Genomic DNA, 266907 nt, shown 5'->3' on the forward strand with positions numbered 1-266907 from the left:
GGTGATTTACACTAAAGCTAACACATCAGCTTTACTATACTTCTATTAGCCAAACAGATTTATTTGGATGTCACCAGTTTTTTCACTGATTTTCTATGTAGCATTTAGTTGTCACATTTCCTTATCACCTCTGCTCACTTGCACTGTTCCTCCATCTCTTTTCGTCTTTCGTGACCTTGACGCTTTTGAAGTGTGCTGGTCAGTTATTTGTAGAATGTTTCTGGACATTGGCTTTACCTGATGTTTTCCCATGATTAGGCCCAGGTCATGTATTACTGGGAAGGACACCACAGAGGCTCTGTGTCTTCCCCAGCATATCAGATCAGGAGGGACAACCACTCAGCACAAGTTGTATCTAATCAAGTATCAAATCAAGTTCCTGAGAAATCAGATTCAACAGAGCTGGATTTTGTGTCTCATGACTGTGGCCAGTGGTACAAGGGTTGGAACAGAAACAGACCATGCTGGGAAACAATAAACGTGGGGTCTTAGTTATATAAATTCTGCAGTATAGTTTGGGGTGTTATTTTTTCTTTCATCCCCTCAAAATATGTCCGTGACTCCCAGAATCTTTTTTTAATGGATTTCCTTTTTGTTGAATTTGAACACAGTATGTTTTTGCTGCTTACAACTAAGAATACTCACAGATGGAGAAATTGGAGCCAGAGGTGGTTATAGAAAACAGACCTCGAGGTAATGAGGGAAATCTGGGATTGGTTATCAGACCTAGTTGGGGCAGGTGGCAGAAAAAAAGTGCAGGTAAGGAGGAAATGACTGTCAGGTCTATGGCATGGTGACAAAGGGTCCGTGGTGACCTGCTGTCCTCTGAATAAAGTGCTCATTCGTGACAGACTTCACGGGAACACAAGACTGATGCCAAACAGTGGTATGAAGGCCACAAGAAAGTCAAAAGCAAAGGGGAGAGTGGGTATCACTTCTACAGGAGACAATCAAAGAACACTCAAATATGTAAATTCTTGACTCAAATCATAATCAGAAAACTTGGGATTTGCATGACCGTTAAAGTGAACTCTTATTTCTTGCAGCCATGTGTCTGAGGAGCAAAAAGCCAAATTCAAAGTTCGATTGTGTAGGCTGATAAATGATGTTGTCAGTTGAATCCACAGTCATATTAGGGCTTATATGCAAATTTTAGGGCATTGTTTAAAAAAGAGTAAAAGCCTGGGAGCTTGAAGAGAGACTTAAGGGGAATCCAATGGGCCATGTGCATGGAGACCCTTTGGCTTCCCCTGAGCCTTTCACCAAGGCTGTAGCAATCCATCCTGCCTTCTCTGAACCTAGTCATTGCTGCCTTGTGGAAGATACCCCTTCTCCAACTACTTCATCTGAACAAAAATTGTCCTGTTCCCACATTTATAACACTCTTAGACTTCTACTTACCACTGGAGTCCAAACTGGAGTCAGGTTCCAGAATGTTCTAGAAGGCATAATACCAAACCTGAGCAGAACAGACTGATATGCAGAAGTAAATTTTTATTATAGCATAAATCTGGTAAATATGTATGGGATGTATTATGATGAGCCAGACCAAGGAGGGAAATACCTATTTGTAAGTTGAAATGAATTCAATTGATATAGCTGTATTTTCCAGAGTCTGGATACACTGAGCTTCCTCAGGCAGTTGAGAACAGTTCAAGTTGTTTGTTTCATCAGCTAAAGAAGGTACTCATCAATAGTCCTTACTGAATGAGATTGAAAACCAGAAATTTATTGATGAAATATAATCAAAAAAATCTGGAGTTTGGAGAAAATATTATTGGGAGCAGATTTATCATAAATGAATAATTAAAATCCATTTCTGCAAACCTTACTTTGCAGTGAAGACCCCAAGGAAACACCCTTTATCAAAGCATTGAGAAATGTATGGGCAAGGTGAGGGCCAGTGCTTCTGCAGGGCACTAGTGTTGGCATTTTCTGTAGGACAGCTTATTCCTGCTCTTGGAAAATCTCCAGTCCTGGAGACCAGGACACTACTATGGTGCTCTTGTCAGAGGGGGAGCATCTGAGGTAGGAGATAAGAAATAGAGTTGTGTCAAAGTCCCCTCCCAAGAGATTCAGTGAAATCTCAACAATTAGTACAATGGAGCCTCTCTTTGGTTCTCCCTCTTTCATTGAACCAAATGTTAGAAATGGAGTAAAAGCTACTATGACCAAAGAATTGGAGAGAATTCGCTGACCTAGTAAATGATAAATCAATTGATTTATCCCTAATAAATGATAAATCAAAAACTGTGCTTATCCCCAGGGGAACTGCAGAGATACGGTGCACCAAGGATATATGGGTTGTATAGTACACATATCAGTCAGAGTCAGTTTCTGGTACTTCTGACTAAGGATGCTCATTGCTAAAGGAACTAGAACCAGAAGTGGTTATAGGCAAACAGACACAAGGTGGTGATGCAGAAGATAAATGTTTTATTTAGCAAGAGTGACAGTGGATCAGGTTAATAAGTGGATCAGGTTAATAAAGTGGTTGCTCTAATTGCCACCACTCTTCCAGTGGTGGCTACTGAAATAAATCATCAAGTCCCTGGGTCTTTTTCTGAAGGTACTGATCTAACAAGTGCTTTTCTCTCTATCCCAGTACATAGAGACCATTAGAAGTTTATTTTTGCTTGGTTGGACAGCAGTACCTCTTCATCATCTTGCTTCAAGGCTCTGTGTCAGAGGGTCATGATCATTTCTCTCTCTCAAAAGATAACACACTGTCTACTACATTGATAGCATCATAATAGCAGAACTTGGAGAGCAGGAACTATCAGGTGCAACAGAGTCTTGATAAAATATATGTAAGCCAAAGGTATTTTACAGATAGATCCTGTGAAAATAAAGGCCACATTACTAAAGTTTTCTTGAGGCCCAAGAGAACATGAAGAGATATTATTTCAAAAGTGAAGAACTAAGCTCTGCACCTTTGCAGTCCTTAAGAAACACAATAGCTTTTGGAGTTCTCTAGAGGCTAAATGTTTGACATTTGGTAATGCTGACTTCCCCAGACCCTACCCCCTGCCCTGGGTACAAGGTAACTTGAAAGGTTACTAGCTTCAAGTCCGCCTGCAACTGGATGACTCTGCACTGGAAACAGCTCTTGCACTTGAGCCTTATGCCAGTGGATCCAAGTATTCCAAAGTGTCTGTAGCAGATGAGGAGACTGTATGGATGGAACCTCAGCCAGGCTGCATATAGTTTCACCACTGAGGCCCTGAGGTTTTAGGCACCAAATCAGTTATTTGGCAAAAATCTTTCTCTTTGGGAAAAAAACAGACATTGCTACTGACTCTGATGTATGTTGAAAATCTTATCACAGAATACCTGGTGAGCCTGAACTATACATCATGAAGTGGGTTTTATCTCATCCTCCTGGCCTTAAATTTAAACATTCCCAGAAGAACCTGTTGTTCAGGCTGAACAGATCCTGAAGGCATAAGAAAATTCCCTGAGCACATGGACTATGTTCCTAGTCTACATCTTCCAACTCTTCCATCTATGACCCTTCCTTCAACCTACACCTGAGCCTCATGGAGAATTCTCCTGGTCGGTGGACTAAAAATGAAAATAAAAATTGACCTGTGCATATATATGGCTTTGAACAGTGCACTGGCACCAGTCAGAACAAGACTGCTGAATAGTCACACCTATTTCAGGATGGTAAAGAAAATAGTCTTCCTAGTCAGTATAATTTTGGTAGGTTTTTTTTTTCTTCTGTCCATTTTATCTCAAAGGTTTTAGGAGCTGAGGTCAAGCTACAAGGGCATGGCTAGTTATTTGACCATATGGTAAGGAATTAGCAAAGAGTGAGATTTAAGAGTTGGTGACCAGACCAGGAAGGAATATGGATTTGGCCTCTGAGAATGAGAGTGCTGTGTAAATACTCACCAAAGTCGCTCCTAGTGGGGTGGCTCAACTCAGTAAGGTGGATGATGTTATCTGGATAGTAGTCAACTGCTATCCCCAACAGTGCTCACTCAACAGGCTCACAAAGTAAGTGACCATGGAGGATGGAAGGGAAGCTATGCCTGGGCTCAGAAGATAAGTTTCCTGTCAACTGGCTGAGCACATGCCAGCCTGCAACTGTGATGAACCCAGGGTTGCAGCCATTCTCGTGAGAGCTGGTCAATAACATTGGATTCTTTCCATGATTGAAGAGCTAGCAATTCTTCTTCACTGAAATAAACATTCTGGATTTGGGCTGCATTTTCTTTGCTCCCTACCACGTTTCTTCTACATCACCCGCATGGCCTTAAAGAATGAGCTATTAAATACAATGGTATCTCATAGCCACATAAAATGACATCTCACCAATGCATTTAGCTTTCAGTAAAAGATAATGAGCCGATGTCCATGAGAGTCACAAGTTTTACCATACAGCCCATTTCTCAGAAGTAGCTGATGTATAGAACAACAGTCACCTTCGGGAGACTCAGTTTTAGCTATGGTAAGTAGGGAAAAAATCTTGCTCTTTCATTGAACCAAATGTCATTGTCAGTTTATAACCACTTTTGACCTATAAAAATGGTGAGTTCATGCCATTCAAACTAATGGTTTGGGGCTTAGGAATGTGCTGGACCAGCAATGAAATTGTATTGCTCTCTTACGTATGAATCAGGAGGACACAGGAATGGCCTGCCTCATGATGACTTGCAGCCGTTTTGTTTTCTAGCCCCACACACAGCTCTGAGTTTTGTTTAGAGGTCTTAACAAACAAGGAAAGACTGTTTCCTCCACGTGAGCCACAGTATTTGAACTGAAGACTCTCACATCTGGGCATTTCATGACCTTGGATGAAAAGGAAACTCGCATGCACGTGCGTGTGTGTGTGTGTGTGTGTGTGTGCATGCGCACATGTGTGTGCACATGTTGGGAGCTATTATGGGTTGTGGCTGAAATATTTGATCTGATTACCTGGAGGAAATGGGATTGCACTGCCACAGTGGAGCAGAGAGAGAAGCTGGGATGCAATTTAGGAATTGCCCTGGGCTGCCTCCTAGGATTGGGATGTTCTCAGAAGCCTTGACACATTTTCTTTTTTTAAAGATTTATTTATTTATGCACACAAGAACTGGGGTGCAGGCCAGAGATGTGGGGGGTGAGAGGATTCAACAGAGACAGCGTAGGAAACAGAACAGGCAGACTGACTGAAATACACTGCTAAGGGGAGCAGTGGGCAAGACAGGAGAGGACTGCTGCTCCATGTGAGTAGCTTGCTGGCTGGGTATCAAACTCATGCTGCAGAGGCTGCGGATAGCTTCATAGGTCGCGTCTTAACCCCCTGTGCCACCAGGGAGGCCCTCCTCCTGCTTAAATGAGCAAAAGTTGGTTGCTATAACTTGTGACTAAGAGCTCTATTACATTGTGTTGTGTCTCAGATGCATGCTGTAAATGCAGGTGAGAACATTGCCCACCTGTAGGATAATGTTTAAAGACAGAGAGTTCTTAATTATCTGTGGCAACTTGGCAAGTTGTTTGACAATTCTAACATGTTTCTCATCTATAAAACAGGAATGACAATAACACCCATATTATAGACCTTTGTGAAGACTAAATGACATAATTCACATAAAATGCATATAACAAGGATCAATGATGCTACCCACCATTATCTTTTTTTTCTGAATTAATGTGAATTTTAAGGGGATAGGCCTGAAATTATACAGTGTCTTTATTTAAGATGTATCTGTCTTCCTTTTCCCTTCTATGTCATCTTTCGTGATTAATTGCAGTTCATGTGTAAAAAGGTGGGAGAAAGGACATTTCATGCAAGTGCCAGGAGTACAGGGGTGCGAGCTGGTGCACCTGAGCCTGAGAACTGCCCTTTGCTGTGTGGGCCGAAGACTGTCAGTTTCCTCATCTGTGACTTGAGAGGGTTGAGCTTGATTTATTCTAGTTCCCCCCCCCCAACCCCCAATGCCAACATGCTCAGTGTGTAAGGAGATGAGGTACAATCCAATCTCTGGAGTATGTCCCATACTAGAGTAGTTAAAAGGTGTTGGGTAAAATAGAAATTTATTCTGATCCCAATTTTTCCCAGCACCAGATCTATGACACTTCCCTTCAAAAGCTTCAGTGAAAAGAAATAAAATTTGGGAGTAAGCTAAGATAGAATCAAATATAGAACAACTTTGGGACAACCACATAAGAGTAAATGATAATACCAAACACTACTTAACTGGGGAGTTCAGTTTGTTCCCTTTAAGAAAGATAAGATAGGCCTCCCTGGTGGTGCAAGGGTAAAGCACAGCACTATGAAGCTATCCTCAGCCTCTGTAGCATCAGTTCATCCCTCCATCCTCAGGGAGCTACCCACATGATGTGGCAGACCTCTCCTGCCTTGCCTACTGCTCCCCTCAGCAGTGTATTTCAGCCAATCTGCCTTTTCTGCTCCCCACTGTCTCTGGTGAATCCTCTCAGACCCCTCTCCCCTCTGGCCTCTACCCCAGTCATTGTATGCATAAATAAATAAATCTTTAAAAAAATTAAAAAGATAAGATATAAAATTGACTTGGAGGGCCTCCCTGGTGGTGCAGGTGGTTGAACGCTGCATTGTGAAGCTGTCTGCAGCCTCTGCAGCGAGGGTTCAATCCCAGCTGGCCGGCAAGAAACCCACATGGCGAAGCAGACCTCTCCTGTCTCGCCCACTGCTCCCCTCAGCAGTGTATTTTGTCAGTCTGCCTGTTCTGTTCCCCACTCTGTCTCCGGTGAATCCTCTCACCCTCCCGTGCATCTGGCCTGTACCCCAGTTCTTGTATAAATAAATATATCTTTAAAAATAAAATACAATAAAATAAAATTGACTTGGAAAAAATGACCCAAGTTTTATAGAATATGCAAGATCTGAGCAGTTCACTGACTATAGTAAACAAATAATTTGAGGAGAAATGAAAAGATATAATAATCCCCAGCATGTTGAAAGAGGGATAATTACTCGTGACCTGATGCCATTATTGTCAATGTTTTACCTCTAATTCTGAAAGTTTTCTGAATTTTATTCCTCTCATTACATTTCCTGGCTAAATTTTAAAGTATTGACTAAACAAAGAAACTCTAAAGAGAAAGGTCCAGTAAAGGAGTATATATTTAACAATTTGAAGTATTATATCTTTATCAATGACATCTCTTCTTGTCTTCCTTACAGGTATACTGAAATGATGGTAAGAGAGAGATCATTAAGCACATTTAAAATGTTATGTACTTAATAAGAAAAGTAGAAATCTCTTGAATGAGTGACTCCCTAATTTGTAGAATGAAGCTTTCATAGATTCTGAGGGAAAATGTTTTCAAAAGCAATCAAATGGCAGATAGCATGGTCATCTATAGAGAACAGTGGAGGAAAATCAAGAACAAAGCTTTAGAACTAATCAAGTGTGGTCAACTAATCAGTGTGGTCAAACCATTAAAATTAATAGCAGTTTTTTTAAACTATAAAATAACCAACTACAAATTGTAATGAAAAATTAAATCCTCCATTCATAGTAGCAACAACATCTCTGAAGCATCTATGAACTGACCAAGAGTCCTGAAGTTTTCTGTAGATAAGCTGTTTTTAATGAATATCATAGAAGACCATTTTTTTTAAATATGGAAATTTTCCATGCTCTTTGATGGATTTCAATGCATTTATATCATGATTAGAAATGAAATTTTTGAGGAACTTAAACTTACATATAAACATTTATTATATATACAGTATATATATATATATATATATATATATATAGTTAGTATATATTAACATGTGTATGGAAGAATAAAATATCTAAATCCATCTTGAAATAGTAAAGAGAGAGGATTTTCCACAGTGGAAAACATTGCAAACCATAAAGCCATAGTAATAAAGAAAAAAGTGTGATATTTGTAGAAAAGCAAAGCAGCACACACACACACACACACACACACACACACACACACAGAAGAACTTAAATATAGGATAATGATGGCACTATAACCCAGTGAAGAAAGGAGTGAGTTTTTATTAGCTGGTAATAGGGAAACTGGTTTTCTATGAAGAAAAATAATATTGCACCCTTACATACAAAGTTCATATCCAGATAGATAAAAACCTAAATGTGAAAGGAAAAACTACAAAGAAAAGGAAAACTAGAGTAATTCATTTTTTCATAGGCTTAGAGGCTGACTTTCTAATTGAAATTAAATTAACCAGAAAATGGCAACCCCAATAGAAAAATTGGCAAAGTAACTGAATGCAGATTATAAAGATGAAACCAAAATGCCTAATAAACTTGATATGTTGAAACTGATTGGTAATTAGAGAAATGAAAATAAAACCACAGGACATAAATTTACATCTGGTAACAATTAGAAAGACAGACAATAGCAAATGTTGGTGAGGACATGGAGTCAGGAAGGGTTTATTCCTGGCTCATCAAGGTAGATTGCTGCCACAACGAGTGCATGTACATGGCAGGGGCTGTTTTCATTCATGGGGACAAAACCAGAGGAAATTTGCATGTAAGTCCAGAGAGGGCATGAATAAGGATGCTTTTTGCAGCATTCTTTGGAGTGGGTGGGGAGTAGGGATATAAAAAATATGATAAAGTTAGGGATCTTGAGATGGGGAGATTCAGCTGAATTACTTGTCATGATGTGATCACAAGCGTCCTTATAAGAAGGCAGAGAGAGAGGGAGAAAAGGGGATGTGATGACAAAAGCAAAGCTTGGAGTAATCACTTGGAAGGTGGAGGAAGGACCACTGCCAAGGAATAGAAGCTAAAAAGGGCAAGGAAGCCAATTCTGCTCTCAGAGCTTCCAGAAGGAGCCCAGCCTGGCTAATACCTTTCCTTTCGTTTGGTGAAATGGACTTCAGGCCTCTGAACTCCAGAATGGTAAGAAAATACATCTATGTTAAGTAAGTGTGTGGTCATCTATTATGGGAAGTAATAGGAAACTAATACACACTGAGATTATGCAAGCATTAGATGCACTGTGTTAAGTATACACAGAGCGATATAAATTGTTGAAATTTTTAATCTTAAGAGAAAAATTTTTTTTAAATAAATATGTTCATAGATCAGAAGGATACTGTTAAGATATCATAACGTTCAAAGCGATATAAAGGTTCAACACAGTCCCAATCAAATTCCCAGCAGACTATTTTGTAGAAAATGACAAACTGATTCTAAAATTTATATGGAAATAGAAGGAAACTCAAACAGCTAAAACATGTATGAAAAAGAGTAAAGTTCGGGGACTTATTTACTTGACTTCAAGACTTACTATCAAGTTACAGTAATCAAGGCAGTGAGGATTTGGTATCAAGATAAACAAATAGATGAATGGAACAGAACATTGAGCCCACATACAAGACCAAAAGTATGTTCCACAAAAAAATATTGATAAATGGTACCTCGTTGAAACAAAAAAACTTCTCTTCAAAAGAATGATAAGAGGGTAAAGAAAAAGTCACAGACTCAGAGAAAATTTATAAATTGTATGTCTATAAGGTACTTGTATCCCGGTTATAGAAACCACTCTCAAATCTCAAAACAGGAAAACAAACACCCTCCTCTACAAATGGGCAGAAGATTTGAATAGACACCTCACCAAAGAAGATACAGAGAGGGCAAATCAGAATCTAAAAAGACCTTCAACTTCATTAGTCATTGGGAAATGCAAATGAAAACAACAATGAGATGCACTTTGCCCTATTAGGATGACTAAAATTAAAAGGGTTCTTTGTAGCAAGTGTTGGCCAGTGTGCAGGAGAAACTGGAACATTCAAACACCTGGTTAGGAAAACTAGTAACACAACTGCTTTGGAAGTAAGTTTAGCAGTTTTGTAAAACATGTATCTACCATATAATCTGGGAATTTCATTTCATCCAAAAGAAGCAAAAGTATATGTATATTGAATGTTGAAAAAATGGATACACGACTGTTCTCAGCAGCTTGATTTGTAACAACCAGAAACTGGAAATGTGCCAAATGCCCATCAAGCAAGTGACTGAGTAAACTGGCGTATAGTCATCCCATGGAAAATTACTCTACCACAAAGAGAAATGAACTATGAGATAGCATGAATAAATCTCAAAAATAAATATGCTCAGGAAAAGAAGTCAGACAAAAAGAGAGTATCAACCATGTCATTATCTATATATAAAGTTCTAGAAAATACAAATTAATCTATGGTGACAGAAAACAGATCAGTGGGGCCTCCCTGGTAGTGCAGGAGTTAAAGAAAATGCTGTCAAACTATAACCAGCCACTGCAGCATGAGTACAATTCGCTGACTAAGGAGGTGACCCACATGGCGCAGCAGACCTCTCCTGTCTAGTCCCCTGCTCCCCTCAGCAGTATATTTCAGTAGATCTACCTGTTTTGCTCCCCACTCTGTCTCTGGAGAATCCTCCCACCCCCACCTTCCCATATCTCTAGCCTGTACCCCAGCTCTTGTATGCATAAAGAAATAAAATAAATAAAATCTTTAAAAAAGAAAACAGATCAGTGGTTGTCTGTTGATGAGGACATGAAAGGGGTGAAAGGGGAATTCTAAGAGAAATGGGGAAACTGGGGGGTGATGGATATGTTCATTGAGTGTGGTGATGATTTCACAGGTGTTCAAACTTATCTGAACATGTTCAATATAGTGTATGCCAATGATTCCTCAACAAAGCTGTTAAAATAAGATAGTCACAAAACTTTAAAAAAGTAGAATGAGACACACAACAAAATACCATTTATATACTTAAATATATAGGTAGATACACATAAAACAATGCTCATTTTGAAAAAATAAGCATACACTTATGCAATAAATGCATTCAGAACACATAGGAGCGGAGATGCTAGGCTGGGGTAAGAGAATGAGGAAATGAATCAAAGAGGAGAGACTTTAGAGGCCAACGATGATGAGCGAGCGACAAGGAACTCAACCTTCTTCAGAAAGGAGAGAAGCCTCTTTATTAGTTAAAGAAAGTTTTCTAGGACAAGATTTTGTCTCTTTTATAAAGAAAAAATTTCTGAGATTTTTAGGACACGAATGCAATCACTTCCTCCCACAGGAAACAAGTTACATCTTAGGGCTTTTGGAGATCAACTGGCGGCTTGTCTGTGCCACGTCTCTGAAACCCCTGCTACAAATTCCAGCAGCAAAATGCTGCCATTCAATAATGGCGTGATTACATTGATGTTTATAAAATTCTATTATGCCCTCTATGTAGGCCCATTGCACAGATGTTTAAGTACCTTCAAGCTGTGTTTCATATGTAATAGCTAATAATTCCTAGCTGTGCTTTCCCTTTAAATAAAACCAGCAGTAACCAGAAGATAAGCTTGGCAGGGAGGTTTTCTCATGTAAAACATCATTTATTTTTAGTTTATTGCAGAGAAATGTTGTAGGGCGGGGTGCTTAGAAAATAATTAAAAGTGTATGCTTCCTCAGAACATGCTATCTCCACTAACTGAACTTCTAACCTGACATAAATACATTGCATACTGTAACCTGTTTCTCCTGATTATTAACCTTGAGCATGGCAACCTATAAATCATCTCCGAAACAGCTGGCGCTCAGCATTGCCCCAAAGGTATATGATTACGATCGTTTTATATATATCTTGGTATGCAGACATGAAAAATTCATTGAAGAGGTTGGTATTGTAAGACTCATTGTAATGAATTTTCTCAAAAACATAGATCATGCTTAAAATAGGTGTCTGCTTATTATAATGCAGCCATTTATATCTTCTTGAATTACCTTGCCCATAGCTCAGCCATTTCCTTAAAGTCAAACATGATGATACCTAAACAGATTTACTGCAGTCACTTTGCACTGCTTAAAAGTAGAAGTTTGCTTTTTTCTCTCTCTTGGTGTTAATGCCTACAAAATCTAATGGTACAGATTTTTTAAGGGAATCATTTGCAAGGTCACTCATTAAAGACATCTCCAATTTACTTGGGTTTCTCAACCTTGACCACATATAGAAATCCCAAAAAGCATTATGCTTCTCACAGTTCACCAAGAGGTTCCACTATAGATTAATATCAATACAATTAATATCGAAATGAATTAGAATAATAAATAAAAAAGTGAGAGGGTCCTCAAGTGTCTTCACTGTGCACATGAAGCCGTGCCAAGGAGGTAATGAGTCTCTCAAGGTCACACATCAGAAAAGGAGGACATTCCAGGTTTGAAACCATTCCTCGGGTTTGTAATAGTAACAAAATAATGGCTGGGATAGAGCTTTCTAGGTGTTGGAACTGCACTAAATACTTGACACAATTTAACCAGTGGAACCCACATGGCAATGCATGCAGTGGACTGTCACCAACATCATCATCGTCATGATCATCATCTTCATCATCATCATCATCATCATCATCATGGGTCTTACTTCATGGAGCAAACAGGCCCAGAGAGGTCCTGGGCACACAACTTGTCATTGACTAAGTAGGCTAACCATGGCTGCTGTTTACCTGCACATGGTAGTTTCTTAATTTTCTGACATAGTCGACCAGGCTTGTAAACTGTTAGTATATGAATTCATAAAAAACACAGGGATGAGTTTGCTAGGGCTGCTGTAACAAAGTACCACATACTAGGTGGCTTGAAAAATAGATGTTTATTCTCCCCCAGTTTTAAAGGCTGTAAGTCCAAGATCAAGGGGTTGGCAGGGTTAGTTCCTTCTGCCCTCTCTCCTTGGGCAGTAGATGGGGATCCCCATTTTTCTTCACATGGTCTTCTCCTGTGTGTGCCTGTGTCCTAATCTCTTCTTATAAGGACACTGTTCATATGTCATTGGGTCCATCCATATGATGTCACATTAATCACCTCTTTTTCAAGGTCTAATCTCCAAGTACAGTGTCACTCTGAGGTGCTAGGGGGTTACTGCTTCGACATATGAATGGGGGCTGAGGAGACACAATTCAGCCTAACACACGACAGGAAGCCTTTCTCCAGTGGAAAAAGTACAGTGGGAGGTGTATTAAATCTTCATTCTGTACCATGTGTGAGTTGTTAGAATCAGCAAAACCTTTGTTTTTGTCTCCTTTAAAACCAAGCTTTGGAAAAGAAGAGCTGTTCCTGGGAGAGGACTTCTTTGCTCGCATTTCAACCCTGAAGTGCTACTAGTGTGAGGCCCAGCATTTGTCGCTGAGCAGCTTGGCAGCAAATGCTGTGGCGATGGTTTAAATAGGGCAGAAATTCAGGGTCTCCAAGATTCAAGAGAGGCCTTTCTCTTTCACCTCAGCTTCTTTCTCAGAAAGTTGAGGGCAACTCTCCAAGGCCTATTTTGTTTTATTTTTATTTGAATTTTATACTAAAGAGTGAGCAATAACACAAGTGGGGTCCTGAGCATGCTGGGCTGAGGAGTGGTGTCTGAGAGATTGTCTGCCCTCTGGCAGGAGCAGGCACACCCGGGCATCGGGGAAGTTGGTATGGATGCCAATTCTGGTCTCAGGCAGACACAGAGAGACTCATTTCTGTCTTCTAGCCTTGGGTGAGGACCACAGGGAAAGGTATGTGCATATATTAGATTACCCTGGATTTCTATGGGCTTCCATGCTAATGAATGAGGGAAATAATTCATTCCACTAAGACAAACACTCTCTCTCTCTCTCTCTCTCTCTCTCTCTCTCTCTCTCAAACACACACACACACACACACACACACACACACACACTGCAGATACAATGGGGACGACCTTCTTGGTGGTACCATCATGGTGAAGGGACAGCATGCACAATAGTTGACATTGTGAACGTGTTTATTGTGCCAGTTCTGCTCCCCACTTCTACATGCATTATCTCATTCAGGCATCAAAGTAGGCCCGGGTGGCAGGCGCTATCACCACCCGCTCTTGTGCCACAGAAAAGAGAGGCCGCACGATGCTCTTAGAGCATGGAGAGGAGCCCTTTGTTAGCAGGCGTCTGGGGGACACTGGTTGACTGTGAATTGGTCTTTGCTCTCCGGGGACCTGACTCTCATCAGTTTTCCATTTCTAAGTGCCATTAGAAGTGATCCCCAAGGAATTCAAACCTAATTTTCTGGCTCTTTCTCACTACTCTCTCGAAAAGGGAATCATCGATGCTTTGAAGACCATATGAAACACTAGGAACATCTTTCCAGAAACTCTCTCTCTCACACACACACACACACACACACACACACACACACACACACACACACACACAGTGAAGCATGAAGTTTAGGACGGGTGGTGCCACCCTCCCTTCCCTCCGGCCAGTTCAGGAATCTTTGTTTTACTCTGTATGACTCCACTCATGTGGGACGTAAAGAAACAAGGCGAATGAACTAAATCAAATAAAAAACAAACATTTAGACTCTAAGATCAACTAGTGATTACTAGAAAGGGCAGAGGATGGGTAAATTGAGGAAAAGGGGTCAATAGTGTGGTGAAGGATAAACTTGGACTTTCGGTGAACTTTACACAGGTGTTGATTTTTAATAACATACACCTGAAACTTAGCCACTGTTAAAATGCAATGTTACTTCAATACATTTTTTTAAGAATCCCATTTTTAAAACAAGATTTTTCAAAAAGTAGCTCCCCATCTATTATTGAATCCTAAAATCAATTCAGAGGGGCATATTTTTTAATAAAATAGAATACAATAGAAAAGACTGGAGTGTATGAGAGGAATTAAGAATATGTTGTATTTTGTGAAACTTAAAAAAAAAATTCAGGGCCTCCTTGTGGAGCAAGGGGTTAAGCACAGCGCTATGAAGCTATCCACAGCTTCTGCAGTTTGAGTTCCAACCCTGGCCCGGCCAGGGAGCAACCCACAAGGCGCAGCAGACCTCTCCTATCTCGCTCGCTGCTCCCCTCAGCAGTGTGTTTCAGTAGATCCTCCTATTCTGCTCCCCACTATTGTCTCTGGTGAAATCTTTTACCCTCCACACCTCTGGTCTGCACCCCAGCTCTTGTATGCATAAATAAATCTTTAAAAAAATTCATATCCAAATGTGAATATGTGCGAGGTCCCAGTGCATCTTTCTGACGTGCTTTGAAGGCCAGCATGCTTGGGAGCCGCTAGCGCTTGCACTCAGAAGCCTTGGCCTCGCACACTGCTCTCCTAGGAAGAGAGCCTGGGTTTTCAGGCTGGCGACAGCCTCGCTTCTGGAGAAGGTCCCTTACAGACCAGCAGCGCAGCCTCAGAGCTATTAACTGCCATCTCCAGGGCCATTTCTTTGGAACTTAGATGACAGTGGTTTTTAGTCAGCATTTACTGTCAATTCAGATGGGACACCAGGACCTTGCTATTCACTGCTTCTAATCCTCTCCCAGCATTACAAGGAAGGCATTGTCAGGGTTGCTATTATTGTTCTCCCAGACTTACAGATGAGGAAAGTGAGACTCAGAGAAGAGTCCAGCGCTTGGGGCACAGGCCTGCCACACTGCATGGGGAGCGGCCTGTTTGGTGGCTCCATGTGCTGGAAAGCTCTCTGGATTTAGAGTGCAAGACCTGTCTGCAAGACTCAGCTAAGCCACTTGTTAACCTTGGATCGCTGAGCCTCGATATCTTTAATCTCTAAAGTCACAACTTGCCTGTTTCAAAGTTGTATCAGCTGAGCTGACGCATGCACAAGTGCTCTGAAATGTGTAACTTGCTGGCAGATATGTGTTATTTATATTAACTACCTCAGCAACATGCTAAGGGCCTTGAGAACAAGCACCGTGACAACACTCTTTGTCCCTCACGCCCATCCCCCAGCACACTCTCCAGCTGCACATTAAATATTTGCCAACTGATTGCTGCTTAAGGACAAGAATGATGCCTATTATTCTCCTTGTCTAGTGAGCTAAAACATCAAGTGTCCTTAATACACAAAAGGACTCCATGACATTTGTCCTTGAGAGAGAGGAGGCGTCATGTAGGAAGGCTCAAAGCACAAAATGCTTTTAATCCATGAAGCAAGAGTGTCCAAGCCCGGAGGAAACCATCTGTGGATATTGGCAGCAGGGATGCTATTCTTGGTCATTGCTGCCACCACTTTTAGGTCACTCTTGGCACCGTCAAGAGAAGTGGCACCACACCATGCGATGTACACAAGAGGCTGATGCGTAACTCATTTAACGCAAGTTTATACACTTTTTTTTTTCCTGTAATAATTCAGAAGCCTAGATGGGCTCTCATTAAAGTAAAACCAGATTAATCATGCTCTGGATGAGGTTGTCAGGGGCATGGAGCAGAAATAGCAGACCAGGGACAATCGGTGTCACTTGCCCTCTCCTGAGTCCTTGGACTCAGGGCCTTGGTGATTATTCAGTGCATTTAGGCACAACCAGGAATCAACTGGCAAGGTGAATTTGTACCCGTAACCACTATTAACACTATAAGTCTGCCTAAACGCTCAAGTTTTGGTGGATTTCAGAGTCTCCGTGAGGGTAGGGAGAGGGGCTGTGCTCTGTGTTGTCCACGAGAATGAATGTGCCGTGTCAACGTGCATTTTAGGTGGTGGCGCGTGTCCAGTAGCCGGGCTTGGCCACTGGCCTCTCATCTCTGTCCCTTCTTCCTTGTGCCTAACACCTCTACTCCACACCACAGAATAGAGTAGAGCAGAACTCTGAATAAGCTCTCTGGGTCACACAAACATGCGAGTGTATGGGAAACATGGCACCTGGAGATGAGCTTTGGCCATTTACTCATTTGACTATCGCCACATGTAAGAAAATAACCACAAATGAGTCTTACAGTTGCTTTTCTTTTGGCATCTATTTTTCACCTTGGTCTCTTCGTCCCTGCCTGTCACAGGTCAGCTTTGTTTTGTTCATTTGAGCAGCTCCCAAAGCACATTAAAAAACAACAACATAAATACAAAACTTTTTTGTTCCTGGCATCATAAAAAGCATTCAGGTTTTTGCAGTAACTATCCCCAGCAGCAAGATTTTAATGGTACTGAACAACAGTTTTCCAGTCAAACGTAAAGGAACACTTTGGGCTCCAACTGCAGGCCACGCCTCACCACCTTGCGTTTTGCCGGCCAAGGGAATTATTTTCTCGAGTGGGCTGGGGACTGAGGGGCAGACCACAGCACCTTGTCTCTGTATTGTCATTGCTGTGCTGTATTACTGCTTTCTCTCTCAGAACACATGGGTTCTGTACAAAATGGGATTCTAAAGAAAAGAGGGTGTGGGGTTTGATTATAATTTTACATTTTGGAGAGTAAGGGAAAACAGGAGATTTTTGAATGGTTTTATGTCACCCTTCAGGCTATTCTGAATCAGTCCAGCTGCTCCTTAGAAGCAAGCTAGCCATGGCTGAAGAAGCAGAAAGCAAGGAGGGGAGAAATAGGCCAGCTTCGTCTGGGCAAGAACAATGCCTTCCAGTCAGACACAATGACCGCCTCTCATTTTCCAGGAACTCTTAACAAAAAGATGGAAAGGATTCTGGAGTCACCTCCCAGGGCCCCCAGTCCAATGAGAGAACATTAGCTCGGCAGTTACAGATATGCAAATCTGTTCTGAGAGCTAACAGCCCAGGAGAGTCCTGTGGGTGGAGGGAGATCTAAGTCACACCGTTCTGCTAGGGCTATTTCCCATCCTCGAAGGAACTCTAAGTTCCCACTTGGCTGGGGCTGCCTGTTAGGGCCATTCACAGACAGGACGCATTAGCCCCAAATCCTAGACAACGGTGTCCAGTAAAGTACAAAAATATGGAGACTATCAGATGCGTAGGTTAGGCCATAAAATCAGAGTGGATGGAGAGCATGCTTGCAATTGCTTAAATTTTTTTTTAAAACTTGAACATCTTTCAGTCACTCAAAACTAGTACTTTTGTCTTGCAGCATGAGACTCTAGAACTGTCTTTCAGATCAAACATCTAGTATTAAAAATTTGTGGTTCATTCGATTTTAGGTTTTGAGTTTTTGTTTGCTCGTAGAAACGAATAATCACGGATGGCAGGTTTATATGGAAGACGTACGGTCCATCGCCAGACATGAAAAGAATGAGGAGTGTCATTCTTCCCACCACACCGGTCTTACCACTCAGCCTTGGGCAAGTGACCCCACCTCACCAGGTAAAGGGGTGGTGGCAAGAACATTGACCTACCTCACTGGGGTGTGGTGTGGATAAACTCACAAGTGCCTATTAAACAAAAATGCTGAATTCTAAAATGTTAAGTGCTCCTGACTCCTAAGGAAACATGGTGAAACATGTTGGACCGGATGGATTTTCTGTTCTGAAATGCAACGTCTGTTCCCCGACTGTTGGACTTACAGCCTGCTCATGCTTCCGTCATCTAGCCCACATCCACGCTGGACTGTCTTGAACTGTGGCTGACAATTTTGTGATGGTTTTGGGTTGCAGAGGATGTAACGCCACTGCGTACCTGGCTCCAGTCACAGAAAAGGATCAGGTTTCTCTTGCTTGTAATTTTGAAATCAAGATTTCATATTAAAATGCAGAGGTGGCCATGGGATGATGGAGGAATCCACATATAGTTAACTGATTCTTAATATTTTGATTTAGTGCTTCTCGTTGTTATACATTAGAAATCTATTAGGTTGGTTTGCTAGCTATCGCTCAGAATTCACAATGACACATTTACCTCTCAGGAAAGAATCTACTGGGGACAGGCACCACTACACACGTTGTTTAAACATGTCTGTAAACATTTGGGGATGGATTCTGCCACTGTTGTTCTATTAATGAAAATTCAACCAACTTAGGTGCTAAGCAAATTAAGAGTAAGTCACTCTGAAGACAAAGATGTCAGAATATTTGAAAATTTAATTGGCATTACCCTATTCTTCCATTTCATTTAAATTCGTTAAGGAGATGCAAATTAAAATTCAACTCCACACTGGTAGATCCAAAGTAAGATTTATAGACCAACAGACCCACGAGGAGGATGGCACTACAATGCCAATGCGTACACATGAGTTGTTTTTGGTTTTGGTTTAGAGATTCAAGAATGAGTTGGAGCAATAGGAAAGTTGAACAGAAATCTTAAAACATAAAGATGATTTAAATTGTCCAAAATACTTTGAAAATCACTATCTTAACCCTTACCAGAGAAATCTTCAAATTGGGTGACTCTCCCAGTAAAAACTCAATGATGAAATCCTTTTCCCTGAAGGAATCTTAAATGTTCCAGAAGGTATTTATTCATCAGTTCTGCCAAATGTAGTTTACTATGTCTATAAAACTGTGGTAAATCTTATCTGTCCTAAGAAAATACATAAAATTGCTAATTCATTTCAGAGTTGGGTAAGATATATTCTAACTTTCAAGTGCTTGTTAGCAAATGTCATTTCATTGTTTTGCTTCCTGATTTAAATGTATCAGTGGCTCAAAAGCCACGATCTCTCACTGTGCACACATCAATTCAACAATCCCTTCTCACCTCCCCTGTTAGAAATCACTTCTAAAAACTCTTCCCAAAGATAATTAACAATTTTCATTGAACTGAAAAGATAATTTTCTAACAGGACATGGCAGAAAAAATTTCCGTTCCCAGTCTCTTTGCTTGTAATGCTGTATCATGGAATTCTAAAAAAAAGGCATCGTAAACATTCTTTATCCGTTGGGTTTAACTTGGGCGTATATCAGCAGGAACTCCTGAAGAGTTAATTCAAATTATTTGTGTAATTTAATTGGAGCATCTACGCCTTTAATGTATACCCCAAATCCATCTATGGCATGCCATCTTTGTCATCACCCATTACCTTGCCAAGGCTGCCACAGCAGCAGAACTCCTGACTCCTCTTTACAAACCTTTTTTTTCCACTTTGCAGTCATAGCATTATTTACATATTAAAACAGTAACAACACAAAAATATGATCATATCATTTTCCTGCATAAAACCTTCCAAGGATTTCCTACAGCACTTAAAACAAACTTTAAACGCTCCAGCAGGGCATCACAGTCGTAATGACCTATCGGTTGCCTTCCAACCCCACTTCTGTTAACTTACTCACAAATAGGGACCTTTATATTGGCTGTTATCTTTGTCCAGAACATCCCCCAACTAGTTCATTGTCTACTGCTTCTCATTACTTAGGTGGAAGCAGAGCTGTCCTCTTTCCTGACTACTCATGCCATCATATTAATTTTCTTCAATTGACAAAAATTTTATTTGTATCTGTTTACCACCTTTCTTTTCCTATTTGGATGTAAGCTCCTTGACAGCAAGGAACTCATCTGTTTTTGTTTTGTTTTCTTTGCTGTGCTCTTGCCACTGAAACAACATGTAGTACACAGCACCCAAGTCATGTTTACTGATGAATGGGAGTTACACCAGCATGGCAGCTCAGTGTGGAGGCTTTAGAGTTAGTTTAATTTGGGCTCAAATACCAGGTTTGCAATTAACTACCTGTGAGATTTAAGCTCATCTTCTTTTTTAAGGTCTTGATTTCTTTATCAAATAAAAACACCCACGCAAAAGGGAAAATCCTCATTTAAATGAGGCAAGTGGAACTCAAGTCTCCTTAGTCAGAGCTCACACTCTTCCCGGTTCAATTTCTTACAGACTTTCTCTTAATTCACCACCTCAAACTTTTGATCCTTTATGCAGGGGCAACAGGGGAAAACTGTAAAAATATAGATGCCTGATCACTCCAAGTCACCATTATGCTATAATGGATATATGCTATATCTTTCTTTCAGAGACCAAGAGCACAGGATTTTAGAAGACCATACATAGCCTCTGATGTCAGACTGCCTGGGTTCAAATCCAGTACCTATATTTACTCTTGGCCAGTGACCTAAACCCTCCCAGTATGTTTCCTCATGTGAGAGCACTTCCCTTACAGAAGTAGCAGTGCACCCCAGTGCTTCATTTACCCAAGCACACAATAAATACTAGCTATTGAGTATCAGACTGAGTTTAAAATACTTCTTACTTAGGTAAACTCAAGATCTAATATCAAGAATCGATTCCATTAAGAGAAAAACTTTGCATTTTCCAATGCGTAACTTTGAATGACTTTAAAGCTGGGTTAACAGATGAATTCCACATAATGCAGCGCATACGTTGACCAGTCTCTCAGTCTAGGTTCCTTCTGGCCTGATGCTTTGCTCTGAAGTTTATTGTTGTTCTTGGCATTGTCTCCTAACAGCGAAGAGGTACACCGTATCGCTCCATTTAGGAGGTCATTGGAAAACTTGCAACACTATAAAGAATTTTAGACTCATTTTATTAAACATTTTAATCTACTTAGTAAGACTTGAGAAAAGTCTTATTTTAAGGCTTAAAATATTTAAAAATATTTAAGTTCCCTATACTTGTGCAGATCTAGTCTTAGTTTCCATGTTCAAAAAAAATTCCATTTCAGAAGAAGTTCTCTTAAAGGCACTTTCCTCCAATGTACACTACCCATTTGTTAACTTTCAACAGGTAAGAGTAAAGATGATAGAGAAAGCAATCACAGGATCTCTAAGGTGGAGTTTCAAGTCATTCCTTTTCCAGAATCATGATGAGTGTATTTTCATCTTGGGATATAAACTAGTGGAATCTTGTGATCTAACAGGAATTTAGACAATCTTCCCTGTGCACAGATGTGGGGTCGACTGTGTGTACATTCTGGGGGTTGTGGAGGGAGGCCACACAGAACCCCGTCCACATCTCTTCCTCTCTTTAACCGCCTGGAAAGCTGTGTGCTTGGTCAGGTGACAAAAAGGGGACAACAGTAGATGTCAAATTACGTTTTATATCAAATATCAAAGGTCATAAAAGGATATACAAATCAGGGGTTCTCAAGGCACTGCATGCGTGTTTGAGTGTGTACGCACGCACGCTCGCTTCCTTAAGTGGGTCCCTTTTAATTCCACATGGGTTTTCCACCCACAGATCCTGGCATTAAGCACTGGTCGGCAGGACACCGGAGCGCCTTTGTGTCCCTTGCTGACACTACGGCATTGTGTTTTCCTACCCATTAACCAAGGATAAATGACCTAGATATTGTGCCTATTAAAGCCTCATTTTTCTTTTGCCCTTTTGTTCTTTAGTGTACCACATTATCAGACGCTGCACACATTTCTAAGTATTCTCGGTCTCAGATGCCCTTTTGAGGGAGTAATAAGAGGTTTTTGTGTGTGGTTCTGTTGAGATATCTGGAGTGGAATTATGTGAAGGTAATTTAAGGTTTTTCTTCCCATCTAGTCTGAAGACAATCAGTCTAGGGTATTAGTAACAGCTAATCTAGCATAAGAGGATATATCAAGAAACTGTACAAAGGCCAGAATGCTGTATTTGCATCTATTGCGAATACAAAAAATAGAGTGAACACCAGTTCCCTACATACTACATTCTATAATTACATCTCTGCATATCATGGGTCACTTTTATTAAAAGCATCATTACTACAGTTGGCAGCAATTTACATTTTATCTTACATGATAGCAGTTTTCAAAGAAAAAAATAAAAGGACATCACAACAAAGAAAAACAATACATTTACAAAGTCATGTCTGTAAACTTCAAGGCTAGTTTAGAGCTGAGGTAATGCTGTTTTAGCTTTGTGGCTAAAGTAACAAAGTCCTTTAATTTAAAAAAGGTACCTGATTCTCTCTTCTCTCATTCTTTATTTATTCATCTATTTATTTTGTTTATACCAGTGCATTACAAGACCACGAGACAATGTAACTGTAGTTCTGTCTGGCAAGAACCCTCCCAGTAGGTTAATTTCCAAAGGGACCCTTCACATTCAACAGCTGCCTTATTATTGCTGCGCCTCGGGACAGAGACGTTCACACTAACGTGGAGATTGTCAGAGTGTATGGATGTGTGTGGATGCGCAAATGTGGGACCCCCATACAGTCAAAAAGGGAAACAAATGAGCAAGTATGATATGTATGGTAAATTTCATCTTGACCTTCACAGCAAAAAAATTAAAATTAAAAAATTAAATATATAACTTCATACTTCCTTCGAGCAGCACTTCCTTCCATTAGTGCCACTCAGTTACAAATTGCTCTTTATTATAATACCAATGGTACCAAAAGAAAAAGAAAAAAAGCAGAGCATTATGTAAGTTTCCTTAAAAAGACATGATCACCTCTCAAATTTCATCTCTCCTAGGGATAATAAATAATGCACTGCACAATACTTAATGACCAAGATACCTTTTGACACACCTGTATAACATGACTTGGACTTTTTTTTTTTTTTTTGCTACACTATGTTACAGAACAGCTTATAAAACTAGGTATGAACATTAACTGTGAGTGTAAACAGTAGGACTACCACTTGTCAAAAGTTTTAAACACTTTAACTGGAACTGGTATTGGTTATTCATCATTTTCATTGTTTTCTATTTCCTCCCCCCCGTCAAGTGAGTCTAGCTCTTCACCCTGTGCTATTTCATCTTCTAAGATGGAGGACTCTGCAGTCTTATCCAGGTTCTCCTCGGCATCACTGCCCTCTAGGGTCTCTTCTTCCTGAAAGGTGCCACCCTCGGCCTTGTCAGGAGCCTTTTCTTCACTGGAGCCTACGGCATTCTGAAGTCCTGCTAACGCTGGGAACCCAGGCAGTGTCAATCCTCCCAGACCCGGAGGTAGAAACATGGACGGGTAGAAGAGGCCTGGAGCCATTGTGGACAGGAGGAAAGGGTTGAAGGCAAGCGGGTTGGAGGGCAATCCGGCCGGGGCAGTAGCAGCACCAACAGATCCATTCGCAGAGTCAGGAGCCGAAACAGCATCTGTGCTTTTCTCAGAGTCTTTATTCTCTTCTTCGTTCTCATTTCCCTTCTCCTCTACTTTTGAAGTGCCGTCTTCCAGGTCTCCTTGACTAGAAGCAGTAGTGGTGTTTCCAGTAGCAGCGGATAGAGGGTTGTTCAACAGCCCGCCCAGTCCAAACATGCTGGGCAGGCCCGCCATGCCCGGCAGCACCAGGGGCAGCACGGCAGCGGGGTTCTTAGTGTCGCCTCCGGCTGTGGCAGCGGTGGCCAGTCCTGGAGGGAAGCCCATGAGACCTGCCAGCTGGAGAGACTGCAGGTTCTGGAGATTCTGAAGGCTCGTCAGGTCCATCCCCGCAAACAGGCTGTTCACCAGCAGAGGGTTGATTCCTGATGTGGAGGCCACAGCGGCTGCAGCTGCAGCCGCCCTGGCAATTTCACTTTTAGGCCTTCTTCCTCTTCTGCTTGCTCCTTCTCCCCTCACCACGGGTCCAGTGAGGAGACGGTCAAACATTGACTCAGGAACAAAACCCTGAAGGAAATGGAGAGGCAGACAGGGCTATAAAAGTTGCTGAAGAAAGCAATCTCAACGTGGGCCTTTACGATGAACTGAAAACTGACAATTTGAAAGGGAATACATAAGCAATGGCCTATCCTAAAAGTGAAAGCTCAATGAAAAAACTTGTGAAAACAAAAATTCAATGTATTTTATTTAGCATTAATTACATTAGCTCACTGAATTATGCTGAACTGCAGAAAAATGGGTAAAGGGAACTATCAGGGAGATAAATGACAAGTTATCAGCACCTCTAACTCCAGAAATAACACGAGAAAGTAGTTCAAATAACATGGAAAATTTTATTAATAAAAATCAATTTCAGTACCTAGAGGAAGAAAACTTATGTTCACACCAAAACCTATACATGAATGTTTACAGCAGTTCTACTCATAACTGCCAAAAGCTGAGAACAGCCCAGATGTCTTCCATGAGGACATCCATGCCATGGAAACTGCTAGGCATTGAGAAGGAACAACTTTTGATACATTCAACCACTTGGACAAAGCTGAACAACATGTGAGAGAAGCAGTCTCAGAAAGGATACATACTTTATGCTTCTGTTTATGTGACATCTTCAAAAAGATAAAATCTATGGCTGAAGAACAGATCAGCGGTTCCCAGGGGCTAGGGGCCGAATAGAGAGAATAAAAGCAATTTTGGGGCCTGAGGGAGGAGTGATGGAATTGCTTGTATTCCAACTCTGGTGCCAATTCATGAAACTATACACATGTTAAGATTGATAGAACTGCACAGCAAAAGAAAAAAAAGTGGGCTTGTTGTATACTTTAAACAAACAAAAAGAATCGAAATGTTAGCAAATTAATGTTACAAAGAAAATAATAGTTTAAAAATTATTTTAGGCAGAGCTGTATTTTTTATTTGAAAATCAGAAATTAAAGTTAATAACTTTATGATCTCAACGAACATAAATTCCATTTCACAGATGGGCTATTTGCTAGGTTTATCTGGGGCACTTCTCCCTGTAGTAAATTGACCTCCAAGACTATGACTAGGCATTTCTATACAATCCTCTTTAATAAGAGCTTATAAATTAATCCACTTGGAATTAATAATGTATTGATACAAGAAATGATGATGTATTAATGACATATAATTGCTGTATTATGTCAGTTCTTGTAAAACTAAGTTAGAACTGAAAAATTAATGGCAAACAGAAAATAAACAGTATTGTATAGATACCATTTTTGACAGAAATGCAGACTTTGTACTTACAGACTGCTTAACTATGTCAGTCCAGTCTGGAGCAACTGCAAATTCAGGATTTTCTTCCAGCCACCTGGGCAGATCCTTCATTGGAGGCGCCATAGCTCCACCCATCTGGGGAGATGCATTTGAGAAATGACTTAAAATAACACAAATTCTTCCCTCTTCTTCCCCATCTACTCTCCCTCTCCCAACAATATATAAACACCCCGCGCCCCCGCAACCATGCACTGTGTTCTGAGAGAAACATGATTCTTTTTCCTTATGAAAGATGTCAGGATAAAACACTTTCTGGGATAAGAAATTCCCAACTTTTACCTTCTTCCCATTTCGTTTATTGACAACAGGTACCCTTTCCTCTCCTGTCAAAGTGTTTATATCCAATTTATTAGGGTTTCGACATCTATGTCGTTTCTGTTTCGGTTTCTGAAATGAGGAAAACAGCACATCTGCATTCTTCTGCAAAAAACAAAAATAAATATTAAGCAAAATTGTATTTAGAACTGACCCTTTCCTGTATAAATGAAAAGAGAATATTTCCATTAGCTATGAAAGTTCTGAGATTTTAATTAGAAATCATAATTTTCTTGGAAAGGAAAAAACTCATTTTCTGTACACTAAGGAACTAAACCAATGCACAAACTAAGGATGTGCTATTGCTTTGGCTATCATTAAAAGTGCTTAATGTTTAGCCAATGGTATTTTCAAGGGAACTTTTTCTAGTACCTTTGCTAATTTCTAGTCAGTGACTTGAATGAATACAAGAAGATGACCATCATGTCTGAGGACGTAAGACCATACACCAGGAGAATCCACACAAGGGATAAAAGGCCCTGTGCAGGAGGGGGCATTCTGAGTGGCAGGAACACAACTTCGGCTGAACTCAACAAAATAAAATATAAAACCCTACATTTAAGTTTTACAAAATCACATAGGCACAGGAAGTATCACCTGGAGATAATGCCCAGTATTTAACATAAGGCTTAAGTTTTAAAAGAGGAGCTAATAAAGTCTTAGGCTGCATTAGGTGATCAAATCTTCCTAAGTAACAGCTTCACTGTATTATGCGCTGGTCAGACCTGGCCTGAAGGCCAGTTCAAGTACATTCACAGGTGTTACAAAAGAATAAAACCACGCCATGCAAGGAGTGACAGATGGGAGAAAGAAAAAGTAAGGAAATGTGTTAATAGGCATCATCAAATAACTACAAGGCTGTCTTTCATGAAGGACAGACATGAAGCTAGTTTCTCTGTTTATACAGAATAAACAATGACAAAAGCTGGAAAACAATGACAGTAGCTGAGATGAGACCTTCAAGCAAAAAGACAGCGGCACCCAGCAATTTCTGTGCTGTGTGAGGGAAGGAGACAGACTGTCCTAGCAAGCCACCTCCCAAATACTGCAATACTTACTGGTACATAACTTGGCATATCAACAGTGTAAGTAGGATGCAGCTTCAGCCATTCAACTAGATCCTTATTTTTAGGAGCATCTTCCCCCACCAGCCTAGTCCCATCTTCAAGATTTATAACAGGGATCCGTGTATCTGGGTCCAGCTGCCCAGGAGAAGGAATGTTTCTTGTTGGTGTGGTCTCTATATCTTCTTCAAAAGCTTTGGTCACCTCAGCATCCTCCTGTAGAAAGTTGACAATGTTCTGAATTCTCACACAAAGACAGAGATTGTGTCAACATCCCATCCCCCAAAATGCAATCCTGGGTTTATGGATCTTTGATCAAAAAGGTGAAAAGGCTATGTCCATATTGAAACAATGTTCGCATTGGAACAGCTATTAGAAGATGAAACTTTAATCATTCTTGGCACTGCAGAATTCATCACCAGGCAGAAAATTCAGTCTATCCACACACCTGTTAAGATCTTAAGCAAATAACTAGGCAGACAATATGGGCATTAGTGTCTGAGCTTGATAGGCGTGAAAAGTAGCTTCTTGAGCTCCCCAAGGGGTCCCTGGATAAGATCATTAAAGGATTTTTTGTTTTAAGGCGGGTTCCAAAAGCCAGTTTGTATGGTACCTGTGAACACTTCGGGCACAGCACAATTTGGTTGGTAGTGAAGTATTTTGTGTCAGGTATCTGTGGCAACACTGAGAAGAGCAACTCTAGCTTAAGTCTAGATGCTACCACTGTCCGGTCACTGGCACGCAAACTCTGTTACTTCTACTTCTAGACATATTTTCTGTCTTCCTCATTCCCCACTACTGCAACATTTCTAAGAGGTTGCCTTGATTCTAGGGTCTCTTCTTCAATCCAACTTTCACACTGCTAGAGTAGAGTCAGTTTTTGAAAATGCACTGTTCAAAAATTACATCACATCACTTGTCTATTAAAACAATTTTGGTAATTGAACCCCTGTAACTTTTATGATAAAATCTAAGTTCTTTAGCATGGCAACCAAGACCCTACATGATTTGCATCCATCCTATCTTACCTCCAAGCTCATCTCTGCTGAACATCACCTCTTCATCAATTCCCAGGCACTCTAACTTTAAGTTTACCAAAGCTCCCTCTGGCCTCAGTCTCTTTACACAAACTTATTCTGCTCCCTTTTTTCAAATGACCAACTTCTATATAATCTTAAAAACATAATCAAAGAATGACTATCTCTAGAGAAACTTCCTCATCTGTTCCTCCTCATCTCCTCTTTCCTCTCTTCCCATTCTTCTCTTGGGCTCACAAGTACCCTGGGCATTCCTCACAACTATGATACAGTACTCAGATGTCCCCTCATCCAAAACACTGAGTTTTCTGGGTGCAAGCACTTGTCAGGCTTTTATTCTTTACATCTTAGTGCCAGGTGCGGGGGCAGAAGCAGCTTCCACAGTGTTGCTGAATGCACATCCTCACTCTTTATTTTTTTAAGGCAGCACAAAGTCGTCTCCAGTTGGAGTGCCAACATACAAAATTTTAGGATTTACCTTGTTTAATACAAGTAACATTGCCAACTTTATGCCTCTTCACTGCTCAGTTTCTTTATAGCGTTTTCCTTGTTTTTAGGTACATACCGGTAACACCACAACATTGAATGAAGAATCCTCAAACCCCAATACTTGACAGCAATAAAAAAGCCCATAAACTTAGCACCACACCTTCAACATCTATTGGACATTTTCTCAATCTTGAACTGGGCTGATAAATGTGACTTTAGAAAGGGGGAAATATCAACAAATTCTTAGTGGTTGCTTAAACGCTGTGAAATGAATAATGTCAACCTTAAGTTTTATATAGAAGGTATACCTGAAGTAGGAAAATAGCACCTGGGCCACAATGGCTACTAAATCCTGGTGCTTGGTCTACAGACAAGTATGTACCACGGCTCAAATATGAAACACAAGATGAGGATAGGTATGAGGAGGATAGAAATGTCCCAATTTGTTGACATTCACAGAGAAAGGACTGTCAGTGAATAAAATCTATTAAGGTGGAAGGCTAATCATTAAAAAAACAAATCGGGGGACCACACACCAAGGAAGGGCATTTCATTTATGGAACAACCAGAAACAGCTAATTATCTTATGAGGTATATTTTTAATTTGAAAGATTCTCAAAACATATGGGGGCCTCCCTGGTGGCGCAAGGAGTTAAGCGTTAGCACCATGAACCCATCCACAACTACTTCTGTGAGTTCGATCCCCAGCTGGCCAGGGAGAACACACATGGTGCAGCAGACCTCTCCTGTCTTGCCTACTGCTCTCCTCAGCAGTGTATTTCAATCAGTCCACCTGTTCTGCTTTCCACTCTGTCTCTGGTGAATCCTTTCACCCCCTGTACTTCTGGCCTGTACCCCTGTTCTTGTATGCATAAAGAAATCTTAAAAAAAAAAAAATTCTCAAAATAATCAGATAATCAACAAAAACAACCATTATTATGACTGCTGCAAGGGTAATGAATTTTGAAAATTAACATTTAATCACTTCTGGCTCTGTTTTCGTCAGACCCCACCAGTAGGCAAATTTCAAAGATATTTTGTAATTTCTAGACTTTAACTCAACGATGCCTCTTCCTCCCCTTTTAAGTTATTAAGCTTTCTCTAGGTCTAGGCAGAAAAAATATGGGCAAATAAAAATAGGGATGGAATAAGGAAAACAAGAAAACAAACAATTGTCTCTGTTCAGTTTTAAATTTCAGTGTTTTCCAAACTGTCTCCCACCACGTAGGGGAAGGACCCACTGTGGCTCAGCCTGTGCCCAGCGCAGCTTCCTGGAGTGCCAGCTCCTCGTGGTACACAGGTAAGTAGCTCAGTGCTACGATGTTGATTTGGGTTTCAAATCCATAGGGAGAGGATTATTTAACACTAATCAGCCCTTTAAAAAGGGACCACATGAATTGGGTTATTTGGGGTAAAACCCTTCTATTAATTAGATGGCACATTTTTTAGTGGTGGTTGAAGCAGATTAGGGAAAAGAATTATTTTGATTATACTGCACTCATTTTCTTTCAGTTGAAAAAAATCAAATCCATTATTACACACATTTCATTCAAACCTAAAGTGGCAAAGATCTTTATTCAGCTAAATTTATTTTAAAATATTTAGCTACAGAGGTAGGAGAATGTGCAACCACTAGATTTGTATACAAACACAAATCTTAAATCTGAAACGAAATACTTATACTAATCTAAAAAACACCGGCCTGAAACATATTGATATTTTTAAGAGCAGAAGCTTCTTCCACCTCAAGAACTCAGAGATAACAATTATAGCTCAGAGACCATGGTTTTGTTTAGGACTAGTCTTCCGAGAGTAATCAATATATCAGGATCTTGGGAAGAATAAATCCTCAAGCTACATTTGGTTCAGGTCGAGTAGTCTGTATCAAGGCTCAACACAATTTTCCAGCTCAGAACCATGACTGTTCACTGTAATGCCATTTCTTAAGTGGAAGAAACCAGCTTTAATACCACATCACTGAGAGGAACAGAGACCAGCACTGTCAGTGGTGCAGGGTCCCTGCCTGCTGACGAGGGCACACACAATGGAAGAGAGCTCTGGAACTTACTGCGCTCAATGACGTTCGTTTGTGGCTCATGAAAAGCAGATCAAGGCCCTCCACGTTTTTCCTCCTTCCCCGCCTCCTCTTCATGGGAGGCTCTCCATCCACTAGGGAGCCATTAAGCAGATGCCTTGTGGGTGTGCGTGACAGACCTGCCTGGAGCAGTTCCATTTGAGTCTTAAAGGCATCAGATACTGGTGTCGAGACATTAGGCAAGATAAACTTTGAAGTAAGAGATGAAAAATTTGAGGTAGAGCTTGTTGCCTCTCTTGAGGCCTTTGATAAATCTACAACTTTCTCTTGTCCATTTTCTGAGACCACCTGAGACTCCCGCAGTTGGGCAACCATCTCCATGAGGTTTCGCCGCTTGGCAGCTCTTTCGGCCTCTATTTCAATTTTTCTCCTCCTCCTCCTCCGCTGGCGAGGGACAGAGAGGTTGAGGGCGTCCTCCTATTGAAAAATTCCAACCAAATAATGAGCCAACACTGTTCCTGCTATCCGGGGCTGGCTCTCAGAAATAAAGAACAAGGATTGTAAGGAATGAAACACCCATGACTGCTGAGCTGAGTTGAGCTGAGGGAGCAGCAGTCATTCTATTTTAAGGGGAGCTAGTGACACACAAGCTCCCACAGTGAGTTAGGGTTTAGAGAGCTTACCTTTACAGTGCAGAGGAAGCAGCACTAACTTACCTTTGACAACTGAGGAGAAGTTGTGAGGTCCTCACTCCCACTAATGCTTGCCTGGCCAACCATGGAGAGCTCCGCAAAGCTCCTTTTCTGCAGGGGACTGTCCACAGTGGAGGGTGTGTAACCAGGGATGAGGCCCTGGAAATCAAACATCTGGCGCCTATTTACTGGCCATTTGCCTTTCAACACCGCTTCACAGATGTTGTCTAATCGGTTTATCATTACTCGATCCTGGAGGGAGAAGAAAAGTCACACAAAACTGTAACAAAGACCTAGTGAAAATTCCTGGATAAATATGTCCATGAAGATGCTAAGGAGCATAAAAAGGCTTAAAAGGCAATCAGTGGGCAAAAAGTAAAACAAAACAAAAATAAACAAAACCCATGCAAATTGTGTTGGTTTGGTTGTAAGGTCCTAAGGAGACCAATTCAGAAAACTGAATATTTCTCAGTTGTGAACACTGAACCACATAAATGAGAAAACATTACTTAAAACCACCACCTCTAAAATGTTCCCACATTTTAAATGTAACTTTTATTCACACTGAAAAAGTGTTGGTGAAAGTCAGCAGGTCACAGTGGAACCCTGTATGTAGCTTTTCAATGCTCTGGTGCTTTGGATCCACAGGCGGGATCAGTCCGTCTCAAGAAGTAGAACATCATTAGCGTCACTATTAATAAAGTTCAGTATTACAAAATGGGCACCAACCTAGGAACACCTAATGAATGTCAATTTGCATTCCCCACCTATTATCACTTCAAATTTCATTGAAGCGTGCACATTAAAAATTTCTAATTACAGCTCTTAGAACCAGTTTCCATAGATTAAAAGTGCCTGCTACTATAGACCTTTTGACTGATCTGGGAAACTTCCTTCTATACTCAATAAAGGAGATTAGCATAATGGGGGAATTTAAGGGGACATAGAAAGAAAAAATATCTTTGATAATACACTTTTGACTAAAAGTATTTCACACTGTTTCATACACAGGGAGACCAGGCTGGGGATGAATTGACTGAAGCCACTTCCATGTTGTTTGTTTTAAACCAGACAGTCCTGTTAAGGTGATCAGGATGATAATTTCCCCACCCTGAAGAACAGATCCAAATTACAAAGAGCTGTATTATGAAATTATCCTAGTTAGCCAAAAAAAGTTATTTCCATTTTGCATTTGGTGAGAATAACTACATCTAAAATGATCTCATTATGCACTGGAGCAAATGGGTCAACTGTGTACCCTCTCGTGTGTTAAGAACACTATGTTTCCATATAAAGATGTTTTAAATCTGAAAGTTCTGTTTCTGATTTAAAGAAATTCAAAATACAGCATTAAAAGTCTATACATTTGTCCTCATGCACTGTTTTTAAGGTTATAAAATGGTTCCATTGCTGTGGAAAACAATATGGAGGTTGCTCAAAAACTTAAAAATAGAACTACCATATGATCCAGCAACCCACTTCTGGAATTGAAAGCAGATCTCAGAGAGATACTTGTTCGCTTAGGTTCACAGTGGCACTAAAATAAGCCAAGTTATGAAAAGAACTCACATGTCCCACTGATGGATGAATAAAGAAAATATGGTATATGTGCACAACAGAATATTATTTAACCTTTAAACCACTGGATGAGCCTTGAGGATATTATATACTAAGTGAAATAAGCTAGTCAAAAATGGACAAATATTGTATGTTTCCAGCCATATGTGGAATCTAAAGTAGTTGAATTCATAGAAACAGAAATTCGAGTGGTAGCTGCCAGGAGCTGGGGGGCGGGGGGGAGGGGTTGGAGAAAAAAGAGGGGTTGCTTAATGGGAACAGAGTTTCAGACATGCATGATGAAAGAGTTCTAGAGATCTGTTTCACAACAACGTGACTATACTGAACACCAGTGAACTAAATGCTCAAAAGTGCTTAAGATGGTAATTTTATGCTATGTGTATTTTATCATTTTATCACAAACTTTTTAAAAAGTCCACACATCTTATTTTGCCAAACAATGGGTCTGCTGAAATAATAATCCATAAATTATACTGGATGACATGATTATTAACCTAAAATGCCTCAAGAAATCAAAGACCCATAAAAACAGTTCCATTTCCTATTATCTTTCCTTCAGGTTGTGCTTCCTATGCTATTAGAAAGTGACAGGAAAAAAAAAATTCCTTTGGACTTTTCTAGATTGTCTTTTAAAAATGAGAAAAATCTATGGTTTTCATACACTCTATCAAAGTTTAGCTTAAAATTCTTTGTAAAATCAAGCTAGAAGGATTTTCTCTACCCACTCTTTTTGGATCAACATTCAACATAAAATACCAAAAAAGACCCACCAACCTTAGGCCATATCGAGAAGGCAAATGTTCTTTCATGAAGAAGCTGAGCTACTGAAGGATCGCCATCCTCCATGTAGAATCCATCTCGGGTTTCATCCCTAGCAGTGCTCATGGAAGCATTACTCTCTTCATCAAAATTCTTCCCTCTAGAAATAGCTCCTGCTGAGAAATGAGTTAATTTGCATTACTCACAACCAGAATATCACTGAAAAAGTTCACAAAGGGCATGAATAAAAATGTGAATACCAATCAGCTCCATTTTATTGAGTAACTACTATACAGTTAAGGGGGTATTAGGAATTTTACAAATGTTAATGTTTAAAGCTTGCAAAGGCCCTTTCACGTAGGTGGTGTTATTCCATTTTATAGATGAAGAAGCAGAGGCCTAGAGGCTCCATCATGGGTCACCTAGCATTGTGTCGGTTAAGCTCAGAGGAGGCTGAACGACAACCAAGTCTCTGACCCAAAAGGCTCTATATCCCCTCTGCTCAGGAAAAAGGGCTAATGTGTTGGCTAAAGTTCAAAGTTCCAGCTCCAGCAGAATAATACAATATGTTGCCTTATTTCACTTTGTGCCAAGCGCAGTGACCCAACTATGACTTGGAAAGAAAAATGGGTTATTTTTAGATTCCACTCCTACCCTTTACTTCTGAATTAAAAATAAATTAAACATCATCTCTTTTAAAATAATTATTAATATTTACTCAGTGAGTGACTCTTCTTCCTTACACTTAACTTTCCAAATTGAAATCATCTGGGATTCTTCATATATTGCAACAGTTAAGTGTCTATAAAAACTCTTCTGAGAGTTCAAGTTGTCTGAAATACCATATTTCCATACTATATTAGAGAAAAATAAATAAGCATAACCTGCAATTATTCCCTCATGGTGTAACAAGTGCAAAGCACTTATCATATAACACACCACATCACACGGCAGTGGTGGCATCAGGGAGAGGCCCAGATGGGAAGGCATTACCTTCAGGCTGGGAAGATTCTTCCGACTTATCATCATCCTCCAGTTTTTCTTCTTCATCCTCTTCAGAACCTTTTTCTGAAATAGACTTGGGCCCAGTATCTGCACTGACCTCCACAACTTTCAGTCCGTTTTTCACAGAGCTGGCCACGGCCTCACACTCCTGCTTGCTATCCTTCTCCCCACCGCCATCAGCCTCTTCTTCCTCCTCTTTCACCTCAGGTTTCTCTGGGGCAGCTACATTTTCCAGCTCCTCTACTTTGCCTTCGGTTTGTCCCACCGCCTTTTCGTCCTGGACGTGAGTGGATGAGATGACTGCAGGAGTCTGGCCAAACCCAATGGCCAGTGTGTTCAAGGAAGAACTATTGCCCGCCCCTCTGTTCTGAGCAAAGTTTTTGTGTGCATCCAGGAAGGATAACTCAGGGTCGTTGAGGATATGATAATCTGTCCGACTGACCCCATGTTTAGCAGCACCCACCAACAAGTCTCGGTCATGCCGCCCACATTCCCACCATTCTGGCAAATCCAAACTCGGCTGGCAGAGTTTCAGCCTCTCTCCCAGCTGTGGGTGGTGAAGGACCTGCTCGCGTATCTTCCGGAGCAATTCAATGCGGTAGAGAGTTCTAGAGGCACGCTCCTCTGTGATAGGTTCAATCATGGAAGAGAGGTCAGGCGGTTCTGTAACAGGGAGACAGTCATATTTACTTGGGAAAAGTGCACGCGTGCATTAGATTATTTGCTTATTTATCGGCCTTTCAGTATAGAACATTTGTTACTGAGTGACCTACCATCATCTGGCTTAGTGGGCATTCGACACACTCGCCTACACATGGCCACAAAACAACTGAAGTATTTCTCCAAACTCTCATCAGACTTTTTGTCAAGTCTGGCAAAGGCTCGAAACTGGTTCCAGTCAAACTGCTGTTTCATGGGGTCAAAAATAACTCCAAAAGTGGACACCACACGGTAAAAATCAGCCTCTTCTCTCCTTGTCCACCTTTGAGAGAGAAGACATTTGCTTGAATCGTACTTGCATAACAAGGCTTAGAGTGTATTATTATTTCCTCTTTTCCCCTAAACTTAACACACAATACTTATTTTGGAGGTGGGGAGACACTATGCTGATGCCTCCTGTCTCCAGGGCCTTGAAGAACAGAGAAAAGGGGAATATACCAATAGTTGAGCGAAACCCTGAAGAAACTCACTTTTGCCGCTTCTCAGATATGATAGCTTCCCTTTCTGCTTCTAGTGCTCTCACTTCCTCCCGAGGTCTTCGTCTGCGCCGGTCAGTCTTCATTAGAGCCTCTTGCCTCATTTGTTGCCTTTTATAGCTACGCTGATAGGCAGTAATGAGCCGGCGCAGGCGGGTAGTCAGTGTTGAGGTGTTAGGCCAGTAAAGTTGGCCTAACTCAGCATTAGTCTCACTGTGCTTGCCTGGAAAGTGGAAAAAAAAATATTTTTAAAATGTGTAGCTACAATCTTGCAATACACAGGATTTTCCATCAAAACAAGATGACTCATTAACATTCAAATGACAATGTGGGAAAAAGCATCATAGCGCTCTCATATTAAAAATATAAATAAGGAATAATATTAGTATGAAACTTAGAAACTATTAATTCTTTGGGGGGCAACAAGTCAATTTATCAACTATACATAAAGAAACATACTTTAAACCATGAACTTCATTATAAGAATGTGTACCTATAAGGAACTTAAAATAATAATCTTGAACATAAAAAATAATCCTGTAATTGTTAGCTAATGATCTTAGATTAGGCAAAAGGTCCGTATTCTATTTACATTGGCAACATCCAGATACTTAGCAAATGCCCTGCTCTCAAGAGATGCATTTCTAAAGATACTTAAAAGTTTTCACTAACTGCTGTAAGATATAAATATATACATTATTTAAATCAAAAGACAGTTATTTTATCAAAGAAATTCAGAGTAATAAAATACCAACAATAAATAAGAATTAAAATTCTCCACAAATGAGATGAGTCAGTGTAGAAGGAATAACATTTGAAGGTACCACCATCACAAAGAAGCAGAAGGCCCTGATATGTGGTTAAGTGCCTGCATAATGCACATCTGCTCTGCTCCATGGGTATTTATTGAGTCTTTACCTGTGGCACGTATTTCTATGGATTCTTCCTTCTCTTCTGGAGAATTTGCAAATTCCTTGAAAAGCAAAGCAAGAAAGAGAATTAATTTTGCTTTACCTTTTAAAGAAAAGATCATTTTCTATAAAGTCAAACAAGTCTTATATGGGCATAAAATATTTCAATGGAGTTGTAAAAGACAATAGATTCAAGTTCTTACATCTATTTCATCCTTGAATGGTGTCCTGGTTGGTTTATATTCTGGGTCTTCATCTTCTCTATCAAATTCTCCCCTAGAGAAATTTTTTTTTAAATATGTAAGTCATAGTGATAAGCAAGAAACTGAAGGATGCTTGGGAAAGAGTAACAAACTGCCTAATACTACTTTTGATTCTTGATTTAACATCAAAAGTCACTATCAGCATTTAGAATGTGTAGTCATTGGAGGAGGGGGAAGGAAAAGAGGAGGTGTATGTGTGTGTGTGGGTAGGGGGTGACATCTTTCATCATTTGGAAAAAAAGTAAGCTACAGATTATCTGGATAACATTGTGTTTAAATAGTAATTTGATAAACAGATTATATCAGTAAACATCATTTAAGTTCAAATCAGATGCAATGTAGTACAGTTTGCAGTGTAAGAACTGAACCCTGCCAATAGATATGATACTGACATAAAGTTTATTAAAATTTTAAAATGTCCTTCTTACCCGTCACCACCATCTGCTAGCATGTCTGTTCCTCTCTGCTCAGCCGCTATGGCCTTGGCATCAGGCATGCCAACTCGTTCCAGGAAGCACAGTGCAGGGTCAGCTCGCATGGAATTGTACTTCTCATAGCCTGTGTTGTCCCCACCAGCCCACAGAGGACACACACAGAAACAATGAAAAGCCTGTCACTGAGCAAATCACAGCATTGCCACAATGTGAAGTTCGTTTCCAACCGATTATCACTGTGTTAAATTTAAATGAGCCTTGTTTTAGCAGAACATTCTGTGGAACTCTCATTTCATGGCAGTTTTGGGGGGCAAGTTACACACTTCGGGGATGTTATCAGAATGACCACAAATGCTAACAGAATTCAGGATGACTGCAAGATGTCTGGGAAGATTTTTGATCCTATTTTTCCCATGATCTAATTTTGCTTGACATTTAAAAGGCTTCGTAATATTCCTTCATGACCTCTGCAGTGGTACTGTGAGTGCACCCCACCCTCCTTGTGAACAGCTTCAATCCTTCCTGCAGGAACTGATACCACTGACTAAAAAATCCCGATGTAGGTAAGGCCAGTGAACCTGTCTTATTAGGTTTAGGATGATGCATGTCAGTAAGATGACACTGTTCTCTCTATGGTTTTCAAACTGCAATTTGTTTTTTGACTGCCCAAGTTGACTAGATGGAAAATGGCAGATCCCAACAGTGCACTGCGGGAAAATGATTTTTAGGCTGAGCTCACAAAACGCGGTTGCAGTACACAGGCAGAACAGCACAATTCAATTAGGATGTGTACTACAACACACCGCTCCTAACTGCTGTAGAGCCGCAAGCCAAACTGTAATCATGAAAGGTTTTATAAGCCATCATTCTCCCCTTTAGTCAGGCTGGGCTGCTGAGAATACCTCCGCGACCTCCAGAGAATTGGGATTATAATCAGGAATCGCTCACTGTATATATCATGCCAGTTCTGCATCCCCAGCCTTTCAAAGTTAACAAGGCTGCATCCCACTCAGGGGAGCCTCGAGTTCTCAGCACTGACATTTGTGAAATATTGCTTGGAACAAAGCCCAGGAGGCACTTGTACAGATTAATAGCAGAGGTTAAGCCCACCGTCCACTTTGACACGGGTTGGCAGAGCTAGCAAGGGGAGCCGTGCTGGAAGCAAAGTTTAGGGAGAGCTATAGGACAACTTGGCTATTATTAAAACAAATATGGTTTTGGTTTTATTTACAGCCAAGAAAGAAATGTTTTCTTCTCAAATACTCAACAAACATTCAAAAACAGCATCTGATATTTACAGTTCATATTAGATTTTTAGTACAGGAAAATGGTAGACGCCAAGAGTCCTTTGGAACTATCCTCATTAATATTATGACTCTGGAAAAGAGTATGCAAAGAGCTCTAAATAAAGACAAAGCCGCACAGTCAAGATGTGGTCAAACAGAAACGTCACTTACCATGTTTGAACACTCCAATTAGGAGGGATTTATCTGCTGCCTTATCCCACCAATCTGTGGGGACTTCAGCATGGAAAGGTTCGGGTATCCACACATCGGCTTCACTAAAAAGACAACCATTTGTGTAATATTTAAGGCAAGAATTCCAAGCAACACATGACATACATGCTCACATGGCCCCTTCCCACAATAAGCACCTGAGCACTGTGGGCGGGAATGAGCAAAAAGCTCAAAGAAAGGGCAGAAACCAGTTGCTTTCTACTGTCACCAGAAATCAACTTTATCACCAAGGGTCCCATTTTAAAGGTCATCTAAGAACACCATTAATTTAGTGCATATTTCTTTATTCAAACATATGTACACACACACAGGCATTTCCCCATTCTCATCCCATCTCCAAGCTCAGAGGACCAACAATGTGTTCAAGACTCAAAAAAAGGACATGCACTATTCATGGTTTATGAAGGTTTTAAAACACAATCCGTGATGTTTTCTGACTCCCAATAATATTGTGAGGAGGTAAAGGACAAGTGTGCACTTGGACTAACCTTGAGTCAGCACCCTCTAAGATCTTATCTGCCTGGTCTCCTATAACTTCTTGTCTTAGGTAGTACAGCATGCGGACACGCAGCAGGACCCTGGAGAGGAAGACAGAGGGGGGAAAAAGTTCTTAACTTCAGGACTGTTTGCCAACAGTGGCTTTTGGCAGCTGCTGCTGTTCATCCATCATCCTGCCAAGGCTGATTAGCCATGCTGTATGGTAGGCTTGAAGCGTGACAGATGGTGGCACATAATCACCTCTGTGTGGTGCTTTCTGCTGGCTTCCAACAGGCCTGCCTGGCAACCGCTCACACTGCACAGAGAGGGACCCATCTTAGCCCAGCCCAGGCTCACTTCATTTAGTTCTACCTAGTGCAGCTTGTGAAGTTTAGACACGTACCCTACCATTGCCTCTGAAGTATTGAAGCAAGTTTGTAAACAACTGAGCAGATGGCTTTCAGTAACTGTTCTGCTTCATTATCTCATAAAATTTCCTCAGCTGCTGCCTTAATACCATTTTTGGAAGCACATCAGAAGTTGTAGGAATAAACGAGATATAAAATCTGGTTTTACTACCTTACAATAAACCCTCAATATGGAATGTCAGGTTTTTCAAATTATACAACTTTGATTCTGAGAAAGGAAGATGTTGATGGGGGTGGGGCATGGGGTGGGTGGGTCCTCAGTCTTTTCCCTGAAGGGATAGTAAACATTTCTTATTCTTTCTAGTTAATATTACCTGAGAGCCTAAGTTGTACCTTTTTTTAAAAAAGAGTAAAACATCACAAAGGAGATTAAAATGTGCCCAATTCATTGACATTCTTAGTCCTTTTCATGGAATCATTAAAAAAAAAAAAAACCCTTAGAATTCTAGAAACCAGATTTTCAATCTCACTTGGATTTCCTCAATGGCTTAAAACATAATTCTTTCAATAAAGCCCACCTGGTAAATCTCAAGGAACTGTATCTATCCTGCATTTTTTGCAGGACGGCCACTGGTGTGTAGTCAGGACTAATATCTGAAGACTAACCTCCTCCATATTAAATGATAACACCATGTGCTACTTCCCTAGCTAGATAATCCCATCATACGCTTACGGAACATTTTACAACTAAGGCTTCACATTTACACATACTAGCACATTTGATCTTCACAAGAATCCTATGATGAAGTGGGGCAAGTTACAATTCCCATTTTGCAAATGTGAAAACAGGGTGACAGAAGACAAGTGACAGATCCAAGATCATCTTAAGCATGGACCACTAACTCAGGAATTATTCCACTGTTAGGAATTCCTAAAAAAGTTACTAGGCCTTTGTCTCTACCATTTTACACTGTCTTTTCAGGTGATGATAATTATCCTCCATAACACCAAAATGAGAAGTAGGGGCACCTTCACCAAAGCAAACTGCTCTAAAGATACATGAACAAGTACCCACAACACAACATGCCTTCCTCTCCACCAGACAACTGCTCCTGGTCAATGTGGATTCTAGATTGGGCAAAGTGTCAGGCTGTGAATCGCAGAATATACTCCAATCATTTTGGACAACTTATTTTTATTTTGTACATCTCTCTCTCTCTCTCTACTTACTTACTTTTGGTAAGATTAAAAAACTGGCCAAGCTGCATTGAACCAAGCGAACAAAAATAGCAGTGTGGACTCCATGGCTGGGACCTTGGCTTTTTGGTTAGAGAAGAGCTTGCAGTGGAGGCTCAGAAAGGGAAGCCCCAAGAGAAATGTCCTCTACCTGGGGGCTGAATTTTCTCTTATTCACAGCAAAACTAGGTTTAGTGGCAACGATCCTGATGGTTTTTCTCCTCTTTAGTACAAACCTTTCTACTTTGGGAGAAATTTTAGTTATGTGGGGACTTTTAAGAACTGCTTGTGAATATCACTTTTTCTTCTAGAGGGAAAAAAAAAGTCCAAACAAGTGCAACTGGCAAGCTCAGTGCCAGTTGGTAGGTATGGGCGGGATAACAAGGTGAATGGGCTGTGGCCTCTGACACTAAGGAGGAGTTTGCATTCGGTAAGCTGACAAACAGTGAATGCTAATGAGGGTCTGGACCTCATTCACATTCCACCGGCTGCCCACTATGACTGCTTCTTGGACTAACAGTCAGTCCAAATGCCATACATGGCATTGACCTGTCCTGTTCCCTTCATCTTTTTTAACCGAAGACATTTCCTCTGCCTCTGTCTCTCATGATTTTCATACTTTTGAAGAGAACTGGCCGGCTATTTTCTTGGAGATCTCTTAATTTGGTTCTTATTTTCTATCTTACCAGTCATAAACAATTCCTTACTTTGGATCCTGAGAAGTCTCAGGTTATGATCAACTAGGAAGACCTACTGGACTACTTGCTTGTCCCAGAGATGGAGAAATTATCAGTCCTTCTCTGAAACCAGGGGGAAAGATGTGAAGAACGTTAGTTATTCCTCACACAATAATCATGGATGTCTGTTACTGACATAAGAATGGAAACATAGAAAAACCCAACAAAGGGTCAAAGACAAACCCTGAAAGCTGATCATAGATAGGAGACATCTGGGAGGGGTGAAGGAGGGTGGAGGGCGTGAAGATCTCAAGGGAATACAGTGCTTTGGTAGTGGGAGAATAAGAGTGATCACAACTGAGGGGAGAAGTCATATACTGCACGCAAATGAACAACAGTGTAAGAAATAAGTACTACATTTAAAAATTAAGGGAAAAAAAAAAGAATAGAAAACTACTAAACACTACTAGGATTTGGGAGCAGAGCCATCATTGCCACACTGACCCACTTCACTCATGGTTTGCTGGAAACCAGAACTATCAGAAGGCTACTGACCCAAAGTTCACAGAAGCCACAAGGAACCATATATTTTCTAATACCTCTAACCCAGGCAAGATTTTAGGGAGAATTAGTATGCTTACAGCAGTAACAACAAACTAACAAGGCACCAAAATGGCTTAAGGTAATGATTTTGAAGACTTGGAAAGGAAAAATTATAAGGCTAGAGATCTCAGGTAGGACCTGAAACCACCATTGAGATTTAAAAAGTTAAAAGAACTATTAGTCAGTGCATTCTGGGAATACCAGGTATTACTATTCTCCATGTGCTATTCACATGAGGCTTGAACAGCCCTCAGGAGGAAGCAGGCATCTGAGGTAGACAGGGTGATGGAGAGTAGGCGCAGCCTCAGGTGGGCTGGACTTTCAGCCTGTCTCTGCTCCTTAATGAGCTGAGGGACATTAAGTATGTTTCTCAACTTGAGTCTCAGTTTCCTTGTCAGGTAAGTGGGGATAATAGCACTACATAACTTAGTCGACTCTAACCAACAGTCCCTATGAAGTGCCTGGCAGACAACCAGTATTATGGGTCCAGACATTAGTTGACACTTTTTGAAACAAAGGTACACGTGTGTTTACTGATATCCTGCCTTATCCCTCAATTCCAGTTGCAGAGCTCTATTTAACTGATAAGGAACAGGAGTCTTGAAGAGGCTGAGGGACTTGCTTGAGGTTACACTGAGCTAGAAGAGGGAGAGCTATTCTGTGGCAATGGTGACTATATGCCTGATTCTGAAAAATGCAACTCATAGCAAGGAGAGAAACAGCATATACAGATATTTAATAGAGAGTTACAGAGCTGCAAGTCATGAAGTAAATTTAGATTCAATATTCCTCAGTGATATATAATCAAATTCCGGAAATAAGGTAAAGACTAAGATTCTAAGCTCAGAGGGGGAGAAAAGTGACCCAGCAAGGAAGACATTATTAAGCAAAAAAACCAAACACATAAGCTCCCTGGTTCTCCACTGCAAGTAGTTATTTTTAAAGGTTATATAAAGTTAATCATAGTTCTTTTACACATATTGGTTAATACTTAGCCACCCATAACATTCATAGCTACATTATTCACAGTAACTAAAAGAAGTCCATCAACCCAAGTGTCAGGGACAGATGAACTGACAAACAAAATGTAGTGTATATATACAATGGAGTATTATTCAGTCATGAAAAGGATTGAAATTCCGGTACAAACTACAACATGGATGAACGCTGAAAACACTATGCTAAGTGAAATAAGCCACACACAGAAATACAAATATTGTATGAGGTACCTAGAACAGACAAATTCATAAAGACAGAAAGTGGAGGGGCCTCCCCGGTGGCTCAGTGGTTGAGCGCTGGGTTGAGAAGCTGTCTGCAGCCTCTGCAGCACCAGTTCGATCCCCGGCCACCGGGCGAGGGTCCCACATGGTGCGCAGACCTCTCCTGCTGCCCGCTGCTCCCCTCAGCAGTGCATTTCATCAGCCTGCCTGTTCTGCTCTCCCCTCTGGCTCTGGTGAATTCTCTCACCCTCCCGTGCTTCTGACTGTACCCAAGTGCTTGTATAAAAAAATAAAAAATTATAAAAAAATTAAAAAAAGAAAGTGGAATGGTGAATGCCAGAGGTTGGGGGTGGGGACAGGGGCAAGAGGAGTTATTTTTTAATAGGTGCAGTGGGTCCATGAAAAGATCTGGGTACAGATAGTGATAATGGCTACACGGCATTGTGAATTTAACTAATGTCAATGAACTGTACACTTACAAACGCAAATGGTAAAATTCTATTACATATCTTTTATCACAAAAACAAACTTGGTCATCTAAAGGTATGCTGTCATGTGACTGGCATCATACTTCAGGAAAAAACAGTAAGACTGAGCAAAGACAGTAACTATGGTTTAACAATCCGAGTGACACAAGCATATTTAAGAACAAAAACAGAAACAGCCTGTCCACACCCCATTTTCAGAACGTACTTGTTGCAGTGGTGCTTCAGATGCTTCTTGTAGCTGTCCTCCTGGAACAGGGCATCTGGGTTGCAGCTGGCTAGCCAGTCGGCATCCTGTACCATTGGGTGTGCGCTCTGGGCTTTCACCTTCTTTCCCTTCCTTCCCCTTGGCACTGGGGCTGATAAACCTAGAATTGTGACAACAGAAGCTTTCTAGCACTCAGTTTAGTGTCAGCGTGAGATATTTTGATGCAGGAGGCAGGAACCACAGGGTCTAGGGTCTTCACCTGCAATATGTGCACAGTGCCCTGGTACCTCACTGCAACCCTGTAGCACACGGAGCACAAAGCAGACTTACCGGAATGATTGACCAAGGCTCGAGTCTGGCCGTCAGCCGTGGGTGTTATCAGATCCCAGATGAAGCTCTTGATGTTCTCGTCCCCCTTGTAATGGTTGAGGCAGTACACAAGAATGGTTCTGCAGATGGTTTCTACATCTTGCTCAGTGAGCTGTCGTTTGTAGCGTCCATGGGAAAGGATGTCTGTCCACCGTCCCCAGCTGTAAAGCAAATACTCAACATGCAGATGGTGCCTTTGAGTTTAGATCTGGGGTTTTACCCTCACAGCCAGATACAAGTGTTAGGAAATCCTGGGTCAAAACTAGCAATATTGTATATCAGGCAAAAGCAATGATCAGCGTGCAAGAGTGAAAACACTCCTTCATGGGAGGTCACAAGGTTGCTGCACTTCAGGGTAGTAGTCAAGCGACCACTGAAATAAAAGGGCTGGATCTGCTTTTCCTGACAGATGCAGGTAGAGGCAGCAACTTTTAGGACATGAATACAAGTCAGGACCTGGAAATTTTATGCTTTGTTTCGCACTGTCAGGGTTCATGTTTTGATGTTGACCAATCGAGATGAAAAGTGAATGGAGGTGCATGTGACTACCACCAGATAAGGCTGCAAAAGGCTGAGAATACCTGCATTGGTCCATTTAAATGGGGTGCCACAGTCATCACTGAAGGACTGAAAAGCGCTGCGTTTCCTTTTGTAATAGGAAACTCCCAAGTACAAGAGCATTCATAACAAAATATTCAGCCAACTCTCAGGCCCCTCATGCAAAACAGGTGGAAGAAAGGACTGGACAGAATCAAATGGCATACCGTTGAAACTAAACCACCTACGCAGGGTTATAACCTGGGTGAAACACAGTGTTGTGCTATTCCATCTGGGTGCGGGGAGTGAGGGCATACAGCAGGAAAGCTGATGTCAAAACTGTGTCTTCCTCAGGTTACAGCTGAAAGAGGCAGCAGGGCAGTATCATGATAGGCACGAGGCCCTCCACAGCCCTCTTCAACAGCCAACAGCTGTGCATGGTGGCAATGGCAGTACCGTGCATTGGTCCCAGCCTGCCCTGCCTCTTGTACCTGACCTGTTCGTTCTGAGTTCTATGAACTTCTCTTAGTCCCTTAAATTTCAAGGCTAGCCCTAGCCTCTAGCGCTTTGGACACTGTTCTCTCTGCAGGAACTTTCCTCTCCTCCCTACTTAACTCCCAAGACCCCCTCTTACCCAGCAAATTTGTGACATCCACCAAGTCACAGACTACACACAAGAACTGTGCAATTCCTTCTTTTATTCCTCCTATCCCCACAAGTGGGGAGATTATACCTGAGCTGAGTCTTAAACACACTTTGATGTTCCATGTATGCAGTTCTTCCCTGCACAGCTCTGTCACATTTTATTGCCACTGCTGTGCCCACCTGCCTGACTTGAGACAGTACAGTGACTGTCCTGCTCTGAGCTGTGATCTTGGTCCCTGAGAATCCTAGCACAGTGCCCAGCATATACTATAAACTCAAAGTAGACTGATGCCTATGGGAGGAGGGAAGGGTTTAACTGGAAGACTATATAATCATGCCTCTTAGCTTCAGGAGTTATCAATATAATTCATTTCTAAAGTAACCAACAAAACTCCCAACTTTGATCTTCAGGTTGAACCATGGAAGTAGATGTAAGCAGCAAAGGGATTTGGTGGGGAGAGTCTCTCTGCCATGTAAGAAGGAACAGAGGTAATTAACAGAGGTGACACAGTTGCTAAGACTTAAAATGGGCATCAGCTTGACTTCATTTACTCCAGAAATACAATCACTGTGTCAGCACCATGTGTGTAAGCTGGCACTGTACACTTCCCTGAGAAAGAGCCTTAGTCCTCAAGGAGTTGCTAATTGGGGATCTAGAGGAGAGGTCAACTATTCAAAATCATAAAACAACATGATGAGTATGGTAAAAAGTGCAGGTCAGACTGGGGCAGGTGTGAAGGTGATGCCTCTACTGGATGCCAAAGACAGAACTGTGGGCCAGATCAAGACTGTGTGTGTGCTGGGGGTGCTGGTGCTCTAGGCAATGGAAAGAAAGAGATGGAGCCAACACACTGAAGGAAATGAGGCATTCTAGTCTAACAGAAGCTTGGACTGCCCACAGAAAGGACAAGACAACATGGGCCAGATGACAGTCCTGCCTGCCATGTTAACAGAATGTTTGCATTTATTCTGAAACTAATGATGATACACTGGAAGAAACAATCAAAGGCAAAACATCATCAAATCTATAGAAATAACGCTTTTATGGCAGTTTTTATTTGAATGGAATTTGCCTACAGTCCCATAGCCTGTCAGAGATTTCTTATTTATAGATTTACATATTTACTGAGCACCATGACATTCAAAGCACTGTGTGGGGCACCATGGAGAGCCAGGGATGTGGATTCTGCCTTTCAGGAAGTTGTATTCCAGCAGGAGAAATATGAAACATTCACAGAGTTGAACTGACTATCTTTTTGTTTCAGATGAGTTGGAAAGAAGAGCTTTACAAGTAACAAATTTATTAGTAACAAATTTACTATAACAAAAGAAGTAAAAAATGTAAATTTTATGTGAAGGTATAATTGGAAACTACAGTTTTGAGACTTCATTCTGAGTTGATAATCAAAATATAAGTCTGAATGAGACATAGTTCCTTAAAAAACAAACACTTGCCCTAACTCCACGTGGCCCCTCCAGATCTGTGAGGATATGAACAACTTTGATTAACCATATGACCCCAGGTCCCATCAGAGTTGCCACAGACACATTTATTTGATTGTACCCTGGGGAATCACAAAAATCCAAACAAAAATATCGTTTTATTATACCAAGTGGAATTCCAACTATTTTTTTTGATAAAACTTTCTCACTTACCCATAGACAAGCAGATTCTTCTCAACTCTAAAGCACTCACTCCTTGCATAGCCCTGGGACCTGTCCTGGGGCCGCCGGGGCTTTGTGCAAGGCTTCTCTTCTGAATCACTTTCCAAGTCTGAAAATTCCATCAATTCATCTTCTTTCACTGCACTGTAGAGCCTGGTCTGCTTCCTCACTCTTGGGGTGTCAATAACCAAGTTGTTCTAAAAAGGACACAGATAACTTGAAACTTCTGAAAGAGTCACCCTTGGGTTGGATCAGATAGAATTTGAATGAAATCTCTTACTCACCCTGCCATTTAAGGCATCAATATCCAATTCAGCTTTCTTAGCCCACTTTTGCCAGAAGTTTGGATCATCCAAGGAAATGTCTGTCCTATTTCCAGATGCAACAAAACTGGCCTATTTGCAAAAAATGAGCATTATATTTTCAGATGCTTTTTTTCTCAGATGCAAAATGCAAAGCAGCTTTCATTTGTTTATTCACTTGAACAGGCATCATTCCTTCACTAAGTGCCAGATGCTATAGTTGGTGGGGCTAGGATGAAAGACTGACTCAGAAAAGCTCACTGTCCTGGGGCTAAAACAGACCAGGAGACAAAAGATGATACCGCAGAGTAGTGAGAGGGAACAAAGATATGCATAGGCACAACTGATAACAGAAAAGGGTCCTGACCAAATTTAGGTGGGGGTGAGGGTGCATGCAGGCTGGGAAGAGAGCAGAACAGCCCCTCCAGAAGATAATGCCTAGATCCGACTATTAGAAGCTCACACAATGGGAGGAGCAGCCAATGGGAGGAGTTGACAAGGCAGGCAGTAGGCATGCCAAACAGGGCCTTTCGTGGTGCTACCAGAGTCCAAACACTATACTGAGTTAGCAATGAATTCCAGTGGGTTAGTGTCAAGGTGGAGGGGACTGTATCCTGAGTTACCTGTTGTATTATACTGATGTCTTGGACAGGGCGGGAAGGACAAAGAACAAACTAGCATAGTTTAAGGAAGGCAATAACAAAAACTGAAAATGCCATAGCAGAAATGGAAAAAAGGTGACCTCTCGAAAGATATTCTTTAAAAGATGAAATTAGTGAGGTTAGCATTTGGGTGGATAGAGGCATGAATGAGGAAGAGGAAGCCAGGAAAAACCTCAGTCTCCAATGGTGTTAGAGCATTGTGTATGCAACATGAAATGGGTGGAGGACCAGGGATGATAAGTTTGGTTTTGTAAATGGTGTAATCTTAAGAGAGGACTAAGGAAAGAACCTAAAGAGAGGCTGAGAGAGATAAAGGAGTTGGGCCATTGACAACTCAATGCCCACACTCAAAGGAAGGAGTTGTATCTCTACCTCACTCCATACACAAAAATTCACTCAAAAGGGATCACAAAACTAAATGTAAGAGCGGAAACTACAAAATTCTTAGAAGAAAATATGGGGATAAATCTGCTGTGACTTTAATGTAGAAAATACACCCCCCAAAAAAAAACCAAAAAAAAACAACAAACAAACAATAAAAGAAAACACAGGTAAATTTGGCTTCATTTATAATAAACACTTAAGAAGACTTAAGAAAAAACTGAGAGAAAATATCTGCAAATCATATTATTTGATCAGGAACTTTCATCCAGGATACATAGAGAATTTTTAAAATGACAGATAACTAAAAAATGAGCAAAAGATTTAATAGATATCATTGCAGAGATGCTATACATATTGCCAACATGTGCATGAAAAGTTACTCATGTCATCAGAGAAATACAGACCAAACCATAATGGGACACCACTTCACACTCACTAATCTAGCTCTAGTAAAAAAAATCAGATAGTAAGTATTGGTTGGAGTGTGGAGAAAGTGGAACCCTAAAACACTGTGAAAGAGAAAAGGGCACGGTGTCACTTCAGAAAACCATGTGGCAGTCTTTCAAAGAGTTAAACATGCAGTTTACATATGACCCAGAAATTCCATTCCTTGTGATACGTGCAAGAGGAATGAAAACATGTCCAAACAAAAATGTGCACACAAATGTTGGTAACAACTTAAAAGTGGGAATAATTCAAATTTCATTATCAACTGGTCAGTGAGTAAACAACCCCAATATCCATTATCAATGGACAAATAATGAGGTACAGTTAATATAATGGAGTATTGTTCAGCAAAAAAAGGGAATTACTGATACATGCTAACATAGATGTCAAAAACATGCTAAGTGACTGCGGCCAGACACAAAAGACAACATGTTGTATGACTCCAGAGTAGGCAAATCTATAGACAGAAAGTAGATTAGTGGCTAATAGGCAAAGGATGGGGGTGGAGGGGGTTAGCTGTTAATGTACATGAGGATTTACTTGGGTCATAGAAATGTTCTAAACTTAGATGATGGCCCAAATTTGCAAATATGGTGTAAGATATTACATTGTACACTTAAAATTGGTTAATTTTATGGTCAGGTACACTGCGTTTCAATAAAGTTGTTAAAAAATAATGTATAAGGTGGGCCCAGGTATGAATGATGGAGCAGTGCAGGTGAAGTCTCAGGAGGGATGTCAGTGGAGTGGCTGTGTCCAAGGGAACTATGCTCGGGCTGTTCTGATGGAACGGTTAGGGAGCGGCACAAGCCGGAAGTTGAAAAATAAGTAGAAAGGAAGGCAGTGGAGAGATAGCTAATGTAAATTATTTCTATAAAAGCAGAGTTATGGTAGTGTAGATGCAGAGGAAAAGAGGTGAGAGACTTTTTTAAAGAGAAGAGTGACCTGATTGGTCTTATAAGCTGTGTCGGGAACTAAGATCTCAGAGACAAGGAGAGGATGGGGTCAAGAACAGGAAACAGCAGATAAGAGGACCACTACTGGGGCTAAGTACATAGAAGAGAAGCCAAAACACAGAATATTTTTTGCATTAGGGGTTCCACAGGGAATTAATTAATGTGTTAATTTGTAATATAAACAAACATTATGTGTTCATCTCCCGATCACTTTATAAGGGCATTTTACATGAACACTGACACGTATAACAGATCTGCCTCTTCAGGTCAACTCGCACCTTAGCAAACGTAGAACCTTTCCCTTCAGACTCAATGGTGATAGTGTGGGTTCGCCGCAAGAGGATCTGGTCGATGTCTTCTTCACAGAATTTAGACCCTTCATCCTCCTCATCCATGAGTGCACCATAGGCCCCTTTTCGCAGAAGATCCTCTATTTCTTTCTTGGAAAGCTGTTGTACCTGTTTTAGAAATGTATTTAAAACACTTAAGATATTTCAGAAGTGAAATATTTATAAACCAAACAAGGCTTTGTTTTTCTCAAAGCGGGTAAATATGGATTTTAACAAAGGAAAATGGGAACAAAATATGCTTAAAATATTGAGGCAGGAAAATAACCAGATATTAAAAAAATTCTTATTTTTAGCTAAATAAAGGAAAAGGGGCCAGAACAGAAGAATGGTCTGGGCTAGTGTTGCTTACCCCATTGGTAGCATTTTCTCTTCCACTCATGGACTGCAGCACAGCTTTATCCAGACCGAGTTTCAAACTAGCCTTGTCAAACATTTCTCTTTCATAAGAATTTCTTGTAATGAGTCTGTAGATTTTCACAGATTTGCTCTGTCCTATCCTATGACATCTAGCCTGAGCCTAGAAGAAAAGGGAAATTAGTGGCTACCAAAGACTCAATTGCCAGTTATAAATGCATAAGAGGTAAACTTACCACTAACAGGTAAGTTTAGAAGAGTGTTGACATACTAAGAAATTGCTTTTACATTATTAATAAATACTAGCCCATTCATTTGCCATCACAAACACCTCCCCCCAAAATATGGGACTCTGAATGACTACATGATTTGACGGGGGTTCTCCATCATAGCAGAATGATTTAAAAAAAGAAAAAGGCAACAGAAATATTTTCTTGCATGTTTACCTGGAGATCATTTTGGGGATTCCAGTCAGAATCAAAGATGATGCAGGTATCAGCAGCAGTAAGATTAATGCCTAAACCTCCTGCCCTTGTACACAGGAGGAAAACAAACCTATCAGAATCAGGTTTGGAGAATCTATCGATAGCTGCCTGGCGGAGGTTGCCTCTCACTCGGCCATCAATCCTTTCATATGGGTACCTACAAAATGTCAGTGTTAACAAGGAGTCTTGACAAACAGTAACAACATACTTGCTCCTTTTTTTTTATTTTTAAGCAAGTATTACAACCTGAGATATATGTTAACAGAATGATATTTATCAGAAATAACTTCAGAGCAAAAGCTCTTACTGTGGATTTTCATACATTGGTTGCATGCCTAAAGATTAAAATTTATTTTACCCCCTCCTCAATGATCTACCCAAACTCTAAAAACAGCCAATAACCCCAACAGTAGAATAACAATTTCAGTCATAGGTAAGATGTGTTCTCCCCTAGTCAAATGAAAGAAATGCGAAGCAAAATTGCCCCAAAGCACATAACCCTGCTGTACTCGGCATACATGTAACTGTCATGTACATCTGCAGTTTTTAAAAAGAGATATGACACTCTCTTCCCATCCCAACCCCTTTATCATAAATGTCACATTGAGGTAAACCACTTGAAGTCCCAAGAAAGGTCATTTTTTATCTCCTTTTTATTCGCATGGTGCATGGCCCTCACCGTCTTTGAATGAGGTAGTCTTCCAGTATGTCCAAGCAGCGCACCATCTGGGAAAAGATAAGCACCCTGTGGCCACCAGCCTTCAGTTTTGGCAGCAGCTTGTCAATCAGCACTAGCTTGCCAGCAGCCTGGATCATCGCCTGGAGCTGAAAATCTGGAGAGTCTGCATTGTGTGTTTCTTTAAACTCTTCCAAAATTTTCTCTTCAGCACCTGCAGAGATTGGACAGCATAACGTGAATACTGTAAAAGGTTTTTATTACTAAAAACAATGAACTTGCATTCAAACCCCACTACAAACTGTACAAACCCTAATGTTACATTCGTGTTTATGAACATAAATCCATCCAGATTCTAAATCAGGTCCACACAAAACCATGAAAATATAAAAGGGATCAAAGTTTTAAGCATAACACATTTAGGCATTTGGGGGAAAAACACATTTTCCAACAAACAAATGTTTGCTGTCTATAAAAACTGAAGTTCAACAACAGACTGTCAAGCCAGAAGTGGCAGAAACAAGCCAAGGGCCAGATACCTACAGAAAATTTGGAACCTAAATTGTTAAAGAAATGAAGAACTGTTTACTAGCTGAATATAAACACAAACAACAAAATCTGTTCTGAAACTAAGAAACAAGGGAATATAGTTCTAAAAATTATCATGCAAGGGCAATAGTTTTCATATTAATTCAGCCAAGAGGTCTGCAATGAAAGGAAATTCATTTCTTGGACAAATTTTGGGGATTTTTGTGGAAGACCTGAGCACATATCTATTGCCATCTCTGAATCTCCCTCCATCTTCATTCCCATCTGATAATTTCCTAAGGAACAAAAATTCTATCTTGAGTTATCTAAACTTTAAAAATAACAACCACTTCTAAGTGTTTCATGTAGGATTGTCTGTCTAACCTTCTCTTCCTCAGAGCTGCACATGGACATCTGCTTGTTCAAAGACTTGGGGGCATTAAAGAGAATCCTCAAAAGCAAGACATTTTCCCAAGGAATGAGGCTTTTCCACTTCCTCATCTGACCTCACACACCAGCCTTCTCAGGAAGCAGCAGGTTAAGCTTCCTTCCACTGCTCAGGTGGCTTAACTAGAATTATGCAGCCTGGGCCTTGCCTCCTCCCATCTCTGCGTTAATCAGCACATGGCTGCTGTGCTCAGCTCCTCTTCCTAAAGATGAGGGATGTGGTCATCTATTCTTTAAACAACACAAACAATTCCATCTAATGAGATCAGTTTTCAGCCTTAAACTGTGCCAGAAATGGTGAATTACTCTTTCGACCGCTGGTTTTAAACATGTAAACTAACTGTACACAAAATGGGGATGCATAAACCTCAAAGGGTTTTAAAGGTTGTGTGACTCAGACAGGTCACCACAGTCACTTGGGCAGCAGTTCTGCAAGCAACAGAAGATGTAACAAAAGTGCAATCCTATTTCCATTTTTAAGGCAGTTGTGGAAATTAAGATTTGACATGGTGATATGCAGAAATACAGCTTATTTATTCATCAACAAAGAATCTTACTGAGAACACATTAAAGCAAATGTTTTTACCAAACACTAAGACCTTCTGCAAAGCATACTGTTATTTCTTATGAAGGAGGAGGACTGGCAAAAATTGCCAACTCTGTCAGACCTGCTAGTCCTTCACTCCCTTTTCCACATGAATAAGAGCATTTTTCCTTAAGTGGAAAAAAAAAGCAAAGGTTCTGCTAGGGAAAGGTAAAGAACAAAAGGATATCTAAGCATTAGCAGGAACAGGATTAGCATTAGCAGGAATATAGCATTAGCAGGAAGATAGAAATCGAGATTGTAGATTCAGGACAAGAAGACTCTCAGGGAATGGGGAAATAAGTAAGTTCTAATATTAGGTCTTTTTAAAACTATTTTTTGTACAATATACCATAAGATCTTTGCAGTTCGGAAACAAGAGTTTACATTTATAATATTGCCCATATCAAGATTATAACCGCCAATTAAAATACAGTATTTAGTTTAACACAAGTTAATAGTTGATGAATAGTTTTCACAAATGAGATAATCATTAGACAAATATCAGACATAATTGAATTTCTTTAGTAAAAATCTTGAAATATAAATAATCCAGTCAAATGAGCAATTTGTTTATATTTCAAATTTATTCATAGATAAGAAAAATAATACTCCTGCCTTTTCAATACTATCAATAATTTCTCATAATCATCAAAATGAAAATATATTCTCTTTTACCTGACAAAAGCTATTGCTGAATTAATCTGTTCAATTTTTTATTATGAATTCAGCTTCTCAAGACAGCAACTTTAGCAAACATTCTTTTATGATTCCTTTAGCAATTCATTTATAATGACCGGATTGAAAGGATAAGAGTAGTGGGAAGATTTTGGAGAGGAAAGTAATTCTATCTTCTCATGTTATAGTCAGACTTTCAAGTTTACCAACTAAAGGTTTAACCTGATGTTAGACTTACATATCTCAATGAGAAAAATAACTGGAAATGGGTTATGATAAGCCAAAATACCTTGTTGGCACTGCTTATACTATATTTAAAAATTAAAGTAGTGATTGTACTACATTTAAAAGAGTGTGCATGTATCAAAAACAACTTGGAGTAATTGTGCATTCACTCAAAATATGTATGGAAGACTTCTAACTTAAAAACAGATGGTTACTGTAAGGGCAGTAACAGCAATATTATCTAGCTATATTAGCCACAAACAAATAAGGAATCATTTTGTTTTTGAAGATTATTAGAAAAAAAAAAAAAAGAAGTTACTATTTTCTCTCTGAAGTTCACTCCACCACATAAGCTTCAGCCTTGTTTCCTTTGTGCCTACTGTTCTCTACATTCCTCCTAAGCACCAACATAACAACAAGTGATTTGAGTGTCTCCCCTAACCATCAGGGACCTTTCCCAAGTTTTCAATATTTTTAATCTCACATAGGGAAATTGAAATGCCATTCTCATAATGCCTGGGCTAATAATAGTAACTCCATTCATGCTGTTCAATCACCTGCTTAATTTTTAACAAGAAAAACAACAACTAGCAACACTTACCGAGTGCTTATATTGTGCAAGACACTGCTCTAAGTACTTAAGTAAAAATATTAACTCACAAAAAAAAAAATTCTCACTTCTAGTTTGTGTTCTACCATCACTTCTAATTTTCTTCTGTTCTTATATTTCCACAGTCAACTTATGCATACAGTTGCTTCTATTTTTTATAATTACAGAAATGTTTTACTTTATTAAACTGAACTTAGCTTGAATGGGGCTACTTTGCCACAACCAATACAAATTTCAATTTAACCTTCAAAATTAAAAACAACCTTTTAAAGTCTTCCATAAATGTGCTCAGAGCTGGCATCCTGCCCATGTACTTTCTACTCCAGACTGGCCATGAGCATGCACAGCACCAGCCACGGAGGAACCTCTGAGAAACACAAGGTCTACATGAGTTATCTGGGCGCTTGTAATGTCCAGTGTGCATGCTGGAGTGTGTCTGTGTGTGTGCATTTTTTAACACTACAATTTCCCAAATAAAAAGGCATATGAAAATAAGTGCTTAACAGATATTACATAACTTGCTGTAAGGACAGAAAAGCTGACCTCAAGATGCGACAAATTAGAACAACTGCCACTAATCCAAGCATCGATCAGTCCTAAGAGACTGCTGGGAGACAAGTGAATTGTACAGACTGAGAGCAATTAGATAGGAAAGGTTCACCAGCTGCTTTGGGGAACTCCTCCACACAATGCTCAACATATGTAAATGGCATGTAATCAAACAAGGGAAACTCAGTGACACCAGAGTGGTTCTCCAACACCATGGCTGAAGTCCCCCTTTTCACAAACACCTAGCTGGTAGCATATCAGCTCTGTTTCTTTCCCTCTTATTCTTTGTTTTCTTTTTACCAGATATTAAAAGCAAAAATAGATGTGCTTGCACACACCTACATGCCCACAGATACGCTTTACTCATACCATCAATCACCCTAGTTCCAACTCCTTCTCCCTGACTTAGGCGCAAACTCGTTGACACCATAATCACCTCACAAACTCTTAAACACATGATGATTAATAGGTTGGCAGCACTAAATATATAATTACCACACGATACTCTTGTTAGAAGACAGAGCTAAAAGCACGAAGTTTTAAGAAGAGGTGCACTGATGTCACACCATAGAAATGGACTCTAGGATCCAACGACTGTCACCCACACATGGATCACTTTATCATTTAGAACCTAAAACTTCTGGATCTGAGGTAACTGATGGGTGTGTAAGTTACAGAAGGGGGAAAGATTAGGAGCTCCTTAAATTAGGTGCCCTAGGACCTCATATATTGTGATAAAGGCAGAATGAGCTTAATTTTTTTGCCTTATAAAGAAATTTAATTGCATGTTGGATGGTTATAATCATGCACCCCAATTTAGCTGGTCATCATCTTTCACCCATTGTAACTCCTGCCTGAACTAGAGCAATTGCCTCTATGTTGGTCTTTCTGCTTATCTGTCTTTCCCAACTCCTATCCATTTATACAATGCTGCCAGACCAAAGAGCCTGAATTACATTACTAATGATCTCAGCTCAAATACTAGTAGTGGTTCTCCACTGCCTGTAGACTAAAGCCAGAATCCACAACCTAGCATTTAAGGTTTTCTGCAGCAGCACCCCAGTATGTCTAAGGCTTACTGTCCCACCATTCCTTACATATATTTTACTTTTTTTTTAAAAGATTTTTTTTAATGCATCCAAGAACTGACAGATAGGCCAGGTGTGGAGGTAGAGAGGATTCACGAGAGACAGAGTGGGGAGCATAACAGGTGGATTGACTAAAATACATACACTGCTGAGGGGAGCAGCGGGAGAGCCAGGAGAGGTCTGCTGCACCATGTGGTTCACCTCCCTGGCCAGGGATTGAACTTGTGCTGCAGTGGCTGTGGACAGCTTTATAGTGCTGCGTCTTAACCCCTTGCGCCACCAGGGAGGCCCCGTTACATATACTTTATACTTCAGGCAAGATCCCCTTTGTTTTCCTGCCTCCTTCACTGTGTTCAAGTTATTATTTCAGCCTAAACATCTTTTCTTTTTCTTACCTTGACTGGCAAGACCCTTCTTCCTTCCTTGTGGGCTTGTCTCAAATGCCATGTTTTTCTAAAGGTTTTCCTAATCTCAACTCCTGACAAACTGAAGGTACTTATATTATCTAGAGTTTGTACATCATAGGCACGCAGTATTTAACCTTTTAATGATTTGTGAATGTATACAATAGTTTTTTACTCATATCAGCTACATAATGCTACCAATTTAGGTAAGACAACAGGAAAACCATAAAGTATTCATCAGCCACAGGGAGAAACAATTATCAAAGCATTAAGATAGTCTCGCATTCTTAGGGAATAGGTGCTAAAGGCCTCTAGACAGAGAAATCCAAAGATATTTTTCCCATCCAAGGTACATAAGAAAATCTCAAAAGGGGCTAATTTCTCTTTAACTGTCAGCACCTTTGATAATTTTCAATCATGAAGCACTAATGCCTCCTTTCAGGGGTGAGACAGCTGTAGGGAAGGAGAAGGGTGCAATGTGGTCCTGTTTCAGAGCTCAGCAGGGCCATGGTCCTTCATCTTCAGCCACTACAGAAGGAGGCATTGTAAAAAATAGGAAGCTGGTGAAACCCACAAAAAGATGACAGGCTACAGTAATGACTACAAACCATAAAATCCTCAGTCTAGAGGAAGAAAAGGATTTCTGGCGCTTTGATAGTCACTGTAACAAGTTTACAAGTGGCCAGGCTTACCATTAATAAGGTACGGATGATTGCAGCACTTTCGTAATTCCATCATAGTGTTTAAAAGGTTAGGTACGTTAGCTTGACCACCACCTTTGGAAAGAAATGTAAAATTCTTCTCAAGGATGGCTCGGTAATATTTCTTCTGAATGTTTGTTAGCTCAACTTCAATAATAGTTTCTTCTTTGGGGGCCAAGTTCTTTTCTACATCTTCCTTGAGACGTCTCAACATCATTGGCTTTAGAATAGCTTGGAGTTTTTGCACCTAAAAAAGGACCTTAAGTAAATGCTAGTATCATGATTTGCTTGCATGTTAACATATACTCTAACATGAGAAATCAGGATTACCTTACTTATTTACCATTTATTTTCAATTGTCAAAGCCCAGAAGGGTATTCAGGCACTAATCTGTCCATTTTCACAACAGAAGTACACAAAGGTTGAATGATTCCCTTTCAAATGGAGCATTTCACTTATCCCAGGGTCCTGAATAGCCAGAATACTTGAAAATCACACAGCAGAAAAGCACCCAATTCATTCACTTAGTTTCTCTTCTGTTTGTCTTAAGTCACAGTGATGACAAGGAAAGAGAAAAGAATGCCATGAAGAGTGCTATGCTTCTAGAAAGGGCTCAGAGAATGAGTGAGTGAGCAAGGAGTTACCTAGTCCTACACCACTAGGCAAGCAGAGCTGATTCTCTCTGTTCCTTTCTCTGTTGATTGACAATAGGATGCAGCACAGCAAAGTGTGCTCATTTTAGAAAAGCAAACAAACAAACCAAACCAAAACATACTTCACTTTGAACTAAACTAAAAGGTTTTAAAGAGTATTTGGGGTTAGCAAGGAGGCAGGGTACACAAAGATCAAGATTTCAAGCATATCTCTATATCTCTTTCAAATACAGCAAAATGATGAGCACCCAAAAAAAAAAAAAAAAAAAAAGCTCTTGTGGTGTATAAAATAAGCAAGCACTTTGCACATACAATACCTCATTTAATTCTCACAGAAATCCTGTGGGGGTAGGATTTCAATTTTCCACATTTCCAAATGAAAATATGCGGATTCAGAAAAATAAGCATATGACCAAGTATACAGAGCTAAGACATAAGCCTAGAGTCAAAACTCCGGGCAGCAAATGCCTCTACAAACTTCACTGGCTTCTGATATTAAGCCTGCAAGTATACATAGCAAAACCGCCAATATGAATAGAACAGCAGTCTCTGAAAATTACATGAATAGGTACAAAACCTCGCTCCAGAACTCAGCCCTGCATGATGGCAAACAGATAGGCAAACAGAACCTCCACAATGGTGACTTGGAAGGAGCTAAAGGTCTATAAGTATCCTGTCTACTGGAGGGAGGATAGGTAGAGCTTACATTTTTAAATAGTTAAATACTAATGCTTTGCCATTTTATGGGTCAGCCTTCAATTATAAGACTAAAATGCAATGTAGACATGTTAAGTACCTGTTCTTCTGTTTTCAGATCACCAAACTCTTGCATAAAGGTGGTTTCTGAAGGGAAGCGACTTGGTTCCAAGAAATGAAGCAAGCTAAAGAGCTCTTCCACAGTGTTCTGTAGTGGGGTCCCTGTCAGCAGCACTTTGTGTTCCTGTAAGAGTGCAAGGAAAGCAGCTGAGCAAACTATAACAAAAATGGCTTCTTAAAACCATAAATACTCTCTAGGGGCTTTTTCTACTTCTACTCGTTAACACTGATTCAGCATCCACCTTATGTAAAGTATAGGAATTAGGCACAAAAGCAGACATATAAGAAAAATAAGATTCTTCTAGACTGCTGCAGAACACTTAAATATGTTTGGTCATTTCTTTTCTTCCTGGGGCCAACATTTCAGTGTTGTGACTATATGTCCCCTAAATCGCAATGTTTTTTTCCCCATCAGTTCAAGTTTTTTTCCCTAAAATCCCTACACTCAAATAAAGCTTACATGCTTCTCTTTCTCCTGATTTCCTGATGTATTCATAAGCTTGTCTTCCTATTTCTATCTAACACAGAGAAGGAAATCCTTCTCTGTGACCAGAGACCAGTCTTGACAAGTGACTTTATTAGTCTTAAAGGTACTATTCTATGCTTTTTTTTTTTTTTTTTTGTTATTTGGTGTACGGTATAGCTAACAAAACTAATTCTGAAAGCTTCTCCTGATAGGTTCAAAAGCAGTATTTAACCTGGAATCTGATTAGACTTGGTTGCCAAGCACAGTATATGCTCAGTAAATACTAGATGAATGATATAACTAAGGTCATGCTAATATTCTTACTTTCTATCATGTCTTATCTGTCATTGAAGGCCTTTGAAGGCAAGGTAAAACAATTCAATTTGCTTTTATTCCTCCTTTGTCCTCCTTTGAAAATGAGGCCTTTGATAAAGGAAGAATTACGTGGACCACTAATATCTTAAAACTTGCTAAATTCATAAAGAATAGAGTTTTCAAATCTAAATCTTCCACAATGGTGGATAACATGGCCCACAACCATACCACTCCTCCCCTAACCCCACCGCCCCCATACTTAATTCCTGGGCTACTCTATCCAATAATGCTCAAAAAATTGTTGTCACAGTCAGGAAAAGAGTTACCGCAATAAAAGAGCTGTATTGATACTAAGCATTATCTCCCAGTTTTTTCACAGTCTTTATTACCAAGTTAAATCCTGAAATCTAACCAAGTACTTTAGGAAAAAAAAAAAACCTTTAAACTTACTTTCAAAATAAACTTGTTTGAAAAAAAGGAACGCTGATTCATGCTGATCAGCTTTTCATGCTGATTCCTCTCAAGGTCTAATTAAAGCCACTTTACACCAAGTAATTACTCATATGACCCTTTTATAAAGTTGCACTTGCATAGTGCAATAAAGCCACATTTCCATTTGGAAGTATATAAGCACTAAGTAACATACAATTAATATATGCAGTATCACAAAATGTCAAATAAAACTGCAATCAAACTTAACTCCAAGCTCAACTATGCTAGCAGATACGGTTGGCTTGACAATGCTACCATTCTTTTTTTAAATTCTGATGGCCAGATATCTATTTAATTTCATTTTGACCCACTGTTTTTTGTGAGGCCTCCTGACAATAAAAATGAGATTAAAGAATTAATGAAGAACTACTACTACGCCTCCTTGTCAATGAAGGAGAAAGCTGGTTTGCTTTCCAGAGCTCTTGTGGAAGATAGTGAACAGCTCTTGTGGAAGACAGTGAACACCATAAATGTTCCTCAACCATTATTTTCATGGGAAAACTAAAGACACTACTGCTCTTCTCTTTCTGAAAATGCACTTGGAGATAATTGTCATCAAGTATCTCTTTACGATAATGGATACTGGTGTGAGTAACCGCTCATAGTTGGATAAAGTTGTTATTTGCAATGTTTACCATGACTTATTCTAGGAAAGTAGAATAAAAGTGGCAAGTATGTAAGTTCTCACGGTATTCATTTTAAGTAAGGATTCAAACACTAGACAATGAGCTGTTCAGAACTGGACAAATAAAATTCTATTCTAAATATGAACAACAGTAATGTATTCCATCCTGGAAACATGTCTTTTGCGATAAAGATTCTTGCACATCAGTAAAGCAAGTATTTTGTTCATTTGCTAATCAGAGTTTCCAAGCTGGTGAGGCACAAATGAGTTACAGGTAATGCCACATCCTTGGCGCAGCCAGCAGAGCTGTGACAGTCAGGATGCCAGGATGGGTCTCCCGTGGCAGTGAGTAGTATTCTCTGGTTACCCGTGTGACATATAAATACTATAATTTTCTGTATGTGCTAGTATCTGAAAAAGGTTAAGGAACACTGAAATATGTAACAGAAAAATTATATGGATACAAGATTGCAATCTGTTTGCAGTGTTAATAATAAGCAATCAAAAATCCTTTAAAGCACCCAATTAAAATCGTTTGATGTTGAAAAGAGTTCAACTAATCGGTACTTGCCAATGGAGGATTGCTTTGCAGTAAGAATCTAATATCTGGGAACACATGAACTAATAATAGAAACAAACTTAAATACACTCAGATAACTACTGAAGGCTTCTGGATGTTGTATCTTATGTGGACCAGTGTAAAGATACCTACTCAGAAAACAGACATTTCCAATACAGAATACAGGTTTACTTCAAGTAATGCTAAAGGATCAACTGGAGAGACCCAACACAGCCACAGAGTTTATTTTTTTTTATATATGCTTAACCATGTCTTCACGCCTATTTACTTGTTTTTTGGACTGTGCCCAAATAATTTTAACTGCTTTAAGAAAGGTTTTAGATAATAATTCATGAGGGGAAGAAAATGGGAAGTTCCACCCTAAATAGAATAATTCCATCAGAGTTTTTTCCTTTTATCAAAAGCAGATTTTGGTTGTTTTTAATTAAAAGAATAACTGGCTCATTCAGTCCCCTTAATTTAAGAATAAAAGCAGTTGCTTCAAAGAACCAGATGCAAAAGAAAGTTTTTAAGTGTTTTGTTTTTTTTTTGGTAGAATGAATCTTCAGTAATAAATTTATAGCTATGAACCTACAGAACATTCCTTCCCATCTCACAACCCTCAATTAACAAGAGATCAAATTAATCTACAGAGGTCAACATTAAAGGGATTTAAAAATCTTTTTGTGCTTTCTTGAAACTCATCAAAACATCCAAGGTAGGTTAAATGATAGCAACTTTGCTTTTAAAATGTACATTGACAATGAAAACAAGTGATCAAAACCCAGCTTGAAAACAAAGGCATGAAAAGCACCTGAGAATCACTGAAGTCATGTAGCAGTGTCTGCTAGGAAGTCATACACAAAGCCGTATGCAATGGGAAAAAAATCAATCAAATCCTGCCATTTCTAGTATACATAGTATGACAATACTATCCCATGGTATTCCTACTGTAAAAAACCTAGAAAGTATTATCAGGAAGACTGGAGCATTTCTTAAGAAATTGGCAGGGTAGGGATCCATGTGCCCTAAAATTACAGCTCCAACTTGAGGTCTTACAATGCCCCAAATTTCTAAGTGTCTGTGCAAACTGGACTAATTCAAGGTATTGACCCAACTACTGAGAACTTGCATCTTCAAGTCCTGCTGGTGCCAGTAGGCCAAAAACCTGTGAGTACTGGAAAATGACTGGATTATCATCACTGAGCAAAAGTTTGGTCCAACAGCTTATGAAAAGGCAGTATTTACAAACACAGGGGAAAAGCAAATACTTGATTTCAGTGAATATAACACGACTATACTCTGCAAGAATACAACTCTCCAAAGATACCAGTCAACAATGTAAGAATCACGGAGACAACAGTAACTTCTGAGTAACTGAAAGCTCAAGATTCAGAGCAACAGGAATACTGAGTCAGTAACAATGCTATTCAGGTTCAATGGAATCACTAATATGATCACTGACCAAGTCCATCATCTTGAGTCCCTCCAACAGCTTGCAGTTCCTATTCTTCAGCCTGTGGGCTTCATCAATGACTACACAGCGCCATGGAATATTTCGCAGCTCAGGACAATCAGTCAAAATCATCTCAAATGTAGTGATGATGGCATGAAACTTATAGGACCCCTTTATCACTCGACCCTACAAGAATAACTCTGAATTATGATTCACATTAATGATTATGTTAGTAACTTTGAGGATGAATAAATAGCATAAAATAGATGTATTTGTCCCTTTGGGAATAAAACTTTTATTTCAGGTAACATATTTTGTTTAAAAGGTATGTTGGAAGCTTTAAGTTATTATGGCATAGCAAAGTTTAAAACCTTTTTTTTTAATGAAGTTAGAAAATTGTTAGTAAAATTTCCAGTCTGATTTCTTACAGATCATACACAGTAAAGTGCCACAAAGTGTGCCCATTCTAGCCACATCCTACAGACACCCAAAGGTGATAGGCCAAAAGGATTATATACTAAGCCAATTGTTTAGATTTTTACTTTTTAAAGTTTTTTACTTTTTTTACCTTATTTTTCTACTTTCAAAATGCTGAAATGAAAAGAAACATTTACCTAAGATAGAACATAATTTCCCAAAACTAGAGTTAAATACAAAAATAGATTTCAATACTTTTCTCCTCTTATTTCATTGCAGTTAGATTCTACACTTCATGCTGGTTATAGAACTTCCATTTATTGCCTATAGTTTAAAACTAGTTTAGCAGATACTGTTCTTCCTTCTTCATCATGTCACTCACAATGCTTCACTGTCAGTATCACAGAGTAATTTTATACAGATAATGAGAATACATTGAAAGTTACCATAATTGCTAAGAAACAAAGTATAAATTCTTCCCTTTGGATTTATTTCTACTTCACTCAATGTGAAATTCAATACTACATATCTAGTATTTTTAATGTTTAATAGTAGTACAATAAAATATTCTTTATTCATAATGTCTTTTAAAAATTTTTTTCTTAGTCTTATAAAATAAAAACATTAGCAGCATTATCAATATATTAAATGATAATCAGTGGTCAGCCAAGATAAAATTTCATTCATTCTCATCTAATAATCAGAATGATCAAAGCTATAAAAATAAAGTGCTATAATCATAAGATGTGGTAATATAATACAAATTGGGTAAGAAATCTAAAGCAAATTTCTCAATTTTATAAAATTTAGTACTTTGTCCCAAATCATTTAGACCATTTTAACTTTCAAATCTTTAAAATGCACATAGTAAGCATAAGGAATACCACCTGTGATCTTTTACCTGGGGATCTTTGAAGTACATTTCATACAACTGAATGGTCCGACGACTAGCTTGACTCCCATGATACACAACCACATTCAACTCTGTCCAGGTACGGAACTCCCTTTCCCAGTTGGGGATTGTGGATAATGGGGCAATTACTAAAAAAGGGCCATGGATTCCTTTCAAATATATCTCATAGAGAAATGTAATGGACTGGATAGTTTTTCCCAAACCCATTTCATCTGCTAAAATGCAGTTTCGCCTTTGGGAAGGAAAAAAAATAAGGAAAGTTTAATGATACATATTGCACACTCCTTCCATTCCACAATATATATGATTATATTCCCAAATGCATATCTTAGATAAAGTGAAATATATTTTCAAACAAAATCCTTTATGAAATAAAAATTATTTCTACATATATCAATCTCAATATTTATATTTGTTGATTAAGCAAATGCTAGGCATATTTTCAATGCTTGTTCTTTAAAATCCTTATTAGAGTTGAAATGCCATTTAAGTTACATTTGATTTATATTTTTAATAACTGCAAGGGAAAAGAGACTTTTTTGGGTGAAGAGAAGTGTATTTTACATACATGTTGTACCAATTGAAAAGTAGCCAGTTCACTCCCTCCAACTGGTATTCCCTGAGTTTGTTATTGTTTTTATACTCCCTGGAACTCTCCGATTTCTTCCAATCATCAGCAGGAGGCCGCTCCTGTTTCAAATATAATAAATCCCATTAGTGGTTTCTCAGAGATCACACCACCATGCTATTTTCAAATTAAGCCCTCTACCACTAGCCAATTCTTACCACACGCTCTGTTTCCGGTTCTCTGGACATCAGTTTCTCAAACTCTTCGATCTTGGCTTGATCTATGTCCTGCCTTAGCTCCCAGGTGCTGTCTTCATAAGGCAGTGAGCACCATTTCACCAGATAGTGAGTTACAGGCTGCGACAGGTTTAAATAAATGAGAATTATATTCATTTGACCAGAACATATGTATGTATGGGTATATGTGTGCATATAAACACACACACACACACACACAAATACATATATAAAGGAAAAATATATACTCTATTTTATTTATCAATAGGCACTACTCTAGCAACAGTATAACTAAGTTGGTAGAAATTTTAAAACTATGACCATTAAACAGTAGTTTCTACTTAGAGAGTCTCAAGTCTAAACTGGAAATAGTATTATTGAGTATTATCAGAACAAATTAATATTTATCTATATCTCTATTAAGTAATGTTAAAAAGTCAAAAACTCTTAAAAAAAAGGTAGCAAGCTGAATGAGATGTTTTTTATCTGTGTGAATCATTTATCAGGTGTCTGATTCAGACTCACATTTTAAATTATCTTCATATTTATATAATTGGGTAGTTTCTTAAACAATGAGAAACTGGACTGAATTTACTAGGATCTCTGCTGTTAGACTTTTTGCATACAATCACTTTAAAATAATGTTGGCTGGAAGAGAAAATATCTTAGGTAATACACAAGTTTTCCTTTATCTCTTTCTAGAAAATACTTGGGTTTGTTGATCAAGGTAGATATGATATAGTTGTGATGTTAAAGTACAATTAAGTGGAACTGGAAAAGTAAACATCATGTTACAGATAGAGTTTTTGACACATCATGACTTCATGATACACAGAATGGAGAAAATGGGAGTTCACTTTAGATTCTCACCAAGACAAGTGAGATCCAAACACCTTGCATTATAAAACGTAATTTATGTAAAGAAATCAGGAATGACAGAACTCAAGATCAGTGAGCACATCATTAACAAGATGCCATGCTCAGGAAGTCACTATACTTGCCTTTATTTTTACTGTACTAATGAAATCCCTTACAACCTCTGGGGTTTTTCAGAGCAACATGAGAATGCCAAGACTGACATCTCAAAAGTAGAAATACTTTATTATCCTCTGTGTACTATATTAAACAAAGTTCACCAACTTCACTAAGGATGTCCAATGCTAGATAATATTAAATTCCATTTTCCTATAAAAGTGTTCTTAATTATGTAAGGGAAATTTGTGCTCCACAAGAGATTTATACCAAAAGGTACTGAACATTTATTTAGCATATTCTGAAATCATCAAAATGACGATGTATTTATTTCACAGTGAAAACTGATTTCTTTTAAAAAGCTCTTAGGCTAAACATGAAATATATTTAGCACTATTACTCATTCTTAACTCTAATAGTAAATCACTAAATTACAGTGAAAATTTAGACCAAGTATTGTCATGACCCACGGCTGTGATGAGGACCAGGTCTAGGATTACACCATCATTCTCTGTAAACGCATATAAGATGTCTGAGTCACTGCCCCCTAATACAAATGATCTGTTACCTCTCCCCGGTCATCTGTGCTACGTGCAAAGTCCATTATCCGGTCAACCTCCACATAATCTGGATTAAAAAGCTCATCTTCAATCTGCATCAAGGGAAAAAAAAAGTTTAAATGTCTATTTAATTCCTGGGAGTAAATACTATTTCCCTTTCACCAGGCAATAATATTTTGGGTCACAGCAATACAAAATTTATATTTGGCAAATTCTATCAAGTTAATTGAAATGCTACAATTTAGTAAAATCATTCCCCATGAGGAAATCAGACTTCTCAGACTTTGTTAACTGGGTCTTTTAATTACTGTGTGAAACCTTTTTACTGTGAGAGAATGTTTAAGAATATTTTAAATGAAGTGTGAAATTACAATTCACTAATGAGCAATCCAAAAGGCTTATGGCATGCAATGCATTTAGCATTCTTGAAACCACAGCTTGCTATAAAGAATGAGAGCCACAGTAAGTGCTACTGGAGTCTCACAACTACTGGAGTTGCTTGATGCCTTATAGCATTGTTTACAGAATGTTATTCAAAAGCTGAAAACAGTGAGTTTCATATTTCAGCATGAACAGAATTTATAGTTTTGATGGTCTTTGCCAGTCAGTAGCAATACCTCAACTGTATACAGTCTTGTCATTAATCTAAATGTTCCAAAGACTTATCTGTATTAAACATAGAGCATTTGGCTAATTGTATTAAGCTAAAGAAACAAGGCTGAAATGATTGGTTATTTACCCAGTATATTAACAACCTTTGCTTGTTGCAGGCTATCTCCTATGAAAGAATAGAATCTGACTCAAAGGGAAGTTATGGACTAAGCCATACTTTAAAGAAGTCAGGATAAGATAATCAGAAGACAAAAGACACACTGGTATGTGTTCCCACAGATTAATTTATCAGTAATATAGCTGCACTAAAATGCTTCTCAAAGACCTATTAGATGTCATTCAGATGCCCGTCTTATCCCCTGAACTACAGGTTAAAAAGATAAGTTCTGTGATCATAGTTGGCTCAAGGATAACAAACATTCTCTGGGCTACTGTGCCCACTTATAATTCCCAGTGTGGACACTTTGGATAGTAAATTATGAAACAAAAACCAAAAATACAGAGATGTATTTCTACTGCCTCAGGATTTTACATAGAGTTGATTACTAAGGCAAAATAATCACTGAAATGTTTAGCTAATTTAAAATGTTAACACATTAATTCATTGACTTTGTGAAAAGCTTCTACATTTTGGTAACAATATGTATGTTACATATATATATATATATATATATATAGTAAACACTAAAATGTTTTAAGCAAGGTTTTGATGGGAACGCCTCTCTCTTTAGAACAGCCTGATCTTAAACAATTAAAATACTTGACTCCTAAACACTTCTATTTTGTGAGTAATCAATGCCAGCATGTACACAATGCAATTTTCAGTTCAATGTTTTTGAATAGAGATTTTAGTTGCAGCAGAGTTATAATGAAGCCTAAAGTAGGCCAAAGAACACAAAAGTAATCATATCTGAAAATCTCAAAGTAGGAGAACCACAGAATAGTCGAAGCCTCATTGACTATCTATGGATTACAACAAAGAGGTATGCGTGCGTGCAAGTGTGTGTGCATGCCACACAAGGGAGAGAAGACAGAATTTTCATCCTTCTCTACTAATCCTGTATCATCTTTTCAGACTCAAGTTTATGTTACTTTTATTCAGGACAAAACCTAAGCTTTCTAGTTGCCAAGTTACCAGCAATCTAATGTATTTCAACCTTGGTACAGGTGATTCACATAGATCCAAACAGATAGGCTACAAAGCTAGAGTCAGGCACAAGTTGCTGAAGTGCTTTCAACTCCAGCAAACAAAGTCCAAATAAACTTAATAAACAGAATCAGGATTTAAGGATGGAGTGTGACAGCTGGGGAAGGGGGTGACAGCTTCTATTGCATTCTCTCCTTTTCCCTACCCTGATCTGCAGACTAGCTCAGCAGAAAATACAGTCTCTTTCTAAAAGGCAGATAATGATTTCGAATTGTCCAATGTCACAAAAATTTATATTTAGTTTCATTAAGAAGGACAGGAAAGAAAAAGAACTTCATAATGTTTTCTTAGAAACTTCCCTTTCAAAGGAAAAATCACCTAAAGATTCTCCAAGAGGTAAGGAGTAGTCATATACGAGTACCTCCATTCCCTTCAGTGCTAACTCTTGCACTACAAAGAAGCATAATACCATGACTAACAGGTGGTGATAAAGACTTACAGCAAGCCCCTGCTTTCCCATCTAATATAAACTTTAGAATATGCTTGTTGGGAGCATGGGAAAACAGACTGTAAGAGAACATGGGTCTGTCACATGAGATTAAAAGGATTTTATGAACTAAAATACTCAACACTGTTTTGTCCCCACTCCCTCTCCCAAAATGGGTTAGGGATGTGAAGTAGGTAAACAAATATTCTTTTGTAACAAATTTCATGCTTTTTTTTAACAGTGTAGGATCTGATAACATCTATGGAGAAGAAAATTAATAATTTAATTAATAGTTTAATCTTACAATATGAAGGTTCACTTTTATCCACTTGAGTTATACTTTATCACCACACTGGTGATGAAAAGCCCAGAGATCCAGTAAGCAGTTTTTTAAAAATATATAATTGACCATGTTGAAGGAGATCTTGGCACTGCTTTAAAATGGAGCTTTCTTCTCTGTGCTAGGTATCATCATATTGATAACTGGGGACAGACAAAATATTTTATCCATATCTATGCCACAGCACATTTGTAAAAATGAGTTTAGTGACTTCTCTGTAATCAGGTATTGACTTGAACAAAAGAAATATGCCACATACCTTCCTCAACTGAAGTTAAATGTTATATCCTTGAACGTGTACTAAATACTTACTATAGTTTTTAACTTGCTAAATTGCAACAAAACTTTTTTGTCCACTTATTTTCACTATCTACTAACCATATTTTCATTAAAAGATGTTAATCTTACCATCATATTTCTACATAATATCATTAGGATCAGTATCTTCTAGAATAAGCAACAGGAAGAATGAGAAATATCCTGTTTACAAATTTTTAGCAATAACCAGTTACTAATATGCATGTAACAGCATCAAATGAGGCAAACTGGCTTTCCTTAATAACTTCACTAAAATTCAAAATTCAAAACATTTTAATAAATATAGGGAGTTAAATTAAATATGTCATACCTCTGAAAGGAATTTGTTCTGGCCCTGCTTTGCCTTGAATCGTTTTATCTTTTGCTGAATTCTCTTATCTTTTTCCAGATCTTCTACAGATGCCCACTGACAATGAAGGTAAGAGCTAAAAAAAATAAAAACACTTGAAGCATGCAAAAAACAATTAATCCTAATTATATGTATTTTTGTTTAAAAAGTCAACAAAACAAATGATTAACAAAATAACCTGTTTAATCACTCATAGACTGTTAAGCAATATTCATTATCACTACCTTTTGAGAAAAAAGAAAATCAGTTACAGTGCCTAAAAATGTCCCTTCTGTCCTGAGACCTCCAGCAGGCTTGTACCTGGTTCCCATTTAAAAACAAAGGGTGTGTGTGTGGGGGGGGGGGGAGAGGGACAGGAAACAAGCTATTTTGATAAGTGAATGTATTACACTTCAGTATAAAACAATTAGCACTACTGGGTAGCCTTTATTATGAATTTATATTTTGAGCCTTTTATCACTGAGAAATAAAAGTTTCTGTATTGAGTTTAAAAGATTCAAATGTAAAGGAGCAAAGACAAACCCAACTTAATACTTCAGAGCCATCCTAGCAAAAGGAGTATTACCTGCTCTCTAAACAGCCATGCCCCACCAGCTCCTGATCAGTTCCTGCTCTCCCAACCTAATTCTTTCAGAAAATCTGAAATGATAACCCTCAAGCCCTTGTGAATTTCTCAGTCTCTAATGCCCACCCAGTTCTTGCAACTCTCATTTAGACACAAATCTGCCTTCTCTGAGCATATGCTGCCTCTACTGTAACCTTAACCTGAATCTTCTCCATCCTCCCTTTACTTTCCCTGAGACTCATCACTATATAATTAATGTCTTCTGATACCTATGACATTCTTTCATTTGGTATTATAGTATTCTTTTGTTTCATTATCCTCTTCTGTGCCCCAACCCCACCTCAACTGCCTTATTTCTCTTTTTGGTGATGACATTAAAAAGAAGGGAGATGCTTGAATATATACCTCTTTCAACATCAAAGTATTATCACTCTAAAAATTATGCACCTATTGTGAAATCTTTCAAAAAGTAATGATACAGGAAGGCCTTATGATATTAAATATATCATCTATATTTATGCAGCATCTAAATATGCATTTTCAAAAGTAGGACTCATTAGTCCTGCAATAGACTGAAAGAGATAAGGACTTTAAATACATATGCCTTATATAAACATGAATTGTTTTCTCTATGCATGCACAGAGAAAATAGACTAAATGAAACTGCATCAATTTGGTAATAATAACTATCATTTTTGGATGGTAACATTGCAAAGTATTTTTTTTTTATTTAGGGCATATCTATCAATATTTATTGCTTAATTTTAAAATACAATAGTTAATCCATTACACATCAGTGTAAGTAACATTTTTAATGAAAGTTTATGATATTCTCTAAAACATAATAAATTTAGTGTAGAAAGTGGCCTTGCAATATCTGGTATAATAAATAGGATATAGCAGGATTCTCTTATCTACTTCTCATTCAGTCTGCTGTGACATCACAGATCACGAAGCCTCTGGAAAACTCAACTGTGCCACATGGTAGGCCAGTATCTTCCTTAGAATTAAAAAGCTTTCACCTTACAGATCTCCCAAGAGGGTATCAGGGACCCTAGGAGGCCTGAGACCATACTTTGAGAACTGTTGCTCTTGCACACTGACCGATGGGATGATTGGATAAAATAATCCTCTAATGACTGGAATGAAAGAAAAAACACATGGAAAAGGAGCTGAGAAAAACATATTCAGCCTGTGGTCAATAAATACTGAGTGCCTACCATGTGTCTGAGTGAAAAGCACTGAAAATACTAACACTCATACTAGTCGTTCCTTATCTTCCTCAATATAGAAAGACTCATTTTGACTTACAAAAAATTTCAGGATTGTAAATTAGTATGTTTTCAATTAATTTAGTGATGATTTAATTGCCACAACAGTATCTGTGGACATTCCTTATGCAAGTACTTTATTGTCAACCTTCAACTTTTATTTTCCAAATTTCCAATAAATATTACTCAGTACTATTATAATGAAAAACACACATCATAAAAAGAACCAGTTCTAGCCTTCTAATTACTTCTAAAAAGGCATGTGGGCAGTCAGTATTCCTGTTGTAGCTGACGTGCCCACCTTTAGAGCACCACAAGTGTGGTCATGAGGTGGACACAGGTACTTCAGCAAGTGGGTCCCGCCCTGTTTTCCCTCTTGTAAACTAGGCTGAAATTTTCAGTGACTCGACTAAATGGAGAAAAGCCACAGCCATCCTAAGATCAGAAACAAAACAAAGATGACCACTATCTCCAAAATTATTCAATATCATATATGAACTGTTAGCCAATGCTATTAAATGAGAAAAAATGAGGAGTAATATATGTAAAACAAAAGTTAAACTGTTTGTAAATGATATAACTGCATTAACTGGAAACCCTAGAGAATCAGTTTGAAAACTAATTAAAAAATAACAAAATAATTCAGTAATGTAACAGTATATAAAATTGACATACCGATGGGGCCTCCCTGGTGATGCAAAGGGTTAAGGGTCTTCACTATGAAGCAATCCAAAGCTACTGCAACACGAGTTCGATCCCCGGCCAGGGAGCTAACCCACATGGCACAGCAGACCTCTAGTGTCTCACCCACTGCTCCCCTCAGCAGTGTGTTTCTGCTTCCCACTCTGTCTCTGGTGAATCCTCTCACTCCCCCCAAACCTCTGGTCTGTACCCCAGTTCTTATATGCCTGAATAAATAAATCTTAAAAAAAAAAAAAAAAAAAGTAACAGACTGATGTTAACAGCCTCCAATCACACAATGACCACTTAGAAGATTCAGTGTTGGAGAAAAATTTAGGTATAAAACTTACAAGGAAATATTTAAAATCATAGTAAAACACACAAAAATAGAGTTGAACCAATTGGAAAGACATTCTTGTTTTTAGATAGCATGATTTTACATCACAAATGATAATTTGCAAATTTAGCATAATGTAAATAAAAATACAAACATTTTTATGGAACCAAACAAGTTAATACTGTACTTATAAACACATATATAAACAAACATGTAAGACTATCCAGCAAAACATTAAAAAGGAAAATCTCATAGAGAAAACTAGATATATCAGATATTAAAATATACTACAAAGCCTCTGTAAATAAAACAGTGGGCTACTGGCTCATTAATTGACAAATAGATCAAAGGATCAGAATAAAGTGCAGCTATGGGGCCTCCCCGGTGGCGCAGCGGTGGAGCGCTGGGTTGCGAAGCTGCCCGCAGCCTCTGCGGCGCCGGTTCAATCCCCGGCGGCTCCCCGGCCACTGGAGGAGGGTCCCGCATGGCGCGCGGACCTCTCCTGCCGCCCGCTGCTCCCCTCAGCAGTGTGCTTCGGTCCTTCTGCCTGCTCTGCTCCCCGCTCTGGCTCTGGTGAATTCTCTCACCCTCCCGCGCTTCTGCGCTTCTGACTGTACCCAGTGCTTGTATAAACAAAGACAAACAAACAAACAAATAAATAAATAAAAAAAAATAAAATAAAATAAAGTGCAGCTATGGTACCACATAAATGTTACTTTAGTATATGATGAAGGTTGTAGCTCAAATAACTGGGTCTAAGATGGACTTTTGAATAACAGAGCTGGAAAAATAATGTATTTACAAAGCATAAAATTAGAGGCATGCTCTATGCCATATAGAAGAATAAACAGCAGAGGATTAGGTGCCTGCATGTAGAAAATTAAACCATGCAAAAACTACAGGATAAATATGGCAAATCCTGCTTTACCCCATTTGAGGGTAAAGTCTTTCTAACGATGATTCAAAAGCCAGATATAATAACAGATTAATAAATCTAACTATATATATATTGTTTAAATTCACAATGTAAAAACCAACAATGTCAGAAGACAACTGAATCTGGGAAAAAACAGATATAAAAGATATAAAAATGGCTATAATAAAAGAAATGGTAATTAAAACTAGACTAAAGTATGATTTTTCACAAAAAGTAAAAAATCAAACACCACACTATATTGGAAAGTTTGTACAATATTAGTAGAAATGCCAATTGACATAGCACTTATGGAAAGGAATCTGGTAAAACCTAACAGAACTGTATATGCTTTCCTTTTGATCTAGCAATCCCACTACTAAAAATTTACTCTGAAGCTATGCCTTCAATTCAAAAATACATAGGCACAATGTTCTTGCAGAATTATCTGCAACTGTGAACTATCAGAAGCCACTAACATGTCCACATACAAAGGAGATTGGTTGGATAAGCTACAATATAGCCCTAAAATGGAATATTATGCAGCTATCATAAAGAATGAGACAGATCTATAAAGTGACAGCAAGTAATTTCCAGAATATGGTACAGCATAAAAAGCAAAGTACAAACATGTACTGATGCTATACTATGTTATTCTTTTGTATATAAGGAAGAAATGGAAATATTATATATTATATATAAAATATATAACAGCACTTTCATGTGAAAAATGACAAAAGACTAAAGATGGGATTATTAAGAATGTGAGTACGAATGGGGAGGAAAGGGATTAAACAAATCATTTAAATATTTCATGAATTTGATAAAAAAAGAAAAGAAAGCATCAAGGATAGAAGGGGAATGGGAATAGAATACAAATATAACAGTCCCTCCTTATTCATGGGGGACACACTCCAATGCCCCCAGTGTTGCCTAAAACCACGAATAGTACCAAACCCAACATATACTATGTTTTTTCCCTTTACATAGTTGCTTTATAATAAAGTTTAATTAATAAATTAGTCACAGTAAGAGGTGTGATGATAATAAAATAGAACAATTACAATGGTATACTTTAATAAAAGTTATGTGAATGTGAGTGTGTGTCTCTCAAAATATCTTATTGCACACATAACATTTTGAGACTGTGGTTTACCACAGGTAACTGAAACCACTGGAAAGTTAAACAATGGATAAGGGGGAACTATTGTACAAACAGAAACTAATGAATCAAACTGAGTATCAAATCAATAACATAACCACAGTGAAAGGAGTTGGGGGAGGAGAAGATCTAACCCAAGGAATTTTTAAAGGAAGCATTTAGACTCAATACCTTCATAGTAAAGACAAAAAACTCTAAACAAATACTGGATGAACTCTACTCAGTAGGCTTCTTTTTCAAAGAAATAAGATCTAATAATCTTGAAACCACTTCTTGACAATAAGCAAATGTGTTATGGATGGTAATAATCAGATTATTGTGGCCAAAGAAGAGAGTTATTAATATTGGAAAAAGATAATATGGAAATATTGTATTTGCAGCATTGTCTGCAACTGGATGGTATGGAAATAAAATTGGAAGCATCAATATAAAGAAATTGTTTCTCATTGTTGTTAAAAAGGTAAGTGTGTAGACAGAGGGGGATGTGTGTGTATATATGTATGTATATGTAATAAACATACACATATGTATATGTAAGGTGTGCGTGTATATTTGATGTGTATATATATACCTCCTCACCTGCCCCACTGAGCAGAGAATGAAGCAATGACTTTCCAGCAGCAATGAGCACACCTACTATTCGAATCTTGGTTTCTAAATGCCATTCTTCAGTAATTCAACCAAGGTTCCTTGGAGAAATAACTGATTCCAGGACATACTTAAACAAGGAAACTAAAAGATGCATGTGGAATATCCTCTGGTGCCAGAAAGTAAAGTATTCCAAGAAAGATGGGGATAAAGTCAAAAGGAGAGAGTCAGCTTGAAGGGCATCCTGCTGGCTAACTCTGGGATAATGTAAGCAAAGTAAAGAATGATAATATTAATAAAAAATTATGACCCAATGAGAAAAATAAGACTCTACAGGTTTATACTTAGCTACAAAGAAGCAAATGGGCACAGGGTTTAAGCTCATCCTATTAGTATAAGGCCAACTAATAAACTAAGAAGGAATGATGGAATCAGTACATACCACTTAGCACCACTAGCATAATTAACAGCCTTATAGTATCTTTATGCAAGATACCATTTAATCATAAAAACAAGAATTCTTTGTACTATTTCTATAATTTTTCTGTATCTCGTACATTATGTCAAAATAAAAGATATACAAATATGTTAGTTTCATGGAAATTTTAATTTCCTGTTGATTTCAATAATAGCAGACAGGAAAGTTTGTTGGCCTCATCTCATATGACTGGCCTCCCTGGCCTGGCCACAGTACCTGCTCGTGAACATCATGTGCTCCTCTAAGGTCATGGACAGATGACATCAGATATTTTCTACGAATCAAGAACCCCAGGCCCTATTGCACACTGATTTGGATGATATCCATCTAGTAGGGCCCTTTTTTTTTAGCACTTGATACTTTAACTACTTTTCTCTAGATTTGATTTGATAAATCTACCAGAGTACTCTCTCTGAGATACTTAGTTATCTCCTTTTTTGCCTGTCTTAACCACTCTCCTTGTACGACTATATGAAATCATGTCATTATGTATAATTTCCACATGTATAAACTCATCATGCTCTGAGTATAAATAATTACAGCTAATATTTACCAAGCATTTTTTTAATGCCAGATTCTGTATTTAACTGAACTCTCATAAAAACACTGATAAGAAACTTCTTCAACATTTTACTTGATAAACAGGCTATGCTTACAAAACTTCTTCAGAAGTGCATCAGTTTATTAACATGGTGTTAATTACAATGAAGGAGAATAATAGAAACAATGGGGCCTCATGTTTTGCTTTTCTAGAATAGGATAAATTTCCTTAGGCTATTTTTATAACAACTCACAAAAGCCTCTCTTTAATTCCTAGAATTTACAAATAAGTTATGGGTTTCTTGCCTTATAAAGTTTAAAGTAAATTTCATTTTTACATTATCAATGAATATTTTGGACCTTACTCTGTGATTATTGCTTAGGGTAGAAAATGGCCCCCATCTTCCTCACAGGATGAACACTGATCTTTATTTACAACAATGCTGGTTCATCAAAATGTAAATTTTAATCTAGTATACTGCCCACATCTACAATCCAGAACAATAATTCACTATTTTTCAATTTAGTTTTTTAAATTATAAAATTCAAATTAACTGAACAAAAATTAGAAATAGAGACAGATAAGTCAATATTCCCTGCTTCTTCAAACATGAGTGGTATCACAATTTTCTAAGAGCCTTTAGACAATACTGGAATTCTCTCAAATGTTAGGCATCCCATGTACAGATGGGAGAGAGTAGCCCCACAGAGTAAAATCCATTCTCAGAGGATATGCAAATATAACTTTCCCCATTTTTCTATTATCGCATGAGTTTTTGCCCCTCCAAAAAGAACTACTTGGTGAAACATAAAACTTAGGTGATTTTATACCAATTACCCATGTTTGAGTAAAACAACATTCATGAAATATCAAAGATATAAAAAAATAGCTGACAATAGCCTCCAAAGTATTAAGTACATCAAATGCAAATTTTCTAATTATAAATTTTTTAATTTTCCCAATTATTTAGTATCATGAAACATATTTAGTACCTTGGAAGTATATTATTCCCCCATTTAAAAAAAAAAATCACAGTCTACTTACAAGTTTTTGTATTTTACATAGAACTCCTCAACTTCTACATCCTCTCCAGATTCCTTCTGCAACAAAAGAGAATTTCAGCAATACTTAAAAACCATATATAAGAATATTCTAAAAGTAATGATTTACTCCCACAGGAATACAAACTAGGAGTGATAAAAGCAGTAAAAGATGTTCTTTGGAAGAGGTGCACCTTGTGAGTTGGTGGGAGGCCGGGGAGACGAAGACTGACATGCTTAGACCCATGCACGCTGCTCGACGTGCTACAGCTCCTAAGATATGAATCACTTTAACTCCTCCCTAACCACATGCAGCTTCATTCACAACAACCTGACCCCAAATGTGGCTCTCTGCCAAACCCACAGTGTTAAGTAGACGCCAAGTGTACCATTTTCTCAGGCAGCAGCCAATTAGCAACTGCTCTCCTGAATGCCATATGTATTATTTTTGGCTGCCTCATGGCAACTTTACATTGAGGGTTTTGTAATGTTTTAAAATATTTAAAAGACATTTATTCCTCCATATAGTTAATAACTCTAAACAAGAAACCATATAAAACTAAACCTTGTTCTTATGCTGTAATTTCACTGTATCACTATTCACAGTTTTAGTTTTACTCAATGGTACAATTAAAACCTCTCAGACAAGATGTCTCACACATATAGCAGCCAAATAAAATTAACACTGCAAATACTACATTTAGGTAAGGTTAAAATTGTGATACACATTAGCCAAATCAGGAGTTCAGTGGTAAGATTATCTGTAACTTCTCCCTTGATCCAACTCACCGGAGTGTATACAAAAGAAATCACTCATGATATTTTAAGCATCTCTTTCAATATTTTTTTCCTTTTGGTTTTAGGCTGTTAAACACATTGTAATATGTAATTTTCTTCTAGAACATTTGATCAGATAAATTAGGGATGTAAAACATAAATACCACTTACAGATGTTTAGGGATTGCTTTTATACTCTTACAAGAGTACCCAAGTCTGCCTTGAGGGTCACAATTGGCTGCTAAGCTTTCTCAGAGATGCTGCAAAAAAACTGAAGGCAAGTAGGAACATGGTGGAGGACAAAGGAGTGAACACTTCTGGTGGATGACAGACTGGCACAGGATCTATTCCAAGAGACTATGATGAGTTCCTTCCTAATCTTTAAAATATCATCAAAAATTGTGAACTTAAACTTTTCTTTGAAATGCTCACATATCAGTTAAACCTAAATTTTAAATAGTTTTTCTATCTGCCCAGACATCACAGGAGAGTCAGGAGTGTGATCAAAACCCATTAATATCTTGTTCTACACAAATGGATCTATAAACAGTAATGACTTATAAAACAGCTTTTAAGTCAATGTATCAGAAAACCACCAATGACCAGACTTTTTGTTGCCCAAAATGAGAAGAAACGTTTACTTTCAAGGACCAACAACATAAACCTGAAATTTACTTATAAATTCTAGTCTGTTCAAGCCCTAACCCAGCCAGCACCCACGTAGCCCCAATTTATTCTACTCCCACATTACATTTTCTAGCCCCAATATTATTCTACTCCCACATTTCAACAATCATTTCAAGATACATTATCTTTGCTTACAACTCGATATTGGGGAAGAAAGTGAAGGTGAGACAGTAGATAACCCAGGAAAATGGGAAGCCAGGTTGAGCCTAGATCTGCTGATGCTTCTCATAGCATATCAACCTACAATGGAATTAAAATGAGTAATCTAATGGTTTTATACTTTTGATACTTCTTTCAATCCTGAGTTTTCCAAAATTAAGTGTTTGAGGTGGCAGAAAGACAAGTTTTATTACTTCTATGCTGCATTATTTCTTGATTTCTTCCTGATCTTTCCTCATATTCCATTCTTTCCATTTCATGTGGTCTCACCATTCCATAATTACTAAGTGGGCACCAAAGTCCATAGGATCAACTCTTAAGCAACAGAGGTAGTTTTTGTTCTGTCTCAGTGCTGCTCCCAAAGACTGACTCTTACAACCCTCAACTGTCTTTTCTTGACTCTCATAAATACCCATATTCTTGTGATGATTAATTATTTCTGGGAACTTGATGTGAAGACATCCAAACAGAGGGTCTAGAGCTGTCTGGGGGGCCCAGACATGGACTATGGTGGAGGGCTATGAATGTCTTAGTAGTGAGTATGGTGTAGTACATACATCTGAAGAAGTGTGAACCTATAGCTCTTAATCATAGATGGTTTTGTACGCCAACATCACCACAATAAAAAAATAATACAATTAAAATAAATAAGCTCTTAAAAAGAAAATGTATTATGTAGTTAACTTGAAAAAAAAATAAAGAATTTTAGGGGAGATAGTTGCTTTTGAAACTATTTTTGACCTAGTACAAAAAGGATTTAAATCATTGTTCCCCAAAGACAGATGGCTCATAGCAGAAAAAAAATTTCAAAGTAGAAATTTAAATGAGTAAATGTGGGAGGCAAAAAAGAGAGCTGACCTTTATACAAGCCAAAAGTTCACTCTTATATTTATCTCAAAATTCAACTGTCAACTCCATCCCTTCCACTAGGTCTCATGATCATTACTTTTGACTTAGAAGAGCATAAATGACAGCCATCTATATTTAAAATGAGGTGCTGAATTCAGGAGTCTCTGTCAGATGGGCTCTCTGAGTTTGTATAACTCCATCATAACCCATCATCCTTCTTAGGCTACAATGATGAGATCAACTGCCTCTGAAATCCATTAATTGAGTCCCACTATGTGTCAGCACCATAGAGAGTAGGCTCTGAGAACTCACAGTCAGTTTCCCTTTTGTTGCTAGGGAAAGATAAAGGCACCTTCTCAGAGCCACTTCTTCAATTATTCATGGTAATAGGAAGCAGACCAGCAGGCAGAATTAGAATTCACAGGAAAATCTCAAATTTCCTTTTGTTCCTATTTGCCACACTTTCCTCCAGTGTTATTAAAGCTGATAACTGAAGTAACTATTTTGAGAACATTAGCAGTTTAAAAAGTTAGTACCTGCTAATGTTTACAATCTGCTAAATGGCTATATGAAATGCCGATAATCTACAATAAATTTAATGGAATCCTTATCTCTTCCTTACTTTGAATCATTAAAAAATATAAATTTTCCACAAATTTTCTCCATCCCAAAATTCACCTATTCAACAAACATTCCAAACTCATGTATAATTACAATGACTTTTAATCTCCTATGATATACAAATCATCATCTGTAAAAGGCAATACTTATACTGAAACAATGGGTGCCGACATTTAAAGGGTAGTAAAAAAAAGGGGGGGGGGAATCCTGGAAGTGGACAAAACAAAAAGAAAAAGCAGTATCCTACATAATGCATAGACTAAGTAGCTCTGAATAATAGACCTAATTACAATTTGCAACCTCCTAACCTGCTGAGTATGCCTGCTGAAGAACTATCAATTGAATGAAAATTAATATATCCCATCCAAACCACATGCTATTTACTCAAACAAGTCACTTCAATTCAGTGAAGGGGACTATTCTTCAATGCATGTCAAGTATTTAAATTTTGTCACATTTCTACAATTCACAAATTAACAGTTCCAGAGTCATTAGTTGGACAAAAATGCAACCTTTCTAATGAGTTAAATAGCGCTCATTTCTACTTGATCAGGTGGGAAATTTGGTTGAGATTTTATCATTTAAATAAACAGAGATGAAATCCTCATGTTCAAAGAATCACCAGAAAGCTACTCCATACCACTGTCTATATATTCAATTGGAAAATATCTTGACATGTTTCTCTTGATTATTTCCATAGGAACTAGAGTTGTATATTCTGATACAAATCCACCCTTTGAGTAACACAATAGAAAAGCAAACAGTATTGCAATTAAGGCAAAGAGAATTTTACTGCAAGAGCAAAACAACTTTTGAGCCCCTCCAGATAGTAACTGAATAGTAAAGGTTTCCTATTTGATAAAGCCTGGGATTTTAGCGTAAGTCCTGTGATTCCTGCATTCCTGATCGTGGTCAATGGGAAGTTATACTTCTGTACACATTTTACTTTTATTAAAAAGCTTGTTTTTCATGTCAAAATAGGGAAGTCATACTTCTATTCACCTTGAAAGCAAATAAATGAAAGAACTGTGTATTGCACAATGATTCAAGATGAAAGATAAACACCTGTATCTAAAAGAGCAGAGATAGTGAAAACTGTATGCTAGAATATGTAAATGTACCTGGATGTAATTCTTCAAACTAAATAAAGCAATTTCTCAAACTGGGCAAGAAAGAAGATGTTGGGATGAACGAGGAATCTCTATCAGTAAGGAAATACGGTGTTATTGGAATTCTTTGTCACAGAGCATATATGTCCTTCAATGAAAAAGCTGTCTAGTGACAGTTATTTAGAGCTCACCTTTGCAGATCAATATGAGGTGTGAATAATTTTGAAGAATAAGTCATAATATCTTCAAAAATTACACTGGAAATAGTTCTATATTTCACTTCTGCACTGACCAAAAATATTAAGATTTTTAATTATTAAAATTATAATTTTATAATTATAATCATAAAATTGTTTTAAATATTTTTAAAAGTATGAGAAAACGCCTATTCACTGAAATGACAAATGGAACTTCCATCCTGGGGCAGAGGGGAGAAAGGCAAGAGGTAGTGAACTTTCCTAAGAGAGATGAAGAGGTATATTCATGTTTATGATTTCTATGAATAGTATTTTTTAAAAAACAAACCTCTAACTCTAAAATTCCTATACATTTCTTTGGAGACTTTTGAGCTTCTTACCTACTCTAAGTGATACAACAACAAATGTTACTACATCAAACTAAAAAGCTTCCATGCCACAAAGGAAATCAACAAAATGAAAAGGCGAACTACTGAATGGGAAAAAAAAATTTGCAGATCACGTACTGATTAGGGCTTGATAGCCAAAATATACAAAGAATTCAAACAATAACAAAACCTAACCAAACCAAAATAATCCAATTAAAAAATGGGCAAAAGGGGCCTTCCCTAGTGGTGCAGCGGTTGAGCGCTGGGCTGCAAGGCTGCCCGCAGCCTCTGCAGCACGGGTTCGTTCCCCGGCTGCCGGCGAGGGTCCCATTAAAAAAAAAAAAAAAGAAAGTGCAAAAGGTCTGAAAGGTCATTTTTCCAAAGAAGACACATACTTGGCCAACAGGCACATGAAAAGGTGTTCCACATCATTAATAATCAGAGAAATATAAATCAAGACCACAGTGAGATATTACCTTACACCTGTTAGAATGGCTATTATTAAAAAAAAAAAAAAAGAAAGAAAGAAGGGCCTCCCCTGGTGGCGCAGTGGTTGAGCGCTGGGCTGCAAATCTGCAGCGCTGGTTCAATCCCCAGCCGGCAGGCGAGGGTCCCACATGGCAAGACACCTCTCCTGCCTCACCAGCTGCTCCCTTCAGCAGTGTACTTCATCAGTTTGCCTGTTCTGTTCCCCACTCTGGCTCTGGTGAATTCTCTCACCCTCCCACACTTCTGACTGCACCCAGTGCTTGTATAAATAAATAAATAAATCTTTTAAAAAATAAATAAAATAAAGAAAGAAGAAGAAGAAAAAATAGCAAGTGCTAGGAAGGATGTGGAGAAAAAGGAAGCCTGGTGCACTACTAGTGGGAACATAAATTATTGTAAACACTATGGGAAATAATACGGAGATTTCTCAAAAGTATTCAAAATAGATCAAGCAATTCTACTTCTGGGTATTTATCCAAAGAAAATAAAAACACTAACTCAAAAACATTTAGTGCACCCCTATGCAGCACTAATCACAGTAGCCAAGGCATGAAAACAATCTAAGTATCCATAAAAGGATGAATAAAAAAAATGTGGTATATTCAGTCAAGAATCACTTAAAGAAACATGTTCTTAGGTAATGTGTCATTGTGTAAACATCGTAGAATGTAATTACATAAATCCAGATGGCATGGCCTATCACACACCTAAGCTATATGATTGGGACTAGCACCATAAATGCAGTCTGTCACTCACCAAAATGTTATTAAGCATGTACGCCGTCTGTATAATGGAAAATTATTCAGCCATAAAAAAGAAGGAAACCTTGTCCTTTTGAACATATAGAAGAACGTTGAGAATATTACGCTAAGTGGAAAAAGTCAGAGAAAGATAAACACTGTATGACCTCACATATGTGGAATCTCAAAAAAAACAAAAAGCCAAGATGACAGATACAGAGAGCAATTTGATAGCTGCCAGAGGCAGGGGATGATAGGTGAAAGGGATGAAAAGGTACAAGCTTCCAGTTTTAAATAAGTCATGGGGAAATAATATACAGCATAGCAACTATAGCTAATAATACTGTATCACATATTTGAAAGTTGCCAAGAAAATAAATCTAAAAAGTTCACATCACAACAACAAAAAAATTCTGATGTAATAAAAATTCTGATGTAATAAAAATAAATGATATAATAAAGTACTGATTGTTTGATATATTTTAATGTCACTTGGGGCTGAATACCCCAAAGATTTATATTGGGTTAATAAAACAGACCAGATTATAAATATCACTAGAATTTTTGTTTTTTTTTTTTATTGTGGTGAAAATTTCAAAGAAAATTAAAAAGCAAGAAATAATTTCAGCCATACATACACCCATAGGTTTTGATCACTCCAAATTGTGCTTACCTGTTTTTTCACTGAACGACTACTCATGATTTTTTCAACCACTGGACCGTCTGCATCAACAGATTCCTAAAAAATAAAGTATATTGAATGAATCAAAATAGAAAACATTTCATTTTAAATTGTGGAAGCAAGAAATCATTCCTGTTGGCATCTACCTCCATACCTTTTAAATTCATTCCATTTAAAGCACTGGATACAAAGTTACTAATGAGAAATGTAGCCAAAATGAACAAAAATCTCACTTTGCAAAATGGCAAAAGGAAGATCTGTGTTTATTACTTCATGATTATGAAGTTTAATTACGTGGACTAGCATGGGTCCCTAAAGCCAGAGAGCATTCAGAAACTCCAGCTGCCACAAGAAAATAATCTCTGCATGATATCAGTCAAAAATATGAATCTTCTTCATTTATACCCATGGGGTAAATATACTCATCATTGTGTTACTGTATGCAGCTTTTATCTTTAGAGGTCACATAAAGTGTTATATAATGTCTTAACATAGCACAAATTACCAAATAAAATACAAAACTGCATTTAATATACTTTTCAATGTGTTATCAGTTTGTTAACTAAAGTACAGTAACGGTAAGAAAATTGCTTTTCTCTTTAAAAAAATCTTTACAATAATCAATCCTACATTACTATCCATATTTTATACAAACTATTTTATCCATCATTTACATTGCACAGAGAATAAAGTATGCCCTGCTGAGTACTACAAGGCAGTAATTTCATAAAGGGGTTCTTACAGTGCCTAACAGCAGGAGACAGGCTTGAGTGGTGTATTAAAGTCCCAGAAGCTGCAGCACTGAATTCTCAGAGGTAAATTCAGCAGCCCTGCATCCTAGGTCTGACTCTTCCTCAATGTAGACCATCAATTCTCCAAAATTATGTCAAATTACCTATCACAGGCTTGTATAAAAATAAATTTCAGTGAACAAGGGCATTTTAAAAGATACTGCTAAACAACTAAGTTCCCATGGCATGTTAGCCAACATTAGATGAGTGTTCCCCAGCTCAAAGTTCAATGCTTCCACTGAATTTCTCCAGCTCCAGCCATAAAATGTCCATTCCATCTTTTGAAGTGCATGGCGCACCACACGTATCTGGATGCTGACCTGCTGCTCCGACTGCGAGGTGTTTGAAGGGGAGTCTCTCCCAGCAGCATCTGCATCATCTGCCTCCTCGTCAGAAATCTTGAACTCCAGGTCTTCTGTGTATCGCTTTCTTTTCACCTGCCTGCTGGAACGTCTCTTCTAAAACAAAAGCCCAGTAAGAGGGTTTAGAAGGCAAGCAATGATGCTCTTTATAACTTTTCAGAATGGTATGATATAAATTTGTAAAAATTAATCTTATAGGAAAGGTGATCACTTTAATTCTGTAAATCACACAAGAGATCACAGTAGCAATGAAGATAATGGACATTGGGGAAAATTTAAAGTCACATGCCTATAACAGTCATGACTCTACCACTTCCAACTATGTGGTTTTCAACTGGAATATGGGAATAAAAACAAATCTTTATTTTTTTTTTTAAGACTTATTTATTTATTTATACAAGCACTGGATACAGTCAGAAGCACGGGAGGGTGAGAGAATTCACCAGAGCCAGAGCGGGGAGCAGAACAGGCAGAATGACGAAATACACTGCTAAGGAGAGCAGCAAGCGTGGCAGGAGAGGTCTGCACGCCATATGGGACCCTCTCCCACTCACCGGCAGCTAGGGATCCAACTGGTGCTGCAAAGGCTGTGGGCAGCTTCGCAGCCCAGCACTCAACCACTGCGCCACCACAAATCTAATACTTCACTCAGCCAGAATGTTGCTCAAAAGTGAAGGCAATATTGAAGGAGGGTAATAAGTATATAGGGGCTCATTAAACTAGTCTACATGTCAAAAAAGTGAAGAATTAGAAAATAATCTGTAAATCATTAAGTTCTACATGAATACAGTCATAATACTATACAAAATATTCCTAACATTTCAAAGGACCATTTAAATAGCCCAAGGTTAAAACAGTTTGCATTTTAATCATAGTTCTAAGCAAAATTGTCTGAAACTTTTTGGAGATGAAGGACTGAATGACAGAATTTATAACAAGTAATGATGGAAAATAATTTTCCATTTTAAAAATTTCCCTACCACACTGATTAAAGTTTATAAAAAAAGGGCAAAAGCTACTATTAGTAGGCTTATTGGCAAAACAGGTTCTTTTCTACCCTAGTGGTCACAATAGAATTCAATGCACTTTTGTAGGGAAATGCAGTCATAGCAATCAAAATTTAAAACATGCCCACCCTTGGACCAAACAATTGTACTGCTAGCAAGCTACATAACATATTTGGGGACTATCTGTAAAATAAGTTGTTGAGTAGAAAGAAAAGCAAGTCACAAAATAATTAGTTTATAACTCTATTTACAATTACAAAAAACCTGGTGTATATATTTTCATCAATATATAAACTCAAGAAAAAGATACTGTGCATCGCATTTAGTTCTGTGAATGATTATTTGCTAAAAAGTAAGTGCCTATGCATATTTTCAATAACAAAAAAATTGGAAAACAACAAATTGTCAATCCATATTAAATTCAAGGGAGTGATTGTAACCGGAGAGTTAGTTTTGCTAGTTAATTAAAAGCATTAGAAATAAACTTTTCATCAATATGTGTATGTGGTAAAATATAAGATAATTCTAAAATGACAGAGATAAATTTTAAATCACTCAAAGTGTAACAGTACTAGATGAGTTCACAAAACACAGAAAAAACGGAAATAGTGAAAACAACACACGAATTTTTTTCCTTATAATTAGGAAATAGAGTGTTTTTAAGGGGTCTTACAAATTTTAATGCAGGGACAAGAAAGCAGAAGACAAATTCTCCTAAGAAACCCAAGGAATGAAGGCCACAGCATTTCCATGACTCAGTCAATACCAACAAAAATCCCAGTAACTTGTCTCAAGGAGTGGGTTGAATGATTTCTATTTAAATAAGACTGGGTTCTCCCCGCTATCAAAAAATGATTTGAGGTAGTTCACAATATAAACTCAGGATAACATGAACATCAAATGGGTTGTCGGAGACTGTGAACTTGTTGTCCCCTACACAGTCTCATACTCATGGCTGAGAGACACAAAGCACTTTTGCAACATGAAGTTATTTGGGGCAATGTCATATTAACAAACTTCCTAGTGCTTAGACAGCATAGTGATATGGGCCAGAGTTCCTCCTTGGGCCTCCTCCTCCTCTTCAGTCCTAGCCAGAACAACTAATTACAGGTGATGCAGAAGCTAGCAAGGGTCTGCTGTTTGCAAACCTTCCCCATATTACCAGGGACTGTTTGATCTGGTGAGCCCTAGAGCTGAGTGTCCATGTCCCAGACTCTTACTATGTTATGCTGAAAGTTACTGCATGGAAACCCCAGTTTCCTGGTATGAAGAATGGGGTTCCATATGTAACTACCTCATAAGGACCATGAAAAGAACATCTAAGAATTTATTTAATGCATTTAGAATAGTGCATGGAAAACATTAATGCCAAATGCACTCAGTAGAAATTAAGTTATCTTTAATTAGCTCCACCTTTCCAAAGAAATATCAGAATACAATAAGGCTACAAGACCTGGCTTCCTTTCTCTCTTCCAAGGCTGATCCAGAATAATGCTCGCTCATGTGCCTACTTTGCCATCCCTCTCTTTTTGGCTGTCAATTTCTTCAAGAGATATAAGGCTACTATCAGTAACAATATTTCAATTTTGTGAAATTTAACATATCTATATTTCATTTGATATAAAAATTAAACTAAACTGAGATGGATTTGTCTATATTTTCATCTTAATGGCATTACTATAAGCAGGAATGTTTCACTAATGGTACATCGGTGATGTTTTATCAGGTTAACATGGTTGGAGTGGGCATAAGTAAACACACCTGGATAGGGTCTAAGCAAATGCACTTTACAAAACTCCCATTCTAATATTAAAGAAATATTCCAGTATGAGACAGGGATGTCTCTTTTTCAATAGAGATTTACAAATTGCAGGTATAACTTTTATGTAAAATAAATGTTTTTACTCATAGAAACTCCGTGATACAATTCCGTGCAACAGTGATGGGGTCAGTTAGTAGTGGATACAAGGTCAATTCATAAGAGTAACATAAATCCAAAATTCAATTAGAACTGAATTTTCTGAAGTTTTTTAAATGTTTTATGGCTTCTCTAACTTCTAAATAATTCTTTTCTACCTTCTAAATAATTGATCTTAGGTTTATTTATTTGGATATAGTTTCCTTTTATGAATTCCTAATATAAAATAAAATTGTTCACTACAAGTTTCTATTATGACTTGTTAAACTATTACTATTTGGAAGATATCTCTATATCAAAATATAATGTTAAGAACTGCATTTTAACCATAACTCAAAATCTTTGAATTGACACTAAAATAAAGGTCAACTTGTTCAACTCAGATTGCTTTAGAAAATTACTCAGAGTTAAAATAGGTATAGTAAATGTGTACTCAACAAGGGGGTACTTTATGACACAATTCTGAGTTCATTAAAAATATATGGCATTTTACTAAAGTTTAAACACATCAATCACAAAACTTAAGAACTTTAACTTAAAGCCTTTCATGCATGCTCTACAGGAAGAAACACCATAAACAAGTAGTCGGCATCACTTCCTGGCAGAGACACCAAGAAAGGCCTGCCTTTCAAGTCAGAGCTACTTGTGTGGTTGCTTATATTAGCTGTTGAACCCATAATAGCTATGCACTAGCCAATAAGAAAGGATGCACCAATCTTCATTTGAATTGATTAGCATTTTTCCATAACTGAACTAGAGAAGAAAACAAACATTTAAGACTGCATTAATACAGACTTCAAAAAACAGCAGTGGTATTTGTGAAAGAACAATAGAATTTTCTTGACTTGTGTGAATAAATCTTAATGTTGCTCAAATACTACTGTCACAAAGGATTTAGTCTAAGCAAACACAATTCAGGAAAAACACTCTTGAGCATAAAAATGAAAATGAAATCACTAAAATACTTAAAAAACTCTCTAAGCAATTTTTTAAAAGATACCTACTTATCTTTTCAATCTTTTCACTGATGAGTAAAATAAAATTATTAAATTAACCCAAGCTGCCAGAGGTGTCACTGTTACTTCCAGAACCAAACTAAAACAAACCAAATCAAAATACACTCATTCATTCACACACACATTATCTCTTCTCAATCCTTTTCATAATTTAGGTCATTCTGTGAGGAATAGATATCAAGAAGTTCTACTAAAAGCAACAAACAAAAAAGCTACTAACATTCTTTAGACTAGAGTTGTGTATTACAAATATTTTGCTGGTAACTTAGAAGTTAATTGGTAGGGGTATAAGTAGAAAGTACTGACTGTTCACTAGAGACTAGAAAAGTCAAGCAAGCTTCTGGGGAGCTGGCTTCCTGTTCTAGCAGGGCTCCTCATAACTATTCCTTAACAACTTAGATGTCATTCACAGAAGTTACATTCCCAGCCATTCCAGAGGACCATATTGGCATCCTTCCAGGGACCCTAACAAGGAAATGATTTTTAATGGTTTTTTGTAAGGGTCCCTTACCTCACCCTTCCAATCAGTGAAGGCAGTGTGCTTTACACAAAAGAATCTAAATTCCTAACATTTATTTCAGAGCTAGTTTTGCAACAGATTCCTATTAAATTCTCTAGAAGCCAGAAGAATCGAACACTGGGAAATGCTGCAGCACTCTCATCCAGAAAGTCACTGACTTGTTCATACAAAATTTTAATGTTATATGAATATATCTCAATTCTGTGCAGCCTCTGCAGCGCCGGTTCAATCCCCAGCTGCTGGGTGAGGATCCCACATGGCATGCAGACCTCTCCTGCCGCCTGCTGCTCCCCTCAGCAGTGTACGTCGTCAGTCTGCCTGTTCTGCTTTCCGCTCTGGCTCTGGTGAATTCTCTCACCCTCCCGCGCTTCTGACTGTACCCAGTGCTTGTATAAATAAATAATTAAAAAAAAATTCTCAATTCTGACCATAAGAAGTCAGAACTCTGAAGTCTAGCTATGTATTACAATAACCTTGATTGTTTCACTCTGTAAAATATAAGAATTGACAAGCACCAAACTTTGGAGAAAATCAGAAATGTAAATGAAGCTTAAAGTAAACCAATACATTAACAACATATTAGCACTAACACATATAGAAATATCAAAAGATACATTTACAGAAATAAATGAAGATTCTTGGTTTTAAGATGGAGTCAGAGTTAGCACAACCCAGAAGTCAGGAGTTTAATTTCACACTAGCTCTTAGCTCGCATCACTATGGATATAATGTTCCAGACAACAATAAAGACATCTTTATAGCAGCTCTATAACAAAGACAGGGAGGTCTAGTGTACTTGATATGCAGCTAAAGTTACCCATGCTGAGTAACCAAGGCTGGAGAACAGAATAATGGTATTACCTGAACACCTGGGTCCTCATCTTCTTCAGGAGGAGGAGATGGTGGGGGCGTTTTGTCTAAGTCTGAATTTTCAGAACCTTCTGTTTTTCCCTTGTTGACCTTTTTCTTCAAAGCACTTGCTTCTGAATCAGGTTTCTTATTACTAAAATTCAAAGTGCAACACTTAGTGTTCATTTTTTAATGAGGCTTTCCACATACCCCATGCCTGATATTTCCCACATTAGTATCTCAAAAAGTATCAAGGAGAATTGGTAAAACAATACATGTTTTCCATTTATAGTTATATGCTACTATCCATGAAGTTTTTCTGGCAAAACCCCTACTGATGACCTTTAGCAAATACCCGACCTAATTAAAAAACAAATTGCATGAAAAAACTCCTAATACGAAACTTAATATATTTGTTCAACTAGACAATGCAAAATCCCTGTTGATATACCCACCCATAATGAAGAATCAGGTTAAGAAAGTACTTTTGCTATCGAGTTTTCAAGGTACAGAATATGTTTTCTTAAACTGTCAAGGAAAACTAGAATATAATTATCATTTCTTTATGCCTCTTGCAGTTTTCAATACTATTTAAATCCTTTTTTTTTTTGACTAGTGCTACTAGCTGTCCCTTTTCATATTTTCCAGCTATGTTTTTATTCAACTTAAAACATTATAGAATACAATAACATGTATGGCAAAGTCTTACTCCATTTGATTTTATTTAATGTTGTGTACTTGATTAGAAATAAACTTTTTTAGGTACTGTACTGTATTTTTTTTACGGTAGTCACAATTGCCTTTTATTTAAAGTTAGATTTCTGAAATATAAAAACATAGCAAAGCAACCCCAATAATTAAAGTACATGTCTCACAGTATGTTTCTATCAAACATTAATAGGATTTGAATGTCACACAAGTCAAAAGACATGAATGAACTCTATGGAAAAAAAATGTTTTCAAATTTAAGTTTACCATCAACTTTAGAATATTTGACATTCTTTTTGAGTGTACCCTTAGTGCTACCTCCCATTTCAATTTTGAAACCAGCCCCAAGGTTTTCTAATGTCAATTATTTATTAGCCAACATTTAAAGTAATCTAACCTCAGTAATGATTATTTCTTACTCTTTCTAGAGAACCTGAAATTCTAGTAAATTTTAAAAGCAAAAGATATTTCAAAAACATTTACAAAGTTTATTTACAGAACTTTATAAATTCCCAGAAGGAATGCCAGCAGCATGCATTAAACACCATTTTCCTCGTATGCTCGGCTGCTACAAAAAGGAAGAGGAACCAGGATGTCCATATTCTATTATTTAAGTGAAGCAGGTGTCATGTGAAATATTTCAAATAATTTGTTAATATTATAAAGTATCCACCACACATTAAAATGTATTTTTGCAATGAATAAATAAAATCTTAGATAATCTTAAATATTAATCTTAACCCAGTTATTTTGAAATACTCACAGCTTGTTTTTATTTTATTAACATTTTAACATAGTAAATAGACACATAGGCAAATAACTTCCAACAATTTGGGATTACAGCGAATGGCAGTTAGGCTTAAAGAGTTCTTTTTATTTGTTTTTAAAAATGCAGTGTCCTAAAAACTTTAAGTCCCTAAAAGATCCACAGAAAGCATAATATTTTTTAAATTAAAAAAAAAAATCCATACAACAGTTCCTCATCCAACTGTCCTAGTGTTTACGCTACACATGGACAGAAGTCTCCCCTACTATGAGGCTCCATTTCCAGCATTTATTTCCGCTCTAACTGCCACAAATTATACAATACTACAGCTGAACGCTGGGCCCCTTTCCTTTCATCTGCACGCCAAGAGCAATCAGATTACCCTGGTAACCAGCGGTCACATGACCAGCACCTGCTCTTTTGGCTGGATGCCACTGACTAAAGCCATCTGCTTCCCTCAATCAGCTTTCAAACATTCTCAACACCTGCGCTGCAGTGTTTTGTGGTTTCTTTTATCAAATCAGTGCAAAACTGCTTCCAAAACTTTACATATTTCTCAAATTTGTTTAAATCAGAGGTAGGCCTGTCACAGAGTTGAACCACTGCCAGGTAAAGGAAGTTGGCAGCTAGTGCTTTTCATGGTGACCTCTCTGCACCAGAGCAAAGGACACGATTTAATTTAGTGGGGTTACTGTGCCCTGTGTGAACTATCTTATAGGAGTGAAAGCCTTGCTGTCTTGAATCCCACTAGAGCCCAGGTCTGATGAAATATCAATTTGCTGAAGGAGAGAAGTGTTAATGATTTTCCATCTGCCCTTCCCAAGAATTAACTGTATGGAATTTCTGAGACTGCTAAAAGTCAAACAGGACCCTCTCCAAATGCAGTGATATAAGGCTTTTAGTCAAGGGAAGAACTAACCCCAGATCTGATTACTGAAAGATTTCTAAACTCATTAGACCTTGCACTATTAATGTTGCTCAGAGACAGCTAAGCATTTCCATGCTAACATCTCCTCATGACATCAATATACAAATCAAAAACATGCTAAGAAGTCAAAAGAGCCACAAAATCTTCAATGTCAGCCCAAAGACATCACAATCAAGGGCAAGATAAAGTTACTTAAATTAAATTGCCTTTGCTACCACTTTGCAACAAGTTAATGGATTTTGAACTAAAGTGTTATATTAAAACAGGTTTGCCCCAAAAAAGTCAAAGTTAGAATTCTTCCTTTAACAAACTGAGGTTAACACAGAATGGTAATTAACAGCAGTGAACTGAGTCAGATAGTCCTTAGTTCAAAGTGTCTGTGTCCTTTATAACCTCTCGCTCTGTGTCCCCAGGCAAGCCAATCTCCCTGAGCCTCTGATTCCTCGTCTATAAAGCGAGGTAAGTAATTGTATTTTCTTCTGAGGTTTGAGATGAGGTTTAAATAAGATAATGGATGAAAACCTTGGCACTGTCTAGCACAAATGGTCAACATTCACACACATCTGTAAGGCAAACAGCGAGGAATGTACTCTGGGAATTCTGCAAACATACTCTCTGGCTGTGGCTCAGACCCCCTTGTACTGAATCAACCGTAGAGACTTATGGATAGAACCTCCCACTTCATCTAAGCAACTTGAATTGAGGGAAATTCCTTATTAGAATCCCTTAATACCAGTTAAAAGAACAAACAAGCAAATAATCCTTAAGGCCACTCTTCCCCATGCCCACTAGAACTGCTTTAGTTCAGAGACTTATCATTTCCCACCTTGACCATTACAAGTGCCTCATCACCCTCACAACACATGGCCAGAGTTACTACTACCAAACTACTGGAGAAAAAACACATAATCTACATGCGCAGTCATTATTTAAATCTGTAAGTGCAAGGCTAGTCTTCCATAATGTTGAAGCCAAAACATACCCATATAGTCATTCCTCTTACAAAATATAACCTGGAAAGCTTGAATGCACAAAGAGGGCAGCTCCTATAGCTGTGAAGACAATGCTATTAATAAGAAACATTCCTTAAACTGACAATACAATATTGAAAGTGAGTGGCCTGGCACAGAAACAGAATCTCGTGCACTCCAAAGTTTAAAGAGAGCACCTCCACAGGTTGCAGTGATGGCTATCCACAGATTTGGACAATGCCACCCTCTGCACAGAGACCTACCAGTAAGAATCACAAGGAAGAACCGGTGTGTGTGTGGAAACACTTTTCAATTTTAGACCTGAATGGCTCCAGCACAGAAGAAATCATGTCTTCTCTAACCCCTCTCCTGAATCTGCTTTGCCTCCTACATTCCCTAGCTTAGCAACATGGTGATGCCACTAAAAACATCACCCACAAAACCATCCTCCATGTGTCCCCAGGGTGACCAGCTAAAATGCAAGTCTGACTGGATCACTCTTCTGTTTAAAGTTCAACCTCAAATATATAAATTTCTGAGATTCTCAGTATTGAGATACAAGACCTCTCAAGTTTTTACAAATGGCAACATTAACTTTATTTTTACACTTCCCCCACACCCTTTATGCTGCAGGCATAGAGAACTCTTTCCACAAAAGCACACACCTATCTCTCCCCTACGTCTACTCCCCAATGTATTCATCTGTAAGACTCAACTTGGACATCACTCTTTCAGAGTAGCTTTTTCTGACCACATGGCTCTGGGTAAGATCTCATCTACCTACCCACCACATGATGTGTGCCACACATATTTAAAATACACAAAATTCAGTGGTAACATTACTGTGGTGTATTAAAACCAAAGTTGTGTGTGTGTGCATGTGCATGTGTGTGTGTCTATCTTTATCCAACTACCCTATAAGATCAAGAAGAGAAGAAACTGTCTTATTATTTTTGTATTCCTAGTACAGTCAACTACATGTAAATGTTAGTTGATCTACTTATGTGAACAATGAAAGTGATAGTGAACACCACGGCCCTTACTATGTGCCAGACACTACTGTAAGTGCTTTTCTCATTAACTCACTTGAAAAAAATCCCACGTAGATTCTATCATTATGATGAAATACCCATGAAGCTCAGTAAAATGGTGCTAAAAAGGTACTACCAAAGTACTGTGAAACTTAATGACTTTTTAAAGCCAGTACATTTAGATACCTCCCCTCCCTACTAAAAAAGTTCTTTCATTTCCTGATCTTTATCTCCTGTCACCACTGTTGCAACCTAGATGTAGAGTTCGCTGCTCTGAAGCTTAGACAAACCCTTGTAATGTTGGAAGGAGTTCTTTTTTTCTGATGATGCTGCTGGCAACTTGAAAGGTCACTGTCCCTCCACCAACTTTACTTACATTTCACACTAGTAGGCAATCAGACCTGCTCATAGTCAAGAGCAAAGTGACACTTAGGTCATCTCTAAAGTTCTGATTGTCTCCCCTGTGATCAAAACACACACCATCTTGGTAAGATCTCTGAGAATCACGCATTCAGAGAACCCACATTTTGTATTCAGAGAGGAATAACTGTCATATGAGGAACAACCTAAGGGGTCTACTTTTTGTTGTTGTTGTTCTCTGGGATTTTTTTTAATTTTTTTTTTTAGATTTTTTTTTTTAATTTTAACATTTATCATTTTTTACATTTTTTAGACAGTATTTGCTTCCCCCCACCCCCTCAGATTGAGTCCCCATAGAATTTCCTTCCCCAAGGCACCCATGCACCATCACCACAGTCCCCTGTGCTCCTCCCTCCCTCTCTCTCACCCCTCTCCCTCCTCCTCCCCTGCAGTATGTCTCTGGTTTATAATTGTCTGTTTTTGCTTTGTTGTGTTTTGTATTGTTATTATTATTTTTTTTACACTGATGTCTTATTTGATTCCTCCATATTCCTATTATAAGTGAAACCATCCGATATTTTTCTTTTTCCTTCTGGCTTAATTCACTGAGGATAATTCCTTCAAGCTCCATCCAAATTGCTGTGAATGGCATGAGTTTATCTTTTTTGATTGCTGAATAATATTCCATTGTGTATATATACCACATCTTCTTGATCAGGTCATCTATTTTTGGGCATTTGGGTTGTGCAAACTGGTCCAACCATTGTGGAAAGCTGTCTGGAGGTTCCTCAGTCTACTAAAAATGGAACTACCATACGATCCGGCAATTCCACTACTAGGGATCTACCCAAAGGACACAAAAACAGTGATTCAAAAGAGCACCTGTACACCTATGTTTATTGCAGCACTATTTACAATACATAAAATCTGGAAACAATCTAAGGGGTCTACTTTTAAGGAAGAATTTGTATTCAGCTTATAATAATAAAGGCCCACAATGATGAGCTAAGAGATGAATTCATCGAGCTAAGATACAGCACATAACTAATTTTTGGTGAGAAAAAGTGTATGCTCTTTAAACAAAGCTTTATGCAGAGAGCCAGAACTTACTATAAAGTCAGCTAGCTGTCTTGAGTAATTACAAAACAAAATGCACCAATGTGATGAGAATATGGCAAGTTAAAGAAGATATCTGGACAATGGGATGGAATTCTTGACCAAACAGATCCTTCAGATGGAACAAATTATAAAAAATTCTCATCACACTGGGGAAAATCAACCTTCAGACTTTGGGCATGAAGATTAATCAGGTTGTTTTCAGGGGTACAAGCCAAAATGTCACCCTATAATCTTTTAGAAGAACAAAAGGTATTGAAATATAAACTTACTTTATATGCTCAAAAGGCTTTTTAGTAAAGAAATGAACCTAATGGAAAAGAAGTGAGAGCTGTCCATGGCATATGATGTTTGTGGCATACTGCAATTCAAGAAGATTGAGGCTGCCATCATAAAATATCTAATCAGCTGTAAGGGTCAAGGCTCTACACTAACAGAGAGATGAGCATATAGCTTCTCAACCTAAGAATACAGGCTTTCCTCTAAGCACTGTTTTTAAACAATGAAAACATTAAAGAGGCAAACCAAAAAAGAGACAAGATAAAGTACTGAAAATCTAAAAGGATTAAGGCAGCATAAAACGTTACACAGTATAAAGTAAAATTAACCCAACAAAATTAAATAAAAATTCTAAATAAAGCCTCAAGGCTAAAATGTACTTATCAGCTAAACTAGAATGTAATAAGATGCATGTGACAGAATAATCTAACAAGGAAAGAGTCAAAAGAAACTCTGCAGGAAAGACAATAAACCCAAAGGTCAACATCCTCACACAAAGGCAAGCAGGGGTCCCTAGGTGAAGGGAGTAGGGTGCTCAGCAGACTGCCCATGTCTGATGCTCCACTAGCCAACCCTGGGCAGTCAGCATCTGCGCAGACTAGGGGGACTAGAGCAAGACTTTTGTTCCAAGCCCTGCCTGCCTGCCTGCCCCATGCACTGTCAGTCTTTGGGAGATCTGCGCTGCCCAGCCTGGCACTCATATGTTTTCACTCTAAGCAATGCACTTGCCACATTCAAGCAGGGCACTTCCCACAAATTCTTCACCCTACTCTTCTAGTTAAGAAAGAGAATGAAAAAGAGAAAAGGGGGAAGGGAAGGATTCAATTTCACTTTTGAACAACAAACATGATTTCAACGACAGACATTTTTGAAACTCTCTGAAAGTCATTGAATGGAATACCTCTAAGACAAATAATTTAATCCGAATTGTTGCCTTAGGTAGTTCTTACAGCATCAAGTACTCCCTAAGTACATTAAATATGATAATTTTTAGGAAAAAGAAAGAGAAAGATACAGATACCTAGTTTGCTTTCATTTAAAATGTTATTTCATACTCGACATGCCTCCCCTTTACACTTTATGATCAAACTTTCCAAGCGTGAGGAATCTGGGGTCAAAGAGCTAACATGCTTCAGTCCAAGAAATGGCCATGCTTGCACTAGAACGGAAACCATTCTGGTTCCAGAACCCTACTTAGTCCTGAAGGCCCACATCTACCTCCAAATGGAGGTCATCTCCTTAGGAGTCTAGGGCTGGCCTGGCCTTTTGGGGTACCTTAAACCTGGTCAGTGTCTCCTGCTACCTGGGATCATCCATAGGTAGCCTCCCAATAATATCAGAACGCTATCCTGAAGATAACTACAATGTTGAACATTTTTTAGAAGAATATTGTAAAATTAAAGATAACGTTCAGAAGAAAGCTCTCCTGAAAGAACTAAATCTACTTTAAATAATATGTTCTAAAGGGGAAAAAAAGACTAAAAAAGAGTCAAGCACTCTCATTGAAAATCTAAAGGTTACTGAGTTTTTATGGATTGAATGAAGATCTGTCAGAAGTAACTTGGGAAGGAGATCTAGCCTGCTACAATGTTACCTGATCACAGGAGCTGCACTAAACATTAGCCATTTTAGCTCTGTGGCACCAAGTGGCACTGCAATGCAACACAAAGAACTAAGTGAATTAGACATTACAAAAACAAATGCAAAAAGTGTGCCCTTCAATGCCCTTTTACTACAGAATACCCTTCCAATGCTCAAAAGTAGGGCAAATATTTGGTTGTGTATGCTAAATTCTAATACACTATTCTCATGTGCAGAATTCCCAGGAAGGGTGACAAGTGAGGCTAACTTTGGCAGTTAGAATTCTGCACCCTAAATTCATACTTATCTTTTCTGAGCTGCCAAGGTGGCTAATATAACAGATGAGTCATGCTGCTTACCCATATTTTAATCAGGTGCTACAAGTAGGTGGGGAATTAGGCCAAACGAATAGTAAAACCAACAATGAGAAAACACCACCAAGGTAAGCTGAACCCCCATGAGATTACAAAGGTCCAACAGAAGTCAGAGGTACATATAAAATTAGCATTCTAATGGAAGTTCAAGGATGTGGTCATTCTAACATTTGAGAAAAATGGTATCTTTTTCCTTAATTCACACTATTTCTCATTTTCAAGCTAAGCCACACAGCCTTCCATGTAAAGATGACTCAAGGTGAGGGCTCGCATTTCAGAAGACATATCTTCTTCTGGTGACTTTGTACAAGCATCCAATGACTCAAAGGCCCCTTGTCTAGGCAGAAGATATCTTGCAAAAAAGATCTTTACATTTGTTCAGAACTTCATGCTTTTCAAAAGCATTTTCATATGTACAGACATTGTAAATAGTAACTTTACAAAGTCAGCCTGTGATTCCTTCTGTGCTTTATCTTTTAGCTCAAACATCACAACCACATCTACTATGGCAATGTATGCTCCTCTCTAAAATACAACTTAAGAAAGGCTTCAGAAAAATGTGTTTCCAGAAAAAAATTCTCCCTTAACATCCCACTGCTGCCCATGGTCTCCTCACCTCTCAACTTTGATCTGATAAGCACAGTGAGAGTTGAAAGTGGAATCTACATGATCCTCTCCCACCGAAACTGAAGTGGCAGCAGACCATGCTTCAAAGTCAACTGCAGCTCACTGGATGGGCAGAAACAAATTTCCAGTAGGCTCAGTGTGGTTCATTCCTATATCTAGCACAGAGCATGAGTTAGCAGAACTTGCTCTTAAGGGTCAATGTTATTAGGCATGATTTTTCCCCCAGTAAATTTAAACTGAATCATATGTTGTCAAAGGTGCCAAGATCTGTACTAAAAAATGGCTGACAACACCCCCTCAAAGCTCATTTATCTGCCTTAAGACAAATCAGAGAGAGACAGAATTGCTATGTAGCAATGGAAAGACTTTCAAGGAGTCTAGGGATTAAGAAGACCCCAGAGTTCCACTGTTAAAGGGAATACAGCTTTCAAGACCAGCAGGCAAGAGGGCATCTGGTCCCATCCTGATATGGAGTATGGTTTAACAAACGGGTGGGGGCAGACCAATGGGCATGGTGCTCACAGACACTATTTCTTCCTTGTTCCTCTCCAACAATGAAAGGGCTCATGGTCCATTTTGTGACTGCAGGTTTCAAGAAATCTATACTCTCTTCTGTAGCACAATGCCCAAAATTCTTAATTCAGAAGTGGGGGCCGGGGATGGGGGGGGGGGCAGAGGATATGGGAGAGGGGAGGGGAGATGGCAAGGAAAGAAAGGAAATCTGTGGGTTTAATTTATTACCTATGTACCTAATGGGGACCTATCTGATTTTCTGTGTTTTTGATGCATACTAACAAAACTAACTAAAGGACTTTCATTTGTGTCTAATCTCTACTTAAAGACCTTACATATTATATGAGCACACTATGAAAAATACCAAAATATACCACCACTAAGTTTGCTGGCTGAATAAAAATATTTCTTGGGTAAAATGCTGCTACTCTCTTTGAACATAATTGAGAAAACAACATCTGAAAAGTGAATATCCTCAGAAGAAAGTTGCCCCATAAAATTAATGGTAATGATGATGATGTGGGTTGCAAAAACTGTGCATGTTTGGAGTACTTTGTTTTTAGAATAAGAGCAGTATTTTTCCCCCCAGTTTAGAATAAAACATTGCCACTCATTTGAGAAACTGGATTTTAGTTTTCTACCAACTTTAGTAGTGAAGGTAGAGAATAAAATAAGGAATAAGAGGTATTCCTAGAATTTGCATTAGAAGCAAGTCTCTGGCTTCAGTAGTCAAGTCACAATCTTTGGCCAAGTTCCCTTCCTTATGTACATTCAAAGAATCTTTATATAGCTAGGAGTCATTCATCGGGAGCACTTCCTCCAAATTCTCTTTCAATTCATAAGACCCACGCATACACACACAACAGCATCCCGAGAGAAAATGCACTGAAATTTTCAGAAGAATGCAGATCCTCATATTTAGCTCCATGTATCCTCCCATACACAAAATGGCATCCTCTCCAGCCCACACAGACACTAGCTTCTATTTTCAATATTAACTGCCAATAAGTGAGCTGGAAAGACACCTGGAAAGAGCACTAAAAAAAATGAGAAAAATATATATTTAAACAAAAGGAGAGGGGTAAATATATATAAATATATATATATAAATAAATATATATATATATATATATATCTCCAATAGAAAAGAGGTATGTCACATTTCTTCATTAAGATTTTCAGACAGGGGCCTCCCCTGGTGGTGCAGCGGTTGAGCGCTGGGCTGAGAGGCTGCCGGCAGCCTCTGCAGTGCCAGTTCGATTCCCAGCCACCGGCAAGGGTCCCACCAAAAAAAAAAAAAAAAAAAAAGATTTTTAGACATCTTTTTTTCTGAAATGCTGAACACCTATTTCTGTTTCACTACCATTCTATATAGAAGTTTTTCGGCAGATTTTTTTTTAGGTTCTCTGCATAGGCAGGACAAATGTAATTACATTTTAGTTGCCAAAAGGACCAGTTCGCTGGGAATGGCCGCAAATGCATGCCTCAGACACTTAAGGGAATGAGAATGAGGTGGTGTGAGGAGACATCATAAAGGCACACAAGGAAAATCAGCTGCACTGATGACAGTCACCATCCTCAAGTCCTTTATTACTGAAAGTGTGTGAATGACGCAGAACAAGCTCTCTCCCTGCCACAGACAGTGGCAGAGTAAACCAGACCACCAGTGGGTCACTTCTGATACCCTGCCTCAAAGGACAGCACATCTGTTTCTATAACCTCACCAATGATTCGCCATCCAGGGCTGAAAAGGATAGATGTGAGTCATTCTACTCTAAATTTTTCATTTCACTTCTGTTTATCCCTCTATTTCAGCACTCTGTAGGAAAATTATTTTCTGTATAAACAAATTCATCAAGTTAACTTATTCAAGGATGGAAATAACTGGTATCACATAACATTCTGCAAAACAAAATTGCCACTGCTGTATTCCAGTGCTTAAAAGCAAACTGCTATGGCAATTCAACCTCAGCACTAACATAACCCAAACCCCCTATTACCTTCATCACTGCATATTCAATTTACATAATTATTCTGCTATGCTACTCACAATTTACATGTAGTTGCATGCACTCTACTTATCCTTGTTCAGGAACGCTATTTCCTTTCCAGACTTAGCAGAACAAGACCACCACTTGACATAACTCATCCGGCCAACAGAAACACTGAGGCTCAACAAAATAATGGATGGCTTGTTAATTTACTTAAAATCTTTATTCAATTACCATATTCTTGAATAGCCATCCCCCTCTGACCATGGACAACAGGAAAGCCTCTTGAATGTCTTTGCACATTTTACCATGTATCAGCAAGCAGCCCCACAATTGGTCAAGTCACCAGACCAACAGAAGTGCCTCAACACTCTAGGTATCCCCCAGAACAACCTCCTGAGTCTCCAGGCCAAGTTACAGCAGCTCCCTTTCCCCAAGCATATCTCTATACTCAACAGAAGTGTTCCACTGGATTATTTTCACACCAGTTCAGGAAAAACAACTATCACCTGAGGGTGATTGACTGAGACTAATAGTAAAAAGCAAACAAGGGGAAAAAATGTTTTCAACTTTCTTCATGGGAGGAGGAAAAAAAAATTACACAGCTTGCCTCGTAGGAGAAACATGTGATTCCAGAGCAAAGCCAGTACTCAGATTCAGCAATGCTAAACACTCCACAGAGGCAGTTCAAACCTTAGGATGCACAGCTGAGGCCTGGGCTAAAGGTTTCTCTAGTGGATAAAGATAGATTCTAAATCTGTACCAAGGAGGCACAGGGCATCCAGAAATGCCTGGATTTGATGCCCAAGTTCCTAACAGTTGTTTACACTTGTTAAGAAAATTTCAGTAACTTTCATTCCAAAGTAATTTATGGAAGGTTAAGGGTATGCTAACATATGTTTTTAAAGATGGGGTCAGTCCAATGTAGACTCAGAGCATAAAAGAATATACCTGGAATCAGCAGCAGGATCAAAGATATGGTGGGTTTTTTCCTCTACCAATTTTTAAAATTAAGTGAAAAATTAGGGTAAAACTGAAGAGAGATACATCTTGAGACTAAAATTATTCTTGGTGATGTGTTTTCTGAGTTCTGGAAGCTGCTTTTAAACATACACTCAAAATTTAAGTTAAAAATATATTCCTTTTAAACTTTGCTTCTATTTCTTTCTCCTTGTGTAAAATAAACAGGTTTCCTCACATCAAAAGAACAATAATTAGATAATTATATATTTTTAAAATATATAAGTCAAACTGAAATTCTAATCATGTCTACCTTGCTCACATCTCTAACACTTAACACAGCACCTACAAATAGAAACCACGCAACAGGATATTTCTTAAATAAAGGAATACAGAATTTTTAATGGGTAATAAGTTTAGAAGAAGGGCTCATAAGGAGAAAAAAATTATTGTTTTCAATTAAGAAACACAAACTGGGGTGTCAAAGAACATTCACAAGTAAATACAAACACTAATAAGTAAACAGTTAAGACTGAGTTAAAATATAACTCAGTTATTTCTGGCACCACAAAACCTACTGATGGGCAAATATTTTTAAGTGACTTTGTTTCAAATTCTCAGGACACTACAGACTAATGTATTTGGAGTTGTTTAGATATTTTTAAGCAGGTATTTAAAAATCCAACTTTGTTCTTTTTGCTTTGCAGCGGCATCTTTTAATCCCAGAAATGATCTCTTCTTTGTGTACCTGTGCAGACACACACAAAATAGGTTACAGGCTCACAGGCCAGCAATCTCACAAAAATGTTCACTAGAAGCATGTCAATAATAGAATTGAGTGTGCATGCATGTGCACACATATGTGTGTGTCTATGCGCATGCACACATACGCAAATGGGGATAGGAAGTAAAAGGTGTTTTCTGATGGAATTTGCAAACAGGTTCAGATTAACTAAGTCTAACCATACTTCCATCTGGAAACTATATTTTCTAACATGAGCCATATTCTGAAAAATAGATTCAGATGTTTGGAACTGGTTCAGAACAGTTGTAAGAAATGTTCAGTACAAATGAAAAAAATTAGTCTTCAATGTCTTCTCCTCTCAGCTTTTCTTACTGAGTAAATATGCCTTCTGGGGGGTCAGAGAGTTGGTGGGGGAAGTATGGAGCGAAGGAGACTATTTTGTTGAACCTAAAATTCTGGCAATTCTTGAAGGCATATCTAATGGTAACTGCTATATGATTTTCCCCCTAGAATTTCAACTCTGTCCCTAGAAGGCTTACTTCACCGAGTAGAGAGAATTAATTCTCCTGTTTCAACTTCTGGGAAACAAGGCTGAAAAGCCTAGTGAAATATATTGACCTGTCTTACATCTATAATCCTTCTTTCCCAGTTTTGCATTGTCACCGAAAATGAGGTTGCTTGTCTATGCTCACAAATAATTATGCTGGTAAATCAGTTCTATTTGTTACATGACAATTTTTCAGAAAAATACAACAAAAATGGTTTTTAAGTAATCAATCACTTTTAGCCAGTAAAGTTCCTAAAACGTACCATCCAAATCAACAGTTCATTATAACAGACGTCTACATTTCAGCAAACAAAAACCTTATGTTTTTAGTTGGATATTAGAGAAAGTAGCTCAACAAGGCCAAAAAAACCCAAGCCCTTCACTCCCACCCCCACCCCCACTTTGTAAGCTGTGCTGTGTGCTCATTTCTGTCCTGAGGCAATGATGGCTGCTACCACCCAACAACCTACCTTGACTTTTTGCTGGATTTGGGTTTTGGCGTGGCAGTCTTCGCTTTCTTTTCCTTTGGCTCTTTGGGAATCTTGGGGGCTTTCGGGGCCTTGGGTTCCTTGGACTCCTTTTTCTCCTTGGGGTCTTTCGGTTCCTTCGGATCTTTTTTTGCCTTCGGCCTTTTCTTTTTCTTTTTTTCTTCTTGGGACCCATCTAGTGAGTTTCTACTTAGTTCTTGGTTATCAACCCCACCAGGGAAGTCATCTTTCCCAAAAGTTTTACTGGGATCCTCTGTAACAATATGGTTGTTTTTCTTTTTCTTCTTTTTCTGCTGCAGCTGCTGTTCTATTGGTGGCAGGTAATCATCACTCTGCACTAGCTGAGCATTCGGTCCACTAACCTGAGTCATATCCGGCACTGGTTTCTCTAGAAAGGGCTCCGATGGAGAATGCTAAGAGACACAAATAGGAATTGAAGTTAGTTTATCATTCTTCAGAGTGAAGAAAGGAACTGAAAGTTAGTGGCGGATATTTCTGAAGTTTATCCTATACTCCAGGTATCAAACCAACTACAAAGTTATGAAATCTATCAGTTCCTTTAGCAAGAAAACTTTTCAATAAACAGAGTAAAAAAGGACAACTTAATAATACATTTGAAAAATTCAGCCCATGAAGAAAATGATTTCTCATTCAATGTTTTCTCAACAGACAGTGTCCATTTTCTAAGCAGCCTATGTGGGAAATGGTGGATGACAAAACAGCAGCACAAGCTAAATCAAAAAGAACGAATTTAAGTGGCATTTGTCTTCCCATGTGGAAAAGATTCAAATTAAAGATATACAATTAAACCACTTAAAAAAGAACAAGAGTACTAAACATAGCAAAATCTGGGTATTATGAAAGCTTGAAATAAAATGTGTAAGCATCTTTACATAGTACAGGTCATTTTTTACTTAAATGTCATTGATATTACAAATTAAAAGCACACATCCAAACATTATGACTTCAGATTTGCCAAAATATTTGTACTGATAAGCAATGCAGAAAGAGCTTTTCTTAGCATATCAAAGCTCTACATTTCCAATTTCACTGAGGGAGAGAGAACCCAAATAGTCAATTGACATGCCTTGCAGATTTTTAGTATTTACTAGAACTATAGCCAAATATGGTCTTAAGCACAGTAGAGAATATCAACCGGTGGGATGAGAAGCTAACGGTTCAGCTTAGATCAGACTTGGATTAGTCTTGCAGCCGATCAACTCAACCAGGACAGGGGTGAGCATATCATCTCCACTGGATGCTATATGAACCTCTATATTTCAACAAAATACTTGAAAATGCCATATCCACAAATCACTCATTTTCTGCCTTTTTCATACATTTCTCCAGCTACTTACTGGTAATTGTAACAGAAACGGCAAGGACAAGACAGGCTGTTAGTGTTAACTCAACAGTCTTACCATGTGCACCACATGTGCTAGGCACTTTACACCTCTGGCACTCTAAGTAGGAAGCAGCCTCGTGCCCAAGGAGTTACAGATGATAAGTTGCCAGAACTAAGACTGACATCAAAACCAACAGGAAACAGACCCCACGACCCTCATCGCACCTCCCCCAAAGAAACCAGGGAGAACCCAGGTTTAGGCCCATAGGAAACTCAGAGTAACCCAGAAGCCATGGTTCACCATCAGCAAAGTAGTCTAAGTAAGAGTCCAATAAAATTAACATTTATTGACTATCTACTTTATACCATATTCTAAACTAGGTATTTTTATCAAATATGATTCCTTCATCCTTCAAAAAGGAAGCAAAATTTGAGGAGATTACGTGGCCGCCCAACATACGCAGCAAGGGGCGGAACTAATATCTGAGTCTAGGTTTTTTAAATCCAGGGCCCCTGACTCTGTCCGCCTCCTTAAGTTTACACGTGGGCATCCTTTGGGGAAAGGCTCTACAGTTTTTACTTGCTTTCCGAAGTGTTCAGTGATCAAAACAAAACAAAACAAAACAAAAAAACCAACAACAACAACAATCATCACCTAGTCTATACTCCCAGAAAAAAATATGCAGTGTTGTAAACCAATGTTACCACAATTTAAAAGATTAAAAGTGGTTATGCTGTTCCCACTAAAAGCTACCAGGTTTACTAAGAAACTATTAGCCAATTCTCCACCTGTACTGGGATGAGAATGAGGGCCCAGAACAATGAGTAAGTGATAAAAATTCTAGTCTGAGCCCTGACATTAGCTACATTATCTGGGAAAGTTCAATTCTCCTAGCTGGGCGGTTCATTTTCTTTATCTGCAAAATGAGGAGTTTGGGTTAGATTTCCAAAGCCTCTTCCAAAATCCTATAGTATTAGCGGATTTTAATTTAGAATCTTAAATATGTATTGCCCTTTCTTAGTCACAGCTGGGAAATAATGGGTCTGAAAAAGGGTAGGGCTCTGCAGGGAGAGGCAAGGGCAGACATCTGAGGAGGAGCACACATGTAGACGCACGCAGGTAGATTCCCAGAGAGAACACAACTAACTAAACACTGAAAAAAGTTATCCTCCAACCTGCATTTTTCCCTCACACTCTTAGTGGATGTCTACCAAGCACTGCCCGAATTATCATTAACTGAGAATAAATGGGATCTGATTTAATTGTGTTACATTTAACTTGCTCAAGTCATATTGTCACATATTTCCTAATGTGAGTAAAAAGGAAAAATTCTTTTTTTTTTTTTTAAAGATTTATTTTATTTATTTATACAAGCACTGGGTACAGTCAGAAGCACGGGAGGGTGAGAGAATTCACCAGAGCCAGAGCGGGGAGCAGAGCAGGCAGAAGGACCGAAGTACACTGCTGAGGGGAGCAGCGGGCGGCAGGAGAGGTCTGCGCGCCATGTGGGACCCTCCTCCGGTGGCCGGGGAGCAGCCGGGGATCGAACCGGCGCTGCAGAGGCAGCGGGCAGCTTCGCAACCCAGCGTTCAACCGCTGCGCCACCGGGGAGGCCCAAAAGGAAAAATTCTTATCAAATTTTTGTAAGGGACATAGAGATCAAACTTCTTTGGGCTATTTTTCAGGAAGTGGGAAAAAAAGTATTTCCTGGAAAAGGACAGAAATAGGAAAGTCTACCAGTAAACCACACTTAAAACTTAGAATGGTGAGTTAATTCCAGGTATGTGTACCTTTCTTTAATCTGTATGGCATTAACCATGGCAACAAAGTCCTAGCTTCTAATGAGAGATACCCAGCACACGTTAATGAATTAGAAAAGCATATAATACCTATACAGTAACTTGAAAATTTATTTACATCAGCATAAAAATCATTTTAGATATTCCTTTTAGTAATAAATGAAGTCATAAATTAGTATCCCTTAAAAAAATTTAATCTTTCATAAGGAGGAAAACATATAAAGATTAAACACCAAAAAAATACATTAATCCTGTTTGATATGCAGAATTATATTTTGGTACTATTTGAAATAGGGTGAAAAAGGTGCTCAGAAATATTACAGTGTTTACCAGACCCACATCTCCTTAAAACTTTTAGAGAAAAGCTGTTTTTTGTAAACATTTAACAAAGAACAGATGGCCTGCCTTAATCATGTGGGGGAAAAAACTGGAGCTCACAGTACTACCCTGACAAAGTCTCCCAGGCCCAGTCATACCCCCCCTCCATCCCAAGCATGGTACAGTCTTCTCCAATGCTATTTAATTTTACAGCAGACATTTCCCTCATCAATTCCCACAGCCTGACAGGTAATCAATGCCATTAACATCTGATATTTCCATACAAGGGCATTCCTAAAACCTCTCATTTATTAGCACAAACATGGGAAATGTAATCTACCAAAAGGTATTCTTAAATACACTCTACAGGGCATTCTGTTTGATACATTTTCTACCATAATTCCATGTACCTTTTGGAATATTATAGAATACATAAGGACTGTGCCATGGACTTTGGAATGAATAATTACTATTTAATCTACAGATAAAAATGATCCAAGATGTGTCTGTCGTTAATATATATATATCATTAACTAAAGATAATTATTTTTATCCTTAACCCCATAATTCATAATAAACAAATAAAACACTGAAATAAGTGATGTCATATAAAATAGCAGAGTTAGCAGAATGCAAATCTAACCAAAAGAAGGCTGGATCGGGGGAGGGACCCTCGTCCACCCTTCAGCAAATGTGACCCAAATGCTCAGAAACACTTTTCAGAGGAAACTGAAAAATTATGTGAGAATAAACTTTTCACCTGCCTCAAGTGTGCTCTACCTCCAACATTCATCAGCATTTCCAGGCTTATAAAGCGATCTTATCTAATCATGTTTGCCTTAACTGTAATCCTGAAACCTCAACACATTAGCAATGTCAAGTGGCTTGAGCAAGGGGACAGTGACAGTGCAAGGTCTCCATGAGCCTGACTCTGCAAACTCACAGCGCTGTCCTGCAGTACAGGTCGTCCGTGGATAAACATTTACTGAGTCTAAAATCAAAACACTGTTTAATAAAAAAGAACAGCTACTACCACCCGGAAAACAGTAATATGGTACACATCTGTGAGATACATCCCTCCCCACAAACTAAGTGCAAGGGAGGCACTTGTGCACTCAGAGAAACTAAGATTCTGGCAGGTCAACTAAGACCCAAGTTAACAACAAATTCAACCTTAAAACACACTAACCTGTGGTTTAAATGGTTTGTAAAAATACAAACATTAAGTAGTCAGTTCAAAATGAAAAGTACTATTTGGTGGTTTTGGTTGGTTGGTTGCTTTTTTTAAAAAAGCATTGGAGACACATTTCTATAACTGACATTCTTCATTTTTATTTTCCAGAACCCCCCAGGTTCTTGATCCATTTACAGTCTTTTAAAAAGTAATTCTGGGGTGAAAATGAAAATTCAATCCTAAGCCAAAAGAGCATCCAAGGGTTCAAAAGAAAAATAGTTTTCTTTACTGCAAAACTCTCTGTAGCCTTACTACACTCTTAAAGGGGCATAAGTATACAGTGTGTCCTAAAGGTATTTAGTAACAATGGCAGCCCCTTTTTCCTAAGAATATCTTCAATAAAGTTATTCCTAAAAATATGCTGCGGATTATACTGATGTAGCTACAACAAGGCAGCTCCTCTGCAGTAGGGAGAAAAGTGTGTGTATGTGTGTGTCTCCACATGCACACACATTTGTATATGTGTGTCTTTTTTTTTTTTTTTTTTTTTTTGTGGGACCCTCGCCAGCGTCCAGGAAATGAACCAGTGCTGCAAAGGCTGCGGGCAGCCTCGCAGCCCAGCGCTCATCCACTGCGCCACCAAGGGAGGCCCTATATGTGTGTCTGTCTTGAAGCAGTGGTGATCAGATGTCTTACAAGATAGCATAAGACTATGAACAAATATAATTTTATATAAAATGCACTCAAACAGTTCACTGAATTATCAGGTTCTTTTATGCTCAAATTCAGGAAATGGTAGGAATAAAAGAGAAATATTAGTATAATCATATAAGAATGATTTATACAAGTTTTATTGTATACAGGGTCGAGATTATTACCAAATTAAAATAAATTTTGAAATATCATACCTTAGAATCATTACATTTTATGAGACTATGTATCTTTAAAATTACTGGTGAAATGTCTCGTTTAAAAAAAATCATCTGAAGGCATGTTTGAACCTTTGGTTTTCTGCTTCTATTTTTAGGGTGTCTTTAAGATAGATTTGCCATACAAACAAAATCTTAAAACAGCTATAAATTTACATAAGTCACCTTTATGGTATCTAAACTATAAAGACAATTTGTATTAAGAGTCCAAGATAATGAAAATATGAACTAAATGGTGATGTTAAATTTAATGTTAAATAGTTTCACATTAGATATTGAATAATGACCCTCTTGTATGTACTACAATACTACAGGAACTGTTGGGCAGCATTTTTAATGTTTAAGACACTTTTGCTATGTTTCTACAGCCAGTGAGGCTAAAATAACAGCAGTGAAATCCTACCAACACTAAACCCTTTCAAAAAGTCTCAGAAATCCTAGGTGGAATAGATTCCCTCCCTCTGATCTGTCCTTGGTTCCTAATCTTCTGCCACAGTGTTGCTGCCCTCCTGGGTGTCTTCCCCTCCCTGCCCCTATTCTGAGTAGGCTGTCAGACTGGGTATGGGATACTCTGCAGCCAGGAGCTATGCTATGGTAACTGCAATGTGTCAGAGCAAAGGGTGCAGGAGAAAGCCTCAGTGTTAGGGAAGACAAAGCACAGGACTGCCAAGCAGTCCTGAGGTCATTGGGGTCTCTACTGATGATGCTTTAAAAGTATCTGTTATACAGTTACCTGTGCTGTGTTCTGAAGATATTTTACATACCTTTCTTGGCCAGTCACTAGACCAGTGAATTGAGTGATATTATTCCTGTTTTATAACTGAGCTTACCCAGATAGAAAATGGCAAACCTGAAACTCCAATCCAGGAGATAGGGAGTTGGTGAGAATATGATCAGGCCCCAAGAGCTGTGGTCCCTACAGTTGCAAATGGAGATCGAGGAATTCTCCAAGCCTGGCTGTGGCCACAGCACAAGACCAGGGAGCAGCTTGCTGTCTTTCTCAAAAAAACATGAAGGGCTTAGTTCTAATAAGCTAACCTTAATCTACAAGTTAAATTGATATTCAATTTAATATAAATCTGGAATTTTTGCATCAGAAGGGTAGATTTAATTTAGTTCCAAACTAAAACTGTAGACAATCACTGGCTATTCTGCCAAAGGTAAAAATACAGGTAAGGACTAATGCTTATTTTGTGCTTTCCAGCTAACAAACATTGTCCAGTTCGAACCTCAAAATCACTCTCTGATAAAAATAGAATTCAATTCAGCCAACCTGTTTTGTCTTGGAGAACCCACCATCCCCCCACCCCAAAACTCACTTCCTACCTTTCCTTAAAAACTCTCCCAAAACAACCTAAAAAGAATAGCCTCTACGATTTTTCAAAAATTCAGTCTACTATATTTTCAAGGAATCTAACAGTCAGTTCTTTCACTGCTTAGGTAACAGGTCATTTCTACTTTTTAGGAAAAGCACAAGATGAAGCTGGAGGTTTGCATTTAAGAATTAAGTAGTGAAATAATGTTTGCCTACACACACACACACACACACACACACACACACAAAGGGCACAGAGTTGAAAAGATGTTAAACATGCTTTTGATGTATCTCCATTGCTTCACAAGTGCTTAAAAAAATTAACTTGTTTATACAAGAGCTGAATGATGTTTTTACATGTATTAGCTTTCCAAAGTAAATGCAAATTATCAAACTGTGCTGATGACCTTGAGAATCTCTTATCCCTGAAGCGCTTTACAAAAGAAAGATATATAAAGGTTCCAACAGAACCCATCATTACTTTGGGCAGGAGAGAAAAAGGAACACACTCAAAGGCTATCACAGTAACATTGACTGACTTCTTAGGACTCTTGGATGGCAGCAGAGAAGAAGCTCCCCGTAGGCAGCAGGTCTACCTACCCATAAAGACTACATCCATTCTCCTCCAAAAGTAAAGCCCTGAGAAAAAGCCAGGTCTGCAGCGTGGACATGACGATGCATCTGACTTACAATAAGCAAACCCAAAAGGAATCTGAGACACAGCCACACTTCCACCCTCATTTTCTGAGTTTCTTAGCTCTTTAAGGGCAGTAAATCATCAAATGTTATCCTTTATACCACATTACTTACCAGAAGTAAAAACAGAAAAGATAATGAATATACTCAGTGACCTTAACAAAGTCAATTTTATAGTCTCTTCCCTCCTTCTTCTTTTCTCATTCACCCTTCATAAGCATGCTTCTTGCAGTACGTTCTACTCAATAAATATTTTTTTTATAGTTTTTTTTTAATAGAGGCATGTTTTATTTATTTATTTTATTTATTTGTTTGTTTTGTTTATACATGCACTGGATACAGTCAGAAGCGCGGGAGGGTGAGAGAATTCACCAGAGCCAGAGCGGGGAGCAGAGCAGGCAGAAGGACCGAAGTACACTGCTGAGGGGAGCAGCGGGCGGCAGGAGAGGTCTGCGCGCCATGTGGGACCCTCCTCAGGTGGCCGGGGAGCAGCCGGGGATCGAATGGGAGCCGCGGAGGCCGCGGGCAGCTTCGCAACCCAGTGCTCAACCGCTGCGCCACCGGGGAGGCCCCTCTACTCAATAAATACATAGAACCAATTCCAGTTCACAGGTATCTGTCCTTATTTTCAAGTAAGCTTGGGTCCATATTCTCTAAGTGGGGTCGAGAGGCCTGAATTTGGCAGCTGACAACCAGATCAAAACCTATCCAGCTTACCAGGGCTCAAACTCAGGAAAATACAAGACAATAGTGCTTTCAGGATTGTCAAAATGTTTTGCATAAACAGATCCTACTCAAAGACACTAAAGAAAAAGACCAAATTCACATACTAAAATAGCTTGCTTCAATTAAACAATTTTTTACTGTACCTTTACATTACACTATGTTATCATTGGTATAACTAACAACAAATTTAATCCTTAATTTGAAAAGTTAAAATGTATAGAGTTTAGAGCCTCCCCGGTGGCAGAGAGGGTTGAGCGCAGGGCTCAATTCCCGACGGCCAGGGAGATTCCCACATGGCGTGGCAGACTGCTCCTGTCACGGCCACTGCTCCCCTCAGCAGTGTATTTCGGTCCGTCTGCCTGTTCTGCTCCCCGCTCTGTCTCTGGTGAATCCTCTCACCCTCTCGTGCCTCTATCCTGTACCCCAGCTCTTGTATAAACATAATCTTTTAAAAAAATAAATAAATAAAAATGTATAGAGTTTGGCTTTGGAAAAGAATTTACAAGCTCACATTTAGATTTCAAACTACTTTCAAAATTATTAAGGGCCTCCCTGGTGATGCAAGGGTTTAAGAGCCACACTATAAAGCAATACGCAGCCTCTGCAGCATGAGTTCGATCCCCGAATGGCCAGGGAGGAACCCACATGGCAAAGCAGACCTCTCCTGTCTCGCCCACTGCTCCCCTCAGCAGTGTATTTCAGTCAATCTGCCTGTTCTGTTCCCCACTCTGTCTCTGGTGAATACTCTCACCCACCCCCGCATCTCTGGCCTGCACTCCAGCTCTTGTATGCATAAATAAATAAATCTTTTTAAAAAATAAAATTATTAAAAGTATTTAAAGTAACTCACTATGCTATTCCTGTGAGTTTAAAAAGTAAAACTTCAACAGAATGAAAAGAAAGCATCTTTATTTAACACCTAGGGACTGCAGAAACAAGTCCAGAACAATCTTTGAGGGGATAGAAATCAATTTATAAGAAGCTCAGCAATAAAGCTAATTAATTTACACACTCTAGGCAAGTTCCCTAGGATTCAGAGACTATAAGTCTAGCAAATTTAGTTGGCAGTAAATGCTTAATAATAGACTATTTGGTCCTATAAAACTCATTCACATCTTTTTGAAGGCAGAATTCTAAGACAGTCCCATTGCCTCCACCTCCTGCCTGGGAGGGCCAGTGACTTCCAGTCAAGAGAACAAGGCATAGGTGCAATGATTTCACAGGTGTGTCTAAGGTCCCAAATTAGTTGGTTTTTGATTACTCGAGAAGAGATTATCCTGAGTTGGCCTCATTTAGCCATGGGAGGCTCATAAGAGGATGTAGATTCTCCCTGAGCCTAAGACTCTCTATGGGGAGAGAGAGAGAGAGAGAGAGAGAGAGAGAGAGAGAGAGAGAGAGAGAGAGAGAGAGTTTGTGTGTGTGTGTGTGTGTGTGTGTGTGTGTGTGTGTGTGTGTGTCCCTCGCCAGCGGCCGGGGAACAAACCAGCACTGCAGAGGCTGCGGGCAGCCTTGCAGCCCAGAGCTCAACCGCTGCGCCACCAGGGGAGGCCCTCTATGTTGATAGTTTTAAAGAAGCAGGAGACGAGAGCAGGGTAGCCTATAAGTAACATCCTGGATGGCGAGCAAGAAATGAAGCCCCCAGTCACACAGTGGAAATGAATTCTGTTGACAAGTCAAATGGATTTGGAAGCAGATTCTTGCCAGTCAAGACCCTATTTGAGCAGGTGACCCTGACACCCAATATAGCTTTGGCGAGACTCCAAGCAGAGGGATCTAGCTAACTGCTCAAATCCTGACTCTCAGAAACAGAAGAAACAAACATTGTTCTAAATCAGAGTTTATGATAATTTGTTGCACAGGAATAAATGCAAACTTAAAGTCCTCTGTAATTCTCATCTGAAATTTTTCCATTCAGGACTACCCTGTCTATGCTAGATATTCACCCTCCCCCATAAAGATGAACAACACTATGGCATTCCCTTGTAACTTCTCTGTGCTGCTGCCGCTAACAGTAACATATTTTTGGCACCACAAACTGTTCCAGGTTCACAATTACGTTATGAAGTCACCGTATTTTATAAACAGGAAAAGGCAAAAAAAGGTTAAGAAGTTCACCCAAAGTCACAAAAAGCTGTTAGTCAAGATTCAACCCAGGCAACCTCTCTGCAGAATCCACCTGCTCGCCATTATACCTACCCCCTTAGTGATTGTAGCTCACGCACTCCTGTTGAATTTGCTCCAAAGAGAAGAATGTAAAGGGAAGGAGAGCTGGGTGATGGTAACTACTGGACAGAGGTGGGACCCACTCACATAGGCAAGCTGGAGCCTGACACTGTTAGACAGTTAACTACCAAAGAAGTCATCATAGGGAGAGGATTAAACAACAACAAAAACCTCTTCATTTTTTAAGTAAAAAATACAGAAAAAACTGCACTATAAGCAATATTAAAGGTTTCTGATAAGTTTATTGCACATTAGAAACAGTCAGCTTAACACTTACAGGGGATTGTGTCCCCATGACTCCTTCCAGCTGGAATTTCACATGAAACAGAAGATACCAAAGCAATTAAGTATTTTATAAACACTGCTGAGGGGTCAAAAAGAGGGAGGTTCATTCACTGACTAATAATGCAGTAATAAACAAACAGCAATGTTATGCAACTGAGAAAATTATTATAATTGAATCTACACAGCTGGGCAAGAATAGAAGCATGGTTATGTATATTAGCTGACAAATGTTTTGTGTGGGTAGGTTTTAGTTTTAGAAATGTTTCAGATTTCAGTTGCTTTTACAGTTGCATTTTTTCCTCTTATCTGAATATAATTCCACAATTACAACTGCAGAGCAGAAATAACTGAATGAGCTGCCCCTCCAATTATTTGCTATTCTATTTTTACTACAGAGAGATAAATGTGTAAAGAGCAATTAGGAAGTTAAACTTCATTGAGATGTACTCATCTTACATCACTTCTAGGGACATCTTACTGGGCCTGGGCACAGCAATGTGAATAATAAAAAGCTGTGATTCCCTAGCAGGCAGGAGGGATAAGCCCCCCCCTCCAAAAAAAAAGTAGATTTTCACATGTTAACACTTAGCTTCCACTATGATCCTGGAGTTTTCTTCACACCTTGATATTTCCCCCCCTTACAGAAGACAGAGAAACATGCCAATTACCACACTTAAATTACACAGATGTGTCAAATAGGGACAAAAGAGTGATTCATATATTTCCCTTGAATTGTTGAAGTGATAGCATTAGAATCAGAAACATTGTTATTCTCTTGTGTTCAAGAACAAGCTAAATGTAGTTAAAATACAAACCAACACAATTTATTTGGGGATAATATTCTAGCTAGATAGTACCCCTATTACTACATAGAATTTTTTTCTTAATTAAAAGACTAAATCTGTGATCTATGTCAAGTTCCCATCTGCATAAAACCTAACCAACTTCAAACACAAATGGATGATTAGCTAACCATCAGGGCAGAGGTACAAATGTATCTTCAACAGGCACACATTTTACATCAATGATATCTATTTTTATGAGATAAAAGTACTAAAGCTTTAATGGTGGCAATTAAAACAGCCAAGAGTTTGAGTAGCTCGATGGCTGAGTCACAGACCTTTTACCTATAATGGGATCCATTATATCCCTGAACTCAGTTTGAGGGAGTAAAAGAGGAACAGATTTTTAAATATGGTTATAAAACAGCAGTACCCTCTGAACTAAGCTGTTTTAGTTTAAACTGCTGTGTGATTTACCCTGTGCCTTAACGTCAACACCAGCTCTGCAGTCTTCTTTATAGTTTTAGACACCTGTGTCTACTTGAAAATATGAAAATGCCACAAAGATCTATTTTTAGAGATTTGTAGTTGAGTAACTTGTTTCTATTTTAACTTATTTATATTGATAAAGTTCATTGTTTTTGAAAATACATAACTTTGGTGGACTTATGACAAAACATCATTTGTGCCTAAAAACATTTTCCTTTAATCTTCAATTTAAGCACGGGCTGATTTTTCACTATATGTGGAATATAAAGAAATGAAACAAAGGAACAGAAAAACTAAACCAAAACAACTCTAGAAATATGATTGCAGAAGTGATGTTACTAGAGGGCAAGGTTAAGGAGTGGAAAACAAAGTGGGAGGGGTCCAATGGACTAAGGTGGAGGACTATGGGTGTTTCGGTGGTGGATGTGGTGTGGTAAGATGTACCTGAGGATGAGTGAGCCTATTCCCCTAAATCATATGCAATGTTATAAAAGCTATGCTATCACAATTTTTAAAATTTAATTAAAAAATAAATAGAATTCAATTTAATGGAGGTAAATAAGAATGTATTCACAATTAAGATATTAGAGTTTTAGCATATTTATACATGAACATCAGCAAAGGAGTGGGGCTTTTTTTCACAGACATTTCACAATATTATTCAAAAGGATTAGTATACTAAGCCCTGTGGTTGCAAAATTTTTAATAATCATCTAACATCTAATCCAGCACTAACCACTTCTCTAATTCAAGAACCTAAAGATTTTCTCTTTTGCGTCTATTATTGGAAATTCAGAAACATAAATAGAAATTATCTAGGGAATAATCTCACAAGTTTTTGACTGTCTTACCACCATCACCCCCTAGGAACAGCTGGCAAACAGGAAACATACCAACCAAGAAGGACTGAATGGGGGATGGGGGACAGCCACAGACTGCCTAGTGGCCTGAAGGCGCTGATGTCTCTCAGGATGGACATGGGCTTGCATTAAAACAGCATTAGATGGAGAGTGCCTGATCATCACTTGAGTCTATTCCTCCATGTGTGGGCAGCTCTTTTGAGTATTGTCAAAAGGAAGAGCAGTGGGATAGAAGGGTTGCTTTTGACCATTTTACTCAATGGGGGCTTTACCAATCGAGTGGGAAAACAATCACCTCAAAATGCCTCAACATCCTTGTCTCTAAAATGAAGATATTTTATGAGCTGATGTATAAAGTCCTCACTCTGAGACGCTAAGTCTCTATTGTTTAAAATCTGACAATAGTCCTGCACACAACTGTAAAAGAAATGAGCATTTGTAAGGTAGACTGGAGAGATGAAGATTGTTTTAGTGGGAGATATTAAGGAAGTTTCTTAGATAAACACAATAAATAAAATTGATCTAAAGACCTATGATAGAACAAAATAAGTTAAATAGAATTAAAGTCTAAAAAAAATCTTAAAATACACAATTTGCTTTTCCCATAAGAAAGAAAAAACTTTCAGAACACAATTCCAACAATATATAATCTCATTTCATAGATACCTAACATCTACTAGGTTTTTTCACACTAAATTGAATCCCTGCTCAATATAACATGTCATAAATTAACATTTATTACACATCTCAACATGCAGAAGATAGAAATGCTTAGGGATACAAGATGGATTTATGTTTGAATCTGAAGTTCTAGATCCACACCAAATAAACCATAAGAGATGAGAGGGAAGGGGGAAAAGCAAAATTACAGCAGAGAGAACAAAAAGACGTCATTCAGCAGGAGCCCAGGACCAAGAGAAATCACATGCCAGAGTCACTCTCTCTCACCTAGAAAAGGTCTGCTGAGACTTTAGGAAGGAAGGGTGAGTGTTGAATTCACAGAGGCAAGGACAGGAAATCTTCAGAGACCCCAAATTCCCTAGGACACAGCTAGCTGACACTGTGAGTTCCCAACACGCAGATGCTCAGCACCAGTGTGCCCTGAATTTCAGGAGCCAGGAAACATCAGCCAAGGCACATCCCTCACCCAGTCTAGAATTTCCCACCACACAAGACACTCCACAGCCTCCTGCATCTCCAATCTCTCCATTGACAATATTCTTCCATTCTTACTTTCAGTTTTTCAAATACTTCTTGAGCTTTTCTTGCTCTGTCTTTCTCTAGCTCATGCCTGGTCAGCTCCCTTTAAGAGTAGAATCCTTGAGACTGACTATATGCTGCTGGCTTCTTCCTCCTCTCATTTGCTCTTGAATTTGTTCTATCTAACTGCACTAAAATTCTACAACAGGGATTCGCTCATGTCTTCAGCCTATCTGTAGGATCTGAAACAGCACTTATTCCTGACTTCCTCAAGTGACCTCAGGTCAACCCTCTCTCCTACCCTGCAGGCTTTCTTTGCCATTTTCTCATCAATCTCTTGACCTGTAATTTCTGAGATGCTCAAAGTCTCCATGTTTGGATCTCAGTTTTACCTATGCTTCCTCTGCAATCACCCCCCAATGTCATGGGTCTAAATATGCACAGGTTAATGATTCCCAAAGTCTTTCTTAAGTCGAGACCACTCCCTTGAGCTCTATACCTCTCTATCACCTGTGTACTCCATAGACGTCTCAATAAGCATCTCAAACTTAAATTCATTCCAAAATAAATTCCTGAATTATTCACCAAATGCCACTTCGAAAAATTATTATATCCCCAACAGTAGAAGCCAAAAGTTTGGAGTCATTACTGACGCTTCACTTAGTCTCATGTTCCACCTTTAATCCAATGTGTAATTCCTGTTGGCTCCACCTTCTACATAGATATCAAGTACCCACTACCCACACCTTATCCAAGCAACACAGACTTTGCCTAGACTACTGGAGAATCTCTGTAATTAACCCCCTGATTTCTATCTTGCCCTCTAGCCTCATCTATTTGCTTCACAGCCTGGGTGAAACTTTAAATGCAAACCAAATCATGTCACATTTCTACTCAAAACCTCCAATACTTTCTCATTTCACTCACAGTAAAATCTAAAGACTTCATTCATCAAAGCCCACTAGGCCTTAAGTAACATGGATTCCTGGCACCTCTCTAACTTCATGTCCTACAATTCTCTCCTTATGCTCTTACACTCTAATTACAGATTCCTTGCTTACTGTCAAACAACAAATGGGCAAAGACCTTCCTTCCTCAGGCCCTTTGCAGAGGCTTCCTCTGCCCACAGAACTCTTCACCCAATATCTCCATGGCTATGTACCTTGTTTCTTCAAGAGAGTTTAGGGAGAGATAGATTAAAGCAAGTGTGACAAAATATTAACAGGTGAAGGATAAAAAAGTGTTCGCTGCATTATTCATTCACCTTTTCTACAGATTTAAAGTTTTTCAAAAAATTCAAAACTGGAGTGTGAAAACCTTTTGCTACCACATTATTCTCTTTTTTTTACCTTGTATGTGACCATTCTTCCCTCATCCTCCCTTTCTCGATACTCATCCTCTACGAAATTCCATAGGTTCTGGTGTTCCTTAGGATTCCATTATCCAACAGACCCAGATGTTTGTTTCCACTTGAGTAATGGCTATTTTCTCCAGCACTTGGGAAGAGCATGCCAAAACTCAAAATCACTTCCCTCCACCCACAACAGTGCTTTCCTATTTTTGGTTAAAGTTACCATGATACCAATCACCCAAACTTGCTTCATTCTCACTGGTACCAACCGCATCCATGTTAACAACTGCCTCCTCTTCTCCAGCCACACTTGTCTAGTCCTGGCCCACAACAAAGGACTTCTCTCCTAGTCTGCCTTCAGTTGGGCTCATCTTCCCCAGTGCACTCTGTCTCACAGCAAAGAGATTGTACTGGCATGCTAATCGCCTATGGCATGTTCCTTTGTATGTGTCAATGATTCCCAATCAATACATTTAAAATTCAAATTCTCAATGTGGCTGCTCGAGGTATTGGTCTTCCCATGCCCACCCTGCCATCCCTGTCGAAACTCTCTCCACTGCATACACTGGACAACAACTGCAGTCACATAAAGGCACTCTGCTTTTTCCCAGTTTCATGCTTGTATACATATCACTGCCCTGCCTCAAGTGCTCATTCCTATGCTATCCTCTCAGTTAAATTCTACTCAATCTTCAAAACTCAAGTGAAACATATCCCCTTCCTGAGGTCTTTTCTGAGCTCTCCAGTAGAGTCAAATACTCTCAAGGCCAAGTACCATTTATTTCATTGCTTGACTACTGATTATTAGATATGCCTGGTCCCTGGATTAGGAGCCCCCGAAGGAAAGCAGCATGTTATACTCCTGTGTACATATATCCAGGAGTGTATGTACATATGTGTGTGTACATATACATTTCCAATGCCTAAAGCAAAAACTGATACAAACCAGAGATGTGTTTGTTGATGGAATATCAAAATCTTCCCAAGCCTCCTTCAAATGTTAATGTTATTTCTCTACGCTATCCTGATCACATGTGCTTTCTCTCACCTCCAAGGTGCCCAGAATGGTCCCTTAAACCTCTGGGAAACTAATATATGCCAAGTGTAAACAAATGCACGTTTTACTGCCTGATCCAAGGCAATGTGGAAACATCTGCTGTCCCTTTAAAGAACCACATTCTATGTTATGTCTGCACAAATTTCTCCTTTATCTCCTTTCATCTGACTCAAGTATCAACTTTCTTCCTGGCCCTGCAAATAATTAAGTTGTTTATCTTCTCCCATACAAGTCTGCATTTCTCTCTTTTTGTTACAGTTACATCATTGCAAAAGAGGGATTTTTTTTTTTAGGGGAAATAGTTTATTTCAATGCCTACATGACATTTCATAGCTACTCACGCATTGTAAATGCTCAACAATGTTCTCTGATGAATGAATGAAAGGATGGATGAGATTCTCGCCTCACCTTTGATATCCTAAATAAGAGTCAACAGGAGCATTTGCCTGTGTACTAGGAACATATTACAATCACTCATCTCATTCCCTAAAAGACACTGCCAAACAAGAACACTGGAGACACAGAGATCTAGAAAAAGTCCTCATAATTTGACCTCCAAAAGTAAAGAGGCAGACAACTTTCAGTCATTGCTGAACTATATCGATCATGGATTTTTATCAAAAGTGGCTTACGATTTAACTGTAAGAAAAGTTTAAGATAAATATTAAAATCCTCCTGGCTTATGAAGCGTGAAATATTTCAGTTGCTTTAGAGGGAAGGTTAAGGCATGTTTGCAAATTCTGACACAAAAATGCTTCTCCTTTTTGCTCTGACCACAGCCCAGCTACTGGTAGGGGTGGGTGGATGATTATTTATCATCCACCAAACCCAAGCAGAGAGCCCTCAAGCCAGAGAAAGGTGGAAGGCAGAATCAATAGCTGCGGTAGGGGTGGGGGTTGGGTGCGGAGCTTCAAGGGTTTCAGCTCCACCATGCAGACCCCACGTCACTAAGCCCTAGGTTAAGCTGAACACCCATGAAGCCTAGTGTCTGACCTAAAACTTAAAGACCAAAGCCTAACTCACCATTGTGCCTGCTGCCCTTCAGTTACTGAAAACAAAACTAAACCAAAAACTTTGTGTTCTTTTTCCTGATTTATTTTACCTGTGAGGCCACCATCCTCCTAGCAAACAAGTATGAAATACCGTAGTCCGAATTACCTTCTCGAGTCTCTCCACCCACACTACTGCAGTCTAAATTTGAGGCCCATCACCTCCCAACTATCTTTTCCCAAGGCCCACACTGTCAGATGTGGCAGTCACCTGTAGCTACAGAGCACTTGAAATGTGGCTGGCCTGAACTGAGAAGTGGATGTATAAAATCATAACAGATTCCAAAGATTTAGTACAAGAAGGGAAAATAAATATAAATTGTCCCATATTGACTGTTGAAAGAACATTGAAAATTACATATTGAAACAACGCTTTAGATCTATTACATTAAGTAAAATATATTAAAATCCATTTCACTATTTCTTCATTTTTTTTTAACGTGATAGCTAGACAGTTTCACAGGATGTATATCCCACTGGACAGCCAGGATGACTTTCAGTTTATCTGAGTCTCAATCCTACTGTCTTGTCTTCTCTTTCCACCCTCCCCAAAGTCCTCCAGGCTGCAGCCCTGTGATCCTCAGTCCTGACTGACTTCTACCCATCAGTCCTCTCAGATGCTACTCAGCTCAGAAGGCATCTCCTCTGGCAGGATTTCCCTGAATCTCACTCTCCCCATGACCCCCAAAGACACCTCTTCTCTCCCACACCTCTGTCAGAGCATATCACACATGGAGGGAATGTCTGTGCCATGCATGGGAAAATACAACAGAGAAGATGACAGACAGTAAGTCTGACCTCACTCAAGTTAGAATACAGTGGGGGGCAACAAAGTATTTTAGTAAATATACAGTCACAGTGGCAGCAATAATATAATCATGTGGCATCTATAGTAGTAGTAATTTATAGACAATATGTCATGTACCAGCTACAATTCTAGCACATTATATGTATTATTTAAATCTTTCTAACAGTTAAAATGTATGATTCCCATTTCAGAGGTGAGAAAATAGGCCTAGAGAAGCTATTTAACTTGCGAGAGGTCACATAGCTTATCAGTGAGGAAACCAGGCTCCCAGGGCACACTCTTCTACACTGTATTGTGCTGCCATCCAAGAGGAGGGATCACTGTGCCAAAAGAGCATGGCCTGCCACGGGGACCTGAGTACAGCCTAGACTCCACAATTGGTAGGAACAGAAAAGGCTTTCTAGAGGAAGTGATTTCTAAACTACAGCTGAATGTTCTGAGCCAAACACCCTGGCTGGGATGAAAAGATTTAGAACTTAAATCAGTCCATTGCACCTGGGGAGGAGAAAGAAAAGGCCATAGTTAAATGAAGGCAGGACTTTGCTTATCTGTAGTCTAAAAAAAAAACTTTTTTAGAACCCACAGAGAAAGCCCATGAAGACGTGAGACAGGGTAAGACCCAGAAGTCTGGTGAAAGACTTAAAAATAGGGAGATGGGCCCCTCCCACAGCACCTGGAGGGTAAGAGAAGGAAATACTGCAATCCTCATTCCTCATCCTGAAGAGCCAAGCAGAACCTCCCCACCTGTGCAAAGAGAAACCCAGGCATCCCCAGGGCTCCAGAAGGACTCCTCAGGCAGATGTACTGTTCTAGCACCATCAGAGACTTCAGAGATTTTACTTACTTTGTCCCACTGGATGTGAGACACACATCCAGACTTCAAGAAAAGTATTGATGACAACGCTATGAGGTAAAAATGTCATAAAACCACTGGCATATGCATTGCCCCAAGAGTATATGGCAAGTGTACTAATGGTGATTCAAAGCAACGAAAAAGTACATCTTCATTAAGCATCAGAATTTTTGCTTAAGGGCTTGAGGCAGGAAGGAGTTAAAAAATCAAAATGCTAGGCAAACATGACATATCTGAGATGACTGTAAAATTCATTTTTTTTTTAAAGATTTATTTATTTATTTATTTATACAAGCACTGGGTACAGCTAGAAGCACGGGAGGGTGAGAGAAGTCACCAGAGCCAGAGCGGGGAGCAGAACAGGCAGACTGACAAAGTACACTGCTGAGGGGAGCAGTAGGAGCGGCAGGAGAGGTCTGTCGCACCATGTGGGACCCTTGCCGGCGGCCAGGGATCAAACCAGCGCTGCAGAAGCTGCTTTGCAGCCCAGTGCTCAACCGCTGTGCCACCGGGGAGGCCCTGACTATAAATTTTACACTGTAAAGATGAAATGCAAGATTTGAAAGAAACACTTATCTATCCAACACCTCAAACCTTAACACATGGAGGGGGGTGGGAGGGTGTCTCATTATTCTTTGTTTTTAGCAGTAACAGAGGAAAGTGGGGCAAGCAATGCACACAACTTATATGATCCCCTATCCACAGTCATCAGTGATAGCAACACTGTTTTTCAACTGGATTATCTCTCATAAGCATCTCCACAAGTTAAGACTGACTATTTTCTACATGTTTAATGATGTTGTCAATGGAGGAAGGAGAGTAGAGTGAAAGTCAGTGAGTTCTGCTAGTGGTCATGCCACCAACCTACCACAACCATTTTATGATTACCTGCTATACCAGATCCATTTGATCACGTTACCAGCTTACCCAAAATAGCACTCTCTATACTGCACAATCACCTTACATAGTTGTTTTTTTTTTTTTTCATATCACTTATTATTACACCACACACACACAGTTTGGTTACTTGATTGGTTGTCTTTCTCACTAGAATGTTGCTTCATGGTCATTGCTTTGCCCAGAACAATCCTTGATACAGGGTGGGCAGTAATATTCATTAATTGTTATTAAACTACTAAAAACAAATAGAAGAGAGAAATATCTACCAAAGCGACATATCTTAAAGAATAGTAAAAAGGTCCCTAAATGAGCTTTGGGAATACCAAAAGCCAAATACACTCAAGAAAAATAAAGTGTCACAATAATCAATTTTACCAAACCAAGTGAAAAAAAGAAGGTATTACCAGGAGGGACAGAGTCTGCTAAGGATCCAAAGGACTTAATTTAGTCATTTAGCCAACAGGGTCAAGAGGTTACATGGGAACAAGGAAAATCTTGACTGAAATGAGCTCTGTTGTATGGCATCAGATATAGGGAAGCCTGGATGAAAATTCTAGTTATAATAAACCTCAACATCCTTTGTTCCTACTACATTCTCACGAAAGAACATCTGATGATGCTTTCGGGCTCCTATGTACACTGACAGGAAAGAGATGGTGACAGAAACTATAAATATTATAAATGCTGTAAACTTATAATATGGGACTTCACTGTCTTCATCCTAGCACAATCCTATGGTGAATCCCAAAGAATCTTATCAACTCTGGATGTAGACAGATCATAGATTTCCAAAGCTAGAAACACCCATGAAGCTTTGTCTAACCAAAAGGAGTGGTTTAACCTTGTGCCATCACTCAACCTGGTGCTCACTCTATACCAGCAATCTCATGTGGTGAAGGAGCATCCGCTTACCCCTCAGTGACTGAGTTTCTTGGAGATGAGAGTAATATTCATCTTTATTTTCTCAGTATTTATCAAATACTAGGCAGTATGTCACTAGACATTTAATAAGTAAATGAAGGAATGAATCAACAGTCCCACAAAGGCTCACATGCGCAAGCATCCTTCTTTCTCAACAACCCCTCTTCTTCATTTCTCTAGATTAGTAATTATAGCACATCATTTTCACTAGAAAAATCTTTACCTCCATACTGCAGACATTAGTAACATAAGATGAGGAAGGAGTATCTACTGCTTGGTTCATCTCTGCATAACAACAGAAATGCTTCTAATTGCCCAGTACAAGATCACAATTTAACTTGAACTGTTTACTGTAAATATTCTCTCACCAAACAGCTATTTAAAAAAAAAATTAAAAAAGAATCCAGCAGCATCAAAAACCACAGATCCCTCAATGGCAAAAATCAGTCCAGCTATTCCCTTCTCTCTCAGGCAGGAGACAAGGCCTGGGTGAGACAATCAGCACTTTAAGTGCCTATCAGCCATTCCCAACAGTTTAGATTTTTTGTTAGGTAAAATTAGATTTTCAATTTTATAAGAAAACACCGTTATTTGGAATTTCCTTAAGCTATCAGTCCTCAAAGTGTGAGGACTAGAACCTTGTGTGTCCCCAGGATCTTTCAGGACATCCACAAAAGTCAAAGCTCTCTCATAATATTGCAAGAATCTCTTTTCTTTACACCATGACTTTTACACTGATGGGGTCAACACAACCAAGGCAGGAACAGTAAACTGGACTAGCAATTATTATTTGCTTGTGGCCCAAAAAAAGAGTACATTGAAGAATGCCTTAAACAAAACACTGTGAGCTGATTTTTACTATTCTGATCCTTGAGTACACATTTTTAATGTTTCGTGTGCAGGAAAGTGCCGATGAAGCATTTATGCCACACACTGAGCACGAAAGCGAGCACTGGAAAAGCACTGATGCGTTATGAGTTGTGAGTTGAATTGGTTGCTTCGTGGAACACTTTTTATGTGAAAGAATGACCAAAAGATAAACCATGCTTATTCGAATTTAGTTATCTGCCAGTAATTTTCTTGAAATTAACAAAATGAGGTCACTTCAAGAAAAGTAACTATTCCCAATGCTATAATGTAAGTTCATGCAAAATTCAGAATTTCAAATGCCTATAACCACAACAATGAGCTTCACAAATTTCCAGTCTTTTTGATAAAACAATAGTGATAAAAAAAATAAGACTTTTAATGTTGTACCTACTAGAATGTGTCAATAATGGGAAGATAGATGTAATTCTGCAAGCAATATTTTGTAAATGTCAATGTTACAAACTCATCATGCATGGTTAAAAGAATCACTGAAAATACATGGATTTTAAGGCAACTGCATATGAAAATTTAATTGGCATAGCTTCCTTCCAACCCCACATTCTAAGTAATCTTTAAGAAACTACCACTTGTTGCATTTTGGTGTAGTATTAAAAAGAATATCCATACTTCTCTATCTTAAAAGGTATTAATAGTCTTCCTTTTTTCAACTATGTGTATGTATCTGTGTATATTGATTACCTTCATATATTTCAACCAAAACATATTACAACAGAATGAATTTTGCAGCAAATTCAGGATCCAACTGTCTTCTATTAAGCCAGACTTTAGCAAAAATGAAAAGTTAGTCCTCTTCACATTAATTTGAAAGAAACTTATTCAAAATGTTACATTAGAGATGGGTTTATCATTTTTAAATAAACCAATAAATATTTTTTAAATTTCCAAATTTCAATTTCGGTAGTAAAGATCCATAGGGAAAAAACCTCAAAAACTGGGGTTCTCATTTAAAACACTCTCATTTAAGAGAGTTACTTTAAACACAACATAGTTGTAAATAGATGAGCAGCTTCCTGTAGACATTTATATGTTTTGGGTGATCTGGATGCAAATCCTCCTGTCTCTGTAGCAAGAAGGTAAATGTTCCTACACTCAAGTTCGTACACTTTTTTTTATTATCTAGAACCATACTGGAATCTAAATGTAAAAACAGAATAGTCAAAATACATTCTGTCAGAACTAACACTGTCATATTTGGTATCTATTTTAATGATTCAGTCTAAAGTCTATAGACTTTACTTTTTCGGATGCCTGGGTCTAGTTTCTGTTAATTTACTAAATAGAGACACTGGAAAGGTATACTATGAAACAATCCATGGTAAAACTACTAAATGAGATCTTCTACACAAATGGAAAAGGAGTGGTAAAAACTGCTTTCAAATTTTTTCAAGCCAACACTATCCACTATCCTCAAAAGCAGCCCTCCCGGCCCAGTCACTGATGCTCATCAGAGCCCCTAATTCTCCACATTGCAGACTGAGCCTTCTAGTTTGGATAATATTTGAGTGATTTTATTTGAAGATACTAAGAAGCAATACCAGTGGTCTTCAAACCAGGATCATGCAGTGGTCTTCAAACCAGGATAAGGGAAATCCTAAAGAACTCTGAATAGTTTCTAAAAAACAGGGCTTATTTAAGGGATTATTTCCAATTTCCTAATGGCTACATGAAGTCTCTACTAAAACTGACCAGCCTTCTGCTGTTTCTTTTCCACCTTCCTTTTCACACTCACATATGTTTAGTGAAATGATAGTCATGCAAACACAATTTCATGCATTTGAATTGGGAAAAAGTCAGAATTTCAAAACAACTTCTTTTTCCAAAATTATTTTAGGGGACAAAAAAGTTGGAACAAAAAAAAAGTTGGAACATTCGTGCTCTATCAATTGTAGCTTTAGAACTACACTGTACAACACAGTAGTCACTAGCTAATTAAGCTTAAACTGTCTAAAATTTAAGATGTAGTTGCTCAATGACACCAGCCATTTATCAAGTTTCACAACCACAGGTGGCTACAAGCTACCAAAATGGACAGTGCAGAGAAAAAGTCCATCATTCCAGCAATTTCCATTAGCCAAAGCTACTACAAGCTTGATCAATATTTAATCAAAAAATCTTGATCAACTATTTCACAAAGGAATGAATTGCATTCTAGTAGAAACCGTGGCTTTGCCTACAACCATTTTTTATGACCCACGTCCCAGCAAGTGAGTGACAAAGCAACTGAAACTCAATATTCAAAATGGAATGTTCATTCTACAAACCTCTTGCCTGGTTTTCAGAGTCAAGGCTCTGCTCATCAATAAAATACATATAGTATTTCATACTCTTTTTTTTTTTTTTAGGTGAGTTGACATTCATGTTACAAAAACTTAAGCATTTCAACACAAGCAATTCAGAGGCATCTAATAAGTTCACAAAAATTTAGACTTTATGAGCAAAAGAATTTATACAATTAATTTCTATACAAGTCTCCATGACCTAATTAACAGAGCAAAATCTAGGGGAGATTGCCTAAGACATTGAATCCATTCCCCTTAGGCATCTGAGTCTACAAGTTAACCATCAGGGTTTCTGAGTTCCATGTGTCAATGAAATACTCACAGGATGGACTTCATATGCAGCCCTGAAGGTTACACCTTCAAATGGTATCATCAAGGGTGAGGGAAGAAACTATCCAGATGCAAAAATAGAAAACAAGAAACAAAAAACCTGTTGTAGAACTATACTTATTAAGAAAATTATTTGTGATGATAATCCATACCTTCTACAAGTAAAACACACCACACAAAATTTCCTAGGATTTAATGCCAGAAAAAATAAACTCACCCTTTAAGAAAAAAAATTTCCTTTTTTTCTGATGAGAATCTTGTCATATTTCCCTTTGCACACTCACCAGAAAGCTCAGAACTCAATGCTCAGCCCCAGCAACCAAGCCCATAATTAGCACATTTCCTTATTCTTCCATTCCAGGATCCAATTTCCTGTTTCTATTTTACACACATACACACACACATACACACAGAAACAAAGACAGGCAGATAGACAGACACACACACACACCCTTTTGTCAGAGTGGCTCAAATCCTTTTTGAAATATATAAAATAAGTACTATAATTTAGACTTCTATTCAATTCACTTACCCTCTTCCACTAATCACATTACAAAATTCAGGAACAACTATCAATCTCTATACAGGACTAATTTACCCTAAAGTGACATCTGACAATGACTAACATTTCTCTGCTTGCCTTCAATGCCAAATGAAGACACTCATGTCTTCTGATCAAAAGAGACCTACACAGTTATGTACACTGACCTGGAAATCTGAAAAGTGTACCCTAGGACACCAATAAGCAAAACCCAGCTGTCAGCCATGGGCCCTCCAGGAAATGTTTTGAATTTTTTTTCTCTGAGGAATGAGGAGACTGAATTTAATATCAAATTTTAAGAAATTTCTTTCAAAGAAAAAATAATTTCATGAAATATGATAGTTTTTAAATTATTAAATCAATTAACAAATGTTTTCTATGGAGCACTTGTAACTAGATTTGTGGGGCAAGAAATTTAAACCTTAACTTTCTGAGTATCCCTTATACTTTAAAACAAGTCACTCTGTTCACATTACTTAAAATAGTACACTGCGTTTAGCAACAATTGGCTGTTACACTGCAAAGATTTATTCCAAAAATAACAAAGTGAATTGTGTCAGCACTGCCATGTATGGATCACTACATGCTATCACGAGCTAGCTGGGCCAAAAGACACAGAGCACCCACGGTTTCAAGGCCATCTGGAAAAAGGTGAGAGAGAATAAAAGTAGAAACACAAAGCTTACACTGACTACACGGAAAACAAAACTCTTCTCTTCAGTGCTAACAGTGTTCTATATATTATTTTTGTCGTTCAGTCATTCCGATATGGAAGTCACTTGCCACATATGGCTCTACATTTAAATTAAAATCATATTAAATTTAAATTTCAGGTTTCAATCTCACCTCACTTCAGGGGCAAGCAAGCCATACATGACTAGTGGCTGCCATACTGGACAGGACAAATACAGAACATCCCAATCATAATGGAAAAGTTCTCAGATTCGATAGTTCAGACATTCTCTACAAATATCAAGACATAATTAATGTGATAACAGCAAAGAATACAGCAAACTTTCTTTAAAAAACTACTTGGAAAACAGTACTTCCTGACAAATTTCAGTACACAGATAAGTAAGTTCGGAAGGATCTTTCCCATCTAATTCTTGAATTAAATGAAAGTACATAAAACAGACTGGAACTGCAACATTCTACAGTGGATTTCCATAATATAAAGGGAGCGCTGCAAATTACACACAAATTTTATGTAAATTATAGTTCAGTTAAGTGATATATATATAAACATGAAACATATCTTGGAAACATATCTGATGGATACTGGATAATAACAGGTTTTCTATTTTATTTTATTCAACCTCATTTTAATCAGTATTTTTATAAAAAGGAACAAAACTGTAGTGATAAAGTTTGCGGTTAAGCAAAAGGGCCATTTCTCTTAAATACAGAAATTGAAACATACACATAACTGTGAACTTTCCTGAAGAACAAAACTCTGGACTCCCAGCTCCATTATAGCAAGAGTCTCTTCTAGTTCTAAAACTCTACAGCTTTAATTGGTAAACTTTAAAAAGTGGCAACAGTGTTATGGGTTGGACAAAAATTGTCTCCAAAATTGTAAACCTCACATACTCAAAAATGTGAATCACCCTCTTTGGCAATATTTTAAAAATTTGCTACTAAATCAAACTGCAACAATCCTATTTGTTTTCTTTAGTGACCATCACACTTTAAAAAACATAGGAAGTTGGGACCTTCCCGGTGGTGCAGCGGGTTGAGCACCGTGCTGTGAAGCTGTCCACAGCTTCTGGAGTGTGAATCAATTCCTGGCCTGCCAGAGAGAAACCCACATGGCAGGGCAGACCTCTCCTGCTTCACCTGCTGCTCCCCTCAGCAGTGTCTTCGATCTGTCTGCCTGTTCTGTTCCCTGCCCTGTCTCTGGTGAATTCTCTCACCATCCCAGGCCTGTGATTGTACCCCAGTTCTTATATAAATCAATAAATCTTTTTAAAAAACATAGGAAGTTACTTCTCAAAGGAAAAACAGATTAGCATAAAGAAACTTTAGTGACAGGGCCCTCACAAACCAACCAGCTCAAAACTGCCTTCAGTGCTACTTCACAGGAACCCAGTTATTAAACAAAACTAGAGTATCATCTCAACGTGTGTGAGAGCAAACTATAAAATACAGGAAGATGTTGGTAAAAACAGTGGGGCAAAGTGAGTCACTGAATTTGTGGTTAACAGCTATAAGGTTAAATTTATATTTAACAAAGTAAAGACTAAATATACTTAGATGTGTATATAGTTTTTGGGTTAACCTCTTGGATGCTGGAGGGAATATTAGCAAGTCTCCCAAAGCAACACAAAACAAGAAGCTGACTTACTCTCTGCCGACTGAAGTTTTTGAAAACTAGTTGATATGACCTTGGTTTAAATAGTAAGAAATTAAACACTGAAAAATAAGTTGGTATTTGTAGATAGTACCATTTCATAGAGATTCAATTAAAAAGAAATACAGGCGTGTGACTGCAATTTTTGCCTCCTCCTAATAAAAATAGTAAGACTTTTTGTTTGTTTTCTGGAGATTTTGATTAATTTTTTAAGCACTGATACAAAGCACTGTTTTACATATAAGGGAATGTTTTTCTTCTTTAAGGGGGTTGCCATTTCAAAAGCTCATTTTAACAATTATATTAACCAAGTTATAATAAAATACTTAATATTTGTTGGAGACTTACCAAATGCAATACACTGCGCAAAAATACTTTATAGGTATTATCTCATTTAGTTCTCATAACAATCTATACAATTGGTACAATTGTTTTAAGATTTATTTTTATATATTTATGCATACAAGTACTGGGGTATAGTACAGAGGTGCAGGGGGTGAGAGGATTCACCAGAGACAGAGTGGGAAGCAGAACAGGCAGATCTACTGAAATACACTGCTGAGGGGAGCAGCAGGAGAGACTGGAGAGGTCTGCTGTGCCATATGTAGGTTAGCTCTCTGGCCAGGGATCAAACTCATGCCACAGTGGCTGATGATAGCTTGATAGTGCTGAGACTTTAACCCTGTGCCACCAGGGAAGCCCACAATTATTGATATTATCTTCAGGAAACTAAGGTTTAGGGAAGTTAAGCCATTTTTTGATTAGCAGAAAATTCAGAGTCAAATGCAAATGCAGATCTCAGGCCTCTGAAGCCCCTGTTATTCACAACTCTGTCCTCCTGTCTTCCCAGAAACCACTCTGGCAAGAGTCAGGGGCAGAACCCCAAGACGCCACCCAGAGCAGGATCTACTAGATACACTGAAAAGGTGTGAGATATTTAAAATGACAAGAGAAACACTAAATCAAGCTAATAAACTGCTACTCACCTCTTCCCCATTAATTTATTCCTGGAATTAAATTTGTTTAATATGAATTATTATTCTAGCATCCAACATAGCATGGCACTGAAAGAATTCTCAGTGAAATCTTCAACAGGGAAATTTATTAAAACTGATCAGATGGTTTGGATCAATTTCACTCTATGAATAACTAATCTCCTACCATTGGCTTTTCCCCCCCATGCATCAGCAGTACTCTAGCTTAGAGAATTTTTTATATGTAAATATTGGTTTTTAACTTTCTTTCAAGCTCACTAAAACTGTGAGCTTGAAGCTGGGTTCTAAGTAAAGACCTCTCCCAAAATTAAACTCTGTCATATTCCTTCTTTAAGCTAAGTCTTCTACATTGTTTCAAAGTAAGAAGAATACCTGGCTGAATCTCAAGTCAAGTTATAGAAGACACTAAGCACGGAGCCGCTTAACTTCCCATTGTTTGGGTAACTACAGTTAAAGTAAAAGAAAAATATTTAGAGGAATACCTGATAAAAATGAAATATTATTTAATTCCTAACTAAATCATCAAATTTTTTCCTTAGAATGCTCCCTTATCACTTATCGCCATCAATCCAAGGTGTGCCTCCATGCATTTAAAGAGCTCTCCTCTGCAAAATGTCTTCAGTTTTAAAGTAGCTAGAAATGGAGTTAACTTATAAATGGGCCCATGTGAAGCAATGTCAACACAGCCCACTTGGTTACTGCCCCGTTCCATTTCTGCCCATGGTTACTTACAGGTTATCTGAAGTTTTACAGCTGTAACCCTACAGAGATTGATTAAGGTAAATTCTCCACTAGTCTCCACTGCGCATTTCTGGAAACCTCCATGTTGTTTGGAGTTTAGCAATCTCTTTAAACTCACTGACATTGAGGTGTTTTTAGCAGCAAAAACAAACACATTATAACTCTTATGAATCCCACAATTTTATAAGATTTTTTTGTAAATTAAAGAGAATATTCAGGTTATATTTTTCCACCAAGAAATGTGATTTAAGAACTGAACTTTAATTTCAAATATCCCTGCATTTAATAAGAACTTGAAGTCATCACACAGCCCACAAATTAAAAAGCACATGCAGAAATACAACCTCAAAAGGACAGTTTCAGAAGGATGATCTAAAAGTCCTTGCCTATTCACTGGAAGGGAAATCTACCCTGTGAAGCTCCAAGCACTGTAAGCTGAGCAAGAGACAGGAACATCCCACCCAGCAAAAGGTGACAGTGGGATTCTTATGCTAATACTGCGAATAGCTCTAGCCAACCCCAGAAGAGACAGAAAGGGCCCAGCGGAAGAACTTGATTGGAGAATCAAAGCTTCCCTTATCACTTGTACCTCCTCGGTATCCTCTAACTCTTTATGCCATTGGCCAAAGCAAACAAACGAAAAAAAAGCTCTCAGGATCATGCCTTTTAAAACAATTGTATTTGCTCTCACACAGCATCAAACTCTAAGAATTCTCCTAAAATCTGTGGACAGAATTATTTATAATTAAACACAGAAGTTAGCAGAGGATGAATGGGCCCAGAGCACTACAAAGCATCCAGAAATAATACGCTTTTAAGAAGGCGCAGCAACCCAGCCGCATGTTTCCTTTAAAGAACTGCCTGGGTGATGATTTTGATTCAATCACTAAAATAAGACATAAGAAAACAGTCTCCAGCTACACTAAGCCATCACTCTCATCACCCAATTCAAACCAGGAAAAAAAGCAAGCCGGATGTGAGTGCTTCTGCGGCTATGTCCATTATTGACATTTTTAAATGGTGCCAATTTCTTGGCATTGTGCCAACTTTCTTTAACTTCTCCATCACCACCTACTCTTGCCATTTGTCCCAACTTCCAGAAGGTTTGCCTACATTTTTTTTTACACTCAGTGAAGAAAAACAAGACCTCATTTGTGGTGATTCACAATTACCTACTGAAATATTGCAAGGCAAAAAGCAAAAGTCCAAGTTTGCTCCTGACTTCCTTCACTAACAGAAGAATTGTGCTATGTAGCAAAGGAAGGATGAGGACTACCTTTCTGTAGTCACTAGGAGACTGTCTAGTAACACTAACAGTATAACTACAGAGACTGGAGACTAGTATAAGATGTTAAGATTAAGTTAATTCTCCAAGTCAGGTCTAGCAAAGTTCTCCTAGCCCGTAAGCCACTTCCCAATTATCCTTCCACAGCCATCCACTGCCCTGCTGTGCCAAAGAACACTTTTCTGAATAACTGGAAAAAAGCAGCAGAAAATAAAAAGGTAAAAGGCAAAGGGGAGAGCCTCCCTGATGGCACAAGGCAACCTGATGGCAACCTATGAAGCTGTTCCACAGCCTCTGCAGCACGAGTTCCACCCCTGGGGAACAACTTACATGGCGCAGTAGAACACTCCTGACTTGCCCACTGCTCCCCTCAGCTGTGTACTTCAGTCAATCTGCCTGTTCTGTTCCCTACTCTGTCTTTGGTGGGTCCTCTCACCCCCCGCAAACCTCTGGCCTGTACCCCAGCTCTTGTATACATAAATAGATAAAAAAAAAAAATCTTTTAAAAAAGGCAAAGGGGATTGGGTTGCATAATAGTTAAAATGAAGACCTTCTCCCTTAACTTTGAGGAACCAGTTTCATAAAGAAACAAACATAATTGACAGAGAAGCAAAGATAGAGTCTGAGTCAAGGGGAAAAAATAATTACCAAAGGTATCCAAAAACCTCTTGAAACTAAAATCTTGAAAATGGCTACAATCCACCTTTTGGAAAAACTGATTACTTTTTCCTATAAGAGAGAAGAAAGACACTCAGCCTCCTATGAAATTCAAACAAATGAAATTCACTTCAATTTCTTTTCATGAACAAATAGTCATTTTAAACACACACACACACCCCCCACACACACACCCCTCCAATACTCTATGTACTGTTGATACTAAAAAATGCTACTTTTGGGCCTCCCTGGTGGCACAGGGATTAAAGTCTCAGCACTATCAAATGATCTCTAGTCACTGTGGCATGAGTTCCATCAGGCCAGGGAGCTACCCACACGGTGCAGCAGACCTCTCCTGTCTCACCCGCTGCTCCCCCTCAGCAGTGTATTTCAATGGATCCACCTGTTCTGCTCTGTCTCTGGTGAATCCTCTCATACACATCCCCATACCTCCGTACTACACCCCAGTTCTTATATGCATAAATAAATAAAAATAAAAATAAATCTTTAAAAAAATGCTACTACATTCCCAAGGGTTTTTTGAGAAAGGCTATTGTTTTAAAATAATATTCATAACACATGATGGAAAACAAAGAACTGGAAAAGTTGCACTACTGATTCTTCTAGTTCTTTATCTTTTTTAAAAAAGATTTATTTATTTATGCATATAAGAACTGGGGTATAGGCCAGAGGTGGGGGGAAGGGGGAGTCACCAGAGACAGAGTGGGGAGCAGAAAAGGTGGATTGACTGAAATATACTGCTAAGGGGAGCAGTGGGCGAGACAGGAGAGGTTTGCTACACCAAGTGGGTCAGCTCCCTGGCCATAGATCAAATGCATGCTGCAGTGTCTGCGGATAGCTTCATAGTGCTGACACTTAACCCCCTGCGCCACTGGGGAAGCCCCTAGTTCTCTTTTTTTAATATAGAGAGAAATTATGACACAGAGAAATTATCACCCATTTCCTTAATCTTAGTGGTCCTTTAAAAACTTTTTCTGTTTCTGTTCTCCTTCCCCATGACTATATTTAAGTACCAAACAAATCAATGAGGCACAAATGCATACAAAATATACTTATTCTAAGGATACTGTATTGCAGATCCTATAAAGTCCACCAAAATGTGTACATTTGAGAGCATAATCCATGAACTGAGACACCTGTGTAGATGTATGCATTAAAATTTATTCAGAAACCCAGAGATTTGCCTGTAACTTAAAGGATAATCCACCTAGCCAGTCTTTCTTAGATAAGGTCTTCAAATGAACTGACACACTGTGCTTTCCTCCTAGGTGGTTCTCACTCACGCGCTCACTGCACTGATAACCGTTCCACTCCCAGGTCTCTCCTTAGCCTGAAGGGCTGTAGAGCACTTGGCGGTGGTGCTGTGTCCCTGCCCAAAACCTCCCAGTGCATGCCATGGACATGGACCTCCTAGTGCATGCCCAGGCATGACCAAGGGGAATCCCTCAGATAGACTGAGTAGGTTTACTCTATATTCCCAGCTGCTACACTCCAATAATGAGTACTCTTCTTATTCCTTTCACCCATTCTCCTTTCAATTCAAACTGACTGACCCTTCACATCTCAGAAAAGACATCACTTCAGCCAGTTAGCCCTCCCAGACCCCAATGTCGCCCACACCGAGATTGGATTAGGTGTTGTTCCCAAAGCACACGGTGTTTATCTCCATGATGCACTTTCCACAGCATATCCATGCCTCACCCACTCATACCCGCTCCTCCTCACAAGATCTTTCTCTCTTTCCCAATGAGTAGCATATAGGGAGCCTTGATACTTGCTAACTGTTCCTGAAACAAAGGAAATGAAGTCAAACTACTCTAACAATAGCTAACATTGAAACAAATGCTTGAGATTATTTTGAAAACTTTGCAATGGGCAATTTTGAATATTTGCCTAATGACAATTACCATTTTGAGTTCCCACTATGTGTCCAATACCAGAAAAGACGTTATTGCTAATCTCACTATGGCTCTAACCAGGAAGGTACATAAACCCTCATTTTAGTGATAATGCAATGAAGTCCCTGAAGTTAAGTAACCTGCCCCAGGTCACGGGGTCAGTAATCAGTTGGTGTTTCTACCAAAAGCAGCAGACTCCTAAGCCTGCACTCTTCCCTTCATAACAGCAGTTCTAAAGAGGTGGGGCGGGGGGGGGGGGGGGGAGGGAGCGAGAGGGGGGCACCAGGGTCTGTGAAGTCAGAACTATTTTTATGACAGTGAGATGTTATATGCCTCCGCCTCTCAGTTTCTCCAAACATACATGGATTTTTCCAAAGGTTTATCACTTGTATGCAGACAGAATGCTGAGGCAGAGGAGAGAGTCCAACACTTGAGAAAATGTAAAACAACGCCGCTAATTTTTTTGTTTAGGAAAGGTTATTTTTCATTTAAAAATATTATTTATGCTAACTAGTAATGGTTTATTTTTCAAATGATTAACATGTAAATATTTCCAACTGTCCAGTTTAAATTTCTAAGATGATAAATATCAACACATCAAATCCACATAAACAAAGGATATTCAGAGTTCTCAATAATTTTTAAGAGTGTAAAGTGATCACCTGAGATGAAGACATTCAGGAGCCACTCTATTAATAAACAATTGAAAAGAAACATAAGCTAGGACTTTTTCCCTGTAATTTTATAAGATAATCAGAACAGCTTCCCTTAAAAGAATATGTCCACACACCAACCAAAATGAACATTATAATGCCATACACTCTTAGCATTCTAATATTTTCCCTCATTGACTTGTCAATGTAAATTTAAATTTATATGTAAAGATATTTAAACATGTTAGATAATTTAGAAAATATCTGCTTGGAACCCATGAAACACTTAAAAAGGCCTGATTCCATTTTTAAGAAGTAAAAAATTGAAGACAAGACAATAAGCATAACGGAATATGGATATTCTGCAAACTACATTAATATTATAACCTAATCTGGCAGTTTCCCCCCAAACAGCATGATTTTGAACCACTATTCTATCATATATGAAATTTAAAATAATTTTAGTAGTTTTAAAGCAAAATGACAAGATATATTTGCTCAAATAGAACATGAGTGATTCGCAAGGAAGGAATGGTTTTTAGAATTATTTGACAGTTTGAATTACCCCTATTACATCCTCACCACAGCTGGCAATATTGGGCTACAAAAGGGTGGAGAGTATTTGCACAAAACAAATGCCGTGTTTCATCATGAAGGCTATATTTCATAATAATATTTAATCTGTTCCTTATAAACAAAAGTAATTTTACATTGTATTTATACATGCAATGACATAATTATACAGGAAGGTTTGCATTTCAGGAGGTCAGAAACTAAAACCTAGAAAGGAATTAACACATGAGTATACACCCTGGGCTGGACGTTACATTAAGCACTTGGTATCTATTATTACACTCAATATCAACACTCCTTGGGATGGCTGCTATTTTTCCTGTTTTCTGAGGTTCAGAGAGGTTCTTAAGTTGCAGAAGGTCACTAACCTAACAAGCAGTAGATCAGGGATTCAAACACTATTCTGACTTTACCGACTTTGATTTCCCAAGATTTTATACCTCCCTAATACTATGTTCAAAACTAAGTGCTTCAAAATCTGAAGAGGAGGTAAAAAGTTAAACAGAAATAAGAAAGCACATACAAAAAGCAAAATTTTAAAATGCAGTTATACTTATAGTGAAACTACCTCAAATGTACTATTTAAACCCCTCTAGCAGTTCCAATTCTGTCTATAACGGCTCACTGGAGAGGCAGGGAAACGCACATGAGGCCCTGGCGCCTGGCGAGAGCGCAGCTCACATGGAGCCCTTCAGTGTCCAGTGACGCAAACACCATGCATCATACACGTCTTCTAAATTGCTGGCTGAGATATCTGTAATCTAAAACTAGGGGGACCTAAAGGAGACCAACAATTCTCAGCCAGGGATTAGATTAAAATCACCGGGTGTCTCCTTCAGACTGCACCTGCACTCCAGAGACCAGAGAAGATGCTGGGACAAGGAGGTATAAGGACTAGACTACTACACTGAAGCGATACTTGATTAATAAAATATGTTCCATGGAACAAGAATAATTCCTGGCAATGAAGTCACATTCATTTCTGTCCTAGAAGTCACACAGGTGGGCCAAGCCTCAGGGAAGAGCACTTTAGTTCAATTCTGAGGAGTGGCATTTTGCCTTGAAGTTTGTATAAAGGAAAACAAATTAGTTAGGTTTGATCTTCCCATTCACTCCTTTGCCCTTGCTTTTCCCTAGGGCCTCTGCTCCCAGTGCTTTGTCAGGCTGCCCTTTCACCTCCCCTTGCACAACGTCCAGTAGCCACATATCCCCAGAGCCCTTTCCTATGGACTGCAGGTTACGCTCCTGGATGAGAAAGAAGCAGCTCTCTCCTGGGCAGCACAGGTCAGGCAGCTAAGGCCCCAGTGTCTCCCACTGACCGTCCTGAGAAATCTCCAAGTGTGCTGGAGCCTCAAGAGCAGCTTTCCTAAAAACCCTACTTGGAAGGAGGCCTTCCTGATCTCCAGTTTCTCAGTCCCACCAAGGATGGAGCTTCAGAGTCTCTATTTTAAATGCCTCTCTGCCCCACAGGATCACAAAGAATTTTTTTTCCTAACCGATTCCTTTTACTTTCGTATTGCTTCCATCCCTTCTGTTACCTGTTCCCCGATCTTTGGTGCAAACTCCCCTCACAGGCCTGGGCCAAAGACTCACCAATACATCTTCTTGCTCCCCAGTCATCCTCAGACTATTTAATCAATATCAGCTCCCCAATGAAGTTTAAATCCCATAGAACAGAATACAAGACCTCTACCATCTGGACCTGCCTTGAAGCAGGCTCAACCGCCGGTGCCCCAATTTAATGAACCAGCCTCCAACCTAAAATGCTATCCTTGGTTCACTTGCCCTGACTTAAGTCTTAGAGAAATGCCAAACACTCTCACCCACAAATATTTCCTCTATGGACACCTGTCACATAATCACACATGGTCTTTTATTGTGCTTTTTTCTTTAACATATTGGCCATGTTTCCCAAAATTGATTATAAATTCATTAAGAACAAGCACTGTGCCTTCCAGCTCTAAAATCCCTACTATAGCAGCCAAATTCAGGATCGCAATCATAGAAAATCAAAACGTGTATTTACCAGAATTCAGAATAATCTGCACATATAGATATTTATTTTTCCTAGGCCTACCCAGAGCACACAACATTTTTAATGGAAGCATACCTCTATGAATAGTAGAGCTTAAAACTTAAATCTGTTTGCTTATAAATTTTGTGGGATAACAAAAATGCTAGCTAATGAAAAGACCCCTGTCTAAGTGCTGGGTACCCAAAACTATCTTACAGAGGCCAAATACCTTCTGTGGAATATCATTTACTGTGATTATCTGCAGTTTGCAATTTAAGTTAACACTAACATTCAACAGTTGGTGAAATAAATATTACAGAACTCATTCTGTAGCTTCTCAAGGAAAAAAATTTAAAATTTCCAAAAACACAAACATAAAACTTTGCCAGAAACCAAGCTTCTGTGTATTTTTAAAACAGAGATAAAGGAAAAGAGAAGAGAAGGGGGAAATGCTTGTTCTGGGCCCTATGTCCATCTCCCTGGGGCAGTAGGGGCCTGCTCTTAGTCATCTGTGCAACCTAAGCATCTAGCATAATTCCCAGGTCAGGAAGATCCAAGACTTTTTGAATAAGTGAATGAAATGCTTAAGCTTCTATTAAGTGGAAGACTATAAAGGAAAAAAGATTCTGGGGGCAGCTTACAAAATAAAAATTATGAAACTCCTAATGAAACGGCTTCTGCAAAGTTTAAAGGAAAATTCTATTAGAATTGTTCACCACGTTGCACTTTACACTGCAAGGCAGGCAGGATCCAAGTCCCCTTACCTGAGGCACAGGCACTTTCTGCGGGGTGTTCTGGGGTGATGGGTGGAGCTGTGCCCAAGGCTGGTGATGCGGGTGTGGGGGTGAAGACTGGTGGTGCAAGCCCGGGTGGGGCTGCATCGGAGGGCAGGTTGGCAACTGCTGAAAAGACGGCTGCTGACCAGGATGCTGCTGGCCAGGTAGCAGTCGATCCTGGATTGCCTGTGGATCTGCAAGGCCAACACCAGGACAACCATTTGGTCTCATGTGCCCGGCCAACTCCCTCGGTGCTGAGGACATGCCCATAAACGGACGAGACTGCTGCATGTTTCTGGGGCCCATATTCCTCTGTCCAATTCCCATGGCACCAGGGGGCTGGTGAGATGGCTGAGGGTGGGGCATATTTGGATAACTGCCAACTTCCATTGGTATCCCAGCACTTCCAGGCCTGACTTGCGGAGGAGGAGTACCTGCTGGATTACTCATTGCTTTCATGGGTGACATGGGAGGAGGAGAGGCATAAGTTCCCTGAGGCTGTGAAGGATGCATAGTTTGTGTGTTCATTTGGTTAAGTGAGCCACTGGGGTGGATGGGCTGCTGGTGCATTAGTCCTTGACCACTGTTTGATGGGAATCCTACAGCATTGGGGTATCTTGGTACGGACTGATTCATTGGAGTATTATTTGTAAGGCCTAAATTTTGATTCATCCCTGTATTGTTAACTAATCCCTGATTTAGGTTACTGTAAGGATATCGAGAATACTGCCCTGAGTTGTTTATAGTAGGTGAGGGGACTGTCTGGCTCCGAGAACTAAAGTTAAGGGTTTGTGGCCTGACAGCCCCTTGTTGAGGAGGATTAGGGGAGAATCTGGGACTGTGGGCAACTGATTCTCCATGGAGAGCAGTAGGGGGGTGGTGGTGGAACTGCTGCACTGAGTGACGTAAGGAAGGTGCCATGTTGGGACTCTGCTGGGGCACGTGGGACAAGTGGCCAGGTCCTGAGGTGGCAATAAAAGGATTTCCCTGATTGAGGCCCTCTTGACCTTGGGAAAACTGGCTCATCCTCTGTTGTGGCTGACCATGCTGCTGCATGGAAAAATCCCCACGCGCCATGTAGCTGCCCATCTGCTGCATGTGCTGAGGGTGGCCCTGCGTGGGTGGCCCTGATGGAGCCGGCTGGGCCTGCTGTGGCTGCTGTGGCTGCTGCTGGTAGGGGGCTCGTATCTGGTCTGGTACCTGAACAGCCCGGGGGCCCCACATGGAGCCACTGTCCACAAAAGATTGCCCATGCCTTTCATTCTGCATGCCAGGGTAGACTCCCATCTGACCGCTGCCACTGCCACCATGAGGGACCTGAGGAACGGGAGGGGTGTGGTACTGTGAGTGAGGAGACGCCAGTCCGTTCCCAGGGGCATTACTCATCATTCTGTTCGGCTGATCCATCAGATGCATCTTTTGTTCATACTGATTATAGTGATCGAAATGGGTCAACTTTGTTTGATTTTGATTAGTGGAGGGATGGTGAAGGGATGGCTGTAAAGAGGCAAAGCCTTGGTCTATCGGCATTTGCTGACCCATGGGATTCACTGGATTTTCAGGGTAACCACATTCTCCGAGGCCTTCGAGGCCTTCGCTGAAAATATTCCCATCCTCGCCAAAAAGACTCATCATTCCTGGATCTGCCATCTTCTTCCAACACACGGCTCCTCCAAACTACAACTCGGGAGCTTGTCTGTGCTTCACTTCACTGAGGTGTTTGTCCTCAAAGCCTATAATCCTTAACTAATCTTCTTCATGTCATTCCATATTTCTTTAATTCTCTTGGACCCTGCAGTGTCAGGCAAAGTCTGGATATAGGTCCTAGAAGGGAGTGGGAGGTAGGGAGGAGAAAGGAAGAAAACAAAGAATTAGGAACAAATGATAAAAACGGCCCGTATTTTACACAATTTAAATTTGGTTTCCATCAACAATACTAATCTAGCCCCCTCGCTGAGCTGTATTTTATAAATCCAGTTCACTTTAAGAGAAACTCATTAGCTTCTACCAGAAGCATTATTATGATCGGTTACTTAGAAAGCAAGCAAAACACTAACCTTAACCTTAAATTAATCCATTCACTACACTTCCTAGCATTCCATTCTTGGATGGAACAGAACAAAAGAACACAACATGAAGCAGCAGCAGCTGCCACAGCAGGCAAGCAGATGTATGAATATAGCCAAGCGGCCCATCTGCTGAACTAAAGCCCTGGAAATGCTCCGGTTACCAACAGCCCGCCCTTAACCTTATTCCCCTGAGCAGTGTAATCAGATGAGCAGCCACAGCACCAAGGGCTGTGAAAAGCTCAACTTAGTTAAATTGACTAGAGGATTATACAAATACCAAAATCAGTCATTTTGTATAAATTAGATATTTACAGCCCACATACAACTCCAGAGGCATCAAACAAAAAGGCATCCATCACAGCACTGGAAAGCTGACTTGCAAACAGTACAGCAAATTCATAATTCTATTATGTTTAATGGCAGGAATAGACAAGATCCAGGAAGAGACAAGAAGAAAAAAAGCATTTATTCTCCAAGAAGACCAGTCTGGATCCACTGTTGCCGGTCTGCAGTGCCAGCAAAGGAAGTCTAATCCCAGGTTCATTATCCACCCGCAGACTCCAGGCTCAGTGGTGGCCTAGGGGGCCCATGTGACCTATCAGAGAAATTCCTGCTGGCTGGAGAGTTGAGGACTATTCTCACTAGTAGAAAAAGACAACTTTCTCCAGAACTGAAAGTTACAGAAGAAAGTTAACAGCATAAAGTTCAGAGCGTCCCTGAAGCACTCATCCACGAAGCAGGACAGAAGCAGGTGGGGGCAAAGTGAGAGGGCTTACCCAGCAGCAACCTGTGTTTACACCCATGGTGTATACACTATCTAATGCTCTGCGTTTTATTCAAACAGTAACAGATTTTGTGTGAGATTAAAATAACCAATTTAAAGAATGTTTCAATACTCAAAAACAGGAAAGTGTTTTTATTGCACGCTAATTAAATCAACAGCTTAATAAAGAATGAATTCATGTAGGAAAAAATGTCTGAAATCTTAAACATCTTTGGAATTTAACTCATTTTCTCCCTCTTTCACAGGCACATTAAGCATTGTGTGACACTGGACAACTTAAAAAAGCAGTATCTCGTTAAAGAATTTCCAAAGTGATGTTATAAACAGGCTCCGTCGTCAATTCCAGTGACACACGTCTGTCTCAGCCTGGAAATGGAACAATGTGCAGCCAACATTACTGAGAACTTACTAACAAGACAGATAAAAGTTCAGTTTCTGCCTGCCCTACTCTAACATATTCCTAACAAGGGGAGAATTTTGCTTACAGAAAATGTAAACAGCATTCCTGTTCCCTGTCATAACTACCAGCGTTACACCTGAGAGGGTCTCTAGGTCTGTAGTTTTCAGGTGACAGCTGTCATCTAAAGTCACAGGTCTCCTCACTCCACCGCTAACTGCCATGAATTTTCTGATCTACCTTCTCCAAAAACAGAGGTCAGATGGGTGAAAATAAGGTGAGCACAAAAGCCAATTTATTTACAGGCATCCTGCTTTCCTACACAATTACTTTAAAATCCAAAATAAAGTAGAAATGTCCAGTGCCAAGTGAAACAAACATTTTCATAAATTGAATTTACTTCCAAAAAAGTCTAAGTCGTCAGTATTCATTTATTCAAGGCTCATTCTAGCTTTCAAGGAAATAAATACTGGAATGGACTTGATAATAGCTTAAACCAGCCATATGGACTAACCACTTACCAAAATAACCTTTCAAATTAGCTTAAGGAAAGTAATGTTTACTTGTATGTCCTGGATTGCCTTGTTTTATAGGATAACGGCTTTATCCTCCAGGGCCTGCTTCATGTCTCAGTTGGAAATGCTGCTGACTGGATGGGCTTCCCAGCAAGTTGGGGGAGGGATGTGCCCAGAGGGAGGGATGGCCTACTCCACTGAACCCAGAAGGAGCGGCATAGCCGGCCTAGAGAAGCATGATAGAGTTGGCTTTTACTGTACATCAATTTAAAGCTGAGCACAAGGGGACAACAGCTTGCCGATGGCCATGGAAAGGGACAGAACAGCGGACTCGCTAATAGTAATCCCACCTGACACTTGGGCTTCCAGCTCCCTATTCCTTCCTACGAACAGTTCATCAATAACATGAAGAATGAATGACAGCGTTACCTGCTAACAAATAAACACGCCACCCACCACAACTGTGACCACACTCAGGTGATCCCAATGAAATGACATTTAAAATACTATTGCTTTTGTTTGTCATTAATGACTGCTCACAATTCTTGGACAGTCACCACTGCCTTCCTGGCCCCTTCCTGACCTCAAGACTTGGCTGGCGACTATGCTAGGAATCCATCTGGTAGCAAGATTTCATATTTCTGATTTGAGCTAATCTAATTAATTTATTTTGGTCTTTTAGAATTTGATCAAGATCATTTGACTATCCACTTTCCCAAGTCACAGCTGCAACATGTAATTTTGTTTCTATCAAAGACATTCATTTAAAACTCCATTTTGAAAGTTGCCTGCCCCTTCTCTACATTTAGTATCTACTTTTCCTATGTCTAGATCAGCACTATTCAATAAGTCATGACATCAGAGCTATACAATGTAATTCAAAATTTTCTGGTAGCCACATTTAAGAAGTAACCAAAAAAACGTTGGTAGTAATAATTTTCATTAATTCAACATATGCAAAATATTATCACCTCAACATGTTATAATTTTAAAAAACAAATGTAATGGTTCACTTTTTTGGTATTAAGTCTTTGAAACCCACTATCTAGTTTACACTTACAGCGCATCATATCTCAACTCCTTCTGGCCATATTTCAAGTAAAAAAAAATGTAATAGCTACTATACTGGATAGCAGTTATAGATTATTAAAAAGAAACAGAAATGCTAGTTATCACTTGGGTAATAAATATTCAGGTTGTATTTACATTTCATTTGGCTTTAAATAAAAATCAAGTCAAATCACAAATCACATTTATTTATTCAAACTGTATTTATTGAGCACCGGCTCTGACCCAGGCACTGGTCTAGGTATTAAGAGATATATCACTGCACAAAAACAAAATCCTCTTTTGTCCTCACGGAGCACACGTTCCTCTATAAATGATGAATCTCTTAGATGAGAATTAAGATTCAGGGGTTACATTATTAAAAAACTTAGGATGCCATCTACAAAATATTTCTTGGTAAACTATGATGACTTAAATGTTTTAGCTGTATGCAGTATTATACAGTAAGCAGTACCAATATATATAATGAAGACAGTAAGTTTCTGATCAGTGTCCTGCAGGCAAGTATTTTCTGAGACAAACAACAGTTCAGAAGTTCCATGCATCTGGGGATGATGCGGGGTAAGGTGAGACAGCTCAACTAAGGGAATCATCACAGTAGTAACTTGCTATGAAGCCAATTATGAAAATTTTAGACTGGCAAGTACTTTTGGGTACCTACTCCAAACCCCTTTCTTTAAAAGAGGGGGAAAAAAATTCTTATAGACAGGGGAGTAAACATGTATAAAACACATTAATGACAACTCCCCAAAAAAGAAATTATAGAAGAAAGGGCAGCTTATAGGTGAGAGCAAAATACTAAAGGCCTAAATTGGGTCCATTTTATTTGGTGACAAAACTAAAACACTTGCTGAGACCTCCGAATAGAAGAGAATTTCCTCTCAAAAAATGTTTCATTTATTCTAGCTATAACTTTTGGAAAGCAAACACACAATACCATATTGAGTTAATTTTATTTGAAATAAAAAATGAAAAATTGGCATATACAAAAACAGGCAGTTGCAAAACAGGATAAAATAATAGCTCACAGAGACTATGGGATAAAAGCAAATGATGCAAAGAAACAAACATGAAAGAAATAAACTATATAGAAATACACATTAATATTCGGAAGTGAATTTCTGGCCTCCCCAAATTTACATTAACTTGCACTCCTCTCAAAGCAGTATGACATTTGTGTAGCCAACTTTTAATTTGACATCACACTGACCTGGAAACCCAGCAAGGATATAGGAGAATACAAAATACTTCTCCTATGTAAAATATTTCCTATAGACCAACCACCTTTTTAGCCAGCAATACAAGCAGAGTACTAAACAAAGGAAACTTTCTTCACAAATATTCAATCAGAGCAAGTACATGTGAGAGCAAGTACAAAATAAATAGTGCAACTATCTTTTAGACACTGAGGACCATTTTATTGTTACATAGCTTCATTTGTAATCTTCTCTTTAAATTTTTCTCCTCCATCTCCAAAATGCTTATGGTATTCAATGTAACAGTGACAATGATTTGAGGGATAGGTGAAGTATGTATCAGCATTTTCCAGGGAATATCAAGCAGTTGGAAAAACCCACATAACCAGTCTCAGCACAATCCATGAAGATGCCTCTACCTCATCAAGATTACAAAACACATTAACAGGGGGAGGTTTCACAAGCTGACAGGTGAGTACACAAAGACAAAGGGCTCAACACTGCAGAGCTATTCAAATTGCAAGTCCTTTAAGCTAGATCATGAAGCCTGTGGACAAAGATTCCCACCAATGGCCCCCAGCAGTCCCTTGGGAGAAAAAAAAAAGTCAGACAGGCCATTGCTTGCTGTGAGGAGAAGGCACCCATCCAGCGGACAAGACCCCAGATGAAAAATCAGGAAATGTCTCCAAGTTACCAATCACTTCACCTTAAGCCAGTCCCATATTTGCCCAATGGACCAAATGCTGCCCTTGCTGAGCCCCCCGACAAGGTCACATTTTCTTCCTCATTAGTATCCTAGGGCATTGCCATTACAACTATGCTGTCCCACAACAGCCGCTAGCCACATGTTGCCGCTTAAATTAATCAAAACCAAATAAAAATTTAAATTCAGTTGCTCAGGCATACAAGCTACATCTCAAGTGCTCAATAGCCACATGCATCTGGCAGCTACTGGGCATTTATGGACAGTGCAGATGAGTAACATTTCCATCTCTGCAGACATTTCCTCTTAAGGTCACATAGTTAAACAAAGACCATATTAAACAGTAGCAGTTTTCTTTGATGAAAAATATTTTCTCCTCCTCAGAGATTAATATTCATTTAAAGGTCCACACCTACCCCTTGAAATGAAATTTATAGTATTATTTCTATATGTGACATTTATGTTAATCAACTATTTTTTTTAAAGATTTATTTATGTTTATACAAGAGCTGGGGTACAAGCCAGAGGTGCAGGAGGGTGAGAGGATTCACTAGAGACAGAGTGGGGAGCAGAACAGGCAGACAGGCAGACGACAGAAATACACTGCTGAGGTGAGCAGCGGGCACGACAGGAGAGGTCTGTGGCACCATGTGGGATTCTCGCCAGCCGGCCGGGATAGAACCCGCACTGCTGAGGCTGCAGATAGCTTCACAGCATGGCACTCAACCCACTGCACCACCGGGGAGGCCCTAGTAACTATTATTTTCAACCTATAAAATTTCTCCTTTTTATAATCTCCCAATATATATTTGTTTCTATTTTAACAAATAATTTTTATCACTTAGGATGATTCTCAACTGTACAAAATTCAGAGACTTAGGAGTAATTAATTTCAAAATCATTTTCACTTACAGAGGTGTCACATTACCAATGCCCTTTAATAAAATATTTGCAAGTTTAATTATTACTACCAAAAATCTACAATGCTATCATAAGGCCAAAACTTTTATTAGAGGTCTGGTACATTAATTATTTCATTCATCATTTCCTTGGAAGAAGAAAAAAATTTGGGAAGGACAAAAAAGAATATGTACTTCTGAAGGTCTATATCAGTGCAAGCATCATTCAGAAACAAAAAACAAATAGGAATTGCACTGAGAGCTTCTCTCTCTTTCTCTCTCTCTCTCTCTCTCTATATATATATATATATCACTAGGTACACTAGGTAACATCCAATTTGCTGATATTAATTGAAAAGATATGTATTTTTAATAGGAAAGCTATGTTCTGAGTTGATGTTATTTAATGTTATGCTTTATGAAGCATTTCTCATGGCAGCTAATGGTATCTCCTTTCACCCCTTTGACCCATGGAACAATGGAAAATAACTCTCAATCCTTACTGTCATTTATTCACTTAAAAAAATTTAATATGTGCCTACTTTGCATAAAGCATTTAACACACGTTGAATACACAAAGCTGAACAAAACTGACACACATGGCCCCTGTCCTGCACAGAGTGCTGCTGTAATGAAGCCCCTCAGCTAGCCCTTATGTACATTCAACCAATCAATCTGCTAATTCTGCCTCCTAAATACCTCACAAGGCTACCTCCTCTTCTCCATTCTTACCATCTCTGATGTAGTCAGACCTTCTTGATTTAGTGAAGGACAAAATATTTATGCCCTGACTGGTTCTCACAAGTCCTGTCACAACACGTTCATACAGTTGACTGAATGATCTTCAAAAAACACAAAACACATCATGTCGCTCTTGATGCAAAATTCTCAAAGGATTTCCTATAGCTTTCAAAATCAAGTCCAAGTGTTCCAGCCTGGCTAAAGGCACTTTGTGATTAGATCCCTCTCAACTCTCCATTCTCAGTTCCACCAACTTCCTTCCCTCTGCCTCCCTGGAACACTCACAAATACTCAGGTTAGATCTGTCCAGTCGCTGGTAGTTTACCAACAACTATCCACTGACTTCCTCACACCTGCCTCCTTTCCATTCTCTGTGCAGTCTGGTCTCTTTCCGTCTCTTTGCTACCATCCCTGAGGGAAGTTTCCTGACCTGCAATACACCCCTCCTGAGGCTGATTTCTAAAGCCCTCCCTAGTATTTCCCTTGCATCAGAGACAAAGAGCTACAAAGTCATAATGTACAATGTTGTTCTTCATTTGCCTCTCTCCCTAGAGTAGAGTTTTGCCATTGGAAAGGAGGTCCAGGAACAGCACTCCTGGTGGCCTGTGAGAGATGCAAAACATTTTGGCCCACCCCAGACCTGACACAAAATAGGCATTTTTTTTCATTTTTATTTAAATATTTTATTTTATATAATTCTTACATTTTTTTTCATCTTTGCACAATGTATGCATTTTCGTTTTGGTTATATTCCCCATACAATTGCACCTCCCCCCTTATTTTGACTCTAGTCCTTCCTTTCCCTGCCACTCCTCCCCCCGCCCCCCGTAGTGTATCTCTGGTTTATAGGCATTTTATTAACAAGGACCCTTGGTGACTCTGGCCCAGATGAAAATTTGGGAAGTCTTATTCTCAGATCCTAAGTTCCTTTTGAGTTATAGCTCCAACTGACCCTCAACTTCTGATTTAAGAATGAATACTCAACAAATGTCTCTTCTCCCCAAAGAATGACAAAACAAGTAATACAAACATATGCCATTTTACATTTAGAGAAAAGTGTCCTGGTATTTGTGAAAGACAAAAACAGTACTGACCTCATGCAAAGAATTATGAATAACCCTTAATGACAAATTTTAATGTGTAGTGGTTTACAAGAAGTGGACATTTAAAAGTGGTTTAATCTTAAAAAATATGCCCATCTGCTTGTCAATCATTTCTGCAAGATAAAAAAAAAAAATACAGTTAGCCTTAATATCTAATGCTCTGTTACATAACAGGTTATTTCACAGGTTTCTTGCAGAAAACTTTCAGTTATTTCTACATAACTTTGAAGAGTCTTCGTAGTCTGGGTTGCCTTCCAGATAAAGATGATTTTTTTTTTTACGTAACAGTGCTGGGGCAAATATGTTTCCTTTCAAGGCAACTAAGGTACCAGCACCTAGTTAACAGTTTATACTAAGTGCATGGCCACAGCACTAATATTCTTTTTCTAAATAGGTTAAAAGACACATTGTCCTGTACATAAGTTGTGCCACAAAAATGTGAGAATCATGGAAATCATTGTCCCTGAGAGAACAACCTTTATATCCTGCAATTTGACACTAAAAAACCATTACCTTCAAAGACTTAAGACTGCTGAGAAGATGGCGAGCAGACAGTTAACCTGCTTGTGCCACCACAGACACTAGGAAAACACAATCAGGGTGATCTTCCACACACAACTCATTATTGCCCAGCAAGAGACCAGTAAACACTGTAGTAACACCTAGACACTCAACATGATATGGTAGCAGAGAAATGGGAATAAATGTCAATAGACACTTTTGAACATATCTATGAGTAAGACATGTTCCTATGTAAAATACATGTGTCTAGCCCACACCTTTTTAATGTTACCCTAATTATACTTTTTTAAACAAACTTTTTTTAGATTTATTTTTATTTATTTATGCATACAAAAACTGGGGTGTAGATCAGAGGTGCAGGGGTGTTAGAGGATTGCCAGAGACAGAGTGGTGAGCAAAACAGGCAGATCAACTGAAATACATTTCTGAGGGGAGCAGCAGGAGAGACAGGAAGGGTCTGCTGTGCCATATGTGGGTTAGCTCCCTGGCCAGGGATCGAACTCAGACTGTTTCATTGATAGCTTCATAGTGTTGAGACTCAACCCCTTGCACCACAAGGGAGGCCCCATCCTAATTAACTTTAATATGGCAAAGGGGGAAAGGCAAATTAAGATGCAAAAATAAATGGAAACATTTTAGTATAATTTGTGTAAGACACAGGAAATTTAAACTTTAAAAAAGGGGGCCTCCCCGGTGGCACAGGGGTTAAAGACAGCACTATCAAGCTACTGGCATGAGTTGGATCCCCTGGCCAGGGAGCATCCCACATGGTGCAGCAGAACCTCTCCTCTCGCCCACTGCTCCCCTCAACAGTGTATTTCAGTAGATCTGCCTGTTCTGCTCCCCACTCTCTCTAGTAAATCCTCTCACGCCCCCCCACACACCTCTGGCCTGTACCCCAGTTCTTGTATGCATAAAGTAAATCTTTAGGGACCTCCCTGGTGGCGCAGCAGGTTAAGTGCAGCTCTATGAAGCTGTCCACAGCCTCTGCAGCACGGGTTCGATTCCTGGCCAGCCAGAGAGATTCCCACATGGCATGGCAGACCTCTCCTGCCTTGCCCACTGCTCCCCTCAGCAGTGCTTTCGGTCTGTCTGCCTGTTCTGCTCCCCACTCTGTCTCTGGTGAATCCTCTCACCCTCCCGCACCTCTGGCCTGTACCCCAGCTATTGTATAAATAAAAAATAAATCTTAAAAAAATAAATAAATCTTTTAAAAAGTGTTTAGGAATTAGAATTTTAGTGGCGAACATAATGTAGTATATACAGTTGTTGATTTATAATAATGTACACCTGAAACCTATAACATTATAAACCAATATTACTTCAACTAAAACAACACAGTAAAAAAATTCTTAAAAATTAAAAACTGTTTTTCAAACCACCTGGCAAGGACATGTATAGCACAGACTAATGGAAGGGTAATATAAATTTTACAAAATCTGGTGATTGCTAGTATACCTTGCTTAATATTACCTCAAAAAACATAAAAATGTTTTTAAAAATCACATACAACACTGTAAAATGACTTTACTTCAACAAAAAAAAAATGAAAAAAATTTTAAAGGCACAAAACGCAAAATACCCTGGGATGGTTTAAACAAAACTTAGTTTTTTATTTTTTATTATTTATAAATCATTTATTAGCCAAATAAAGACATCACCAATGAAAATATATTTTCCCACTCTACTTCAAGTCACTGAGTTCACTGTCTGGGTGATGTTAAGCCTTACTAAAAATGAGAGTAGAATCAGAGGGAAGAAGGAGCTGTCCTGGGCCACAGAACCCATAATCACAAACTGCTGGAAAGCTGACCTGAAAGCACTAGTGGATGCCATGATGGGACAAGGGCTGGGGGCTGCAGGGAGGGGTCTGAAAAAACAACCAACAGCCTACTCTTCTTGTAAGAACCATGCTTTTTGTATACTTATCACAGTTATCACTGATTAACAACTGATCTGGCAATTTCTTATAGTCTTCTGCATTTTTAAGGGCACGGGAAAGCTGAAAGGAGGATCTTTTCTCATATTCATGAGAAATTTTAAACTGTACCCAGTTCTTGCTTGAAATACAAGCAAAAAGGGATATAGTTAAACAGTCTTCTCTAACACACATTACTAACATTTTCTTTAGAGAAGGAAAAAAAAAAAAACCCTTGGGCAACAACACAGCTGAAAATAATTTATCTGTTTTCTCAGGTAGAACAGAGCTCATGTGATGAGAAAGGAGCCTTAGCCATTATGAATAAATCTGAGCACAGGAAAAACAATGATGTGTCACAGGATACCAAGAACAGAGGTCACACAGTAAGCTGGAAGGTTTTCTATAATGCTGTATTTCATGCAAAGGAGAAATACATAGGAATTATAAAAATTCAAATTTCCATCAAAAAGAGAAGCAATATGGGCCTCCCCGGTGGCACAGCGGTAGAGCGCTGGGTTGCGAAGCTGCCCACAGCCTCTGCGGCGCTGGTTCGATTCCCGGCTGCTCCCCGGCCACCGGAGGAGGGTCCCACATGGTGCGCAGACCTCTCCTGCCACCCGCTGCTCCCCTCAGCAGTGTACTTCGGTCCTTCTGCCTGTTCTGCTCCCCGCTCTGGCTCTGGTGAATTCTCTCACCCTCCCGCGCTTCTGACTGTACTCAGTGCATGTATAAACAAAACAAATGAACAAACAAACAAATAAATAAATAAAACATGCCTCTATAAAAAAAAAAAAAAAAAATTTAAAAAAAAAAAAGAGAGAAGCAATATGAAAGTGAACAGAACTGTAAATGAAGGCTGGGGTGGTCTTTGGAAGAGTATGAGAGAAAATATTTGGAAAACTACACGCAGTCTCAAAAGGTAAACCTACAGAAAACAAATAAGAAAAAAATGTAACTTACCCAATGATTACAGCATTAAATTTCTCTTTCTATTAATTATCTGACAAACCAAGTTAAACTGAAACATAAAAAGTTTTTTATCATTTCATAAGCATTCCAACTTATAATAAGCTTTTCTGTACCTACACCTAAAAATATGAGTAGATTCTACAATATCACCATAATCAAAATTATTTATTTATTTTTATTTATTTGTTTGTTTGTTTGTTTCGTTTATACATGCACTGGGTACAGTCAGAAGCACAGGAGGGTGAGAGAATTCACCAGAGCCAGAGCGGGGAGCAGAGCAGGCAGAAGGACCGAAGTACACTGCTGAGGTGGGATCCTCCTCCGGTGGCCGGGGAGCAGCCGGGGATCGAACCGGCGCCACAGAGGCCGCGGGCAGCTTCGCAACCCAGCGCTCAACCGCTGCGCCACTGGGGAGGCCCTCAAAATTATTTAAAAGCAAAACTACTACTGAAATTTATAATAATAAAACAATCATTGATCAACAAAACTATTGATTTCATGCAAGTAAATATGCCTGATGTATCTTTCACCAAAATAAGTATCTTTCTTCATATTAGTATATGATAAAAGGTAACATTTCTAACCATAAGCTCTATATATTTAACTTTTGTTTTCCTTCATCCACAGCAAAAGCTCAACCCTAAACTGGCTGGCCCATCTCCACATTATCCAGAAATTTTCTGAATTGCCTTCCTCCAATTAGCTGGGCACTGTGGTGAAAATTAACTGTATGAAATATTATAAGTGAATTAATCTTTTATTTTATTGTAAACCATACCATTCTTTATCACTCAAAGCTGACTTTAATGACCTTATTTTGCCTCACAGTTTCCCTACAGTCATCTAATCGTAACTATTTTTTACATGAGTGTATAAGTGTATAACTATTTTTTACATGAGTGTATAAGGTATCTGATATTAGAATATCATTCTCACTTGCAGGTAAACTTTGTATTTCAGTTTGAAAAGGAATCTTATTTCTGTGATTATGTGTCCATATTGCGTCCATTTTGATCACAAATAAATACTAAGTTCACCTAGAGTTAGCAAGGAAAAGAGTCCAATATAAGAAAAGGGAAAGTGAGAAGATGAACTACCAGGCAAGACTTGGTTTCGCATAATGAGTATGATAAAGATAATTTAGAGCTATCAGTGACCCTTCAAATGGCATTTTGCAAGAGGCTTAACCAAAGAATACAAAAAGAACCAGACACCTACTTAACTTTAGAATGCAGAGTCTACTAAAGCCTCAGATGGCTGCACAGCCACCACAGCCCATCTCTCATTCATATGGTTTTAGTGAGTTTAACTGCTACACAATGTTTATTAAAAAACATTTTGCGGCCTCCCTGGTTGTGCAAGGGGTTAAGCACCACACTATGAAGCAAGCCACAGCCACTGCAGCACGAGTTCAATCCCCAGCCAGGGAAAAACCCACATGGCAAAGCAGACCTCTCCTGTCTCGCCCATTGCTACCCTCAGCAGTGGGTTTCAGGTTTCAGTCAGTCTGCCTGTTCTGTTCCCCACTCTGTCTCTGGTGAATCCTCTCAGCCCCCCTCATCTCTGGCCTGTACCCCAACTCTTATATGCATAAATAAATAAATCTTAAAAAAACAAAGACTATGGGGCCTCCCCAGTGGCACAGCAGTTGAGCGCTGGGCTGCGAAGCTGCCCACAGCCTCTGCAGAGCCAATTCGATCCCCAGCCACCGGGCAAGGGTCCCACATGGCGCGCAGACCTCTCCTGCCGCCCGCTGCTCCCCTCAGCAGTGTACTTCAGTCCTTCTGCCTATTCTGTTCCCCGCTGGCTCTGGTGAATCCTCTCACCCTCCCGTGTTTCTGACAACCCGTAAACAGTGCTTGTATAAATAAATAAATAAATTTAAAAACAAAATAAAACAAAAACTATGGTCCAGATAAGAAAATTAAAAGGATTAGACCTCATCAGTGAGAGTATTTACATTGCATAGAACTTATCCATATTTTTCAAGTTTCCTTCCCCCATATACTAAATCTCTAAATATACAAAATTCACTACTCATGTCCATTTCTCAGAAATGATCTGAAAAGACTGACTTTTCTGAAGACAATAAAGATTTCTAATACTGCTATTAAGAGTGTAGCCCCTTTTGGGCCTCCCCGGTGGTGCAGCGGTTGAGCGCTGGGTTGCGAAGCTGCCCACAGCCTCTGCAGTGCCGGTTCGATCCCCGGCTGCTCTCCGGCCACCAGAGGAGGGTCCCACATGGCACGCAGACCTCTCCTGCCACCCGCTGCTCCCCTCAGTAGCGTACTTCGGTCCTTCTGCCTGCTCTGCTCCCCGCTCTGGCTCTGGTGAATTCTCTCACCCTCCCGCGCTTCTGACTGTACCCAGTGCATGTATAAACAAACAAACAAGTAAATAAATAAATAAATAAAACATGCCTCTGTTAAAAAAAAAAAAAGAGTGTAGCCCCTTTAAAGTCCAGTAGCTATGGCAAACATCTCAAATTTTCTAAAACAACCTTAAAGATGTTGTGTGTACAGATTTATGGTCAACTAATCTTTGACAAAGGAGCAAAGACTATGCAATGGAGCAAAGAAAGTTTGTTCAATAAATGGTGCTGGGAAAACTGGGTCGCTACATGCAAAAGAATGAAGCTTGACCACTACCTCACACCATACACAAAAATCAACTCAAAATGGATTAAAGAACTAGACATAAGACCTGAAACCATAAAATACATAGAAGGAAATATAGGTGAAACACTACGTGATTTGCATATCAAAGACATCTTTACAGACACATCACCCAAAGCAGTGATAGTGAAGGCAAAGATAAACAGCTGGGACTACATCAAATGAAAGAGCTTCTGCACAGCAAAGGAGACAATAACAAAAACAAAGAGAAACCCCACCAACTGGGAGAACATTTTTGCACACAACACTAATGATAAAGGACTGATCACAAAAATTTGCAAAGAGCTGATGAGACTCAGCAACAACAAAGAAAATAATCCAATCAAAAAATGGGCAGAAGAGCTAAAAAGAAACTTCTCTGAAGAGGAAATGCAAATGGCCAACAGGCATATGAAAAAATGTTCAACATCACTTGTCATCAGGGAAATGCAAATCAAAACTACCATGAGATACCATCTTACACCAGTGAGAATGGCACATATTAAAAAAACTAGCAACAGCAAATGTTGGCGAGGTTGTGGAGAAAAAGGAACTCTTCTGCACTGTTGGTGGGAGTGCAAACTGGTCCAACCACTATGGAGAGCTGTGTGGAGATTTCTGGACCTACTAAACATAGAGCTTCCATATGATCCAGCAATTCCACTCCTAGGTATTTACCCAAAGGACACAGAAACATCAATTCCAAAGAACACCTGCACCCCTATGTTTATAGCAGCACTATTTACAATAGCTAAGCTTTGGAAACAGCCCAAATGCCCAAAAATAGATGACTGGATCAAGAAGATGTGGTACATATATACCATGGAATATTACTCAGCATTCAAAAAAGATAAACACATGCAATTTGCAGCAACATGGATGGCGCTGGAAGGGATCATGCTCAGCGAAATAAGCCAAAAAGAAAAAGAAAAATACCGGATGGTCTCACTCATAGCAGGAATCTAGAAAACTTAAATAAGGGACCAGGAAAATGAATAACTATAAGAAAGTGAAAATCAAAATCAACAAAAAACTATGAACCAGAGACACTTTTTGGGGGGTGGGGGGGCGGGAGGGGAGGGATTGGGGTCAGAATGGGGGGTTTGCAATTGTATGGGGGAATATAAAAATAAAATTTATTATTTAAAAAAAAATAAAGATGTTGTGTGTAAACCAGTGTCCCATTAAACAGAAAACTCCACTGCCTATGCCACACCTTCTAGACTGTATCTTCTTACATCTAGAAAAAGTATTCTGACAGATCAGTATCAATTTTCTACTTCAAAAACATATACAGAAGCATTCTGTACACAAGGTAAAGGTGAAGTTTTTAAATACTATGTGGTATTTTAAATTATTTAGATCATCAGTACCCAAATAATTTTTTGACTGCATAAAAACTGGGTACTGAGTAGCTTTTAAACTATCAGCATCATTTATAGCATTTCCAAAGAATGAAATTTAAATTTTGTCACTTTTGAAAGAATTCTTTCCTTCTGATGTTGTGTTTAAAAAGTTAACTTGTGGGCCTCCCCGGTGGCTCAGCGGTTGAGCGCTGGGTTGCGAAGCTGCCCGCTGCCTCTGCGGCACCGGTTCAATCCCCGGCTGCTCCCCGGCCACCGGAGGAGAGTCCCACATGGCGCGCAGACCTCTCCTGCCACCCACTGCTCCCCTCAGCAGTGTACTTCAGTCCTTCTGCCTGCTCTGCTCCTCACTCTGGCTCTGGTGAATTCTCTCACCCTCCCGCGCTTCTGACTGTACCCAGTGCATGTATAAACAAAACAAACAAATAAAATTAAAAAAATAAATAAAACATGCCTCTATTTAAAAATAAATAAATAAATAAAATAAAATGGGAAATACAATCATTTAAAAAAAAAGTTAACTTGTGAGTATTGGCTGTAATATTTCAATGTTTCCTTCAGCACAAACTATTTAAATGTTCCCACTATCTGTCCATAAATATGCCCCATGTGCCAGGCAGGTGAGCACATCAACAACCTTGCATGTTTATAACTCTGTATCCCCAATGACAGACCTTCTGCCTCAAAAATGTTTAAGGAAATAGCCATTCCACACCATCTCAGTAAATCACTGACACACAATCCACCCTTCCATCCCCCACCGAGCCCCATCACAATAACACGGAAGGATAAACTGCACCAGCCTCTCAAAATTTTATTCACACAAGGGAGAGGGACTAAGGGATGGGATGGGGAATTAAAGCATCTTCCTTCTCTCCATGTATGTTGTGTCATTTACAAAGAGTATGGCATACTGGTGAGAATAGTCTAGCTTTATAATGCCTTGCTTGTGCAATGACCTGCTCCAATCTTCAGAGTGAACCGATCAGAGTAACGTTGGCCCGGGGCATTTCCCATCAACACGGTCCAAAGAACTGGGCAGTATCTTCTCCCTACTTTACCTTTTACTTGTACTCCAGTGCAGTCAAGGAAGAAATGTAATAAGCGTCATTTATTGCTTATTATATTTGGGCACCTTTGCCCAAAAAAGTCCAGACTTCTCCAGATAATGCTTTCTTACCTATTTTAAGTTCCATCAATATTTGTTAACAATCCATATCAAGTATTATCAAAACCTAAAATGTAATCTGATATCAACAAAAAATGTTTGATTTTATTTTGATTTTTGCTATTAGGATATCATTCCTAATGAATGATAAAAATGAATTTTGATTTTTAAGTTCACCTAGACCCTTTGGGTCACAATTTATATTTATGCACTTCAGATGCAAATCCAATATAAAGTAAGCCATGTAAGTATGCTGAAAATAACTAGCATTTGATAAATCAAAATCTTTTTTCAGTAAAATGATTTTTCTGTATTATAATAGTCTTCATGCCTTTATAGAAATATGCTTTATGCTCCTAAGTGTGCTTTCTGTTATTTTTTCCTAGCTGCTCCTATGCCAACAACTATCTTGTTCTTGGGGAAAGTGCTTGGGCCAAGATTAAGAACCGAATGCAGGGAAGCAGGCAAGCACTCCTCCCTGCAGTCCCTACACCATCCAGTACGGTGGCCACTAGTCCCACATGGCTGTTTAAAATCAAATGAGTTAAAATTACATAAAAATTTAAAATCCAGTTGTTCTGTCATACTAGCCATATTCAAGTGCCCAACAGCATTTTTTTTTTTTTTTTTTTTGGTCTGGTGGCTACCAAACTGGACCAGCAAAAATAGAGATCAGCTGAATTTTCACCATGTTAGAAAATTCAGACAGTGGTAGTCCAACAGGCCTCTGTCTAAGCCAAGACCTAAAAAGCCATCCGTAGATTGGCAACTAGAGGATTGGAGCAAGAGGGAAGCAGAGAGGACTCAAACTTTAAATCCTGAGGTTTAGGGAAGCAGAATATACTGACATGTCTGTAAATACTTCAATATGGCTTAAAAGGGGAGGCCAGATGATATAGGGCCTCATAATTCCTTCTAAATTCATGGGGAAGTCACTCCAAATTTTTCATCTATGCATTTTAGAAAGATACACATTTCAGCAAGAATCTCCCTTACTAAAATGGTCTCACTGACTGGGAGAGATAGAAATGGTATGAGACTAGAGCTCAGAAGTCCAGTTACAAGGCTCTTATCAACAAAGAAGAGATGTTGGTGCAGCCATGGAGGGAATATACAAGAGACAGAGAGGCTCATCTGATTTGGTTTCTGATTGGATTTTGAAGGATGAAGAATCATCAATGAGTGACAGAACTCTGGCTTGGGTAAACAAGTACACAATGATACCATTCACTGGACTATGGGGAAAGGAAGAGAAGGAGGGTTTGTTTGGAGTAGGGGAGAGGTGTCAAGAAAATCCACACAGAACTATCTAGTAAACAGTACAATGTAAAAGTGAAGAGGCTCAAGAAAGAAGCTGAAACTAAAGACATGGCTGTTTGAGTCATTGACAAACAGAAGGAAGGCAAAGTTTTGGAGTAGATAAAATCACCCAGAGAATATGTTTAGAGTGTCAAGAGAAAGCACTGAAGAATACCAACACTTGTAGGGCAAGCAGAAGAATCAGCTAGCAGATAGAGGCAAAAACACCAAGAAAATGCTTTAAAAAGGAAGAGATCAACAAGTTCAAATGCTATAGAGAAAGATGGTTTAAGTGTTCATCAGATGCTACAAATAGGATATAGGTAACCTGGTTAAGAGTACTTTTTATTCAGCAGTGGAGGCAGAAACTTAAATGTTCCAGATAAGGTAAAGATGGGTAGAGAAAGATACAGAGAACTCACAACTTTGGACCAAGAAGGTGAAGAGAAAGCTAGGCAGTAGTGGAGGTGGACTGATCAAGGAACAGTATTTGTCTATGCAACATGAGAGAAATGAAATTGTGTTCTAATACAAATCAGATAACCCTGGGCAATTTCCTTAGTCTCTCTGTGCCTCAATATAAAGTGAAACAGTAAGTATTTATCTCGTAAGATTTTTAGGAGACTTAAGTATATTGATATTTGTAAAGTACCTGACAGTAAGCACGATATAAGCATTTGTTGGATAAAATGTATAAACACTAACAGCAGAGGGGTGAAAGTGATAAAGTGAGAGGTCTATGAAGCAGCATAGAAAGAAAGGAGAGAACTACATGCATGATCCTTGAAGGGGGTTAAGCAGAAATTCCAGTGTACAAAAAGCAGATTCTAGGATAAAGGAAAGGATGGTGCAGATGCAAAAAAAGGAAACAGTAAGTGGCTGTGGCTTCATACTGATGTCTCTGATTGGTTTACTGAAATCAGATGAAGACGATAGTCTTGAGGTGTGAGTTTTAAAGAGAAATCAGCAGAACAAAGTGGCATAGTCAGAGGACACTATAAACCCACTAACTCTGAAATTACTCATCTCATTCTAGAACTTCCTTTTCTCATCTGTAAAATACAAATAATACCACTTACCTCACATTCACAAGGACTAAATTAGACTGTATATGTAAGGCACTTAACACAGAACCTAGCATATAATTAGGTTTACAATGCAAATGATCAAACACTCTGCTTTATCATGAAAAATTTAAAAAGATGCAAATTAAGTCAACCAGGCTTTATGACCTTGATCCAGTTACTTAACCTCTCTGTTTCTGGTTTTTTCATCTATACAGTAGGGAGGTGGAAAGCTGGCTGAACAAAATGGTGACTATTCTCTACTCTTAAACACCACCCTAAGCTGCGTTAGAAATAAGCATAGTATAGCTGTCCTCCTCTAAAATTCATATTTCTAGTGATAAAAATATCAGAATTTCAAGCAACATAGATAACTGATAAAAAGTGATTATAGAAATAAATCTTTTTTTAAAAAAAGATCATTTATGCATACAAGAACTGGGGTACAGGCCAGAGGTGCAGGAGTAGGGGAGAGAAGATTCACCAGAGACAGAGTGGGGAAGCAGAACAGGCAGATCTACTGCAATACACTGCTCAGGGAAGCAGCGGGTGAGACAGGAGAGGTCTGCTGTGCCATGTGTGGGTTAGCTCCCTGGCAGGGGATCGAACTCAGGCAGTCATGGTGATAGTGTAATAGTGCTGAGACTTAACCCCTAGTTCACCAGGGAGGCCCTACACAAATAAATCTAACATATATATATATTATATTACTATGTAACTGGTTTAGTGACACTTCAGTTTTAAATGCAAAATTACCCAGGAACCACTAGTCACAGTTCTTCCCTAAAAGTAAATTAGCACCTGGTTTATGCGGTAAGATTATGAAACCATCATTTCACAGAATACATACCCTTGTAATGCTCTGAAGGGACATCACAGAAAATTCCTCTGCTTCAACCCATTGAGAGAAAGGGAGCACAGGCAATGAGACACCTGCAGGCACCATCTCTATGAAAAAGGCTCAGACAGGTCCTTTCCTGAATGGGAGCTTTGGTTCCAAGATCATGCAGTCACCAGAAGCAAACTTCTCACAAGAATGGAACTTCTCAGTCCCTTTACTCAGCAGTACACACTGTCTCCCTAATCACTGCAATGTAAGCTCCTGGCCACACAAATGCAATTCTTCCGTTTAATTAACAATTGAAGTGTTCAGAACACACCATCCTAAAAAAGCTCGGAAGGAAGAACTGTATGTTAAATCTCTTTTTCCCATTTCCCATTGATTTGCCAAGTAACCTCTTCATTTTCCTTTTCCAATAACAGAACAGATTAGTGTCAACTGTCCATCTTTAGGGATGCTGTGATGATATCATAACTATTTCAAATTCCTACAAAATACATTTTTACAACACAATTATAAAAATAATTAAAGTTTATTTTCCACTACAATTCATCTTGAAGGTCTAGCTTAGGGCACTTCATTCCTCAGATTCCCTGACTACACAGATGGAGAGCTCTCTCATCAAAGACACAAGAACCTTCATCTTTAATATATCCTTCTGAAGATGTGGTACATATACACCATGGAATATTACTCAGCATTCAAAAAAGATAAACACATGCAATTTGCAGCAACATGGATGGCGCTGGAAGGGATCATGCTCAGCGAAATAAGCCAGAAAGAAAAAGAAAAATACCAGATGGTCTCACTCATAGCAGGAATCTAGAAAACTTAAATAAGGGACCAGGAAAAAGAATAACTATAAGAAAGTAAAAATCAAAATCAACCAACAACTATGAACCAGAGACACGCTATGGGGGGTGGGGGGTGGGGAGGGGAGGGATTGGGGTCAAAATAAGGGGGTCTCAATTGTATGGGGAATATAAAAATTAAAAAAAAAATTATATTAAAAAAAAAGAAAAGAAAATATCCTTCTGAAGAGATCACAGAGTATTTCTTTAAAACATCTCTCCCCTAACAACCTAATGGTATGCTTTCCTATATCTGGAACTCAGGGCAACACTTCTGCAGTTTGCAGGACATTGACACACAAGTCCAAGAGCTCCCCACATCTTGAGGGCCATCGCCATCAAGCCCCTATGCCATCCACCATGGCCGTAGGCTGCTGGAGGGCTGCAGCTCAGACATTCACTTGTTATCCACAGTACTTACCACTATGGCTAAGAAAAAGCAAGTGCATGACAAAATTGCTGAAAGAATAAAAAACAAGTTATTTTTAATAAATAGTACATAAGAATTTGAGTTGCTACTTTGTGATATGGAAAAGCAAATGAGAAACACTTGACTATTGTAATTGCACATCCACCATGTTTCTGAACTCATCCCAAACCTTATCTGCCCTCAATTTCACATCTCTAATGGCCTGAGGCAGACCTCATTTCAACACAAGTTTCTGATTTAACATCAGCAATTGCTCAGCTTCATCTTTTATTGACTATTTTCAAAATTAAGTTTACAAATACTGAAAGTTTATTTATAAAATCACCATCTCACCAAAGATTAGTAATGTCTAATTGTGACATCACTTCAACACTTTTAAAAGAGCTTAAACTACAGTCACAGGTCCTCCCTGATAGCGCAAGGGGCTAAGGCTCAGCACTATGAAGCTACTGACATCCACTGCAGCACAAGTTAGATCTCCGGCCAGGGAACTAACCCACATGGCGCAGCAGACCTCACTTGACTCACCACTGCTCCCCTCAGCAGTATATTTCTGTCAATGCGCCTGTTCAGCTCCCCACTCTGTCTCTGGTGAATCCTCTCATTCTCCTCTACCCCCACACCTTTGGCCTACACCCAGCTCTTGAATTCATAAATAAATCTTTAAAAAAAAAAAAAAAAAACACTACAGTCATAGAGAAAATATGATGAAAGAAATAGCATGGCCAGGGAAGAAACAGCACAGAAAAGAACTGCATATATAAATTTGGGGGAAACCAGTTGTGAAACCAGCTAGCTTTGACTCCAATACCTTCTCTACCTCAAGGAAATTAAAGTAGCTCTCTAGAACCCTTGTATAAAATTAAGTATTCCATCATGTCCCTAAACAGAAGGCTTAGAAGTGAGCTCATTTGGGCCTCCCCGGTGGCGCAGCAGTTGAGCGCTGGGTTGCGAAGCTGCCCGCAGCCTCTGCAGCGCCGGTTCGATCCCCAGCTGCTCCCCGGCCACTGGAGAAGGGTCCCACATGGCACGCAGACCTCTCCTGCCACCCGCTGCTCCCCTCAGCAGTGTACTTCGGTCCTTCTCTCTGTTCTGTTCCCCGCTCTGGCTCTGGTGAATTCTCTCACCCTCCCACGCTTCTGACTGTACCCAGTGCTTGTATAAATAAATAAATATTTTTAAAAATAATAAATAAATTTTAAAAAAAGAGTAACCATTAAGAGAACAACCAGTGAATGTTAGGTGTTGTCCCTGGTTGTGTCCTTGACCTAGTCATCTAGGCTTCCTTCCTCCCAATTTCACCTCCGAAACATCTCTATAGAAGCTGATGCTAGAAGATTCAACTTCTATTATTACACCAAATTCTGAACTCTTCTGCCCTAGTATGAATTAAAAAATCCTTTTCTAAAACCACAACCACAGAAAACCTGCCACCTTACTAGGGCAGAGACAGGACTAGTGCTGGGTCCCCGGTAATTAATACTCTAAACTACTAAAAACGTATCCCCTTTGTTCTCAATAGGAAATGGTATCCTCTCATACTAGACAAATATATTTATAAGCCACAGGAAAAATGTTAAATTCAAGGCAATACGATTTTAAAACAGTACATCCAAATACAACCTATGGAATAAACAAAAGTTACAACTTGAAGTGATTCCAAATAAGGTGCCACCATAACCGCAATCTAATCATTGGAGGGATCACTGAATGTGGTGCTCTGTCTCCCAAGTCGCAACACTGACGGAAACAATGTTCATTTACATAATTTCTGGTGAATTAAGTCAACTATGAGAATGTTTTTTCTTTTAACCAGCAGAGTACTCATTTATCCAAAATGTGTCTAAGTAGCCTTTCTATACGCAAAGATATTTGCCCTCTCACCATTCCTGTACACCTGTATCCTTCCAGATGGTGGGTAAAGTCATAAACCATTCACTTGATGAAGAAGTAGGCTGTGCAACTGAATTGCAAGCTTTTTTAAAAAATCACCATTTTACTTGGAAAATATGACAAACTATAGTTATTCACACTTGAGTATTTTATAGCCATTTTCTCAAAAATAAACAAAATAAGTCTCGTCAAGGAAAACAATGGACAGTTTGGTTGCCAATGATACAATGTGACTTTCAAATGAAAACCAGAATTTTGGAAAATTTGTATCCACCATCATGAAATTGACAGCTTCCCAATACCTAAAGACTTTCTGATCACATAGGTGGCAATATTAACTAATGTGCTCTTTTTAAATATCATGTAATGAAATGTGCCAACATTTGAAAAATTTATATAGCTCATTGAGCCAATGTCTTCCAAATTATCGATGCATGATGTTAAAAACACATGCACGATATAAAAAATTCATTCAAAATGAAACCAAGGACAAAAATTTCACTGCTATGATTTCAGATTCTGCATTTCAACTAGCCTAGAAGAAATCTTATAGTTTCAGTGCAACATCAAATTGTCTGAAAAGGCTACTCAAATATCCCTCCCTTTCTATTACATATCTGCATGAGTCCAGATTGTCTTCATGTTCTTCAACCAAAACAACATATTACAACAGATGGAACTCAGCACCAGCTATGAGACTCTTTCTTCTCTTAAGCCAGGCAATAATGAGACTTACAAAAATATAAAGTAATGATATTCACTCTAACTAAACTTTTGCTTCAGAAAAGAATTATTCTTCATAAAATGATGCTATTTATATTGATTTGCAATGGGTTCAATATGATTTTATTTTTTAAAACATTTATTGTATTTATTTATGCATACAAGAACTGGGGTGTAAGCCAGAGACAGAGTGGGGAGCAGAATATGTGGATCTACTGAAATACACTGCTGAGGGGAGCAGCGGGAGAGACAGGAGAGATCTGCTGCACATGTGGGTTAGCTCCTCGGGAAGCTAACTTGTGCTGTAGTGGACGTGGATAGCTTTGTAGTACTGAGACTTAACCCCTTACACCACCAGGGAGAACCATTTTAATACAATTTTAAATGAATTTAATCTATTTCAATAAATGCCAATAGATAAAACCTACATGAACAAAGCTCTCTGGAGTTCTCAATAAAGTGGTGCTGAGAATAAAGAATTTGACAACCACAGCTCTAAATGATCAGCATTCTTACTATTGGTCAGAACACCACTGAACATGCAATATATCTGTAATTAATGTACACTTAAAACTTTTACACCATAAAACATTTAAACATGGCAAAATAATATACAAAAAAAATCTTTCAAAAATAATACCCTGGACGCTTTAGAAATCAGGGTCACAAATCTCACTGATGGAGAAGTAAACAATCAGTAAATTCCACAGCCACAATCACCTAGGAAGCACATATATCCCCTGACAATGGAGAGCCAAAAACAAAGCCACAGACGCTATACAAAGGGTTACTGGACTAGGGGCCTCCCTGGTGGTGCAGGGGTTAAAGACAGTGCTATGCAGCTCTATCTATCCCCAGGCGGCCAGGGAGCAACCCACATGGCACAGCAGACCTCTCCAGTCTAGCCCGCTGCTCCCCTCAGCAGCGTATTTCAGTAGATCCACATATTCTGCTCCCGACTCTGTCTCTGATGAATCCTCTCACCTCCCTCATCAATTCTGGCCTCTTCCCCAGTTCTTGTATGCATAAATAAATCTTTGAAGTAAAAAAAAAAGGTTACTGGGCTAAAACAGTGAGAGAGTTGGGGTAAAGACATACAGAAGAAAAGGGTAAAGTGAAAGTTCCAGCAGCTGACAAATCAGATAAATAGACAGAATCCAGGGAAGAGAGCACAGGAAAGGTCTTAGTTTCAATTTGTGGCTTACTATAAAAGTACTTTACAACACTGGAGTTGGGAATGAAATGGGGAGGGAGCTCATGTTCTATGGCAAAGGACTATGGGTGTTTTTGGTGGTGGATGTAGTGTAGTGACATACATTGGGGAGGTGTGAACTTCCCTAAATTATATACAGTATGTAAAGTAATATTACCTCAATATATATAAATATACAAATAAAAAAACACTTTGGTGCTCATCCATTTGCTCTCTTTTCACAAGAGCTCAACATCCCACACACCCCTACTCCCTTCTACGAAAACCAAAGGAGGAACCAAAAGTTCATATTTATGTATCTTAGCATCGATAGCTCTATGAAATAACTAACATAAATGTGAGCTTCATTTTACAGATGGTGAAACTGAGACTTGGAGAATCTGAAGGACGTCTGTAGTTGGGTGGAGAAGCCGGTACCTCTACTCCAACTCTGGGGCTCTTGCTTGAAGCCTCTTCATGCTCCCTAGACAGTAGCTGTCCAAGGAAGCTACACTAGCAGCATGAGCAATACTGGGAAACTGGTCAGGAATGTGACTTCTCATGCCAACCCAGACCTACTGCTTCTGAAATTCTTAGGGTAAGCCCCAGTAATCTGCATTTTACCAATACTCTCCAGATTATTTTGATGCAATAAACCAAAGGCCTAGAAACAGAACCCCATAATTGTGAGGACCATTACCTTAGTCTGCTAGGGTTGCCATAACAAAATACTGTAATAGGTGGCTTAAACAACAGAAATTTATCTCTCACAATTCTAGAGGCTAGAAGTCTAAGATCAAGAAACTGGCAAGGTAGATTTCATTCTGAGGCCTCTTCTTTTGACCTGTACCTGAGACTTACACATCGCATTGTATGCTCACACCGCCTCTCTGTGTGCAAAGGAGGGGAGAGAATGAAATCTTTCTTTTCTTCTTCTTCTAAGATCTTCAATCCTTCCAGATTAGGGACCCATCTTATGCCTTCCTTTAACCTTAATTATCCCCATTAAAGACCCTATCTCCAACAGTCACATTAGGGTTGAGGTTTAACATTTTAATTTGGGGCAGGGGAGGGGGGAAGGTGGGGGAAGGTCAGTGAGTGAGTGAGGAGGTAGCCTGAGACACAACCTTGAATTCCTAACCAACTTCAGAAGGAATGCTCAGGTCCCCCGCCCAGGCTGAGAGTGTTGGTCTAGAAGCTCACCTGCACAACTTGTGAGAGAGACAAAGAGAAAGTTCACTGGGAAAAACAGCAACTGCCAGTCCTATGACAAGGAGCCAAAGCAGCTGAGCACAACTTGCTGGGATTCCTGTAGGAGGAGAGATAGAAGGGAAAGTCAGGGCCTCCCTGGCGGGGCAGGGGGTTGAGCTCAGCTCTGTGAAGCTGTCTGCAGCCTCTGCAGCATGGGTTCGATCCCTGGCCGGCCAGCGAGCTACTCACATGGCTCAGCAGACTTCTGCTGTCTTGCCCTCCTGTCTCATCCACTGCTCCCCTCAGTAGTGTTTTCAGTCTGTCTGCCTGTTCTGCTCCCCACTCTATCTCTGGTGAATCCTCTCACCCTTCCGCACTTCTGACCTGTACCCCAGTTTTGTATGCATAAATAAATAAAAATTAAAAAAAAAAAGAAGGGGAAGTCACTTCCCACACTGGTGCTTCTTGCCAAGAGTGGCAAACATTTACTAAGCATTTATTCCTGTGCCAGGCCCTGTGCTGAGGCTTCAGATGTACTCACTCCTTTAATCTTTGCTACTCTCATCACAGGAATGAAAGGTTAAGGAGTGTGCCAAGGAGCCACTGCTGACAAGTGGCAGTAACAGAAATAATCCCCAAGACTACTTTAGAGCCAGTGATCTTAACCTCAGCTCTCTACTGGAAGAGGGAAAAGAGCTCAGGCTCACATCCAATCTTCAGTCACAGAAGCAATTCCTTCAGTTGCAGGCTGGACAGCACAATGGTGCAAATAGACGTCAGCCTTTCAGGAAAAACAAAACACATTTGGGAGGAAATTTGACTCCACTGATGATGAAAGAAGCGCACCTATCAAACTAGCTAAAGGCAAAAATGTCCAGTGCAGAAAAAAAAATGGGCAACTACCACGCTACTAAAAGGATTGTAAGCTGCTCCGGACAGTCCAAGAACACACACCATGTAGAGAGTGAACAGTCTAGGGTCCCATTAACACCCATTTCTAGAAACATACCCAAAAGATACACAGGACTAATCTTTACAACAGCGTTGTTTTCAATAATGAAACACTGGACATCACCTAAATATACGTTAAAGGAAGATGACAAATGAAGTTATATAGAATAACATTTGAGCCATTTGAGAAGATATGGTAGAGGTCTATGTAATGATATAAAAAGATCACTCATAGTTTTGAAAAAAAGGAAGTTATATTTGTATAATATGTCTACACTGTGAAAACCTCTCTCCCACTAAAAAACCCAGAGGAAAAATTAATCAACCAGAATTTACTGGGGTCAGGGGCTTTCAAATTCTACTTTATACAGGATTTATGGGTTGGATCTATGCATTCTTTGAAAAAAGCATACTTTAATCAGATGTTAGAAAAATTATTTATTATAATTTTCTCTCCTATGCTAAACTGATCTAGTTTCCATCCAAGTTCTACGAGCTGGTAATCCTGGCCAAGTTATTACATCTCACAGAGCTTGGAGTTCCTCAGAGGTAAGCGGGACCTCACAGGGATGCAAACACCCGACAGTCTGCCCTTCCTGTGCAGAGTCACACCCTGCCATGTGGTGATGCATGTTTGATGCAGATGAGTGGGGTGAGAGCTCCCCAATGTCAGGCCTGTGTGCCCCATGCCTTTGTTATCCCAAGCCCCCCATCATGTCTGAACAAAGAACTGGCCAATTAATAATTCATGAATGAGACAATCAATAGTTAGCACATTTAATCAGAAGTCCTAAGAAAGAGATGCTGATATATATTTTATGTTCAAGGGAATTCTGGAAAGAAATGTTTATGAATCTTTGAACCCCCACAGATGTTCCAAGTATTTAAAAGGAATCAAACCAACCTACCTATCTATATTTCTTAACAATTCTAGAAGTCCCAAATGGAAAATGTCAAAATTTTCCGTATTTCTGCCTCAGAAGTTTGAAAAATATTTTCAGCCCATAATTCAAGCTTATTCAAATAAAAAATGCAGTCTATCACCCCCAACGTTCCCTGTTCCCACAAATAACAAATTCTTTCCCTTATCCAAACAGTGTTAGGTACTACTCCAGTGATGGTCCAAAAGGCAAGACACTGTCCCTGAACATATAATCAAAATTAAGTCAAGTAACTTTACTCTACTCACCCCACCCACCCATCCCCTGCACAGCTAAGGTTTAACTACATAACCTCGTGAGAGGCAGTGTGACCAAGAAGTGAAGGTGGGCATATACTCACTACTGTCCACTGCCAAGGTGATATCCACAGCAGTGCCAAAAAGACTCTGACACAAACGTCAAACAATGTTGAGCTGTCAGAAAAGCTCTACACAAGTATATTGTCAAGTTACATTGTAACCAAGAAGTAACTCAATGGAAACGCCACAATAATACACTTGCCTTCATTTTTATGCAGGTGAATTGCAATTCTAATTTGACAGGTAAGGTTATGAACAGAATTCCAATTATTTCCTTTTCAATCAGAATGCATCAGCTTCACCAAATGATCTAACTAAACAATGCCAGTAAACAGGACAAAAAGAAGCCATGCCCCACCCAATATAACACTCATCACACATGCAATACTGTAGCCCAAAAGGCTTAACCTAAATCTGAACAAAAGGGAAAAAATCTAATTTGTTAATAGGTTGCTATTTTGACCATCTCAAAGAGAAGAGATGTCTAATTTTTGAAAGCATTATGGTAAAACAATGTTTGTTATCTTTCATAAAAGTTCATCTGTGTAGCATACCCAAAAAAAAAAAAAAAAAGCAGTACACAGGAGAAAACTGAAGACATTTTTCCCCACAATGATTAGTTTCCACATACATTTATGCAACAGATATTTTATTGAGCACCTGTTCTATGTCAAACACTATTCCAAGCACTGAGGATGTATTATAAAAAAAAAAAAACTCACAGATAACAGTTCTCTCCTTCATGAAGCTGAATTACATTCTAGTGAAGAGAGTCCGAGTAAATAAGGAAAATATAAGTAAATAACCAAAAGGAAAAAAGTTCCACACAGAAAGGAAACAGGAAGTTTGGAAAAGGAATGTGGTGTTTTTTTATTTATGATTAATTGAGGTAATATTTGGATACCCCCTCAGGTATTACCACCATAATGCAGTATTACCCATATTCCACCGCGGTAGACCATTGTGCTTTCTTCCTTCTTTGTTCTTACCCTCCCACACACCTGCCTCATACCTCCTAGAGCTTCAGTTCTGTGGTCAGTTATCTAAGATCAGTTTTTTAACCTTATCTGACTCTTAGTTTAGTTACATTTAGTTACTACCACATATCAGTGACACGGTCTGCTATTTATCTTTCTCCTTCTGAGTTATTTCACTGACCATTTTCCTGTCCAGCTCTATCAATGTTGCCACAAATGGCATAAGTTTATCTTTTTTGATTGCTGAGTAGTATTTCATTGTGTATATATACCACATCTTCTTGATCCAGTTACCTATTTGGGGGTACTAAGGTTGGTTCCTTAATTTAGCTACAGTAAATATCACTGCAATAAATACGGAAAAGCAAGTTTCCTTTTGAATTAGTGTTTTTTGAAGGGGCGGGGTTGATGCCTTTGAGTGGAATTACCGCATTTAAAGGCAGATCAATTTTTATTGTTTTGAGACACCTCCATACTGCTTCCCACATGGCTGGACCAGTATGCATTCCTACCAGCAGTGTAGGATTCCCTTTTCTCCACATCCTCACCAGCACTTGTTTTTGGTCATTTCACTATGGTATCTCAGTGTGGTCTTGATTGGCATTTCTCTAGTAAGTGATGGTGAATATTGTTTTTTCATTCGCAGTTTGAATGTCTTCTTTGGAAAAGTGTCAAGTTCTTCTACCCATTTTTTTGATTGGGTTATTTGTTTTGTTTTTATAAATTTTTATGAGTTTACTGTGTATCTTTGATATCAGTCCTCTATCAGACGTATTGTGTGCAAATATTTTCTCCCAATCAGTAGGTTATCTGTAAATTGGGAAGTCAGAGGAACTAGGAACTTGTACCCCCAGACTCCCCAGGGAAAGGACTGTGAAGTTCTGGGATTGACTGTTTGAAAGGAGCTGAGGGTGAAGCACAGGTGGCCAAGAAGAGAGTACCAAAATTGGGAAAGTGGGCTTGTACCTCTGTCCCAAGAACTCATGAGAGTGTGTCAGAGGGGGATTGGGCAGAGGGTGCAGGAAGAGTCCTCTTCTGTGGACTATGGTTTTACCTCATAGAAGTGGGGCTCAGAAATGCTTTCAGCAGAGAACGGGTGTGATCACACTTAGCTTGGACACTGTTCTTTGGAAACAGGCTGAAGGCAGCAAGCACAGAGAGGGAGACCAGCGAGGGAACTACTGCAGTTAAGACCAGAGAAAAGAAAGGCTACTAGGACAAGGCAGTAGAAGTGGAGATAGATGTTGCAGATTCTGCATGTCCTTTGGAGGTAGTACCAATAGGATCTGAGGACAAATTTGAAGAAGCCTGTGAGAGAAATGAAAAGTCAAAAAGGATTCCACTGAAAACCACACAGTGTTAATGTTCTGAATGCAATGGTGCTGTTGGAAAGCTTCTTGTCCTATGCCACCACACCTGACCAGTCTCTATGCCTATGAAGGATCAGTGTTCCTGCCTTTTATAAATAAAACAATGAGGCTTAAAATGTTAAGTGTTTTGTCCATATATAGTGGTGTTCAAAACAAAACTTCCTTCCCAAGTTTAGGGGTTTTTCCATATCATGTGGCTATTTTTTTGTTTATTTTACTTTTTTTTTTTTGAAGTAGAGTGTTAACCAAATACAGAAAATGGAAAAATATTGTCCTAGGAAACTTCAAAGGCCCACTTGTACCCACAGCTCACTAACATGAACTTCTCAATAGCCAGACATAGAGAAGCTCTTTCACCAAAGGGAGATCCGTTTGATATATGGGGCCCATCTCTATGCGGCAAGCTCCCTGACACACTGGAGTCTACTTCTATCAAGGACACATGCAACTAGAAAGACAGCTGTTGGATCAACCACCACTATCAATCAAAAATGCACTCCAGCTCAGATCCATTAGCAGCTCTTCACTCCAAACTCTTTTAGGAGGCAAATCATGTCAATGTTGCCGCTGTTCCTTGATGTCACCTATAAAACTCTAATATCCCTCCAGTCATATCTCTCACTGATAACAGGAAATATGTACTTAGCTATCCCATCCACTCAAAAACACAAATGTTTCAAACAAAACATCCTTCCGTGGATGTCAGCAGAATCTCCCTCCCATTCCCTTCTCACTGAACCATCTCTACCCTCAACAGTCTACTATGTCTTTCCATTCATTCACTCATGAAGTACATCTTTGATGAAAGCTAAGTCCTGAGAGCTAAAGTGCTGAGATTCCCATCTCCTCACAGTCACATGTGGGAAAAAATTGCAAGCGCAATGAAGGTTATGAAAGCAGAACAAGTGCTGAGGCTGTCAGATAGTGGCCTAACCTTGGCTACAGCCAGGGGAAGTCTCCCTAAGTGATGACGAGACGTGAAGGAAGGGCAAGAGGCAGTCAGGTGAAAGAAGGCAGGAGGGCAGGGCTCTGAGCAGGAGTAACCTGCACAGCACCTGAGACAGAGAGGGAACAGAACCTGAGGAATGAGAAAGGAAGGCAGGGCCACTTACCAGAGAGGCCAAGGGGTCATATAAAGATCCTGAAGAGGCTGAAGGGTAAGGGAGCTTTTGAAATCATGTCAGAACTCCCGACCTGCATAAAGGCAACAAGAAGCCAAGAGAGGGTGTTTGGCAGAGAAGCGATAATATCAGGCTTGCTGGGGGAAAGGTCATGATGATTACATACACCCTGATGACTTTTCCCTGACCGCTTCTCCTGGAAACGCTGTTGGTTTATCCCATTCAGCAACGGTTCCAGAAGAGTTCCTCATCAACTCTGACCATCTCCCCCAAAGTGTATGACCTCCTGACTGTCTTAACACCAACACCCTATAAACAATGCCTTCATAAATAAAAACAATGTTTGATCCTGTCATTCTCATTTCAAACTTGTGACCACTCCTGAAATCAAACTTACCAAAAGTTGCCCAACAATTACTTATCACCCACTATATTCTAGTGAAGACAAGACGATTACAAATCACTCCTCAAGTATAGCACTGCCATTCAATTAAATAAAATGAACCCAAAAAACTTTTCCTTAAATTAGGCATGTATAGCAATTTAGCTTGGAAAAAAGCTCTTTCCTATTAGTGATACCTATTGAAGTACTTTAAAATAATTTTCTCTAAGATTTGTCTCAAAATAACATGGGACATGATGAAAGCTGGTGAATGCATGAATAAAATAATTCTGGATGTGAGTTAAGTGTATCCTGTGAAAGACCACGACAGCTGGTTCTACTATTCCATGTATTTGTGTGCATTAGAAAGGTGCTACTAATTGGGCATCTGAAGTATCTCAGAATACCAATATTTTGTGTAAGTTCCTCTTTTTTTTGTTCTGTTATTTTCCCTAATAAAAGATGTCGCTGCTTAGAATGATACCAAACACAACCCTCAAAGAGTAAGCTACCCATCAACAAGTATTCAAAAAAAGAAGTGTGATTTCAAAGCAAGTTACTCAATTAAGCACTTGTAATTAATTTTTAAAGACAGTCCTGCCCATACATCTTGCTTCCACCAAAATTATTTTAGTCAAACAATTCTACTTGACATTTACAACTTTGTAAAGCTATAGTTGATTTGTGATAACAGTTATTTATGCACTTGTCAGCAACCATCTTACATTAACTATGTATCTTCTACTTCATTTGTAACTCCCAACTCTATATATGAAAAATGTCCACTATGTGTTGTACAATGACTCACTGAATCATTAACTTTTAAGATTGAAAAGGACCTTCAAGGTTCTCTCGTTTAACAACCATTTGGTATTTTTGTCTTTTGATTATCAGATAGGCATTATCTGTTCAGATTTAGTGGATAATTTAATACTGCACACTATGAACACTACATGTGTGAACAACCACCAAGTTTCCCTGGTCCACAGTAACCAATTACTAGCACCTTAATAATAGTTCACTCTAAATCATTATCACTTTAGGAAATAAAATAAAATACCTCTCTTATGTTAGAACTTCGACAGTAGGCAATTACAGGCTACAGAGAAATTTTGTGTTCAACACCTTCCAAATAATGTCCCTTACCATTTTGTGGTAGTTGTTGGAGCTTCCCCACAATTAGTGTGAGAAATAACACCATTTCTACTCCTTGCTCAACATTTAAAGTCAAAGTCATCAAATTACGAAAGATTTCATTACCACCCTGTACTGACAAAGACCAATATTAATTATTATTTGAATTAACCTCTGAGCCATGGTTTTCATCAGTACTCAGAAAAGACAGAGACAATTTCTAATTACATGCCACCCTCATTATAAGTCAGTAGGCCGCAGAGCTGTATCTGATGAGGCTGCCACACTTTGCCTTGAAACTGCCTTAGACTCCATTATAACCTTCTCTTCTCATCAACACAGAAATGGAAATTTAGCAAGTCTCAAGGATGCTTTCCCTTGGAATTATCACTTTATTCTTCTACAATTGTGATGTGGGACTGCACATAGGTCTATTAGTAAAAGTTCTTAAGTATATTAGATTTTTACACTTTTGTATAAAGCTGAACAGAAGCATCCTTTTTATTGTTTCACTTGTGACAAGACATTGGAAGAACTCGTAAATGAAGCAGAACTGAAAAGAGTACTATGCCATTACACCAATCATTTTCACCAAATATTAATTGTTCTGTTAAGTGTGTTAAAAAAAAAAAAAAAAAAAAACAACCAACTTACGACAAGGAAGGGGAAGAAATGATGGTTTAAAGAATAAAAAAAATCAAAAAATGTGTTTTACCTCTCTCTTCCACCACTAATGCTGGCCTTATTCTCCAAAGAAACTCAACCTTTTCTGCCTACATGAGCACATGGCAGGTGTGTCTTCACCCATCAAGTATTTTTTCAACTCACTGTTGGCAGGAATCTAGGAGATGGGTTATCCACCACAGCCTAGCAATCATCATCTTAGAGCCTTTCCCAAGTGAAGTTTCCACATTGCCCTCTTCCAACCACAATGTTCTTTAAGATACATGTCTCATTCTGCTCTTAGAAGAATGTACTATTCTTAAATCCTAAAAATTTCAACATATATTTACATTTAAAAGACCTCGAGATTAAGGACTCGGGCATGGCACCATAGGATTCCTAATAAAATGTCGAAGGAGTAAAGAGTAGATAAAAATGGATCCATGTTCTCAACAAAAAAAAGGCAATGAGATTCTGAGTCATGATTACAACTTGATTTTAAACTTGATGAAATCAACTGCACAGCAGAATGTTAATGTGCTACCTTTAGTACAGCTGGTACACTGAAGAAAGACAAGATGTCATTTCCACCAGGCAAAGAGAAAGAGGTTAACAATGTATTTTGAGCACAATTGACTCATTACGTGGCTATACACACAGCAGCCACAGCATCTGGCCTCTTCCAGATTAGTGCTTCAAAGATATATATGATTTTGTGTCACTGAAAAGAACACTGCTGCTGGGACTAACATCATGAGGAGGTCAAAGACAAATTTTAAAACTTAGGAAGTCTACACACAAATTATAATGAATTTTTAAAAAAATCTATCTTGACATAAAAAATTTCTTCTAAGACATTCCTTTCTCTCCCCTTCCCTCCACATTTTATAAACAGAAGAGAGCCTTTCATCTAAATAAAATTTTTTGTAAAGATTTATTTTTATTTATACAAGAACAAGGGTACAGGCCAGGTGCGCGGGAGAGTGAGAGGATTCACCAGAGACAGAGCAAGGAACAGAACAGGCAGACTGACGAAATACACTGCTGAGGGGAGCAGCAGGTGAGACAAGAGGTCTGCCGCGCCAGGTGGGATTCTCACCGGCTGGCCGGGATTGAACCCATGCCGCAGAGGCTGTAGATAGCTTCACAGTGCGGCACTCAACTGCCTGCACCACCAGGGAGGCCCCTAAATAAGATTTAAAGAAGAAACTGATACTTGGATATTTTCCAAAAAAAAATGATTGAATTTTTATAATCACTTCAAGAACAATGATCAGAAGTAATACTACAGAGTGATTAAAAATTAAGATTCAAAAGAATCTTCAAAACTGTTCCTAGCAATCTGTATTTGTGAATCTCTCCTTAAATACCTGACTACTAACAAGAAATTAAGAATCCTTCGATTTATACAAATTAGTACTATAAGAAAACTTTTAAACTCCTACTCTTTAAAGATCAATTTCTATTATCCCTGCTATTAGAGACAAGAATTGCAACTAAAATTTCCTTTTAATCCTTAAATACTGTTTCAACTTCTTTTTAAAAAACCTAAAACGTTTAGGATGTGAGCGATACTGTGCTGTTGTTGCAATAGAAAATAAGTAAATTCTTGATGAACTCAATCTTGTCAGAAGAGCAAAGAAGAAAGTTAACAATGACACAATGTGATCAACTTCACCATAGCTTAGTTACAAGGAAATAACTTTTACCCAACTTAAAAAGCAAACAAAAACCTATGAACCTACCAGTATAGGTTTATTGGCGGCTATGAGGATACCCAAATAAAATGAATTAAGATTTGGTGATTTTTACAATATATTTGCCTTTCCCACCTTCCTCTAACTTTATTCTAACTTCTAGTTAAGCATACTCAGTTCTACTTTAAGGAATCCACCATCATTTCAAGTTAATCAAAATATTACAAGCTCTACAAAAGCCCCTTAGTTATTAATTAGGGAATGTATACTATAACTACCTATTTTGGAAATCAGATGTAAATTCTTAATGGACATAATAATGAAAATGCTATCTATAAAATAAACACTAATAAAAAATATTAAAATAACCCTAAACTATCTTCAAAGATCACATTATATAAAAGAAGAAAATATGTCTATAGGTACTTAAGTGCAATACAATCTTAGAAATAGGCAGCTCTTTCTGTCCACTTACGTCTGTGCAAGTGTCCTTTACTTCTCTTTCCCTTCTTATAATAAACCAGCCCTTTTGGATATTAAAAAAAAAAATCTCAGAAATATTGTAAAAGCAGAGTGAGATAGGCAGACACGTACCAGCAAAAACAGAGTGATAGTGCACCCAGGAGGGAAAGGGCAATGAGGACTCAATGGGACACTAGAGCCATGCAGGGGCAAGATACTGCCATACTTCCCTTGGCGCCTGATTTGGCTGTTTACTGACCGAGTAATCCCCAAGGGGAGATATGCCCTGAAATAATTTGAAGGAGAGAATAAGACAACGATGTTGCATTCTTTTGAAAAGTGACTTTACAGAGAGAGAGCATTTGAAACAGAATCTGAAAACTGAAGGATTCCGACAAGCAAGAGCAGAGCCATAGAAAAGGAAAACTACCATGTTTGGGAACCGTCAGTAATCCAATTATAGCTGATGCCAAGACATAAAAAAGTGTAGCTACTGTGGTTAGAAAGTTAGGTTGGCAGCAAGATTACAAGGTCTGGGTACTTAGTGGAGAAGGTCAATTTGGTTTTCCAAGGGTGAGACACAAAAATTGTATGCACTAGTGTGAAATGAGGAGATGCAGGCAACATAGAGACTTCTGGAATGGAGAGTTCATGTAAGAAATATTTGCAGTAGTCCACCAGAGAAAGCCAGTAGACACTGAATTTGGGCAGGATTCAAGAGGCAAGGTATGGGGGACAGAATCTACAAATGCACAAATTTTGACAACATTCTGGATAGAGTAGGTTATAGGGGGAGAGAAAGTCAAAGATGCAGTGGAGACTGGGTAAAACACAGAGGAAAAGCCAGGTGGGATTCTAAAACCAAACACTCAAAGCACAGCTCTGATGAGCTCCCTCCTAATTTGAAAACTTTGGGTGAACCTCTATGAAATAAGCTCTGGCTCATTGAAAAAGCCCTCCTTAAACTAATCTTTGTATCTCCTCTATTTCATGCAGCCAAATTCTCCTATTTCCAAAATATAAAACTTTGTAACTTTGCTCAGACGTTATTCCTCCTCCCCACTCTATCGCCACTCTCTCCAGATATCCTCCAACATTTAAAATCAACAACAAAAAAAACTAATTCTTACAGGAAATCTCCCTAATATTTTAACTGGCCAGACAGCATAAATATTTAAGATCTGAATAATGCTTTCATAAACTCTGCCCTTAATGTCTGATTCAAATATGAATTTATATATAGCTGGCCTTGCCAGAAGAAGTCAATAAATGCTGGGTGAGTTACCTATCAACAGATAACTCATCCTCCATCCTTCATAATTATTATTAAAATCCCTCCAAATAAATTCTATGGCAGGATACTGGTAAATGTTTTTCATTAATCCAATCCATTGATCAGTAAATGAGACATCTGCTATATTAAGACATACCCAAGTTACACCATTTCATAGGGAACGAGAATATGACGTAAGAGTAAGACAGTAAATTGCAATCTTCAAATTTAGCAACAAGAGAAGACTCACTCAGGGGGAACACAGTCAAATTTCTTTCCAGAGAAAATGCTGTCAGTCGAGGGTGACTCCTGGATACACAGACTCACAATATTTTAACTGAAATCATTATCAATATATCTACTTTTGTCAATATTTGCATATTTCAGCTTCTAGAGGCAGGAATAACTAAGTTCCAAGACTAGATGAAATAACATCAAAAGGAGCTTTTTATTAACATGTATCAGGTTTTATACCACAGACTCAGTTGTTATGCAGGACCCTAGTACTAATACATATTTTAAAAGATCTTTGGGAAAAAAACTCCCTTTTTCTTCATATATGAATACCAACTTTCATTAAATTGACTTCTGCAGGTTTAACAATAAGAACTTATTTTTTTAAAGTTAACATGTACATAATAGATAACCAAAAGCACAAGAAGCCAAGAAAAAAGTTACCCATAATTACAAACAGTTGAGGTTAACATGGACTTCTTGGTTCTCTATGTGTACCAACATAACTAAGCATCCATTTTTATATAGTCAAAACATGAACATTTACCATATCAAAGCTCCAAAGCTATGAGTATTTTGATGACCAAGAATGCACTATACCAACTCAATCTGGTAAGAAAAAAGTTATCGTGCCGTTCTTGGCAACCAAAATTTCATGAAAAGACAAAAACAGCAACAAGTTTCTAGATAAAGATATTGGCAGAGTTGTGATTAAAATACTGCATTCCCTTAATGTTCAATTAAAAATGAGACATAAAGCAACAGAGTACACACAGCTGTGTATATTGTTGTGTATACACAAAGTATAACATTCCTAAGGTAATTCATTAGTCAATCTATACTACTAAATTATTAGCAAGGAGAGCCTCCCCGGTGGCGCAGCAGTTGAGCGCTGGGTTGTGAAGCTGCCCGCAGCCTCTGCAGCGCCGGTTCGATCCCCAGCTGCTTCCCGGACACCGGAGGAGGGTCCCACATGGCACACAGACTTCTCCTGCACCCGCTGCTCCCCTCAGCAGTGTACTTCTGTCCTTCTGCCTGCTCTGCTCCCCGCTCTGGCTCTGGTGAATTCTCTCACCCTCCCGCGCTTATGACTATACCCAGCGCTTGTATAAATAATAAATTTTTTAAAATAAATAAAAATAAATTATTAGCAAGTTGGTAATGTTGATTTTTTTTTTTTAAGATTTATTTATTTATACAAGCACTGGGTACAGTCAGAAGCGCGGAAGGGTGAGAGACTTCATCAGAGCCAGAGCAGGGAGCAGAGCAGGCAGAAGGACCAAAGTACACTGCTGAGGGGAGCAGCGGGCGGCAGGAGAGGTCTGTGCGCCATGCGGGACCCTCCTCCAGTGGCCAGGGAGCAGCCGGGGATCGAACTGGCACTGCAGAGGCTGCGGGCAGCTTCGCAACCCAGCGTTCAACTGCTGCGCTACCAGAGAGGCCCTATAATGTTGATTTTTTTTTAATAACAAAATACTTTAAGTGACAAAAAACTTCTTAAATCACCAAATCATAGCTAAAAATTACTATATTTTTGATCCAATGATTTGAAGATAAATTTATTCTCTTGTTTATCTTTTTATGTTACAGCTCTAATTCTTATTCTTACAACTATTCAGTAGTCAGAGTAAGAAACTCTCTTAACCTGAAACTTTGCAACGTTCAATTCCCTAACAAGTGGCCTTCTGTCTCCCTTGGTTCTTTCATCTTCTACACTGTTCAGACACTGTTTACGCATATTGTTTAAGTGACTTCTATTTAATTATATGTGAATTCTAGTCAAGCACAAAAATATTCCCTGTATCATAAAACTCACTATTCTACCAAGTATTTAAAAATATTAAATACTAAAACACATACCACACTAAATTATTTCTTACTGCTTCCTGAACATTATCTCTTAAGCAATTCATAATGGCTCAACTACCTAATCGAAATTCAAGCTTTAACCATTTTAAATAATTTTACACAGGCATAATTAGAAAACAAATAAAATATTAATCAGGAAACCTGCTACACCACCCAACAGCAATCAGATCAAATGAGTATAATCACCACAGTATAATAGGATCTTATGTTTGTATTAAACACTCCAAGATATTTGTGACTGTAACGATTAGGGTCCATCCTTTCAGGATGCCACTGTGGAAAGGCACATGACTCTATTTTGGAGTCACAAGACCTGGAAACAAATATGTCTCATCCATCTACTATGTGTGTGGCTTTGGGTAAATTCTAAGTTTATTCTTCTGTAAAATGCCATATGGATCATAGAGTCAATGTGTTTGTTGAAGAGCCTGGTCAGCAGTAAAACACAATACTAAAGCCATTCATTTTATTATATGATGTTAGTCAATGCACAGGGGTGAAGTAAAGAACCATTATTTTATGCAGCTTTTCTCCCTCTGTTTTCTTTTCTACATGTATCACCATTACCTGTACTTTATATCTAAATCTCAAAGAGTGGGTGGTATGTATTGGTCTAAAATCCAGGCATCAATTTGCAGCAACAAGGATGGAGCTAGAAGGGATTATGCTTAGTAAAATAAGTCAGAAGAAGAAAGAAAAATATCAGAGTTTCACTTATATAAGATATATAGAGAAACCAAGTAAGGAGTAGGGAAAGAAAAAAAAAGACAAAACTAGCAAGCAAACTATAAATTGGAGACATACAGCAGGGGAGAGGGAGGGAGAGGGATCAAAACAGGGGAGGGCAGAGCACACGGGACTATGGCAATAGTTCACGGGAGACTCAGTGATAGGAATTTTATGGGGATTACACCTGAGAAGAAAAATCAAACATTGTACAAAAATCAACAATGATATAAAATATACATATATATTTAAATATAAATATATTTAATAAAGAAAAGAAAAATATAAATCCAAAATTCAGAAAGTCTAATATACCATTTCCTAGTGTATAAAATTATTCCTGAGCTATGTAGGTTTATCAGTCTTTCACTAAAGATACCTTTCAATTATCTAGCCCCACCAATCGTCCATTAATAATATTTATTAAAAATCACTAGGAAAAGAAATAAATATCTTTGAGGCATAAACACTAGCTATTTAAATAAACTTAAGAATTTGAAAACAAAAAAATCATAATAAAGTCCAGGCATCAAACTATTAGCAAGAAACCTGCCATTTTTACTCCATGATGTTTATTTGTTGATATCTTATAAATTAAATAAGTAACATTCAGGGAGTAGGAATAATTTAGTATAGTTCATGCTTACAGCATTTCATATTTTTTCAAATGTGACAGAACAGTTATCTTTGAGATTTATTTTCATATTTTACCCCAAGTAACAAGTCTAAATTTTCAATGAGTGAATTTTTCAGTGAAACTCAACAATGAAATAGCTGACAACCTTGTGCTGTGAAAGAAACGAATAAGTATGTTCATAATAAATACCTTTGTCCTCAATGGTTGGAGGGGAAAGGCATAAATAACTTTACTTCCCACTTTGCAGGGAAAACAGGACTTTTCTGATAACTAAATAAGCTCACTAACATCTGCACCCATCCATGCCCATTACCATTGAGCTCTTTTGAGTTAAAAAGTTGGTCCCTCCACCTTTGGATCCCATCCCTTATCCTCCTCAAGGAGCTTCTTCATCATTTATCCTTTGTCCTCCCAATTGGCTCCTTCCCACTTGCTTTTACACACTTAAGACTTTGCCATATGATTTTTTAAAAAAGGAAGAGTAGGCAAATCTTACATGGTTTGGAAGTAAGAGGTGGAAAAAAGTTGATGAATGCTGGTGACTGGTCAAGGAGCTCTTACAGTCAGGTGTGTGATTATATAGTTTTTGCACAACACAAGTACTAAAGGAGCAAGTGATTGGAAAAATCCAGTCACTCTTCCACTAGATAAGTCATGAATGCCTCTCATAAATTTGAGCAGGCACAACATGTGCTAGGGGTGCCCCTATGGACATCAGTCATCCAAGTAGCCAATCTGTGCAAACCAGAAAGCCAGGAGTCCCCCACTACTCCCCACTCTTGCTCCTATGACTCCCAAATGCAATCTATCATAAAATCACATTGATGTTACCTGCTAAATCATTCTCAGACCCCATTCACTTCAAGTCTCATAACCTCTCACCTGGACTGGTTGCTGCCTTCCCAGAACTTGTCCATTTATCTCCAATCTATGACCATGGTAGAACACACTAGTCTTGGGAGCTCTCCCTGTGTAGCTACTGAGCCTTCACATAGGAGTTCTCACCTAACTCAAGTTAATCTTCCTCAGGTAAGTCAGTCTTTCCATACCCAAGTCAAATGCCTGTAACACACTACACAACACTAAATACTGCTCTCTTTTAAAAAAAAAAGTTACAGTTGCACTTTTACATATGTGTGATTATTTAATTAAATCCATCTATCCATGGGTTGTTGGATGAATCTTAATTTTGCTCATCTCTGTATCCCCAACACGCTGCATGGTGCCCAGTCCATAGATATTCCTAACTATTTTTTGGATCAATAAACATAAAACTAACTCTATAGCCAATACCTTAGAAAAGGGAAGAGTGAAAAAAAAAGTGATCTAAGATCTAAGTACATAAGCCTTGAGGAGACCCAAGCAAGGGAGAATTTTTTTTTTCCTGAATGGATTTAAATAGTAAGTTAAAAAGGGAGAGAGGCTGGGCCTCCCCTGGTGGTGCAGCAGCAATTGGACGCTGGGCTGCAAAGCTGCCCGCACAGTGTCTGTAGCTACGATTTGATCCCCGGCCACCGGCAAGGGCCCCACATGGAGCAACAGACCTCTCCCCTCTCCCCTCAGCAGTGTATTTCATCAGTCTGCCTGTTCTGTTCCCCGCTCTGGCTCTGGTGAATTCTCTCACCCTCCAGCGCTTCTGACTGTACACGGTGCTTGTATAAATAAATAAATAAATAAATCTTTAAAAAAAAAAAAAAGACTTTAAAAAGGGAGAGAGGGTGGGGCATGAAGGAAAAACACATCCTAAAAGTAGACAAAATTCAGAGAGTGGCATGAGAGGTAAGTAGAGATGGTCCACAGTGAGAGAAGAGAATTTGACAGAGGGAGGTTAGGAGTAGAGAGTCTTGAGTGAAATTTTTATTGTAGATTCAGGAGCTTCAACATGGTTAAATCAAAATTAATTTCAGAGAATGAAGTCAGATATCACATGAGGTAGGAGTCCTGATCTGTTTCAGAGATGACACAGAAGATCAAAAGAGCAGGCTCAATAACTAGCCAGTCTGAGAGAGCAATTTGAGAGATTAAAAATCTGAAAAAGTTGTCTAAGACGACAGCAGGATGGTAGACCACTCTAAGATGACGGCAGGATGGTAGACCGCTGGTGAAACACTCCTAGGAGAAGTGGAACAATACAGAGTTCAAATTATAAGCAAAGACAGGAATGTAACATTAATTTTGTGATGCAGCTAAATAACATGAGAGCTGAAGCAATGGTTACAATTATGGAAGCATAATGAATTTGTCTTTTTTCTTGTATAGAGGTAGAGGAAGAAATAGGGCAGAGATTGCAATTTCAATTGACAATTTTTTAACCAAGTAGGATTTCAAGAACTTATCTCAGTACAGCTTCTAAGAAAGCCATGTCTTTCTTTAAAAAAAAAAAATGCTCTATAATGGAGAGAATGAAAGTACAAATAGCTTCCTTGCTTCTCTTGTTTTCTTCTTTTATTTCCTCCCCACAATCCCTCCTTGACCAATGAGAGAGAGAAAGTCATGAAATTCTAACACATTTTCCTATAGTACTTTTCATTTCCGCACTATCACCAGTCAACAAGCCAAAGGCATTTTATAGAATTAAGAGACATGCAATTCACCACTGAAGATGGTTGCAGTGTTGAGCCCAGTTTGTTCATACCTCCCTTGAGTAGTCCCATCTCACACTGTCTGGCTACTTATAGGCATCAAAGTGTATAAGCAAATTCCTGCTCACTTTCACATTCTGTTCACTAGCAACTGAAAAATCTTTGACAGGGAAATATTTGGTATAAGGTATTTGGGTTTTAAATTTGCAACTAAAACCACCATCTCCACCTTCTCACAAGTTTGTCAGTGGAGGGTCTTAATATAAAATGCTTTATTCATTTAGGGGACTAAATAAATTCCAGTTGTTTTATCAGGTTAGAATGGGCATTTAAGTTGAAGAAACCAAAGTTAGAGGGACGAATGTGAAGGTGTGATATGTATACAATAACCATAAATACCTAAGTAAAAATCATGAGGGACAGCTAGTTTAAACAGATTTGTAATGTTTGAAATAAGAAAAATTTCCCAATTATCCACCTACCACATGCGGAGAATTAGCATTAAAGTAGGGGGGAAGGCAACAAGCGCTTAGAATGTTCACTGTAGACCAAGCAATAATACACTTTACACACCACACACGTTACACACCACACCCATATGATCCTCACAAATACCAAAGTATTATCTGTCCATATTTTGCAAATGAGGAAACTGAAATTATAGTAACTCACAAGAGCCAAAACCAGTGGGTAAAGAAGTTATTTTTTTCTTTATTTTGTCCTGCCTCTAAAAACCAACATTGCGAGGAACAAAGCCCAGGTTTTCAGTCCCCTTAAACTCCATGCAGAGTGATACAGCAGGAACTTAAGGGTTTACAAAGAGGCAGAAAACAACTCTACAGCAACGTAAACACCCTCTTCAGAGAAATCAAACAAGTTGCAATGGTGACGGGTGCACCCTCCCATAAAGATTTGGGGAGAAGCTTTGAAAAATCCCAGAGAAGGTTAAAATTATCTCAGGTTCACATGCAACTGTTGCTAAACCAATACCTTTCAAATCTTCAGAGATTTTCTTCTTACCCAAACCGACCTTTGCAAATAAAATTTAATTACCTGATAAAAGTTGTTCCAAGAGAGACTCATATTAAAAAATCCTCCCATTATATAGTATAGACAACTACAGAAAAAAGAGAACTATGATATAATAAAATAGTCCGTAAGGTACTGATGTAAACGTGGCACAGCCTATAGCACCATCTTTGGGTAAGAAACATGCTCTCCATTCTATCTAGTAAATCCCATCTATTCCCAACCAAATATATAGAAAAACATAAGGAAAAAAAATAACCTCACCTTAAGGAACTTGCATTTACTTAGGGAAAAGAAAGGGACACTCTTCCCTTTTATTTTTTCTCTAAGTATTTGCAGATACTTCGAATATGGGACTTTCCACAGATTAATGAATCCACGTAGCTGAAAAGACTGACTCTCTGAGCCATGATTTTCCCTTCCTGACTACCATTTCCAAAGCACTTTGTTGAGTACTCAGTACTGTATAACCTATGAATGCTTTACACATGCTCTCTCACCTATATAGTGACTAACCCATCACTGCTGAGTTTAAAGATGATTAACTGCGACTTTTTTTTTTTTTTAACTTTACCTGTAGAGTGCCGACTTGGTCAAACTGCAGCCGTGTATCTGTTGCTATCACATAAAATCTTCTGTATTACTTTAAGTTTATGTGTACATGTGTATGTGTGCTCACTTTCCATCAGATTATTTCCCAGCTCAAACATACATTATTCACGAACCTCACTCAGCTCAAAATTCAAATGAACAGATTGTTCTAATCTGTGAAAGCAGTCCACCATTTCTGAAAAGTATTGCCTTCCGAGGCTATGACAGACTTGTCGAAACTGCAGGTCTGTCGTCCTCATTAACATCCCATCATTCTGCTTAGAGTACATGCACCAGTCTCAGAAACTCAGCCTGGAGGATCTAAGGCTTTCCCAAGGTCACATGGTACAATGAAGAGTCTAAATTAGAACCAGGTTCTAACTCCAGAACCCACACTTTAACTGTTAGGTTATACTGCCTCCCATGGTTAGTGACAGCAGCTCTGGCATTTGAAACTTCCACATTTATAGACAATTTGATTGGTTTAAATGGGTACCTAGCCAGCACCAAAGCTGGCAAAATGTTGATGTTTCCACAACTCTACAGCTACCAGATGTGACATCATCTCACCAAACACAGTAATCTGTATTCTGTGGTGGTGACCCATTGGATTTAAAGTTTTCTTCATCTAGTTTGGGTTGAGATACACACACACACACATACACACACGCGCGCGCGCACGTGCGCGCTTGATTTTCATCAATTCAGTATCCAGTTTCAGCACAGCATCAACTGGTAAGGTCCATGACCTATTAAATAGCATATACCTATTACAGAATGGGTATTGGCTACTACAATTACTTTAAAATGGTAAGATTATAGGGTCTCCCTGGTGGCAGAGGGGTTAAAGAGAGTGCGATCAAGCTATTGCCAGCCACTGCTGCATAAGTTCGATCCCCCTGGCCGGCCAGGGAGCAACCCACATGGTGCAGTAGACCATCTCTCCTGCCTCACGTGCTGCCCCCCTCAACAGTGTACTTCAGTAGATCTTCCTGTTTTGCTTCCCACTCTCTCTGGTGAATCCTGTCTCTCTCTCTCTCTCTCACACACACACACACACACCCCAACCCCTCTGGCTTATACCCTAGTTTTTTATAAATAATCTTTATAAAAAATAAAATTAAAATGAAACAAAATGGTAAGATTGTAGAAAAGCCGGGCCTCCCCTGGTGGCGCAGCAGTTGAGCGCTGGGCTGCGAAGCTGCCCACAGACTGCAGCAATGGTTCAATCCCTGGCCGCGGGCAAGGGTCCCCCATGGCACGACAGACCTCTCCTGCCGCCCTCTGCTCCCCTCAGCAGTGTATTTCATCATTCATCAGTCTGCCTGTTCTGCTCCCCGCTCTGGCTCTGGTGAATTCTCTCACCCTCCTGCGCTTCTGACTGTACCCAGTGCTTGTATAAATAAATAAATAAATCTTTAAAAAAAATTGTAGAAAAGTCATAGAAACAATTTGTGAAGAAAGACTGTCAATAAGACTGTAAAGAGTACAAATTAAGTATTCACCAAATATCAATTTAATATTTAGTTTTATTCTTAATGATCTTTTGAAATTTTGGCTCTTTGGAATTTAAAGTATTTCCACAGAAATAATCAGCAGCAAACAAAGGGAGGGGACTGCTTCCCCAAACTCACCACATGACTCAGAGAGCAGAATGGGAGGACTGATCCTAGGAGTCAGCAGAGTATGAGGTTGAAGAGATAAAATTTAATTCAACTACCAGCTCTTTAGACTCTTGCCCTATTTTTTATTCCAGCTGTCTCCACCCTCCCTTACCCCAATCAACAATAGAGATTAGGCCCTGGGAAAGGAAATAGAGAAGTTAGGAGCAATTCCATAGCAATGGGGGTAGGTACAGGGCAGGCTACAACAAAACAGGTTATCCTAGGCTTAAAAAAACAAGAAAAATGTAATAAAATATTACATGGTCCTGGCTCACTCTAGGTGACTCAAGACAAAATGGTTAAAATATCAATGCCTGGCAGTTTTAAATCGTCTCAGTTCTGCTTGATCATCTTTTTTTCTTTTAAGATTTATTTATTTATACAAGAACTGGGGTACAGGCCAGATGCACAGGAGAGTGAGAGGATTCACCAGAGACAGAGCGGGGAACAGAACGGGCAGACTGACAAAACACACTGTTGAGGGGAGCAGCAGGCGAGACAGGAGAGGTGTGTCGCGCCACGTGGGACCCTTGCCGGCTGACCGGGATGGAACAGGCACTGCAGAGACTGCGGACAGCTTCAGAGTGCGGCGCTCAACCGCTGCGCCACCAGGGGAGGCCCTTGATCATCTTTCGATAACTGTTCAAAACCATAAAAGATTTTTGGTTTTGTCACGTAACATTGGAATTTATGGGATAAAACAAGAGAAGCCTCTTGTGGCACAAAACTCAGTTCCCAAACTTTGAAACAACCTAAATCCACACTGCCATGTTCAAACTATTCCTTATTTAACTATACGACGGGGAAATCCAGTAAACACTGACCTAGAAATTACTAGCAAAACATTCCAGCAGTGGTTGCCACAATCATAGATGCTAATAACTAATTGCTCTCAGGTTGCATAACACTCACTGTGATGCCAAGGAAGGCCTTATCTACCATCTTTATTTGAAACCTTCACAGTCATTCTGATAGACAGCAGGCTCTCAAATTTTTACACCTCTCACTTTCATAGTCTCTTTACTAAGAAACAAAGCAGTGATAACAATATCAATAACTGCTTGTTTTAATGATGGATTAGTTGCTGGACACTGAGGAAGCTATTATTATTAACCCCATTTTATAAGTGAGAAAACTGAGGCACACATTAATTCACTTGCCCTAGGCCAACATGACCAGGCCATCAGACTCCAGGCATTTGGTTTTAACTTTTATGCCATGCTACCTTTCCATCTCTAACTATACATTTAAGAAATCCTTAAATTGCTAACATTTTATCTGAAATTTTTTATTCTCATGGCCAGTGGAGAACAAATCTCTGACATCACTATAATATAAATGCACATTTGGACCTGGAGAGGTGTAGCTACCCTGTCTATTCTTTCCACCCTGGCCTCACATGACCCAATGCAAAATCCTCTCTAATTATCCTAGGTACAAAATATTAAAGGGGGATTTCCTTGCTTTGTATCACTGAGTAATTACATTTTAAACCTCTTAAAAACAAGAACCATTCATTTTACTACTTTTGCATATTTATAGTGAGGGCACTAGCCTAGTACTAAACTCAGAACATGGACTCAAATGCTTCACTGTTTTTCAAGTCAGACTTATAGCAGCTAGCAGTACATTTCATGTTTTACTGTTAATTTTAATAGATTTTGGCATCACACTTGTGGAATAGTCTTGGTGACACTGTTTTATGTACCCAATGTGTTGACAGCAGTCTGGCAGATTAACACTATAAAAAGTTGCCCACTGTCTGCTTATATTAGGTCCAGTAGCCAAGCAGGGTCATGTTGAAATACCTGATTCATGAGTCTACCCAAGCTGTACTCTAAGTGCAGTTTGCAATGTATGGAACAAGGGGTATAAGAGCTGGCACCAGGTGTGGTTAAAGTGACATAAATTGTGAAATATTTTTGCTAAAGAGTAGAAATTTAATTTCCAATTTCAGATACAGTGAGGTGATTTTCCTTTTTGTACAGTAAACAAGAATGAAAAATACAATGGAAAAATACAATGGAAGGATTTTTTACACTCATTTTACTAGTGCTGAAACATCCTGTACACATTTCAATATATCAGAAATATCAGAAATATAATTGCATATGTTTTGGATCCCATGGTTTTCAAGTTTTATATTATCACCTATCCATTTATTCATAATTAATTTAGAGGATAATGTTAACAACTTGTCTCTGTTTTTCTTTTTCTTATCATCCTCTGCCACAGAAGATATAGTAATGTTTCAGAGTAAATGAAAGGTAACATAACTTCAAGGGGACAAAAGCTTTGAAGTTATTTTATTATAAGTGCAAAGCTGTTACCCTCCTGTGAAGAAAATACAGCCTGAGAGTTTCTCCAAACTGTATGCAGGCCAAATGTGTTTCTTCTATGAGAAAGACACAATTCCAAGGTGAAAGAGTTCCAGATGCTAAAGTCTTCCTACTAGCTTACATCAACTTACTCCAAGACACAATAAGCCTTTTAACTCAAGCTCCAAAACCTCAAGGGGTTTCTCCTCCACCTCCCAAATATCAAAATCATGCTCACATATTTAAACAATTAGGTGAGATGTACAGAAGCTAGCACTAAATATGTCTGAAATTTGAGTGCTAAATGTGCAGTTAATATTAACCAAATTCAGATCTCGTATACAGAAAATGTTTTAAAGATGATTCCTGTTTTCTTTCACTTTGGAAAATTTTAAAGAAGGAGGGGGGCTTCTAAATGTAATGTATGTAAGACAAAATTTCTTTGGGATAGGAAAAATAAGCCAAATACTACCTAGAGATCTTGTGGGGGGCGGGGGGAGGGGGGGACCCTAAAGGGTAAAAGTTAGGAGCATTTATCTTAGAAATGTGACTAGTTTATTTTTTAAAGATTTCCCTGTCAGACTCCTCCCTTCCATATATGGAACCAGATAGCTTCTTGGTGGTAGTGGTGGTATTTTGTGCATGTAAAATGACCTATCAATTTAAAACTTAAAAAAATACAAAAATTAAAATAAAAACCAACTGCAATTCTAATAACTAAATTCACTGTACTGTCCTAACAATACAACAAGTAATGAATGAAGTATTTTAGATGCATTGTTGCATTAATCTCAGTAAGCTTTGGCAATAAATACTGTTGTCCCCATTATAGCTGAAGAAACTGAATCTTAGATAAGCTACACAACTTGGTCATAGTCACAGAGCTAATCTATCACTTATCCAAAGTCACAAAGTTAGTAAGTGGTCAGGTAGGCCTTCAGACCACAACTGTTTAACTCTGAAATTGGGGCTTTTTAACTGAGTGAAACTGTCAATCCCTAAAACTATTTTTTTTTAAAGATTTATTTATTTATTTATTTATTTTGTTTATTTATACAAGCACTGGGTACAGTCAGAAGCGCAGGAGGGTGAGAGAATTCACCAGAGCCAGAGCGGGGAGCAGAGCAGGCAGACTGACGAAGCACACTGCTGAGGGGAGCAGCGGGCAGCAGGAGAGGTCTGTCATGCCATATGGGACCCTCCTCCGGTGGCCGGGTTGCAGCTGGGGATTGAACCTGAACCAGCGCTGCAGAGGCTGTGGGCAGCCTCACAACCCAGCGCTCAACCGCTGCGCCACCGGGGAGGCCCTAAAACTATTCATTTTTAAGCTGATGTATCTTCCCTAATCTTTTCTTATTTGTGTGATCTAATTTGGATAAAATTGGGAGCAAAATTAGTATATTTTTGTATTCTACTTCTTTTTTCTATTTTTAAAAAACATGATTTTTTTTTTTTTAATAAATTTTATTGTTATATTCCCCATACAATTGCAGCCCCCCCATTCTGACCCCAATCCCTCCCCTCCCACCCCGCCCCCCTAAAAGTGTCTCTGGTTCATAGAAAAACATGATTTTTAATACATGCATAACATCTAACTTGAATATAGCACAAACTGGATCATTTTCAATTTTTCACTATCAGAAGAAAATGCTGTGACCTCTTTATTGTTTATTTGATGTCAGATCTTAATATAAATGACTGATACAACTGGAAAGGATCATTTATAAAGGTCTTGAAATAAATATTCATTCATTTCCAAAATGTTTGTAGTTATTAAGCTCTACACAGCACTGAGTGTAGCAGTATCACCATACCCTGCCAGTATCAGAGTATTTTTTAAATCTTTGCTAATTTGATAAAGAGGAAAAAAATCATTTTAATTGTATTTCTTTTATTTTTCCATAACTTAAGACATGTTCATGCTTACTGGCGATTAAATTTTCTTTATATTACCCACTTACATTCCTTACTGCTGTTCTATTTGCTTGCAACTGTTTTTCTACTGTACTTTCTCACAGGCTATGTTATGTCTTTATAATAGATCCACAGACACATATTAGAGTCACTGAACTATAAAACACGAGACAGTTCTTCCTAACATTGGAACACACACACTCAAAAGAAAGTTTGAACTACAGTAAACTAAGAACCTTCATTTTGTAGTAACTGTACATACTCCTAATCAAATTACCACTTTGCTGTTTTGACTCTATAAGAGTAATATTAATGGGCCTCCCCTGGTGGCGCAGCGGTTGAGCGCTGGGCTGCAGCCTCTGCAGTGCTGGTTCGATCCCGCAGCGCCGGTTCGATCCCGCTGGCGATCCCGCTGGCGAGGGTCCCACATGGCGCACAGACCTGTCCTGCTGTGCCCGCTGCTCCCCTCAGCAGTGTACTTCATAGTCAGTCTGCCTGTTCAGTTCCCCGCCCTGGCTCTGGTGAATTCTCTCACTATCCCGCGCTTCTGACTGTACCCAGTGCTTGTATAAATAAATAAATAAATCTTAAAAAAAAAAAAGAGTAATATTAATATTATACAGAATTATTTTACATTACTATTCTTAAGCTCTGCCCCATGTTGAAAGGACATTTACAAAAACAAAATCAAACTACATGTGAAAACAGTTGCAAGATCTGTTTTTATAAGATACTGACTTAACTTTTAAAAACTGAAAAATTTAATGACTACAGTATTAATTAGTTAATGGAAATAAGTTTAATACTTCTTGGCCTGCAAGAAGCTGCACAACCTCATCAGTGAAGTGGCTTTATTTTGGAACCTTCCTAAAGTAATCATTTATACATCTTACCCCATCTATTTGAATACCTTTTATTTTTGGATCCAATCTAAGTTCAAAATATAAAACCTAAGTTCTCACTGAAGCCATCCTCAGGTCCAAGCCAGGCCCCACGGAATGACTAGCTTACTCATTCAGGTTTCCCTTAATCCTCCCTGAGTCTCTTCTCTCTCTTCTCTCCTCTTTATAGTCCCTGTCTTAGTAGGAGCTTCACCTCTTGCTGGCTTGGCCATTTCAAGGGCCTCTGACTTTTTGCTTCTAGTCCTCTCCCCCTCAGACTCCCCACCCCAGTCCTAGGACAGTATTGGGTACAAAGGTTCCTGCCCTGGGCCCTGCAGGTTGGTCTGGACAGACCCTCTTGTTTCCTGCCAGAACCCTCGCCTCAGTATTTTCATGCTTTTGTTCATGTTATTTCTCAGTTCCCCCAACCTATCAAAAGAGAGTGCAAGGCATACTTACTGCTTTCTTTCTCTACCACCAAGCCCAGCACTGGTGGCTCCCAGTTGCTACTACACTGACAGCATCACACCTCTTTAGCACTAATTACATCCTGTGCTGACCTGTTCCACGCTGTTACCTGTGTTAACATGCACTTCCTGGCTATGGATAATGTTTATAGCATCTCCTACAGAACTCAGCACAGTAATAATTTTACAAAAGTACAACTTCACAAGTGTTGAAGTCATATCAAAAAATTACCTAGAATGTTCTTAAGATATACACACTTGTAATTCTTATCTTTGAAAGCTGGGGGGAAAAAATCTTTAACCAAGCACATCCATGTCCAAAAATAAAAAGATTTTATTATAAGCCTCTAACAGACATTGCCATTTACTCTTTAGAGATGTAAATCTGAACACATTATTGAATTTTTTCTTCATCATTACTGGCCATGTCTTTGCATTCATTAAAGTCCTCCTCAGATTTGACTTGGCTCTGGCCCTTTAAGCAAAAGTTCACTCTAACCTTGATTTGGATACATGTAGTTTGTCAAAGTCCCATTCCTGAAAGCTGCAGTAGAATGAACCTGTAAGGCAGTCATCACCCAGGTTCCAGAGTCCCCAGGAGGTTCCTCAGTGCCATCACCCATCCTACATCGCATGCATCCTTCAGTCATGCCTATTTCAGCAAGTGACTCCCTTCCAAAGGAAGTTTGTTGCCAGTGTAACAGTTTTCCCTCCAACACAAAATCATAATGTAGATATTACTGTACTAAGCTACAAAAGCTCCGAATTAACCCACAGCACATCTTAAGCTCCCAATCACAACAATGTTTCCATGGGAAAATGCCTTCCAGTAAGAAACATGGTGATGGGGTTTGAAGAGGCCTGGAAAACTCTCACCTTTCCCCCACCCACATTCTGAATTAACATGGAGAGAGCCAAGTAGGGTGATACGTGTCACAGAGGAGATCACAGAGGAACACGGGTTTGGGCACTGGGTGACCTCAAATCACCTGAGACAGAAGCCTCAACATTAAACTCATCAGATCCAGCTGCTATGGAGTACTCTCTTTGGAGGCCCCACATGCCTTGCCCAGCCCAAGGAACAGAGCTGGAGATACCCTTCTCTGCAGGCAGCCATGACTGAGAGGAGGGCTGATGGTCAGGTTCTGGGGCCTTATAAACTCAGTCAGGATGCTGAGGCAGCCTTTGATTGAGCAATAAAGGAGAATACAGAAGGGCAGGGAGGGAGAGGGTGCAGACACCCGTTACCACCAGTATAATCAACAAGGACCTAGCAGACCTGGGACTGCATTCTAATAGCCAAGTGGGTGTCAGGGAAAGCACAATGTAACAGAAGGAGCAAGGATGCCAAAACAAAGGGATGTGGCAGCCACTGAAGAAAAGGAGCTTGAGAGAACAGATCAGCATCAACCTGGACGTAGGTAAACAGCAAGAGGCCACATCAGTGTAGGCCCGAGATGTGGAATCCAGGTCCAAGAGAAAGCTGGAATTTCACGTTTCTTTTAAATTTTTGCAGGCAGTAGACGTTAGGAAGTCTTTGGTTTTAGACAAGCTGGAAACATTAAGGACAGACGTTTGGGGAAGATAACTGGAAATTTAAGAAAACGAGGCAATTACATTGAAACAAGAGCTGAAGCTGTGGGTCTGAAATAGACCCTGAAGAAGGCCAAGATGGCAAACTCTACATACAGGCTGTATTTAGAGAGTAGAAAGAAGAAGAATGAAAACTGAGGAAAGCATCAGAGGGAAGGCCCAGGCCCCTAAAGTATCTCCTTGATAAGATTCAGGGAGATGAAATCAAGAGGAGAGGATGGATAGTGAGGAACAAATGAGAAAGGAAGCAAAAAGCAGTGGTAAGAAAAGAACTGTGTGTGTGTGTATGTGTGTATGTGTGTGTATGCACGCGCATGTCTGTGCTTCCTTCACCTTCCATATAGGTATCACAGTTCTTAGAATTATATAAAATTATGTTAACAAATTCTCAAATATGGCACTAACCTCATCAAATTACCTTTTGAGATGACCCTCATTTTAAATTTACTACATGCTTTTGGAAGTAATATTGGCTTGAAATGGGTTGTCCCACAATATTTATTGTGGTATATTAAATATATTCCTTTTTCATACATCCACCATGTAAACTAGACCACACATAAAATGAGTGTTTAACTATTCTGTGGCAGAAATTAAAAGTTAACAAACAAATACAAAACATGCTATTCTCCATTCCTTTTACCGCAACATTTGAAGTGCTTTCAAACTCTTAAACATTTGTCCATGTTCATACCAATCGATATGCCAAATACCACTACCTTTCACTTATCTAACATGACAAGATTATAAGATTACTTGCAACATTAAAAAAACACTGTAAGACTATATGCATACCACATCCCTAAATTTTATAGTCCAAGTATGCTCATTATGTAACTCACATTTTAGTCTAATGATGTGGCTTTTTGACCATTAGAGCAACTAGATAAAATTCTGATTCTAGCTGGCCCACAGAGATTTTAATTTAATGTAACTGGTGTGGGTTAAGGAATCTGAATTTTTAACAAGCACCCTAGGTCACCTAACAGACCCAATTCACAGGTCCCTTGGAGAAAATTATCTCAGTCCAGTTTACCATTCTACTCTTCCTTAAGACCAATGGATGCATTATATCTGCAAAACAACCTTGTACTTGTGCATTTATGCAAGGTAGAGGGGAGGGAGAGACAGAACATATTAAAGAGTTACAGGATGAAGACAGAAGCCCCCAGCAATGAGAAAAAGCAAGTATTATGTACAAGAGCTTTTCTGCCCCAAGATATGATGGCTAAGAATTTTCACACAACTATCTCAAGAAAAGAAATCACAAGACCTATTTTCATTAATCTAGTGTTAGTAAGTAAAACAGATCAAATCATTTACTAAATTCAATCCCTGGCCCAAGCAGTCTTTTTTAGAGGAGGTAAATGCAGCGAAGAGTCATTTCTCAGGTAGCAAAGTGCAGATGTTGTTGTTGATGTTGTAGCAGTGATCCATAAAGGATAATGCCAATGATGTGGGCATTTCTCTAGGTCCTGAAAAGCCTGAGCCTTGGAGAATGACTGCCAGTCCTCAAAGTCAACCACTCTGCTAGCACAAACCTGGGTTTCTGCACAGCTCTTCAGAAAGCACACATTGCCTTTTATTTAACACACCAAGACAGTCACACATGACCACAACACATTATTCCAGCAATGGCACAGTGGCATTGCCTGTCAGCATGCCATTTAGTTACAGCAGTGTCACTGTCTGTTGTGCTCAACCCAGGGAGAAATTACCTGTTATTGCATTGTGTCTTTATGAAAATATCTGACAGCACACAAGACAAAGTTTTCCTTATCCTGCTGAACCCTAACAGGCAAATAAAGACTCTCAAGCAGCTCATTCTTAGCCACAAGGTTTCTTATAAACTTGATGCTTGTTTCAAACACCAGTCCAGATTTTTATTTTTACCTTTTACTGAAAGGGAAATTGGAAACTTAAAATGCTAATTCAGATGATAAATCTAGCTCTGAAATGAACACAATCGAAATGAAACATTTTAAGTGCACTAAAAATAGCAAAACTTAAGTTTTAACTAGTCAACAGTTTGTTCTTTTGTGAAGGTAAAAAAGTATAAGTATGTCCAAAATCTAGAACTACACCACATAGACTATTTCCTTTTTTAAATATATTTTTTTACATCATTGTTCATTTTTTTTTTTTTTTAAATTTTTTTTTTTCTTTTATAGAGGCATGTTTTATTTATTTATTTGTTTGTTTGTTTCATTTATACAAGCACTGGGTACAGTCAGAAGCGCGGGAGGGTGAGAGAATCCACCAGAGCCAGAGCGGGGAGCAGAGCAGGCAGAAGGACCGAAGTACACTGCTGAGGGGAGCAGCGGGCGGCAGGAGAGGTCTGCGCGCCATGTGGGACCCTCCTCCGGTGGCCGGGGAGCAGCCGGGAATCGAACTGGCGCCGCAGAGGCTGCGGGCAGCTTCGCAACCCAGCGCTCAACCACTGTGCCACTGGGGAGGCCCCATCATTGTTCATTTTTAAACAATGTTTGCTTTTCCCTCCCTGCCCCTCAAGGTGTAGTCCCCACAGTTTCCTTCACCAATGCACCCGTGCACTATCACCTCCATCCCCTGTGCTCCTCCCTCCCTTCCCTCTGATCCCTCTCCCTCCAGTCTATTTCTTTGAGGCAAAAAAAGTATTACTAAGAGCTTGGATTTTTATCATTTTTTAAAATTCCTGGAAAACGAATACACATTCACCCTATAACATGTAAGCCTCCTGAATTATGAATTTGAATTTTATACCTATTTAAACCATGCAGTGTGTAGAAGGTCTGCTGTCCTGTGTTAGCAGAAGCAGAGTTCAAGTACTTCATGGAGGCTGCATATTCACCCAAATTAATGCTTCCAGTGAAGAACAAGTGCTATGACTGGGAGCTTCTTCCCTGGCAACTCAAATCCTGTGTAGTGAGAAAAAAAGATGCTAAATGAAACTTTTCCAAAACTGCATTTGGATAAACACTAGGAAGAAACGTAGAGGAATGTCAATTCTGTAGCAAGCTAAAAACTTTGATGTTGGAAATGTGTCAGACTGATAAATAAAAACAGGACTGGGGGGCCTCCCTGGTGGCGCAAGGGGTTAAGCACCGCACTATGAAGCGATCCACAGCCTGTGCAGCACAAGTTCAATGCCCAGCCGGCCAGGGAGCAACCGACATGGCGCAGCAGACCTCTCCTGTCTCGCCCGCTGCTCCCCTCAGCAGCCTACTTTGGTCAATCTGCCTGTTCTGTTCCCCACTCTGTCTCTGGTGAATCCTCTCATCCCCTGCATCTCTGACCTGTACCCCAGCTCTTGTATGCATAAATAAATAAATCTTAAAAAAAAAAAAAAAACAGGACTGCAACATTAGTAAGTCCTGCAAAGAGCATGTATCTTTTCAGTTAAAAGTGTGTGTAGCTGATATATTTGAGGAAGAGCAGACTCTCTGACTATAATCCATTAAAAGGCAATTCTCTAGGAGATACTCTTCTAAAGCATAGGTGTGCAAGAAATTGATATTTGTTCTTCCTACCCTTCTAAGGCCTAGGTCAATGTTGTGAGACCATACAAGCAAATTCTGAAGAGATTAAGGCTTCAGGCTATGAAATGACCCTGTCCTGGTTGGGGTCCAAAATCCACCATTAAAAGCTTGGTCTTGGGCAAATTCATTAAACAATCTCTAAAACTCCATTTCCTCATGCATAAAAATGGCAATTATTGTTCCTTCCTAGGCATTTTGATTAATCCTACATCAGGATTCAAGAAAACAGTTCATGTGACTAGGTATTTCAGCTAATGCTAACGCACAAATTTAGCTATTGAGACCTAGCCCTTGAAGTCACTGTTACTGAAGAAAGCATTGGTTTTGATACAATTTTTAAAACCTGCTGAAATGATGAAAGAACAATATAAGACACTCCCATATAAACATCCACTGTTTTACTTTGCCCCATTTTATGTTGCCCTTAAAGAGTCACTTGTAAGCAAAAACAAAATCAATTAAAATAAAGTGAAAAGAGTCTACACTTCATCTCTTTGATTTTCCTGCCAGTCTGGTTAGCAGGAGAATCCAGAGGAAGGGAACCATCTCACTTCCTAACAGCTACTCTTATCCCAGACCCTGGTCCCAAATCTACTCTTATTTTAGATCCTACCTTGTTTCTCCTTAATCAATAAGCAGGGGCCTCCCTGATGGCTCAGGGGTTAAAGACAGTGCTATCAAGCTATCAACAGCCACTTGCAGCACAAGTTAGATTCCTGGCTGGTCAGGGAGAAACCCACAAGGCGCAGCAGACCTCTCCTGACTCGCCCGCTGCTCCCCTCAGCAGCTTATTTCAGTAGATCTGCCTGTTCTGCTCCCCACTCTCTCTGGTGTATCCTCTCACCCTCACCCTCACACCTCTAGCTTATACCCCAATTCTTGTATCATAAATAAAGCTTTAAAAAATCAATAAACAGAATTTGGGGAGAAAGGACTGAATCAAATGCTCAGAGACTTAAGAATCTGGAGTTACAAATTTTGAGAATACCCTATACACTCTGATCTAAATTGACTGATCCATTACCAAGACAATCATAATTCAGGTAGCAGATGAGTATTTTCTAGCTTGAAAGGAAGAACTACTCCCGGAAATGTGGGATATCCAAGTCACCAAGAAGATGATTAGGTAAATAACATATAGTTAGTTATATGCCTGGAGAAAGGCACGGAGAAATATTAATTTGTATGTCTACTCCTGAGAAAAAATAAAAATCATGCAGCCAATAATCTCCCTTGCAGGCCACCTAGTTCTTTTCCAGTCATAATTTAGGATTATGGGGACTTTTTAGATTAAAAATAAAGTCAAGACACACGGCTTGACAAGTTCAATGAACAGGAAAAGCTAATAATATCATTGTATAGATATGTATATATGCATTTATAGTAGCTAATTATATATTACATGCCATATATGATATATATAGTACCTTAATAGAGGCAGAGTATCTAGGGGAAGTTAACAGTATTATTATTTCCATTTCTATGATTCATTTCCTAATCTGTGTGATGTCATAAGTCAAGCTTTCTTTCAGTCACACAGCATTTTGGAAAAAAACCTCCACAAGAACAATGGTTCTCCTCTCCTTGGGAGAGGAAAAGCACTAAGGATGAAAGGCATGAAGAGAGTAATCTTTGGTGACAATATGTTCCAACGCATATGTCCCCACAAATACAGTAGGCACAAGCAGAGGAAATGTGGACAGAAATAACCTAAGCTGTAAGATACAGCAATTGAATATGGTATAGAATTACAGGGTGTTGCTGATACTTTTCATGGATCTTTGCCTATTAAGACAGTAATGATATAAGTCTCAGAACTGGTCTAGATGGCTGGAGATTGGCCAGTCTGAATTCAAATCCCTCCTTCAGCAAGCAGTGAAGGAAACTGAATCCATGTGTCTGACACTGGGCAATTTAACCTCTGAGCCCAAGTTTCCTCATGCATAAAATGGGAATAATAATTCTACCTATTTCCTAGAGTTGCTCTGATGAGTGAATGAAACAATTCATTACAACACACAGCATAATGGATACCTCATTGGAAATGTTCAATAACTAACTGCTAGTAGGTATGACCATTGTTGTTATTCTCAATGTTGTTTCATTATGGCTTCACTATGTGACTTCACTGCCCCAAACACTTTTAACAGAGGGAAGCCCTCACCCCATGTTTCCTAATTTAATCAAGATAATTTAGTCAAGATTTTTAAATTCTCAAGATGAGTCTGCATGTTTTTTCCTGGAAAAAAAAAAAAATCAATACACCTACAATTGGCCAAAGCTAAATTTCAAGCACAAACAAGGTCAAGTATACAAGAATATAATATACTGCAATTACAGATTTTTTTTAAAGTTCACCTTGAGGATCTAGGCCTAACAGTCTCAATATGTTGTTAGTTTCATCCATAAATAAAGTAATTTCTTGACCCATACACTTTAAAATACATCACCAACTACTGCATATTTTTTTTATTGTACACCTGTGCTCAAATTGATTCTATTATTCACTTAGTGCAATGGCAGGCAGTGCCTTGAAAACTAAAAACATGCTTATAATTCTACAAGCAACTTCTCGCTGTTTGTTGGCTTAGCATCACGTTAAAGATTAAAGGGTATTTCTTGTGTATGTTAATATGTACATTTGCTAATTATGTTTTAAATATCAACAGAACCAATTTTAAAATGTTTACATTTTCAGAAGGATAAAAAAGAGAACATCGTGCATATGAAAGGCTACCCAACTTGCCACAGAATGGGATGGGGAGGAGGATTAATTACCACACACCTTTATCAAATATACTGCTTTTAAGTGGAAGATACCAAGGAGACTATGTCACGTGTCAAAACTTACACATGTCTAATTCCCTGTCCTTCCCTACATGAAAAGTTGGTTGGGAACCCAAGTCCCATGTGTCCCTTGTCCAGCAAGTGTGGTCCTTCGCTGGTCCCAAATGTTTGAAGAACTATATGGTGGAAAACTCAAATCTGCTGCCTCCTCAGCCTCAGCTAAAGTGCACTGGGGGTGGAAGGGGAGGAGGGTACACAGGCCCCAAATAAACATCCTCTATTCTTCCACTAAAACCCACATCACAGGAACCTGTGTGTAGCTTTCCATTTAGAATCTACACCTTTGAGAAGGCAATGATTTCTTAAACCATAAGAATGCACTATTATGGACCAAGGAAGAGAAAGTATTTTTGAAGACTTTTAAAATTTTTTAAACTAGCAAGATGAAGAAACAGTATTAGAAACAAACTGCCACAGAGTGCTTGGCACAAGCTGATCTGAAGCTGAGTAAGTAAAGCAAACTTCTCTACCATTCTATCGCACAGAACTTTACTACACTTGAATTTTAAATTTAGCCAAATCATCACTCAAAACTACTAGAGGTGAGAGTAAAACTTGCAGATGAAGCACGTACCTGAATTAGGCTATAAAGTCACACAAGCCTGCCCACCCAGAAGAGGACAGAAAGGACCCTGGTGAACTGGACCACATCACCACGGCTACCAGAAAAGTCCATGAGGAATAATATCAATACAAGTACTCTCGAACTACATCGCTAACCAAAGACGATTTTGAGGAAGAACAGCTTCATGCACACTGGTCAAAAACTGATCTATCACAAAATGAATCAATATTACTGCCAACATAACTGACCAAAACAAAAATACAAACACTTCCCTCAAAAAAATCATTTCAAGATACATTCAGGATCTTCATAATTTGTCTCATATAACGTTAGAGTAAGCAACCTGAATTTATCAGTTAGCATCTCTCACTGCTACCAGTCATGCTATGTAAGCCACCTTTATAACAGTTGAACAAAGCGGATTTCAAGATAATTTACATATTAAACTGGCCTACACACCCTCCACAAAGAAAACAAGAAAGTTTTCTAATAAAGGATGGCATTTTCCTCTACAATTTATATAAGCAATGAATTCATTTCCACCACACCCATGTATGACTGCAACCAGCTCCTAAAATACTCCCTCCATGAAGGGCACAGATACCTGTTGGGAGACCAAGGACCCTGCCCGCATACACAATATAACTAGCAATGGAAAACAAGCCCCAAAACGTGGTAATACAAAAGAACAAAAAGTGGCTTTTAGCATATGATTCTCTTGTATTCCAGTCTACGGTAAGCAGACTACTCATATAAAATCTTACATATTGGGCAAGTAATGCTCCAAAGAGCTGCACAGTAAAGAAATAATATAGGTTACCTTCCCTCTTCCATTTCACTGACCCAAACCAATGGAACAACCCAACCTACATGGGCTCACAACACACCAGCATCTTTTGAGGGAAAATAACGGATTATTTTTGGAAAGTTTGGGAATGCCAGTATCAATGGAACAAGGGCTGAAACAACGGTATTACAGTCCATTATCAGCTACCTTGGTCATGTACTTCAGTAACTCATAAGCTTTCTCCTCTGGTTAACTGAGGCCCTGCCTCAGTGACTAGCACGACCAGCCAGTCAGCCAATAGGGAATATGCTAGAAACCTACATTCCCTGACATCTTCTTCTCCTTAAGAGTAAATCTATGCCCAAGTCCTCTTCACTGGGCCTTCTAATATTTCTTAAATCTATCCATTTTTCTCTATCACTAGGATTACCAAATTTGTTCAAACCATTGTGATTTCCCCATCCCACAGACCACAACAGCAAACAGGATGCTGTTCCCAACCTGCTCTTCCTCTGTCCCACCCACCAACTCAATCTTCAAAACACAAGTCTGCTCATGTCAAAATGTGCTTAACCTTCATCAGTGGTTCTGCTTTTCACTTTTTTTTAAAAAATCCAAATTCTGTTCATGTAAGCGCTGCCCAAGCTGGCCTCTACCTGTCTCTCGAGTCTCATCTCTGTGCAGATGAGACCCTGTGTAGATCTGCTGCCACTGTGTAGACCCTTACACCAACGGGCCCGCCAACAGGTCAAGAGCACTGCCCCATTCATCTCCCATCACTTAGATGAAAACGCTAAAGCACTTCCTAAGGGGTGACACTCCACACAGTTGCTTGTATCCAAGTCACTCTCCCTCCCACTGGTATCTAGTGCAGCATGTACAACACTGCAGTAGCTATATTTATGTTTCCTATGGTTCTGCTAAGTCTCCTCGTGCTCCCACTTGTATGTACAGTATCCCCAACTCATAGCACAGCACTTGCAGGTAATAAGTACCCAATAAATACTTGAATCACTGAACAAGAAAACAGATGAAATGGGAAAACTGATTCCAGTCCAGAGACACTAGTGCCAAGTCTGACATGTACAGTAGTGTGAGGATAAAAGGACCACTAAAGAAAGTGCCTCTCATTCTACACTGGCATAAACAAATGAGCTCAAGAACCAATCAAGCTTTTACTACCAAGTTAGATTGCTTCATTACTATTCTACATTATTTTTTTTTAAAGATATTGTTACTTTACAAAATGAAATCAGTTTCCAATAAAACTTTACTGAAGAAACAATCACGCTTGCAGTCACCTACCATTAGTTGAAAGGTGAGGGGGAGGGGGTCTAGTTATGGTAATGAATACATGCTTCTAAAATGAAAACAGTAATCAAAACTTGGAATAATTATCTCTGCATTCTTTTGATGGATAATCATAGTTTCAAAACAAAACAGAAAGCCTCCAACCATTACACGGTAGAGGTAAATAAATTATTGTTGGTTTAAGAACACCTTTAAGAGCTGTGTTACAATATGCTGTAGGACTCCTAAGCCAAAAGGTACTTTTCTGTCAGAACTAAGACAGAGAGTGAGACCCTCCTAAAAACAGCTCAGTCACCCAACAGACAAATCCAGCCTCCCTAGTACCAAGCAAGCTAGGTGCCAGGAAGACAACCATGACCAAGACAGCTCTGCAATAACTGGGTGACCAGACAAAGGCAGCTCATCTAATTAATCTCTCTGGGCTCTAGTTTCTTAATCTGTAAAATGAGAAAGTTAGACTAGCTCTCTAAGGTCCTCAATGCTCTAAATAACCAAAGATTCACTAATGATCATAAGATGAATTTCTATTTGATATGACAATATCTTTAATGATTTCCTATTTCTATGTATTATTTTTATCTCAGGCGTGTTTTCACTTAGAATGTTTAATACAGCAATAAATGCAAAACAAAATAATCATCATGTTTTTAGTTACCTTCACAGCTTTTAACTACCACCATAATCAGTTATGGACTTCTGCCATAATTACTACCCAACCTGAGTTATACCCAAATTGAAATAAATCATTATATCTTTACATTTTTGCAGAAAAACTAAGTGATCACTTACTCGCAATTCCTTTAATATTTTAACATTGTCTATCACCTTTGAAAAATCAAGGTTTTTTTCCAGAACTATGACAAAATAATAAAGTTTTCTAGAGAGGAGGGGAAATTTATCACCCAAATTAATAAAGCTATATAGTAGCTGCAGAAACCGGATCATTTCCACTACTACTAAATTCTGGGTTTCTCAGGGCACGAAAGGAATATCTTTTTTAAAAAAGATGTGCAAGTGTCCAGGTAAATGAACAAGACAACTGAAAGAGTCACACAGGGTCAATAAGATCCTGACTTCATCTTCAGCGCTGCCATAAATGTCCCTTTCTCCATCCTTTCAGAGAATTTAGCTATTTGATTTATATTACTTAAGTACTTGCTTGTTTACATGTTGAAGCCATTTGAATACTGAAATGAATCACTTTATTACTAAGCTGAAGTTTGAAGGGCCTTTTTTTGCAGTCACACACCTTGCTTATCCTTCGTGTTTTCATTCCTGCAATTCCCTATTTATGGATGTCCATAAGATGTCCATAAGGTGTTGGCTACCCAATCAGAAAGGTTATATATGGATAATGAAAGATGAAAGATAACTATTTCCAAAGCTAACCTTAAAAGTTAATGTGAGTATTTAGTTACCTATAGAACTCTCTCTCCTACTCAACGGTAAACTCTCTGAGGGAAAGCACTGCCTCGTGTCTGTTCTATATACTGAAAGCTTGCCAGTAATGACTGAATCAAAAGTAACTATACGGGTGGTGACTGTATAGCAAGTACACGTTCTTAAGGCCAGGGAATAAAGTGCTGAGGCCTAGGTGTGTAATAACTACTCTAAACTTGACATTTGGTTTGCTCTTATGGGTTACACAGCAGGTACATAGAAACTCAGAATGTATTCTCTCACAGATGAAAATATTCTTGTGCTTCTGATCTAATTACTTAAAAGCTCTATTACCATACTGACTGTGTTGATATGGAGGAAAAGCTGTAACGTTTCCTTGATAGAAAACTATAAAGGAACTCCTGTATTCATTTTAACTTCAGTCTCGTGGTAAATGTTTTAGACAAGGTCCTATTAGTCAAACTGATTAAAAACTAAACCAAATACAGATGAACCTATAAAAGTACTACTTTCAAACTAAGTTACTAGATGCATTATTTTTAACTTGACTTCCACCTTTTCGACTTGGAAAACAATGTTTGCGTTTTTAGCAATCACCTACGCACAACCTATATCCTTTCTCTACCCTATCCCCATTTCTATGCTGACACACAGCAAAGGAAGAACTTTTTAAAATTCATTTCAAAACAAGTCCATTGCTTAAGCCACGATAACTAGAATTTGGAATTCTTGTACCAGTCTCTCTTATATAACTTTCCATTTCTTAACTAGAAACTCATTTGAATCTTAAAAACCTACAGAATTCGTCAAGTTCCAATTAACTGACAGGCACAGAGGAGATAAACAGATAACAAGAAGAGAATATAAATAACAAAATCCACAGTGCTAGAAAGCAATCCTAACTCTTGAGTACCATGGTGAGGAAATTCACCTGTTATGAGTCTCACAAAAATCTATTATATCTCTTCATCAGGTTACCGAAGCAGGAGGGGGGGGGGTAAAAACCGTGTTTCCACAATTTGGCAAAATAAGAAAATTTAGTTCCTAAAATTTGCTGTAAGACCTCTCCCTTTCCAACTTTTTTCCACCGTGCAGATTTATCAAGGAAAACAAACTTTTTGTGAGAAAATCTGGAAGACATAAAATGTCTCCTACTTATTATCACCTAGAAAGGCAAACGGAGTCCTGCTCCGTGCCCCAAGCATCTAGCTTTCAGCCTCTTTATTATCATTGTCAATGAATGGGCCCCAGTCAAATGAAAGCTGCCATTTTAGGGTAAAGACTGGAGGGCTTCTGTTGTGCAACAGCAAGACAAAAACACTCCGCGACAGATGTACTCTGGGGGCTGGGAGACAGATTCAACTTCATAAAATCACTGCTCAAGTTATTTCTGAAATAAGAATAACCTAGTACTTACTCATTACTACAATCTAAATGGAATTATAGCTGTGATAAATCAGGTTCCCATGCTACTAAGGTCAGAGTCACTAAGATTTTTTTTTTTTGTCATCGTTAGAACAGATCTGTGAGGAAATAAAGAGAACTATTTTGATTTCAATTTGACTATTATGTACAGTGAGTACTCCTTCCTTCCCCTTATTGGGAGAGAACTGGGGGGGAGAAAACACTCAATCCTTTGAAAGGGATTGCCCACTGCAAAGGCGGCTTAAATTAATATTTTTAGAAAGTAAAGATCAGCTCTCCTTCACACATCATCTTTTTAAAAATAAATTTAAATACTTAATATATGCCAGAAGTCAAGCCCAGAGGATGGCCATATTTCAAGGTAAGTTATTTAAATCGATTGCTAGATAATATACAATGGGAAACTAAAAAGTATACTTAGCAAGTGGAGAGCTGGATAGTGTATCTAATTCTAGCAATTCAAAAGGAAACTCTCCATGTGGGTTGCTACTTTTCTTTTGTCCATTGTCTGTTCAGAAGAGGGGGGGGGAGGAAACTAGTTTAAAATCCAGGCGTGAACAGTCTCTAAAAGTGACCTCCGGGAAAACGGTCCGACCCATAGCAAGAAAACTCCCCGCGCCGCCCGCTCTACGGGGGCGCTCACAAAGCGGGCGGCCGGCCGGGAGTTTGGGGTGCGCTCCCACTGCGCGGGGCTCCTCGAGGCAGAGCCATCCGGAGAAAGGCGGCTCGGTAATGATGGCTGCTCGGGGCCGGCGGCTCCTTCCCCGGAGCCTCCCGACACCCGCCCCCCGCCCAATCCGCCGTCCTTCGCCCCCACCCCGAGGCCGCGCGCACCCCGCGCGGACGCCGACGCCCCGCACCGCAGCCCACCCGGCGCCCGCGCCCCCGAACCCCGCGGCGAGCCCAGTCCCGGGTGCGAACCAAACAAACAACGCGTCCCCCGCCGCCCTCCTTCCTCTCCCCGCTGACCGCTTGGCCTCCAGCCACCTCGGCCGCTCACGCTCCGAGCCGCGGCTCTCCGCGGGGGCACAGCGCGCCCGGGACCCCGCCGGGGCCACCTCGGGAGCCACCTGGTGACCCCCCCCCCGGCGCTGACCCCCGACGGGCACGGGGGCGGGGAAACCGAGTTGCCTCCGGGGGGTGAAAGTCGCTATTATGCAGCCGCCGCCGCCGTTGGCCCGGCCGGGCGGTGAGGTGGGGTCTGCTCCTCGCCGCGCCGCCCCGCGCCGCCCCGGCCGCGGCCGGGCTCCCTTTCTTCTCCTCCCCGCGCACTTGGGAGCCGCCGGGGAGCCCCGCGAAGCCCCGGCTCCGGGCTCGCAACTCCGCGCCCGCGGCCCGCCCGGGCTGGGCTCGGGACGCCCCCCGCGCCGCCCCCGCCCCACGCGGCGCCCCGCGCACTTTCCCCGCCGCCGACCCACCTCGCCCGGCGGCCGTCCCCGCGCGGGCCGGCGCCGCCGCGCCGGGAGGGACGCACTTTGTTCGCGCCGGTGCGGCCGCCGCTCCCGGCGAGCGCGGCGTGGTCGGGCCGGGGCGGGGGGCGGGGCGGGAGGCGGGGGCGCCGCCGTGCCCGGGCCGCCGCCGCTCAGCCGCCCCGCGCCCGCGCGCCCCTCGCCCGCCCGCACTGGAGTTGGAGCCCAACTTTTCCTCCTTCCTTCTTCTCGCGAATGGAGCCGGCAACTCGTGCTCGGCGCCGGCGGGAGGAAACGCGCTCGCGCTCCCCCGCGCGCAGACACGCTCCCTCCGGTCCCCCGTCCCCCCCCACGCCGGCAGCACAACAAAAAGCCATTTACATGCGAGGAAGTGACCCTCGGCCGGACCGCGCGCCCCGCCCGCCGGCCCCGCCGCCGCGGGCAAAAGTTGGGGCGCCGGGCGGCGCTCGGGGCGCGGGTTCGGGGCCCGCGGGCGGCGACCCGGCTGACACGGCGCGGCCGGCGCGGCGCTCCGGCCCGGCCCCGGCCCCGCCCGCCCGCGCCCCGCGCCCCGCGCCCCGCACGCGCCCCGCGCCCCGCGCGGCCCCGGCCCCGGCCCGCGGCGATTTCCTGCCGCCGCCGCCCCTCCCGGAGGCGCCCGGCGAACTCTCGCGCTCACCGGGTCGGTCGGGCGGGCTCCGCGCTGCCCCGCGCCGCGGCTGGAAACAAAACGCAGAGCGGGCTCCGGAGTTGGCTCGGCGGCCGCGGCCGGGGGCTGAATCCTCGGGCGCGGAGTTGGCCGCGGGCGAACGCGGCTCTGGCGAGTTTCAGGGTCTCCGGGTCCCCGGGCCGCCTCCCTAGCGGCGCTCCTTTGTGTAATTTCACTCGATTCAAGTTTAATCCGATAGTTCCCGAGCACGAGCGCGTCCGCACTACCACGGCTCAACCCCCGCGCCGCCGCCGCCGCCGCCGCCGCCGCCGCCGCCGCCGCCGCCGCCGCCACCGCTGCCGCCGCCGCCGCCGCCGCCGCGGCCCCAGCACGCCAGCGCCCGCGCGCGCCCGGCACGCCAGCGCGCGCCCGAGGTCGCGGGGCCGCGCGCGCCCGCCGCCGGTTCCCTCGGCGCCGCGCCCGCGCCCGCGCCCGCGCGCCGCCACCTGACGTCAGGCGCGCCTGGCATAATTTATGCAAGAATTCGGCCGGGGTGGCGGAGGCCGAGGGAGAGGCCGAGAGAAAGGGGGCGGCGCGGGGCTGCGGGGCCGCGGCTCGCGAGAGGGGGGGCCGGGCTCCACTTCCCGTCCCCGGGCGGGCGCGGGCGCGGGCGCGGCCGGCGGCTCTCCTCGCCCGCCGATGCGCGGCCGCCGCGCTGCTTTCCTGGCAGGGCTCCTCCGAGCGCTCGGCCGCCGCGCGGCAGCGCCCCGGGCGCGGGCTGGCGAGGGTGCCACGTTTCCCCGCGCGGCACCTTCTCCGAGCCTGGGTGCGCCGCCCCGGGGCAGGAAGCGGCGGGTCCCGGCCGGCAGCCGCGCCTCTGGCCGCGGCGAGGGGGCTGCGACGCTGCGCGGACGGCCGCGGCTGGAGCGGGTTGGCTGTCTCGTGTGTAATTATCCTTCAACTTGAAATTATTTTCCCACATGAAATGATTTGGAATGGACACGTTCCCTTTCAGATAGGCTCATCCTGCTTCTCCACACGGCTTTTCCTACCTCCTCGGAGACAGGGCAGCCGGTTCCACTACTAAATCAGAAAGTTTAACTAGATGGCGTTGATGTTGTTGAATTTGTGACCATGCCAAAAAAGAGAGAGCGCGCAATGGTTATGAAACAAAGAAATAGGTTGCGTGCCCATTATTAAACGTGTCGAGACTAGAATGTTTTAATCATTCTTTGGCAAAAAATAAATAAATAAATAAATAAATAAATAAAGGCATGTTTATAGGCTCTCCTTAAATATACGAGTCACTGATTCTAAATCTCTTCCCAGTACAAAATGAATGTTAAACCAGGAGAAAATTTTATTTTACAAATTTTCCCTTTAGGAAACAGATCTACAACATTTATTAGGCACGTCTACGTGGGAAATTCTGAGCAGTTACAACTCTTTGAAGCCGTCAATAATGGTACACCTTAAGACGATTTTATTAGTTTAAAAATTACATTTAATTTTAAATCAAGGAGGGAACTTATGTCAACCAAAAATTGGCCCATGACAGAGACAGCGTAGAGCGACTTACTGGTTTTGGACTCCAAGCTAAACAGAGAAAATTACAGAACTATGCAAAGGACACTTTATCCTCTTTACCACCTGTCGTGTTGACTGTAATCACACTATTTCTATTTGAACAAAAGATTAATCAAACCATTTTGTTATAGAACTACCACAAAACTCCATAATTAAGTTTGATTATCCTAGGCTTAATTACTAAAACATTTATTCTTTTTTTTTTTAAGATTGATTTATTTATGCATGCAAGAGATAGCTGGGGTACAGGCCAGAAATGCAGGAGGTGAGAGGATCCACCAGAGACAGAGCAGGGAACAGAACAGGCAGACTGACTGAAATACACTGCTGAGGGGGAGACAGGAGAGGTCTGCTTCACCATGTGGGTTGCTCCTGGCCCCCCCGGGGGATCAAATTCTTGCTGCAGTGGCTGCGATTGCTTAATAGTGTGGTGCTTAACCCCCTGCCCCACCAGGGAGACCCTAAAACATTTATTTTTGTAATAACAATAATTTCTAAATATTTGTTACATTATACTGTTATTTTTAATGCACTGGCTTTTATTTTCATCTTATATTTGAGTAGCATTTTAAAGACGTAAAGGTTTGATTCAAGGACTTTACAAAAAATTCACAGATTGACACTATAGAAAATATTTAAGATAAAACATTGGAAGCTGCTACAATCAACTTGTACTTATTTTAAAGCCCCATGTAATATACCAAAAATCAGAATTCTGAGGTAATTTTACATTTTCATTAAGTTTATGTCTCAGTGAAGGCATATGAAGAATACTTTGGGGTGTGGTATGTCTGTATGTATGTGTGTGTGAGCAAAAGGAAATATGAGAGAGAGACTGAAGATAGAACAAATGTCACAAAGAAATCACTAGTGCCTGACTATATTACAGTATATAAATGAAGTGTAAAAGGGATTATTTCTTATCTTTTACAATTATACATTGCCAAATATTTCAAGACATTTACAAACTAAAAAAAAAAAGACATCTACATATAGTGAAAGTATATTACAGTCAACCCTTCATCAAAAAATAGCATTAAGTGACTATGAGGAAGTCCCCTGTGCCCTTGTAGATTTAACTAGAAAGTTAGGAAACTTTCCTTTGAAACACATGAGAGATAGTAAAACAGTACAGCCAACATATATACAAAGTAGAAACAAACAGCCCCACCACCACTCTCTGACTTAAACTGTCCCTCTTCATCCCCACCACTATCCTGAGAGCCATCATAAGCAAGTCTCTAAGCTTTTACAAGAGATAGAGGTGTGGAACTTGAGGGCCTTGAAAAGCAGACAGCCTCAGGGGCAAACTCCTAGCAGCTCTGGCCTAAGTTGTAACTCTTACCCACCCACTCCACCCCACCCCACCCCACCCCACCCCACCTCACATAGACCCTTCAGCCTGGAATGTTTTCTCACCATATGCTTCACTATTGAAGTTTTCCCAAAGAGAATAATTTGAATTCACAAGTTTCCTCTTTAAGTATGCAAATATTTTAGGGAGCGATAAGGTACTCCTGGTCTTTCGGAGATGAGTGTAAATTAGTTCAATGGGTTGTTTTTATCCCAACACCTGAGACTTAACAAATTTAGAGATTTATTCCATTCATAACAACAAGTACCTAAAAGGTCCCAGGCATCTGTCTAGGCAAAGAGGTAAGAGGTAACAGTACCTAACAAAACAGTGCAAAATTCCTGACCTCTTGGGGCTTATAATCTAATGGCTTCTTAGTTTTGATTTAATGATAAAAGAACATAGTAATTTTGGAGTCTGAGTCTTTGAGGGAATAGGACCAGTTGAGTGCGCTGCAATCAGAGAGAATTAGAAAGGCACCAGGGTGCTGGTGGTTAGGACACTAGAGGATGGAGTAGATGCCAGCAGAATGCAGTTGAGGAAAACACCAAAGACTACTTAATCTGTTAAAAAAAAAAAAAAAGATTTTCTAGGTTCTATTAAATGAATGAAAATAATCTTGTCCAAGAATTCAGATTAATGCTAACTTGACTAGTTGAGTTGCATTATTGTTCAGACAAATATATATTTGTCTCTGGGAACAAACCCATAATATATCAACTTATATTAATGGGCGGAGGTGGAAAGGAGGAAGAAATGGGAGGATAACTTGCATAGCCAAAATAATTGAAAAGTACCCAAGCCTTGGAACACCTATGTAAAACTGGAGCCCTATCTGTTCTTCAAATGTTACAAACTTCAAAATATTACATAAATCATACTAACTCTAGTGATGAGGACATACTTCAATGCAATTTTGGAACTCATCTTTGAAACTGAGTTCAGAATCAATTTACAAATCATGGAAAATAACCGTAGAGTCATATCTTTTTTCCCTGTCAAAACTATATTGTTCGACTGTATCATTGACAAAATTCACATCTTAATGATTTTGAACAACTCCAAACTACATGTTTTGCCTTCAAATGATGATTGACTGCCATCAGAGGAAGAAAAAAAAAAAAAAGAAATGTATAGACATTCAGAGGACCAGAAATGTTTAAGAAAGCACCACAAAGAAAACCCGTAAAGCACTATCCTGCAGCTGATATAGCAATGATGATAACATTCCTCTATAATTTTTTCATAAGGGAAAGAATCCAGTTGGATATGTAAGCTCTCCCTCCTTGTTCCATTCACAGCAGCACCACGTGCTGTGAAATTGTGCTGGCAACCGCCATGATTAGTAAGAGCAAGCTATCAGGAATAGAGAAACCAATAAAGCCATTGCTGGCTCCCAAAGATAGCATATTTGGCTAAATTATTAGCCATGATTTGGGAAAAATTTACTGAGCGCCTACTCCGTGAAGACCCGATCAGCACTGAAGGACATCATCAGGCCCCTGTCTTCAAGGAGCTCAGAGCTGTGGTAGCATTAAGAAGAGAGTGATTCTTGTTGTCTGGGCAGTAGAAAAGCCTTCCTTGAAGAAGGGAGCTAGAGCTGGGTCTTGGGTGGCACAGGTGCTTACCAGAACAAGGAGAAAGTGAGGCATTCCCAACAGACAAAGAAGTCTAGTGTTTTCAAAACCTGGTGAGTACAGGTTATTGCAAGAGGTTTCACACTGAGTGGAAGGTGGAAGGTGTATCAATCTTCCTTCCAGTTCTTTCTCATCTGCCTAGCATAAGCTGGCTGTCCTTCCATTGTTCTCCTCAAAGGTGCCCATCTACATCAAAACTGATTTATATTAGGGCCTCCCTGGTAATGCAAGGAGTTAAGAAGCAACTGCAGCACAAGTTCAGTCCCCAGCCAGGGAGCTATCCACATAGTGCAGCAGACTGCTCCTGACTCACCTGCTGCTCCCCTCAGCAGTGTATTTCAGTCAGTCTGCCTGTTCTGTTCCCTACTCTGTCTCTGGTGAATCCTCTCACCCCCTCCACGCCACTGGACTATACCCCAGTTCTTGTATGCATTAAATAAATAAATCTTTTTAAAAAACTGATTTATATTATATTACAATTAATTCTTGTCCTATCATTTCATTGGGTTGCAAGCTACTTGGGGAAAATGACTGTAATGTCTTTTTGAATCCCTAGTTGGCACAGGGTCTTCCATAAGGAGGGTGCTAGCAAACACATACATATTTACATAAATGACATAAGTGGGGAAGTAGATGAGACTATAGAAGTAGATAGTGCTAAGGAGAGCTCTACACTTCACCTCAAATGTTTTGGAGAGTCATTGAACATCGAGGCAAGAGTAGCAAGTAGATGAGTAGTTGAAAAGATCACTCTGTACAATGAAGAATGTTGGAAACTAGAACTGAAGCAGGGGGGACCTCTTAAGATTAAAACACAAATGACCAACTTCTTTGTTTTACTCAGGATCAATAGGGTAATAAATGCTTGTCAAGTGGGCTGCCACCCACCATGGCAGAGAAGGCAGAACTGAAGAAACACGCCACCCTGTGGTGGAGGAAGGCAATAGCTCACACAGGAGGAGTGAGGGTGCAGAGCACCTAAGTAGCAGTTCCAATGTGACCTTGCCCCAGCCTGGAACAAACCACTTCCCCCTCTTCTCCCCTCAGTTGCCAGCTCGAATATTCTGTGACATGTCACCACGCTATCCTAAATAATATCGAGAAAATCTCTCATCATCTCTATTTCTAGACTAATAAATGGAAATTTGTAGTGCTAACCTAGCCAATTACATATTTACAAACACTTGATGTGGGAAAATACAGTGCATTATTCATTCAAGAGGTATTGAACACTTACTGTACGTCACACACTGTCTGGGTGCTGCAAACACAAAAATAAAGCCAACCCTCTGCCCTGGAGGAGTTCTCTGAATCTGTGAAGAGTGACAGACATTTAAGCATGTCATTACAATTAATATGTGTACAATCGTGGTAATATTCCACAGAGTGATAGCTCAGAAGAAGGGATGACTAATTTTGCTTCTGCCCGGATAGGCAAGGAAGGCTTCACAGAGGATGTGACATTTAAACTGAGGCTAGAAGGACTCTGCAGATGGAGGGGTGGGGAGGTACTCTAGGCAGAAAAACTGTCTAAGACATCCATGGGGCAGATGGCTAGTGTCGCACTGCCAGCAATTTGGCTCACAGCACAGCATACACAGGCATGGAACAGGGAACAAGGATGGAAATAGAAGTAGAGCCAGGTCAGGAAGGGTTTTGCAGCACATTAAGAAGGCTTTACTTTATTCCTTAGGTATCAAGAAACCTTGATACCTATAGATGCGTTGGCTATGTGGCCCAAACCTCAGAGCAGGGAGACAATGAATAGACATTGCTGATCGCCAATGTACCACATGACAAAGCCCTTCACCAAGGCAACACTCAAGGTAACAGAGACAAAGGAATATATGGACGACATATATTTCATAAAATTTGGTGAATGATTATTGAAAAGTGAATGAAAGGGAAGAGTCAAGATCCACTTCTAAGTTTCCTCTCCAAGTGACTACTAACTAGTTGTCACTAACCAAGATAAAAGATAAGGGGCAGGAGAAGTTTATACCTTGGTGTGGGAAATTAAGGTAGTCTGTGGAGCACTCATTTGGGGATGCCCATTATGGGAGAGATGGAAACTCAGAATATCGATCTGGTTTCATAATGCTCATTTAAGAATTAATCTGTCTGAATGATACGGAAATATATCGGAATGAATAACATTGCTTGGAAGAGTGAAAAGATGGGAGGAAAGCAGCAGTGTATTTCAGTCAGTCTTTAAAATGTGCTTTCAGCTATTTATTACTCTGTATTAAACCCATCCCCAATTTAGTAATGTCAAACAAAAAGGTAATATTCTTCTGGCATTAGACTGGGGTTTGGGCTTACTGGGAAAGCCTGGAGGTGTCTATCTCTATCTCTATCTCTGTCTCTGCCCCTGCCCTATCCCTATCCTTACCCTTACCCCTATCCTTATCCCTAGCCCTAGCCCTACCCCTATCTCTACCTCTATCTTTATCTCTATCTCTATCTCCCCTTGTTCTTTCATCTCAGTCATCAGATGACACATGACAGCCTCTGAGGAGTGTTCCAAGAAGGCAAGTTCCAAAACACAAGTATTCATCAAGCTTTTGTTTGCTTCCTGGTTTTAGATATTCCATTGGCCAAAGCAAGGCGTGTGGTCAAGCCCAGTATCATTGTTTCTTTTTTTTTTTTTTTTTAAGATTTTTTTATTTAATTATACCAGCACTGGGTACAGTCAGAAGCGCAGGAGGGTGAGAGAATTCACCAGAGCCAGAGCGGAGAGCAGAGCAGGCAGAGTGACGAAGCACACTGCTGAGGGGAGCAGCGGGCAGCAGGAGAGGTCTGTGCGCCATATGGGACCCTCGCCCGGGAGCCAGGGCAGCCGGGGATCGAACTGGCGCTACAGAGGCTGTGGGCAGCTTCACAACCCAGTGCTCAACTGCTGCGCCACCAGGGAGGCCCCCCAGTATCAATGTTTCTAGAGCAGAAAACTGCATGTCTGCCAGAGGAGTGATCCTTTGGGGAAAATATTACTTATCCATGTAAAACATGTTAAGAGTTGGGCAGGAAAAAATAATAAAAGGCAACAGCAAAAAAGAAGCCACTGAAGACAATTCATGAAGATTGATCTGAAAGGAAAAATAAGATATTAAAGGGGGAGAGTTTCTAAAAGGAAAGGGGAAATAGTGCCATATGTCACAGAGAGAACAAGCAGGGAAGGAGTGAAATGTGTTCATTGGATTTGATCTTTGTTAACCATTTTGGTTTCAAGTGTTGAGGGGGAAAGTTAGATTGCAGATGGGTGAGAAAGTTCACGGGAGATGAGGAAGTGTAGGCAGTTGCTATAAACTTCAGACTCTTATTAGAAGCCTGGTTATAAAATGCAGAGATGGAGGAGAACTCATATTAAAGAGCGGGTAGTAGTTATGGTTTTTAATATCAGGGTGATAAGTGTTACTTTAGAGTAAGAGATAGGGAACAGGGAGAGAGCAAGGCTAACTACGCAGGACAGTAATGCTTGGGAGAAGGAAGAGGTGGCCAAACTTGGGGTTGACAGAAGGAGTGACACCTGTTTTTCTGAAGCCAGAGAAAGGCTGGTGAAATGGCAGTCGGCTTATAGGTCAGGATAGAGAGAGAGGAAAGAAATTTGAACAAACTCACTTGTAATAGATTGTATTTATTCTTATTCACTTGGTGCTTAGTCATCTAGTTGAGATTGAAAAGTTCTCTGGATGGTTGAGATTTGTGGAACTTATTCAAGTTTTGGAATAGTCCCTTTGGGGAAGAAAGAACTACAAAAAATAAAGTAAATGGACTATCACTGAGTCCTGTGACTACTTGAATCCTGAGTGGAGTTGCAAGTAGCACCAGAGTGTTATGCAACTTTCTTAAGTGATGTTGACTCTTGCCTGGAAAATACAAATGGTGAATTGGCAGATTCACCTAGGGGAGTCTTTGTTTCTGTGGAGATACAGAAGGATAGTTGGCCACATAGCTAGAGTAGGGCCCAGGGGCACTCTGGGCTTGCATTGTTGCAAGAACCATTAAGTAACCACAATCCCAGGTCCTTTTTTTTTTTTTTTTAAAGATTCATTTATTTATGCATGCAAGAACTGGGGTACAAACCAGAGGTGTGGGGCGGGTGTGTGTGAGGGGATTCACCAGAGACAGAGTGGGGAAAAGAACAGGCAGATTGACTGAAATGCACTGCTGAGGGGAGCAGTGGGTAATTCAGGAGAGGTCTGCTGCTCCATGTGGGTAGCTCCCTGGCTGGGGATCAAACTCGTGGTACAGTGGCTGTGGACAGCTTCGTAGGCTGCATCTTGACACTTTGCGCCACCAGGGAGGCCCCCAGGTCCTTTGTTTAAATGTAAGACATGATTTATATGTGAATACAGTATGATAGAGAGATTTCTGGCCATCTCAAATCCTTTTTTTTTTTCTTTTGGAAATAGTTTAGCAACAACAAATAAATAAGCATGTCTCTTGTCCCTTCTATTCCATTAAGTCCCTAGGGAGTTTGTTGGTTCATTTGGTCAGATTCCAGTTTCAACCATGCAAGACCTTGGACATTGTTTTTGTTCTGATGATCTCAGTAAGTCTTGATATCACACAGTGGGATATAATATTATCATTGCAAGTTCCTATAATTCTAGGTTAAACTATGTCAAACTCAGTCCTGTATTTTGACAAATAAAATGACAATAGGTCATAATATAAGGTTGCCTAATTCCATATCTTAAGACACTGGTTTAAGTCTGATTCAGCTATCTGGCAGTAACTATTGCCAGCACATGATACTCCAATTCTCTTCCTCCCTGGGCAAAAAAAAAAAAAAAAAAAAAAAATCACAGTGCATAGAATATTAGATTTGGTTTTTCGTGTACATATAACCCCCCTTTATAAATAAGGACTCTGAGGCTGGAGGGGTTGCCCTGCTGTGAATGACAAAAATGTTCTTGAACCCAGGACATTTGAACCCCTGAACAGGGCTCTACACCACACTGAAATTACAAAATTACAAACACTATTTGTCTTTCTCATTTTATGCTGTGAACTCAACTACTTTACATCCAACCATTTACACCTTTCTCTGCTTTAAGGCAGGTGGGGGGAACACGGACTTCACATTTGTCAGGAAATTCCTCACCCTACTTTTCACAAGATCTTGCCTTAGGCTGCAGCTCCAGATAAGACTAACTTGAGACAAATTAGGCAACCAATTATGATTAATCCCCTCTCTGGGGTTGAAACACTGACTCCCCTCCGCCTAAAACTGCTCCATGTTGAAATGTGGTCATCATAGGACACACACATTCAGTGGACTACTCAGAGTTTGAGAGGTCGGCTCTTCGCAGTGCCTAGCACAGCGCCTGGCACACAGGAGGTGTGAATGAATGCTCATGGAATGAGTGTTGCATTGTATGTGCTGGGACTACTGGACACAGAAAGGCAAAACTACTTTTTAATATATCTTCTGTGTACTTGAATATAAAGACAGACCTTCCAAATTTTGCCTTAATTTGTATCGTAACATAGTTCACTTCCACTGAAGTAATTACTTTGTAATATATTTATAATGTGTTTATCATATGATTGAGCTGCTGTACTGGGCTTTTCATTTAAAAGGCTAGCAAGGATTCATATTAAACCATCTCCTAAGCTCCTCTCTGGAGATTCTCCAGTCTGTTTTACTGCTGCTAACTTCATTCATAGGGCAGACATTCACAGGATCAGAAGACAGAACAGGACACAGAGCTGCACCCCCACGCACCTCCATTCTGTGCAGTTGTAGGACTCTTACAGCCATTACCCTTGAGTCTCCTGAGTCATATGGTCTACAAATTAAGCATGATTTTACATGTTTCACCAACAGCCAATTCATTTATTAACTCCCTCAGGAAATAAAATGTAATATTTGTGAACCTAACTTGCAGAGGGTAAAAGTTCTTAAGTGTTCAGAGATAATATCGCAGTGGAAAAAGAATGACTGAACTTTGTGAAACATCACCAAATAATGTATATGTTTTGCCTGCCTCATGTCCCTTTAAAACTTTAAATATAGGGCCTTCCTGGTGGCAGAAAGGGTTAAGTGTCAGCACTATGAAGCTATGCAGCCACTGGCCAGTGAGGTGACCCACATGGTGCAGCAGACCTCGCCTGTCTCGCCCACTGCTCCCCTCAGCAATGTGTTTCAGTCAGTCTGCCTGTTCTGCTCCTCACTCTGTCCATGGTGAATCCTCTCACCCCCTGCACCTCTGGCCTGCACCCCAGCTCTTGTATGCATAAATAAATAAATCTTTTTTAAAAAACTTTAAAAATAAAGTACATGTAATATAAAATACATCATTTTTAACCATTTGTAAGTGTAAAGTCAATGGCATTAAACACATTCAAAATGTGTAGCCATGGGCCTCCTTGGTGGTGCAAGGGGTTAAACACAGCACTGTGAAGCTATCTGCAGCCTCTGCAGCAGGAGTTCAATCCCTGGCCAGCCAGGAGCTACCGACATGGCACAGCAGACCTCTCCTGACTTGCCCGCTGCTCCCCTCAGCAGTGTATTTCGTCAGTGTGCCTGTTCTGTTCCCCGCTCTGTCTTTGGTGAATCCTCTCACCTCTGGCCTGTACCCCAGCTCTTGTATGCATAGATAAATAAATCTTTTTTAAAAATGTGTAGCCATCACTGCTACTCCAAAATGTTTTCATCAACCCAAACAGAAACTCTATCCATGAAATAAACACTCCTTATATCCCCTGTGCCCCAGCTGCTCTTAACCACAATTCTATGTCCCATCTTTTTCAATTTGCCTTTTCTAGGTACCTCATGTAAGTGGAATTACGCACTGTTTGTCCCTTTGTGTCTCATTTATTTCACTTAACATAATATTTTCAAAATTCATTCATATTACAGCATGTGTCAGAACTTCCTCACTTTTTAGGGCTAAATAATACTATATGTATATAACATACTTTCTTTATCCAATCATATGCTGATGGAAACTTGGACCATTTCCACCTTGCAGTGCTTATGAATAACACTGCTATAAATGTGGACGCAGCCTCAACTTTTTAAAGCCAAGGTCTCATCCAACCAAGGTCCTGACACTTATAATCCCTCCTTCCCTAAGACCAGCTCACGCCAGCTCCCCTTGTCCCTTTGCCCTCCTGGAGCAGAACTGAGATTGGCTTTCTGTGCACCGCCCTCCCCGTGCACTCTATCTTTGGAGTGGTTCTCTTGGTCCCACGGATTACCTGCTCTTGTCTCTGAAAGTGAGAACTTGGCTAGACCGGATGCCTTCCCCGGAATCTTCTATTATGGGATCTGTACCCCTCAGTTGGTTTTTCATGAGTTAAAACTTAGTATGCCTCAAGTTCAAGACTTCCCAAAACTTGCTGTAGATAATACCATTGGTACATTATTACTTGGGAAATGTCGATGAAAGACAGAAAAGGTTGAATGGATAATGCTATACAACTTTCTCAATTTACTCCTAAAGTATTTTTTATAAAATTATAGTATTTGCTACTTGACTACTTACTGACAAAAAATTTATAATCATTTATTTGTTAGACTTTTCCTATGTGAAAGGTGCTAGACTCTGGAGAATATATTAAATGTTGACATGTTCCCTCTAGTCCCTCAGAAAGAGTGCATTTCATCAGAGAGATATGGACTATGGTGTCAAAAGTAATCAAATAAATTATGGCTTATCTTTACATTAGAAGCTACACAGGTATTAGAAAGATTGAGACAGATATTTATGTACTGCTCTGCTATAACATCCAAGCAATACTATTAGGTGAAATTTAAAAGCCTAGATGCCAAAACATGTATATTGTTGATCCACAGTTGTGGGGGGAAAAGAAGGAAGGATTTATAATCACATATACATTTGTATGTATGTACATATGTGTGTATTTATGTGTGTGTTTGTAAAGACAGTAATATGTCTGGAACGATACACAATGTGTTAGCTATAGTTGCTGCCTCTGAGGAAACTGCAGATGAGGGAATACATTTTTCCTGTACAACCTCTCTCATACGCTTTAAATTTTCTACTGTGTGCACATTCTTTCAATGTAAGAACTGTTGATAAAACTAACAATGGGGCTTCCCTGGTGGCACCAGGGGTTAAGCACAGCACTGTAAAGCTATCCTCAGCCACTGCAGCATGAGTTCCATCCCAGCCAGGGAGCTGACCCACTTGGCGCAGCAGACCTCTCCTGTCTCGCCCACTGCTCCCCTCAGCAGTGTATTTCAGTCAATTCGCCTGTTCTATTCCCCACACTGTCTCTGGCGAATCCTCTCACCCCCCGCATCTCTGGCCTGCACCCCTGTTCTTGTATGCATAAGTAAATAAATCTTTAAAAATAAAAAACTAACAATGAAAAACTGTGTGGATAGTGACAAGCGAATAGAGTGCAAATAATATGAAAGGCTCTCAGAGGAAGGGAGGCTTGCTCTAAGCTGGGGCAGTCAGGATGGTACTTGGGATTTGAGAAGGATTTTGAAATGACACAGGATGGTTAGGTTATAGGGAGGGACTATGGCCAGGGGAGTATAGGACTGAACAGCATTTCAATTAGAAGGCACAGAATAAGCAAAGTCAGAGTCCTGTGAGGTAATTTAATTGTCCTTTGCCTGGGTGGAGAAATGTAATAGTATTTTATTTACTTAATATATACACTGACTCATCCCAAAATGCATTTTAAGAAGCTTATAAGGCAAATAACAATGCAAAATAATTCAAGTAGAAATATCAGCTGAAATCAACCAATTATTGAGCTTTTAAAATATATCTGAGCCTCCTGATAGCCAGAGTGAAAAAGGAAAACTACAAATACAATAGAAAGAAGGATAGCAAGCTACTCTTCGAGAACCAATTCTTTCTGTCGAATTATGTGAATAATGTGTCATGTGGGAATTCAGTAGGGGACACAGAGTGGGGCCCTGCACAGTGTCAATACAGACTTAGGATGATGTTCAAGAGCATCTCGAAGAACTACCTCAACAGAGTTATTGGAAGAATAGATGAATATCATGTCTCCTAGAGAAATTTCCTGACTCTCCCTCTCTCAGCTGGGAGTGATTTGTGTTACTAGGTATTTGTGTGTTTGGCTTGTTATGAAAACAGAAGAGCAGGGGACTTGAGGTCTGGGCCTGGGTGACTGACATTGTGTATTACTGGTCAATGACCAGTCACCTGTTGTAGTGCCAGACAAATAGGTAGAAGTGTGAATATCCTATTAGGAAAATTGAGAAACTAGCCAGCAACGTTTTGCCAGGGTGACAGATAATTTTCCTATTCCCTAGTGTGGGGCCAGAGGTATCCCTTGAGACAAATTCAGGATTATCTTCAGAGACAAGCCTTGCTTATTCCAGTGCTCAGACAATTGTTCATTTGACTCTCCATATTCAACTTTGAAAGGGGATGTCAGATATGACATCAGTTTAAGCATTATCAAGTCAGTTAGTTTCCACTGCTAGGAGGAGAACATGTAATGCTCAACAAAATGAACTGTGTGGGGTAAGCTGGCAATTTATGTCGCAGCCAGGAATTTTGGAGTACAACAATCTCCCCTTATCAGAGAGGGTTACTCTCCAAACCCCCTATGGCTATCCACAGGCATGGATAGTAATAAACCCTATGTATGTTGTGTTTTTTCGTATACATGCATACCTACAATAAAGTTTAATTTATAAATTAGGCACAGTAAAAGATTAAAACAACTAATAATAAAATGGAACAATCATAACAATATACTATAATAAAAGCTATGTAAATATGCTCTCTCTTTTTCTCTCTCTTATTGTATGCAATAGTTTCCATTTTCAGACTGCAGATGACCTGGGGTAACCGAAACTGTAGACAACGAAACCTCAGATAAGGTGGGAGTTATTATACTCAAAGAGACTTAGACTTTATCCCCTAAGTGCCAGGTAGCTAGGCAGGTCTGTGAGTAGGAGGTACGGAATAAGGAGCATGTGATGTTTAGGCAGGTACTCCAGTGGTCATTTATAGAATGGAACTGAAAAAAAAAAAAAAAAAAAGCCCAGCAAAGAGGGTGTGAGAATCGTAAAACTTTCAAAGCCTGTACTAGTGTAATGGGTGTGAAAATCAATAGCAAAGGATGCTAACCTCTACAGAGAGGGAATTGTCAGATTTTCGTGACTGAATGTGGAAAGCAAGGAAAGTGGAGGATGGCTCAGGGACCTGGAGCCCAAGTGATTTAAAAAGACAAAAGAAACATTAATAGAAACAGAGAAGGTGTCAAAAGAGAAAGCATATATGAAAAAAGATAAGTTTGTTTTTCGATATGTCTTCTATAAGATGATAGCAGAATATTCAAGTGAAATCATCAGGAAGCTGGCTGAAGATAAAATAATAAAGCTGAATACAAATTTAAGAACTACCTAATAAACAAGATTCCAGATGTAAGTACATAATTTTACCAATGAAGGGCCTCTCTTGTGACCTAGGTGTTAAGTCTCAGTGCCATTACCACTACGACATATGTTTCCCAGGCCAGGGAGATGACCCACATATGGAGCAGCAGACCTCTCCTGTCTTGCTCACTGCTTCCCTCAGCAGTGTATTTCAGTAAATCTGCCTGTTCTGCTCTCCACTATGTTTCTGGTGAACCCTCTCACCCCCAGGACCTTTGGCCTGCACCCCAGTTCTTCTATAATACAATAAATAAATCTTAAAAAAATTTTACCTGTGAAATCTTGGGGAAAAAAAAAAGAAATTGGATCAAATCATACCTCTAGGTCTGATTACAGTTTACTGGAAATTTGGGAGGTGGGAGGAGGTGGGGAAGAAAATATTAAAAACTGCAGAGATGTCATCAGTAAAATCTAGAATGTGGAGTATTATACAGGATAAGTGAGCTGCGGGGTTTTTTGTTTGTTTGTTTTTACAAATGTGTTGCAAGGGGCTGGAAGGGGGAAGAATATAAACATTAAAAGATATTTAAAGAGGGCCTTCCTCCCTGGTGGCACAAGGGTTAAGTCTTAGCACTATCATGCTATTGCCATTGTGGCCTGAGTTTGATCCCTGGCCGGGGAGATAACCCAAATGGCATGGCAGACCTCTCCTGTCTCAACCACTGCTCCCCTCAGCAGTGTATTTCAGTAGATCCTCCTGTTCTGCTCCCCACTCTGTCTCTGGTGAATCCTCTCTCCCACGCCCATCCACACACACCTCTGGCCTACACCCCATTTCTTGTATGCATAAATAAATAAAAATAAATCTTTAAAAAAAGATATTTAAAAAGTCACACCAACTAACTAAATAAAATTTGTGAACCTTATTTGGCTCCTGGTATGAACAAACCACTTCTTAAAAAGATGTATGATGCATAAAGGAAACTTAATCTGATTGAATGTTTGTTGATATTAAGGAATTCTATTTAATTGTTAGGTATAATAATACGTTTATGGTTAAGACCTTTTCAAAAGAATCCTTCTAATTTTAAGATATACAAGGGAATATTTATAGATTGATGTGATTTCTGAGTTACTCAAAATAATCCACTGGGGGTGGGGCGGGGGGGATGATGGGGTACCAATGAAACAAGATGAGCCATAAATAATTAGGCTTGGCTCCCTTGGTGGCACAGGCGGTTGAGCGCAGCGCTGTGAAGCTGTCCACTGCCTCTACAGCGCGGGTCCAATCCCGGCAGGCCGGTGAGAACCTCACATGACGCGGCAGACCTCTCCTGTCTCCCCTGCTGCTCCCCTCGGCAATGAATTTCGTCAGTCTGCCTGTTCTGTTCCCCACTCTTTCTCTGGTGAATCCTTTCACCCTCCCGCGCATCTGGCCTGTACCCCAGATCTTATATGCATGAATAAATAAATCTTAAAAAAATAATAATTAGGCTTGCGTAATGGTGCGCTGGGGGAGGTGAGGACATCATTACACAATTCTTTATACTTTTATGTATGTTAAAAATGTTTCATAAATAACAGGTTAAATAGATAAATAGGAGAGAGCTCACCCCATGAAAGTCAAACACTTCCTTGTGAAAATAAATTTCTATAGACAGGTGAGCAGGTAGCCCAGAACAGAATCCCAGCACAATCTCATATTCAAGGTCAAATCAGAAAAAGAAGAACAGGTGGAATAAAAGCATTGTGTTCTACTGAGAAAAAGCACCACCTCAGAATTCAATAAATCTAAGTTTGAGTCCTAACTCTTATTAGTTTTGTCATCTTGCACACATCATGTACCTCTGTCAGCTGCCTAACACAAAATAAGTGCTGATTAAACATTAGCTGTTAGCATTGCTGTTTTATTACTGAATAGTGTGGTCATAAAATATAAGAAAAGAAGCAGAGTGTGTAGTATGACAGGGACAAGAGAAAACTTGGATGAAAGGCAATGACTGTGGTGTCATGTTTTAACCAAGTAAACTGAAACATTCACAAGATTAAGTAATTTGGAGGATTAGGTAATTTGGAAGTCACTGATGATGCCAAGGCATTACTTTCATAAGGATGTGATGAATGCAACTGAGGACATGGACTTGAATTAGGGGTGCTGTGTATTTCCTACTTCGGCAATGAAAGGTAAACAAGGAATAAAGATGAAGGAGCCCTTTCTCAAAGCAGATTTGTAGAAAGGGAGAAAGAAGCCTATGATGAAGTTGCTGCAGAAGTTGCTGAGCCATTAATGGTGTCTTCAGTTAAGGAAGAGAGAAGGAAGCTGACACTGTGGTGAGTTCAGAAACCTGGGAAAGCTGACTTATAGTGGAATAGAACACAGGAAGGGACTGGCGGGGTTGGGGGGGGGCATTGGATAATGGAAGGAAAAAAGATCAGATGGGGAAGGGAGGAGCACAGAGAAGTGTGGGAACAAGAATAAAATACTAGGTGAGCACAGGACTTGTGCCAAGACTGGTGGCAGAGGATGACTGGATATAAACAGAGCAGGCTGGGGTCCTAAGCACCTGTTGAGTGTTGCACTCTGTCCTGTTGTGAGATTGTTCTGGGGTCTTTGATGATACCTCCTCTTGGGCAATTAGAGAAGGACATTGACTGACACCTGGTCCTAAAGCTGTATCCACAGCGGCCTGTGGTGGAATAGAGACCTCCAGCTTCCTGGGTTGGAACTGCAGGTGGTTGATGGAGTGAAGACAGAAACACTCTCCAGAGGACCCAGGGGAAACACAGGATAAAAGCAAGTCCAGACAGTGAGACTCAAGGGTCGTACTAGAAGTGTTAAAATGTGAAACAACAAAAAGGGCTCTTTTGTTATGACTGAGCCCTGTGCTCTACTTACACCCTTCACTCTCCTGTCTCCATCTCTGAGCATCATCCAAAGGACAGGGATTGATAATGCTGTTTCTTATATTAGCTGATAATAGAGTGGTAGGGAACGAGAAATTTGGTGACTTGCTTGCTGTCAACATTCCTGATTATCAACAATCCTTTCAACAACCCTTTCAACAAAGGAGATTGAGTTAGGAAGAAAACACTGGAATTGTAGATTCACCTGAATTGTAATGTTGACTTTTTTTTTTTTTTAGATTTATTTATTTATGCAAGAACAGGGGTATAGGCCAGAGGTATGTGGGGGGTTAGAGGATTCACCAGAGACAGAGTGGGGAGCAGAACAGGCAGATGGACTGAAATACACTGTTGAGGGGAGCAGCGGGTGAGACAGGAGAGGTCTGCTTCACCATGTGGGATTCTTGCCAGCCGGGGCCGGGATCCAATCTGAGCTGCAGATGTTGCGGACAGCTTCACAGTGAGGCGCTCAACCGCCTGTGCCACCGGGGAGGCCCAATGTTGACATATTTATAGCTCTTTTAAAACTCAGGTTTGGGGGCCTCTGTGGTGGTACAAGGGGTTAAGTCGCAGCACTATGAAGCTATCAGCAGACACTGCAGCACGAGTTCAATCCCTGGCCAGGGAGCTGACCCACATGGTGCAGTAGACTTCTCCTTTCTCACCCACTGTTCCCTTCAGCAGTGGATTTCAGTGGATCTGCCTATTCTGCTCCCCACTTTGTCTCTAGTGCATTCTCTCAGCCCCCCACCTCTGGCCCACACCCCAGCTCCTGTATGCATAAATAAATCTTTAAAATAAATAAATAAATAAATAAACTCAGGTTTGGCCTGTGCCTCTTTTTTTGTCCCCCAGTATTCATTGCTCCTCTCCTTCCATTCTAATAGAATTTTTCACTTGGGCAAATGACTGATTAAAATAAAACTGTGTTTTTCAGCCTCCCTTGCAGCTAGGTATGATAAGCCAGTCCTCCAGTATGCAGGTTAAAATGTTGGATGTGAACTTCTAAGGAACTTCCAGAAAGACAGTCAGTACATGTTCTTTAACCTTTCTTTATTTCTTCCTCCACCCTGATGCCTGGAATGTAAGTCTAGCTTCCCCCTTGGACCATAAAGACAGTGGCACAGCATTAGGAGTGGACATGAAGCTGAAAGCGATCTGGTTCCTGAAGATTTGGAGTGAGACACACATCGGCCCAACACTACATATCTTGAACTTGTAGAGGGTTGGGATAAAACTTCTATTTTGTATATGCTAATGTCATTCAAGGATTTTCTGTAATATTCAACCAACCCTAATTCTAATCTGTATACCAAGGATGTTAAAAATAAATTGTTGCTCTAAAAAGATAATGACAATATTTATAAGAATGTAATAAAATCACAGAAGTGAGACAGCTCTAGGCAAAGCCCCTGGTAAACATGGGAGAGCAGGACTAGGAGAAATGACAGCTTCAAAGTGGTAAGAGTAAGGCCATAACATAGAGCTTTAACTTGAGAAGAGCTGGGGGTATGGGGAGCCAGTTCAAGTCCAGGAGATTGGATTCTAAGGGAGAACAAGGACAGTTCCCTCAGAGGGCTATGGAGGGTGTCCTGTGAGGCAGGGAGATACTGAGGATGGGTTACAACACAAACAGCTACACACCAAAGAAAGTTGCCAAGCATTAGGAGTTTTAGGGTTTGTTTTGAGGACCCAAACAGTTCTTTTCCCAAGGTTCCCACTACGGGATTTAAGGTTGGCTGGTTGGTTGGTTGGTTTAAAATGAAGATATAGGCCTCCCTAGTGGAGCAAGGGGTTAAGACAGCACTGTGAAGCTATCTGCAGCCCCCGGGGCAGCCAGGAAGCTACCCACATGGCACAGCAGACCTCTCCTGTCTCGCCTGCTGCTCCCCTCAGCAGTGTATTTCAGTCAATCCACCTGTTCTGTTCCCAGCTCTGTCTCTGGTGAATCCTCTCACCTACCCACACCTCTGGCCTGTACCCCAGTTCTTGTATGCATAAATAAATCTTTTTTAAAAAATGCAGATATACCATGGAGATATGGTAGTTTCAATTTCAGACCATTACAACACAGTAAATATAGCCATAAAATGAGAGACAGGAGGTTTTTCATTTCCCAGTGCATATAGAAGCTCTGTTGATGCTATACAGTAGTCTACTAAGGATGCAATGGCATTATGTTTTTAAAAAGCACATGACTTTGGGCCTCCCCGGTGGCGCAGCGGTTGAGTGCTGGGTTGCGAAGCTGCCCACAGTCTCTGCAGCGCCAGTTCGATCCTCGGCTGCTGGGCGAGGGTCCCACAAGGTTGGCAGACCTCTCCTGCCACCCACTGCTCCCCTCAGCAGTGTACTTCGTCAGTCTGCCTGTTCTGTTCCCCACTCTGGCTCTGGTGAATTCTGTCACCCTCCCGTGCTTCTGACTGTGCCCAGTGCTTATATGAATAAATAAATAAATCTTTTTAAAAAAAGTACATGACTTTATTAAAAAATGCTTTATTACCAAAAAATGCTAGCCATCATCTGAGCCTTCAGCGTCATAATCTTTTTTGTCATGAACCTTCAATTTGTAAAATATGCAAATATCTACAAGTGCAATAAATAAGGCATGATGACATGAGGTATGCCTATAGATTTTTTGAGATAAAATATACATTAAATAAAACATACCATTTTACCATTTTAAGTGCACAATTCAGTGACATTTATTATATCCGCATTGTTGTGTAACCATCACCACCACCCATTTTCAGAACTTTTTCATGAGACCAAACTAAAACCTAGTAACCATTAAACAATACCTCTGCATTCCCTGCAAGTTGGTACAGCCCCCGTGGAATGGTACGGAGTTTTCTCAAGAAAATAAAAATGTGAATTCCATATGATCTAGCATTATTTCTGTTAGGCATTTATCCAAACAATTTGAAAACTCTAATACAAAAAGATGTATTTTTGCCTGTGTACATAGCAGCACTGTTCACAATTTCCAAGTCATGGAACCAATCTAAATGCCCTTCAACAGATGAATGGATAGAGAAATTGTGGAACACATATTTGATGGAATATTACACAGTTGTGAAGAAGGATGAAACGGTGGCTTTTGGGACAAAATGGATGGACCTCGAGTTGATTATTTTGAGTTAAAGCAGTCAAAAAGTGAAAGACAGGGCCTCCCCGGTGGCGCAGCGGTTGAGCGCTGGGTTGCGAAGCTGCCCGGGGCCTCTGCGGCACCGGTTCAATCCCCGGCTGCTCCCCGGCCACCGGAGGAGGGTCCCGCATGGCGCGCAGACCTCTCCTGCCGCCCGCTGCTCCCCTCAGCAGTGTACTTCAGTCCTTCTGCCTGCTCTGCTCCCCTCTCTGGCTCTGGTGAATTCTCTCACCCTCCAGCACTTCTGACTGTACCAGTGCATGTATAAACAAACAAACAGACAAAACAAACAAATAAATAAATAAACATGCCTCTATTAAAAAAAAAAAAGTGAAAGACAGGTATCAGATGGGTTTACTCATCTGTGGAATATAAATTAAAAAAAAATTATATGCAAAGAATAGAAGGAATAAAACTTGAACTTAAAAAAGATGAAGGTTACCAGAGGAAATAGGGGCAAAGATGGAGGCAGATGGAGTACTGACCTGGGGGGTTGGTGGTGAGTAAAAACTAAATTGAAAAAATGTCAGCCCATCTAGGGGGTGTTGAGCCTTATCAAAGAAAACTCCATGACTGAGCTGTTAATTGCCAAGGACATACCAGGCTCCTCTCACTATAATGAAATAAAAGCTACATTCCTTCTCCCAGCAGCATTTGTTAGTCTCTGCTCTATTTTCTGCCTCTATGAATTTGTTTATTCTATGTACCTCACATAAGTGGAATCAAACAATATTTGTCCTTTTTGATTGACTTATTTCACTTAGCATGTTTTTAAGGTTTACCCATATTGTAGCATGTGTCAGAATTTCCTCCCTTTTTAAAGCTGAATAATACTCCATTGTATCACTTTTTGTTTATCCACTCATATATCAATATTTGGGTTGTTTCTACCTTTGGGGAACTGCCATGTTTTTCACCACTTGTAGACAGTTAAGTATAGTAAAAAGAGTGGGAGAAAGTTAGCAGGGAAAGGAAAAAAACCCAGAGAAAAATAGGAATCTAATCTAATCTTTCCTTTTACAAATGGGAAGTTGAAGTCTGTAGAAGGTCTAAATGACACAAAGTCACAAAATACTCAACATTTTGATATTCAGATAGCTTTTTCTTCCAGTACCATGTTCACTACTAAGTTAATTTGAATTCAGCTGAATTCCATGACAGACAAGGAACATTGGTAGGACCAGACAAACAGATCCTAGAAACTTAAAAGCAGAGGCAGAAACCCCATGGAATACTACACTGACACAGAAATGGAGCTGGAAAGACATTTCTAGCAAAACTGTCACAGTATTTCTGGGTCCCACTTCACTTGGTCATTGATTCTTTATTCCTTTCTACCTATGCTTTTTGCAGTTTCTTCTCTTATAAGTATGCATTTTTAAAAAAGATTTATTTAATTTCACATACAAGAGCTGGGGCACAGGCCAGAGATGCGGGGGGGGGGTGGTGGTGAGAGAATTCACCAGAGAGAGAGTGGGGAACAGAACAGGCAGATCGACTGAAACACACTGCTGAGGGGAGCAGGAGGCAAGACAGGAGAGTTCCGCCTCTCCATGTGGGTTGTTCCCTGGCTGGCCAGGGATGGAACTCGTGCTGCAGAGGCTGTGGACTGCTTCATAGTGCTGTGCTTAACCCCTTGCGCCACCAGGGAGGCCCTAAGTATGCATTTTGTGCCCTTTCTTGATCTCAGTAGGATGAGAACAATCTCTGTTGAGCAGATAGAGATTATTCAGGCATTGACATAAGGTGCCATCTACACAACTCCTGGGGAGATTTATATTTTAATGGCAACTTTAGAAAGTCAAAAACTTTAGGACCCAAAAGAATGAGACCTTCATAGTAGAATGGCAGAGGTGATTTATTTAGGGAGGAGTTACCCCCTCTGCTTGCTGCCGGGATTTGTGTGAGGTCAGAAAAGAGAAGTAACTGGGGGATTGCCCACTCAACTCCCCTTCTCTTGAAAAGAATGAAGAATCTGGTGGTGCAAGGGTTAAGTCCCAGCACTAGATCCTAGCCAGGGAACTAACTCACATGGCACAACAGACCTCCCTTCAGCAGTGTGTTTCTTTTTTTTTTATAAATTTTATTGTTATATTCCCCATACAATTGCAGCCCCCCCATTCTGACCCCAATCCCTCCCCTCCCGCCCCTGCCCCCTAAAAGTGTCTCTGGTTCATAGTTTTTTGTTGATTTTGATTTTCACTTTCTTATAGTTATTCATTTTCCTGGTCCCTTATTTAAGTTTTCTAGATTCCTGCTATGAGTGAGACCATCCGGTATTTTTCTTTTTCTTTTTGGCTTATTTCGCTGAGCATGATCCCTTCCAGCGCCATCCATGTTGCTGCAAATTGCATGTGTTTATCTTTTTTGAATGCTGAGTAATATTCCATGGTATATATGTACCACATCTTCTTGATCCAGTCATCTATTTTTGGGCATTTGGGTTGTTTCCAAAGCTTAGCTATTGTAAACAGTGCTGCTATAAACATAGGGGTGCAGGTGTTCTTTGGAATTGATGTTTCTGTGTCCTTTGGGTAAATACCTAGGAGTGGAATTGCTGGATCATATGGAAGCTCTATGTTTAGTAGGTCCAGAAATCTCCACACAGCTTTCCACAGTGGTTGGACCAGTTTGCACTCCCACCAACAGTGCAGAAGAGTTCCTTTTTCTCCACACCCTCGCCAACATTTGTTGTTGCTAGTTTTTTTAATATGTGCCATTCTCACTGGTGTAAGATGGTATCTCATGGTAGTTTTGATTTGCATTTCCCTGATGACAAGTGATGTTGAACATTTTTTCATATGCCTGTTGGCCATTTGCAATTCCTCTTCAGAGAAGTTTCTTTTTAGCTCTTCTGCCCAGCAGTGTGTTTCAATGTATCCACCCGTTCTGCTCCTCACTGTGTCTCTGGTGAATCCTCTCACTTTCCACCCCACTCCCACCCCTTCCCTGTCCAGCACCTCTGGCCTACCCCTCAGCTCTTGTATGCATAAATAAAATAAATCTTAAAAAAAAAAAAATGAAGACTCATTTACAAATTTGTTCAGTTTTGCTTTTCCCTCCCGTTTCTTTCTGAATGTACCTGAATCCCCTGTAAACTTACAACAATGGTTATTTTTTAATATCGTGTCCCAATTGTCACTTACGGTCAGCTATTATCCATGAACAAATGCATGTACATTTGAAGGAAGCCCCCTTAGGGAATCAGAATTTAGGGAAAAAGTAATTTATTTCCTTCTTAGATATTTTTCACACTGCTCATAATACACATACTACAGTTTTTATGATTTTCATGAAAACCAAATGTCTGCAAGTCCAAAACAGAATGTGTAGAACAGTACTAGTAACTACTATTTGTCCAATATTTTAAGGTTGGTAGTACACATTATTCTCATTTGATCCTCATATCGACACTGTGTAATGGTCAAGATGGTAAATAGTTGCCTAATTTATAAATGTGGAAATTAAATCTCAGTCATAACTTGCAGAAGGTATGGAACTGACTTAGACCTGAGTCTTTTAATTCTAAATTCCTCCTCTTTCCATTATACTACCAGCTAGTTGTCACTAGCTTCATATCTTTGCTAGATGGCAGTTTATTTTTGATTCCCCACTTAACTTGAAATCTCTGCTGAAACCAACATAGCAAAGGGCAATATTAGATCTCATCTTAAGTGTATGTTGTTGTTTTTTTTTTCAAGTAATCACTTAGTCAGGTTTGACATGCTTAAAGCTGAAATGATCAACATACTCTTAAAATTAGCTATTTTGTTGTTTGGAAGTTGTTTCCTTTCAGGATTTTGAGTATGTCACTGTCACTCTGTGGTTTCTCAAGTTTCTGTGGCATAATGTGCTGATAGCTTCGTGGGGTATGTGACAAGTTGCTTCTATTGTTGCTTTTAAGATCGTTCTTTTATATTTAACTTTTGCCATTTTAATTATAATATTTATTGCTGTGGATGGTTTTTTGGGTCTTCTTGCCCCTAATTGTCTGTTTACTTCACCAGATTAGGCAAGTGTTCCACCACTATTTCCTGAAATAATTTTTCTGGCCCTTTCTTTTCTGCTTCTAGAACTCATATAGTGTGATTACTATTCATTTGATGTTGTCCCTGAGATCCCTTAAAGTATCCTCACTTTTTATTTGATTTTTAAAAAGATTTATTTATTTATGCATACAAGAACTGGAGTATAGACCAGAGTGCAGGGGGTGAGACCATTCACCAGAGACAGAGTGGGGAACAGAACAGGCAGATTGACTGAAACATACTGCTGAGGGGAGCAGCGGACGAGACAGGAGAGGTCTGCTGCGCCATGTGGGTAGCTCCCTGGCCATTAAGGTATGGAACAAGTCCTGCAGTGGCTGTGGACAGCTTCACAGTGTGGTGCTTAACCCCTTGTACCACCAGGGAGGCCCCATCCTCATTTTTTAAAAGCTCCTTTTCATTTTGCTGTTCTCTCTAGGTGAGTACTATTGCTTTGTCTTCCAGCTCATTTATCTGCTTTTCTATTCCATTCTGTCTGCTTTTGGACTCCTCTATTGTATTTTTTAGTTCTATCATTTTGTTATTCAGCTCTGTAACCCCCTATTTGGATCATTCTTAAATTTTCTGTTTTATTCATTCTCTCCCAAGCTCATTGAGCATCTTTAAACCATTACTTTGAATTTTTCATCAGGTAGTTTGCTTAAATCCTTTACAGTCTTCTCCAGGGATTTTTTTGCCTTGCTCTTTCATTTGGGATGTGTTCCTTTGCCTCCCCTTTGTACCTAATTCTTTAGGGCTTGTCTCTGAATATTAGTGAATCTACTACTTCTCCCAGCCTGGTCCCAGCAACGTGAACTTTCAGAATTGAAGGAAGGATTAAAGAATTTCCCAGATAAGCAAAACGAAAGGAGTTCATCACCAACAAATCAGCCTTGAAAGAACTGTTAAACAGATTTTTTTAAATTAATGGTATTAATAACCAGAAAGCACAAGAAAAAAAGATCTTGCCAGGAAAGGTGATTATGCAGTGAAAGTAGTGGGTCAGTCACTTATAAAGTTAAGTAAAAGAAAAAATAGTAAAATTAACTAAAGCTATTAGTCAAGGGATACACATAATATAGACATCAAATGAGACTTGAAAATAAAAGACATGAGAAAAAGAAGTAAAAATTAGAAAGTTTCAGAATGTTTTCAAAGTTTAGGAGCTATCAGCCTGAAACAAAACATTATACACATAGGATATTCTAAGTGAAATACGACAGTCATAGCAAAATACTGTATGATTTCATTTGTATGTGGAATCTGAAAAACAAACAACGCAGAGAACAGAATTGGTGGTTGTTGTAAGTGGGGGTTTACAACTTTCAAATATGTAGAAAATAGGTGATGGCCATCCAAAGGTAAAATCTTTACAGTGATAAGATAAAAAAAAAAAAGTCCTGGGGGTATAATGTACAGAATGGTGACTATAGTTGACAATACAGTATTGTATATTTGAAAGTTACTAAGAGACTAGATTTTAAAAGTTGTCCTCACAAGGGGAAAAAAAATGTAAAACTATGGGGTAATGAATGTTAACCAAACTCATTGTGATAATCATTTGCAATATATACATATATCAAATCATTAGGTTATACCTTATACTAATACAATGTTAAATGGCAATTATAACTCATAAAATTGGAAGAAAAGAGAATTATCATGTGACTACAATATATGTAACTGGATTTTAAAATTGTAAAATAATGCCCACATTATAAAACTTAAGATAAGGAACATTATGGAAAGAAGAAAAAAATATACAGACTCAGTGTTGAAAAAATTAGCTATTTAAAAAATGTTTCAAATATCATTTACCACCCCATAAAGTTTACAAATAAGATTATTAAAAATGTTTTAAAAATTGGAAAACAGTTGGCTAAATTTTAAGTAAAGTGTATTCAGAGAACTTCTACTAAGTTTCAGTGTTAACCTACATACAAAAGAGAACCCACTTCACCAGCATTTATTTTTCCTTTATCATTGTTTATAAGTCATTTTGCCCTATAACAGATATGATATATACCGTGCCTTATAGACAGATACAATACATACTTCTCTGTAAAAACAAGAGAATACTTCTCTGTAAAAACAGTAAAAATTATAATGCACATATCTTCTGCTTTAAATATTGTTTTCATTAATTAAATGGGGCAATAAAAGATCTTATGTTAATTATAGTGCAAGCTTAGAAACAAATTAATTTCTTTTTACCTTTTTCTAGTTCAAAGTCCATTACTTAAAAAAAAAAAAAAACAAAGTCCATTACTTGTTTTTATTTTTATATAATATCATTTATTTTTGGCATACTTTACCAGTAAAACAAACTTTCCTTCCCTTCTTTTATTAAAAAAACTTATTAAATTCTACTCCCTTGTGCTAAAGTGTAACAAGGTCAACAGATTAGTTGCACAGTAATGAGAGAACCAACAAGGAACTGCTTCAGAGTAAGGAAAATAATTTGTAGAAAAGATTTACACTCCCCCCCAACATCACATCTCTCAACAAAGAATTCTTGTTTAACTTTATTGTTAAGTGTGCAGTGGGGTAGTATTTAGAAAACTATAATTATAAATGTACATGTATTAGCAATGGTGACTGTGAGTGAGCACAAGGAAACTGACAATTTCAATTTGTTACATTGACATCTCATGTAAACTAAAGAAAAATATTAAGAGTATAAGGATTTTTCTTTAAAAGTCAGAATCAGAGCAATTTCTTAACATAGTGATAATTGCCATCCTAAGAACTAATAATAATAAATAAGTAATCAGAACTCTCAGTTTAATATTCTTTCCTTCTTCTCTTTCCCTCAATCATTATGGGGCATTAGTTTCACCTCAGTTTTGAAGTGTCAGAGTCAGAGCTAAAAATGAGTATTTCTTCTCATTTGCATTGAATAACTAGCTATTGTGCCAGAATGTCACTTCACAAACCACACAATTTCTGCTAAAAGGTATTTATAGTTGATTGTGACAAAAACCTCAGATTGATTTAAATAAAATTTACTATATCATTTAAAATGTTATTATTTTATGGAAAAGCTTGTTATTAAGAGAAGAAGAATTCGAAACTGAAAAAAGCAGCAACACAAAATGAAGCTATCAGTTCATACTCCAAAATTTGAAGTTCTGTGGCCATCATTGTGTATTCTAAAAGAGGTCTTTGGCTCAGACCAGTATTGACATGACCATCCTAGGAACTGGGGACGGTGGTGTGAGCAGGATGCAGTCCCTACTTCGAAGGGCTGGCGAGGGAAGTTAACATTCAAGCCGGAGGACTGCCGACTGCAGTATAGGGATGAATGCACCGTGGAGTGAGGGGTGCATTGGACGCCTCTAACCTGCACTCTGGGGAGGTAAGTGGGGAAAGGGAAGGAAGCCACCCCACAGAGTAAGGAGGAGACTGGAGTGTGGCAGAAGCCAGAGAGAACTGAGAACTTTTCGAGAACCGAAAGCAATTCAGGTAAGAGGAAACTCAGGAAAGGCTCAGAGGAGTGGCCCCTCATAAAATATCTAGCTGGAGACATAAGAAACAGGATTAGAAGGAATTTTATAAAGAGAATTTAAAGAGCTAGGACTTAATCCCGAGGGCAAAAGAGAGTCCCCACCACCCCCCCACAAAAAAAAAAAAAAAGATTTTAAAGAGGAGTAATTGGGTCGGAGTTACTTTGAAACAAAGTATCTACCTGTTTGCGGTGTCGAGGTCCCGGAGGGCCAAAATCCGAGGCCGAGAGACAAGCGCGCAGGTAACTGCGGTAATCCAGGGGGCGGACGCCGGTGGCCGGCACTGGGGTAGCCAGAGGGTGCCGGGAGTGAAAACCAGACAAGTAACGGAATTAATACGGCTCCTGGGGCTTAAAGACCGGAGGATAGGGTGGGGGGCTGATGGCCAAATTGTAGCGTTGCAGTTGCTCAGACAGGAAATGGGAAGTTTGCAGAGAGAACGCGGAGCTCCGTTTAGAATACAGAGATTAGGAAAATTTTGTGGCACCCAAATTAAACATGCCTGCAACTCCGGACAGGGTGGTCTGGAAGCAGGATGACGCTCAGCGAGTGGAAGAGCCCATCAGGGCGTCAGAGCAGAAGGCGGTTAGGACAAGCCCCCAGGGAAGCCCACCCAAACAGCGGGACAGTGCTCAGGGGACACTTTTCTTTAAATCGGCACGGAATCACACAGCATGCCGAGATTTGCAGGGGAGTTCATTGCTCTAGTTTTGCAGGCAGGGAAATTAGACTTTGGGGTACCGGCTTGTTGAAGACCACCTGGCGCTGAATCTTGACCTGCCGCCTCTCTCAGCCCTGCACCACCTCACTGACCCCGGTGCCCGAAACTTACATTATTTCTCAAATTTTGGGGCGATCAAAGAAATGGATTTTGCTTTTTAAATGCCTTTTTGCACCTTTTCTCCCCACCCCCACGATAAAATATTATGCGATCAACCTTCAATTTTAATATCACTAGACATTAAAATATATAGAACGACTTTTTTTAAAAAAAATCGGGCAGAGAAAAATTTAGAATATATCTCCACCCGTAAACACACAACTTCTTTAAAGTCTCGGTAGCACATAAATAAGCCTTGGCGGATTCTGGGTGTACGTTTTTTAAGTCTGCAAGTACCTCCCGGGCTTTCCAGGGGCCGGGCCTGCGGGCCTCCCCTCCCCCGTGCCTCCTTCCCGGCCTCCGCCCGCCTCCGCCCGCCTCCGCCCGCACCACCTGCTCCCGGCGCCTCTCGTCCTCGCGTCTCCGCCCGCCCGCGCCGGTTCTCACGCGCAGCCCGGGCCCCTCCCCTCCGCTCCCGCCCCTTTCACTTCCGCGGACCTTCGGAGTCGGAACCAGCAGGCTCCGCTCCCAGCTTCCCAGCCCCTCCCGCGCTCCCGCGTTTCCCCTCTCTCCTCCCGCGCCGCGCCCCCCACGAAGTTACCCCCCCCGCGCACCACCCCCCGCAAGGACTTCAGGGGCGGTCCCGAGCCGGCCGGCGCTGATTGGTTGCTTCCTCCGAGCCCCGCCCCTGTGCACGCGCAGGAGGTGGGGCGGGTGGGAGGCGGACACGCGCAGCGCGCCCCCGCGGCCCGGGCGTTCGTGACCCGCGTGCTGGCCCTGACGTCCGGGCCCGTGTGCCCGCGAGTTGGTGGCGGGCGGCGGCAGGGTACACCCGGGTTGGGGGTTCGCGTGCCGCCGAAGACCCTCTTTTGCCCAGATGGCGCTTCCCAATCACGGCCAGGCGGGCGTCCCGCCGGGACTGGGAGCTGCCCGAGGGGCCAGCGCAGTCGCCAGCCCGGTAGCCCGGATGTCGTTGCCCCCAGCCGCCCGGCCGCCGACGCGCTTCTCAGCCCCGGGAGGAGGCTCCTCTTAAAGGGACAGCGCCGTGTTGGAGCCGGAGGGTTGGCGCTTTCTGCCCTCCGAGCGCGACCCCAGCCCTGCGGGGGCTCCGCGGCGCCCGCGGCCCCGAGCCCTCTCCTTCGGGCCAGGCGCGGTTGGAGCGCGGCGCGCCCAGCCCGGTGATGGCCACAGATGGCCACCCGGAGGCCAGGTTTTCCTCTGGCGCGAGCCGTGACCGGTGGCGCCGCGCGGGGCCGCGAGGCGCCGGCCTGTGATTGGCCGAGGCGGCCGTGAATGCAGGACATTGTCTGGTCGCGGCCGTCTCTGTCCCTCCTCGGCCGCCCTTCCCGGATCAAAATGGTGCGGAGCCGGGCGCTGCTCGGGTCCGGCCCCGCCGGCCCCGGTGCTCTCCGTAGTGGGAACCCCGTAGTGGAAAAATGTAACTTTTGCGCGATCACAGGTTCTGAGAATCGCATAAAGGTGCTTTCAAACAAAATCATTCTCCACAAGGAAATGAAATCATTGTGTTTCACATAAAGGTTTCCTTTAAGGTGCAAAATATTTTAAGGTAATCGAAAAGGGCCAACTGTTAGAAAAAACGTGGTTTTTTTTTTTTTTTACATTTTCGTCTTAGAGACGCCTTGAATTAGGATCTATAATTCATCTCTCTATACTATATAATATTACGTATTATGTATACGTATTGTATCTATAATCCTGTCCTAGACAGTTTCTGGGTCTTAGTTGCCATCTGTGTGAAAGAACGGCGCTGTACTGGTAGCTTTCCAAGTTTGCTTCCATTGTTAAAATACCTGATTCTGATGCTACACTTAAAATCTTGGTACATTCTTTGTATTGGATCATAGCTCAAGGCCGAACACTAAATGAGACTTTTTAAAGAGCCCTTGAGAAGACTATAGTTCTTCTCAGATTGTCTTTGAAAATATGTGGGAGTTATTTAAGTGGAGTTGTAATCTTTTGGTGTGTGATTTGGAGTAAAGGAATATGACAGCAATAGAAAAATTTATGGAGATCAATCAGTTATCGGTCCGTCAATGTGAAGAGGAGCGTTTTCTTTTATCCTAGAGACAATTTCTAGGTAATGGAATATTATAATAAAGAATAAGTATCTTTCCTATTTTGTTCCCAGTATCAAAGGAGTAGGAAGATGGTAAAGGAGAGAAGACACACGAGAAATAAGAGCTTCATAAATGGAAAATGATTGGAGAGTTTTGAATAAAATAAAATTGGTATTTACTTTGTAAAAAACTGGATAGGAAAATTATTGCAGAGTTAAAAGCAGACTTCTGTTGATACAGGTACTATTTGTAGCTTCATTTTTTTTTATGCCTTCAAAGTTAAAAAACAAATGGTGATTTCCTTCATTGAGTCAACATGAATTAGGGACTTAGAAATGACAAATATATGAAGGAAAGCATCCAGAAAAGAAGATAAATTTAATGGACATGATTCATTGCAAGAGACATGACCTCATTCCTTATTAGAGGGATTTCCACTAAACAAGATTTGATGTTAAATAAATTTATTTCAGACTTTCCTCAAAATTATACTCATGCAATATGGCTCCCTTTTTGGTTTTTATGTGCGGAAAGAGGAAGAAATGCAAGGAAAAATTGCAAACATTGTTGCAGCTTCCTGAAATGATTGTTCTGGTTTGTCACCCTCACCCATCATAATGTAAGAATAAGAAAGAGAAATCATCAACAACCATTCTAGCTGTCCCTGAAGTGAAATATGAATAGTTGTGTGGATTTCTGTGAGTGAAGCAAATTTAGTTCTGATGATTTAAACTTCTAACATTTAAATTGCTGATTTCTGTAATTAAAGTGATCTCACTTGAAAGTTATGGATATATGATTAAAATTTAGAGATTAAGTTGAGTGAAATAAAAATAAGTTGTTTATAATAAACACAAGCAGCAGGAAATATGATACTGTCTAATAGGTATGAAGTCTTGCCAAGTTAGTTTGAGACTTTTCCAGCAAGTCTTTTCCTTAGGTTTTTACTTTGGTTTTTAATATAACTGTAGCTTAATCTCCGTAGTGATAATATTTATGGAAGACTTTGCATATGCCAAACTGTACTAAATATCTTCTTTGCTTCTCATGAAAATCTTGGGGAGTGGAAACAATTATTATTCCCATTTTAAAGATGCAGAAACTAAAGATCTGGAGGTTAGGTGACTTGTCCAACGATAGTCAATTACTGGATATAGAGCTGGGAATCAGGCCTAAAATCCTATCTGATTCTGCGTAAAGCCATGTGGCTAAACAGAACCACTAATCTCACTCAACAGACTTATTTATTTCTCTGGATATGATTAATAATTCATTTTTGATCAGATCTTTTTGACAGTTACTCATTTAAATATGTTTGCATTAGCTCTTTTATTCATTTAGATTTCAGGATACCATGTGGATACAAGATTGCCATCTGTATTTATTTTGCTGTGGAAGTCAAACATCCCTATACATGGACAGTAGCACTTGGGAAAATCCTCTCACCCTCTGTCTTTCTGTCTTGTCTCTTTTTTAGGATCTCTGCATACCTGATGGCCAGGTTTGCTGCATCTCATTGTTGTCAGTATCCAAAGAAGCGCTGGCATAATTATTCAGTTCTTTGCTAAATGCTTACATGTCACCCAGTACTTCAGAAGATGAAGAAGGAAGGAATGCAAGTCAGGAATTTTGGGGTTCATTTGCACAAAGCTGGGAGAAAGGACTGTGTCTTTAAACACTTTTTTTTTTTCCTTCCTGCTTGGGTTTGTACCTTTGGCTGAAGAGTGCACATCCCTAATGTCAGTCAAGGGGACAGGCTTGCTATCCCTCACATTTTCTGTGGTCTCCTTAGACTCTGCTTCTAGAGTGGCAAGCATTCCTCTATAGCTCTGCCAAAGAGAGGGAAGAAAGGCGGTCAGTCTCACAGCAATCCCCATTCTTCTTTGTTTGCAGTCCCTGTATCAGGAGGGTTTAAAAAATTAGAAATAAAATTATTCTGGAGATCATTTGTGACTCTTTAATCCATGTGATTTCTGATGCTCATTATCACTGAAAATTGAGTTGACTAAGTCTGTTTAACTTTTGTGATTAAGGATCAGCATTAGGATTTGATGTTCTGGGAGCTGAGAGGGATAAAAGGATTGTTTTCAACCATCCTCCCACTCCCACCTGCAGCTAGAACTTAGTGCTCTTTGTCCTTGGCCAAAAAGAAGTTCTTCTCCGTTGAAACACTGGCAGGGAAGCCCACAAAGCAGCCTGCAGAACAGGAGAGCAGCTGTTAAGCCTGACCCACTGAGTCCTAGTGCCATTGGTTGGTGACAGGCAGGACTGAACTTAGTGTCTTCACACCTGAGGTATCCAGAGGGGCAGGGGGGATCCTTCTACAGGCTCTTACTACGTGATATTTCTCAAATCCAAGTATTTTTTAAAGATTTATTTATGCATACAAGAACTGGGGTACAGGCCAGAGGTGCAGGGGGGGGGGAGAGGATTCACCAGAGACAGAGTAGGGAGCAGAACAGGCAGACTGACTGAAATACACTGCTGAGGGGAGCAGCGGGCAAATCAGGAGAGGTTTGCTGCGCCATGGGGGTTGCTCCCTGGCCAGTTGGGGATCGTGCTACAGAGGCTGTGGATAGCTTTACGGTGCTGTGCTTAACCCCTTGCGCCACCAGGGAGGCCCCACTCAAATCCAAATACTAAGACATGTCACAAATGTGTTGGAATGTGTCAATCTAATATCAAGCACCTATCTTTATACTAGTACTACCTAGTGCTCAACAGGTGGCCACCTTCTCTTCCTGGGCTCCAGCACACAACTGGATTCTGACAGTGCCATTTTCTCACTGTAACCCCCTCAGCCTAGGGGTGGCCATGGCATTCTGTGGTGGCTTGGTCCCCAGAAGGCTGATTCCTTTCACTCTACCCACATTTCTAAGAAGTCTACAAAATGCCCAAATGTGACTTTCATTTCCTCCTCTGATCTTGTCTGACTCACAACTTCATCATGAGCTGGCCCTACCCCACACCTCAAGTTAACCTGTGTTCTCTCTCTTCTGCATCCTTGTTCTGTCAACCATCAAACTACCCTTCCTCCCCCTCCACACTCTGACCCTCAAGTGTGCTGTTCTTTTGGTTAAAAATACTCTGTGAAACTTCCTTGGGCTTCTTCCACATGGGCTGCCTCAGTGATTGCATTTACCACATTGTATTTGAATTGCTGATTTGCCTTTCCAAAGATAGAAGTTCCTTGAGGTCACAGATCATATATGTTCTTCATCTATACATCTTGGTGCTTCACACGGTGCCTCACATTTGGAAGAACATCAGGAAATAATAGCTAAATTATTGAAAACCTGTTGTTTCCTTCTGATTCATTTTCTTTTTTTAAGATTTATTTATTTATGCATACAAGAGCTGGGATGCAGGCCAGAGAGGCGGCGTGATGGGGGTGGGGTGAGAGGATTCACCAGAGACAGAGCGGGGAGCAGAAAAGGTGGATTGACTGAAACACACTGCTGAAGGGAGCGGAGGGTGAGACAGGAGAGGTCTGCTGCACCATGTGGGTTAGCTCCCTGGCCCGGGGCTGCTGGATAGCTGCGTAGTGCAGCGTCTTAACCCCTTGTGCCACCAGGGAGGCCCTGTTGATTCATTTTCTGGATCAGCTCTCTAGTTTTGTAAAACCTAATTCAAAATTGAAGTTAAACATATTTCATGCTTGTCATTATTTATGGAGGTAAAATTATATGCTTTAATATTTATATGATAGCATGCTTTTATCACGCTATATATAACAGACGTGCACTCAAAGTTGAATAAATTACTATTTACAATTAAAAGGTTTAAATTTTATGGTAATTTGATGTATTTATTAGTGGTGAAGTTTTTTTGTAGAGTGAGTAATCATTCTCTAAGTGATTTCAGAAGTATTACTTTTCCTTATGTCAGAACTGCCTTAAGAAAAGTAATTGTGTTGTACTCTACCACATTATAAGTCAATTTAGCTGCGAACTATCATTTTCCTCTCTTTTGCCTGTAAATATAAAAATAAAGGCAACGATGTAACAGTCGTATTTTTCTTCCAGGCAATTCCACCGTCTGTGTGTTTTCGGCAGTTAGGGAAGGGGGAGGACAAGCTTCTCCTGTGTCCCTCCGTGTGTTTCTCCAGCTCTAGCAGAGACGTTTTCTGTAATTGGTTTTCCACATTTGCCAAGTGTCTGTTTCCTCTTAACATTCAACATGTTTAACAGAAGTCTTGTAATAGTTCCAAAAATAGTAAAACCAGTCCTGAGCATAAAATGATACATACACACACACACACACACACACACTGGCTTTTTGTTGTGGCTTTGGTTTTGTTAAGGCCTTTCAAATAATTTTTAATGTCAAATCATGTGGGGAAAATAAAGATTTCCTTCACAGCTATAAAGCCCATTAAAGAGATGTAATCAATTCCTTGCGCAAGAACGAGAGGATCTGCATAGAGGCCATCAAGATAGTGTGGCCATCTCAATGCTCAGCCCTTGACACTAGAGACGTTAGGTGGGAGAGTATGGTAAATTTCATGTTGTAAACTCAGAAGGAATGTTAAAGATTTGGAAAAATTGGTAAGACTGTTCACCTGAAGAAATTCATTTCTCATTTTGTCAATGTTAACTTAAAAAAGCAAAGCTGACCTATATTTTATCCCATCCACAAACAGTCCTATGAAGATACTTTAAGTGTCCCAACAATAATCTGCTTTAATAATTAGATGTTTGGCAAGTCAAAAAAATAGATTATCTTTTAAATCATTAATTTAAATAACAACACTGTTATTATTACTATTATTAAAGTGTTCTTTAAGTGTTCAGTGTTATCTAGACTTCAGAAGAACTTTAAAATCACAGAGAGGAATGAGAGGCAGCTGACAAGCAGGTTAACTGTGGCGCTGATTACAATGTTGCTGTGATTTCATGCAAGGTATTTTAGCCATTTCTTCATCAAATTGGAATTCAAAAGATAAGACCACCTTGGTGGAAAGATGTTGTCCCCTGAGTCACTGTTAGAATGAGCATCCCAGAATAGAGTTGGCAGGATTCTCTCCTCTGATTCACACCCAAGTTTGGGAAACCTGCTTTGTCCTTTCCCCAAATCTAGCCCTTGTTCCCTCCTAAAGGCACCCATTGTTTTCCATAGGGCCTGGACAAGCTGTGAACTAAAAACCTTGCTGTTAACCCTGAGTCTGAGTTGCAGGAGTATCAAGACCAAGGTCGACATACCTAGCCTCAGGCAGTACCTGGACTTTCAGAATCTGAATGTGGAGAATCTTCCATCTTAATTAAACAGGGCTGTCTCAGGACTGGGGAACACCTTGCTTAGAGTACTTCCAGATGAAGATGAAACAAGAGTTCCCACTGCTGGGGAAGTGGGAACCTCCTTATTTATTGCACTTGGCATTTTAGCATATGTTTCCAGGGAGTGGAAAGATTGGTGGGGAATAAGGATGGAGTGTGTACCTCACAGAGATGGATCCATGTATGTAGTTCAAAGTATATTATCGTCTTCAAGGTTAAAAAAAAAAAAGGGCAAGGAAAAAAAAAAGCTGGGGGCAATTGTCATTCAGTGGAGAAGTATTGCACTTAAATCTGTATTCATCGCTTCTCGGCCTTTTGCTAAGATCATGTGTAAATCTGTATTCATTTCTTTGGGCTGCATGACTTACATGACAGAGGTTCATTCTTTCATTTTTGGAGGCTGAAAGTCTAAATATCAGCAGGGTCATCATGTTCCCTCTGAGATCTGGGGAGAATCCTGACCTCTTCCTAGCTTCTGTGGTTTCCAGTGAGACTTGATCTGCACCTGCTGTGCTCCAATCTCTGCCTGGTGGGCATGTCACTCTCCCTGGATGTCTGCCTTCTTGTGGGAAACCAGTCATATTGGGTTGGGTCAAGCCTCCTCCCACAACTCCAATATATATTTTCCTGCAACGATATTAACCTCTGCCATACCCAGGGATCCCAAGATGAGGAAGACATGGTCTCTGGAGGAGGCCCGGGTCAGTGGAGGGCTCATAACAATGAAGGAGTTCTTGGGGACTTTCTAACAAGATTCCATGCCATCCTTCACTCAGCAGCCAACCACTACTGGCATTAGGATCCTGTAGAGGTCCCCATCCCTTCCTGCCTGTGCTCACCCTATTACAGAATGTACCCCAAGCATGCCTGCAGACAGGCAACTGGAGGAGTATGAGAATGGATTCAAGCAGGAGAGACTTGTCATGGAGACATCAATTGGGAGTTTGTCATAAGACTACAGTGACAGGTGACAGGGGCCCCGAACAGTGTCATGACAGACACCTGTCATTGTGAGGTCCATACTTTCAGGCAACATTTCAAACTAGAGGTGTTTCATTTACTCATCATGTATTTAAATGCCAAGTAGGTGTAAGATACTATACTGAGTGCTTTGGAATTTGGGGGGTTATGCTACTAGTAAAGAAAAAAAAAATGAAAATAATTTAGGAAATTAACAGGACTGCAATTTTATTTTATTTTATTTTATTTTAAAGATTTATTTTTATTTATTTATACAAGCAGTGGGTACAGTCAGAAGCGCGGGAGGGTGAGAGAATTCACCAGAGCCAGAGTGGGGAGCAGAGCAGGCAGAAGGACAGAAGTACACTGCTGAGGGGAGCAGCGGGCGGCAGGAGAGGTCTGTGCGCCATGTGGGACCCTTCTCTGGTGGCCGGGGAGCAGCCGGGGATCAAACTGGCGCTGCAGGAGCTGCGGGCAGCTTCGCAACCTAGCGCTCAACCGCTGCGCCACCGGGGAGGCCCAGGACTGCAATTTTAAACTTTATTCTCTCACTTGTGGACACTTTAAAAAATGCCACCATAAAAGCAAGGACTAGGTGGGCCTCCCTGGTGGTGCAAGGGATTGATCTGTCTGCAGCCTCTGCAGCATGAGTTCGATCCCCACCCAGCCAGGGAACTACACATATGGTACAGCAGACCTCTCCTGACTTGCCCGCTGCTCCCCTCAGCAGTGTATTTCAGTAGATCTGCCTGTTCTGCTCCCTGCTCTGTCTCCGGTGAATCCTCTCACCCCCCGCACCTCTGGCCTGTACGCATAAATAAATAAATCTTTTCTTGTATTCATAAATAAATAAATCTTTTAAAAAAGCAAGGACTAAATTATTTTATTAATTTAATTTAATTCATTTAATTTGTATTCATTCATTTCTGAATGAGTAATACCAAAAGGTACAAAAGAAGACAATGAAAAGTCAATATCCCTTTCACAGAAGCAGCTATTATTGAGCTAAGCCACCTAATAACAAGAAAGTAGGAAGGATATAATCTTAGAGGAAAAAAACCTGGAACTATTAGGAAAAATAGGTGTATACGTTTTTCCATTTTCATCCATTTTTATGATTGAAGAAGGCATGAAGTAAATACATCAGAGAACATAACTGAAAATATCATCCCCTGCCCTCTTGAATATTATATCCTTGTGGAAACTGAATCTGAAATTGGTACACCAAATCAAAGTCCATGTAAATTAACTGGAAAGCCAATAAAATTAAAGAAGTTACCTCAGTATGCCAAGAGTTACCCAGGTAAACTGCAGGGATAGAAAGACGGGCATGGAGTGGGGAGCAGAACAGGCAGATTTTCTGAAATACACTGCTAAGGGGAGCAGCTGGTGAAAAGGAGAGGTCTGCAGTGCCATATGTGGGTAGCTCTCCAGCCAGGGATCGAACTCATGTCCTAGTGGGTGACTTAACCCCTCAGCCACCAGAGAGGCCTTTCATGTGGGGGCTTGAAGGGACCTGAGAAGCAGAATCTAACAACAGAATTTGGACAGAAATGCGTAGAAAAGCAAGAGGTTTTGTGTGTGTGCATGTGTGTGATATGAAGGAATTGAAAGGAGAGTAATTTTTAACTTTTTGCTGGGCTGTCCACTCATGCAAAGAAACCAACTAAATTTGCCGTTTGCATGCTTCCTTCTTCTTCGAGTATCTGGACATGACTCAGAACTGAAATAGTCAGCTAGCTGTAATAAATTATCGGGCTCTGTCCATGGCTCTCCAGTCAGGATATCTGGTGGAAAGCATGAACCCCAATATATTTTTTTAATTGAGGGAAAATTTACATATTACATTAGTCTCATGTGTACCACATAACAATTCAATATTTGTGTATATTGTAAAATGGTCACTACTGAACATCTGTCACCATACAGTTAGAAATTTTTTTCATGTGATGAAAAGTTTTAATCTCTTAGTAATTTACACAAACACAATACAGCACTATAAATGTAATAACCATGCTGTACATTACAATCCCAAGGACTTATTTATCTTATAATTGAAAGTTTGTACCTTTTACTACCTTCACCCATTTGCCCACTCCACCTCTCACTTCTGGCAACCACCTGTACATATGAACTTGTGTTTTTGCTTGTTGGTTTTTGGATTCCATATATTGTGAGATTATACAGTACCTGTCTTTCTCCATCTGACTTATTTCACTTAGCATAATGTCCTTAAGGTCCATTCCATGTTATAAATGGCAAGATTTCTTTTTTTAAAAAAGATTAATTTATTTATGCATACAAGAACTGGGGTGCAAGCCAGAGGTGTGGGGGGTGAGAGGACTCACCAGAGACAGAGTGGGGAGCAGAACAGGCAGGATCTACTGAAATACACTGCTGAAGGGAGTAGCGGGCGAGATAGGAGAGGTCTCCTGTGCTATGTGGGTGGCTCCCTGACTAGCTGGGGGACCAAACTCCTGCTGCAGTGGCTGGTGATAGCTTGACAGTGCTGTCTTTAACCCCTGCACCACCAGGGAGGCCCAAGATGTCCCACCTTTGATCCTCATACCCCACATTCCCACTCTGGTAGCCTCAATTCTATATTCAGATTTCTAGGGTTTATTTTGATTTGCTTTTATTTGTACCTTTGTTTTATTTCTTTATATTCTACATATGAATGAAGAAGAGTAAAATCATCCTGTATTTGTTTTTCTCATTCTGACTTATTTCACTTAGCATATAATCCTCTCCGTGTTGTTACAAATGGCAAGTTTCATCCTTTTTTATAGCTAAGTAGTATTCCACATTTACTTTATGCACTCATCTGCTGAACACCTAGGTTTTTTTCTACAACTTGGCTGTTGCAAATAGTGTGGTAATGAACATAAGAATGCATACATTCCTTTGTTTTTATAGTCTTTATAGATACCTAGGAGAGGAATTGCTGGGTCATATGGTAGATGTACTTTTAATGTTTTGAGAAATGTCCCTACTGTTTTCCATAGAGACTGGACTGATCTATTCTGCTTCCATAAATTTCTTTAGAATTTTTATCTCATTTATTGAATTTCACACATCCTAGATCTCTCTTTGTTTTTTTTTTAATTTAAACCTTACTTTCTATAATTAATTTTATTTCGCAGAGCATTCATCTGTTTTCTACATTTTGTTGTATATGTTTCAGTACTTTTCTAAATTCTCTTTTATCACTTTGACTTGCCTTTCTGCATTTTCTTCCATCTATTTGATTTTCTTTATTATGGCAATTTTGAGCTCTTTCCCTAATAGGGTAATAAGCTATTCCATATCTTTGTAGTTCAACTTGGGAGAGCTGTTCCCTCCTTGTGATGTCATATTCCTTTGAGGTCTCAAGGTGGCACATGTTATATATTTTTGTCTGCTCATTTTGCTTCTTTAGCTTTCCATGTTTTTCAAAAGTTGTATGTAGCAGTAACTTGGAAAGTTGAACTACTTCTACCTTTTCAGCAGATGGCGCTGTGATTTTATTTGATTTTAATTTTTGGCCTTGGCTGGCTTCCATGTCACAAAACCTGATCTTGCAGCTGCTGAGTCAGACAGTAGGTGAGAGGCCAAGAGTGGCTCAGTTGATGTTGTGAATGTATTTGGTGGGAATGACTGGCTCATACATTTGAAATTTATATCTCTCCTCTGAGGTGTCAGACCCAAGACACAGCAGTCCACTTGCTCTCAGAGAGCTTCACAAGGTCATAACCAGTCTCAAGGGATGTGGGAGGATCCAGTGCACACTTCTGGTTTTAGCAGGGTCTCGGCCTGGCCTTTGAGGAGCACTCCAATTGGCCCACACTTGTTTCCCCTCACTCAAAGTTGTGTGAGTTCACACTGTTCAGCACTCCCCTGGGAGCCTCTCTGAGGAGTAGCCTTGCCATCTGTATCACTGCCGCAGATCCCAGCCTTCAGGAGCTTCTCCTAGGCCACCTTTTAGCAGTGACATGTTTCTCTTCTCTGCCTCCTTTTTTGTAGTCTGACTTGATCTCTATATCCAAGGGAACTTCCAGTTTCAACCCAAGCCATGTAATTCTTTGGGTGGAATGATGACATCGAGAGCAAAACGAAGAACCTCCTGTGTTGCCATCTCTGTCCTCCCAATATCTACCACATTTTCCTTATCTACTCTTCCATCAGTAGACACTTAAGTTGCTTTCATGTGTTTGGCTATTGTAAATAATGCTGCAATCTTTACATTTTTTAAAATTAATGGATTCTTCAGTGGTCTTAGTCATTTTTATAGAAAAGTTTCTATATACCCCTCACTCATCCCCTTCTTTCCTATTATTAACATCCTGCATTAGTGTGATCATTTGTTACAACAGATGAATGCATAATACTATATTATTAGTACTAAAGAAAATACTTTGTATTGGGATTCACTCTTTGTGTTGTACATTCTATGGGTTTGACAAATGTGTAATGACATTTATCCACAATTACAATATCATATAGAATAACTCCACCTATTAATTCATTACTGTCTATATATTTTTGTCTTTTCCAGAATATCATGTACTTGGAACCATCCTGTATGTAGCTTTTCAGATTGTCATCTTTCACTTAGCAATATACCTGTGGGTTTCTTTCGTGTCTTTTTATAATGTGAGAGCTCATTTCTTTTTTAGATATAGATTATCTGGATATACTAAAGTATTTATTCACTCATCTATTGAAAGATATCTTCACTGCTTCTATCTTTCTGCAATTATGAGCAAAGCTACAATAAACATTTATGTGCATATAAGTTTTTAACTTAAATGGGTAAATACTAAGTGCCATTTGCAGGTTCATATAAGGGTATATATAAACTATATATTTTTCCTTCAAGAAAGACTTTCCTTTATGTAAAATTTTGAATACAGAAAAAATACAACCTGACTTTTTTTAAACTAGGTTGTTTCATGCAGTATCTTGTTGATATGAGTTTGTCAGTTTGAGAATCTATATTTTACATTGCAACACAAAGCTGAAATCTTCAATATAGCACATTGTTATTTGGTCTTTGCTCTTCATTTAAATAGACTTTTATTTTTAGAGTATTTTAAGGTTCACATCAAAATTGAGATTCCAGTATACCCTTTACCTCTGCATTTGTTTTCTTTGGTAATGTCATTTATGAAAGTATAGTTGCATATGAATTTGTTAGTGATTCACAGCTTTTAAAATTCAGAAGTGATAGAAGATCATGGAAACAAATACAAACAGTACAGACCCATATAACAAAATTATTTCTCATACCTCCCAGCCCTTGCCTGTTCACCACTCAGTTCAATATGTAAACTTGTACATATTTTTCTGCATTTTGAAAACATATTTACACTGAAATAGATTTTTTTAAAATTATTTTTGCAAAAATGGGATTCTACCTAAATATTGCGCTACAACATAATTTTTTCTTTAAACACAGCTGATCCTTGAACAGAACAAAGCTTAGGGGCAAAGTCCCTGTGCAGAGGAAAATTTGAGTATAACTTTTTATTCCCCTAAACTTAATCGCTAATAACATGCCATTGACCAGAAGACTTACCAATAACATAGTCAATTAACACATATTTTGTATATTATATGTTTTATTGTGCAATGTATTACAAAAAAGGAGCTAGAAAAAAGAAAGAAAAGAAAGTGTTAAGACAAATGTAAGAAGAAAAATACATTTACAGGATTGCACTGTACTCATTCCAAAAGTTTACTCATCTCTTTCTGAAATGAATTGTCTGTCAGTTCCCACATCAATAATATCTATGGTACATATCAAGCAATTCAAGTTTTTCTTGTAATATCATGACTTTTCTCTGTTTCTTGGGAGCACTTCCAGTATCACTAGTGGCACTTCATGTGGGTCACATGGCATTATTCAAGGTTTATGGTATTGCACTAGACACGATGAAAAATGCACGAGAACCTCGAGAGATCACTTTTCATTGCCGCATGCAATTTACTGGAGAGACCAACTGCTCACACAGAAATGATTATCATCACATGGCATTTTAAGCAGTTACTTGCAATACTTGAGCTCAGCACAATAGCAACAGGAGGAGACTCTGAAATGATATAGTAGTATAGTATACTCTGCAGATAATTATGGAGTTATGATTTAATACTGCATATCTACATTTATTTACATTTTTCTTGACTGAATACTGTTATGTATGGTCTATAAGTGTGTAGATACATTTTGATAAATTTTAACAATGAATTTGTACATGTTATGGTAATAAATGATGTCTATATATCTTCAGCTTTCATGACATACTTAACTTTTTCTTCATTGTTTTTTTCAAGGCTACACAATTCATCCGTTTTTTCAAATTGTCACAAATTTCCAAATATTTTCCAATATGTATTTTAAAAAAATTCACATATAACTGGACCCACATAGTTCTAATGGTACTCAAGAGTGAAATGCACACTATAATCTTCTCAGTTTAGTGCATTAAAAAACAGCCATTCTTTTTTGGTTTGTTTTCCCCCCAATTATATTAAACTTTATTTATTTATTGGCTATGGATATTTACTTATTTATGGATTGGGATAACATTGGTTTACAGTGGTGAATGTGATTCAGAACCATAAGATCATACCTCCTCAGATACAGGTCTTCACACCACGCCCACCACCAAGGCACCCAGAGTGTTCCACCTAGTCCATTATGCCACCCTCCCAGTGTGGAAAACTAACATTCTTTTGAATGACTGCATAGTATTTCATCACCTATCCATTCTCCTACCATACCATGCTCTTTTAAGTGATTTTGCTATTGTGAACCATGTTTAAGTAAACATTCATTTTATACATTTGTACTAAAGTTTCTGTGCAATAGAGATAGGAGTATAAAATTGGGATCATTGACTTATTTTACACATACACATGCACACACACACATTCATGTATTAAAATTGCCCCTGTGTACATTCCATAAACATAGGCAAGAAAATCTTTAAACCTAAATATTATCAAGTATGTACTTTTTGCCCATTTGACAAGTAAAATTGGTATGCATTTGCTTCAGCTTATATTTTACTGATCTTGAGCATCTTTTTAAAATTTTAAAAAAAGATTTATTTATTTATACATACAAGAACTGGGGTCCAGGCCAGAGTTATGGGGGGTGAGAGGATTCACCAGAGACAGAGTGCGGAACAGAACAGGCAGATTAACTGAAATACACTGCTGAGGGGAGCAGTGGCCAGGATAGGAGAGGTCTGCTGTGCCATGTGGGTAGCTCCTTGGGCAGGATCAAACTCAGTGCTGCAGTGCCTGTGAATAGCTTCATAGGTTGCATCTTAACCCCTTGAACATTTTTTCATGTGTTTGGAAGTTATTTATTTTTCTTCTTTGGTGAATTTCCTGTTCATGCCCTTCATTGATTCTTTCCTTTTATACAAATTTTTAACTTATACAAAAAATATATTATAGTCTATATAATGTAATATTATTATTAAAAGTTTAGTATAATGTATATAATTAAAAATAAAATTTTTCTACCCAGAAATCAGTTCTCAGTCAAAAATTTGGGGTGGATTCTTCTATATAATTTTCTTGATATGTGTATTATATATACCTCCATAACACACTTATATGTGTATATATATCTGTAAATATACATGGTCATAATATATGTATCTTTCTGTATCACACTTTTTAAACAGTCTTTTGAACACAGACTTATATATTATTTAAATGGTTTTATTTAGTGTGTTTGATATATAGAATCCTGACTTTTTTAACCATTGGCTACTATACCATGAATTGTTATTTAATTAACATGTATACATTGTTTCCTACACATCAGCTATTCTTTAGTGCTTTATAAATATTTTCCCATTTCTTATCACATTGACCCCATGGAATAGGTATTAGTATTTCAATTTATGAAGGAAACAGAGGTAGAAAAAAAGTAATTTGCTTAATATCTCACTGCTAGTCAATTGTGGAATAAATTCAAGTGTATTTAAAATACTCTCATGGATAAACTTAAGTGGTTTTTAGTTTTGTTTAGTTTTGTGCTGCTTCCCATAGTGTTGCATTAAACATCCCAGGGACATGACAAGCCTGGAGAGGGGCTGAGATTTGGAAAGAAGCACCAAAACAGGCAGGAGAGAGAGGAGGAACATTAGTGCAGGTGTGTAAGTCTTACAGCATCTCTGAGATGGAAAGAACTAACCATGGAACTAATAAAGTGCACTGTGTCTTAAAGACAAGAGTAAAATAAGTCAACAAATCCTATGGGATTACTACTTGGAAAATAATTATTAAGCCACAAGCAAGGATTCTGAAAGTCATTATTTTTCAATGACTTGGATACTAAATATGAAAGAATATCACAGTATATGATTAAGTAACACATTAACATAATTTATTTCATTTATGTGGCAAATACTCAGTATTTTCTAAATGTTCTTTCATATTGAATTGAATCAAATAGTTAGAAGGAATAATTGCTGTTTAATTTTTGGATGACATTTTATAGTTATACAAAGAGAGGGCTATTTTGTTATAGAACAAAGAATTTTGTACGGCTTCCCCGGTGGCGCAGTGGGTTGGACACAGAGCTATGAAGCTGTCCACAGCCTCTGCAGCACAGGCTCAATACCCGCCGGCCAGCAAGGGTCCCCATGGCAGGGCAGACCTCTCCTGTCTCGCCTGCTGCTCCCCTCAGCAGTGTCTTTGGTCTGTCTGCCTGTTCTGCTCCCTGCTCTGTCTCTGGTGAATTCTCTCACCCACTGGCTCCTCTGACTGTACCTCCTCTGGTATAAATAAATAAATCTTAAAAAAAAAAAAAAAGTTGTGTGAAAAAGAAAACAAGCAGTTGAAAGTAAAAATAGATGAGAAATGATAAAAAGATATTAGAACTTGTAAAATGCCTTAGATTTGGTCAAATAGAAAAATAGGCATATTTGCTCTTTGAAATGAACTGAATTTGAAGAATACATGTAAGATTAACTTTAGATTTTGAAAATAAACAGAGCTCCTCAAAGCACAAGTGTTTCTGGAATGAATATCATTATCTCTAAAGATACCTTGTTGCACAGATAGACACTTCTTGTTCCTGAATAAGCTGTCTAATAATGCAACAAATTAAATTTCTCTCAAATTAAACTATATCTTAATGCAATTTTTAAAAAAGAGAATTGCATCCTTCCGTTTTTTTTTAGATTTATTTATTTATGCATACAAGAACTTGGGTACAGGCCAGAGGGATAGGGGGTGAAAGGATTCACCAGAAACAGAGTGGGGAGCAGAACAGGCAGACTGACTGAAACACACTGCTGAGGGCGGGAGAGTCAGGAGAGGTCTGCTGCGCCATGTGGGTAGCTCCCTGGCTGGGAATTGAACACATGCTGCAGTGGCTGCAGAAAGCTTCATAGTGCTGCGCCTTAACCTCTTGTGCCACCAGGGAGGCCCCTTAATGCACTATGAATAGAATTTTCAGAGTCTTAAGAGGTGGTGCTAGCATAAAATGGTAGGAAAAAATGTCAGAAATAGGTCCAAATACAAATAATTTTTAATTTTTTTTATTTTGGGTTTTCATTTTTGCTCCTCCATATATGCACATGTTCCACTCACCCTCCACCAGTAGATGAATGGATAAAGAAATAGTGGAATATATACTCAATAGAATACTATGCAACTGTCAAAAAAATGAAATGAAGCATAAAACTTTTGTTTGAAATAAAGCACTTAGTATAATGAGAAAAGATATATTTCTTTATAAATGAGCCACAGTCACCAAGGAAGGGGAGCTGGAAACAGGGGGCTCGCTTCCATATCACCTCTGGACTCTGAAGCTGGGTGCCCAGACTCCAGCCCTCTTCACAAAGGGGCTGAAGGTTGACTGAGCATGTGGGGCACCAAGGAGGGGCAAAGCAGGAGTGAGAACTGTGGGGAGAAGATTATGAGGTGGGGATGGACAGGAGATGGCTGTTTTTTATTGTTAGTCAGCTACAACTATTCAACTTTTAAAAGACTAGGTACACATAATTTAATCAATTTCTAATAAGAATGTTGAATCACTATTTTTCTGTTAAATTTAGAAAAATCAGGGCCTCCCTGGTGGCACAAGCGGTTAAACACAGTACAGCACTGTGAAGCTGTCCATAATCTCTGCAGCGCAGGTTCAATCCCCAGCCTGCCAGAGAGATACCCACACGGTGCTGCAGACCCCTCCTGTCTCACCTGCTGCTCCCCTCAGCAGTGCATTTCAGTCAGTCTGCCTGTTCTTTCCCCCACTATGTCTCTGGTGAATCCTCTCACCCCCTGACCTCTGGCCTGTACCCCAGCTCTTGTATGCATAAATAAATAAAGTTTTTAAAAATTTGGAAAAATCAGAACTGGGTTAGTGACAAGTACTACTAGATAATCAAATTGATACACATAGCAGTAGTCACACCACTGAATTGACACGCAAATTATGGTACACTGAATACTCCTTAATCACACATGGGAGTGAAGCACTGATACACTTTACAGCTTAGATGAACCTCAAAGACATACCAAATGAAAAAGCCAGACACAGAAGGCTGCATGTTGTCTGACTTCATTTATATGACATGTACAGATATGGAGAATCCACAGAGCTGAACACACATCAGCGGTTGCCAGAGGCTGGGTGGAAGGAGTAATGGGGAGTGACTGTTGAATAGCCCCTGTGTTTCCCTATGGGGTGATGAAAATGTTTTGAAGCTAGGTAGAGGGGGTGCTTGCAGATTGTGAATGTACTAAATGCCACTAAATCGTTCATTTGTAAGTGGTTAATTTGTTATTGAATGTCACTTCAGTTTTTATTTATTTATTTATTTATTTATTTATTTATTTATTTATTTTCAAGATTTATTTATCCATACAAGCACTGGGTACAGTCAGAAGCACGGGAGGGTGAGAGGATTCACCAGAGCCAGAGCAGGGAACAGAACAGGCAGACTGACGAAATACACTGCTGAGGGGAGCAGCGGTCACGGCAGGAGAGGTCTGCGTGCCATGTGGGACCCTCGCAGGCGGCTGGGGATCGAACCGGTGCTGCAGATGCTGCGGGCAGCTTCCCAGCCCAGCGCTCAACTGCTGCGCTACCAGGGGAGGCCCTTCAGTTTTTTAAAAAAGAAAAATGTATTCAAATGGAGAGAGCTGCAAGGTAAGAACTAGGAGGTTCTGTTGAAATGTATGTGTGTCTTCAGGAATTTCATGATGCAGAGAGGTGGTTGCTATGTGATGGGAAGACATGTGGCCCCCGGGCCAGACAACACCATGGAGACAAATGCGTGTCAGCCCTGTGACGCCAAGGAGACTTCATGCAGACAGCCTGGGTTCCAGTGGGTCTTGATGAAGTGATGAGACATTCAAAATCAGGAAGGGAATTATTCCACAAGCAGAGCTAGATTTAGTAGTCACAGATGAAAATGAGGAACATTAAGGAAGTAACATGTAGCTTGTTCGTGTTCTGTCCCGTGCAAATCCATCTCCACCATGCACCCTTCCTGATTAAAGAGCCCAGTGGACCCTCTCACTCCTTTTACCCATACTCCAGAATCCCATTTTTTTTTTTTAAAGATTTATTTATTTATACAAGCACTGGGTACAGTCAGAAGCGCGGGAGGGTGAGAGAATTCACCAGAGCCAGAGCAGGGAGCAGAGCAGGCAGAGGGACCGAAGTACACTGCTGAAGGGAGCAGCGGGCGGCAGGAGAGGTCTGTGCGCCATGTGGGACCCTCCTCTGGTGGCCAGGGAGCAGCCAGGGATCGAACCGGCGCTGCAGAGGGTGCGGGCAGCTTCGCAACCCAGCGCTCAACCACTGCGCCACCGGGGAGGCCCCAGAATCCCATTTTTATAAGCTGAATTGTACCTACCCCCCAAATTTGAATGATGAAATTCTAAACCCCAGTTCAGAAGACTGGGATCTTTTTCGGAGATCTATCTTCACAACAGTGACCCAGTGGAGTTCTTATAAAAAGAGGAAATTTGGATATGAGGACACACAAAAACGGGAAGTCTCTGTGGTGACATGGGAAGATGGCATTTTCAGGGCAAGGAGCCATGCAATATAGCTCCTTCCCTTGTGGCCCTCAGGCTGAACCAGCCCTGCTGACCGCTTGGTTTTGGACTGCTGGCCTCCGGAACTGCCAGACGATACACTCCAGTTGTTTAAGTCACCCAGCTTATATTACTTGTGATGGCAGCAAATGAACACAACACTGTACCACCCTTTCTTTTCACCGATAAAATATGCATTACCTGTGTAAAAACTTCACTGATGGATAACTCATACCTGGGGTGCTCCTAACTGATGCACAGGCTCAAATGAAAGGCGATGGAGCCAACTGTGCGGCCAGTCACCATGTTCTCATAAATGTGAGTTCTGTGCAGCAGCTCCTGGGGACTGGAATGTGGCTATTTTAATGTAAAATTAATTGTCAAATCTAAGACTGCAGCAGCCTGCTCTCTAGTGATTATCTGGCCCCTCCAGCTAGTCGTCTTCATTCTTGTCCTCAGTGCTCTGCATCTTGTTAGCAACATTCCAATTATGACAAATGACTTCAGCATTTCACATCGAAAATACAGCCCTTTCGGTCAGCTTGCACCCCTTTTTTAATTCGTTCTTACTTGTGTAATTCTACAACAGGAAGGACCTCATTTCTGGAATTTGTGTGATTTCTTTTTCACTGCTATTATCATAATCATCACGAGTTCACATTTGTGCACACTTGACATCTGCTTTATTTTAAATTGAATTCTGGGCATAAATAATATTAAAATTGACAACATTAAAACTCTATTTAATGTTATATCAAGAAGTCACTATGTGTTGTTTCTATGATTTTTCATGAAATCTCTGCATACAAATATTTCCTATTCTGAATAGCATCTTGACTGTAAATTTTTCTGAGTAGGAAGGTGTAAAGATAATATTCCTAGACGTTGACTTTGCTTCTTAGGCTGAGCAGTGAAGTGAAGTGACTGTTATCAACTACCACCCCTCCCCCCATGAACCATGGCTTTGATGTGGCTTTGCACTGAGTGGGCACAACCGATCCAAAAATGTCTTATTCATAGGATATAAGGAATATATTAATTCTTTAGAGCAGTTATAATCAAGTGCCAACAAACTGAGTGGTTAGAAACAACAGAAATGCTTTCCTTCACAGTTCTGAAGCTAGAAGTCCAAAGTCAAGATGTCAGCAGGGGACCTCCCTGGTGGTGCAAGGTGTTAAGCACAGCACTATGAAGCAATCCGCAGCTCTGCAGCATGAGTTTGATCCCCAGCCAGCCAGGGAGCAACCCACATGGAGCAGCAGACCTCTCCTGACTTACTCGCTGCTCCCCTCAGCAGTGTATTTCAGTCAATCTGCCTGTTCTTTTCCCCACTCTGTCTCTGGTGAATCCTCTCACCGCCCCCAACCCCCAGTCTCTGGCTTGTGCCCCAGCTCTTGTATGCACAAATAAATAAACCTTAGAAAAACCAAAAAAGATGTCAGCAGGGTCATGTTCCCTCTGAAACCTGTAGGGAAATTCTCCCTTGCCTTATCCTAGCTCTGGTGGTTTGCTGCAATGTTTGGTGTGCCTTAGTTTGAGAATACATCATTCCAATCTCTGCCTTTGTTATCACATGGCCTTCCTTGTGTGTCTTTGTGTTTCACATGGCTGTCTTCTTACAGGGGCACTAGCCTTACTGGAGTGGGAGCCTACCTACTCCAGTAAGAGCCTGAACTTAAGTTAATTACACCTACGATCATTCTATTTCCCACCAAGAATACAATCTAAAGCACTAGGGGTTAGCACTTCAGCATCTCTTCTTTTGGGAGGGGGACACAATTCACTCCATAACAAGGGAATAAGATAAATTTCACACATTTAAGTTTGGAGGGCAACTCATTAGGTAATCTAGTTTAAGGGAGATAACATCTTAAAGAAAATGCATAAAACACTTAAGTATAAAGAATTATAAAGCAAATATCCATCCTCACTTGATGAAGGTAGTGTCAAGTCAGTTAACTCTTGTGATGATATTTTGTGGGGACGCACAGACTATGCATATATGCGTATATTTTGTTTCTTGTCCTGCTTTTATTCCCCTTTACCATTAACAATTCCTCCCTTTAACAATTATTGCATTGCTATTTGAGGATTTTCTGTTTACATCATGCCTTCTATCTCAACTAATTGGTATTCTGTGAAGAATGTCCATTCCCCCCACCCCCATTGCTCTATAACACAAACACGTAGGTATTTTATGTTCTACAACTCATTACTAACATCTTTTCAAATTGTTCCAGACTTAGCCACCAGAGACAGCAAGTTGGTGCTCGTGTCTTCTAACGTGCCTCACCTTTCCCTGCTCATCATTTTAGGAGCACTTCCTTCTGGCATCACAAGATGTTCCAGGCTCATTTTCTCATTATCTTGCTCCAGCTCTGGAGTCAACCATTTTCTCCAAGGCACCCTCGTTCCCCTTATAACAGAAATCAGTACCTGAGCACGAGGCGTGTGCATTGCTATTGGGGGGTCTGCCTTATGGCGCTAGTAGACAGTTAGGAAACGATATTTATCATTTAATCTATATATGAGATATGTACATGTAAAAGCCATGAGTTTCCAACGGCTGCAACTCCAATCTAACTCCACAGGGTTCATTCTGGCCTTTCCCTACCTTTATGCCTTTCTCGATGCCTTTCTTTTGCTTTCATTGTAAATCTTTCACTATCCACAACATATTTGCCCCATGTTAATACACAAAATGTACTTTTATTTTGCTAGTCATATTTCAACTATGGTATACTTAAGTATAGTTCACTTCTGTTTTCAGTCTACAGCGTAGTCAATCAAAATCCTGTCTTCCGAAATTGCTGATTTTATTTGCTACCCCATCAGTGTGGTAATGTCATTCACTTGTAACATAGTTCATTAATTAGCTTGTATTTCATATTCAGTTTCCTGCACATCATGGCTGATTCAAATTATTTTCAGAGTATGTGGAACATGACTACAGCTGAGTAGAGCTAAATAAAAATATACTGAGCGGCGCCACTCATGCCAAATTCTTTTCTCTTATATCCACCCATTCTCTGTAGCTAACCATCTTAGTTTTTATAGTTTACTCTTCCTGTGTTTGTTTTGCAGAGGAGCAGATACATGTATATTTTCTTATACTGTCTTTAAGACACGGATGGTAAGCTGTAGACATTCTTACATTTGCTTTTCTCACTTAGTGTATCCTGAAAATCAGAGCTCTTCCTCAATTTTTATAACTGTGCACCACTCCACTGAGTGGTGGTGCTCTAGTTTATTCAATCACTCTCTTATGCACAGACATAGAGGTCATTTCCAGTTATTTTGTAATGAGATGAGACCTAGTGCTCTTGAGTAAACTTGGGCATGTGTCTTTGTACAGTTGGTATTATTGGGGTATTAGGAAATCCTAACAATGCTTTTGTAGCTTTAAGCTTCTGCAGCAAAGTATATTTGTGGTTTTATTAGCATTGCCAAGGTCCATAAAGATAGTACTAGCTTGCACTTCGAATGGGTCCCATCAAGAAAATGTCATATTTTTACTAAATATATTCCAATCTATAGGTGACAAATGGCACATCAGTCTTAATTTGCTTAAAACTATATTCATGTTGTTCAATTTTGATAAATTTTGTTACTTTTCTGTTTGTTCATGAGGACTATAGCTTTTTTCTTTGCATTTTCTTTGGTTTTGGTGGTCAGTTATGCTGGCTTCACAGAATGAGTCGAAAAATATCTCCTTTTCCAGTATTTGGCTATTTGGTATGACTTCCTCCTTAAATATTTGCTTGAATCAATTTTTAACATATTTTAGAGACTTTATCTTATGTGAATTGTCTACTTCATGTCTTTTCCCAGTGTTTTCTATCATGTTTTTGGTCCTTTGTGCTTCAGTATTTTAGAGTTGGCCTCATGATTTTGTAAAGCTAATGAATTGGGTAGAATGACCCTCAACTTTCCCATCACTTCAACCAAGTAAGTACTATTATATATATGTACACACACCCCATCATAGAATGCTTATGGGACAAGGCTCTCTATTAATTGGAAAACCAAAGTACAAGTAAACAACAAAAAATACAGGTAGATATGTCTATTGTATGGTCAGTTGTGAAACAGGGTTTTATCTTCTTGCATTGTATGATGTTTCAGCTAATATAGCGATGCTGCCCAACTGAATACTCAGCTTAGGTGGGACTTCACTACCTATGAGAGAATATTTAATGTGTTTCAAAGATAGTTATCTTTTTGAGTGATCAGATACATTTTGGTTAGCATTTACATTCCTACTCTCTTGACTTTATAGAAGATAAAACAGGTTCTATTTCCTGTTAACAGGCTTTTAAAGCCCCAAATAAACTTAAATTATGAAGATTACCATTTTGGCATGTCATGTGTTGAGATACTAAAAATTCTATTTACTTTTTCAGTGACTGATTTTCTAGCTACTAAAATCTGTGCACAGATGATCTAAAAATCAAAGATCTACGAAAGACTCAAATACAGAATTAAAGATTGTATAAACAGATACCAATATTTGTACTAGGGATAAAAAAGCAAGGATAAGCAAAGAACTAGAAACCATATACATTGTTTTGTCACCTGACATAAAGGATGCATTACATGAGTAACGGTTGATGAGATTTGTAAAGAAACTGCCTAAGATGGAGGCAGTTCAAAGTTACCGGGTAGGAGCTGTATTATATTGATTTATAAAAGAATTAGGGGAATAACACTGGAAAATGAACAAACTTCTGGAAAAAGTTACAGTGGTTTAAAAATACCAATTTTCTCTTTTTTTGACTTTTAAAGATTTCTTTTTTATGCAGAGAAGAACTGGGGTGTAGGCCAGAGGTGCAGGGGGTAAGAGGATTCACCACAGAGTGGGGAGCAGAACAGGCAGAACTACTGAAATACACTGCTAAGGCAGTGGGGGAGACAGGAGAGGTCTGCCACGCCATATGGGTTAGCTCCCTGGCTGAGGATCTAACTCAGGTCGCAGAGTTAATAGCATGATAGTGCTAAGACAACCCATATGCCACCAGGGAGGCCATAAAAATAACAATTTTCAAATTATACTCTTCTTGGTATACAGCACATCAAGTCCTCGTAACTTTTTCTACTTATCACTAATCAGAGTGATTATAGGATCCGTGAATTTGATATGACCACTTTAACGGAAAAAAACTTTATAGTAACAATACTAAAAAAAAACTAGATTTCTTCTCACCTTGCCCAGGAGTAAATTAAAACAAAGCTAAGATAGCATCAGGTGATTTCCAAGAGCAATGTCAAAGTTTTGACAATCTAAATCTGAATTTGCTGAATTCAGTTGCTGAATCTTTAGGGAGGACCTCAGAATGTTGATGTTGGAGAGTGAATTGAAAATAGTTTCATAATATGAACTTCTTTATAAATTTGTCTAACAGTTTGAGTTTTCTGTTGGTTGAAGAACAGAAAACACTCGCTTAGGTCAGTAACAAAACGAAAGTCATTATACTGAGAGCTCTATCACATTTAGCAATTTTTTTAAAAGGGTGTTAAACATTCGGACCCTTCTAAAAAAATATGCTTAAATACATATAAGCTGTGGACTGACTGAAAACATACATTGAAAAAAATAATGTGGTCATAATGAAAAAAAAAAAAAAAAGAACACTTTTATACATAGGCTTTTATTTTGCACTGCTATAACAATTTCATTATAGACCAAGGGAGAAAAAGAAAAAAAAAAGGATAAAACCACCACACTGAGTAAATTACTTAAAACTTTTCTACTTTTTAACAGGATTTTCCATCTGGCAGGTTTATTGTCGTATTTCTTTCAAGACAGACAAGATGCTTACCATATTTTAAAGATTATAGGTTGCCACTGAAAAAAAAATTTTACACAGTCACTGTACATCAAGGTTGAAAAACTGTCCTGCATGAAAAATAGAAATCATGTGAATGAAAGTAAAAGAAAACATTATTGTGTTTAAGGAAAGATTAAGGTCCTCAATGTACCATCTAAATGTGGACATTCAATCTTCTTGGAGTCATTTGGAGAGAGTTCTTCTTCCGTCCTTTTCACTCATTATACTGTGCCTTGACCTAACAGTACTCGTTAAGGCAAACAAATCCTTTTCTGAAGAGGTCTTAAAGAAATTGTGGACAAATAGCAAACTTTTGGCATTAAAACAGATTAACACATACATAGCTATTAATAATGTACATTAAGCATATTTTTCTTGGACTAGTGACAAGAAAAGATGAACATGCTGG

The 266907-nt window shown here is 39.5% G+C and overlaps 1 protein-coding gene and 1 long non-coding RNA gene across 6 annotated transcripts; one reads left to right on the forward strand and one right to left on the reverse strand.

Annotated features, from left to right (window-relative positions):
• Positions 1-22253: 22253 nt before the first annotated feature.
• CHD7 (chromodomain helicase DNA binding protein 7) lies at positions 22254-211354 on the reverse strand. 5 transcript variants are annotated; one of them, XM_037506252.1, is made up of 38 exons: positions 211010-211354; positions 141724-143559; positions 104633-105063; positions 90678-90819; positions 85314-85451; positions 84194-84259; positions 77529-77584; positions 69910-70024; positions 66704-66787; positions 65146-65283; positions 64928-65049; positions 64348-64591; positions 63039-63215; positions 59097-59240; positions 57639-57894; positions 51838-52048; positions 51120-51315; positions 50669-50836; positions 50248-50427; positions 47503-47613; positions 47210-47415; positions 44333-44532; positions 44003-44162; positions 39217-39306; positions 38669-38772; positions 37206-37335; positions 36718-36790; positions 36522-36576; positions 35598-35826; positions 35181-35389; positions 34396-35070; positions 33418-33578; positions 31090-31317; positions 30407-30850; positions 26807-27028; positions 25713-25853; positions 25404-25508; positions 22254-24143 (listed from the first exon to the last, which is right to left on the reverse strand). In XM_037506252.1, exons 2-38 carry the CDS (start codon positions 143383-143385, stop codon positions 23226-23228), a joined length of 8991 nt encoding a protein of 2996 aa, XP_037362149.1. In that variant the 5' UTR covers positions 143386-143559; positions 211010-211354; the 3' UTR covers positions 22254-23225. The 5 variants fall into 5 exon arrangements, with proteins under 5 accessions (XP_037362149.1, XP_037362173.1, XP_037362167.1 ...); XM_037506276.2 differs by having other exon boundaries at positions 33418-33575; positions 211010-211276; XM_037506270.2 differs by lacking the exon at positions 211010-211354 and adding an exon at positions 210340-210357.
• A 30320-nt stretch (positions 211355-241674) lies between these two features.
• Positions 241675-244316, forward strand: LOC119242112 (uncharacterized). The gene is made up of 3 exons (XR_005124423.1): positions 241675-241869; positions 242452-242620; positions 243858-244316. It is a non-coding gene; the product is annotated as an uncharacterized LOC119242112 (long non-coding RNA).
• Positions 244317-266907: the final 22591 nt, after the last annotated feature.

Source organism: Talpa occidentalis, unplaced genomic scaffold (genome assembly GCF_014898055.3).
Source record: "Talpa occidentalis isolate TD23 unplaced genomic scaffold, MPIMG_talOcc4v2.1, whole genome shotgun sequence".
NCBI lineage: Eukaryota > Metazoa > Chordata > Mammalia > Eulipotyphla > Talpidae > Talpa > Talpa occidentalis.

Coding starts and splice junctions, on each gene's coding strand:
- CHD7 (XM_037506252.1), bottom strand. CDS start 143,385: ATGGCAGATCCAGGAATGATGAGTCTTTTTGGCGAGGATGGGAATATT. Junction 64,592..64,927: donor CTTTTCAATTGGTACAACAT/GTATGTAAAATA, acceptor TCCTTCCCAAAG/GCGAAACTGCATTTTAGCAG. Junction 35,071..35,180: donor GCCCACTAAGCCAGATGATG/GTAGGTCACTCA, acceptor TCCCTGTTACAG/AACCGCCTGACCTCTCTTCC.